A 203,036-nucleotide genomic window follows, 5' to 3' on the forward strand; every position below is an offset into this window, starting at 1 on the left:
AATTTACTTAGTTACAGCATAAGTTACACATGATTATCTTCTCAGTATGATGCTAAGCTGACATCTGTCAAGTTTAAAAGTCATAATAGGTGCTGTTAGTCATTGAGATGATCCAAAGGCGTAATGACTGGTATGACGACAAAACTGCATAGTCTTTTTTTAAAGGTGTCATAATTTCTAAAGATAATTTTGGGTGGGCCTTACCTGCTCAGAAGTGAGATGATTTTAGTACCTTAAAGGCTAGCAGAAGCAGATGCCAGGGAGAAGTGGACAGCTGGTGGTCATGGAAACAGTTATCAGAATAATATCAATTAACCAAGCAAAAGACATTGTTTGTGACCTTCTTGTTTGTTTGCTGCAACACAGCGGTAAGTTTGAACTATCTGCTATTTGCGTCAGAAACTTCATTTCTCGTGGGTTTATAAAGCAGCGATTTCAAGCCATACCAAGCTGAAATTGCATTGCAAGTCCTCAGCTGTAATGCTAATGAAGATTCCTCTAAGTTCCTTTTCATTTTTTAAAAAGTAGTGCAAAATAAAAATTCTTGGGTGTTTGAGATTTTTTTTAAATTTTAATTTAAGGAAAAAATGCACCATTAAAAGCCTTTTTTTCCAAGCTGTTAAGGCTTAAGGCAGCTCCTTAAGTCAGAGACCAAATTTTCTTTGAGTTTAATGAGAGGATGGTCAGCAGGCCACCGGCTTGCCTTTGGTAGCTTGGACAACTGCAGGGAAGGAGAAAGTCACAGCAGTTATATTTGAAGCACGGTGTCTTTCCGCAGTCTTCGAAAGTCTGGTCAGCCACCCTTATCATGCCTGGCTTTGCATAATGCACTACCTATATACAAACTCTGTAATCACATGGATGACTACACTTCCAGGGGTACCTTTGCTTTGCTGTGAATCTGCAGATTCAGAAGGCTGCACGGTGTTTAGGAAGATAACCTGTTATTTACTGTCAGTGCTTGAAGAGTAAAATACTGGTCCATTGAAAAGAAGCGGGAGAGAACCAGAAGCCTGGCGAGATGCTCAGAGGTATTTAACCACATTTTCTCCACAAAAATCAACAGCAGGACACTGAGGGTGTTTCCGTGTTGTCTGTGCCAGCACTGCCTTTGGTACCTGTGCTCTGGTTCTGCTTTGCATGTACAGTGCCAGGTGGTTCGAGCTTATGTTACACAGGTAGCAAGGACGACAAGCGAGCGAGTGCTGGAAAAGTCCTGCACTCAGGGCTCCATCTTCATGGAGCAGAAAGTGGTGTTTGCATGTAGGATCCCTGGGTCAGAGGCAGTGGCTTTTCCTGCTGGTGTGAGCCATGCACAGCAGTTATATACTTCATGGGTAATAATGGTTTTATTTTTCAGGTCTGTGTCAAAGGAATTTGTTGAAAAGGATTTAGTCAATATACCGACAATCACCTGTTCTATTTCTACAGTGTCTTCCAGTGCAGAGATTTTTTCCTTCATTTTCCCTTTTCTCCCATTCTGCTATGTGGCCAAACCTGCAAACAGCCAAAGCCAAATGCTCTAAAACAGCCAGAAAGGAAATCTGAACTAATGTACCAAAATGATGTAGCAAGAAAAAATGAATGTATTAATGAGAGGGACCAGTCAAGTTATAAAGGTGGAAATTATGTGGACAACCAAGCCAATGTCTGAGAAAAGCATAATGATAGGAGAGGAAATACAGTCACCAGTATGGACGTGTAGAAAGAGACGGTGCGAACATTTACCTTATAACAGGGATAGCTGATTTAATAATTCAGATACATGTATGGAAACATGCCCTGCAACAGGAGGGTGTATTTTTCTTGCTGGAGCTACAGGGACTCTCCCATTCCATCATCAAAACACTGTTAAATCAGTCATGTGTAGTCTGTAACTAAGAATAATGGTTTTAAAAAGATTTTAACTGAATGTATCTATCATGTAGTCTATGTGCATTTTTTCATTGTATGTGTAAAACACCAGCCAAAAATAATTTACAGCAATTATTTCCAGTGACAGGCCAATGTCAATTCTCCCAGGCAGAGGATGGCTATGTGAAAATAATTATACATGAATATCCAGCTGAGATCTTTTGAGCCACTAGAAAAGGGTGGTATGTAAGCAGTTTTGTAACAGGAGTGATAACACATGCACATGCATACTAATGCTGTAGAAAAGTTTTAGGACTGGGCTAAATAGCAGATGCAGAATTAATCCAGGAACATCTTTGCCCATAAAATTGCAAGTTCAAAATTTGGTCAGGCTTTCAAAATCTCAGAGAAAAATACCAAAACCTGATTAAAACACTTGGGCTTTAAAGTCATGTAGGCACTTCTGAAAACTGTAATTCTGGCTCATATTATGAGTTTCTTCAGGATAGTAGAGCACTGAACTAGCATTAGTGTGTACCACTCAGCAATGTATGCAATGTGTATTTCAGCTCAGATAAAATTTCCAGTGCTGCTAAATAAAGATGTATTAAACGACAATCTATGCCTACAGTCCAAGGAAACAAGGGAAGAACTGAGGGTCTAATGGGGTAGTGGTATCATGGTGCAAGAGTTAGGTCTGGGAGTCCCAAGGAGATAAAAGACCCAAGAGAAGTGTGATGTCTGTAAATGATCACATCTACAATATGTATTGCTCGTCTTCAGTCGTTCTGCACTGAACCTGCATTGTTGAGCTTTTCTGTGGTAACTTAAAGGGTAGCTAGCTTTGTTGGGATGTGTCTTTGAACTCATAGTTTATACTATGAGTAAACTGGTTTTATCCTGTAGTCATGGGAACTGTCAGTCTTCAAGTACTATGTGTAATGAATAATATATTATGAGACTATTCACTAAGATTTCTTGTGTGCTATAATATTAACAATTTCCCACATGTGGGATTCATATTTATCCCTCTGTATATTGAAGGCTAGTGTAAGTAGATGATGTCTGTTGTGCAGCAAACACACTTACTCTGAGGTAGTATTTGTTAAAATTATTTCCAGAGCATGTGGAATACAGGCCATAAAATGCCTCCTAATCTCCTAACATTATTAATGAAATAAAAAAGTGTTATTCATTACCCACAAGGAGAATTTAAAAATAAGCTCCACATTTGAATGACAGATTCCATAATGGCAATACATAGAAGTCTGTATCCAGAGGCTGACAGCAGCATGTGCGAAGGCCGACTATGGTGTACGCTGTGCTCTGTTTGGAGAATATGGTGCAAGAAGCTTTGAACTGTAGACAGGTCCTGAAATATCATGTAGCACATTACTAGGCACTGGCAGCCATGGCCTCCATTGCTTGGGCAAATTTTCAAATCTCAGCACGCCAAAGTATTAACTCCTGATCAAGATGACGTACCGCACAGCCCTCAAGTTTAATGTGCAGAAGTAATTGTTTCTACAGCAGATGACTGAATCCCCAGCTCATCGATTAAGTGGGTGTGCAAGTGGGCAAGGCTGATTTGATGTGTGGTTCAGTGTTGACTGAGGGATGGGGTCTTGGCTGGTTTACTTCAAATCCGGACCCTCACAGTGTTCAATCAGGGGTGGTGTCTGTTCTCCGAATATTCAGCTGTGCTCAGGGACTGAGCTGGCATGGGAACCAAGCAGGGTGCGTGGGTGAGTGACCCTCGCAAATCACTTGATGGTCAGTTGGTGCAGTGGGTGGAGGAAGGTGAAGCAAGTTTTCCCAGTTCATAGTAGGGCAATATGGTATTTACCCGCTGCTCACTTCTTAACACACTCAGCCCCTTTTAAATTAATCGCCTCATACTGGGGCCTTACGGGGAAGGCTTGCACTTTGACAGTCTGCCCTGGGCATGGTGAACTAACATAGATCTCTACAGTCCAACACCTTTTCAAATAATAGAATTATGAGAAGTTATAGTGCAGAATCATAACTGGAGAAAGAGTTTTTTGCAAAGTATTATGTTGGGCTTCTCCTCTTATAATTTTAGAGTCAGGTTTTATGCCTTTTATGTTACTTGAGGCATGTCCCTCCATGCTTCAGGTAACAGCACATAAGCATCGGTGGTGGAGCACTGGAACAGGCTCCCCAGGGAGGCAGTCTCAGCACCAAGCCTGACGCTATTCAAGAAGCACTTGGACAATGCCCTCAGAGATATGGTGTGAATTTGGGGTTGTCCTGTGCAGGGATAGGAGTTGGACTCGGTGTTCGTTGTAGGTCCCTTCCAACTCAGGACATTCTAGTCTAGTCTAGTCTCGTCTAGCATTCATTTCTTTTTCTGAATTTAGGATGACTGCAAAGTGTCCTGGACTTTTAAGAAAATCTTTTGGAAGCTGATTGTTGGATGGGATACAGCTCGTGAATGACTTAACAGATTATATTGATGTCTGTTGATATAATTTTTGTAGTTCTGTAAAGCACTATGATTTTTATAATGCCCCCTACATCTGTTGTAAATTTGCTCCTGTAGATACTTTACCCTGACCATGTTTGCTAAAGCTGGCGTTGCTTTCAATGCTGATGTTTAGGAATGTACTACATGCAGTGTGCATGGGTGCATGTGTATTTGCATTATCCTCATTCTATATGTATCCCACAGATAAAGACTCCCATTAACTTATACTTGGCTGTGCTTCATACAGATATTATTCACAGAATGACAGAATCCCAGGCTGGAAGGGACCTCAGGGATCATCTAGTCCAACCTTTCTAGGCAGAGCACAGTCTAGACAAGATGGCCCAGCACCCTGTCCAGCCGACTCTTGAAAGTGTCCAACATGGCCGAGTCACCCCCTTCCCTGGGGAGATTATTCCAGTGGTGACTGTCCTCACTGTGAAAAATTTCCCTCTCGTGTCCAATCGGAATCTCCCCAAGAGCAACTTGTGTCCGTTCCCCCTCGTCCTCTCCATGTGACTCCGTGTAAAAAGGGAGACTCCATCTTCTTTGTAGCTACCACTTAAGTACTGGTACATGGAGATGAGATCCCCTCTGAGCTTCCTTTTCTCAAGGCTGAACAAACCATTTCTCCCAGCCTGTCCTCGTATGGCAGCTTCCCAGTCCTTGGGTCATCTTGGTGGCCCTTCTCTGGACCCTTCCAGACTGTCCACATCCTTTTTGTACAGCGGGGACCAGAACTGGACACAGTACTCCAGGTGTGGCCTGACAAGCGCTGAGTAGAGCGGGATGATGACTTCTTTACCTCTGCTGGTGATGCCCTTTTTGATGCAACCCAGCATCCTGTTGGCCTTCTTGGCCGCAGCAGCCACTGTTCGCTCATGTTGAGCTTCCCGTCCACCAGGACCCCCAGGTCCCTTTCCACAGAGCTGCTCTCCTGCCAGCTGGATCCCAGTCTGTGCTGCACTCCCGCATTATGTTTTCCCAGGTGCAAGACCTTACACTTGTCCTTGTTGAACTTCATAAGGTTCTTTTCAGCCCACTCTTCCAGATTCAAACGTATCATGAAGTTGGACTGCTGAAAAAGCATGCACAAAGCTGATACTCCTTTGTCTTACAGCAGCTTTCATGTATGCAGGACTTCCATTTAGAAACTCCCAGTGAAAGAGAATGCAATGTGTAAGAATGTTTTTTTATTTTGGTTCATTTGGATGCCATTTCCATGGGATGGAGGCCATAGGTAATCAAGATGTATACACAACACTGTTTCCACAGCTTGTATTGGCAGAGGTCTCTTCTGCTGTTGATGCATATGTTCACAGGTCTTTCAGTAGTGAGAAAGTCACACTACCAGTCGCACCTCATTCAAATTACGATAGATAGAAATTTCCTATTGTTGATGTGACAGAGGGGAACATTTTTCCATTAACTTTTTCTATTAATCTTCTGGCATTCTTTGATGATTAAGAATGCAATTACACCAAGAAGTGGGCTTTTATATGGGTATATCTAAAGAACAGAAGTGCATTGCATTTATAAGACATGTTTCCATGCGTTTGTTTTTGTACATTGCAAATGTGCTCCTGATGTCAGCATGTGTGTGTAGATGTTATCACCTAGTTGTGAAAAACAAAGCCTGTTTGGCACAGGTAGATAAAAACCCTTGCAGATACTGTGGTGCTGCTTCAAAAAGGAGGCTATGAGTGTGCAATTATACTAACCTTGCTTAAACAGCTCTTTAGTAGGAAAGCAACGTCAGGCATTTTCTCATACTGTTGAGAAATCCTGCCATGGGGAAATCAGTCATAGTTCAGATGAGACCAATTACTTCATTGCAGAGATTAATCAGGAGCGCAGAAATGGTGGGGAATGGAGGATGGTGCTTTCTGCTTGAAGTTGAGTACAACTGACTGTCAGGGAAGGAGGAAGGAATGGCTCTTACGTGCTTTTATTACAGGGTTTGGGTTGCTGCAATGCATGGTTGGGGAGTAAAAAGAAGGAAAGGGACTCTGAAGGCCTTTGGGATGCCGAGTACTTTATCGTTAGTGGATGTGAGGCGAGCAAATTTAGAGAGCAGCGGCATTTTCCTGCTTCTCTCATAAACTCAAGGACACAATGCACAGCAATGGTCGTTCTGTTGTCTGCCATCTAATGGCCAGACAAGAAAGCAAACTAACCTGGTTTCAGCCTGTGGGCTACGAATCACTGGGTATTCTTGAGCTAAATATACATAAAAATAAAAAGAAATGCAAGCTTTTGCTCACAGATTTAAGTGTGTTACACAGGGGCTTATGTCACCATTAAGAAATGGTGTGATGCCACAGTAGAAAACTGCTAAAAACTAAAAAAAGAATTCCCACATTTGCCTGCAATAGATTGTTTTTAAACATTGCATATCTGAAAGCAAATATCAGTCTCAATATAAATGAAAATGCAGAATTTGAGACATTTAAAGTTTTCCTTTATTTACTTACCAAGCAGGTGAATAACTGTTCTCCCTTCTTTTCTCCAGTTCCCCCCTCCACTGACACGCACACCCCCATTCTTTTATTATAATGTGCAATATATAGGATCTGTCGCTGACGGGGAGCGTTAACACGCACCTATGCCTTTTCCTCTCGGGCAGACCACAGTGGCATCTGCAATAACTGACACCAGTTCCACCGCATGGAGAAAGTGCTCGAGGTAAATCTCTGCTAGAATAACAAAGAATAGATGGGGAGATGTTCCGCTTTAATATCCGCTCCATCTTTCTTATCTATATTAGAAACGTCTGTCACTAAGGGTGTCTGAGTAGAGCTGAAATTATGAAGCACCTTCTAGATTCCTTTATCTCCTGGAGCAACATTAATACTTATAAGTAGAAAAGGATACTGGGTGAAAGGAAAGACCATCGCTTGCCTATGCTGGTGCATTTGTTTAGGAAACATGCCTTTTAATTTCATAATGTTATTTGAAATGCCTTCCTCTGCTCTAAGAAAACATCCACTTTTGTTATTCTTTCTTTGTGAAACAGAAGCTGAAGATAGCAAGCTTGCTCACAAAAGCCCTGATTTGAATATGCTAATGTTAATTTAAGCATTCGATTGCCAAATTTCATGTGAGGATTTTTTTTTGTAGTGTGCACATTTAATATTTGTATATCCATTATTCCCCATGCTTATCTGGTCCACAGGCACTGAGTAAATATTGTCTTTAAGTAGATCTACAGCAGAAGTCAAAAAAGACACTATAAAACGGAACTCCTCTTCCTAAGTATGGATGTCCTTTTTCCTCTACCTTTCTCTGGAAATTCAGAGAAGCTATTTCCACACCCAAAGGGCTTATGAATTTTTCGGGGGGGTGGATACTTTCAGTCTAAATAATACAAATTAGAGCAATTTCTAATATGGCATCTGGCTGAAGTAATGGTGTGTGTGAATAAATTCCCCTCTTCTTGTAGCTCTGCTTGTTTTGAATGCAAATGGTGCAAACAGACATTACCTCCTTCAACAGGAAACGGTGATCAATGGAACACTTAAAAATAAATCTCTGAGTAATAAAACTGACAATAGGAAAAATTCATACCTTATCTTAGAGAACATCAGCAGGGGAGGGAAAGTGAGTGAAAAACTTAACTGAGTTGCTGACAACAAGATCTGATGTCTTCAAAATGTGCTTTCTGATGTTCTAACCCAAAGCAGAGGGTGAAATGCGTTACTTCAAGTGAGATACTGTGGGTGTGAAATACATTAAAACCCAGTGAAACATCCCCATTTTGCAAAGAGAAACCCATCAGTTAGCTACTGCCATAGTGCTGACTTCACTGAGGTTGCAAGGTATGAAATTTTGCAAATAATTGGTATATCAATAGTGCCTAGTGCTTCAAATAGGCTGGTGGCTTCGTAGCTGCTCTTTCTAAACACCATGACCTATTTCATATCCTACCTTTACAACGAACCTACAGCTAAGCAGTAACGTATTGTGCTAGTGCATTAGCACAGGCACCTCGGCAAGCAGTTAGGGAAACTAATACTGCTGGTAGCCAAGGGAGAATTACAGTGGTCTTATTAATGGATTGCAGTAGGGTAAATAAGTAGAAATTGTCTGTGGTCCGTCTGTTTCCCTACAGGAAAGGAATAAAACTGATTGAAAAAATGACGTGATATTGTGCGGTTATTAAATTTTCTTGACTGTAACTTCTCCTGTTTTGCAGTTTGCTGAACCATGAGTCTTCCTTTTACTTCTGAAATTCTTCCAAAGCAGAACACACAAGGGGAAAATAAAGCTTGTATGGATGCAGAATAATTTCATTTAAGTCAGCGAAGTTATTCTCCTGAAATACTGGTAGAAAGAAGAAAACTGCTCCTGCAGACTGTTAGCCCTTTAGGCCAAGGATGGTTTTGTCATGTGAGATGGACTATGGCAAATATATTGAGTGCTCCTGCAACAACACACTGGGAAAGTCCCCTTACAATATTCTACAATTAACAATAATCTGGAATCATAAAGATTACAGATTAGCCAGTCTCTTTTTTACCTGGACTATGGTTTAACTAGAAACTTCCTCTAACAAAATGTCACAGCAAATAAAATCTTTGCTTAACCAGGAACACTTCTCACTTTTCCATCTAGCTCCACTCTTAGAGACAAGAGCATTTCCAGTTTCTTCTCCATAGTCCCGACACACGTGCTGGTAGTCACACGGCTGGCCAATATTGAGCTCTAGACTTACAGCCTTGATAGTTTTGCAGACAAAAGGGTAATTCTAGTGATGGGTGCTCTCTCTTATAAATCACAAATTAAAAAAACAGAGGGAAACTGGCAGCTTTTCACAACTGACTGTAAGAATTCCCTATAGAAATGGTACAGCTTCTTTACTAATTTAAGTATCTAATAATTATTTATTTTCTCTACTTGACCATACTGTTCTGGGTTTTAGCCTGAACCAGACATAGAGGGATGCTGTAAGCCACTCGTAGCTCAGAAATCTTGTAGAAGGTGGCCATGAGATTTCCAGCTGATTTTAACAGAAGAATATGTTTAAGTACTTTGTTCAGCAGCAACAGTTGTACGGTAGGCACTGTGGTTTAGCGTGTAAGAAGCAGACACTGCTCCTGAGACCACATTCTGAGGTAGCCTTTGGCAAAATTAGCAACAAGTTTGACAAACTGATGGATTCGAAGGACAACTGCCGGCTCCCCTTAGGACAAGGGGAAAGAGGGGGAAGGAGTAATTCACTGGATCCTAGAGTTTTTCTTCCGTGTTTAAAAAGTCACTTTAAGTTGTTTGAATAGTGCTAAGGAATGTGTCCCTTGTTGTCATGCTTTGCAGTCATCTTCATTGATTTAACTGTGGAGTTTGTATATGTAAATAGCAAAGAAAGCTGGATCTTTGCCTCTCCTAGCTTCTGTGGTATCTGACGTACTTCAGTACAATGTTCTCTGCATTTGTACAGTGCTTTGGAAATGCAAAGTGCCACTAGTGTTATTGTAATGATGAGCCATATTATAGCAAACTTTCTTAGCCTGAAACTATGTTTAACGTTCTTGCTCCTTGCAATCATGGCCTTTGAACAATACTTTGTAAACTTATTGCCAGCTGGTAACTAATGCTGACTTCTATCCATCTTCTAGAATGGTCTAATGCAGTTGTCTTCTTGCTCAGTATCTTTAAAAACAAAGCAGCGAAAGCATGTTGAGATTTCTTTTTGATGCATAGACTCAAGGGGATGGTATCCTTTGTGTATCATTTTAACCACTTTAGAAAGAAGCCATTTCAGTGAAATCAATGGTACAGAGCCAGGGCAACTAAAAGGGTAGTACTCAGGTCAAAGGCAGACTTACGTACGTGTTTTTGGAAAAGAGGAAGAACACTCCTTACTACAGCATGACCCAAAACAACGTGCAGAGCTGAGAGCCCCAGCGGTCCAGAGTAGGATGTGGGCAGTTACAACTCAGGCTCTCTTGTTATGCATCCACTTTGAAGAGTTTTGATTATAATCAGTGTTGCTTTTAAAAATGAAGTGTACCCTGTTCAGTGTAGCTATTGAAAATTCCTCAGAAGTAAATTCTGAGTGCTTCTGCCACTATTTAAGGATAATTTGCAGAGATGACCAAAAATTATGTGTATTTGGACTAGCTGATTTTCCGCTTGGTTGCATCCTGAAGGAGAAATAACATTTTTCTCTCAAATTGTCCGCAAAGCTCAAGGAATCAGTTCAGATCTCACCGTGGCCTTTACTTTCCTGCTAGTCGCTGCATTTTTACAGGGGTCTGTTTCCAGTCCCACTGTGTCCCCAAATGTGAATGTCCTGAAATTCAGAGAGATTCAAATCAACGCTATGATCTGAACAGGTATATGCTGTACCTTTGCTGTTATGCTTAATTAACTTAGGACATTCTAGGCTTTCTCTCCAAGCATCAGTCTTCCTTTCTCCCATGGATACTGTGAAGTCCTGCAGTGAGCCTTGTTGTTATGACCTAATTTTTCTACAAACCGAGAGATGTAATTTGTTCAGGTGCCAGGCAGAGGGAACACAAACTTGTCATCCTCCTGGCTACTCTAATTTAGCTGCTTGAGATTTGAAAAATCAATAGGGGAATTATCTTGCTGCCTCTAGATTGTAACTTAATAATTAAAACATAATTAAAAGGATGACATTAGTTTATTTAGGAAAACTGTGGCTTTTACTGTGGGTCCACTCCAGAAATGGTGTCCTGCTGAGCTGAGACAGGGGACCTGGGACAGGTTCCTCTTGCTAGGGAAACCCTCTGTTATTGAAAGTGCTGCTGTCACTGTTTAGTTCCAAAACTAACTGAATAGGTCTGGAAATAATATTAATTCCTAACTGCATTTTCAGATGATTGTGATATTTTACTAAATTGTGCTTTTCAGGTTCACTATTATTAACACTTGCGTTCAGATAGTTTCTTCAGAGAATCCAGTGTGGTCCCACAAACACCTCTCAGGAAGTTAACAGTAATTATATATACATGCTTTATATATATACACACACACACACACACACACACGTAGATGCCCATCATATGTATAATACTGCTGTATACAAAGCCTTGTATCATCAGTAAATTTGAGGAACTTCTCACTGAAATGGTGTTGGCAAGTACAGTTAATATATGAAAAAGTACATGGTCTGATAATCCATTCATTGGCAATAGGAGAATTTAATATTTAACATCCTAGTGCTTCCTAGATGAACTGCGAACATCCTTAATGGATACTGTCCACTTCGGACCGTTTTGACCCAATATTTAATACCACCTTCCTCACCATTACAGTCTCTTCTAGGAATCCTGTCACAAGAATGCCCTTGCCAGACCTGACAAAATACAAATACATAAATTCCTGAAATCTGCACAAGTGGCAAGTAGTTAGCAGTTCATTATCTTACAAATGCTTTATCACTTGCACAGTTTGTGAATCATTGTCATTGTATCCCAGAGTTATATTCAATCAAATAACATACAAACATAAAGACCACAGATCTACATGCATCTTGAGTTAAGCTGAATAACTGAAAAGTAGACCATTTGATACGTGTATATGCATTACGTAATATGGACCAAATATGTCTAAAAACCCAAGTAACTTCATAGAAAGCCAGACTGCCAAAGCACTGAATGTGCATTAAATGAAATATTTCAAAGTATTTAATTGGCAGATGAGCAAAAGACAGAATAATTAACAACTGCCTTGAATGAATCAGCTGGCCGAAGCTGTTGTCCGTGAGTGACCATGCATTTTGAAAAATTACGTGTTAAGGGAAATCCAAGGTACTTTATTTCAAAAGTGGGAGGCTCTCTGAGCACTTCGTCTTTTAGTTAATTTTGAGGACCCCAAATACATGATGCTGACAGAATTTATTCCTCGGCTGATTGCCTAACTAGCATGTTACAGTTCAACCCAAACGCTGCCCTTCAGTGAACAACAGCCATTCTTGACATTCTCAGCATTCCCTTGACAAAATGATTATTTAAGAAATTAATCTCTTTCATGCTACTTTTTTCCTCAACCTCCCCCCAGTTAATTGTTAACTAGTAAAATCTCTGCTGGTTCACATAAATGACAGCCGAAATGACTTGGTGTCACACTTTGGTATTACAACATTTATTTCCCTGTATTTTGTCTGGACGATGCCGTTCCTTTTCCATGGCCCACCTTTATTCAGATCACTGTGCTGACGAGGGTTTTCCAGTAGGACTGTTTGAGACTTAGCTATTGGTGCTTCCATTTCCTGCTGAAAGACCTAAATGAAAAGTTTACACGTGTTCAGCTTGCTTTTGCTAACAGAAAATAGAAACAAATTACCAGGGAATGAAATGGAGTATTTCAATTTATGCTCCCTAGTGAAGACTGTTGCCAAAATTGTATAATACTACAGTGCTTTCAAGGAAACCTGATTAGAGACTGCCCTGCTAAGAGTAGCTGGCAGAAGCACAGCTCAGCCCGCGTGTTTGCATAACATTTGTTACTACGCACATCATTATAAATGGACCAAACTTTGCCCCCTTATCTGCATCTATGCCTCTCGTAGGAACAGTGAAAGAAACTAATTTGTGCGCAGTATTTGACCCTTGGAGAACTACATGCATCTGCTTAAGGCCCTTTTCCCACATAAACCCACTTTTCAGCAAAATGATTTAGCATGTGTTTAATTTTAATGATTTGGCTTAAGTGTCTTTTTGAGTGCTTTATCAAGCTACAGCAATCATCAGCTGCTTAATAAATATTGGATTAAAGTCTGTAAAGGGAACTAACACATGTATCAGAAAGAAAAAAATGGAAGAACATTGCCAGACACTAAGCTTTTCTCTTTGCAGCACACTACTGTGTTCCTTGGGCTGAAGGACATTTTTCAATGTTGCTGGAAATTGCCACGCCATTATTATTTCTGACAATAGAAAAGTGTAACAGGGACTGTAATTCTGGCAGTTTTCCGGACATATACAGTGAAACCTCCACAGAATTTAATGCTCTTAGAGAAAACTACGGAAACAAAACTATTAGCCCCAGATACACATTCATAGTAGTTGGAATTCAGCAATACTTTTGGGCAGGTGCTGAAGTGAAAAATCTGGGCTTTGAATTGGTAGGCATTGGTAGGCATTTGCCAGGATATTAGTAGAATAAATGTTCACTAATACATAGCAATAAATAAGTTGGATTGTTAATATTATCAGAACAGAAGCAGAGAGGATAATAAATAAAAACTTAATTTTTTCAAAGCATTGCCACACGTCAATATATTGGTTCATTACAAACAACTTAAAATGGTTGTCTTCCAGTGCACAATTAAAAAAACCCTCCAGTGGCAAGGAAATTCTTCTGGCACAGCACCGTCTACAGTAAGTGCAACCAACAGTCGTCACGGATTCATTGAATGGTTTGGGTTGGAAGGGACCTTAAAGATCATCTAGTTCCAACCCCCCTGCCATGGGCAGGGACACCTTCCACTAGAGGAGGTTGCTCAAAGGCCTATCCAGCCTGGCCTTGAATAGTGTCCGTTGATTTACATATCCTTACAATTTTTAATAGCCCTGCCCAGCTGGAATGCTGTGTTTAATTTCCATCACACTAGGCCTCTGTGCCTTTGGATTCGCTCCCTCTCAATACACAGCGGCGGCACTGAATCTTCCCGTGGTCCCCTCCCTCCACTGCTTGCGTGTGTTGGAATCTGTCTGCTAGCCTTTGTGATCTCAACGCTCAGATGCCTTCTGCTCCCAGGAGCAGGACCAACCCTCCTGCATTTGTCAGCCTTTCCAAGCTATTCTGCAAAGTCAGAGCAAACACTCAGATTTGAAAAAAATACCACCAGGCATCGATAACTCTCCTTTGTGTAACTTTTGAGTGATACATAACATAGCCCTAATAGCAAATTGCTGACTCCATATCCAACAAGACATGAGGTGATTTATCAGTTTCATAACCTCCACCACAATTCATATGATGTACTACAAGGATCCCTGAGCAGTATTCAACAGATTCATTTTTCTTTTCATTCTCGTAGGCACCCCACACATTTGCTGTTCTTCTTTTCTGTATCTACAAAAAAGCCCTTCTTGTGACCAACTGAAGACAATCTGACGTTTTAAAGTTTAAATAATGAATTGATAAAATTTCTATATAATCTGCATAACCTGAGGTGATTTGTAGTATGATTGGATTTTTTTTCAAGCGCAGGGTCAGCTCAGACTCCTTTCACTTTCACACTGTCTCAGCACGTACTCAGGTGCAAGGCTTAGCATGACTTTGGGATCACGAGGGAGGGAAGCGTGTAGCCATGCTTCCCCTCACCTGAGGCACACGGTGCGGGCAGAACAGGGGTGCTGCTCCCAGTGCTGTACTGCCCTCCCACAGCCCAGAGGGCCCATCGGCCAGGAGACTCATCCCAAGGCACGTAGCATGCTTTCCGGACAGAATGGATTTGTTGTTAGCTTAACCCTACAGTGGCCTTTTATCAGCGCATCGGTTTTAAAGGCACTCAACAAGATGTATCTGATCTCCGGTGCTACTGTATAAACATGGATCTGATTTGGGAAACATTCTGAGCTTTAACCCACCCTTTGTCCGATGGCACCAAGGTGTATGGCTTGTGTATTGGCTCGGGTAGTTATCAGATAGCACTGTACGCAGTTGCCAAAACACACTGTTTACCGTTACCTAACTAACAGTAGTTCTACATTACAGTGCAGGCTCAACTTTGTCTGCCTGAAATCCCCAGTACTGAAAATATTAAAATGAAGCTATTTTTTCCATCTGTAGACATTGGAAATTACTAAAAGATTGTTTTTCTTTCACTTGTCTTCCCTTAGAAAACTTAAAAACCAGGAGTTAAAGACAGGCAATATCCTGTCCGTCATCACTGACATGAACTACACTTGCGTTCTTTGGTTCGTGTAACTGTGGTTACTCCAGTTCATAGGGACGCATTTATAGATGTATGTATACACGTGATCTACAGCTTCCCATGAGGGATGATTTCTCCTCCGGCATAATGTTAGAAGTGTAAAGAGAACAATTTAATTGCAAGAATGGCTTGAGCATCCATGAGAGAGAGTTTTAAGCATTTGGCTTTATTATTGCTCTTCTAAGTATCAAGATAAACATACAATATTTTGAGATAGGCATTATGATTTGCTCAAACACAAATTGATACAGCTACAACTGAGAACTTTAAACTGGCAACACTTCAGTCATGACATTTATACTTTATGTAAAATTACTTAGTGCTATGTTTTGTATTAAATATCAACAAGTAATATTAGTTTAACAAGCAGAACTACATCACTGTCTCTAAAAATATTGCTGTAGTAGAATTATTCACATGGATTCTGAATAATCATCAGGAGATAGTCCTTATCTGCAAAAAGATATAAAAATGTGGAGTTGAAATATTTTATATTATTTCCTGACAAATAGTCTTTATTAATCTATTCCTCTCCAACTTTTTGTTTATAAAACATAAGCAAAAGCAATGGCATTTACATAAAAAACATCTAGAAAATGTAAGTACTTTGTACAGAAATCTGAGACTGCAGATGAAAAAAATCTGTGTCATAAAGCTTAACTCTACCATATTAAAACTATTCTACTAAGCAGTAGATCTGCTTTCAAGAAGCTGTAAAGATATTTAAACGAGATGAAAAAAGTCACGAGATAAGCACCTGGAAGCTAGCACTTGTTAGAATAAAGAACTTTTGACATCTGCAGCCTCTTCTGCAGGTGCAGAGAACTTCTTTCAGTTCACTAACTAGTTTATTCAAAATGGAGAACCTCATTTAGACATGAAAAAAGCAGAAAAGATTTTAATAGACTTCTACTATGAATAATTTCTAAGCATGCCAGAGTTTGCCTACTATTTCTAAAAGCCCAGGGAAGTTTGGGAAACAATTCGGTTGCATAGCTATTCAACATCATCTATTTTAAATCAACTGTTTCTTGAAACTATCCAGTGAATTGGTAGGGTCATATCTGCTTTGGAGAGTTGAGAAGGTGCATTCCTGCGCTGTCACTTTCATCCAAAAGTGACTTAATATAAATCGCAGGTGGTTCATTTGCCACCTGCTATTACAGTAAAATACGATCAAACCTTTGAACAACTAATCACCCTATTAGCGAAAAAACTTCACATTTTATACCACTTCTTTTCAGGTCAACATGCTTTAATGGTTACTAGTCAAAAAGTCACCTCATAAAAATAGGTGAAGGGCAAATGCAAAATAAGAATCAAATGCATCAGTTTAAATCAATGAGCAAAAACCACGATTTAAAAAATGCTTTAGGTGTATACTTCAAAATAGGAACTAAAATAAATTTTAATCATAGTATCAGGTGATGACTAACGTTAACACTTAATGACAGCACCAGATTTCTTTCGTGCATACTGGTTTCATGGCAGCATCATAGCAACTCCAGCGGGGCGAAGTAATGCGTACCTAGTGCGGTACCTCTGCTCTCCATGTGCTATGAAATCAGCATCGGAGGGCTACCCCCGCGAAGGCTGCCATCACTACAAGCTCAGAGCCAATGTCCCCCAGAGGCTCTGCTGAGGAGATCCCTGAAGCCTCCTTTCTGTTCCGCACACCTCCATTGGATATTGCTGTCAAAACCCTGCATACCATTAGTGTCTCAATTAGCCAGCGCACACGTTAGCTCAGCCCCAACCAATCACTTCCACTTTGCCTGATACACCTTGTATTGGTAACTGCAGCTTCACCACAGCTCATCTGGCCTTGTTATCTATTTTAGACACACCGCTAACAAATTAACATATATTTGTATTTAACATGAGTGAGAAACAGGTTGCTATGTTCCCCTGGTTGTTTTAAGGAAAACAATTATATCACAGTTACCATGTTGGTGATAATGCTGCACATCTGTGACACAAATCCCACCATGATAATGTACCAAGTAAAAAATAATTTTTAGAAAAATAAGATTTTTTGCATCTGTTTGGAGCTAAAATGCATTTTCTGCCTTTAATACTATATATACACATGCACACTATTTGCTATATGTATTTGTCCAGTTTTCCTTTTGTGAAAACCCACAGAAACTGGACCATTAATCAGATCTAGACTTGTTTGGTTGCCTCCAAGCTTGAATACTATAAACTCCGCACATTAAAATCCTAACTCATCTGGTTACATGGTGAATATATGATTATGTTTTTATATACTTATTTTCAAAATGCATTTTCTGCTGTAGCCTTATTTGTAAAGGATTAGAACTTTAAAAAAACGTACAATTCTATTGTTATTTTAATAGAAATATTACCTGGAGCTACCATAATTTCATGTTTCTTTGATCTGATCCTAAGAAAGGTGAGATCATTCTGAGGATCAATATCTCTCACTGTGCTCCTAGCTTTCATGGTGAGCTGATGCAGAAGACCTGCATACTGGACTGTTGTAGAGTTATCAAGAGTTGTTCGTACAGGGATTCCTGCAAACAAATAATTTTCGAATAATCATTCAGTTAAGTTGTGTATTCTTCACATACAGCAGGTCATAAGACAAAAACCATGGATTTCAGAGTTCTTTCTGTTTTGTAGCAGAAAGGAGCTGTCTTGATTTCAGGTATCTTACATGCTTTTTAAAGTATAATTTGTATTAATCAGTGGCAATTAAAAATTGAGTTGCCTTATGAAACTTATGAAGGAGTCTAATTGCTGTTTAAGGCTCTTAATACCTATCAAATTCCATTCTGTAGTACTTAACCAGTTCTGGTGCTTAATCAGTTTAAACACTGTCACCGAGTTTGTAAGAATCTAACCCACGCTTTAACTGCTGCACTTGGCACGTGCAGTAACAGAAACGACACATTTCCGCTGAAATACCAGCAGCAATCAAAGGGCAGAAGTGGCATGTTTGCATTCGGCAAGCAAAACCGTTCTTGGAACAATCCCTTCCCATTAGTGGCAAAATAGTGGCAATTGGTAGTACACAGTGTATTGATCCCAACCATTAAAAATATGACTATGTAAGTCAAGATTAATTTTTGATGATTTAATGACTCGTTGTTTATCAATGTTTTGTCAAATCATGTGCTTTTTATTAATAGGCTACCAGGTGAAACTCAAAACAGGGTTCACAGTAACCCTGCAAGCGTAAAACTGTTTGGCTTTAATAAGCTTGTTTCACTAATAAAAAATTTATTTGACCTACTAACAAAGACAATAGATTACAAGCTGGCAAGGCAATTTTCTCTTTGCATACATTTGTATTGCATCTTCCAGATGGACAGGACAGGAATACAAAAATAGAGTAATATGACTTAAATTGAAGAGTTTGATTATGAAAGTAGAATTAGCATTAAAATAGTGAATGCCAGGTAAAGAATGAGAGGCAAAGGAATAAAATAATAGAACCACCTCAGATATTAGACTATTCCATAATTTTCCTAGGAAAGCATTATTTGAATCACTTGAAATCTGTGTTGTCACTTGAGAAATAATTCTGCGTTAGCAGGATGTGTAGTGTAGTGTAGTGTAGGGAAGTGTAGAGAATGACCCGGTACATCCTTCGTGTCTAATGTTTATTACACAGAGATTGGAACTGATGTTTTAAAGGAAACAAAGCAGGAATTCCCAGGCAGTGCATTAACATGAGAATATCTATATAATCACAGCATTAAATAGTAAGTCACTTAAAAGCAGCAATGAATTAGTGTCAAGTTTGTATGACCTTGCATCTAAATGATTGCTTCAACAAATACAGCACTTTTAATGAAAATGGTAAATGTTAAACGATCCTCCAAGGTCTAATAATAACATGAAAATGAGTTGACACTAGTGACATGCTTAGATTAAAGCTGAGCTATGCTTACTTTAGGACAAATTGTCTTGGCCTCTGCCACCCAAATTAGAAAAAGGCAAATAAATCCTTCATTAGAAATGCTGTAGTGTGATCCTGCTCAACTGTGAAGGATAGCAACAGTTTATGAGATTTTCCAAATAAACAATGCACACTTAGCATAGCGTTTCAATGAACAAATCAACTTTGAGCATTAGAATAAATGACAGGCAATGTTTGTAGCAGGAATCTGTATTTTGCTATTTCCCCTGCATACTATTACACCTACATTACCTACACTATTACAAAACTCTTACTAAAAGACAACTGTTTATGTTAGTGAAGAACAGAGGGTTTAATCTTTTTAGGGAACCCAAACAGCCTAAGAAACCTCACTACTGGTTTGAGTATTTTTACTGGAAGTAATTTAAGTTGTACACTTGTTTTAAGTCTTTCAGGGTAGAAAGAAATCAAATTTATTTTTCAACAGAAAGATTTGAAGTAATTAGATCAACTAGTGCTAATTATGGATATTTGGAGATGTTACAAAAACTTGCAACCACGCACCGACTTTGAGGTTTAGTTTGCGGAATCTTACTTTTTAGTACCTTGAATACATCCTCACGGAGTATGGACTCTCTTGCATTCACATCTGGCATCTGGTGTCAAAACACTTCTAAATGATAAACTAAAATCAAAATTCCTTGTCTAGCTAGTCTTGTCTGTCAGCTTCAGTCTAGCCACATGTTCTACAGCTTTGTCAGGATGAGGAAGTTTGGACAGGACGGGGGGGACTTTATACCTTGCCGTTAATAGTCTAATGTGCGAAAAAAGGGAGGTGAAACGTTCTTACTCCTTTGCAAAACAAAATTGAGACAGAGGGAATCCAGAACAGCCTTTTAAAAAGCATGTTGTTGTCCTAACTCTGCACAGCTCTATCTGAGCTTTCCCTCAATACCATAGGACTACGCCCGCTAGCTAAAGATGCGCTGCAGAGTACACCCGAGCGGGAAAGCATACTTGACCAATATTGTACCAAGAAGTCCAAGTAACAGAACATAAGAAAACTAGGTTATTTTTCTATTAGATTACACTGGTGGTTTTGCTTTTAGAAATGTATTAGTCTGCAAGCTCAGAAAGGATCATCTGTGTTATCTAAGTGCTTGATGTTGTTCGCTTCTCGTTTGCAGCTTAGTCTAAGTGCTCATTGGATCAAATCACATTTTATTTACAGAATACAGAAATGGCTGAAACAGTACTTGTTCTGCAACCAGACTGCACTTCTGCTTAGTGAACAGCCGCATCTAGACATGAGCACACGCAGGCACAAAGCAGCTTTTCAGGTTCTATGCACTCCTCTCTTGACCTGCATCATCTGCTCTGTGAACAAAGGCGCATTTTACTTAACGTGTTGGGGCACACAAATTAAATTGTCCACATTTTCTTTAGGCTTCCTTCTTAGTGTTCTTGCCTCCTGTTGCTACACTGCTGCTAGTGCAATAGATTTTTTGGGGGATTGTGAAAGTGAAGGAGGACAACTAAATTACGGGCAAGGTAAATTGAGTGAGTTGTCTTTTTTGTAAAGGAATGATTAAAACAGATTAACCTGAGAAGCCTAGCTTCTACAAGCTGATTTCTGTGAACAGTTTCCCTTTTGGCTTGCAATCCTCAGGATCACAGCCAAAGCTGGCCTGACACGAAACTTGCTCTTTCTCCTATGACAGACCATAACACAATTTAAAGAACTTGTGCGTATTTAGCAGGTCCAAGGAGTGGCTCCCACAGTAGAAGACCAACTTTCTTTAGTAGATACTTTTCTCCTGGTGGTTTTGTTCTACCATAACTTTTCAGGGGAAGAGTTGGAGAGTGAAATGCTAGTGGATTTTCTTGCATATATGAAGAATTCCGGACCAAAAAACACCTGCAAAAGCAACAGTTTCATGCCACACATTCTCTCTTTCTGTAGCCTACCAAAAGATGTTCAATGTCTGGTTCTGAAAAATACAGTATAGCTTAGTCAAACAAGGGGGGTAAGTAACTACATGGAACTCCGTAAGTTAAATTAAGATTATGATACTTCTAGGTATTTCTTCAGAGAAGACTTATGTCAAGGCTCTGCTTTCTGTTAACTTGAACGAATAACTACATCATATGGAGAGCTTCAAGAAATGGCCACAAACCAAATGTTCACGTCTTCAGATGAAATATACGTTCTTGAAAATCCCTACACCTTCATAAGGCATCGCAAGTGGATTGCGTTACCACCTCCTAACCTGCAGTCGTGTGCTTAAGGGTTGTTGCCCTACCCGGCTCGTTACTTGGGGAAAGCAGAGGACGCTTTACCTTCGGCGTTCACAACAATGGTTGCGATAACCCCTTTGTGGGCTTGAATCCTCTTGAGGGTTTCCTCCACTTCGGCCTGCGAGGAGAGAGCACACGGCAGCACCCCCGCGGCTCCGCCCGGCGGCCAGCGCCGGCCCCTCCGAGGGGGCCGCGGGGCCCTGCCCTCCGCCCGCCCCCCGCCGCCCCCGGCCGCCCGCCCCCCGCCGCCCCGCTCCCGCTCCCACTCCCACTCCCAGCGCCGGGCGGGAGCGGCGCCACGGCCGTTACCATTGCCATGGCCATGGCCGCCGCGCCCGCGTCGCCGTTGCCATGGAGCGGCGGAAGTGACGGCGGGAGCGGCGGCGCGGGCCGGGCGCGGGCGCGGCCCTGAGTGGGCGGTGGCGGTGCCGCTTCTCCCCTCACCCCGAGGGGCGGCCAGGAGAGGCGCTCTGGGAGCGCTGAGGGTACCGGCCGCCTGGCCGGTGCCCGGGCTTAAACGGGGCTCAGGGGGCGTGAGGGGAGGCCCTAGGCGGGGCTGGTCAGGGCAGTGAGGAGCCATCAGTGCCTTCAAGGGGCCCGCGGCCACTAGTGTGACTGCTGCTGCGGCTGGGCTCTTGGTGGGCTCTGGCTGTAGGTGAGCTGACGTGAGCTTAGGTTGCCTTAGTTGTAGTAGAGGAAGGGTTTTGTTAGTTTCTTTTAAAGCCGAGGCTGATACTAACCAAATCCCAAAGATACCCATTTAGCTACTATTGTTAGAAGTAAGCATTTTTCTTCTCCCTGCGTATAAGCGTTGCGTTGCCTGCTCTCTGTTTTCCACAAGTGTTGCATATCGTGTGGTTGTGCAGAGCTTGTTTTTCACCAGTAGAAGCTTTCCAGTTCAGCTGTGCTCCGATTGCTGTGTACAGATAGATAAATCACCTTCATAAGAAAAATCGTGTGCTGCCATAGCTTACTATGCTTTTCAGATTGGTGTGGGTCACTTCTACAAGGCGTAGTTTAAATAAGTTACCCATGTGTTTCTACTGTCCTTCACCAAATAGTAGGGGAATACACTTCCCATGCAAGACCTTTGAAGAGCCATCCTCCTCCATGTATGCAGTAAATAGCACTGATAACGTTCAAAAGACTCTTACGTGTCTGTTTAAGAGCAGGGGGCTAGTCTCACTGAGTCTTCTGTCTTGTTTATGAAGCTTCCTGGGATCTTGCCATTGAGTGACTTTTAGCTGCTCTGCTCTAAAGAGTTGGCAAGTATACAAAAGCCTCCCCCCTCTTTTTTTTTTAAACAGGCTGTAGAACAAATTAACAAGCTAGTTATCAATCTGCAGTTCTTTAAGGACCCAATTGTATTTGAAACTTGCTACAGAATATAAGCATATAATGCAATGCAGTTTATGGCCCTGTGTTGGAGAGAAAGTAACTTCAGTGTGTGGGATTGCCCTACCTCTTGCAACGGTATTATTGTAGCCATTTATTAAGTTTCAGACTGGCAAGGACCAACGTAAATCAGAGGTGTTGAAGTTGTTGTGTATTCAGATAAGCGTATAATTGAATTGAAAATCTGGCTTATGAGGGAAGGGAGAAATTATCAGGAATACTAATACGTTTATTTCAAAAGCTACTGTTTTAGGAGTTAACCCAAGATCCTGTGACATGCTATGGGAGGCAATCAAGAACACTATGCCTGTAGCAGCTGTGGGTCCATATGAGTGACCGCATCAGCTGTGTGGATTGCTTCACCTGTGAACAATTTAGCCAGAAGTGAAATTTGCATTGATAGACCTGTGCAGTTTTGTTACAGTAAGAAGTATGATGTTCTGAATTTTGGGGAATGAGGTATCCTTACAGATGCTTTTTTTTTTCTTTTTTGTTCTTTTTTTTTTTTTTTTGAGCAGTTGGAAGCACTGGTGCATGATTATTGAATCTGACTGGAACATCTGCTGAGCAATTTTGTTTTAATACAGTCTCTTAAATGAAAACTTATAGATTATACAGTATAAACCTGGTCCTACTGTTGGTGTTGGTCACAGGAGTGATCCTTGCTATTGCAGTCCAATTAAAGTCAGCATGCTGTAGGATAACATACTGAAAAGATTAGTGATGATCCTACCCCCAGTAACTGGACTGGCAATTCCAGGGATTTAGAAAATGAAAACGAGGAGTTTTTCCACTTACTCTGCTGCCCTGTAGCTTTTTTTTTTTTAAATTTTCAAGGCTTCTTTCAAGACCACTGTTTCTCTTCATGGATGCAAGATGCCTACATGTCTTTTTAAAACCAATAAAAGTATCAGCTCAGCTTTGCAAAAAATACTGGACTGGAGCCAAAATAACAGCTAGCATGATGCAGGATTATTCTTGGAAGCATTATTTATGCTCAACATGAAAGACTGAAACATGTAGACTTTTACATACATTCAGATAGCCTTTGTCTCAGACTTACTTAAAATTTAATTGAGAATTCAGATTCCAAGCAACATAATTTTTCTTTTGATATACAGTAGTGAATGCAGTATTAGCAACAGAGTGATACTGCTTGAGAACCAGAAACACCTCATAATCTAGGACTGGAATCTTGCAAATGCTTATCTATGTGAATAAGTTTAAACATTTGTTGGTAAAAGTAGGAAGGGAGAAGCTTAAACTTCAGGTGTTTGTACTTGTAGTCTGGTGTTTGAACTAATTTCTGCATTTATTGTAAAGATTGAGGGAAAAATCAACTGAAAGTTGGAAAATACTTAAAAGTTGTTTTTTTTTTTTAAGCTATGACAGAAGGTGTAATTCTCCACATGGAAAATAGGAAGAGGATTTTGCGGGTAAGTACATGAGAATTTCATTCCTTCCTTGCTGCTTGAACGTGGAGACCCAGGAAGAGGAAGGGAGGGCATTGAAGCACGCTGTGGGATACACTGAGGGACTTGAGCTACACTGAAGTGCTGTAAACAATCTTGATTTGCTGCCAGCCATTATGAGATGGCATAAATCAATTCAATTCAGGAAGAACCTTGCTTTTTATAACCAGCAATTGTGATTACAAGTAACTGTAAGGGTCTGCCAGCTATTATGGTAGCTCTCTTGCCCATGCTGTAGGATATCTCCAGAAGTTTTCAGTTTTGTTGGCCTGTAAAGTGGAATGAACCCATGCATGGCCATTGGTGGTGCTGTTGATGACCATACAGTTGGTTCTTCTAGTTTTTTCCTTTAGGCTTTAATTTGTAGCCAAATAGTCTCCAAGGAGATCTTGTAGAAGCAGATAATGTGGCACAGTAGCTGAAAGCTTAGAGTCCATTCTTCGCACACAGCCCTTACAACTATCTAAAATAAATGACTGATTATTTGGTATTACATTATTATTTTGACACAGTACTGAGAGAAAGAGAAATACAAACTGTGTTCAGGTGTATAAAAGTTTGAGTTTTTAATGCAGATATGTCACTACAAATCACACCGCTGGTCAGTCACACATCAACCAATGCACGGGAGCTACAGTTTGGATTTCTTGCTCACAAATGCTGTGGAGTGATCACACTGTGAATATTCTCAGTTAATTCTTGGTCCTTCAGTCTCTGAGGAGTTGGCTCAGAGTTTTGTAGAAGTAACAAAAGGCTTGAACTTTACTATCCCCAGAAGGCTTCAGGAGCAAAGGTGGTGTTTTGTGGCAGTAGCAGGGTTAAGTTATGGGGGAGAGTGTGCCAAGCTGAAAGTAGTCAGTGAGGTTTGGGGTGTCTGTGGCTGGAAAAATAATCAGTGGGGCTCCAGGGCTGTACCTGTCCATCTCCTCCTCTTTTCATAGTTCTGCAGTGAGCAATCAGTTGTTGTCAGCACCTCCTATGTGTGAAGTATAATAAAATACATGATCTCTATTATTCAGTTAAAAGCCTCTTCCCTTCTCCTGATTGAAATTTGGCTTTGGTTTTATTAAGAGACCTCCTTTAAAAAGGTGAAAATTAAGGAAAACAGAGTAAAGTTAAATCATCCTTGTAAGGTTATGAACAAAACTGTCGGGAAGGCCCTGCCTTTCTCCACCTGAAAAAAGTACAAGGTCTTGTAGCAAGCCTGTGACCTAGAGTGGATGAGATCGAGATCTTACCCAGTCCGACTGTTGATAGTTTTATTTGTTCTAATTTTTTGTTACCTCCATGAATCCAAATATCATAAACTGAGAAAGTATTGAAGAAAAACTGTGTCATGTAGGCACGTATGAAACAGTTTAAATTAATCTGTAGAGAAATGATAGAATGAAGACTCGCTCAAAATATTTTTTTTTGTGTAAAGATTTTTTTTTTTTTTACGACTCCTGAAAGCAGGTTCCCAGGTTTTTTTGCCCATTGTGTGAGGAATTTCTAGCTCGGATCCTCTAGATGGTGCTACAGCTACAGCACATTGATGTGAACTCGCTGTTAGGTTTTGTATCTTGCTTGTTAAAATGCCACTTCACTTAGGTCACATACCGCATGAAAAGATTAATGTCTTCAGCTACGATACTATTTACAGGTCTATGCAAGGAGGAATCAGCATAGGTGGATTGCCTCTCCTCAGCTAAGTAGGAGTAGAATGTCTTTTTATAGATACAGAAGCCTTGCAGGAACTGTTGTGTGGTCAAATTATCCCCTCATCTCTTGAAACCATACCTGGAGTGCTGACGAGGGCAGAGGTGGCCAACTGTAGCCTGTGGTGCTGATTAAGTGACAGCAATGAGGCTCTTAAAACTCCCAGCAGATGTTGCTGCTTTTGTATGCTAATGGAAACTTCACAAACCATTTTCTCTTCCTTCTGAGAGCAGATGTAAGTACATGAAAATCACTTTCTTATATCAAGCGCAAATTGATAATAACCTTGGTTCAGTTGTAAGGCAGAAGCTGTACAGGCACTTTATTTGGTAATTTCAGAAAGTTTATACAGAACTTCATGAAAATTAACTTTTTATATTATCTTAATTTTCCTTGTACTGAAATAGTTAAGCAAAATCTGAATTGTGAGCACACTGCTACCTGGGCTTTTTAACCTTCCACTCAGAAGCTTTCAGACTGGCACGTGAATCTGCTCTAGTACATTTGCCTTATCACCTCTAAGGTAGCCACTCCCCTGCTACCCCAGTTATTCCAGTGGGTAAAGTTTAGTCAGAACAGGCATGTCAGCTTATCAGTAGTATTCTTGAGTTTTTGGTGACCTAATACGATGCTTTGTGTGGTCTGCTGTGAATATACAGTAAAAAGAGTTGTGCATCACAGGGAGGATGCTGTGCCATGCATCCTCATGTTCCACAGTCCTGCCTTGATAGGAAATTCCCACTGAAGCAGTAAGAGTTTAGAGGATGACTCTACTGGTGGCTGAATCATAGAATCATACAGGTTGGAAAAGACCTCTAAGATCATACTGAAGTTACTACTGTTACTGATTGTGAGGGCTGTGCTTGTGATTAACTTGTATGGCAACACTGGGCTCCAGAAGTGTGAAAATGGGCATAATCTGAAGGGGACTGACTATCCAGTTTCTGTTACAACTGAGCCTTATGTTTAGCTCAAGTGTAGACTGTCCTTTGTAAGAATAAGAAAGAACTTGACCATCTTCATATGATATCCGTCTGTAAAAGGTGTTTTCAGACAATAATAAAGGAGTAGCCCAAGCCATGGAACTGCATTTTAAAACTTTTCACTTTGATAGCTGCATCATTTCTGTTATAAGTTGGCACCTTGCATTTTAGATTCTTTGGGAGGCTGCGCAAAATTTGGTCAGCGTTTTCCAATAAATAATTCAAGGTGTTTTTTATACTTCTCTTTTATGAGGTGAAATACTGATGTTCTCTTCACTTAGACTATTGAAACATCTATAATACTCTTTACTGAGTAGAGAGTACTCACTGGCCAGATTTAATTTTGGGTAGCAGCAATCTGTCCAAAGATCACCTATAGTTTTTATTAGATGTTGCAATAGTGATTCTGAGGTGATTAGTGACAGCAGCTACAATGCAGTATTTTTACGTCCTGTCTTAGTAATTTATTTAGTGTTGTTTGCCCTCTTTAAGGTACAGCTGCCTTTCAGTCCAGAAGGTGAGTGACTGTAGCATCTGTAAAGTTGCGTATGCATTTTCATATTGCTGAGGCATTTGGGTTTGCAAGAACCAAACACAAAACCTCAAGCTTCTGTGACTGTTCTGGTACTAAGAGGGCACATGCACATTCAAAAGTTCAACAGAAATAACCAGAAACTAGATGGTTCCCTGCCAACCTCCAGCTAAAGTTAACATGCCTACTTTAATAATGTTGCATGTCTGTGATGCAGTGGCTAACCTTGGGACACAGCAGGCTGTAGGTGCTAGTAAAAGGTGGGGTTGGGGCTCTTAAACAAGAACAGCCTTTTTCTCACTCTGTGGTGTTAAAATGTGAGATACAGTATTAGACTGGCCTGGCTGACTGTAGCTGCCATCTTGGGAGAAAGAATGGATGCAGCTGGGCTTCTGGCAATTTGTGTATTTATACATCATCATCAAAAGTCTGGTCTATAACTGGCAGTGGATAGGAAGCTAGCAGAGAATTGGGGTGAAATTTACTGTTGACCCTTTTTTGGACAAGAAAAGAGCTAAATTTTCCCATTAATTGAGTATTCTGTGGATCTTTGATGAAAGTCCCAATTAAACTGTTGTACAAAAATGCAACCTGTAGTTTGATGATGCAATATTGTCATATATTATTTCCTCATCTCAGTTTGGTCCAGAAGTAAGAGTTCCAACATATCATAAAGAGTCCGTGTTTGTAAACCAAAGAAATCTGAAACTATCACAACAAGTGTACACACGTAATTAGATATCTTGTGGTTTCTCCATCACTAATGATACCAGTGTCTTTGCTAGGGTAAGACTGCTTGGAGCAATTTTGCTATTAGGAGTTTCTCCTAAAGGCTTTTTAAATACAAAGAAAGTTTGCAAAGTTAATTTTGAGAATTACTGGGACCATTGCTCATAGAACAGTGATGAGGAAAGAAGTTGTAACAGAACTGAGTATGGGGCAGATGACATTTTAATTTGCAGTTATTCTGGAAAAATCAGAATTCCTGGTTTTAAAGAAAATCAAATGCAGTTGTAGAATTCATTTGACATGAATAATCTGTTTGGAAAGCATCTGTGTTTACACATGACACTGACTCTTTCCCTAAATGCTGGCCCTTGTGTATGGCAGGAGACTGATGTGACCAGTAACTCCTAGACTGGACTACCTGAAAGCCAAGGGAAGGGGAGCTTTTGGTAGAGACACTTGTTCTGAGATTCACGTCCACTACTTGTTTGACGGAACTTAAGTTGCTGTAAACTTTCTGCCCAGTGTGAAAACTGTGCGGGTTTTTGTAGGTATAATAATCAGAATTAGTGCAACTGGAGCCGTGGTTTTTTGGTATTGGTGTTAATCTTGTATTGCTTTTAACTCTTCTTTGTAGGTGTCTCAAGATTGCATAACTGGGTCCAAAACCAGAAATAAATTCAGTAGTAATCCAGAAAGCTTTTCGAGATGGCATGTGGCCATTGCAGAACTTTTTGGAAGGACGAATGATTTACACTAGATTGAGTTGTTTTGTAACCCAGCATTGCAGCCTCACCGGTTGCGTTCTTCCTCTGTGTGTCACTGTGACTTAGTGAATCTTTAAATGCTTTAGTCACCTTCTTTAGCTCCATGTCAGCTAACCAGCAAAATGCATTATTCAGTTCAATCTTTCTACAGCTAGAAAGCTTAGAAAAAAAGCCAACAGAGTGATGGTTCTAAAGGTACGCTGAAGTGGCGTCAAAGCAGCATCCTGTGACAAATTTCTGTAGTGCTCTTGGAACTGGCAGGCTCTCAAGTAAATGTAAACATATGACTTTGACATCATTAGAGTGGAACCAGAAGCCACAGTGTGAAACACTGTATGCTGTCTTTAATGTGGTAGAAATGCTTCTGTGAGATTGTACATGTAAATTAAAAAATAGCCATTGGCACATGGTTTCCAAGTAACCATCATATAAACATGGGTACATGCTTTCTAAACACAACTTGCGTTACACCATCAATCATGACCCGGGGGACTGTGTGTCCTCTTTTGAGTGGACAGTTCAGTGCATCACCAATAGCACTGATCTGTGATGTGAGGGCAGGAGCCACTGCCAAGTGCCAAATGTTGAAGGCACCTTTCAGTCTAATCCATCTCCTTTCCCCCTCCTATGTGTAACTTATGTTTTCTCAAAATAGAATACGCCATTTCTTTAATGTAACTTTTCACAACAGCTTACTGAGTTGGGGGCTTACTTGTTTCTTTTGGGAAGATCTCATCTCCTTTAGAAACTGGCTTTCAGAAGGTGCCAGTTATCAGAGTGCCTGAATAGATCACAGGCACACATACTGCATCCCAATATCGCCTTGAGCTCAGGGGAAAAAGTGAAATGGGAAGCTGTGGCACCAGAAGGTGATGATGTCCTTCCTTTTATCCTAACATCCTAGTATCTTTTCTGGATTTTATGCAATATCCAGGTTCAACTCCTCTCTCTATTTGAGGCAGGTTTCCCATCTTCTAAGCAGTTGTTTTAGACCTAAACTGCACCCTGTGTTTGGTGTGGCTTTTTCCCAATCTCTCCTTTGGTGCTGTTTTACGTTGACTACTTAAATATTTGAGTATTTTTAAATAAAAGTTTTCGCATCCACTGAAATTGTACATGAATGAAAATTCAAAACTGTTGCCAGCTATTACAAGAAAATAAGTTCAGCAGCAGTTCAGTGTTAAACTGTTACCACAATTTGTAAGTGACAGTGCAGAGTGTTGGTTTTTACAGGTTTTCAGGCTGTGATTCTCTTGACCAAAGAAACGATCTCTGCTGTAGTATGAGTCTGTTGTTTGATGGCATTTGTCAGAGTGTCATTTTCCTCCTCTCTGACAAGCGAATGTGAGCCTTTTCAGCTTGCTCAGCCCAAGGGTTTGTACTGTATCAACTCTGCTTGGAGGCTCTCATGTCAGAATAATAAACAGCTTTGGTTCTAGACTCAAAATCCTTTAAAAAAAATGCCAGTGATAGTGGCCAAACCAATGTTAAAAGGATACTTGAGAGGATCGATCTTTCACATCCAAATTCCAATAAAATGTTACTTCTGATGCCAGACTAAGCTCACTGGACATAAGTGAAGTTTTGATTTCAGCGTGCTCACTGAGCAGGTAGGGTGCAATCAGGCAAGTAGAATGGAGCCGTTAGTCACCACTAGCAGAATTTAAAAAAAAGATTTTTTTTAAAATAAAATAGTTTCGTTCTTAAGTTGTATCAGATGGGTATAATTGTCTTTAGAAAGTCAGCTTTTAACTCTTTATGCTGGCAAGCTGCTATTCTAATGCTTATTCCAATCTGTTCCGATGTTTTAATCCAGGGAACTTTTCAGTTGCCAGTCCTGTGATGGCTCATCTGTGCTGATTTCACTGCCTGTAATTTTGAGTGAGTGGGAGATGGGAATTAGCTTCAAGGGCTGCCAGGAGAATGCTAGAACAGTCTCAGGTACTGATCCAGGGAGGTGCTTAGCTGCTGCCCAGAGTGCCAGCTGAAGTCTGTGCAGCTCAGGTTATTTAAAATGTTAGATATTGTACATTGAGCATGGGCCGTCTTCTGAGGCTTTTTCTCCCTCTGCTTATGATGTTGTAGTGGTCGTTGTCCATGACAGCAGCATATCACTGAGAATTGTGACAATGGCAAGTCCCTTAATGCTGAGTGGTGGCATTGATGCATTAGGGTTGATGTTTAAATAGCATTATTGGTCAAGCAAGATTGACATAACGTGAAGCCATGAGAAAGTGAGCCTAAATTCCATGCCTAAAGGATGTAAGCAAGCAGGTGAGGTTGTAGTTTGGCCCCCAGGTGCTGGCTGTGTGCCAGCAGTTAGTGCCTTGTTGTGATCCCTTTGTGTGCACGTGCATGCACTCTGCCCTCCTAATCACAGTGTGTTTTTTTTCTTGTATAATTTCTAAAGTGAGTTCCTGTACCTTACCCCTCTCATCCTGGATTACACTTAGTCTTGGTAAATTTTCTGTGGCACAACTACCACCACACCTCTTGTGCCTTCATTGCACTTGCCTGATAACATGATGAAGGTGGAACAGATACATGGTTCTGAGAAAAATCAATACTTTGAAGAATGCCCTGTTCTTACTGGAAATCTTACAATTTCTGGGAAAGAACTAAGTCTTACAGTGGTTCTTGCAGTTGGGTTGAAGTGCATTTAATGTGGCATTAGAAAGGGAACATTTTAGGATGCTTGTTACTTCATGAATGACACACTTGATCAATGTTCATCTTTTGGTCAAAAGTACCTTTTAGTTTGGGTTTAATCATCCAGTTGTGCCACAATGATGTAGCTCTATTTCTGGCCTAGTTCTGTGCTAGAATGAACACTGCATTAAGGCATAAATATCTTAACAACTTTAACCACACACTACGTTTTCTAGAAGGCATACCTAAGAACTGAAGTTGTAAACTATTCATAAATGTCTAGTATGTTGACCACATTTTACCAAAGATAAGAGCTTTGAAGCCAGCCTGGACTTTTCTGTGCAGCCTTTTAAATCCCAACTGGGACTGAATGGTGTTTAACAAAAGGCCAACCAAAGCTACAGGCTGGAGCCAAGCTAGTACAGGTCCTCCACTGCTCTGTCATTTGGAACTCCAAAATCTCTTAGCAAAGGCTGTAATAATTGACCTGGCAGATTATTAAGTACAACTGCTCCCACTTGTAGGGCCTTTTCCTGTTCAAATTTCAGAGAACAGCATTTCTTTGGAGCTATGGAGAATACTTGTACCTTGAAACATATTTTGTGCTTTCTTTGGGCTGTGATGTCATACTGAGCAAAGGAGGATAGCCATTTGAGGCAGTCAAGTCATATAGCACCTGGGAGGCTGAAATCCCAGTCTCCTTTCTTTGCACTGTCTCAGGTCTCTTCCCATTCCCAGTACTATTATTTCTATAATCTTAATGGGGACACATCTGTTTTTTGAGAGCTGGTGCAAGTTTCCTTTCCAGGAAAATAGCAAATTGGTAGTAATATTTATAATGCCTGAAGAGGACTGGGTATGATGTAGTGAAGATGAACCAAAGACAGGCACTATTTGCTAATGCATGCAGAAGTTCTTTGGTAGGTACCTGATCCTGAAATCTGCCTTCATTTTGAAGGCTAGATGGAGTATCAGCACTTCCATAGAGGATCAGAGCTGTGGGTATTGTAGACTGGTGTCTTGTGTCTGACAGTATTCAGTATATTGTGTTTTTACAGGCGGGTGAGGGACACTTTGCTATATGAATGTTAAAAAGAAAGTATCATTTTTTGTCTGTGCTAAGAGTTCATCTCACGTTGGGGATCTTTAGTTCCTTAACCTTGTGGAGAACCAGAAGGTCTTGGCCTGTTAATGATGTGTTTTGTGATCTTGAGCAAACTACTTTACTTCCTTGTGCCTCTGCTTCCCCTCTGTCAGGTTTCCAGAGCACAGGCCTTCTGCTGTGTGCTTGCTCAGTGTCTAGTACAGTGGGGCCCTGATCTCTTCTGGGGCCTCTAAATACTACCACTGTATAAAATAAAATAATCCTTCTTGAAAATAGGGATGCGGGCTGGGAATTTCAAAAGGGCAGAAGAACGAGTCAGTTTTCATGGACTCTGTTAAAAGCCAAAGCTATATGCTCAGAGGCTTAAGGTAATTTTCTGAGCCCAGTCCTGTTGCTGTTGGCTTCAGTGATGTAGGACAGCAGAACAGACTCCAGAAATCTTCCATTATATCTGTCTACTCTTTTAGATGTCACGAGGGAGATTTTTAGTGCAACAGATTGAACCTCAGATAAGATTACATGTTGTAATTACCAGTGGGATTTCTTTGTCCAATTCTTTAAGCACTGAGTGGAAAAAAAAATGCATGTACATCCCTTAAGTAAAGGGAAGTGTGTGCATTTTTCCACTCTAAGCTAAGTAAAGAATAAGATGACATGTAAGCATGGATGGGCAAAAAGATAAATGAAGTTATTTATCAAAACAAATATTCAGACTTTCCCTGTGCCTAATATGAGTATTTGGAATAGAGTTATAGAATGGCCGTGAAGTTTGGATTATTTTAGGTTTTTAGCTGTAAATGTGAACTAAAACTGATAGTTTTCATTAAATTTGAATTGGCTGTGGTATTACACCATTTCAAAAGCCACTGGAGACACTCAAATTGCATTTAAAATCTTGTATTGTAATTAGTGATATCTACATTTATTATTGTGGTAACTGTACTTTAATGAATGTGTTCAGTACTAAACAAAACTACAAGATCTAAACAGCTCTCAGAGCGTGTTGATTTCAGCTACCCTTTATTCCCTTGGTCATCATCTTAGGTGAACTTGGATACTAAAACTAAGCTTTAGAAAGCTAATCAGGAGAACATGTAAAATTTAAGGGACAAAAATTAAATATTTTTCCATGAAGTTAAATAACTGTTTGCAGATGGAGTCTTCTGATCTTGTCTGCCACCTGTGTCTAAGGTGCTGCTGTACTTCCCACGGTAACCAGAGTATCTTGCCAAATTTAATGCATTTTTCCACATGGTGTCCCAGGAAGAGAGGAAGGTGTACTTATAGTTAAAATCAGGAGTTCTTAGGTGTGACGCTGTCTTTCCATCTGTTGGACTTACTGTCTGACTTCTTCTTTCAGCCCTGTGGAAGCTGAATACAGGGGATGGTGATAGGTGTACATCGTCATGTCATCTCAGCTAATACCAGTGCAGAGTAGGGTAAAAATACTACTAATGTTATTCTCATCACCCCAGACACCTTTGTTCTGAGGCATTTGTTCCTGGAGGGAAATTTGTTAGGATCTCCCTGTATTCATGAGACTTCATCAATGTTGGCTGTGGTTACTTTCATTTCATGGGCCTCACTTGGGATTTTCAGGACATGTCTATCCATCTGGGAAAGAGTTGGCTTTGTCCTGCTTTCCATATCGCTGGATTCCCTGTATTTAGCTTCCTACTAAGTGAAGGAGGTGTTAGCAAAAGGGAGTGGCAGAAGGCAGTATTTTACTGAATTTAGCCAGGAAGGCCAGCTTTTCTGTGGGAATATTAAATCGGCTGTGGTCCCCTACTTCAGATAGAATTCCCATATTAATTCTGTGGGATACTTGACTGTTCCAGAGAAAGGACACTGTCTCAAATGCTAAGTTGAAAAGCATTTAAGCTTTCCTTGTACTAAGCTACTGGAGAGGTTCTTGGCATAATTCGGTTCCTAACTAAGCTGCATCAGCATCCTTGGGCTGTTCTAAGAACTGCCTCCCACCTCAGTTTCATGCTGTCCTCTTCTTCCAGTTGCAAAACAAGCTCTGGTAGGGTCTCAGAAGTGCTTTCCCTGGAGATTTTCCCTGCAGTAGTAATCACCACTTTAGGATTCTCTTACGCTGCTTTGACCGTACTATGCACTGTAAAGGGGCTGAGACTGGGGGAGAGGATCTAACTGAAGGTTTTAGAGTAATTTCTGCAGAACCATATTGATTTCATCTCTATTAAATTCATTGAGTTTTCCCATAAGGGCTTTTTCATTTAACTGTTGCTAAAAAATGCTGCACAAATTACCTGGCAAGAATGCTGTAGAGTTATAAGCCCTTCAGGCAGTCCCTTAAAGGCAAAGCAGTAAAGTTGGGTGAACTATTCACAGCCAGGAGTTTTTTATTCAATGAATTTACCGCTTTGTCTGTTCACAGATTACTGACAAACAGCCACTGACTTTGTATGAATTTGTTCATTATCCCAAATTATTCAATGCCTGGTTTATGCAATGCAGTTTTTGCTTCAGGGCTGCTGGCAGACTGATCCACAAGTATTGTTTGAATACCACTGTTTGTAATTCTTACAGAAAAGCCCTATAAAACTCAATAGAGGCCTGGTGTTTTATTTCTGGGCACATCCATAAAACTTAGCAGAAAATTATATCCTTACCATAAAATTCTACAGCTTGGTTTAAAGTAGTTATAATTTTCTACTGATTTCTGTATGTTTTTAGTACCATTTATGCAAGAAAAAAGTTTCTTTCATCAGTGTTACTTTCAAGTTTTTGTTGTTTCTGAGAGCAGAGAGAGTTGATAACATGAATGTAAATCTTTGGGAATTGACCTCTTTTATCCTTGAGTTTGTTTGGTTATACTCCAATTACGATGATGCCCATTATGAGGCCATTTTCCACTATTGGCGTGTAAATGAGTATCAGACCCTAGTCTGATCCTAAAGTCCGATCAGATCCCAAAATGAAAACTGAGGTGTGTAAAAAGGGACTATGTAATATGCAAATACATTGGATTTCTCTGTCCTTTTGAGTGGCTTTAAATGCCCATGTCTGTGATAGCTCTTCAAGGAACATGGTTTCATTAGTGAGAATCAGGCTCCACTCAAATTCCAAGATATCTCTGGACTTCAGAAGTGGTTTTTTGGGTCCAGACATGCACCTTTGAAGTGGTACGACTGTTAGAGACTCTAGCACCAGTGTTGTTCCATTGAGATAAATAGCTTTGGTTATTTGCTTGACTGAATTGGAGATACAAAGTTCATTTCTGACAGGTTGTGTTGGCTTTGATTTGTTATATTTATGTTGGTTTTGAATGTGTTCCCCACTGGCTTATTCTGATGTAACAAGAAAAGGTACAGGTCCATGGAGAAGGAATTAATCCTCCGATGTGTTTGGTACACAAGACTGTTACGAATGCTTTGATATGCAAATGTGTGTAAGGAACCAGTAATTTTCCTGGTGGATTGTGCGATATCTCCTTTTCATGTAGTAATAATGTTACCATAAAATCAGAGTCATAGAATCATTTAGGTTGGAAAAGACCTTTAAAATCATTCAGTCCAACGGTTAACCTAGCATTACAAAGTCCACCACTAAACTGTGTCCCTGAGCACCACATCCAAATGTCTTTTAAATACCTCCAGGGATGGCTACTACACCACCTCTCTGGGCAGCCTGTTCCAATCCCTGACAACCATTTTGGTGAAGAAATTTTTCCTAATATCCAATCTAAATGTCCCCTGGTGCAGCTTGAGGCCATTTCCTCTCATCCTATCACTTATCACTGGGGAGATGAGGCCAACACCCACCTCACTACAACCTCCTTTCAGGTAGTTGTAGAGAGCGATAAGGTTTCCCCTCAGCCTCCTCCAGGCTAAACACCCCCAGCTCCCTCAGCTACTCCTCATAGGACTTGCTTTCCAGACCCTTCCCCAGCTTTGTTGCCCTTCTCTGGACACACTCCAGCACCTCAATGTCCCTCTTGAACTGAGGGGCCCAAAACTGAACACAGGATTCAAGGTGTGGCCTCACCAGTGCCGAGTACACGGGCACGATCACTTCCCTACTTCTGCTGGCCACACTATTGCTGATACAAGCCAGGATGCCATTGGCCTTCTAGGCCACCTGGGCACACTGCTGCCTCATGCTCAGCCGGCTGTGAGCCAGCACACCCAGACCCTTTTCCACTGAGCAGCTTACCAGCCACTCTTCCCCAGGCCTGTAGCTTTGCATGCAGCTGTGACCCAAATGCAAGACCCAGCACTGAGCCCTGTTGAACCCCATACTGTTGGCCTCAGCCCACTGATCCAGCCTGTCCAGATCCCTCTGCAGAGCTGTCCTACTCTTGAGCAGATCAACAATCGTACCCAACTTGGTGTCACCTGCAAACTTACTGAGGGTGCACTCGATCCCCTCATCCTGATCATTGATAAAGGTATTAAACAAGACTGGTCCCAACACTGAGCCTTGTGGAACCCCGCTTGACCAGCTGCCAACTGGATTTAACTCCATTCACCACAGCTCTTTAGGCCCAGACATCCAGGCAGTTATTTTTACCTGGTGAAGAGCAGACCTGTACAAGCCATGAGCAGCCAGTTAATCCAGGAGAATGCTGTGGGAAACAGTGTGAAAGGCTGTACTAAAATCTAGGCAGAGAACACCCACAGGCTTTCCCTCATCTACTAAGAGGGTCACCTTGTCATAGAAGGAGATCAGGTACGTCAAGCAGGTCCTGCCTTTCCTAAGCCCATGCTGACTGGGCCTGATCCCCTGGTTATCCTCTACATACCACGTGATGGCACTCCAGATGATCTGCTGCATAAACTTCCCCGTCACCGAGGTCAGGCTGACAGGCCTGTAGTTCCCTGGATCTTCCTTCTGCCCTTTCATGTAGATGGGCGTCGCATTTGCTAATCTCCCGTCAGCTGGGAGCTCCCCAGTTAGCCAGGGCTGCTGATAAATGATGGAGAGTTGCTTGGTGAGCACTTCTGGCAGTTCCTTTAGTACTCATGGGTGGATCTCATCCGGCCCCATAGACTTGTGTGAGTCTAGGTGGTGTAGCAGTTCACTAACCGTTTTCCCTTGGATTGTGGGGGCTTCATTCTGCCCCATTAGTATCTTGTTAACTCCTAGTTAGGTTACATTATGCTGTGTTATCAGCCTGGTTTAAGGAAACCTCCCTGCAAGCTCTGCCCATGTAACAAGGTGGGTGCCACATACGATTTGCAGCCACATTGCTGTTGAAGTACTGTACGAGAAGGTGGATTGTAGGTTTTGCTACTTTTGCTTATGGCACTTGCCAGTGGTTTTTTTTTTAATCCTACATGAAATATTATCTTCCAGTGACCTGTTGAATGGAAGTAGGCTGTTAGTTTACCTGCTATCTCTGTTGCTATGGGACAGAGATCTCTCTTTATCTGGACAGATATAAAAAGAATTAAAACATCACTGGTTGGCATTTCTTATAGTGTTTTGGTGTTTCTGTAAGACATAATAAAATACTCAGTGCTTGAACAGATGGATAGAGCCACAATCCTTCTGAAGACATTATTTTAAGGATGTGGATTAGATTGGATTAATAGGCCAGTAACTTGGCAGAACTCTTTTTTTTTTTGGTGTTTTAACTTGTAGAGCTAGTTATAATCTCCAATGATTTAGCTGTAAGTAATACCATTTGTAAAAGATGAAAATTAACTGTGAAAATATGGATTATTTTTTCCTTTAATGAAAATTCTATTTCTAGATAATTCTAAGAACCTTCATTCTTTTAAGTTCCAAACTGTTTCCTCTGGGCTGAAGTTTGACAGATACTTAGGATTATCAGGTTAACATGTAATGGATAAAAGATGGTGGGAGGCTGGGGAAGAGAAAGCTGTTGTTAATGAACATCAGTTTTCAGTAGTGGGTTAGCTTTTCTGATCCATCAGAAGATTTTAAAATCTTGACACCTGTCAAGAAAAGTATTACTGGTCATGATAAATAGTATGGTCTTGAAATACAGTATTTAACAACACTGGAAATCTGCTGAAGTTAATGGTATGTTGTTCAGCAAGAAGGAACAGACGTTATACTGTGACCTCCAGAAACACATATTGCAATAGATATTAATAATGGTGTGTATTTCTTGATTTAGATTTGGAAGCCGGCACATGTTGCCATGAGTTCTTCAAAATAAAGTCGACTTCAGCCTTAGAAAATTCATTAAAAGGATCCAGGGTGGTTACAGGAATCCTCCTTTCCACTTTAAAGAAACAAGGCATATAAGGGAAAATTAGCATCTTTCATTAGGCTGTCTCATAAAATTGGAAGAAATACTGGCTCAGAGCACCAGCGTAAGACTGTCATAGTAAAATTTATCAGCAAAACTTCTTGAGAACTTTTTGCTTGTTGGGATACTCTGTTGAGTGCGATTTTTTCACTACTGTCCTACCCCGGCATGACAGGTGAGAGCTGGTTTAAAGGAGGAATAGTAGCTTTTATGGAGTTTTTTTAACTTACAGGAAAACAAGTTTAAATGGATCAATTTCTTAGTACCCACTGCAGTTAAAAAGAATGTTAAAGAGATTTCATCAGCATTAGCTTGCTACATTATTAATAAAGTTATTAAAAACCCAACAGTTATTTTGCATCGCTATTTGAACTGTCACAGTTATTTTTCATACTTAGCATGGGAATAACTGCAGCATCTCAAACCACAGTGTATGATGGTGCCCACGTTCTTGAAAGCTGGTATATATCTGGCATGTTCTCCTTGAATCCGTAGTTTCTGAGTGTTTAACAGCTATGGTGTGCAGATGTGTTGTTTTTTGGTAATCTGGTAAATCAGTGTAATTAAAAAAAAAAAAGGTACATTTCTCCATTACATGCTTATGAGAACTTTCCTTAATTCAAATTTAATATTACAATATTTTCAGAGATACCAGTTCTGGAACAAAGTAGACATAGTTCATTTACATGATTGTCCATAAAGTTGTACTGTGTAGTTAATGCTTCTCAAGTTTAGTGTATACTGCCTTGGGAAGACTCTTTAGACACTTGAAGAAAACCCATAAAAAGACTTAATCTCAAATATTGATCTCTTGAGATCAGAAGATGATACTGTGTAGCCAAAATATGGAATGATAAAATATTGAGGTCATTCATGGAGAAATGATATTTTTATCTTGTGAGTTTACAAGGAGCTTCCTGAATCTAACTTTTGTCTTCAGGTCTGAGTAAATAAACATACTGTTCTTTCGTTCTTTTGCCTTTTTTTTTTTTGCTTGAAATGTTTAACAGGGCTGAGGTTCTGCAGTTTAATTGTGCCTTTGCTATATCAAGGTAAATGTAGACCTGCACTTGTCCTTGAGCCAGGCTTTGGTGAAATGTCTGGAAATAAACTTGTTAGAGAAACTTACATATTGCTGTCAGGGAGAGGTTTTATCACTTGTTTTCCGCAGTGGGTTTTGAACTGCATCTCTACTACCTAGCATTTCAGGTATCCTAACTTAAAATACCATGGCTTGTTGAAATGTTTTAAAAAAAGTGTACCCTGGCCTGTCATTGAAACAGCCTGATGTTATTCAGCATACATGTCCTCCATTGCTCAAGTGTCCATGATAATGCACTAATCAAAGGAGGTTTAATGTGTTTGCGGCAAAGAATTAATACACCAAGCTACAGGACTGCTCCAGAAAACCAGTTAGTGTTCTTAGTGTGTTTTAAATATGTGAGATGCTGAGTGAGTGTTTGGTATTGTTGTTTTTAAGGGATTATCTTAAGTGAAGAACATAGTAGAAAAGGTGCAAGTGCTTTTTTTTTTTTTTCTCCCCGGTCCTTGGGAAAGATTATTTGCAGTGTCCTTGCATGCTGTATAGCATCTTTACATGATCTTTTGATCACTTTTTGTCAAATTAATGTCTTTTATTATCGCTTTGAAGAGTGTCTTTCAGCCCATAGAGCATGTAAATTTTATGATAATGAGGATCTCTTAGTGAGACTAACATGCAGCATCTGGAAGCATTATAAAAAGCATTAAAATGGCTGAAGACACCTACCCCATCTTTGTCCCACCTCAATATTAGAAGATAAAAATTTAACACTTGCAAAACATCATGTCAAGCCTTGTAAAAGTATTTGTGTGAGTTGTGACTGGTATCCCATAGCAGGAGTGCCACCAGGGACCACCATCCTGTCAGCTTTGTCTGTTATAAGGAACTTTCACAGGAGTATGGCGTTACCACAAAGTCCATCATGTTCTAGCAACACATCTGCAAGAGGACAACAAAGAATTGCCATTATTGTCCTATGGTTTTTCCTGTGCTTTCCACATGCAATCCAGCAAGCCTTCTTGGTTTAGAATACATTATCTGGAGTAGCTTTCACTTGAGAACTCGGCTTATGTACTCTTGCATGAAAACACCACTGCTTCTACCTCTAGGCAGAAAAATGCAATCTCCAGCGCTGGATCTTGTAGAATACTTTTGGGGACCGCTGCCACAGGAAGGAAATAGCACTCAACAAGCATCTAAGTCTGATTCACATCAGTTGAGCCCACAGCACCTCGTCCTTTGCTGGGATGCCTAATCTGATTGTATTTTTGTTCTTTTAATGCATGCCCTCACCAAAAAAACCACCCACCAAAACCAACCGACCCAAACATCATAGGTCTAATTCTCCTCTCTGAACTTTGGTGCTCATTGCTGAATTGATTTCACTGCATTCACTCCTGCTGTGTGCTGGTATAAACAGGAAGATCAGGCCTCGCGTGTGTTCATTTGCTTCTTGATCTGATTTATGTTGCTTACATCTGTTGCTGACTTTGGCTTCTTGTTCTGTGCCAACACAGTTTATGAAACATAACTGCATTGTTGTATGTTATTGCTCTGCTTGGCTTCAGCTGATGGCTCCTTGTTTTCAAAATAGCACTTGAGAGACACCTCACCCACACCAGTCCCTCACTTGCCTCTCCAGGCTCTATTGAAAACTGAATCCCCCTTCTCCCGTCACCTTTCTCAAGCTATGGAGGCCAATCCCAGCAATTCTTCACTTGCCATCATATCTTTTCTCAAAACCGCAATTATTTTTGGTGCCCTTTGGTTTTTCGAATGTTTTATCTGAACTAAATGGGGATGGAGTGATGTGTAGTATTGTGAAATTAGACTTTGTTCCTCACAACATTCCTAAATATTAACTGCTTTATCCTCCACCTTTACTTATACCTTTCAGTGTCTCTCATCTTTGCCTTTTTGTTCTTTCCCCAGAAGGTTTTCTCTGGCAATACCTCTGCTAAGGAAATAAATTCCTAGTAAGGAACACTGAGCTGATTCTATTGTTGATTTTCCCAACTCCATGCCAGTGAAATTTCAGAAGTTTTAAGCTGAATTATTTCTATTTGCATTTGTTTCTAAAATCACATTTGAATCCATCCTTTCCCATTTATGCACTTAATTTGGGTCAGAACACTGGCTTCAGAAATGAAGCTTGACCTTGGCAGTCTGTGTAGAAGGTGGCCTGGTAAATGGGACTCTGCTGCCACAAACTGTGATGTGCTGGATTGAGGCTTGGACCTTCTTCTGCTGGACTACTCTGTTAAAAAAAATGAAAAAAATGCCAAACCAAACCCACCTGCATCAGCACTACTCTTTGTGCCCCATGTGTGGGTGTATTAGGAGAACAAATATATTCAGGAATCTGAGCCAGTTGTATACTATAGTATTTCTGACTGAAAATTTGCTAGGCAGTGAAAGTATTATGATTTCTTGGGTATACCATCATAGTTATTTGCTATCTTTTATTTTCCTTTTGGAATATATTTTACATTCCTGGTATTTTCAGATTGAGCAGTACCTCTGAGGACTCTCTAAAGTAAAACATAAAGAACCCTAACCCTGGGGCTGATTTTCAAAGGATCCTGCATTCATCATTATGGAAATAATTTGTCAGAAGAGCTTTGTTCCTATTTTGACACTAGAAGGATTAGTTAGCCAGACTTCTCAAGTGCTCAACAGATATTTGAGAATTCAGCTCTTTTATAACCAGCATTTCCGTATCTGTCATGAGAAAAATCATGCCTGTTTTCTAACAGACTAGAAGATGTGGACGGGAATGTATCTGGCAACTAGTAAATGAGTCATCTTATAGAATAACGTGTTTCTAAGTTGACACCACCTCACTCAGAATATACTTCTGGTGACGCTTCCTGAAGATATATGTGCTAAGCTTCTGGAAGTGCCTGCTTGTAGTGTGTCTTTTGGAGCTATTTAGAGATATCATTAGGATTAAATTATATTCTCATAAATTTTGTCCTTTGGCAGTTGCCCTTCCTTCAGAAATCTTAATCAAGGGAAAGTGTGTGAAATTTGTGTTGGCAAAGTCCGTGCAAATTTGTTTAATCAATGAAGGGAATGTTGATAGATTTTTCAGTAGTTACTCTGGTGAGGAAATACCTGTTTATTTGTATTCCAGTTCTGCTTGAGGGTCAGTATGTCAGACACGCAGATGCATAACCAAGGAAAGCCAGAGAGCTTAAAATCTAAGTTACCCTTATTGATGGTTTTCTTTGTTTGATCTTTCTCTAGTCTTTGCTAACAAAGTCTTCTACAGTTCAGTCACAGCCTTAAGGGTGTGAGTTAAGATTAAAAAAATTTTTCCTTAGTGACCAAAATATATTGTTCATACTTAAAACTTTCCTGTTTAAGGTCTTAGGTTTCTTCAGAAATTGAAACCGATCTGCTTTGACAAAATAGTCCTGAGCTATGGGAAACCTCATCCTCTTATAAATAACCTCTTTGACATGGTTTCTGCTTACTCTTTTTTCCTGAATATATTTTTGAAGAGTCATCATCAAAGACTTGCTGTTTATCAGTTGGTTGCATTTTTCTGCATGTCTTGTCTAAAAGGACAAATCTCAGGCCTTTCTTCAGTGGGGCTGAAGAAACAGAGTTTGTTTGTCAAGGCAATTCAGAATCTTCTCATTGGATATGTGAGCTCATGCCAGTTAGGAAAACTACTGCTTAATGCCAGTCAGTGTAGAAGATGTTCCATTTTTCCTGTCTCTCAGCATCCCAGGAAACATACTGACCTTCTCAGACTTGGGGGGGGCGGGGGGGGGGAAATGTTCCCTGGGGTACTGGAGAGCTCTGAGACATGTTTGAAATGAAGCCCCACTAGAGCAGGACCTACCTAACATTGAGACATCGTTGAGGTTTGTATTCCTTTAAAGAAGATATTTTGTCATGTGTGGCTGTTCAGGAGAGGAAAACTGAACTGCAGTTGCTGATCTTTCTGTAAAACTTCCTGTTACCTTCCTATTTTTTTAAGTTGTCTGTACTCTGGAGAAAAAGGTGCAGTCTGAAAAAAATCAACCTGAGCACAAATCCTCTGCTTTAGAGTGTGATTAAAGACTCGCGTTTGCCCAAACAGCCATGTCACAAGATGCCAAGTGCAGAAGGCATTAATCATCTGTACCTTATCTCTATGAGAAGCCATCTTCAAAGCAGAAAGGAGGAGAGCTCTACCCTCTAGAGATAAATGGCATATCGTAAATAGTGTGAGGCACTCAGATACTGTGATTATGAGCTCTATAGAAATGCCTATAAATAATACTAGGAGATGCCCAGATAGTACAGTTTACTTATGGAAATAAATAAACTGCGTAAAAATCTGACAAGACACAAGCTTCTCTCCTGTATGAGGACACTTTGCTTTCCTTTTCCACTTTCTATTCTGAGAGTTGTGCAGGGACTAGGTCCTCATCCTTAACTTGCAGTCCCTTGAGAAACAATGAAGTAAATCACCGTGTAAGGTAGCATGAAAACATCAAGGATGGAAAACTTACAGGTATACTTAGCTGTGTATCTTTTCTGGATTTTGAATCTAAAAGTAAAAAATTGTAGCTGAGCAGAAGCTTCTAGAATCTGAAACTTGAGAGTGTTTGAATGTGAGAGTGCAGAATCTGGTATGACAGAAGCAAAGGCAGATAGCCTGCTGACTTTAGTGGGAGCACTAGATAAAGGTTTCACAAAGGTGTTCATAGCCATAATGCATTAGCTTCTGGTGACCGCCCCACTTCTCTGCTGGAGAGCTGTACCATTCATTCAGCAAGATCAATATCTAAGGGAAAAAATGCATTGATTGGAACTGCTCCTTTTTGTATGCAGTTCCTTTTTCTAGGCACTTTTGAGCTTTCTAGTTTTGGTTAGTTTTACTTTTTCATCAAATGCTTTGCTGTTAATCCTTCTTTCTTCTCATAGGCTGCAGGTAATTCTTGATATCAATTACCTGATGAGCAGGTTCAGAAACTCTGAAGTGCATGGTTTGTGTTAGTAAGATCACTGAATTAGCCTGCTCTATTATCAGCAATGCTAGTGAGCCTCACCAGTGGTGAAATTTTGTTGCAATGTGGATACCTGGGGCAGGGGGGGAGGGGAAGCACTGAAGAGAATAATTTTTAAATTTGAAATATCACTTGAACAAAGATTACTGTATTTGCCTTGCTGAGTATGGTATGTTTCTAGGCGAGCACATACAAATCACTGTCTCATGAGTTCTGTCTTTTGTACAAGGACAAATGCTTTACGGTAAATTGCCATGGATTTTTTTCAGGACTTAGCAAGTGCTTTTACTTCTCTCCTCTGATAATCCACTGTTTCATTTGAAGAAAATATTAATATTTAATCAGCATGTAGAATAGGGAGGAAAGCTCACTTTTTCTTATAAAATCAATTTTATTTTACATTGTTTCTTATAAATGAAGAACTAAGGAAATGGACAGCACACAAATCCAGTTCTACTAGCATTCTTGATTCTGTATGGTGCTCTGGAGCATCTTAGGGGGTAGGATTCCCCTTAGATAATGCTTTAGAGCATGCTGACAGCATATGCGTTCTGTATAGGTATAGCAGTTTTATTTTAGAACTGCTGAGTTTTGTTTTTACTCTTCCACCTTCAAAGGTCAGGTTTTGATGAAGGTGGCAGACATTGCTGAGAAAATTATTAAATTTTTCTTTTTGTTGGAGATAAAATAGGCACAACCTTAAAGTGTATATGGGATTTTGTTGGTTCTGTGGCACACTCACTGCGGGTCCCTCTTCAGGATCTAGTGCTTAATCCACAGTCGTGTTCTGCACACAGCAAAAATGGAAGGAGTTGCGCGCACAATGCAGCATAAAGAAATGGGTGCCTAAACTGTCTGGGTGCTTACACACACCCAGTGTAGCTTTGACATCTCCTTTGCTTGGGTGAAAATTGAAGTGAGCTGGAAAAACTTAAACTCACAGAGCTGTTAGGTTTATCTGTGCCATAACATTTTTTTTCTAGAATGGTAAAGTGTAATATTTTTGGAAAGCTGTGTTTGATTAGATGCTCTTGAGGTTTGCTTAAGCTGTAACCCTGAGAAGCGAAGAAATGTGTGCCTACCCATGCTTATTTTGCCAACTTTTTTTTAAAAAGAACATCTCAAAACTTGGTTTGGTTATGCATCTGGCTGTCAGTGAGGTACAAAGTTTGAATTCCTGCTGCAGGTGAGGTGAGCTGATGGACATCAAAACTTATATCCAAAAGCTGTAGATCAAAATGGCAAGATTTGAACCATAACCATCCTCAGCAGTTTTGGAATTCCATTTTAGTGCCGTCCTATTGATGATGCCAAACTGTGATTTAATTTTGGGAAAGTTTAGATGCAAAGCAGGGGTTCATCGCTTTTGCAAGAAGGCATTTCTTCTGGAAATGAGTATAAAAAATTGCAGGCAGATAGACTTCTGTAATTCTACAACTGTAAGGAAAAATACAGCTCCTGTACCTTAGTAGCATCTTTTTACTTTGAGTAGTATTAACAGGAGTTGACAGTTTGAGTGTGAGTAGCACACTAGAAACTTCCCTGTGTGTGGCACCCTGAATGCTGGCAGCAGTGTGAGGTTACCTGATAAAGAGAAGACCTTGCAGAAAGAGGAAAATGAGTGGTGCAGGGGATATAGGCTTCGGGCTCTTGTAAGATTTTTGGTTGTGCTGCTGCAAACATGGAATGGTTTGTAATAATTAAGTCAGGCCAGGTTCTCTCCTCACTAGCGGTGGTCTTGCACAGTAGCTTACTGTGGCAAGAGGGTGAAATGATGGATCGTGTCATCGTCTGAGTAATCCAGCATCCAGTAATCTGTGGGCGACATACTTCTGCAAAAACCTTCTCTATCTTAAGCTTTATAACCGTCATGCTGGGTGGTAATTCCATAAGTAGAGCAGAGTAAGCTTCCCGTTCCACAGGTCTGTTCCATCTTTCCAGAGCTGTTTGATTTACTTTGGTGGCTGGCGCTCGGTGTGACATGTGCTGTTGAACAGAATTCATGGTCTCAAAATACAAATCCTTGATGCTGTATCTTGTTCCTTTTTCGATAGAAGTTGACTGATGACTGATATTTATGGCAGTGCTCACACAAACTGTGAATCTTCTATCACCTGGTAATTTAATGAACATCTTGCTCCTTCCCTCTTTCAGCCTGGGTGGCTCCACTGTGTGCATGGAAATTGGTTAGTTCTTCTCAGAAGTAATAAAAAAATTACAGGAATTTGGGCCAAGTACTTGAACTCAAAAATATTTTGGTATGCAGTTACTGTGGTAAAGGGCACTCAAAGCTCATTCAGTTTCAAGTGTCCAATATGTGTGTTTTGAGAAGTAGAAATAAGTGAGGAAATGCTGGCTCACTGAAGTATTAAATATTCTATTCCTATAAACTATGTCATAAATCAAGGAGACTTTCAAAACTATAGTTTGATTTTATATGGATGGATTGATTGATTATACTTGTTTTAATTATATGTATAAATGTCAAGCAATTTCATTAAGTAGTAGTCTAGTGGGCATTTATTATGACCAAATACCTACTTGGAATAGCTGACAGTTTCAGAGCAATCATTCTGCGTCTAATGGGGACTGTCAGGGCCTTTGCCCACATATTGCCACAGAGTCTTGCTATCCATGTAGTGGAAGTGTCAGCTGTGAGCCTTGGGTTCTCTGTAATGTAACAGTAAATGCTGTTGGGGGAACAAGGGCTTCGCAGTGGGCCAGCTCTTTAGAACTGCGTATTTGCAGCTGTGTGCAAAACCTAATAATTATGAACACAGTGTGATATCTTTGCTGTCGTTTGCAAGTACAGTACCTGCAGGTGGTATTTGCATGCGGTACTGATAGATGTGTATGTGTACCAAACAGGATAGCTCTGTGCTCCAGGTTTCTGCAAATGTGGTCTCATCCTAGGAAGCTTGAAAATGAAGTAATTTTAATGTTAGGATTTGCCGTTCTGTGGATGTGCCTGTTTGTTGATTTGTGCTATTATGAGATAAGCCCACAAGTTCATGTGTTTCTCTAATGCCACAGAAAGAAACTTCCTGTATAATTTTTTCTCCTCAATTGTTTATTGTTAAAAGATGCTCATATTTGGGCATTAATGTCTTTCTGCTCTAGCCCTCAGTTAAGAACAGTTCTTCAGTGAGGTTATTGCAGCTATCTTTTTCTGAAGACCTGCAAACCCGTATTCTTAGAAGTTGTTCCCATTGTCGGTATCTAAGAGAAAATAAAGTTGGAAGACAAAGAAATGTGGAAGTTCTTAATCTTTGATTTAAGATATTTTACTAGCTGTGTCAGACTGTCAAATTGCTTGATGGATCCAAAACAAAGAGCAACGCTGTGAAAACATGTGAAAGACAAAAAAAGGTTAAAAGATTTTTCTGGGGTCTCTGCACATTGAATAGTCATCAATTCTATTACCCGAATGGCTCCTGGAATAGGTCTGCAGATGCTAGTGAGAACATGGTCTCCCCTCTAATTAAATTCTCATCTTTACCCAAATGGTTGAAAGGGCAACTGTCTTAAACCTTTGAACTTTATTTGTAATACAAAGCTTCAATTAGATAAAAGACAATAATTAGCAAATCTTTTATCTTTGGGCATAATTAAATCTTTAAGGAAAGACATCTTAATCAATTACTTGCAATGACAAGTTCATAAATAAATTAATTCTTCCAATGAGTGTCTGGCAGAAATCAATGAGTGTTAAAAGAGATTCAGGATGAGGGGACACCACTATAGAAACACTGTAGCTCAATTATACTTGGTTTAAAGATTCTCATCTATAAAGTATTAGCTTGTTCAAAAGATGATGTATTATTTAAAGAGAGATGATTAAAATATTAACCTCTAGTATTGTGGAGCCTTTTTTGGAACTTCTGTCTTTACATATATGTGTATTTCACCGTGGTTTGTGATTAGCTCTTTGTATAGGTTCTGTACCAAAATATACAGTCACTTTACTGTCCTTGTTGAGTCCTGGGGTCTCGTCTCATTCCTGAAACGAAAACTTGCCTGAGCAGGCTTGACGTGTGCAGCCTCATTCGCTTCACTGGTAAGGATTCCCATCTAGGTGATAACTTGTACAATTAAGCTCAACATACTTAAATGTTCTTGCTCAAGAGATTCCTACATTTCTGTTCATTTAACACTTTATAGCACAGCAAAGTACATAACCATTAACTCAAGGGTTTTCTGTTGGTGTAGGAATGGTAAAATGAAAAAATAAAACAAGGTCACGATAGAATCTGGTCCTCTGTTTCTGAGAACTCCTCTGACTGGGGTGTTATCTGGGAGGTGTTAAGCCCTGGAAGTTGCCTCTTGCTGGAGGGAGGGCAGCGATAACACACTAACTAAAAGGAGTTAGTGGAAATTAGACCTTTTTAATATTTCATACAACTGTGTTGTTCCCAAATGGCATTAGTAAATAGACCTTTTTGCCTCCTGTCTCCCACTTATTCTGACCTTCTGGTTTGAGCTGACTAAAAATGGCAGCAGCTTTGCTCTCTTTTGCCTGTGTGATGCCCTTACTAAATCACACTTATTTCTGTGTTTAAATATCACGTAGGTGTTTGTGGATATGTTATTTTGGTGCAACATTGCATAACTCACTCCCTCCTTCCTCTATCCTAATACCTTAAAGTTGAGTTAAAAAACAAAAAAGTAGCAAGTATTGCCAGTTGAACTCCCTTGTAGGACGTTTTTCCTGGGTTTTGCAGCATTTAGAATTAGCCTATCTCTGAATAAACTGCTTCCATTCACATTTTGTACCTGCATGTCTGAGGTGTGAGGATTTTGCTTGCTTTCCTTGTCTTTCCCTCTTGCTTTCCTGCATTCCCTTTCCACAAAAAGGTAGCAAGGAGTTTGATACATATAATGGAGACTAAGTGTTGTAGCTCTTAATAAAGCATTGTCACCGTTGAACAAAGGGACTGCAAACTGACGAAATAATGGTAAATCACTATTGTTGAATTTATCTTGGTTTCTTAAGGAGAAAAGAATTATGAATGAGCACTTTCTCCTATGTATTTCTCTCCTCTGGATCAGTTGGGCCCCCTGATTAACAAGTGCAACTGGTCTTAAGTGTGCTGGGTTTTTCCAGCAAGCCTGGACTGCCAACAGGTTAGGAGCTGCAGTCCCCCTAATCTAGCTGGCAGACCTGCAGTAGCTGAAAGGCTCCTCTTGTGTTTGGTTTGCTTGGCAGCCAAGAGGAAGAGCTGTTTGGCCAACCTGCATGTATAGGTCTGGTCTAGTCACAGACAGCGTTTTTTCTCTCCATCTGGAAGATCGAGCAAAACTAGACTAAACATGTGGAGATATTGTGGTGGAGACAAGTCAGGGGAAAAGAGGTTAGGGTGTTGCAGTGGAGAAAGATCCAGGACATGCCAGAGCTTGAGGGTACAGAGATGGGGGGAGGAAGGCAGTGTAAGTAGAAACTGAGGAGGTTGTATTTAAACCAGAGGAGACAAAAGCGTGGAAAACTGGGCCTATGTTAGACTGCCGCTTTGAGATCTTTTCTAATTCAGGGAATGAAAAACTTGTTTTATACTGACCAGAAGTATTAATTAAATAATCACAGTTTCTCCTTGTCTATTAATAAGCTGCACTACAAATTTATTTTGGTTTTGAGTGGTGAAAATACGCAGCTTCTAGAATGATTGATTCTTTCTGTTGTTGTGTGGGGCACTGAATATCAGATAAAGATGAAATGTTAGCGATTTCCGATCTGAAACTTGTTAAACAGCACAACAGATGGAAAGTTCTGTTCAGGTTATGAGCGTCCAGATCTGTCACTGATTAAAAGCAGGGTGGCATATGCTGGTGGCTGGTCTTGATAGATATCTCTTTAGAATAGTAAGACAGGTTTCCCATCCTCATAATCCAGTAGCCCTGCTGCTGACAGGCAGTATCTGCTGCCCCTCACACGTTGTAAAGATCAGTTGCTGTCCGTGTGAAACTACGTTATAGCTTAGAGCATCTTTGGACAGATTTGTTCACAACCTGGATGTTTGCTGTTCTTCAGAAGGGCGATAGGAATCTAAACCTCTTGCCTCTTCAGATATATTCTCCCTTCAGAGCTGTCATCCAGGTTGTCAAAACTTATCCTTAGCAACTTTCAGCTTTAAAGGTCCTCTTATCAACACCACAACATTCCTGTTCATCCCATTATGCCTTGTCAATGAGAGCCTTTGCATCTTTCATTTGAAGCAGCCTAGGAATCTTTTGCTAAATTTCTTCAAAGGAATTTAAATAGTCCTAATGACCATATTACCTTACAGTCTTTTAAATGTTTCACCAGCTGCTCAATTCAATGCAGTATAAATTGTAAGCCTCTCCACAGTAATCTCAGCATTTGTTTGGGAGTTAAATATTAACAGATTTTTTTGACTTTCTCTCAGACAGTAGGCTCTTGCACCTGCTTAATTCCCTGCAGGGTTTGTTAGAAGCAAATGTTGCTTTCCTTTCAAGTGCTCTGGGTTTTGTTCTTTGTATGTGCTTTACATGAGGTCAGTTTGAAGAAGACTTAGACTGATGGACCTCTGTACATCTTACAAACATGCATTCTGTCCCAGTAGAAATCTTGGTTGGTGAAGGAGCTCCCAGCTGTATAGGTAAACTCTGGCTGAGTAGTGAATTTGACGCAAACAGATTAATTCAGTGTGATGCCCTCTATAAGGCTTCATTCTACATTACTACTGTCCTGTTTTTCAGCATGCTGGTACTTCAGGTCATTCAAGAAGAGAGCAAAAAGCAAGGTAGTACAAATGAAAGAAACAAGTTAGTCACATATGTGGGCTAAATATTGGAAGCAATGTAAGTGGTTAAGCCAATACAACAGATATATCTTAGGTATTTCTAGTTTAAAGACAAAGATGGACTGCCTCCCACACATTTCAAAATGAATCTCAAATGTATTTTTATCATTTACAATGATTTCCGTCAGAGAATAATAGAGATTTGATGCCTAGGGTACTTAACTGTTCTGTGGTATATATTGTAATAGCTATTTTAAGTGTAGGAAATACCCTAATAAGAAACAGTTTGCAAGCATGCTGATCTAGTTGATTCTTATCATAGCATTCTCTGTAAAATAATAATTGGAAGATATGACAATAGAGATGTCTGATTAAACTGTTAAGCATCTGATAAAACTTGGGCAGAGTTAGATCACTTCAAGAAAAGCTTTTTCTAAAAAAAAAAAAACAAACCCAAAACCCAACAATCCTCAACTTACAACACTTCTTTTTATGCTACCTGTTATTGAAAATATTTTGTGACCTTTTCCTAAATATAGTAATTGATGAACTCAAATGCTCCGAATCTAAAATAAAGGGGGGTGGGGGGGGCAACCCTAAATCCAAACTATGCTAAATATCTTTTAATGAAAGAAATATATGGTGACTTAAGGCTGTACTTTTTAAGGAGTATTAAACTGTCTGTAGATTTAAATTTATTTGAAGTAGGTATTTAGATCAGTAACAAAAAAGTAAGCTTAAGCTATTTCCTTTTCCTACACCTCCTGGCTTCCCCTCTCTGATCTTCCCCCACCCCCTGGACGAAAAACCATTTTGTGTCGTTCTCTCCCCAGGTTCTTGTTTCTGGCAAGGAAAATGTGGTTGCAGTGGCTCGTTCCTTTCCCCTTCTCGTCCAGCATGTACTATTCTGTCCTCAGTCCACAGTGCTTGACATCTCTTCTGCTGTATCTTCCTCATCTCTCTTCCCCCCCCACCATTCCTGTATTCACAAGCTTGTAAGATTTGCCTGCTTGCTCCTGTAACTTCATTTGGTGTCTGTCCCACGTACAGTATTACCTTTATTCCTTGTACTTATACTTTCTTGAAGGATTTATTTTATTATACTTTTTTACAAGCTCCAGTTCAACAGAATTCTTAAAAGGAGTCCAGTCTCATCTTGAATAAAGCTGCTCCCTTTCAGTTTTCTGGGATTCATGAGCACATGACCTACTCCAACAGGAACTGTATTTTACTTTTTAACTGCCTGCCTTTCCTTTGGTAAGATTCCTCTTTGTCAGCCATGTTATTTATCATATCTTTTCCCCTTGAATTTATTATCTGATAATTTATATTGGTTTACATTCATTCTTGTTTTGCTGTATGTTTTATAGTGCTCAGTCTCATCTTCTCTTCCATTCTATTTTGACTCAGTTTTCTGAAGCAAATGCCACATTTTCCTTAAGGAAGTCTACAATTCCAAGTCTCCTCACTTCAGCTTCCCAATCCCAAAACTCCCGTGGTGGCAGTCCTTACCAGAATAGTCCCTATAATTGTGATGTGACTGGCAGTTTGCTTTGGTTTTTCCCAGCAGGGCAGGGACTAACTGTATCACCCTGCTGTAAAAACTCTGGCCTCAGCATGTTCAAAAATCACTGCAACATGTGGGCCAGGGGTACAATATAGAATACTTGGCGCAGAGATTTAAATTTCCTATGTCAAAAGTAGTATTTGTGAACAATTTTTCACTGATTCCCTGTAAGATTTTTCTCAGACTGTTAGCTGCTGGTATTATGCTGAAGTTTTGGTCTTGTTACTGGAAGGCTGGGTTCTGCTTTAAACTGCAGTTAGAGTAAGCTTTGAAGGTGATAAAATCTGATCCAACCAAAAAAGCCTGTTTCCTGTACAAAAAAAAATATTATTCTGCAAATTCTGTTCACTTGGGTTTTCAAAAATTAGAAAAGACTTTTTCAGAACTTATTTGGTCTAAAGTGAGCATTGTAATAACTCTGGTAAGTTTTTACTGAATGTTGTCATTCATCTGAATAAATTCTCTGAGAATTTACTTTCTTTTGGTCTTAAAATCTCTTTTCACTGTCTTTAATTCTCAGTCCTCTACCTCAGTCCTTAACAGTTTCCAGATTCTTTGGATTTGGGGTGTGGGTATGTGCGTGTTAATTATTTTTTAATTCTAGCACCAAGAATTTCCAACTCTGCAGTCAGGCCACTGGGGTAGCTGAGCACTGAAAATATTAATGTAAATGATACGGCCCCTGCACCAGCGGCATCGGCTCTGATGAATGTCAGGGAGTTAGTTTCCTGCCAAGTTTTAACTGAGGACTCAGTTTTCATTTGTGAGTGCAGGGCTCTGGGGCTTCTCAGGGATGTTATGTGCTTTCGTTTTCATTTGTCCAGGATGGGCAATCAGCACTGCTTGGAAAGGGGGGCATATTTAACATCCCACCCCCAATTACAGTGGTGCCAATATAGGGGAGTCAGATTAAATATATCCTTCTACTAACTACTGATGGACTGGTGCTAAATGTTTATTTTGGCTCAAAGGGACACTGAGATGTAATCACAGGATGATTTTGTTTCAGATTTTCCGTTCAGTGCATAGTTTTCTGGCTGACTGACTTAGCTGTGTGTTTCAATAGGTGTATGTATATACATGGTTATCCAGTGGTCTACATAAAAAATTACAACATTGCCTTTACACATTATTAATATGCATTTACAAATGAATGTGTAACTTAAACAGTTCCTTGCAGATGTTACTAAAATGCTCTGTTTGGAAAAAAAAAAAAAAAGAAGATAGGTAAAAACTGAATGTCCTTCTAGTTATTTATGGGTTTTTCTTGCCTTTTTAGGCTACTTTATGGCTTTAAGTGCACACTCTGCTTTTGGCTCTTACACAGTTGTGCAGTGGTGCTGTACACTAGCATCTAAGAGGCAAGAATACAGCAGAGTGGCTTCTTTTCAATGATTACAAAATCTTAGTTTATTTTTCCAGTAGAAAAGAACTGGTGTTCAGTTGGATGGGTAGCTTTTTGATGTTCTGTAATGGCCCTCTACATTAGAACTCCACCTCCTGGCCTTGTAAAGTAGTAAGCTGTTAGGGCCGTTTTTTCTTCCAAAAAACTTTGGAAGAAGTTTTTTATGAACATTAACAGCAAGGGCAGAAGAGAAGTTAACTTCTCTAATATTGAGAAGTTATGTTTCTTGGTGTGAGTTTATGCGTTTATCTTTGATCTGAGCATGGCAGTGACCTGGACTAGCCTGTTAATACATTACTGACTATTTTGCGTAATGTAGGATGAAAATATGTAAATCACTCAAAACAAAAGGCTTTGACTTGAATTCTTGATTTAAGATCTAACTTTCTTCATACCCATCCTCTTCAATATTGAGAACTGAAAAAAACCCCTTGAGGCATCCACACCTCTGTCTTTCTACAGAGCACAATCAAATTGATGCAGTCATATTTAAAGAAGTCAAAGTCTCAGATGACTGGCATACAAAGGATAGTCACTATAAGCAGTTCAAAGTTATGTTCTTGTGATATTTACCACAATGGACCCCAGCTTAGTCAAGACTTGAGGCGGCATGAGAATAAATTTATTATCTCTATGGCAAAGTATGAACCTGCATAAGGAAGCGGAGCCTTTAAAATTGGAACATGTAGATAAGATGACAACAGTACCCTTGAGACTGGTAAGATGGCTGCTCAAGAAACACCTGATTTCACACACCCCGTTTTTATTTTTCCTCAAGGTGTTAGTTATATCCTTGGTCATCTTGCAGTATTTCTGCCTGGTTTCTGGTAGAAAAAAACCTGAGCATGTGGGAGGAAAAGATGAATTGAGAAGGGAAAGACGACTGTCTTGTCTTCCTTTCACAAAGAATGTATCAGTTCTCACTTTTAAGTCAACCAGCAATACAGAGACATTTTCCCAATGATACTCTTCATGTAAGCGATGCTATGGCTACCACATGGCTGCTTTATAATTGTGAGGTGATGATTGTGTGATGCCCACTGGGAGGCAGAAATGAGGTTAGGCAATGCTGAGCTGGAGGGGAGTGGTACACTGATGCAATCTGCTTATTACCTTGTAGCTGGTGAAGCGAGGTAGCCTTCTTTCAGAGACCTGGCTTCATGGAAAAAAAATGCTCCTATTGTCTTTCCAAGTAATAAAGTTATCAAGAATTAGGTTTGGGTCAAGTTGTTGTTTTGCTTTTTAGTACAGCCCGGCTTCTTAGCTATAAGTAATGATGCTCTAATGGAAGTGAGGGGAGCCCAAATCGTTGGCACTTACCAAGAAGCAGTGGCAGTGGCTGGTATTGCAAACACTTCCAGCTTGGTGCTTCCCTCAGCACCTGGGAAAAGGAATAGAAACAACTAAACTTCAGACTACATTTATTTTTAGATGTATTTCCAGTTTCTTTGGGATTCTGGTTGTGGCCAAAATATTTTTGATATATTTTGAGTAAAATTTAGTAGTTTCTTTTCCTGCAAAGTATTACTTCTGTATTAAGTACCATCTGAAAAGACTACAGGCACTGCTATAAGAACATTGGAAAGTATATGTATGCCTAGCAAAGCTGGTAGGAAAGGAGGGGACTCGCTGAACAGGTCTTGGGATTTGGCTGCTAATTCTTTGTTTTTTTCTTCAGAAATCCTCAGGGGGGAAAGATATGGACAGGAATAGGTGCACACTCCCTTACAAGAGACCACAGCAGAACTTTGAGATGCTCATCTCTGAAGGAGGTGCTAATTTAAAAACTTGTAATTATTCATGGCCCAGTTATCTCGGTATCCCATCCTAAAAGAGCATGTGTATTAAATATGTTACTGCCACTTTAGAAGATGTACAGATCAACTTGAGCCTTCCTGGGTTTTACATAACTTCATGAAACTTGATGGCTCTAAACTGACATGTCAGTCAAATTAGAATTTAGAAACAATTAAGAGTTTCTTGAATACACAGCCTTTCTAGATCTATAAACCTGAGCATCTCTAACTTTATAGGCTCAATCCAGGCACAGATGCAATTACTGAAGCGGGTCCAAGAGTTAATTACTTGGGTATGAAATAAGGGCACAAAGTTTAGGTAGGAGATCACTGACTATGAAATTTACAGTTGACACAATGTGCATCCAAGTCTGAATTCTGGATTTTGGCTCAAATACACCCCAACTCTAGCAATAGTACATAAATAGTTAGGGAAGGAAGCTGGTGATATAGTTGTAGTACTGTAAGCTAAAATCCTGAGAACGGGACTACTGCCATTGACTTCAGTGGAGCCAGAAAGTATTTCCTCATCCTTTTACATGATAATTAGGGTTGGCCATGAAGTCAGTCCTCCATCTGTATTAAACCTGGGGACCTGCACTAAAGCCAATCACGTATATGTGGCTCTTGTTACTTCAGAGTGGCTCTAAGATGTATCGCAGGTGCATAGCGAGGGGCTTGGCTGCCTGAGGAATTGGTCAGCAGGCAACTCTTCTTTCAACCCTTATATATATTTGCAGGCAGAAGGAGAGGAGGAAGGAAGGGGTCAGGACCAAGCGCGTTTAGGGATGGTTGAGCTGCAAGGGGGCCACAGCAGAAGGTAACCTATCTCGAAATATTTCAGACCTTTCAGGGTCAGACTGGACTGCTACAAAGAGATGTGTTTTGAGTTTATAATTGGTCTCATGAGAGCAATGATGCCTTTGATGTTGGCCCTTACTATCAGCAGTGTGTGCTGGTAGTGCCTGAATGACTTGCCTAAATTCATGTAAGAAGCTGGTGGTGCTGCAAGAACAGCTTTAACTTAAATTGTCTGGGATTTTAGGTTAGTATTACAAACCCCAGACCTTGCTTCCTTGCACTTTCACAGAATCACAGAATGGTAGAGGTTGGAAGGGACCTCTGGAGATCATCCTGTCTCACCCCCTGCGTGAGCAGGCACACCCAGAGCGGGGGCACAGGACCGCGTCCAGGCGGGGTGTGAATGTCTCCAGGGAAGGGACCCCACAGCCTCTCTGGGCAGCCTGTGCCCCTGCTCTGGCACCCGCACAGGGAAGGGGTTTGTCCTCATGTTCAGGTGGAACTTCCCGTGTTCCAGCTTGTGCCTGTTGCCCCTTGGCCTGTCGATGGGCACCACTGAATAGAGTCCAGCCACATCCTCTCGACACCCACCCTTTAGATAATCATTAGTATTGATAAGATCCCCCCTCAGTCTTCTCTTCTCCAGGCTGAACAAGCCCAGGTCTCTCAGCCTTTCCTCATAAGGGAGACGCTCCAGTCCCCTCATCATCTTGGTAACTCTCTGCTGGACTCTGGACTTACGTCTATGGCCTGGACTTTCGTTCAGGCCATGTCTTTATCAGTGACTCCTGCAGCTGGCTGAGAGCAGGATTTGCACAAAACTGAGCTGCATTTTAATATTTGTTGTCACTTTTTGAAAACCTCAGTACTGTGACATTTTTCAGCAAAGTAACTAGAGACATAAAAATCAACAAAGGAAACAGTTAATAGACTTCAGGGCAATCAGAGGGCTTTGGCTCCTACTGCAAAATATTAACGGCTGTAATTTGACCCCTTAGCCAATTAATTTTGGCCAGTGTAAAATTCCATACACTAAATCTGTTTACGATACTTCACTATTCTAGGCATCTGATACTGTGCCAAGATCTTAATATGTCTCTGAACAGAGGTCAAGTCATGGCCTTAAAATGAAGACTTGAAATATAAGCTGTGTGTGGGTGGGTAGCCTTATGTCCCTAAGGGGCTTATGAGTTCCTTTTCTATTGCTGTATGATCTGAAACTCTGGTCACTGCTCTCTGTATTACCTTCTTGTATTTCTTAATCAAAATAAATCCATTTTACAGTTCAGAAATGACCTTTCTTTTTCTCAGGTTGTCCGGACCTCTGTGTCTTTCACACATGGCTTTAGTTAAGCATGCTAGCAGTTATCTGTTGTCTGTGTTGTACATCTGTTCAAAAATTCATCTTTGTTAGATTTCCTCGACAAGTCCAAGCTATATCTATCTTGTACTTTGGGTTGAAACAGTTGTATCCTGGTCCTTCTGCCTGGTCTACCCAGTCATTTAACACACTTTTCTTGTCTTTGGCTTTTGGGCTTAAATTTCACTCTGTTAAGGTCTATGAACTCCAGTGAAGTAGAATAATTTTGATTAAAAATCTGTTGGGCTTGGGTGTCTGTCTGTGCCCCCTCCCTCCCCCCGTCCCCCTTTCCAATTTGCAGAGCGAATAGTCTTGGTTGCTGCTTGGAAACATATTAAGGGTACCAAATTGTGTTAAGTTCAAATGAATTCTGGTTACTTCTGCATGTTATGATTGGATTAAATCCTAATTTCTTTAGTTGATGCCAAGCTGTACATGATCAGTGTTTGTTTATGAATCAGATGAACAGGTACGTTTAAGTCCATGCTGTGTGAAACACAGTGCAGCGCCATATTACCAGTGCTGCGTAACTGTGCGTCTCATGGTAAGAGGCTTAGAGCGGACAAAGTCTAAATTGCATCAAATTCTGTTAAAGCTGTCTGACTTCTAGGTAGACGGCTGGACCACTGCTTTGTTCTCAAGAGCTGGTACATGTGTTTTATATCATAATGAAAGAGCAATTTTCTAAGATACTCTATACTTCTCATGTACTTTTTTTATTAAAATCTACTGTTGGCATGTTCTGAACAGGGGTTTTTTTTGTGCAGGATTGAAATGTTGTGCACGGTAAGTTAAAGGAGTGCCAAGTATCTTGAAAATAGTGAAAGAATGAAGTCAGTATCTGCTGTTCCACAGACCTGGATGTATTAGCAATCATGTGCGTGTGACCTTGAGAAGCTTCTATAAAAGGAAACAAAGCCTAACAAAACAGTAGAAATCAGTGTCCAAAATGTTTGACTCTTCAGATAATGAAATAAAAATGTGTTTTCCTTCTTACTACTACTTGGATTGTCTTCTAAAGTACTTCAGTATGTAGAAGTGCTGAAAACAAAGGGTAATCCAATTGGAGTCACTCACTGCAGAATGCAGATTAAGATTAACTCAAGTGTAGGAATGGCACATGACTGATAATTACCTGCCAAGGATTAGAGTGCCCCAGTTAAATGGCAAAGTAGTACATCCATCGGGGCCTGACCTGTATCAGGTGCTGTGCAGGCAGATGCAACTATTGCTTCAACAGCCACCATTACAGTTCTTTGTCTATTACACTTTTCTTTTATCTGTTGGCCATTACAGAAGGTTTTATTGTTTGAAAGGTGAACTTTGAAGGCTTATAATGAAGAATGCCAGTAATAAAACATCCTAGCCTAGTACTAAGAAGTTAAAGAACTTTTGAGGCCAAATCCTTGATTGGTTTAAACCCAATTTATATTGAATTCAGTGGTTTGCCAGCAGTCTAGTCCTTGAGTGAAAGGATTTTTTGGGGGCTTGTGGTGGGGTAAAGGGTGGTGGTGAGGGGGTTGGGAGGAGTGAAGGGACTGAAATTTAAAAAGCAGCAGAAGAAATTGCTTTAGTCATTTCCAATTTGAATTTATTTAGCCATTAAAACAAATGAGATTGTCTTTGTCTGTGATATATAGTTCCCAGCTGATGTAAAGGGTATGAAAATAGTTAATGGCTTAACGAAAAGAAACAATAGGGTTTTATATTATCTAAGGAGATTGTCTTTGTAAAGCTGTTCTCTGGGTACTGACAGGTGGTGTTGAATTTTGCATACCTTGTATGCTTGAAAGAATAAGATTTTTAAAAGGAAATAAATTACAACATGTCATGCAGCTAAAGGTTGCTTCTTGAAGTGGAAAAAGTTTCCAGTCCTCATATGGGGCTATGGGCATCAGAACCGAAGCTGGACAAACTGGATCCAGTATCCTATGGGAAATAACACTTGTGCTAAATCTGTTTTGGAGGTTACTTTCTAACCTGTCATGGTAGAGAGCACCAGTGAGGATCAGACTGGAGCAGTGCAGCCTGCAATCTTGTATGTCTGGGAAGGTCTGGGAGGAGCATTCCAGCTCAGCCCTGTCTGTCAAAGAGAAGCCTCTGCCTTGCCGAAGCCTTGCTTTGCCCATGATGTCGAAGGACAAGAGAGTGACAAGATAGCTTGTGACATCAGGCAAGTTTATCCCACCCTTATAACTTGCTCCATTGTGGAGTGAGTGTGACATGCCAATAAAAACTCTACTGAATGGAACTAGAAGGTGTGGGCTATCTCAGTATTTCAGGATAGGATTTAATCAAATCTTTCATATGATGAGGGTGGGGGAAGGAAGGGAGAGAAACAGCATAGAGGATGTATGCTTCTCTGATGCAAATATTTGAGGTTTCTTCAGTCCTAGGAAAAGAAACTGGATTTTCGTAAGGTGTTAGACCAGAAAGAATCCTATATCGATTTTTCTTTTCTTAGTGTAAAAGTTATTTCAAACAGACCACCAGATGGTAGTGTTTCCTTTGTAATCAGAACTGCCAATTCATAGGAGTGACTACTCTTGTTTGGCATAGGTCACTCAAGGACTGCTCAATATATAGCAGAATTAGAGAATTGTAAGTAAGGAGCAATATTAGTTAACTAGACCAAAAAGGAAGGGGGGAAGCCTATCCATAATCTTCAGCCAAGTGAGACAATAAAGGACTCAGTGGAGCAGAGACTCTTGTCCTGTGTATTACAGGTAAGCTGCTTGCCTGGAATTGCAGAAATATCGCAGGTGATTAAAGCAAAAAGCCACGAGACAACCTGAAAATGTTCCATCTTTTGCAACAACAAAAGTTACTGTTCAACTGCAGTGTTTTTTTTCAGAAATATCAGACATGATTTTGTTGTTTAAATGGGGAGCACGGTATCAGTTATTGCATAAAGTTTTGTTGGCAATTGGATAGAGCACAAAGGTGATGGATTTTAGGAGGTTAAAATTAGCTGGGTGTCTGGTCTTGGGCAAGTCTCTTCACTAGGGTGTTCCACAGGTCCCCTTTTTTTCAGGTGAGGACAATATTACTGATAACCACTGTCATGTCCTTAGAGTGAACTAAATTATTATTTAAGAATGCAGTACATTATTTCAGCTGCACATGGCTTTCATTGACTGTCTCAAATAATATATTTGGATCAGTTTGCGTACAACATGTTTTGAAAGGCCTCATTTTATTCAGCCAATTTCCAGTTGGAAAAAGAAATTGTACCACACAGGGTGACATTTCACAGGAGTGTGAGAAAGTGATTTTTAAAGGCAGTCCTAATGGAGAGCTTCATACCGTGAGTTTTCAATCCGTTTCTGGACAGAAAGCAATGGAGAAATGCTGCAGAAGATTACAGTGAATACTTGTTTGTCTTTTAAATGAATTAGCCTAGATCTGTGTGTGGTTACTTTCTTCTCGCTTTGTTGGAAATCCCTCACAAACGATACCAGTTTTGGGAAGTTCATGGATGCCAGGGATTTTTAAGAGGAGGTATCCAACTATTAGTAGATGATATTTCCAATTACTGTTCCTAAAGAGTTACAGTGGAAGCCTGAGTCTGTGTATGTTATGATCATCCACTCAGAACAAGGGAAATGGCTGTCATGCCAACCTGTCTCAACATCTGGGTGTAAAAATTTCAGATGAGTATTTTAAAATGAACTGCTCAACCAGTGAGCTTCAAATTAAAAAAACCAAACCAAAACAAGTATTTGCAGAATTACATTTTGTGGGAAAGAGATAAAATGTAATATACAGGGGAAAAAGAAAGTGTTTCAGACGACTTACCCAAAATGAAGGGAAAAAAAGAAAAGGTAAAACCCACCCCTTCTTTGGATAAGTTACTCTCTCATTGTCTGTTCAACTATGGAACTAACAATTTTAGTGGAAGTTTTTAAAAAATTCATTATTTTCATAGAACAACATCACTTTATGCAGCATAGGTTGTCAGAGAGTCTTGGTCCTATTTCCCCAGGGGAAAACCCCAGAGCACGGCCCTGTTTGTCTGTTGGGCTCTGAGTTCCTCCCTTGCCCCTCTGACCTGCTCTTCCCCTGGCCAGAATTCCCTCACTCCCATTAAGCCAGCTGACTTGTGTCATGTTCTGTCTCGGTTCCTAAAAATCCTCCTCTTTTTGCCCGAGGACAGGCATGTTTCCACTGGAAATGCTTTCTGCACCTGTGAGGATATAGACTGTCATTTCGGAGCTCTGAGACTGCAATGTGTAGACTTTCCTGTGCATGCAATGTAGGTGAATGCAGAATATAATCTGTATCGCAACATCAAAATAGTTTGCTTTAAATGTGATCTACGCTTGCAAAGTAGTGTCCCACAGCCTTTGAAGTGTACTGGTAATTACAGAACACAAAACTTGCTGCTGAGTTTGCTTTAGAGTCTATACTTGGGATGTTTAATATCACTTTAAACCAATGTCTCTGTTACATGTATGGGGATCTATAAGGACATGTTTGGATACTTCACATGATTAACAGAAAGGTGTGCTCACACGATCATGTGGCACTCTCGGATGTCCATAAGTAGGCAAAGCCTAGACCTTGAGACTTAACCTATACAAAGTTTTTTGAATCCTTGGAAGATTCAAAAGCAAAACAGCAGCAACTGTCCAGAGAAGTGAAGTTAAATGAGCAGGTAAAACCAACAGTGAAACTGTGTAGAATAGCTGGAACTCACTGCACTTCTTGTGGCTCCTGTATCATGTTTCATATATTTTGGGTGTGATCGCTGCACTTTGTGCATTGTTTTTAAACCACTGAGAAATGAGCCAACCTGTATGGGCAGAAAAGACCTGCAGAACTGAGAGCTGATACTACTACTAAATGAGGAAAAGGAACATTTTGAGCATATCTGCTTTTAATAAAGTTTTATTAGAAATACATTTTAGTTGTGTTTAAGGACTCTGCTTTTGAGCTGCAAACAGCTCCTGTAGAATTTTGCTGGTTTCACTAAAGGCCATTTTTTATTGCAACACGCCTCATCTTTGATTATTCATTTTGATTTTCTCATGTTGTACGTTTGTCATTCCTCAGTTTTAAGATTTTCTATCTTGTAGCATTTAATCTATCATTTGTTCATTGCATGTAATATAGACTGTTTCAACTGACTATTGAGATGCTACAGTACTGCTTCTGACACTTTGTTTTTACTCACTTAAGTCAGATACCAAGGCGTTAGCTAGGAGAATAGGAGACATCATATCGTGTCCAAATTTTTAACTTTATTTGCTGTTTTAAATTTTATCTAATCAATATATTCAAATTTTTGCAGTTGGGCTACTCGAGTATCTTAGAAGCAGGCAGTGTTAGATGTGTAGTGAAAGACAGAGATAAATTAGATGAGCAGCAAACTCTTGTTTCTATGCTTTCCAGTTTCACAGTGTATGTGAAGCACTCCAATTTCTTAATTTAAAATGTTTTAAAAACATTTTACATGTTGCTATTTAGGAGCTCCCAATCTTGTATAGGCCAAGCTGATGCTTTGCTTTACAGTGCAGTATGTGTATTTAAAAGAAAGATATAAGTAGGTTTTAAGAAAAGAACCATAAATAGGATGTGGTAAATAGTGAATACTGTACCTGTAATCCATGTTTTGATTAAAAGTAAATATCCAAATGAATGCCATATCTCTTTTTTCTTTTTTTTTCCTTTTTTTTTTTTCCTGGGCACTTAAGGCTCTTGACAGAAAAGAGTTGGGATTGTGTGGTTTTGGTGGTTGATGGTTTTGTTTTTGTTTTTTTTTTAATGCTTAAATGCTAAACTATTCCTAAAGATTTCTCAGTGGCCTTGATTTCATGATTCTTTCTTTTTGATACTGTGCACATCTTTGACCTGTTACCTTGCCTCCCCCCTCACATGCTGGCTGTGCACACTGACCCAACACATCAACAAGCTTTCTTCATGTGAATTCTGAGGAAGGGAATATTGTGATGTTGCCTCCAGCAGTCTTCCTTCTGTTTTGAATTACTTTTCTAAAGGTTATGGTTACGTATGGTTCACTTGTGGAGCACACTGTGGTATCCACACAACTCCTCAGGTGAACAAAAGAAAAAAGTTAAGTGTTAATACTTTGCTAATGTTGCTTAAAACAACAGCTACCTTAAGATCAGGACAGAGTGAGTGCTGTCACTAGCCAGGTTAAAATGGCCCTTGTAGGTAATTTTAAATCCAGAATTCCTTAGCAGTGATAAAATTTCCTATTAAATGCTATAAGGTGGTTTAATAATAAACCTGTGGAGAAGGAAGGATAGTGTGCTCTAATAGTGGTAATAGCAGTTGAATATACATAGTTCTGGAAAGCCCTACTAAACGCCCCTATAGGGTTGACCTACATCCCTACTAAAATACGAGGGCATATTGCAGAGGGAAGTTCCTCTACCGTCACCTCTGCTCTGTGCTGTCTTCTCACAGGGGAGCAGCAAATGAGTTGCTACCTCTTATCCTTGGACTTTGTGTATAGTGATGAACTTGGTTACTGTGCAACCCAGTTAACCAGGGCTACATTTGTGCTTGGGGAAGGGAAGGTGGGTATGTGAAAGTAGCCTTTTTCTGCCACACAGTCTTATTTTAATTTTTTTTAATATATAATCTTCGGACATACAGTTATAACCCAGCGGCAAGTAATTGCTTAGGTTTCCAGAGGAAGGACAGAAAATGGAGTTTTAGCTGTCAGTATTGACAGAAAAAGTTTTGGTTTCCTTTTCTCATAGGCTGAGTTCAAATAAGCAAATTATGGCCATTATCCCTCATGACTCAAACAAATTACACAAATCCTTTGCAGGAGTGAGCTGCAATGAGGAAGCCCAGGAGGAACTGTGGTCAGGTCAGCTGGCAGAATTAATTTATGCTCATCTCTGTCACAAAAAAGTAAATGGCGTTTGCATTTGGTTCTGTTGTAACCTCTTGGGATTGATCACTCAGAAGTGAAGCAAAAAGGGAGCCGGTTTCCAGTCTCTCTTACTGCCTCCCGACCTGCGGCTGTCAAAATGATTCTCCTTTTTCTTATTTTTTTTCCCTTCAATACAAGGTGTCCATCACAAGCCTAAATTTAAGAAATAGTGATTTTGATCAGCTAACGCTCCTTTATTTTCAAATAAGTTCCAGTCGCTGTACACATTTGATTGGCGCTTTTCCCCAGCAACCTAATGCTCAGTTTGGAGTAATGGGAACACAAACCATTAATAAAAGATTAAAGAAAAAGCAAAACACCAGGATTTAAAATTCCAAACATATCTCTGTAGACTGTCTTTATAAAAGGCAGTTTCTTGGGCAGGCGTTGAAATGCAATTCTTCCTACGCATTAAATAATAAAATCAGACGTGAACTTTCAGATTGCTGTGCTGAGCAAAAGGGATGTAGTTCTTTTAAGTCATAAAAGTAAGGAAAATCAGATTTCAAGAACCAAGATCACACTTGAACACAGTTGGAAAACTACAGCATGTTACCAAAACCTCATTAAGCTGTCATAGGCTTTTTTGTGCACTTCCTTTCCCAGTCTTTTTGATTGCCAAGATATTTGTGTGTAAATACTCTTTTCTAACTCTATTCCCCCTCCTCCGTCTATGATACTGTTTGTGACAACACAGCGGTTACCATGGGGTTTGTGACGTGTGATGTCATATACAGCAGTGTGACCTCGGTGAGCCAGTGAGTCTGGTGAAGGATGGAGATGGACAGAATAACTAAGGCAGCAAAAATAGAAAAATATGTGGGGAAAAATGAATGAATTTTAATAAGATAAGAATAAAGCACTGGTGCGTGGGTCTGGTTTTGTTCTTTAAAGTTCACCAGAGTGCACATCATGGCTGTCTAAAGCTTTTCTTTTTTTGGCCTGAAACTCACCGGTTCTGGTTTTGGAATATGTGCTGTGTGATATGTAGCTAAGGAGAGACCTTTCCTCTACCAAGACAAGCAATATGAGGTAAGCTTAGAATGAAAACTGTAACTCTACCCGAGCTTCCAGAAAAGGCAGCATTGAATCAGACACTATAACCGCTTAGCACTTCTCTAATGCTTAACACGTGGAGATGTTATTGAATCTTCACAACACCCCAATATGAAAAGTAAGCAAGTGCTAGTATCCTCAGTTAAAAATTAGTGAATGTGTGATAATCTAAACAGTAAGTGAACTCTCAAAGTGACTCATCAAATCATTGGCAGCAGTGAGATAAAGATCTGGAAATTCCTGTCTTTATAGTCCCATGTTTGTTTCACTGGATCAGGTTTGCCTTCCACTGAAAACACAATTTTCAAACTTGACCTGCTCAATTAAATGATAGTCTTACTCCTACCAATATTATTATACTTTTTTTAGAGTCAGGTAAGCCTAGCACTAGAACAGAATATTCATATCTGTTAAATGTGTAAGAGATTATGCCTAGAACCCATGCAAATGCTTCTGCAACTAACGTGTGAGCTAAATGGGCTCACCCTTGTATATGCAGATGTCTGCAAATTTAGCATCATATATGCAAAGCATCCTTCCCCCCCCCGCATCCCCCAGAACCCTGAGTGTCTCTCCCTTCTCATGCATGCCATGTGTGCACTAACTCCTAATTTATATCACTACAAGTGAGAGGAGAATCAGGGCCTTTGACTTGTAAGTCTCACTCAAAACACACTTTTATGGTCAGGGTTGTAATGGAAATACTGACAAACTCAGACATTTAACTGTAATGGCACAGTGTGTCACACCATAATAAAGATACGCTTTACTGCCCAAGTGTCTTGTGTAGACATTAGGGGAATGATGTTTTCTGGTTTCCCTGTTGTAAATATACATACTTTGGCAAGGAAAAGGTGTTTTCCAGGTCAAAGTCATTGCTCTGAAAAAGAATGCAATAATGAAATAATATAAATAGCGGAGGACCCAGCACCTGCAGTAAAAGTTATCAACTTTGAACATCAAACTGCCGAATTATTATTTCTTGTGTTCATGTATCAAACATAGTATATCTGCACACCATTAATTCGGTGTCAGCAGTATTGATTATCTATGCATGTAACTCCCATTGAGATCATTAGTAGGTCTGTTTGTGAAAGGACTACAGGCACTCATGTCACTAAAATGTATGAAGTTCATATTTGTAGGGAGTTATTTCACAAGTGGAACTTGAAAAGAATAACCCTCAGTGTTCAAAAAAAAAGTACCTCTAGTCTTATCAGTGCACAAAGCTGCCATTTATTTCAGTCTGGATCAGACAAATGAGGCTTTCATCCAGTAACAGGTTTGAATTTAGGCGGAAGAGGGCTGGTTTTACTCCTAAACGTCTTCTGCAAATAGGACCCTCCTCTATTAGAGCTGAATTACTATTTTTGAGGTTTTGTTTCTTTCTCCTGTAGTGCTAAAATAATGGTTTCTCTATTTAAAGATTTTTTTTAAAAAAAAATACATTGTCTTGTTAAAGCTACAATCCCATCCACCCCAGAGCTAAGACTGAGTCAACTGAAAGTGGAGCTCAATGATGGACAGTTTCTTTATTTTTCATCTATTATTTTTGTGAAAACATCCTTTGCTATCTATCTAGTCTTTCTCACTTTCTATTCCTCCCAAGAGCAAAACAGAGGCTTATTTGCTATGGTGACATTTCTGAAAATCTGCATGGCAGCATCGCTGTTGCCCATGGAATAGTCATCATGTTCAATTTTGTTGATCCTGTATTTGTTTGCTGGAAAGCAAATCCATCTATTTATCTTCAAAGTCTATTTCCCAGGTTTCCGTTGCTGAAAGAGCTATACCCAGCTAGAGCAGAGTCCTTGACTGCAAAAGCTTACGATATTAATGTTTTGCTTTGCTGTTCTAATGATCAGTGTGATGTTTTGAAAGTGTTCTGTCTTGTCAGCCCTGTTGTTTTTGCAGTCTGTGTTGATTTGGATGTCAGCTATGTTTCCAATAAACTTCTGAACCCGGAGTACTTTCTAGTGGGGAAGAAAAAAAGATGCTTTGTTTACCATGCTATGAAAATTAAAGACCAAGGACTTTCAAAAATAGGAGCCTACAGTTAGCATCCTTAGCCTGTGTTTAGATTTCTAAAGCAGTGGCCTGATTTTCAAAAGGGCTGAGCATCCAGGAGCTCCTGTTTGGGGTCAGTGGTTATACCTGCCAGAGTCCAATAATCTCTGGACAGGTTTTTAGATATTCCACATGTGGAGGGTTTAGTGTTTAATATAAAACTTTTGTATTTGTGGGTATTCAGTGTTGCCTGGGATTTTGATTAGTGGAGTGATACAGCAATAGTCTGAAATCACAACACAGACGCAACGTGGTGATTGCACCCTACAGCTGGATCGCAATACAAACGTGATTCTCTTTGATCTGGTCTCTACACGCTCACTGTCATGATGCTGGACATCTCTGGTCTCTGGGAAGGAATGTGCGGGTTGAAGCCAGCTCAAGCCTGTTCCTTTCTTCAAAGTTCACTTCGCTTGTTAATTTTATACCCTGGGCGGAGCCACATATACACTTCCCCATGCTGGTCTGGTTGGTTCAGGAAGGTAATACTCCCTGTTTTAAGGACCTCCATTTACCAGCTGACCCATTCAACTGATACAGCCTTTGCCTGAAACAAAGGCCACCCGCCAATCGCCTTTAAGTTCAGCTTCCTTTAAGACAGCTGTGGTCAGTTCCTGCGGTCCATTCTGAGCTTCATGAGCACATCATCTCTGCCTGTCTTCTCTGAGCCACCTTCCGTGGTAGGGGCTCATTGATCGGTGACAATATCCCACTGAGACCTCTTCAGTGTGGAGTGGACTGTGATAACTCTTACTGGTTCTTAGTGTGCATCTGGTATTTCAAGGACTCCTCAGCAGCAAAAACCATAAATGCAGGTTACTGACTCAGTTTGGATTGTGCTTCTGTTTTGTACATGCTTGTGATTTTGGGGGAGTCTGAAAGGTGAGGAATAAAACCTGGGCTAAAATTGGATTTCTATGCTGAAGAAGAGACTTTTGCATATTTTTCGGAATAAAATTTCTCTGCTGTGTTTTCAGGCAAGAACAAAACAAATATATTTGGGGAAAAAGGAAAGAAAGTTGGAATGAATTCCCTTCACTCTATCAAGCTTCATTTATGGAGACAATTTTGGCATATGAAATTTGGAGTAAAATTTCTCTGGCCGTGTTTTGAAGCAGAAACAAAGCAAATGGTCTTTACAAATAAGTAGTTGGAATGAATTATTTTGCTTTCAAGCCAACAGTGCAAGGGTAAAAGGAAAGAAGCTTGTGATGCTTCTGACTGAAGATTACATTTTCTTTTATATATGGAAAATAAGGTACTGGCTAATTCAACTTCTAAGACAGAGATGAGCCCATGTCTTATATTTAAGTCCTTCAAAGCCTTGAAGGAGAACTGGACAGGCATGAGTCAAAGCTCAAACATGTCTTCTCAATTCCCAGGCTGCACCAGGATTTGAGATTTGTCAAGAGTTACTTGGCTACCTCTTGCTTCTCAGGAGGTGCTGTGTACAGAGGAGAAAGCACTCCTGTGCTCTCTTTTGAATGTCTTCTCAAGCTGTTGACTAAGCCATTACTCATGCATTTAGCATTTAGAAACCCTTGTTCTGTAGCCACTGGGCTGGAAATGTCATCTCTTAGATCTTCTGCTGCTCTGGGGCTGGCCCTGAGGAGCACCAGAAGCTGCAGCGCAGCACTGGCAAATCTGCAGAGCGCTCCCCAGGACCGAGCTCCTGTGATGTACTGGTACAGCAGTATGTTAGAAGAAAAGCGTGAAGTGAAATGATGTAGAACATAACGAGCATCTTCTGGATGTTTCCGTGTCCTTTGTCTTTCTACCAGCAGCTGTAGCCCAACTTCACTTCGCTATTTTTAGTGTCCTCAAGAGCTCTTTGGCAAGCCCACGCGGCTAGGTTTGCCAACGGTTAAGCTGGATTTCCTAGAAGTTAGTGAGAGTCTAAACCAGTCACCTAGAAGTTGGCACCTGAGATGGGAAAGCAACTGTGGAGCCCAGACTGCTTCATCTCTTGCCATAACCAGTAGGCAAGGCTTCCATCGCTAATGTAAACAAGAGGTTCAGAAACAAACAGCAAATATTATCATATTCTCAAGAGTTTCTTAAGAATATACCGATTTAATAAATTTTTCATTCTTTTTTTAACTACTGCATATGTATCCACCATTTTGAGCATTAATCTTGAGGTCAGAATATGCCTTTTGGATATTTTCCTATTAATGAAGTAACTTGCTGCAGAGATGCTGCAATATCCTAGCAATCTACATGCTCTCTGGCCAAAGTACTTAAAGTTTTAGCTTCTTCTTGAATATGTTGGTTGGAAACATGCCGGTTTTAGAAGCTAGATATTTTTTATTGGATTTGATGGGAAATATAAATTGGGTTTGGAAAAGGGCTAGCCCTTCAAGCCCTCAATTCTCCCTATTAAGATTTTCCTTGCAACTTGGCCTCTTTTAAACTCCCATCTCGTGCATACTCTTTTCTAATCTGATACCTCAGCGTACATATCTAAACATGATCAGTGACAGTTTTAGCTGCGGGGTGAGACTTTCTGTGACAAGGGCAGTGAGCTCTGATTTGAGACCATTCATTGCAAGTGACTTCAGCTGTCTCTTCAAGTGACATCCAGCTACTTGAGGAATGAGCGATGACGAAAGTTCTCTGGACAGAAAACTTTCACTGACAAGAAGGTGACAGGTCCTTGCACAGCTGGTCTCTGATATGCCTTGGAAGAGGCCTACATAGTTACTAATTTAAGTTTAGTGGTGGCTGCAAGCATGGAGCAGACAAGTTCTTGTAGATTTGTAACTCATCTACAGGAATGACAGGAGTTGGAGCTACACTTACAGTGCTTGCGTTGTTGTATAACATTTCCAATAGCCCGTGTTTATTTAAAGAGCTAAGTAAACTGAACTGCAAGCTATTCTCATTCTCATTAATGCTTCTTAACATGTAGCTGAACATGGTGTATTCTGTTAATTTGTTCATATACTTAAAGTGGATACTGACATTTTTTTAATGGTCTGTCAAGTAATAGTGTAACGGTATCCTCACTCTTAGGGCTGTCTATTCCTTCCTTTTTTTTCTTCTTTCTCCCCCCCCCCCCCCCGTCCTAATTTTTCCTAATGTCTCCTATCAGTTTTTCAGCTCTAGTGGGGCTATCACAAGTGAAAACTCTAATGCACAGGAAGTGGATGACTGTTTTTTAAGGGACCTTTTGCCTTGCTCAGAACAAATGCATGCAACTCCTAAATCACTGTGCTATGTGCCCACCACTGGTCCTGTTGGCAGTAACACTGGAGGGAAATCGAAAGATCCTTCCAAACTGGAAGGAGAGTGATGTGGCGGCCTCAACACACACAAGTGAACTCTTTCCAGAGCACGAAGGGTAAGTGCTGGCCATTGCACAGGCAGCTGTGATACTTTTTGGCATGGTTGCTGTCATCTAGTTAGGAACATGGATGTTTTGATCGCAGCTCTGCCACCAGCTGCTTTTTCGCTGCTGTGAAATTGGCCTTTACTACGGCACATAAGTAACTGCTGATGTATCTGTGTATATGCAGTAAAGCTTTCAATGTTGGAAGTGTCCACTGTGATGAATCTTAACCTGAGAAGGAAGTGTTTCCCCTTTATCAGGTACCTCTTGGAATAAACCATGATGTAAACCTCAAAAATTTGAGGCCCTTGAGGCCAAGCCATAACCTAAAGAAATAAGGTGACTTATTGCTGCTGTTCGAATAATGCTGTTGTGGCAGATCTGATCTCAGAGGCTCCTCCTTCCCACCATCACTCGTGACTCCTGTTCCCACTGCCTACTCTGCCTTTCCAGCTCAGCTTTTCATGTGGTCAAGCTCTAAGTCTCCAACAGTCATTGTATTTTATTCTTGAAGAGTATCATTTTACACACCTGATGTAGAGCACGGCCATGGAAATGGTCAGACTGGCACAGCCGAGAGGATCGTTGCTTCCAGCGTGTGGTGGTGGGGAGGGAATGGCAGTGGAGGGTGGAGCAGAGGGGTGAGCCTGTCAACTGCATCAGATGTGCTGCTGACAGAAGAGCGATGCTGAAGCGCTGTGTGAATGGACTGTCAAAGGGAAGATAGGAAGTAACGGAGACCTTCACACAGCGGAGGAGAACAGCAACACAAACACTGGGTGGCCATGAGCTGAGCTCCAGGGGAAGTGTGGCCATTTATACCACTCAAAAACTCATCCTATTCTGTGTATGGGAGTATTCTTCACCCCATCAATACAGTTTCAGCTCTCCTGTTAGGTCTTTACTTTTTGTAGATGAAATATCACCTGGTTTACATTTAAGATTACAGAAATGTAATCTGTTTCTCAGCAGTTGTGTTTCAGTCCACAGCTGGTGTAAGTCAGCAGAGCAAAACTGCCTGCACAGGAGTCGTACCATTTGCAGCCACTGAGTCTTTGGCCCTCAGTAAATAAACACCAGTGTAGTATTGCACAGATTTGACCTCATTTGTTTTGTTTTCTCCATCTCCTTGACACATCGTTGAGCAAATTGTCACTGAAGCAAGGGAGTAGGAAAGGAGATAATTAAATATTACATAAGGATAATAAGGTGCGAGTAAAATTATTTCTATGGTTTAACATGTATGCCTCTTTTCGTAATTTCTTTGCTAGTTGGAAAACATGAGCTCTGTGTAATGCCAAATAAACAGTTTGTAGAAAAGGACCAAGTGCACCTCTTACAGATACTTTGTTGACAGTTAAAAAAATGACATATCTATTATTCATGCTGAGCAGTCTGACGGGAGGAATGTTGCCCTAACTTTTGCATGGTAAACGAGGAAAGTGGAAAGCAGTGTAGCTTGTAAAGGCAATAGGGTTTTTTTAAAGGAGCCCTGTCTTTTTGGTAGCCTGATTTGTAATAAGTCTGAGTTAGAACTTGGTCGACTCAGCACTACAATGGCAAAACTTCTTTTGATTTCAGCAGGACTGTAATTTGGCTTTGTATATGCATATTTATGACTAAGGTCACAGATACAGAAACCTGATGCAGACAAGGATTTTGTTATTTTTCCAGAAGTCACTATCTGTAAAGGAATGAGTGATGCTTGGCCTTCTGACAACAAACCCTCGATTTTTAATGACTCATCTGCATGATGTGATAAAACACTTAACATTGTGAAGCCCTTTCCTGAAGAGTTGGCTTAGCAGAATGTCGTGTGAGAACAAAAGAACAGCGTTTGCAGGTGTCTGGGGGTTTCTTCTTACAGAAGCTGGTACGCTGGTTTTTTAATTTCATCAAAATTATGTGTATGCATGAAATAACAGTTTGTTGTGAGAGGTCTGCTTTACACTTGATAATTATGCATTGCTTATTGTTGAAATGTGATATGGGTTTTGTGCACCAAAGGAAACTTGTTTCCTTTTAACATAGGTTACCTGTAATGTGAAAGATGTAGCAGAGAGCACAACTTACCTAGAAAGCTGACCAAAATGAAGGGGTCAGTCCTGCAGTCATTAAGATCAGTGTGATTTTGGTTTTCCAGCTGCTCTTCTCTTGCTTTCAAATGTATGTCCCAGGCCTTTTCTGCTTTGATATTTGCCCTTCATTTCTAGGATTTTAGTGGAATGTGTGTAATGCAGAAGTGCATGTCAAGAAAATTGTTCAATTCAGCCTTGCAGTGTGAAGGAGTAAGATGTGGGAAACCACCCTGGAAAGTACTGGTAACAGGGAAAAGATGCATCTGCGGTCAGAGAAGTAGGTACTGCATATAGGTTTGATCTGAGTAAAGCTTGATGGGCGCTTGGTCCCTGGTTGGGTAATACTCATCCTCAGTAGTCTTGGGCCTCTGGTGCAGGGAACCAAGTCACAGTTCCCCTTAAAGTGGGTGCTTATTACAGGGGCAATGAGCCAAGGTGTGCCTCAGGGATCAAAGTCCGTCCTTTGACTTAATGCTGAATAAGCACATTTGAAAATAAAATAAATGGAAACAAATTAGCCCAACTAATGAACTTTTTACTAACTTCTCTCATGCTGTTTGCTGTCAAGCACAGTTTAGAAACAGTGGTGAAACCTTTGTCGGGTGCTTTGTAGTGAGGCATTGAAAATGCACTGGTGGCAAGGTGTGCTGCATGATCCTCCCCACCAAGGTGGGCAGCCTGGTGCAGGGATGTTGGAGCTGGCAGTGGTATGCGAGAGCATGTGCATGCAGGTGGCCAGCACACCCCTTGCTGGACTCCAGGTACCTCACATAAAACCAGGTGTGTTCTGCACCCACAGCATTCCTTAGTGTTGTGGTTTAACCCCAGCCAGCAACTAAGCACCACGCAGCCACTCGCTCACTCCCCCCTGGTGGGGTGGGGGAGAGAACTGGAAGGGTAAAAGTGAGAAAACTCAGGGCTGAGATAAAGACAGTTTAATAGGGAAAGCAAAAGCCGCGCACACAAGCAGAGCAAACCAAGGAATCCATTCCCTCCTCCCCATGGGCAGGGGGTGCTCAGCCGTCCCCAGGGCAGCAGGGCTCCATCACATGTACAGTGACTTGGAAAGGGAAACGCCATCACTCCAAAGGTCCCCCCCTTCCTCCTTCTCCCCCAGCTCTATGTGCTGAGCCTGACGCCGTGTGGTGCGGGACATCCCTGGGTCAGTGGGGGTCACTGTCCCGGCCATGTCCCCTCCCAACCCCTGGTGCCCCCCAGCCCCTCGCCGGTGGGGTGGGGTGAGGGGCAGAAATCCCTTGACTCTGTGCAAGCCCTGCTCAGCAGGAACTGAAACACCCCTGGGTTATCAGCGCTGTTTCCAGCACAAATCCAAACCACAGCCCCACACTAGCTACTATGAGGAAAAGTAACTCTATCCCAGCTCAAACCAGCACATTCTAACATTATTCTCATCCTAAGTCCAAAACATGGTTCTGTACCAGCTACTAGGAAGAAAATTAACTCTATCCCAGCCAAAACTGCCACAGTCTCTCCAGGGGGATAAAGGCAAGTACAGAGGAAAAGGGAAATACCCTGACACAATGTTCCTTTTATTTGTTACACTCTTTCACAGGATGGACTCCCTGGAGCCACAGGCAGGTTGGGTGTTGCAGGTAGAGTATCATAGCTCTGAATCCCTTAGGCTCCAGGGACAGACCTAAGGGGTGAAATAATGGACAAGGGAGCCGTTTGGTTACTTTAGGCCATCTGATGATTTTGCATCGTATGCCTGTGAAGGTTGACCCAAGACCTGTCTATGGTCTCCTGGGTGGAGATTTCTTTGTGTCTGCGTGCACCAAGGCAGGAGTGAGGAGAAGGGTGGCTGTGGTATTGCCCAGGTCTGCATTGCTCTGCAGAGCACCGTGGCTCTGAAAGGTAGAACACGTTGTGCAGGGCAAGGGCAATAGCGTAGCCTGTATATTTAGCGCATCTGGCAGGACTCTTGCGAAGGGATTGTGTCTTCTTCAGACTTGGTATTGCACCTGACAATGGCTAACAGTCACAAGTTGAGCCGACAATATTTCATCACTGCATGATTTTTGTGATGTGGAAGTAGAAGTGCCTAAGGCCTTGGATTTATCTGTGGCTGGTTTCTTGAGAAACCCAAGCATAGATTTATCTGTGTACAGAAATTAATTTTGTTCAAGGGAGAATTTGAAGTAGAAAGCAGAAATTATTCTGGAATAAGGCAGGTAAAGTTGTTAGTTAAATCAGCTCCATCCCTTGTAATAAATAGATCAAGAAGCTGAACAGTGTATTGAATAAATTGTCCAGAGATGTCTAAATTATTTGCAGTGTCATTTTCACCTGAGCTTGAGGAATGTGAGGCTAAATTTCAGTTGACTATATTGCGTTCCTCTCTAGAGCCAGAAATAGGTTCTCAGCTGTTATAAATTGATTAATGAAGGTATTGTTATTTAGACCAGACCCTTAGGCTTGTAATGCTTAAGTTTTAGCATAAATGACCAAATGGAGCTATTCTTTAGAAGGTGTAGCTTTAAAAGCCATTCATCTAGTTCAGAAGGAGAAAATATAATGACTTTCATTGTTTCGGGTCTTTTTATTGTCTGCGTTGTCTCCCAAAATGAATGTGCCTGATTTACCTTTTTTTTTCTCTCCTGAACCTGTGTGGCATCATATTAGCATGGCACATGAAGATCCTGAGGTGAAAATAAATCCACAAAGATAAATATCAAACTTTGAGATGCTGTTCCATGTAACTGAATGTTTATCTGAACTTAACACACAGCATCCAGTTAGATAATTTGCCCACAAGGCAAGTTTGTTTCATTTTTCACAATGTTCTGCTACTTGGGATTATTTATTCACTGCAGCAGAGCTCTGGACTAGCCTGATTTGTTAAGCAAGCACTGTAAGGATAGGTACTGCAGCACTGTCTTTCATGGAAAACTTTGGAGTGAGAAGCAACGAGCTATCGCCCAGTGCATCATGTTCCAGGATGGGCTAGAAAAACTGGTAAGGGTGCAGCTGCGGAGGTAAGAGGAGAGCCCTCCTTCTGGAAATGTCTTTTCCCTCTGACCCTTTCTGCTTGCCCTGTAATAACCTCACACCAATATTCTGAAACTCTAGATATCTTTTTAAAAAAAAAAAAAAAAAAAACAGAAAGAAAAGAAGATCGAGAACAACGAATGTGTCTGTAGTTAGCTTCCTGGATGTGTGTTTAATTAGCAAAATAGAGAGTCGAGGTATTTATTCCACCAGTAAGCACAAAAACCTTATTTCAGGCTTCTTAACTGAAATGTAATAATTGCTATTATATTAGACATTTCTTTACACTTAAGGATCATTCTTGCGTGAATATGTTTGACAAGGGAAGCAGAGCTCATGTGCTGCATTAATTGCAGTATGACTTGAAAGGCATTGTCGCGGGAGTTGCGTTCCTTTCCACCTTTGTGTGTATGTCGTCAAGCTGCCCACTAAAAATTTAGCAAACCTAAACTGCAGCCAAAGAAAACATCTGCTTTGGACATGACTTACTTTATTTTCTAGCAGGAGGGCTCCATATATCAGTGCCTTGCCTTGTCTAATTTCATTAATGTGATCTTGTGTCCATCCTGTGGCAGTTTAATAGCCATTATTTGTGGCCTCCATCAAATAAAGCATTGACCATAAATCCAGCTTCACGTAAATGAAGATATAAATGTCAATCTGCATTACTGTATAATATTTATTATTTTAATTAAATGAAACTGATTGTGACATTTATTAGATCACAAGTTCCTTGTTAATGGTAATGAATAGCAAAAAAATTTGCTTTTTTTAGAATGGGAAAAAAGCTGCATATTTTATATAATTTTTAGAAATTTTCCTAATGAAATTTTCTTGGGTTATCAGAGCTAGGGATCTGTGTATGGAACACAATGTTTGTGCTTCTTTCTGGGACATAAACTAGTTAGTGATGCCAGGCACGACACGGACTGCAGAAGTATCAAGGAACAAATGTGTTAGGAAGGTGAACACACTGCTTTTGTTAGTCACTTCATAATACAAGTATTTACCTTTAACTGAGCCAATTTCTTTCTTCTACTCTATCCAGTCTAAAGTCAGATATTCTAGGTTTATGCTGTTAGTACTTAAACCTTCTTCAATGTGAGGATAATAGTCTGTAGCTTAATTGATTTAATTTCCAAAGTATTGTAAAAAAATACAGAAAATCTATAATTTTAAATACTGAAGTCCAGTGGTGTGTAATTCAGTCCCCAAGATAGAAATCCATTACAAACTGGAGACTCTTCTTAATTATTCTCCTTTAGTTGTTTTGTTCATTATGCTTTTAATGTACAAAAAGTATAGTACATGTTATTTGCATTGGATATAGAAAAGGTTAATGGGTAAAATTCCATCATCTTGATGCTGGAAAATTCCTTAATCTGGCAAATCTCACATGTCAGTAAGAAGTGTAAGAATGAATGTTCGATATCTGGTACGTTTCTTCACTTGCAGGGAGTCAGATTTTATCAAAACTGAATTTACAGCAGCCTATTTAGATTAAGAACAGCCTTTGTGTGTCAAAGAGAGGTCATCAGCTTCTTACCAAATAAATTCAAAAAAGCATCTGGATGATGGAGATGTTAAGTTTTATTTAAGAAACAAAAGAACTGAGTTATAGTTCATAATTTTATATCAGAAAACATTGATCCTGACCCATTGCTAGTGAAGTGAAAACTCCAAATAACTCAGCTGGAAGTGTGGAAGCTTAGGAAGTCAGCATTAAAAGGAGATTTCGTCTTTATTTATACAAACTTCATTTGTATCTGTGTCTTTCACAATGATTCCTTGAAAGTGAATGGAAACATTCACACTGACTTAGAGGGAACTTGACTCAGGTCTTCAAACATCAGAGACTGTTTTCAGAGTACTTTCAAAATGTTTTCTACAGATCTGTAGCATCTTTCACAATGAGCCTAAAAGGATTTTAAGCAGGAAAACACTAAATCATCTATATTTAAGATAACTTCTAACTAAAAATGTTCATAGTGTATTTGTAACAAAGCTGTCACAAGGCTCCTGTCTGTATCAAATGCTATTGCTCAGCTGTAATTGAATTCCATTAAAGAGGAGAAAATACTTCTCTGGAGTTTATCCTCTGGTCAGCATTAACCATGTATATTCATAGCACTCTTTAATTAGTAGATATTATCTTTTCAAGATAAGTGCCCAGCATTATATGGCATGATATAGAAGAAAAAGACTTAGTAAAAGCAGAGGTGAGAAGCTGGTACAGAGGAGAGACTGGAATCAGAGTAAAAGACAACACATTTTGTACTTATTTCAAGGCTTGTCTTCTGCAATGAAATTACCAAGGAAATGCTTTTTCCTTTACCAAAATCTGAAAACAAATGAAGTAAAGCCAAGAATACTTCTGAAGTTGAGTCCCACTTTTAAGTTACCAGTTTTATTTCAGTATAATTTTTCAGCAAATACTTGAAACATTTTTTCCATGATTTTATGTGCAATGGTATAGATACATAACTGTGTAACACTTCCGTATTCCTCACAAGTTTACTGTAATGTATTTTTTTCTTCATTTCCTCTTTGTTTATAAAACCAGTCTGTGCTTGTATAGATGTACAGTATTTCCTTTAAGCCTTTCTAGTAGCTAAAATGGATAGATCTTGGACTTGTGTTCATTTCTTCCATGCAAAACACTTTTGTCTGTGTTGCACTGAGGAAGTGAAAACATTCTTTCTTTTCACTCTTGCAATGAAATGAGAACTTTCCGTGCTGAGGTAACCACTGACGGTGTGCTCCACTTACTGCGTCCCTCAGCCCTGGTCTTGCAATCCCTCTAGCTCAGAAGCCTGTGAGAGGTTTATACATACACACACCATGAGAGAAATAATTTCATCTCCAAACGCTGGTCCTGACAATGAACTTTAATGTTCAGCATCTGCGGCGATGCCTTATCTGAGCACTGCAGCACTATCCCAGAGTCCTTTACTCCAAAGGCTTGCTGGCTGTCAGATGAAGGTCACTTTTAATGTACTAGGATATCAGTACTTTGTAACATGGTTGGTTGGCCCTGTTCAAACCCTGTAACACAGTCAAAGCAAATTCACTTCCAGAGTCCTACTTTTGATATTCAGTCATATTTGCTAGACAAGATCTTTCTTTTGTCAGCATGTACAAAACTGAATTCTTAAATGTTCTCGGAAGCTCTTTGATTACATTTATGTTCGTTCTTATACGTCAAGACTGCCATGATTTCCTGAAACTATCCTAGCCATCTTGGCTTTCAAGTCCATTTCAGTGTCAGATGAGGTTGTGTAACTGTCTGATACCAAAATGGTTTTGAAGGATTCTGTAAATACTTAGCCTTTTATTCTAGAAATTGAGAGGAGTCTATTCCATCTGTAAGTCTTACCCAGTCTTCAGTCATTCTGATTTCTTGATTCCTTGTTCTAACATGATTTTAATTTCCTTCTGTGTTTGTTCTTCCCCTGGGAAATTAATCCGAGCTCTGACATGTGTTCTCTATCTTCTGTGTTGAATCTGGGAGGCAAAGAATTGGTGGCGGTCTTTGTAGTGGCTATACCTCCTGCCAATAAACTATCCTTTATGCTGCTTTAAGGCATTGTCTTCTGTAGGTTCTTGCTTGTGTACCTAAAAGTAAACAAACCTTGCCACTCTCCAAAAAAGTGGGGTTTTGTTTGTGTGGGTTTTTTTTTCTTTTTTTCTTTTTTTCCCCTGCTCTCTTCAGCCTTCTCTGACTGTTCCACTTCTATGCTGTGGCCTGATCCATCCAACTCCTTCCAAAAGCTGATTGACCCTCTCATTCCACATGCATCTTTCCTTTCCTGAGTGAAGGAGTCTGGCCTTCTAGGCTCGTTTTCTGAAGTGTCACTGATTTGTTCTGTTACTTTGGGCAAGTCACTTAATCTCACTGTGGTGTAGTTTATCCACTATAAAATAAGTCTAATAATCCTTGCCCGCTTTGCTGAGCCCTGAATCTTGTTTGCCTTCTTTACGTGTGCAGTCCTAAGGGTATTATAAAGCTTCAATTATTAATGTTTGGAAAGTGCTTTGAGATCTTTGGATGGAAATCCCTGTATAATCATATTTAGCACTTAGCATTTCACAGCACAGTGCAGACGCTACGTAATCCTCAGAATACTCCTGTGAGACAGAATTACCTGTCAATACAATTATTATCCTCACTTTACTGGATAGTGAGGCAGAAGGATTAGGACCTAATCCTGCTTCTCTTCAGATAAATGGGAGTTCTTCTCTTAACTTCAGCAGGAGCTGGAAGAAGCCTTCTGTGACACATCAAGTTTTGAGCTCATCCGGGATGCCAACCCACACACAACCTCATGGACCCTCCTTCCTCTTGATCGTACAGAGTTTGATATTTCCTGGTCATGTTATATAGACTTTCTTACATGATTCATTTTTAATCTTCCTCTTTAGTTTCTATTTTGGTTACCTTCCATATTTTTTTTTTGGTATCTTTCCAAGTCACAGCATATTTACTTTCTGATGCTGCATGTTGCCCTGGGAGGTATATCATCCATGAATCTTTCCACATCACCTTTGCGATTCTCTTCCTTCACTGATTTATCTAGTCCAGGTCTTTTCCTCTTTTTAACAATGTTATTTTTTCTGCTGGACATGTTATTGCAAACATAACTGCTGTCTGCTGGAACAGTGCTTCTACATAGTTGACCGTATCAAATTCCTACTCAGGAGAAGTTTTAGACCAGTTTTCTTGTTGTGAATATTGTATATAGTACTTTATCACAGTTATAATAATTTCATGGCTGTGATTATGCTAACCTGCCCTTTATTTCTCCCAGTTGTTTTACTCTGTTCCAATATTAGACAAAATAGACCTGCCTCACACTGTGAGGATCCAGAGCTCAGGATCCACAGTCTTCCCCTTGAAATGCTAACCAAAGCAGTGCTATAAAAAGACTGCAAGAACAAGTCTTTAAAATCTGAATAAAAATTATTTTAAGAAATCTCTTATGTGAAGGAGAGTTTGGATGACAGACCATAGTAAGTTCAATCTTCACAGAAGTAAGTTGAATTCTAAAACTTTGTTGTCAAAGGAGAAAAATTAGTCTTGCTGAGTTGTTGCATAATGCAAACATGTAAGAGAAGAAACTCCTTAATATCAGATACTGACCACACTATTGCAGGATCACCAAAAGAAGCAGAATCTGTCTTTAAAAAATGAGGCAAAATAATTTCTCTTCTGTCACGTTGATGGTGCTTCTCCACGTGTTGGCCCGCTTTGTTCAAGGGACCATTTTGGAGTACGCCGCTCTTTGGTGTAAGTGAAGATGTTACCATCCATACCGATTTGTTTCTGAAGACACTTTCACAGTTTTGAGTACAGAGACTCCCAATGAACCTGATACCAGTGTCTGTGGAAGAGCATTCAAGGCTGTTGGTCACTTGCCTTTCTTCAGCTGAGGAGCTTTGGAAGACCTTCTTCCATACCACCTCTGTACAGTGCTGGGAAAGGCAGTTGGCCAGAAGCCAGGTTATGTGCATCGCCACGGGCTCTTGGGGGCCAGTAATACCTTTGGCAAAAGCAGTGTTACGCTAATGAAAAGCTAGCAGCGGTAGCACCCTATTTCTAGCAATTTCTTTGCGTGAAACAGCTAGTATTGAGAAATTAAGAGATAAAATAAATTCTGTAAAGGTAAACAGAGTTTTGTAGTAATGTGACCATGACCTATAAAGTGACAATCTGACGTTAATTTTTAAGGATCATATATTCACATATGCTGTCATTGTAGAGCAAGTAACACGACTGGAAGTAAGCCTATGCATTTTGAGAATGCATTTACAGTTTAACATGCTGTTACAAATGTAAGGAGGCTCCCTCTCTCTCCCTCTAATTTTTTTCACCAGCTTGACAGTTTTTCAAACATATTCACTGTCAGCCCTAACAACCTGTCAACAACTGCCATTATGTGAAAATTGCAAAGACTTGCTTGAGCACTGTGAAAACTGACAGACATGCCACAAGGATAAGTTCCTCAGAAACAGAGGGCTAAAACTTTTGAAAGGTGCTCCAGCCCTTCCAAGGCAAAATGAACAGTCAGATATCGGGGGAAAAAACATACACTTGTCACATCTGATATCTATTTCTTTTTCCCTCAAATTGAGGTGTATGTGAAAGAATAAAACATAGATTAGGACAAACTGTGCAACTTACTAGAGTTGGTGCAATTTTCCTCGCTGTCAAGCATATATGGAAGAAAGGGCCGAATTTATCCACTGGGTAAATCCACAGTCTGTCCAGTACAAATGCTGGGGAATACGGATAAAATTCACCCTTGTAGAAAATCTTCTATAAATGAAATATTCTTTTTTTTCTGTGTGGCTTACTGTAATTGAGATTTTTTTTTTTAATATTCACTAGAATATCATGCTCAGAAGTGATCTGCAGTGCACTGAGCACCTTATAGGGCTCATTGTCTTATGACAATGGAAATGTTAAACAGCTGCAATTCTGACACCCATGAATTTACTAGCTTCTGAAATCGGTGTAATGGAGAACATCTGTGTTTCCCATTCAAAGAAAATGGTCTGATCAAGTTTTGGGGGGGAAGAATAAATGAGAATGATCCTTAGCTGTATAGGACAGTGTTAGAGTATGTCCATTCTGTACGCTTGTGCGTCACGTGCAAGTAACAACATGCAGCCAGTGAAATCTTTGGGAATTCTGCTCTCCGAACATCTTAGGAAAAGGTGGTGTCTGAACCATTTAGTAAAGCCAGTAAATGGCACTGGGAGTTGTTCAGGATAGCCAAACAGCCAGGAAAATTCTCAAACTATGAAAACTATGAATTTCCTGGTTCTCAGTATTGCTTCATTCTAGGTGGTGTTCCTCAGTCATGAGCAGTGACCAGCCATTGAACACGCTGATTCTCAGTGTGTGCAGCCCTCCTCTGATGGGTGTAACTGATGGGCTCTCAAGTCGTATCGTTGTTACATCCCCTCCTCGTTTGAAGCCCCGTGTGGCTTTAGTAGAAGGGCTGTGAACTGAACTTAATTAGAAAATTCATGTACAGTTAGCTTTGAAGTGTGCCCCACGGTGCTGAGCTGCTGGAAGAGTTTTAAATCCTAAACAGTCTCTATTTTTGTCATTTACCATCAGTCCCATGAGAACATATTTGTACCTTGATTTATGCATTGATTTTAATGGGATTTCTGAACATAAACCTGTGTGTACTACGAAGAAATTTGAATATGCCTATTCCTGTTGTTTTAATAAAATAAAATAAAAAACCCAACCAACCAACAAAAAAAAAACCCCAACCACAAAAAAACCCCAGTGACACTGAGGTTTCTTTTCTTGAATGTATGTGAAGTGGGGCATGCATGACTAAAGGAAATCATAGGCATGAGTCTTCTATATGGCATATGAAATTGCAGCTAGTTATAGTCTTATGGAAAAGTAAGTGGGAATTCTTTTTGCTTTACCATATAAAAATGCTGTAAAATAATGAATTAAAGAAATGTTTAGTGTGTAGTTTGTATGAGTTTCATGCATTCAAAGTCTAGCTGGAAAGTGATCACTCTCACTGAGTCTCTGAATACGCTCAAAACCTTGCTGATTTACCCAGCAGAAACTATTAGTGGTAGTGAAGCATGTTCTGGTGGTTCAGCATTCAGTTTTCAGCTCTTTTGTAGCCATCATCTGTGACCAAGGGCAATTAATTCAACCCTTTGGTCTGCATTTCCCAGATGTGGGATAGCATCATGATATTCCTTTGCTATTTAGGAGCTGTGAGAATAAAATGGGAGCTGAAGGTGCTGAGATCATCCAGTGATGAAGCAATAGACATGCCTAGGTAATTAGATAGGGCGGTTGCTTTGTTTGGATGCCTATCAGAAAGGGAAGACTACAACAAAAAAACAAAAACCCAACAAAACCACAAAAAAGGGCAACAGCAATAACCTCTGGCAGAAATTGCTGCGTGTTAATTCCCTGGTAGGATATGGCTGAGGTGTGTTTCAGGGCTTGGGCACAGCTTCTATGTTTGTCTGTGCTTGTCTTTCAGCTCACAGTGGTGCGTTTGCTGCAAGGCCCCTTTTGCTGGTGGAGTTGATTAACTTGGGAGGCTGTGAGCAGGGCGGGTGTAGAGTTGAGTATGAGCTCATGTTGGTGTGGGCTATGTTGCTTACAAAGCCAGCAGTGTTCCTTTGGAAATGTCTCATTTTCTTTAAATATTCTGTGACACAAACTTAGAAAAAAACGTTCTAAAATATGCTTACGAAAAATTATCCGATAGGAACTTATTTTGCCTATTCTCAAACTGAGTAAGAAAAGAAACCTCTCCTGCACTTTTTTTAAAGAGCTTTTCACTAGAAGATACTTAATTTCCCATTAACTTTAAACTCAGAACTATGCCAAATAGTGTATTGTGGTTCTCTAAAACAATATTCCCTGTAGGGGAAGACACTGTAAGTGCCCTAAAATAACACAACTCTGAAAGACAAAGAGGCTTTCTACTTCTGTTTTAATGTCTTCTATAATTTCTTTGTTCACCATGTTCTTTTTCATTTGCAATTGTAAAAATTCAGAGCAGTATTCATAGCGTACCTTTTTCAGGTAGATTTTCTTTGGGTTAAAAAAGTATTTCAAGTATTTAACAACAATTACAGTAAAGCTCATTTAAGGTAAATCTTTTTTCCTTTTGTAACCCATAATGTTCATTTTCTGTATAGATGCTCTCCCACTATTTCTTGCAATTTTTTGTTTGGTGGTGGTTATTTGGTTTTATACTTCTGAGCTACACAAGGGAAAGGGTATTCTTTGGTTTAATGTTTATCTGGTGTCTAATCTTGGGTCACAGATGAGCTTAAATCAAAGCTTTAGTGATATTTATCTAATTGACTCTAAGTTGTGGCAAGATTGTGATGAGATCTGAAAAAACACTTGAGATGGTCATCTAATCCTCTGGTTGCAAGGGGTTACCTTTTGTCTTTTCCCTTGCTTTTATTGTTCTTAAGATGGAGATTGTTCAGGTAATACAGTTAGCTGAAACAGGATCTGTTTTTTATTAAACGGGAGACTGCCTATGTATTTTGAGTGTCTTTCAGTACATATGGGAATATGTAAGGTTATAAATCACAGAAAGAAAACACCGTAGCACTTCAATAAAACATCCTGCTCTAGAGTGTCTGGGACAGAGAACATGAGCATTTCACTACTTCCATGGAACATAATAAGTCACTCAGAAGACAAAGTGCTTGTAATTTCTTGTTCTAATGTCTAACATTCTCGGGCAGGATTCCCATCCCAGGCTACTACCTAAAGGCAAAGGACCTGACACTTCAGAGTAATCTCTCTTCTCTGGAAAGTACTCAGGTTGAAATTCCAGTATTGCCCTGTATCAGGAGCATTCTTGGTCTTGCTGTTCAGTATCATGGAAAGTGATTGTAAATATGTAAAAAAGCTTCCTTGACCATTGTGAAACTGATACGAAGTACTTTCCTCCTATCCTGTGCTTCTTTCTGACCAGTTTCCGTGGTCTTGTATTCATTTTGACTTGCTCAATCCACAAAAGATCCCATAAAACTCTTAAAATTCTTGTGAATTAACTGCAGGATACCAAGGCCTGGCTAGGACCAGAAAAGGACTAATATGCATTTTCTACAAGGACTTTCATTTGCTGAGGAGAGGTTTCAGTTGTCCATCTTCACACATCTGTGAAGAAATATCGATTCCAAGCATTCCAGAGACATTTGATGGTTTCAGGAAGGAAGGCTCGTGTTTTTTTCATCCGTCACCATTCCAGTTCATCTTTTTTAAACCCTGCTGTGACTCTGGAGTTCAGGCACCAAGCATTACTTGTCTGCCTCAGCCAGTCACTTTTGACATCGAGTGTACTTGATCTGGGGCTGGTAGTTTACTTCAAACATTGTTCATATGAATGGGTCTGGCAGCTGGGAGACTGTAAAAAAAGTGCATGAACAGTGATTCTTGTTTTCTGTCTTCAAAACAGATCTATTGTACTGTTCCTGCTGGCTGTTTTGAAGAGTCTTGACTTTGAAGCTGGAGAGAAATCATTATCTAAGTCACATTCATTTAAAGTTGAGGCCAGTGGTCTCATAAGCGATCACTCACATTAGCCTTATGAACCTTCTCCATGGATGGGTGAGAAGAATATTGCCTTATTGTAAGGTAATTTAAATTAAAAAAAAATAATCTACGTACTGTGAATGCACATGGTATATTACATGCATTTATACATTATGCATCCTAACTCCTATAATTTGATTATAGATCACAACTGTTTCTTTTCTCTCGACCTCCTTTAGCTTGTGACATGCTCTGCTATCATTCTGTCATTCTCCTAATATTTTCACTATTGAAAAAACTATAATTATCCTTTTCTCATTGTCAGGTATTTGGTCATTTTTTTGTCCTGTCTTAGAGCTTAAACTCAGAAATTGAACTGTCTTTTTTTTTTTTTTTTTTAAAGAAGTAACAAATCATGTTTATTTGATTTTTAAATTTATGCGGCAGGTCTTTCTTGAACACTCAGGTCTCACCTCAAGGTTTTTCCTAAGGGTCTAAAAATGCCTTTCAAGAAGGGTAAATCTGGTTGTCTCTATTTGACCTAGGGAAGATTGCGATGCTGAGATGAGTGCTTTGCTTACAGAGAGAAAGCAGACCAGTGGAAGCATGGGCATAGAATGGGCAAGCACAATATTATTCAGCTATGTATCAAGACCATTACAGGGGGAAGCTTCTGTGCTAAAATCACACTGAGACTTGGACTCTAAACTGGTTGTTACAGCTTGATAATTATTCCCTTCTGGGATTTAAATGGAGCAATTCAATAGTAGGAGTCAAAGTGAACTAGGTTTGGGTGGACAGTCAGGACGGAGGGTGATACTAGAGCAGCAGTGGAAAGCCATGAAGTGGAAGGGACATGGTTGTGTTAATTCAGTGCAGCTTCACACAAGCAGCACAGGACATTTATAGGAGTGGTTTTGAAAGGGAAATGTGGGGATGGCAAATGGGGTAGGTCAATGACCATTCATGAAATTAAACCTTTGTGTCATAGTCTATCAGTAATTCCCTCTTGCTGTATTTGGATGATTTTCCACTAGCAGTAAGGGGAATCAAATTGTGACCAACCTGTGTTTCTGAATTACTGATTTAGGAAGGTAACAAAAGAATTGGGCTGCAGTGTGTGAATCATCCCAGATGAAGGTCAGAAATTACTGCTCTGTTCTCTTCATTTAGCTAAAGGTACTTGAGCTTTTTAGAAACAGTTAATAACTTTATTAGTGTGTAAGAAGCCCTGATAAAATGGTGAAAGTCCAAGAAAGCAGAAGAAACAATCTAGCAAATCAAATGGGTGATTGGTGGCAGTTGTAGTTTTGGTAACACTGCTGTTCCAAGAGCAGCCAGCAGTGCCTGGAGCCCCATCATTTTGGGTGCCATCTGTAGCAAGATGCAGACAAAGCATTGCAATGAAGAACAGAACAACAGAAACTGGTGAGAGTTGCCTAAGGCCATCCTGCAGGTCAGAACACACAAGGGTCCTGGTCCCAGCACCTCTTCCCATGGCCGTGCCTTCCCTCTGTGCTGGTGGCTCACAGCCTGCCGTGTGTATTGAGGCAAAGCCTCTGACGCTTTTGCAGTGGCTCTTGTTCATGTCTAAGGGGAATGATTCAGCCTGTCCCGACTGCATGTGCAGTAGTGTGAATGCATCTGTCTTAGGGTGCTATAATGCTTTGTCAACCTGTTAAACATAAGCAGTTTTTGGATAAAATCAACAGAGATACTGATTCTGGTGAAATAACGAACGCTATCCCTGCTCAGTTTTATTGACTGCCTATCATACTTCTCATCTGGGAGGAAACCTGCATGGGATTTTGGTTTTGATTTATTTTTATGGGTTATTAGACTGTGTGGAAGTTCAGTTCTTTTTTTTAAACAAACAAGCAAAAAAAAAGTATCATAATGCAAAAGACTCTCCTTTGAGGAGTTTTATATTCTGTATCAGCCAGATACAAACCATTGGGATCAAAAGCAAGAAGCCTTGGATATGCTTAGTGAAGACTTTCTAAAGGAAAAGTAGGAGACTTTGATGAAAGAGGAGGATGGCTTTTTGGTTCAGAAAAACTTTGCAGGGCATTGGTGGAACATCTCAGACAAGTTAAGGCGAAGGTGGTGTGCAGCCTGGTTCTTGCTGCTGCTGCATGTGGAGACGACTACTCATCTTGTGGAACAATTGCCTTGGTTTCGGTATCTCCCAGTGATGAGTCTCCAAAGAAATAGCCTAGGGTTTGTGCTGTTGTACTAAGAGTTTTTGACTCACTGTATGAAGTTGATTAAATTATGCATGAGAAGTGCATTTTACCCAGTTTGAACTGTCTACACTAATGGAAGCACTAATGTTAGATGAATGGTGTCTTCAAACTAATGTGATTCTTAACTGGTAAGCAATATGCTGTCAGTGTGAAAACGCAGGAAACCTAAATACATAGCCATGTCATGAAAAAGGGTGGTGGTCTATATGTAGAAGGGGAACTTGCAGTGTGCTGGAAGACAAATAACTACAGGCCACTCTTAGACAAGTAAATAAATAATATGAACAGCCACATCCTAATCTGTTTGATTAATGGATGCATAACTCCCAGAGTGTAATGTAGGTAGAGGTAAGTTTTGCCTAGCTCAAACTATGGTACGGTGCCAAGAAATGAAATCTCAGAGTCTCCTACCCTGAGATCAAGCAGGAGACGGGGTCTGACCGAGCCCAGGAGACCTCAGTACTCAAAGATGCTGATTTATATGCTGTACAAAATAGGACTCTCTTCAGGCTTTGAGGGACTCTGCTGGCTCAGCCCATATGGCGAATGGCAGCCTTTCGTTTATGAACAACAGCAACAAAAAAGTATTGAAATGCTCAGAAGCATATTGGGCATCAAGGCCATAGGAGGAAGCCCAATATGCTGTTAAACAGCTCTCCGGACCTCTGTTTACAGGAGAGTGATGAGATTAAGAGCGGTTTTGCATTTTCCTCTAGATGTGTGCCGTTTCAGGGTTTCCACAGACAGCTTGAAATCTGCTGTGTGGTTTGACAGGCTCCCCCGTTTCGCTCTGCGCAGTTGTGGATGCTTCGGGGCTGTGTTTATCTTGGCGTTTTTTCCTTGCACATATGACCTGTGAGGTCCCTGCATGAGACCAGTTGTGTTTCTTGTGCAGGGCCACTCAGCAAACTGAAAAAGCACATCTGGGAACTCTTAATACTTGAGAAAGCTTGTGTGCCCTCCTTTCCTTGGGTTAGTACAAGGATTTCATGTGGAGGGAACAGAATCAGAAGAGCCAGAGGTGGTTTAATCTGCTTTCTGACCTCTCTGTGCTGTCCTCTCAAAGCAGGTCTGGTGAATAGGAGAGGACAGAGAGAGGGATTGTTATAGGTGTGTCTGCTGTGTCCTGGAGGCTGCCCTCACCCTTAGTGTGGATAAGCTTATCGACTGAGAAACTGGGGCTTTCCCCCAGATCTAGGGCTGCTTCCAAAGGCAGGTACTGATTCCACACAAGTGTGGGGACCACGGACATTTGCTCCAGCAGAAGTGGTGGGAACGTTGTTATTTGTACTGATAGAGACAGGATTGTTGTTCTAGTTACTCCATATACGATTATGCTTGGTTGGATAAAATACTATTGCTAATCCTATACAGTAAAAGCTATAGTTCATTTGCCAATAACATTATAAATTTGGATTTAAAAAACTTATTATTGTTTGGAGATTTTTAGTATATTTTTGTATTTATGAGATTTCACCTTGAACCACTCAAGCTAGAAGCATATTTCACTGGTAAAGGAAAGCTGAAATTCTCAGCCATAACAGGACTTCAGGATCTAAAGATTTACGGATCATCCTGGGTGACATAAACCCCTCAACAGATATGGAAATCATTGGGGAAGTCCTTTGTGTATGTATCTGCTTCATTCTGTCTCCTTTCCTGGTTTTTTAGTAACATCAGTATTGATATCTGTGCTTTGTTGTTAGAAAAGTCTTAATTTGATTGAGTATTGTAATAAACAGAATCCCTAAAAGGAACAACTTCATGCACAATGAAGTGTTCTCAGGTCCTGACATTAGGAGAAGCCTGCGCCTGTATCAGGCAGTGACAAAAGCCCTCTCCCTACGGGGTACTTCTGTACCCTGGAATCTTGGACCACTTTTTCCAAATGGATTATCCTTTTTTTTTAATCTATTGGGCTTGAGCTTGTGAGATACTTCTTGAGGTTTTGGTGATCTTTCTTTTCCCCTCTCTCTCTTTTTTCTTTTTTTCTTTTTTTTCCCCTGTATCTCTGCTTCGAACGGGAGAGAAGTAATTCTCAGAAATGTGGTAACTTTGATTACCTGATTTTCAGAGATTTCCAGCTCCCAGTGTTGCTTAAATTTCCTATAGAGGAGACTCTACTACTCTCTATTTTAGTAGGCTTCAGACATACCTTCACGTCTTGGGAAGGCTGGGAGGGGACAGGTCAGATATACAAGGCAAAGAGTTTAAAAAACAGAACTTACCAAGATGATTGGGTGATTTGTAGTTGGATTCTTGAAAGATCCGTAGCCCTTGCTGTCCTTCAGTGGAACTTTTTCTCCTGAGTCCTCAAATTAGTTTGAAAAAAAGGGTTTACAACACATCTACACAATACTTTAATGTTAAATTAAGCCAGGTTTTATAAATATATAAAGGTATAGGTGTCAGCTTTCAGTGTCATTGTGTAGCTAACCAAGACTCCTAAAGGATTTCTAAAACAACATTCTCTTTTAGGGGTAAAAATGGCAGAACAAGATAAAATAGTTTCTGTTTTCCCAGTATCTTTGGACTGTAAAAAGCAGGACTCCAAAGGGAGATTGCAAAGGTTGTGGACACACTTAAACCTCAGTTTAAGACAGTGGTCATGCTCTCCTCATTCTGTTTCTCTAACCTTGTATTTGCACTTATTTTTTCAGCTGCTTTGCTTTAGAATCCCTGAGATAAATAATAAGAGGTGTAGTAATATCCCTGCTATTAACAGTATCAGCAAATAACCTGTGTGAGCCCAGTTCTTTCCTTGTAGAGAACCCTAGGCTCAGAGGATAGCAAGTTTATACAGCTCTGTCACTCATAACAGCAGTTCATACTTGTATACACCTAGGAAGATGGAATCTACATCTGAGGCAAGATCTTATTTGGACCTGAAAACAAGACATTTTTTTCCCCTCCTTTGGGAATTTCTGCAATTTGAGTAAAGAAAGCAGATGCAAATTACTCTGATAACCAGCAACTGAATAAGTTAAAAAAAAAAAAAAAAAAAGACAATTGCTTCTTACAGCAATGTTAGAAGTCAGTTTTGGAGGTTGCACTGGGATTTATAAATATCAGTGGACAGACCTGGGTTTAAATAGATTTTTGAACTACTTGCTTATTGACAGGCTGTCGTAGTGTGAAAGGGGAAAATAGAGAACCATTGTTAAGAGCAGCAGACCTAAATAAATTGCTGCCTTGCTGTAGGTCAATACGACCTGTTTGGTGCTTGCAGTAGATTCTTGAAAAGGTAGCAGAGGTAAATAAAACCCTGTGATTTGGCTGAACTTTGGCCCAGGCAGATGACAAACTTGTGGAGTTCACTGTAGCCATGTATAGGAAAGACATCGTTTTACAGCTCTAGGAGGGTGTAGGGGATGCTCTGTCAACGGCTGTGAGAACCAGGACCCTGCTACAAGGAACTTAAGTTTTGGTCAAGACTTTATGTGACAAACTGGATGTGCAGATGAAGTTAACCACATATGAAGGGGTATCTGGGAAGAAAAGGGTGCAAGTAAAGGGTAGCGAAGTGGCTAGGAAGGCAGAAAGGTATTGAATTTCCTCAGCAAAGGCATGCAGTGTTCATGAAGAAATAGTTTTTTCTGGTTTTGTTGGCTTCCTGCCTGCCTCACAAAAAACCTGAGATTTCAGAAGGAATTTGAGTAAGACTTTGAGAGCCTTCAGTCAAGTTCAGGAACGGCTTTGCATGCGGAATAGCACCTGCTTAGTGCAGGGAATATGGGAAGATAGAGCTGGCATTATTTGGCACATAATATACAGGAGCTGTGCAAGAAGTAGGAGTCAATGAAATTTTGCAAGTATTGCAATGAACAGTTGTGTGTCTACTAGCAGCATTACTAGTATGTCTGGAGAACATAAAGAACAATTCTGCAGTCAGTGTTCTGTAGCTCTGGTAATCAAGGAATGCCAAAAATTAGAAATGAAAAGTCCTATTAGTTGATCTCCCCCTATAAAGGGATGTTTTCTTTGTTATGTATGATAGTAATTAGCTTGCTTGCAAGGGGAGGAAGTATGGAACAGAAGAGATTTAAAATTGTGATGGAGAGCCCAGAGCTGGGAGGATGAGACTGCAGCAGAGGATTATCAGGACTGAGAGCAATGGTTTAGTACTTTCCACCTCCAAAACACTGCATAGATATTAACCAATTAATCTTCACAAATGAGCCATGAAAATGATCAGTGGCTTTGTTGAAGTCCAAACACAGTGAAATCATGTTTCAGATTTAGCACATAATGTTCCCAGTCTTCTGGGTTAGACAACAGAGAGAGCGTTTGAGATTTCAGAGAGCTGCTGGTTACAGTGAGTATCCAAGACCACCATTACGTTGCCCAGGGGTGTATGGCTGGAAGATCCTCTCATAGATTTAACTGCCTACTTTGACGGATAACGTAAGCTATACTATTTCACTAGTGATTCCTTTTAAAGTTCTGTTACTTGTGATTGAACTGAAGTACACCTTTTCAAAAGCAGGTTTTGGTTTTAGTTGTCAAAAACATAGATAATTTGCCACGTTACTTTAAAACTTGCTCCAATAATTAGTTAGCTTTTCTCCCACTCTCTCAAGTAAAGAGATAGTGAATGAGAGATCTTTACAGACTGAAATAAATGTTCCTTTCTACATGGATATGGAGTTGGGCTTTGTCGCAGATCTGCTGATTGTCTTGAAGGCCAGAAATAGAAATACTATGTTCTTGAACTTTTCCCAAATCTTTTATACAATCCAGAAATGTTCTGGGTTCTCCCAGCATTTTTAAAGTTATTTTCCAGTTGTTATGCTATGGCTTATGCAGCAAATAACAGGTGTGTGTGTTTTCAATTCTGGGATTTGCTCTTGGAGAAAAATAATTAACACTGGCAGGAGTTTGATTGCATTAATTCACAAAAAGAAACACCCAAACGATAAATCCATAGTGGGAGAACTGCCCATATGTTACAGATTGGCTTAACATGGATGAGGCATTAAATAAACTAAGTCTGAAAAATAAAAACCTTATCAGCTTTATTAGCGTTGAACTCTGTGGCTTCCACTGGGGCTGACACACTTAATTAAAGATGCTCTGGTCTAATTAGGTTGCACATCAAAAATACAAATACAAGTTGGGTTTTTTAAAGACCTGTCTGAGCTCCAATTCCCAATGTTGTGAATATTTATTTTATTCAGTTAGTTTCCACCTAGGCCAAGTGTTTTTAGGTTAGCTAGCACAAAAATACAGAGATTGTAGTATTTAGATTTCTTACAATGAATGAGGCTGGATCAGATTCAGAATGTCTATATATCTGAGGAAGACAAGTGTGGGCTAGGGAGAAAGACGACCCTGTTTTGAATTTTAAATCATTATCTGATTCTGTTTGACTGGCTTAATTCTATTGGTGACTAGCTCATGAAGAAATCCATCGCGTTCATTTGTTTTACTACCTATGGGATTGATTCCCCTGTGGGTCCAGTCCAACCTCTCTCGAGGTCAATGGGAAGACTGCCATCGATTTAACAGAAGATGGTTCAGAATCAATGGGGATGCTGCATGTCAAAATGGAGGAGTGTTCCTTCTTTCTCCCACCTCCTATGCTTTAAAAACTGAATTCTTCTTCTGTGAAGCAGGACGGATCTATCATACCCTGTGGTGTGTCCCCATGATTTTCTCTCCATGGGCAAGGTTGAGCATGGAAGACTTTGATTCAGCCCCTCTAGTTCTTGTATATGGTTCTTTTTTCAGACTGATAATTTGTACTAGTTTTGAAAGGTTTTTTTTCTCCTCTTATTTTTGTTTTTAAATTTGTGATTTTCCTTAATGCAAATTGCAGCTGCTTCTGACATCAATGGTTTCGTATGCTCTTACGTTCAGGACAGCAGGTCTGAACTTAACCTCCCATCTACCAGCAATAATTTTCACTCCTGATGATGGAATTGTGGCAATCCCAAATCCCAAATCACTGTGAACTTCTATTTCTAATGCCTATCTAACCAGATAGTTATAGCTCAGCCAAACACATATTGGCTAGGGACAGGTATAAAATGAGAGCATTTCTAAGCCTTTTCGTTAATGGAAAATGCAAGCCCGGACATAGCTTTTTAGAACCCATCACTGATTTCTGGTGCTGTTTTGGTAGCTCTGAAACTTAAGTGACACCTAGACCTCCCGCAGTGAGGGTTGAGACCAGCGGTGTTGCGGCCTGTGGCTTTCGCTGATTTTGCTCAGTTTGTGAAACCTGAACCTGAGTGTTGGAAAATGGACGCCTAGAAAGAAATGGTTGGCCACAGTTTTATGTCTGGCCTCATTTACAACTGTGAGCACAGTAATATTTCCCAAATATTACCCCGTCACATTCTGTTGTAGAGTTATTTTTGCTTTTCCACGTTCAGTGTTAACTTTAATTTTTCATAGTGACGAGGAAGCGCACAGACTATCTGCCTTGTGCCGTTTGCTGTAGCAGGGTTAGTTACTGGATTAGGATTTTGGAATAATTTAAAACTATTTCTTGGAGAAAGGAGACAGACAATTCTGATTTATTAAGAGTGACTTAGTGTTAAATGGAGTGCAACTCAAATGGCAGGCTGCCTTGAGCTATTTTGGCTTTGTTTCCTGCTTTGCTCATTGTATGTATGTATTTGTGTGTACACCCATACAAATTGAAATCTCACCCCAGAGCTGAAGAAAGCAACAGGGTGTCCTTGCTTAACCAGTGATCTACCTAGAGAAAGCTAATTACTATGAGTAGAAGTGATGTCTCAGTGGTTGAATTACTCTTTTTAATCATTTCTGCTGAACAAATCTACAGTAATGGTACAGATCCCCAGGTCAGCCTCATATTCAGTGCCCCATAATCGAGAGCAATTCCAGGATCTGTGTTCTCCATTATCTGCTTGAGTAAGGACATAAATACAGTTGCAATAGGTACTCGAAGGCAGCAGCAAACAGTGGAGAGATGCGTTGCTGCAAGGACCACTCCTGCTGAGACACCGGTTGGCTAGGTCTGGGTCTGGCCCAGATACAGCAGCCCTGACAAACAGCAAGGGCTACCTGTGTGGGTAGGTGGTGGGACCTGCCACCATGTCTGCTGCTTTTAAGACCCTCTTTCCTTGTAGATCAGGCTGCTGATTTTATTTTTCTCACACTGGATAGCTTTGAATGTTATGCATCTGTAAACTGTGGTGTGATTTGCTGCTTTTCTCAGCGCACTGGTATCTTCAAGCTTTTGAGGGAGGAAAGATTTGATGCATACATTGTAAGCCATGACAGAAAGTGTGGCCTTGTGTATTTTACTGTTAGTATCAGCCATCTCGGAATGGAGTGGCAGCTTTATCAGTGAATATCCAGCAATTTTTTTTCAGATGAAGTTAGACATTTAGGAATAGATGCACCTCTTTCTACTTTCTGTACATACTTTTTGTTATAACACCCTATGGAGCTCATTTTAAACCCTGCTTCAGGGCAAAAATATTTACAGCACACTTTAAATAAAACATATTATGTATTTTGTACAACCATGTGTATCGTTGTCCCCCTAGCTGGGGCTGATATAATAGAAATTATATCAACTCATTTAAAATACAAGCCTTCCAGCCGTAATAACCACTTAGTTTTCAGTTTCAGGAACAAAAATCCTCCCTTGCTGTGGGTGTTTGCGTGAAGCACTGTGTCAGTGACTGCGTCAGTGACTGGCAGTCTCAGAGTCTAGGCGGTAGGCTGATCGTGGTTTTCTCCTGCAGATGGTCTTTATGTCTAAGTCAGTGGTATTTGTGGGTCTATATTCAACATAAATCACCCGTTAGAGTAGCAACAGGGCTGGTCAGTGAATACTTGTCTGACACATGGATATATAAGCATCCCTTGTTAAAAACTTTCAGTACTGAAAATTTTCACTTTCTAATTCTTATTTATAAAAAGAGAAGGAAAATAGCTCTGTCAACAACATACATGTGATGGAAAATTATCATAAATTCATAACGTACTGCTACATGGGTGTTATGGGCACAGCTTAAATTTGCTTCATGCATAGCACTGTGCAAGCATAATGTAAAAGTGGTCCCCAACCTCATGGATGAACAAATAAGGGAGCAAAAGATAGCAGGGGAAAAAAATGCTGATTTGAGGGAAAAAACCCAAACCCCAAAAACTTCAGAGGGTGGATGGAGAAGAGCTGAGCAGTGCCAGGCCTTGCCTTCTGGCCAATGCTGGGAAGCACCTGCCCTGGCTGGGAGGTGGGGCTGTTTATTCTTGTCTCATATTGATGGAACCAAGGAGCAGTGTTTAGGAAGTCTGTCTCTGGTCTATCAGCTCCTTCGCAGCTTCATACCTCTGTTGAGGAAGAGGTGGACGAGAGTCTCCCTTAGAGGTGACTTAGCGGCCACAGAAGAACATGATTACTTTTTGAACAGCTGAGGAGGTGATTAAAGCATAACCTTAAAAAGGAAGCATTAGTTAAAAATTAAAGATTGGAAAGTCAAGAATAAAAGGGTTTAAAATAAAAGAACTGTTCTTAAATTGTCCTGGACTAGCTGTGCTCTTAGCAGGGCATGCATGCAACTATGTGGTGGTTTTCAAGATCTGGCTTTATCCCAGAGGAAAGTGGCCTCCTCTGCGGCTGAGGTGAAGTCTGGCTGGCACCGTGATGCTTACATGATGATTTCGAAGACCATGTTTTGTAGCATATCAAAGGCCCAGTACTGTGACAACTACTGCCTCTTAAAACCATGCTGAGATGTTGATGAAACATGGTAAAGCCTATTGAGTCCTATTAGTTATAAAGGCTGGAGAGTGTTGTCTCTTACATTAGCACTAACATCATCTTTTTGTGCAGAAAATCACTGCTCTGACACACCTGGCTCCATCTCCCTGCCATTAAACCGATTAATACAACAAATGGTATTTTATAATAAATACGTGTCACTTCCATGATTTTAACTGGTCTTTTGATTTGTTTCCTATTTTACGTTGTTTAGACAGGCTGATTTAAACAGTTAAAAATCCACTTAACCGTGATACATTGTGGCTGCCTGACAGACAATAACATTGATATATATGACTAGATGAATCTCTAATTAGATTTTGGCAGCACTGTCACAGTCAGGGAAAGTTTCCCCAAGTACTCCTTTGAAATGATATTTTATGCAACCTCATGGAACAAAGGCCATTTTTAATTGAGCAGGTCCCCTCAAAAGGATGTTAAACTTAACGTCGTTTTTTTCAGTGGCCTTTGCCCTTGCAGTGTCTACCTTCTCAAATACATTCTTTGGGAGCATGACTTAAAGTGTATATTAAAAAAAGTATGTAAAGCAGATTAGAATACGTTAAAAAATTATAACTGAAGCTTGCTGTGAATGCTGTACCTAAAATTAGTTGTAAGCATGGGAGAAACAGTCATTTGATAAATTATTATTGTTATTTATATAGTCAAGGAAAAATGTCATTTAGAACAAGAGAATGACTATATGATTGCATAATAATATCAATATTCTGTAAATCTGAGCTTTTATGAACACTTCAGAGTAACTGTAGAAAGGAAGACACTATTAAGCAAATGGAAAACCTATTTCCAATAACATCTCCCTAAAATACTTCAGGTTAGTTTCAGAGCTGGAGAGAGGCCTCTCAGAGGTCTCTGGATAGTAGTGCAATATAAATGTGAAATAAGAAGTGCGTACGCCTCTGCTGCAGTTAATGGAGATGTACATCATCTTACTTTCTCCAAACCTGCGGTGATCTAGGTGTTAAAATCTGCATCGCTTGACTTAATGCTTGCCGTGGTAGCTGCACATGAAAGCTATAAAAGAGGAAATCAGATTTCCTCTTCTGAATCTGGATTGTTCAGGTTTCATCAAGACTGCAGAGAGCAGATGTGAGCACCGGATCTGGAGTGCTAACCTGGGAGTATCTAACCAGCCCACTGGCATACAAGTTAAATAAAAGCTCTCCCTGTGGATGTTTATAACTTAGAGAAAAACAAACAATAAATGTACTATTCCTGTACCCTAGCATTTAATGAGTAAAGATCCGTTTATTCCTAAGTACATGTTAAGAAATCTCTAATGATACTAGTTGGAGTTGCGTGTGTGGTTTGCTATACATCAAGGAAAAAAAGGAGCTAAGGTGAGTGGTACTGGGGGAAGGGCCAGAATGGCCAGAGTATGTTGAATGTTTTCCAATCCCATTGATTTTAATGGGAGCAGAGCATTTTTTCTTTTGATCCTATAGAGATGAATCCTCTAATTAGCAGAACAAGGGCTGCTGGACAGTCATTGATGTCTGTAGCAGTTTTGCCATTAATTGCAAGGAGTGCAGCGTTCGACCTAGACTACTCAGACCATCTATACATATCACTACGGAGGTCACTCTGTGGATTTGCCTACACGAAGAAATTAGTGAGGCAATTTCAAGTGTGAAGGCAGAGTGTATCACGCTGTCCTGTGTGGGCATGAATGGTGTCCTTTAAAGCAAAAGTTAGGCTACGGCTTATTTTCATACAAAAATAATACACATGAAAATGCAAGTGGGAGTTTGCTGTTCCTTTTCTGTCTGTATTAAGTCCAAAAGTGAATGGCAACTGCAGCATTTGAGAAGACTTGCTCCCCTCCCACACCAGTGAGCGATTTTGTACAAAACTATCCTTTCCATATATTTTTGAGGAGCTGGAGTGTAGTAAACTGAAAAGCATATTAATTTCTTTGTAGAAACAAGTTCTATGGATTCTATAACATGGTGTGATCAACGGAACTCAAATGCTAAACACCCCAGAACTGCAAGAAAAAGGTTACTAGTTCGGTTTGGTTTAGGTTTTGTTTGGGTCCGTGTCCCGCCCCCCCCATACTAGCTTTTCTTAGTTGCAAATTTATTTGGAGAGATTATAGTTCATGACTTCTCTCTCTCTTTTTTTTTTTTTTTTTTTTAATGCATTTTTGGCTTTGTACTAGTATTTGGTGAGATTTTCTCAGCAACTTTGAATGGAGAAGGTGAGTTTACTTACCTCTGCTCTACCCTGTGATTAGTGAGGAAGACTTGGTTAAGATCAGCTTGCAACACCCAAGCAAATAGAAGCTTTCCATGCACGATCTTTAAGGGAGTACACTTGGCACCTGCTAGCTTAGTGCTGTGATGGTAAGCCTTGTCAGGAAAAACTACACCCTCCAGTGCAGTTTCATGTGACCATTTCTGGGATGTTTAGCTAATGTTCTAGTCACCCCTCTCTGTCTCCTCCTTGAGCTCTAAATTTATTTGCTTAGGCATTTAAGTCCTGTTTTAGGGCAGGAGCTTATTTTTCCTCAGTAACCCCAATTTGCCTTTGAACAGTAGAGCTGATATCTTCTCAACTGATTAAAAAGATAGGAGGGTGTTAGCACTGATACTATTTATATTGTGCTAATGGGTTTTAACCCTCTCACTGAGCAGTGCTGGTCGTTTAAAATGATGACTAAGCAATAAATTTTTACCAGAACAGGTGTACATGTCATACAAAAAAGAGAGTGCTGCTCAGGGTCAGACAATGGAAAGAATGGTGTCCCAGATTATAGTGCAAGGTGAAACCTGATGACACATGCTTTTTGCTTCAGCCACCAGGACTTACTTGCCATCATTAACAAGCTCCACGTATATCCAATACTCAGACCTTTCTGAGTCATAGTCGCCTCAACTTCTGTTTTCAAAACTATTCATCTGAGGAAGGAAGGAGTGTCCCTACTGACCGTTGACTTCAGTGGGAACCAAAGCTGCCCCCAGAAAAATCCTGGTCTTGCACTGATTGGTATAGGACAGGTAGGCTAGGACAGCACAGCTAACTTGCGCTAGCTCACCAGGATGCCCTACTGTTATACTGAGCATTGAGTTATTTGATGGGAATGTTTGTTTCCAGCAGTGGAGACATTTTTCATAATTTTTTTTTTCACTAGAAAATTGTAAAACAAAACCAAATGTTTTATTTTCCATTGTTTCCATTTTCAGCTCCATCCTTTGGTTTTCTTAGTACAAAAAGTTAGGTTTTGTTTTTACCATTAAAAAATGTCCACACGTCACCAGCTCTGATATTCATGCTGCAACATCTACTTTCCAACGAATTACACTAAGATATTTTTCAATAAATGAATAAAGTATCTAGAGCAGAATGTGGAGAGTGTGTGAGTTTAAATCAAACATAAAAAGTCATGTTAAAATATAGTATAAAGTATATATTAATATATTTATATATGTTATTTAAGTTTATATATAAAATATACACATACATATATATGTAACATATCTATACATGTTATATAGTATACGTGTATAGATACATTACACGTATATGTAGCTTATATACATATTATGTATCATATATAATATATTATTATTTATATAATAGGTTAATATAGTAAAAAAGTGTGCGCAAAAAGGTAGATCCTTGTGGCCTAAGTGGTTCATCACTTGTTTAAATTAGTAACCAAACTGCAGTGAAATTTCTGTACCTGGATAATACTGTGCTAGTAGTTACTGAACTCATGCTACATGGATGTGGAAGAATCCAGCAGCATTTTTTTGTTCAGCAGATACACATTTTGAGTTCTGTAGTCAAATGGGAACCATTACAACCTTGCTAATGATAGCTTTCAGTGGGATACAATCAAAATATTGTATGCTTTTGCTGAAGGATAGCAGTGTCATTGTAAAGGTTGTGTGTTTGAATGGTAGTCTTAAATACCTGTATCGCACACACTTTTTTCCCTCAGGACACTAGGCTTGTGAGTTAATCTACCCAGTTCTTCAGAATGTAATAAAACACTCATCAACTGCCAAATGTGGAATTCACCTGCCCATGTTCTAGTGTGGATTTATGCCATCTGATTTAAAGAAGCAATTAAAAATGCTTGAGCCAGCAGTCAGATAGTTTCATCCAGTACTTATCGTAGTGTCAGAGATAGCCCTCCAATGGAAGAGGCGTCGGTTCGGCAAAATATTTAGTTTACCTCTTGGAAGCTGCCCGTATATCCTTCCAGATATCTTTTTTGTTTGCTCTGTTATCATTGTACAATAGTGAGCATCACATGACCGGTGTTTGATTTGGTTATTATGTTTTCTTTCTTCTGGTTAAACTGTAGAGATAAGTGACTGTTCAGTCCAAGGTCTTGGATTTTAAATGAACAGCTAGCTGTTCCTTCATTCATCACCTTACATCTAAATGACAAACCACCGGCATGAAAAAGGAAGGAAACACAAGGGTCTTTGTCAGCAAGTAGGGACATACTTCAAACTGTAGCTTTGCTAAGAGTACTTGGCCGTTATAGGATACCTTCTACTCAATAATTCAAAACACTTTACAAATACTTCTATTTTAAGCTTCTTAGCATTCTTGTGTGCCGAGCAAATGTTACTTTCCCATCTTGCAAATGGGTATACAGAAGAATAGAATGTGGAAATGCTGAGTACCTTTATCACTTCTGGAGGGTATCCCTGTAGCAGGCAGCTGGTACCTAGGGCAGGTGCCAGTATGTTTGCATTTACATCAGAAACCTGGGTAAAGACCCCAACTCCTTAACTTCATTTTATTGTTTTCTTTTAAGCAAGGATGTGACTGGAAGCATTGGTGATGAGCAAAACAGGTCTGTTATAATCAACCTGAGGTGGAAAGACACAGCCAAGAAAACAAGAGATGCCTGAAATTATCTTAGTGTCCTTAATCCTCCTTTCTCATCACAAACTGATATATATTTTTTTTTTTTTTAATTTCAGAAGAAAATTAGGGGGAGTCAGAAGGAAGAGAAAGAACAGGAGGGGGACAGCTGTTTTTCTCTATAGGGAACTATCTTGGGGTAGGTATAGGGGTGAAAAGAAGTAGTAGTAAAAAAGGCTGTCCTATGGTTGGCAAGGGTTACCTCTGTGGTGGTCAGTGGATGTTTTCCACGTGTGTACGTGAGGGTAGCAAGGATCCCAGAGCTTGTTTTTCTTCTGTGTGCAGGACAGCACGTTGGCCTAGATTTTATTGCTGTGACCTGAACTCATCTTTGTACCATAGGGGAAATACTTGCAGTGCTTTACAGATCTCGGAGACAGTCTCATTTTCTCAGCACAGAGCTAATATATCAAGCTAATTTACTGCCATGGTGTGTTGCAAAGCCTATATAATATTGAGTAAACATTGTTGGCTTATACATTAACTGTAACTAAAACCCTGTGCAAACTTTATTCTGGCTTTAGCATTTTCCTTGAAGAAGTGACTAAGAAAAGAGGGATAGAGAGGGTTTTTTTTTCTTTTTTCTTTTTTTTTCCCTTTTTCACAGGGAGGAAACTTTACTCTTAAACTTGGCAGTTCTGTTAATTCTAGGTCAAGTGGCAGGCATGGTTAGGAGCTTTCTGCATGGATCACTCATTTGACTCCCTTTCTTTGCCGGGATCCCTTAGCAGTGTTTAATCTGGTTTCTTTTTCCTATTTGGTGTGCAAATATAACTGAAGAAAATAAGAATCTAGATGACTACCTGCTTTGGAAATATAGTAGAACTGCTATGCCTTTGTATAGCTATTGATTAGAATGTTTTGAATAATCTTCTAAAAAAGGAAACCAAATATTTAGTTCTTTGAATTTATGTGGGACTCCATATCTGAGGGGTGTAACACGCTTTACCAGCAGGAATTAATTAGGAAAGAAAACACTCATGTAAGGAATATCCTTTAAAAGGGAGGCAGGATACCACCAAGATATTATTTGATTTGGTGAAAAGAAATACCAGGTTTTGTCAGTATATAGGTTAAACCATTGAAATATGATTTTTAAAAAATTGTGATCATTTGCAATGGTTCTCTGTGACTCTGCTGTAGAGATGAACAGACTGAAGTTGTAGATTTTAAGTAACTAGCCCAGTATCAGACAAAAAGGCAAAGGAGCAATGCAGGAATTAGTAATCCTGATTCTCAGGGCCCAAACTAGCTCAGAGTTCTTTCAGAATGAAGCTGCAGAAAAGATATTCTTATCCATCAGGGTAACAGCACACAACTGCCAAAGTCATCAAGCAGTGGGTGAACTGAGGAGATCCCTGGAGGTATTGATTTGATACCATAAAGGTCTGACCACGCTCTGTCCTGCCAGTATCTGAACAAAGCACGTGTTTGGGTTCTTGTCTGAGGATTGTTCAGGCACTCTGTGACTACTGAAGTAGTAAGGCACTGATGAGGGAAAACAGCAGTGGAATGAGTATGTTCAGGAAGCTCATAAATCCAGTCTATCAGAAGAGGTGGTAGAAACACCATGGCTTTGGAAATTTAAGAGTAGACTGGTTGCTCTTGGAGAAAGTGTCCTCGAGGGAACCTGTCCTACAAAGGTGTAGGCAAAAGCATTTTTCTGTGTGCAATTCCTAAAAAACCTTTTTCCCAGTGTGTACTTTTCTATTATTTACACTAACCATATGTTCTAGTTTTACTGGGGTTCTCCCAGTTTCTCATGTGATACTGTCCCAGTGTCCTGGGAGCATGAAATAACATTAATCAAAAAATGTAAGGGCTATATTTGTATTCAGGGCATGTTGCTCTGCTGAGTAAAATTCAATCTGACTTAACTGTGAACAAACTTTCCAGTGGACGAGTGTTAATCTTACTGAACAGTGGTAGGAATTAAAAGCAAAACATCATCAGAGCTATTGTTTAGCTCAAAGTGAATATTAATGTCACCTATTCTGTATTTCATTATAAACTCGGTGCATTACTGGAAAAAATTCTCTCCCCTGAGAAGAAGCCAAATGTCACTACCAAGATAGATCCTGACAATAGGGAGATCAGCATTTATTCTTGAAAAACAATCCCATGTGTCTTCTGCAGGAGTCTGGCAACTCCAAAATGAGCCACTAAAAAAGCATCCCATTCTTTTGTTTCTAAAATTGAATTACTTTTAATTACTCTAGATTTCTTCTACATGGGGACAACATTTTGGTGGAAGGAATACTTGCAAACTTTCCCTCTCAACTCACATTCCTTTATGTCTGTTTCATAGGAGCTTGCTACTGCTGAGGCCTGATTTGAAAGTGTCACAGCCTGTACAATATGGGCTGTGATGCTTTTTGAGTTTGCTACAAAACAAAAGATAATTTCTCAGTGTTTTTCTTGCACTAGTGGGGACAGAGGGAAGCAGCCTCTGGATCGTTTTTTGTTTGTTCTTCAAAGCAAGCCAGTTGAATCATGGCGGGGTTTTTTGGTGGTGGTTTTTTTTTTATCAAGTACAGTCAAGAGAAGTTTCTTTCATGGAGCAGGAGTAAACAGATTACACGGAGTCTCATTTCTACTTCTTTTTGATACATGAATTAGACTTGGACTTGAATTTTGGCATTTTTAAAATTTTGGTATATTTTGTATACTGCTTCATTTTCTGACTGAGCCTGGAGGTCAGAATTCTAGAGTGGATCAAGAGTCTTTTCTGTTCTTGCCTAAATCAGGAACAAATGGACACTATAGGCCTGATCTAAACGCCAGTGAGGGCAATGGAAAGACTGCCATTGACTTTGGGATTTGGATCAGGAACGTGTTAGAGATTCTGTTTTCATATATGTAAGCAAAAATCTGGAAGAATATCTGTTAGTTTCAGATTTCATTACAAACTCCAAATTCATACCAGTCTTTTTACATCTTGCTTTTGGAAACTCTTATTATAGTGTAAGAAGAGTATAGATAATGCATGAATCGTACAGACAACACTAAAACCAAATACTCTACTTACCAGCAAGGAAAGGAAGACAAGGGAGTTCATTACATGCAGCTATGAGTTTTCTTCACTGAGATGGCTGAGTTTTGGAGATGTGCTTTCCCAGTGCTCGGGAAGCTAAAATGTTCCATGGTTTTGTAACATTTTTAGTAAGTTCATGATCGACTCGAGCATTAATTATCATTTTCTTGCAGTAGAGAATATTCATGTTTCACAGTTCACCCACGTCTTAAAATCCTTAATGGGTTGAAAAGGGCCTTTGAGAAGCAAAGGTGTGCAGTGATAGAATCAGAGCGTAACCCGCATATTCTTTTTCCCTGTCCGTGAGTTTACTCATTCAGCCACCACCGTTCCTCTCATCATTTTATGATCGGCTAGCAACCTTTTTCAATGCCAATTGGATTTTTCAGATAAAGCCAGTAATTTCGATTGTACAATAGAAATCAGCTTTCAATGGTATTTCAATTAACCTTGCTATTAAAGAAATTGCTTTTTGCCAATACTCAATGGTTGGTTGACATTTGGAGAACACATGATTCCTTTAATACAATCTGTATTGAAAGAACAACCCGCATTTGTTGTCTTTGAACTGGCTTCTTCTAGTTTGGGTAGTTTTCAATACAGCTGACATAAAGCAGACTGAAAACAAACGCACAAAGTATTTTGAGTTAAAAGCTTTCAAACATTTGCTGCTGTATTCTACTCCATTTGGATATATATCATGTGTATTGCATGTCCTTGTTTTGTAGATGATGTAAGTTATTTACTTAACCCACTGCTGAAAATAATACATTCATCTACAGGTGCTGACAAGCATACGGAAAGACTTCATTGATGGCTCTAATCCTTTATTGCTGGTGGAGGTCACTATAGGCAGACATGGTAAACTTCCTGTTCCAGCACGTAATTCTGGTCTGGTGTGCGGTGCTAGGCTTGATGCCAGTCTGTGTGCTGCCTGTGCTTAGCCCAAGGAGGAAATAAACTCAGCTGGAGTCTTGCCAAAGGTTTTAAAGTTCAGGTGGGGTGGTCCCCAGTAAGCCCTGCCAAGAGCCATCTTGTTAAGAAATATTTGCTGAAATACCTGTGTAGGCAATCATGACCCTGTAGTTTTCTGGCAGGAGAGAAATCAGAGTCCTGTTTTTCCCTAGGGCAATGGGAGTTGACTGTGTTCACCTAAAATGCTGTTCATGGCCGCCTGACGGCCAGGTGCCTTTGCAGCAAGACGGGGTCACACAGCCCTTTGAGGAAGCACCGGCTGAGATTGGGACATTTGTACAACAGGGCTCCTGCTACATCGCATTGGTTAGTGCTAATGCATTTCGGAGGAATAAGAAATTGTACATATCCTCATTGATATAGATTACACTGCTATACAGGTGACCTATAGGAAGTCAGTGGCATCAGTACAAATTTTGGAAAATGATCATATGGATGAACAGACGAACAAAGCATTTTGGGACAGATCCTTAGATTTTTTTCCCATCAGGAAAAAGATTTTGAAGGGTACTGGTGCTGGATTTCCTACCAGAGGATGGCAATTCTAATGTCAATTCTAATCATGTCTTACGATGAGAGATACTTGGAACATACTGAATACAGGGTTGCAGACTTGAGATGATTATGGTGCCCATCTTTGTATTTAGCATAGCATGAATGAGAGTTGTTTTTTAAGTTGGTGTTTTATTTAGAAAAATACTGAATAATTAGGGCTAAACTGCCCAACAGGCCCATATTTTGCTGTTTCAATGGCTTTTCCTGTAGTCATTTTAAGTACCCATATTTGCTTTTGAACAAAAGTAAGCACACAGGGTCTGGTGTTAGACATTAACACATTTGAGCCTGTATTTGTAAGCAACTTGCAACAAGGTAAAGGTTCAGTCTGTGGATGACCCTGCAAAGACTGCATATATGGGAGTGGAAGAGTGCATATGGAAATCATACACGTTTTGCCTATGAACTTGTTCCTGCAGGAATCTGATAATCTGGCTCCAGACATTGTTTGAGGGATTTCTAGTTGGCATCTGGCTAAGTGGAGTTTATCAGTTGTGTTCAAAGCCTGCTTTTAAAATTTCATTGTTTGTTTTCAGACAAAAAGTCAAATCCTCTGCTTCCAATTTGCTTTTTCATTCCTGGAGACCCCGAAGGTTAAAACCATCCCCATCAGAAGAAGTGGGCTTTTCTGCTTTTTATGTCTTTAATTGAAATCTGAGCCAAACGACCCTGCCAGTGTTTGAGAACTTGAATTAACTGAGAAGTAAAGACCAATCCGAAATTACTGCAGATGACAGAGTAGAGCACTAAATAAGAATATAATAAAATAATAAAAAGGAGACAGCCAAGTTGTCAGCAGCATAGCAGTATTCTAGATAATCCCCTCTGGGCCATTCTCTTAACAGCAACCAGTTGTGTTTATCTGAAGATTAGTGCAAAGGCTTTTGATTTTATAGTGCATGTTCCCCATTTACTTTTTAAAAAATATTTATATGCTTTTATATATATCACTTAGTATTCCATGTGAAGCAAATAGTACCACATTGCTTTAGGTTTTATTGGCAACGCATTTAATGTTTGGGATGGGGTCTGTAGTAAAGAGAAAGGAAAATTATTTGGTTCTGTAGGCTGTTTAAATGAGGGTTAGAGCCAAATGTTTGGGTCCCAGGAAATTGGCCAAGCCTGGATACTCACATGTCAACTTGCACGTACAGCACATAGTTTAATATTTTATCATGGCTTTGTTTTGTTTTGTTTTTAAAGAAGCTGTTTGCCATTTCAGCTCTGCTCACAAGACAAGAAATCAGCTGAATCAGTTAAAAATAAAAATCTTCCTTTGGCTTAATGTGACAGTAGAGTTTTGCCCAAATAGGAGTACAGCTCTACTGTGCTAGAAAGAGGGAGATGGGGAATTGCAAGTATATGGGTTTCACAATGCTGCCCAGTCCTGTTCCAAAAAGGAGGAAAGGATTTGCCAGCAATTGCAAACAGAGGCCTGGATTTCTGCTTGTTTTTAAGAGATTTCTCTCATTTTAATAAATGTTTGAATAAAAATAGTAGAAATGAACTGTCAAAAAGGATTATTATTTTTGCATCTGATTTAACCCCATTTAAACAGGGAAGATGCATTAAAACAGTGGAAATCCAGAAATAAGAGTGTCTTTATCTCAGCTCCTTTACTAGATCAAATCCTTGATCAATTGGAAACAGGTGTATGCTAAAATGAAGCAGGAGTGTTCACACTGAGATTGGCCCTGCTTTAATTAAATTGATTTTCAGATCAATTTAAATTGAGCTGATGCAATTTGCCCTGTTATTTAAATTAGGCCTGCAGGAGTAGTCTTGGAATGAGGGACTGTACACAATATGAGCAAGAGTATCTGAATCAGGACCATTATTATTATTATTTACGGGAATCTACTTTTCAATGAATTATTTTTTTCAAATTAGGGGGTAGCAGCCATAATAGGCCACTGGTGTTGGCTCCATTGATAATTATACCATTTTTCTCCTTTTCATAATTGTCCTAGTATGAACTGTGCTATTTTAGCAGAAAGTGTTAATTATTTTATCAACAATTGGCAGACCCTGCTTCAATTTAATGGTTTCCCTTTAACCAAAACAAAGATTACAGGCCCTATTCCACAGCTCAGCTGCTGAATCTTTACTAAGAAACTTGGGAACCCCTTTCTCATGAAACACTGCGTAAAGCTTTAAGCACTCTTTGAAGCTGAGTTGTATTAAATGATAGACAAAAAAAGCCCTCTGAAGAATTGGTGCTTAATTACAACTTAATTAGCATAATTATGCATGCTAATAGCATCTCAAATGAATAGCAGTTGTCAGGAGGTTGGGACCATCTGTAAGAGTTTCGGATTAATACATCATTTTTTATTTCTAACAACGCTGTAACTCTTTCCCTGAAAGTGATTTTCATTAATCAAGTTCATTTTTATTATATAGAAAATTTGGCATTTTTCATTATGGGCCATTATCCGTTTCCCCATGCAGTCCTAATACAATACTAATGAGACCCCATGTGGCTACTCCACACTGACAATGGTAGTACAGGTGTATTATTATAATTGTTACAAACAGCACATAGTACCTCAGGACTAGTAGAGTTTTAATCTCAAGATATCAGGGTTTCCACTTGGTACCTTCCCTTGGGTCCAGTACAATTTCCAGAGCTTTATGAAAAACATACATGTTTGTGGTTATGAGGAAGCAGATTTAAAGAGATAGAAGCGTGTTTGTTTTAGAGCCAGAAAACCTCGAAGTTCAGTAAGCTGCTTTGGAGATTTTTTCTTTTACTGGATGTGCTAAGCTTTGAGCTTAAAAGAAATTGCTTGTTCTGAAGAGCTGCTGAGGGGGACAGGGATGATGCAGCGGATACTCTAAAAGCATCAGTATTTACTTAAGAATTTGTGTGTGTGTGATCAAATTCCAGAAGTATTATTCACTGTAAAATTTAGTAAAAAAAGGTAGTGGAAAGCTTGCCCTGGATATTGAATGTCTGCAGAAGGAATTTATGTAGCCATGTAGCCAAGTTCCAGTGGTACATGGCAGGTACATGCGCATGGAAAGTGGCCTTTGAAAGTTTAGAACATCTTTTGCGTTTAAGCAATTGGCCAGCCTCTGCTGTCAGACATGATACTGGAAATCCAACGCACGACGATTTAAGTCTATGGACTTAGTTCAGATTTACAGTGCAGCAGCTTAGTGCATAGCTGACCTGAACGCTTGTGTTTTAGCTTTAACTAATTGGTTAATGTTTGCTTTCTAGAGTCAAAAAGCTCTGTGTAAGCTCTAAGTATTATTTTTATTTAGTGGTGTGTTGGTATATTCATGCCTAATGTTTGTATTTGATTTTTTTTTTCTCTGAATGCACCGTGTTTTTTTCAGATGAGACTTTCCCAAGGGATTTTTTTCTCTTACTTTCCCTAAATAGCCTTCTGAAAACTAAAGGCCTTCAGTAAATTCTGATTTCCTTTGGTGGCCTGACTATAGAATGAATGGAGCAGTTTTGGAAATGCATTTTTAAGGAGAGGGAGTGAAAGGGAGAGGAGAGGAGGGCAATCAACAAAGCTGCCGTGCCTGTATTTATCAGGCTGCCAGTGGGAGCTGCAGAGTTCAGACTGCACTTCTAATCAACCCTAAACAAAAGAACGTTGAAAATAGCTCAGCTGACACAGTCCTCATCATAACTCAGGACTCAGTGGCAGGCACCAGTAAATCCTGCTCTCTTGTTGTTGTTAGTGAATATATTTGTGCATATAAGCCCCTCTTCAACATCTACTGGGGTTAGGCACCTCCATGGAACAACCCCATCAACTTTTCCCCCACTGTTCAATCAATCGAGCCTGGAGACAAATGCCCTGTGGTTTAGGAACAGGTGGAGGTTGAGAAAATAGTGCCTGGCCAGGATCGAATGAAGATTGCATGTAAATTAGCAGCATTAATATGTAAAACAAAAGCTCAGCAGAGACTATTTGTCCTGCTGTACAGCTACTCAAAGTATGATACGGACCCTGGGTAAAATATCGGCAGCACTCTGAGACTAAACCTCCCTCCCACCATCTAATGCTCTCGAATGTCATTTAACACTGAAAATCCAATGTAGACAGGCAAGATGGTATTTAAATAGGAACTGGAAAGTGCTAGGACAGTACCACAATTTGTGTCTCCCACTGGTCTGCTCCACAGCCTCCTCTTCAGAGTCCCCAGTGGGGCAGGGAAAGTACTCTGTGGTTCAAGCCGACTGTGTGGTGTATAATCCTGTTATTTCTAAGGTACCAGCACAGCCTCTGTCTGCTAACTCTCATTATCTGGGGTGTCTGGTTATTAAGTTAGCCTGGTAACTGCTAATTTGTTACTTGAAAAATTGAGAGAGATTAATCCATGTGTGAACTGAACACCCAGAAAGACACTGATGGTGTCCACAGTGAGGTCAGCTTTAAGCAAGTTAAAATCTGAGTCTGCTCAAATTGTACATACTTGCCTCCAGCAGTATGTAGGTAAGCGGCGGGGATCTGACAGCTTACTGTGCTGGGCAAGTGCACTCGGTACTGGACATCCTTTGTTCAGGGATTTTAGAGTAGGCTTAATTGTATTGCCTTGGATAATGTTTTCTGGTGTCATTAAACATCTACTGGAGAACTAAGAATAGAACTTCAAAGTAATGTCACCTGTAACATTTGCATTCAGATTTTCTAAAGAGAAATACTAACCGCGTTGCTGCAGCCCCTGGATTCTCTAAGTTTCATTTAACTCTAAATTTCCTGAGCAAGGAAAAAGGTGCAGCTTCTTAAAAACCAATCAACAAACCTCCCCCAAAATACTGAAATGTAAAGAAACTAATAAAAATCAACAAACATGTCTCCTTCTTTTGCCTCGTTTTTCTTCAGTGTTGGATTTAATCAGGGATTTCAGTAGGAGGGGAAGATGCATGTTAAAATTTTAAGTATAATTGTTCCAGTTTGACTGTTCTGTGCTCAAAGCCTTCAGCTCCAGTTCTGTCCTCTACAGATTTTAAATGCTGTACATCCGTGGACCCTTTCTCAGGTCGCTATCAGATGGTCAGCACCTGACCATGCAACAGAACCGGAAAGAGTTATTGCAACTCAACCCGAAATATAATTTATCAAGTTAAACAGTGCATCTGTGGCTTTTCAAAATCAGTTTTTATGTTGCTGCAAAAAATTGCAATATGCACTATTGGGGAAACACTATATTAGGGCTAATAGATGGTACAGAGGACTGTAGACATGCTGCAGAGGTGGGGAAGCCTGTCTGTGCAGCCATGTGCACACTGAAGTGCTCTGGAGCAACTTGCACAGCATCTGTCTTTGATCTCAGGGTATCAGGCTGAGGGTGGCCCCAGAGGAGCAGTGGCACCCCATGCCATTTGGCTCTCTGCAGGGGAGTGCAAGGTCCTGCCCATTCTGGCTGGGAGGATCTCAGTGAGGGAGAGTGCCAAGGAACTTGGCTCTATCTTAGGGACATATGACTTGTCTTATTTATCAGCTGGAGTGAGGTTTTTTCTTCTTATTCTTCTTCCACCCCTTCTCCCCTCCCCCCAACATTTCAGTCCTCTGAAAGATCCTGACCCTTAGCTCTAAAAGATAATCCTGGAACAGTTTGTCTCTCCCTCTTTCTGTGGTTCCTCCTAATCTTTTGTTCTCCTGCAAAATGCAGAGGGATTAATTTTCACTGATAGCACAAAATTTCATGTTGAGGGAAAAGCAAACCAAAGAACGAGAAGCCCAATGCTACTGAAATCTTAGATGGCAAAACACCGCTCTGCCTAGGCCTGGTGCAAGGGAGCAGCTTGCTCTGTTGTCATCAATTCATTTTGCTTGAATTGGCTTCTATACGTGAAATCCAGGGTGTGCAATGACTACAGTAGAGTGGGTGCAATGATCCAACTGCAATAAAGTACTGGCACATGGTTATTAGTTCACATGAAAAGAATCACAGGGTGAAGGTTATAAGTGGAAGCAAAATATGTGCCGCAGATGGCTGTCTGTTGACATTGCTACGGACAGATTATGCTTTCCAGAGATAAAAGAGTAATCATAAACTGGATGTCCTGCCAGGAGAGTATACTTCAGTAATAGACTTGGACTATGGGGTTAGTCTCCAAGTTCATATTAAGTATGTATTTTCAAGAAATTTGTGGATTTTCAGATTCAGTATTTAGTTGATCATATAAAGAGCTCCATGCCATGAAGCTTGGGCCTGAATCCAAACTTTTGCCAGATTTAGCAGATTTGGAAACTCGTGTTTCCCTTTCGAGCTGGAGTTGTGTTGACAGTAGTGATTCTTAAACAAAGCATGAAATGAAGCCCCAAAGACCCATCTGCTGCGCAGGCTCCCGGGCTTCCGAGGGCGCTTCTGCACTCTCCTGTGTACGGGCATCTCATGGTTCAGTGCTGATACGTGCGGTGTGTCTGGGCACCAGGCTGGTAGTGCCAGAAGAGCATTTTAGTCAGAATGAGTGTAAGCGTGCACTTCCAAGCTGGAAACATAATTTGTTAGTCGTGGGCCCAAGAGGAGAACTTCCCACTCATAAGGGATCCGTAACACCCTTTCTCTGGTTTACTACCTTCTGTTTCAGCATCTGTGCTGATCTTTGCTTATCTTATGGTTTTGACTAGAAGAGTCCCTAAAATGTGACTTTGGGGCTAAAACCAACCATACAATGTCCTACGCAATCCTTGTCTGGCAATAGTGGTTGGATTTTGCCAACAGATCCCTACTATCTCCTTGGAGGTTAGAAACATGTTGCTGAAGTATTTGAGTGCCTTTGAAAGGGTTCTCCACAGCTGGGGAGAGCACACTTGTTGGGCTTTAATAAAAGACCTGTTAGTTGTGTGGTTAACAGCATTCTTATTAATGCATAAAACTTCCATTGTTTCTTAATTTACTTGAAAGGGTTGTTTAGACCCTTAATTGCCCTATAACAATATAGTGATAGTAAGTTAGATTTCAATCAACATACTCATGAATTGCCAGTATTTTAGCAATAAATTGCTAGCTAATAAACTTGTAGCTTCCTTTGTAAATGCCAGCTAAAGGCCTAAACATTCCTTGCAGAGTTAATTGCACATTAGTGCTCATGTAGTTTTGAATTAATTACATGCCAAAAGGACTTATGTTGTATGTACTTAATAAACCTTGGTAAGTGCCCTTTTAACAATCAGTTGGTATTTAGGATCCTATTTGTGTAAATAGAATGACTTATGACACCGGGTCACGATGTTTCCACCACATGCTTACGTGCTGACCGTAGCATGTGGTGGTTTATATGGGATCCAGGACCAGAAGTGGCAGAATTAAATGAGTGCAGGTGTGAATCCGTTGGAAGCTTGTGAAGATTTGCTGTATCCTAGCTTGATCTCATAAGCAGGAGATGGAGTCTGTATAGGCTTCCATGATCCAGAGCCCATTACAGTGAGCAGAATGGTTGATGCTGGTTTTATTTTAGGTTTGGGCTGTATTGCAAATGTAGAACAACTCTGGAAGCAATATGTGGCACTGCAGCAGTGGCTGCGCTGTGGCAGTGGCAAAAGAGAGCAGCACCCAACACCCTGCCAAAGTGGAAGAGAAAATCCGTACCAGACTGCTTATCTGACATCCTTTTGTAAAGTGCTATTTTGTCAGCCTCAGACTAGTAACCTATAAAGAAATCTGCTTTACTTCCCAGCTAAGTATTTAATATGTGCAATTTTAAAAAGCTTTAAGCTGTCAATGCTAGTAGTGTAGACCTACATTATAAACACAAGAAGCATGGATGTTTAGGTAGAGAGGTAAACTGACTTTCCGTGCAAAAATTGCTCCCAGGAGTTGATCTTTTTAGGTCCTTTTGTTTTTATAACATTAGGCATAAAGAAGTTCACTCAAAACCTTGTGTATGTGTTATCCCAAAGTTCTGGGGGCTTTATTTTGGTTTTGATATGCCAGGAGTAGCGTGTAATGTGTTTGACCTCATGGCTTTACACAAATATGCAGTCAGGGTTTTTTATCTGAGTAACAGCAACCCACTCCTGAAAGATTTTGCAACCTTTTACACACAAATGGTAACCTGTAGGCCACAGGCTTTTAAAAATTTAATTATTGACCTTTATTCGTTTTCTCTCTCCTCTGCAGATAACACATCATTTAGTGCATTTTAATATGTAGTGAGTGCTCCGTAATAATATTTCAGGGAGATGTCGTTGTCAGGTTGGAGCAGTGTTCGAGTGTTCATGTGACAGGAATTCCCCTTCAGAATAGCGCACCGAATAGCAGGCTTTTGCCCTCTTTACATAGAGATAAAGGCTGAGCAACTTGGGAATACAGAGGCAGGTCAGGGTGAAGAGAAAAGGGCAACAATAAAATGAAAAAGCAGTTCCTTAGGGCCTGAAGTGGAGTTCTACATAAAACAGAATTGTATAAGTTCTTCCACTGCTGTGAAAATGTCTGATTTCCCTTGTTGTCAAGAGGTCGGGAAGGCAGGTTTACAAGCACCAGATACCTGATGCAGCAGTATTACTAAAGATGTTCCCTTTTTTTGTCCTGGCAAATGCCATTCACACAAACCGTTACACTGGCAGACTTGAGGTATCTGGAAAAGTGTCATCTCTTACTTTGCTGGATACTGGAATTACTTAAGTATGAATTCACTAATATTACACTGGAAAATAATTGCTGTGTTTTGAAGTGGATGCACATCAGACCGTGAGATATTGGTGGCTGTGATTAAGCAGCAGCATACCGCGCAGCAGTCCTCAGTGCAGGATAATAGACCATGCCACTAGCTAAGCATCCTGAGTGAAGCAAAGGTAGTTGCAAAGTGCTGAAATCAGCGATCATTTGTTAATGCCAGTTGCAGAGCAAAGCCAGAATATCGGGCGTTGAATTTTGAGTGGAAAGGCTCTCTGTTTACCTGTGAAACTCCAGCAAATATGAATGGAAGAAGAGACCACATCTTAACGATCTCACAGCATATGTTTGTTACGAAATGGAGAAATTGGGCTTAGACTACTCTCAGATACAGTCTCCATTATAGCTCCAAGCTCAAACTCGCGACCAGGATTGATTTTGCTTGCACTGTACAACACGGAGAAGCAGATGTATCTCATATATTAATGAGAAGTTCTGCCCATCAGGGAAGCAATATTGCCAACCCCAAATGCTCCAGGAACAGAAGATTGAATGACAACAGTAATAATAAATGTGGAGTTCTGTTTCACTCTCACATTTCTGAGGACCTTCTTTATTTTTTTTCCCCTCTGAGTCTCTGCACCCAAGTGAGCTAGAAATTAAGATTCTCTGGAGTTGAGCAGTTGTCTTTAATTAAATGCCGCTTCTTCCAAAATGTGTGACAGAGTTGCAAAACTGACATGTTCGAGCTTTAATGCTTTTTAGGCATTTTCCTAGAGGCTGGTTGTATATTCCACCAAAGGAAAGCTTATCAGTTAAAAATCTAATCTCCAGGACCTTTTCCTAGCCTGCTTACTGGGGAGGGCACAAAACTTATCTATCTGCTTATCTCTGTAAAATGCCCTGTGGAAGGACACTCATCAGTCTCTCTTTGCAGTTGTTATTTTCCTCTGGGTGTTGCCTCCCAGAGGTGACCATTAACCAGAGTCGTCTTCACCAGAAACCCTCTTCTTGCCGCACCTTCCAAAGAGATAGGGTGGTGGTCCCGTGGCTGGCGGGCTGTGAGGTCAGTACACTACGCAATGTGTATTTTAAGCCTTGTGCTGCAGAGGCATGTTTCTGCAACTCTTATTTGCTGCTCTTGCCAGCCTCAGTTTTAGCTTTGCGGTTTACTCTGGTTGTATGGGAAGGGTCTTATAACACTGAAGTAATTTAAGTTTGGGATACAGTGAAGTCCTTCCTAAAGAAATTTTTTCACCTTTTTCCCAAAAATGTGTTTTTTCTACAGAGAAAAAATTATCTGAGACTTTCAGGTGGGGGGAAAAAAGTTGAAAAACTCTGCCTATAGATTTTTTTGTTAAATAAAACGTTTCATGTATAAATGCTCAAGATTTTATTTTGACATTTTCAAAGTAAAACTGACTTCCTGAGGTGGCTTTGGCTAGTATAAAAACCAAAATGAACAAGAAATTCCCCCCAAAACCCCCGCACCGGAAGAGAAAGTTACGTAAAAGGGCTAAATATTTTCTGTCATCCCCAAGTAAATTATTTTCTCTTTGTTTGTTTCATTCTGAAAAGTGAATCTCCCCAGAACTAATGTAGTGACAAAGGTCGAAGAATAAAATAGCACAGAGGGAAATTTAGGGAGAGAATAAAAGATGTGGGACAGTCAGTGAGGTGAGGAGATAAACAAAACTGTTCCCTGGAAGGCAAAGGTTTTTACAAAGGGCCTTGCTTTAGTTGTGCTGGGGTTACGCAAAGAGGTTTAAAGAAAACCCTGCCAAATAAACAAGAACACACTAGAGTATGGACACTGGAGGAAGTTGCAAGTTGTATTAATTATGCTCACTGCTGTAAAGATGAGACAATTTGGGCCAGGTTCTAAAACGTAGACATTTTTGGTTGAACATGTAAATACTTAAATACATTGTCACCTGGAATAAAATGCAAGTACTCACCTCCTCCCAGAACTGAAGGTTTTGAACTGCACTAAACTCATGAAGCACTGGCTTACTGCCCTTCTTTACCTGAACACCAAAGAAGACAGAAATGGAAGTTTCAAAATCTCCAGTTTACCTTCATTACTGCTGTTTTCCTCAGTGGTTCTCCTTGTAAGTAAGCTTGACATTTTTGTTTTGTTACGTGATCAGTGTCTAAAGGAAAGGACTTGCTCTTTGGCCGGGCACATCTGTCACAAGTATTGTCTTTTCAGAAATTCAAATTCTTCAGCCTGTGGAGGGCCTTGGCTTTGGTGGAGCTGCATGTAGCTTGGTAATTACTTGGTAATTACTATAGATGAATTTGTTGTAAGAAGAGGGAGGAGACGAATCTTTTTCCAGCAGCACTTCTTTGGGCAGGACCATGCAACGTCCTGTCCTGTCTGTCCCCATCCCCAGCAGGTCTAGGCTGTCTCTCACCTTCCTCATCAACGCAGAAGCAGTTTGGGGGAATGTAGGTGTCCCTGAGCCACCTGGCAACTTCAGGTGCTACAATGGAATTCAGGGTCCTTGGATGTTTTTGTCATTTCAAGGCCTAATCACTGCACCCTGTGTATGAGCTAAGTGTCTGCTCTGTCCTTGAAATCCATGAGAAACCTGTCAGAGCAACAGCCCCAAATTGCTTGGATTTATCATGTAATTTTCCTTTGCTAAATGGTGTAGAACAGCAATGGATATCACTTCACAAAACTATACTTAAAATTAACAGTGCAACATGCTGCCCAAGAATTGCAAAAGCTAGGCAGGGACCCAGCTGCAACTTCTTATGCTGCTCAAAGGATTTCTGCATGTAAGTTAGGTTACTCACATCATTAAGCATTTGCAGGAACATTCTCTGTACTTATACATCATCAGCCTTTATAATCTTGTTAGCTCTGACCCCTGGAGCTCTGCTTTGTGTTCAGGTGGCAGGCTCAGTAATTTATCCGATGCAGGCACTTCATGACCGAGTTGTGTGATGTTCCAACTTCTCTGTGCTTCATACAAGCAGCTGCATGCAGCAAAATGGCCAAAAGGTGAAAACGAACTTGTCGTACACTGGATGCTTTCTGTGTCTTGCAGCCAGAGCCAGACTGAGAGGAGCTGAGGACTCTGGTGGGCAGGCGCCAGGTGACCTGAGATCTCTAGGTGGTCTCAGAGTCAGGGGAAAGCTCACTGGTAGGTCAGAGAGGACCAGAGTATTCTTTTCTATATCATTTTGGAGGATTTTAGAAGAGTTGTTGCCTTTATTGTTTCTAACACTACATATCTCTTTTTTTGGGTGTACTTCAGGCCAGACAGAATTGCTATGTATCTTAATTAGAGGATGGAAATAACCAGCAGCTCCATCTTCTGTGGGAATTTCTCATGCAGAACAAAAGCAGATTATAACCTCATGTACTTATTTTCTTGTCATAGTAAACTGCACAGCTTTTTTGACTCAAAAACCACCATTTGGGGAAGATCTGAGCAAAAGTATGGTTTCAGATAAGTTCCCTTTGTTTATGCTTCAAAAGTTTAGGGCTATAAAATAAGGCTGGATTTTTTCAGTCAAATAATTATAGCCACTGACATGGAACTTTGAATTTTCAGAATTTGGAGTTTTTCTTTTATTCCTTTTATCACCTATACACTTCTATAATTTTTCTGGTTTTCTTTTTATCGTGGTTTTCTAAAGGCTTGTTCATCACTCTTTTTAGTGTTCGTATGTCTGTTGCATCCCTTCCCAGCAACTTCTGTTTTGGGGACTGTTTCAGAAAATTTGACAGATGACATGGGTGTAAAGGTGAAGTGCCTTCAAGTTCTGTGAAAACAGATGTGTGGGTGCACTCAGCTCTCACTATGTGCAGGAGAATCCATTCAGGAGCTTGCATTTGAGACCCAGGGGAGGGTAGAAGGTAAGAGTCTTACGTTTCAGTCCTCCCAGGACAACTGGACTAAAAATGTTCCTTTTGATCCTGTAATTTTCCAAAGCTTTTTTTGTGAGAAAGTTATGTGTGGCCTAAGAAAGTGATCAAATGGAAAAATAAACCCCAAACCTTTTGAAATGATCATTTAGATTTACATGAAGATGGGGGAAAGAAAGAATAAAAAGAACAATGTAGGAAAATATATTTTTGGTAATTCAGAAGTTAAAAATAAATCAGAGGAAAATTATTTGAGGAAAAGTTTGGCAAGGTGAAAATTAGTTTTAGCTATGGAGGGTAGAAAGCACTCCAAGGCATTTGGCACTGTTTTCTGGTTTTGGTTTTTTTTTTTATTTTAACTGGCTGTTGCTTAGTTGCATCTCCCTGCTGTACAGCGTGCAGCCCGTATTGTTATACAGGCTCCCTACCTTCCCAAGTTTTTGTGCAAAGCATGTGCATGGACATGCCAGTATTCTTGATTCCCCGAGCAACAGCTGGACAAACCTACAAAAACCTACCGCATCGGTAAATTCCGAATCTTTTTTCCCCCCAATACCGTCCCTCACTCTGTCATCAGCCAAAGCACAGTTTGATCTTGTAATTGCAGATCTTGGGAGTCCCATTTTCCTCTTCTAAAACAGAAGGCGAGGGTGAGCCATGGAATCAAGCCTGAACTCCATCTTCGACATCTGGAAGAATTCAGCAGCAGATACCGTCATGAGGCCTGCTCCAACGCCCACAGAAAGGGAGTGTTTCCCCTGTGGTCCTGACCCTTCATAACTGACATCTCTCAGTGTCGTGGGTCTGACAAAACTTCTAGAGACAAACACCCTCGCTCTTGGATCCAGAAAGTCAGGGTGAATAAACTTGGCATTTTGAGTCCTTGTCTCAAGTTGTCAGTAATGCCCACTTGTTCTTGAGCCTGTGAAATCCACTGAAAAAGTAGGGTGAAGGCATCTCCCCTTCTTTTTTAAAAGCCAGCAAAGTTCCCTTATTTACAGTTCCCTCAGCTCCATTGTCATCATAATGTAACACAGCCTTGTTGGAGTCCAGCCTGGTCAGGGTATGTTTGTTTTTAGAAAAAGCTTTTGAGATGTAGGAATTTGTCCTATTGCTAGAACAGAAAGATCTGTTTCCATTCCCACCCCTTGTGTTAGCATGTTCCTATCAGGTAGTATCTCTTGCCTCAGTTTCCCACCTAGACTGCTGTCAGAGGTACCTTTCTCATGCTCAGACATTGTGCTTCCTTCTCTGACAACAGCTGGGGGCTCCTCTGCCAGCAGGAGCTTGAGATCACCAGATAAAGATGCTCCCTTTGTAAGGAAGGGGAAGTATCATTATTAACTAATATTGTTATTGGCTCTAAACTAGCTAGCTTAACTTGCTAACATACGTTCATAATCATGCAAGTTTCCACTGTAATGAATGGGATTAATTATAAGAACAGGATACATCATAATTGATTAATATAATTAATCACGTTTTATTTATGTTGCATGTGGCAAGGCCAGAATGGGAGGGGGATAAACGATGGACTCTTTGAAAAGCAAGATGTGCTATAAAGTGAATACCTTGAACAAAGACAGTCCACATGGTACCACTGGCTTTCACTCCTAGGTAGTACTGCAGGCATAGCAGTGATAACTATCCACTACGATGTCTTGAAGCAGACGTTGGGTATTACAATACAGTGCTACAGAAGTTTCTGCTACAGAAGTTTCTGCTTTTTTCTGGGGGCAAATGTTTTTTCTGGTTTGCTGAGAAAGGGAAAACTTAATTCACGTTCACTGCAGACAGCTTCTTCCTCTGCTTTTGACATTTAACCCTATGCTAAGGGGCCCAGAGCCTGCTAAATCTACAGCCCCCGCTGTTAGCACTAACATATCGTATCAAAATTCTTGACTTCTAGCAACCAGGGATTAAAGTGAAATAAAAGTTGGAGAGAATGAGTTTCTCACCATCTCTCCCCTTCCATTACATTCAAGCCACACTTCCTGCATCCGCTATAAATATTTAAAGCAACAGTAGCCAACGTTTAAAGATCGGGACGGAAGCAGAAATCTAACCGTGTCTGCATCTTCCTCTGCAGCATGTGGCAGCTCCGCATTCAGCCAGAGGTCATGTGCATTCTTAATGAGGTCGTCTACCCTCTGCTTACATGGGAAGCAATATGAAACTGCAGTGAGAGTTTTAATTGCTAACCATGGTTTACAGCCTTGGATGAGTTGGAGAAGGCTTTATAATAATGTACATCCAGGTTTACCAGGCGATTGTGGTTATATAGGAGGCTGTAGCTGGTAAAAAGGCTGGAAAATGCGTTTCCATTTCTACAGCTTCCATATGATAAATCCCAACACAGTTTCTCAATCTGAAATTTACTTTTATCTCTCTTTTGGGTGCCTGTTACTTCTGGAGTGACAGTTTAAAAAAAAAAAAAAAAAAAGAGAGAGAAAATATTGGGAAGACAGGGAATTAAAGTCTAAGGATAAATTCATAACAAATCCAAGTGTTTAAAAGCATGGACTTCTGAAACTCTTTACTTTCTCCCCATTTCCTCATTTTGGAACCAAAAGCCTCTCTTCTTTCTTCCATATCACGTTAGCTACTTTCTGAGAAGTTACTTTGGTCACAAGGATTTTGCTGAGGAATTTAAGAAGTCCATGACTTCTTTAATTTCTCAACAGCCACTTTAGAGGCAACAGGACTTTTAATTATGTGTATGTCATGGCACTGGTTTAGAATAACCTAACAACCTGTCTTCCATGCACACTGAAGAAGTACTCCCACAGACAAACATGACAGCCCTGTTAAAGTGTTACCTATTTTTGTCTCTACTTGATGTTTTGGGATTCGTTCATTTGAACGTCTTTTACTGGAAAGTGGAAATCCTGCAGTGCTGCTTTTTTTCCTCATTACTGATCAATGGTTGGGCAGGCAGCAGAAGAGCATACAGTGGAGAGGAGCCTGTGTGTACTGCAAAAGAATTGTTCTCATGCATGTGAGAGGTAGTAGAGAGAAAACTACTGGGTTTACAAGATTTTCCCCCTGTTTATTACTTGACTTAGAATTGAAAGCATTTTGTTTGAGTTCTGGCTCCATGGTATGTGACGCATGAAATGGGACTGTTCATGCCAAGAGAATGATAAGAGCCGGACTAACTTTCACATCTGTGGATTTATAGTCCAGATCCTTGTATGAAAGACATTTGATATCACACTTCTCATCCACACCACATACTTAATAGGTGGTTTATTACTACTTATAAGTGGGTCTGAGGTTTCCCTTGGGCCTTGGAAGGACTCACATTTGGACAGTGTACAATATCAAGGTCTTAAAGACTGATCAACATGAAGTCTTGCTCTTGGAAGACTGTATTGAGTTGTACGGTGAACAAGCTTCTTACTGTGATTTTATTCTGGATAAAGAGGCATCTGTAGTAACTCAATGCAGCCTGAGAGAGGCTCCTTAGGACTTTTGAAGATGACGTTTGATTTGCAGCCAGAATAACAGAGTTCTACCTAGACAACACACAAGCTTTTTTTTGCTAAAGCTCTTGTTGGGAAAAGATCATATCATAAATGATTTGAAACATTTCCTGGGGCATTTAGTTACATCTTTAAGAACCTGATTTAAGCCCCTGAGAGGTCAATGGGATTTTTTTCTCTGACTTCAGGGTGCTTAAACAAGGCATTTTTTTTCTGTTCTTTAAAAACAAAATCTTCCTGACTATTGTTTGTATTATTCTTCCTTCTTTTATTTCTACCACTGAACTCCTCTCTGGTATTAGACTTTTAATCTCCATGGTAAAAAAGAAAAGAAAAAAAAATTTGCTGATAAGTGCAGACTGGACAGCGGATGCATCAGCTCTGTGATTACTGTACTATATTTGGACATTGAAACTGAGAAGTTGCTGCCAATTGCAGTCAGTCCATGGGGACCGGTGAATTCTGTCAATGAATGTTGTTCGATTGCTTTTTTTACCAGTGGCTGTCGCTATCTTTTTTGGACCTACTAACACCCGGGTCGATAACTGAAAGGCTATGTGGATACAGAGATTTCCTCTGCTCCCCAAGTTGGTAGCAGAGGTTATATGTTATAAATCATATGCCATTACGTGATGAATCCGGATTATAATCTAGAGGAGATGTACAGCTAGTGTACTTTTCTCAGCTGCCCTACCTGGATTACTTATATTTCTAATTGATGTTCTTATTCAAAAAGCAAAGCTGTGAAATAATTCCTCTTAGAAAAATGTTTGACCCTTAGCCCTCAGTTGGCTTTTTACATGCAAATGTAAAACAGGTGGCATAGCTGGTCTGCAGAGAAACCCTCAGATCTACCACAGCTGCAGAATCCGTGTCTGATTTTGGAGGATTCATCTGAAGTGTTTCATGCCATCCAGATCTGACGGTTTGGTTAGGCTGCCTATAAAGCCAGGTACATTTAATTCAGGTCAGGATTGGGAGCTTTCTTAAAGTTCAGGAATATTTCTGCACGTGCACCAACACACACACACGAACCCCCACAACGAGCTGCTTGTGCAGTTCTGTGGACGAAGCTGATTGAATTAAACCTGAGTCTTTCATACTGTCTGATACCAGGAGTTAATGAACTGTTGCCTGCAATGTTTAGTGCTGTGTGTAATCAGTCACTAATTGTAGAAACAACTGATTTCAGGGAGTTCATGGCAATTATGAAAGGCTCCTAATGGCAGGAGTGTACTAAAACAAAATAAAAAGCCATGCTTTTTTTTCGAACAACACCCAGAAGCACAGAAGTGGCTGGGGTTTCAGGGAGGAAATGATAGTCTCTTCTCTGACACTCAGTGGAATCAGAAAGCATTAAATATCTGTCTCCAAAAAAAATTCAGGAGTTGTTCCTTTGCAAATAATTTTAATCTAAAAAGTTCAGAGCCAATATGGCTTGTTTTCAGTTTTGAAGGAATTTATGCTTTCAGCTCACCTGATGGCATGTCAAAGTATTAGCCTGGCCTGGGCATAGGTGGGGGGGAAGCAGTGTGTTAATTTCCGTTCCGTTATGAATCAATCAATAAACAAACTGTAATGTCACTATAAATCTTAGGAAAATTGCCTGCTAAGAAAATGTGAACATTTTTATGCAGTTCCTGTGTTCAGAAGCTTGAGTAAAGGATAGCCCTGAAATATGCTAAGTCTGAATGCTAAGGTTAAATCAGCAACGTAATCAGTCAGGCTGGCTTTGCCTTCAACATGCAGAATTAATATCACCGTAGGATCTCTCCGTCTTAGCCCCGTTGCACACTGACAGCACCTCAGAAAAGGTGGTGAGGCAGCACACGCTACCTGAGCTCTGCTGGTGCCTTCTCTGCTTCTGTTTGGTGCAGATTTATCACACTAACAGGCTAAATCTCACTAAGCTACAGAGAGCTTTTAAGACAATTATACTGCAGTGTCCCCTTTCTGCGAGAGTCACAGTCGTAATCTTGCTAAGCAGCAGTGGAAGAGCAAGTTGGATAATTAATCTGCAGTCTTTGCCTTTCATTCATAATGACTTAGTCGCTTAAAAAAATGTAATGCATCTCCTAGGTGGTTTGCCTTCTTAATGTAAATCCTTGATATGTGTATTTTTGATCTGTATATTTTTTCTTACGGTTACAGATAACTACACCTGTGCTCATAGGCCTGGGGAAGCTGAATGCGTGATACTGTGTGCTCAGATTTCCAGACCTGAGATCGTAACTGATTTATGCAATCGTGGGTGAGGTGCTCAACAGCCTCCATATGTGCTGAAGTTTGCACAGCCCAAAGAGGAGGGATGTACGGGAACTTGTAGCTCAATGGGAAGAGCTTGGGCAAAAACCTTCTCTCTGTTTCCCTACTACTCACTAACTCGAGCAAATTAGTGTGTGTTCAAGCCCAGCCTGGAGGAGATGTTGTCAGCTGCAGTTTTGAACATAGTTTTGTGTCAGTGGAGATGCGGGGAGAAGATATATTATGGTCTTAGATTATCGTGGTTAACCCAGTACTGCTTCTTCGCAGTTGGTTGACATGTTGCAAAGCTTCTCTCTTCCTGACTACCTGGGAATAAAACTGCGTGGAACATCCTGCCAGTTAACAGGACTTCATTTTCTAGTGAATGCTCACCAAGAGAGGAGGTATTGTCTGAAATAAAAAGGTATGGAGATCCCCACACAAGACGACATGCTTCTGTTTCAGTCAACGGTATCAGAAGTAGTAATTTGTGAATTAATTCATACTGGGCTACCAGGAGGTAACAAGCTAAAAACAGTTATCCGTTGGTGGATCTCTGTCAACTTGCTGATCCAGGGACTCGTATCCTATTGGTTGTTATAAAAATCAGTAAGAAAAAGGAAAGAGAGAGAGGAACTGAGAGGTACTGTGCCTGTGCTATTTGTATAGGCATGTTCTCCACATGACTACTGGCCTATTGGCAGGTCTGGTTTTGTTGTATCTTTCAGAGGGTTTGGGGAAGAGCTCAGCTGCACTAAGTGCTAGTGGAACTATGACAGTTTCCAGTAGCTGATGGTCTGGCACTCCCAGATTTGAGAGTGGACTGTTTCATATTAATTTTAACAATAAGCTTTACTGCAGAGCTTTTCCTCTGGTAGCACTTACAGAAAGGAAGAGAGAAAAGGGAGAAAAGTTTTTCTGTCCTTCAATTAAGTTTATTTGGCATCCTTACAGACAACATCAGAAGATGAAACTGGGGCAAGAAATATGTCAGGTATATTTGAATGTAATTTTTAAAAGAAAAACTAAAACTTATTGAAATTCCTCATTTTATTCCTTTTTTTTTCTTGAAATTACAGCAGGTCCTGATCATTTGCAATGCTGGCAGCTCCAAGTGTCAGTTAATATTTTCAAGGCTGCATTTATCCAAACCACCGCTAATAATTTTTAGTAGACTTCCCATGAAAATGTAATCACTAAATAAATGCAAAAAAAAATAAAAATCATGTCTTCTTGGATCTATTCCGTATAAAACACAGTGTTTTCAACACACTAAAACTGTCAGATTAGTTTATGGCTGCTGAAGCCCTGGCCGGTCTGGGTACGGGACCCAGAGCTGCTTGATGTTAGCTGGGGCGGATTGTCTGCCTGCACTGGGGTGTAGAGGCACATGGGCTTGTAGATAAACAACGGCGGGTGTGGAGACACACTTGAAAGCCATTTTTCCCCTTTCTTGGGACTCATTCATGCCTGACTAGCGCTGTGGAGCAGGGTTTGCAGGGGTGAAGGGACTGGAGCCATGTCTTTGACGTGTGCGTGCACTTGCAGCTAGGCTGAGGTCAGAGCAGAAGAATGCTGCTGTAATTATGGCTGCAGGCAAGGGCTAAGCATAATGGGAATCAGGGGCTGGCTCAGCCAAAGATTTCCTGTATGATCCTGGTCAAGTCACTTAATTACTTTTGCCTCATTTCTCAGTTGTACAGTGTATATCCTAAGGCTTCAGTTACCTGCCTTGTCTATTTAAATCAAACTCCCTTTGAAGCCAAGACTGTACAATGAGACTATACTGTTAATTGGAGTCTCTGGGTGATAGTTTAATTGTGTGTAGTGTAATAACAACATTTCCCTGCAGTTTGCATCAGCTTTCCCTCTGAATCAGACCCCTGCAATGGCTCACAGTTTCATGCTGCTCCTGGTGAATATCAGCGCACAAAACTTAACGCTGGCCCATTAGACATGGGCTAATCTCACTCAAGAGACTTATCACCGAGTTCACTGAAGTCAAAGGCAGACCTCTCATTTATTATTTTCTGGGCCTGGGATTTCCCCTTAAATCTCATCTTGCGCTGGAGAAGCGGAGGGGGAGGCCTGCTACTGTGTCTGCATGCAGTGTCTCAGCATCCCTGGCTGCAGATGCTGTGCGTGGTCTAACATGGGAACCAGTTGTCCAGCTCGGTTCCACACAGTGTTTCAGGTTTAGGGTTAGTGGACCTGCACTCACACGGTGGGAACCAGTTCTGCTATCTTAAGCTTTGAGGTAAGAAGTTTAGAAAAAGTTAAACCAAGCCTTGGTTTTTCCCCTTAAGAGTTAGTGTCATTTTCAAAGCTTTCTTGCAAAATAACTAAACAAACAAGTCAAGTTTCATTTGATTTTAGAAGAAACAAGCGGAACACAGAATTAGCAAACTAACCTTTGCCATACAATTTCAGTGACATTTTGAACAGCATTTCATGATTTGGGATGAACTGTCCTGACAGAAATTGCTATTTTGTAACTGTAAATGCTGCTGAAATCTAAGCTTATGTAAATATTTTTAAATGGGAGGAACATGGACGACATGTAATGCAAAGTTTAGACTGATTCTGCTGGAGATTGGATCTGCCTGCGTAACTCGGCTGGCTGTGATGGAGCGTATGGTAATTGGGACTGAAGTGAATGGTTAAGAACGGATTGTTTTCATAATTTTGCGTGGTAGCATGCGGTAAGGGAGAAATCCAACCCTCTGTAAAGGGCCTGCACGAATGCCATCAATCTCATATATCCCAATAAAAACCCCTCAGAATGGGGCTTAAATGGGAAGTTAATGAAAGAAATCAATACAAGGTCAAATGGTGTTTGCTTACCCCTGGAGTCGGCAGGAGTGAAAAACTCATTTGCAGGGTGAGTCTATGAAGTTGAGTGGGTTTTGCTGACTTCCAGGATGAATTTGGCTGGGAACCCAAGTGAATAATAAGTAGACACAGATTAAGAAAGCTTACAATTTTTCATGGTTTTTGAGCAAAAGCCTCCATTTTTTCCAACATTAGAAATGTGTAGAAGGAGTATTCAGATTCAAAGTTTCATTTTTATTTTTCAAAATGGGAATATTTAATCCATCAGAGGAGTCACAGAATTCCTCATATTTAAATATATTTAAAGTGCGTATGTGTATTTTTTCCTCACCTCAAAAGCAAGAGCTAGAGCATTTTATTATGGAAGAGGATCTGGAGAATGAGACAAGTTTTTGCCTGTTGTGAAATGCCCCATCTCAGTCTGGATACACACCAGGTAGATTCTTAGCTGTCGCCTAACACCTTGTTTCTGAATCTATTTAAATCAGAGATAAAAAAACCTCTTACAATCTTTGATGGTGGGTGAGCAGTTTAACTCTGAAAATAGTATACTACAGTTTAATATGGAAAAGGTGGGGTCTAAGCCTGCAGATAATCTGCAGTTGCCATTAATCTATCAATTAATCTACATATATCCTTGCCACCTCACAGGAACATTTATATTAAAGGTTCTTCCATCTCTGTGTGTGTGCATATGTGTGTGCATGCATAAAATATATGTGTAGAAGCAGCTAAGAATTTGCCAGGCACACCTTCTCTTAACACCAGGAGGGAATATACTCCTCCAGCACAACCTCTGCTTCCTTTAGCTAAAGCCCTACATCATGGGCTAAATAAAGGGGATTCATTAATAAAAGTGAACATTTAAGTGAATATGAATTTAAGTGAATGTATAATTCAGTAAAGGAGCTGTGTAGTTCTGTCTTACATGTTTATATGTGTGTATACATAGACGTGTATCTAGACAGCGTCATGGATTTAATTGCAGTGTTGACTTCCTAAGATGAAGCCACGTGCAGAGGGAAAGGGGTGGGTATTTGTTGCTAACTCTGAACTTTGGTTTATGAGGTTCCTGTTACAGTCAACGAGGGGAGGCCAGTGCCACCAGAGGATAAACCAAAGTGCCTGAACAAGTTAGGCTATTAACTTTTTTCTAGCAGCTATATTAGGTGGTGAAAATATTCTCTGAATTTCAGACATGCTAACATTGGTCCTATTTATATCTGCATCATCTGAAAAGATAGGATCTCTCTGCTGTAGGATGAGGCAGACACATGGCAGTACTTTCGCCCGCTCAGATCACTAAAACTGAGACTTGACTGAACAAAGTGCTTTAATAAGTGTGATGGGTTTTGGAGGCTGCAGCTTGGAATTATTCCTTCTCTACAGTTGTACTAATGCGTCTAATAAATTAGCAAGTATAGGGATACCTTAATGCCAAACAAGGAGCCACTGTTTCATGCAGTCCACTGACATCTGTAGGTGCTGGTGATGCTCTTGGGAGTTTTGCTCTTGGCTTGAACAGGGCCAGGATTTCTCCTGAGGAGAGTGTTCCCACAAGCAAGGACAACTTGCATGAGTAAGAGCATCTGGACTCATTTGTGTGTATCTTTAGATTTCCTCTCGGCACTACTTGGATGTCCCAAGAACTTAAACAAATGCCACTGATGCATTCATGTCCTTTTCAATTTGTGTAACGCAAAACAATAGTTTCCACTTCTATTCTGTGATTTATGTTTCCATAATGCACAACTGGTGCTTTGACATGCAGCAGAAGAGAATTTGTTGGACATGGTAATACTGATAGAAAAATGTTCTCTCTATTTAGGTGTCACGACTATTTTCTTTCACAAGTGAAAATTCTAGTGTCAAATACAAATGTTACCTTTTCCCCTGATTATCTTGTACAAAGCTAATAGTTTTGGAATAGATACAGATTTTTAATGCAATGCTATGGTTCTGGTTTATAGAAAAATGGATCAATTACCAAGGCAGGCTTCAAAGAGGGAGACTGCCCTAAGTTATAAATGGCTCAGTCCCTTAATTCTGTCATAATCCTATTTGATATATAGTTCTCAGTGCTGCTGAATCCTTTTAGGGCTCTTTGATCAAGTGAGTACTTTCAAATATGATGCCTCCTGTCATCTAACCCCCTAAAAATAACACAACTTGCCATTTAATTTCTGGAAACATTCATTTTCCTGGCCTTTTTTTTTTTTTTTTTTTGTTAAGTAGAGAAAACAAAAAGCCTGTCTTTCATATTAGCTCATTTAAGGAGAGAAAGAAGGACTACTGGAAACAATAAGTTTTTATTTATCAAAGGCTCATTCCAATATTCCGGCTTAGGCTGATGGCCTGAGCTCTAGCAGAGACAGGACCAGACCACTGGTACTTATGCATCAGCCATTAGATGCTGATGTTCTAGGCTTCACTGAGGTCTTAATTAATTGAGAATATCAGATGTGTGAGAGATGCCAGAATATCATGGAAAGCGTCTGTTTTCAGAAGTAACGAATGATTTGGCATTTATTTGGGGACGCCTTACTGGATGCCTTCAAATTCAACTCTAAGGAGCAGATCGCTGTACTGTGCCTGAGGTCTGGCTTTTTTCAGGATCCTCATGAGTCTTTTCCAGATCAGGTCATGGGACTCATTAGATGTGCATGTTTGACATAGATCCTCTTCTTCCTCCCCATTTTTAAAAGAACACCAGGAAATTGTACAGTTACTAAGCCTGAGTTAATATTTTTTATATTATGGTGATGGGGTGCCAGAATTCCTGCTTTTCTGTTGAGCACTATAACTGCTAGTCAAAATCCAGCTCTGTAAGGAGGAAAAGTATTCATGCAAATGGAAGGTTTAATATTTGGCATACGAGAAGGTCTTTGTTTTCCTTCTCATTTGCAACTGCTGTCACTAAGTTACATCCAGCATTGGTATTCTTTCTTCCTGTAACCAATATGGACCCAGGTAAGCAGATCCATCGACTTAAGACAACTCAAGAAAGTGAGGGACTGTAGAATCAAATTGTCCAGCTGTATTTGGTCTGGCTGAGATGGAGTTAATTTTCCCCATAGCAGCCCTCACAGTGCTGTGCTTTTTATTGGTAGCCAGAAAGGGGTTGACAACCACAGCAGTGTTATGGCACTGGTGAGCAGGGCTCCCACAGCACCAAGGCTGTCTTTCCAACATTGTCCCCCGCACCAGTAGGCTGGGGGTGGGCAAGGTCTTGGGAGGAGACATAGCCAGGACAGCTGACCCCAATGGACCAAAGGGATATTCCGTACCTTATGATGTCTGGTCAGCAATAAAAGCTAAGAGAAAGAAGGAGGAAGGGGGTGCATTCATTATTGATGACATTTGTCTTCCGGAGCAACTGCTACCCGTGCTGAATCCCTGAGTCCTGGGAAGTGGCTGGACATCACCTGCTGATGGGAAGTAGAGAACAAAATTTTTGTTTTCCTTCTGCTTCCGTGCACAGCCTTTGCTTTTGCTTGCCTTTCTCTTGACCCAATAGGGTTTTTTCCAACTCATTTTCTCCCCCCCCCCGCAGAGGAGGGGTGTGATAGAGTGGCTTAGTGGTACCTGGGGTCCAGCTAAGATCAACCTACCACATCAGCCTTCTGCAAGGTTTTCAGCTCTTCTAGTTGGAAATTGGCAGCTCCTGGAGCTACACTTGGCAGTTTCCTGCAGGAGAAGCTTGGTCTGGGGCACCAGAATCCCAGGAGGAAAATGTGACTCGCACACAGGAATGGCTAGCTCAGCACCTCCTTTTTTTGCCCAGCCAGTCATGTTTTCCAAGAGATCGTTTATATCCGGGAAAGGGAAAACACTGGGGGAGTGTGCTTGGGGTGAGTCTTGCAGACCTCTCACCGATGTGAAATGCATTTGAACTTTGTCCTCTTGGAAGCTATGGAGTTGTAGGCTCTGTGGGGAGCCATGGCTCACTCCGTGGACACCAGCAGTGGCAGCCTGCAGAATTTGGCTTCTTTTCTATCTTTGCACTTCATCTCAAAGGCCAGCCTGCTCTTGGCTTTCTTACACACGACTGTGACCTCTCTTGCCACAGACGTCTCCTTTTGAAAGGTAAAGAGGATAGATTAAAGCTTCAGTTTCATTGTAAATACTCTTAAAAGGTTGATTAAATGTCTGTATTTGTCCCTTTAAGCAATTAGACTCACATACAGCCTTCGAAATGAAGTGATGAGGGTACATCAGCCAACTGCCATCGTGATGGAACTAGGCTGGCTTGTAAAAAGGGCTACACAACGATGTGGCTGCCCGTGACCATGGAGGACTGGATGCTTTCTCCCATAGAAATAGCTTATCCCAACCAATCCCATGTTCCTGTTTCAGACCAGCTCTCCCTGAGCATTTAACAAGTACAACAGACCATCCCAAATATAGTTCCAACCTGTTCAGATGTTATTCTGCTCTGCCTACAGGTTATTGTATGTTCAGCTGGAAACCTGAGTATTTTGAACTCCTGAACCACCATCTGCTCAATCTATACTGTCTGTTTATCAAAGGGTTTAAGTGCACTGTAAGGTCCAAACCATTTTATGGAGCTCTGCCAGCTGAAATGAAATATTAGTTGCTGTATATTTTGAAAGACTGTCGCTTTGTAGGCCAAAAGAGCTTGGAGATCCCAGCTGGTAATCAAAGAGCAGTGTCACATTTTTCATGGTGAGGGGCTCCATTGGTCTCTGGATTCTTTAGAAACCTAACTGATTGATTAGCCAATCAAACTTAGATCTGAATTAAATCCAAAATGCCATCACTGAAGACCTGTATCACCAACAATAGCAACCACTGCAAAAAGTCAAGCCTTGTGAAAATAAACACACAAAGCATCTATGCAGGATGTTTAGTTCACATTCAATAAATCCCTCCTTAAAAAGAAAAGCTGAACACAGTGTGATCATGCAAGTACTTCTTCCTAGGTAGAGATGTCCTAATCTGTCACCATTAAGATCGGAAGGGGTTTGCTATTGATGTCTATGGGTAAAATGCTAGGGCTCCTCTCATTCCCCCCAGTCCACAGGGCAGATCACTGTGGATCAAGGTGAAAGCAGGCTTTAGGAGGCTTCAGTCCTTGGCCCTGTAATGCAATTAGTAACTTTTAAGTCTGATTCTGCACCTTACTCAGTGCTCTGGCGAATCCATTTAAGGCTACGCTCTGAGATATTGCGTGCTACTGGAATGGATTGCTGAGCCTTAACCTGACCTAGCGTCAAGTGAGAATCTTACTCTTTTGACCTTTTATTGCTCTGGATCTTGTGCTGCCAGTGTGGCAGCAGTGGCTTTCGCCAGCTCTGGCCTCACGGGAGCCACGTGCAGCTGGTCTGAGGATGGGCCAGGTATGCACGATTCGAGAGCAAGAGCAAAGCTACATCATGCAGCTGAGGCAGTGCCTTTGGAAGGTGCTTTCTCCAGCATCTTCCTAGATTCAGAGGCCACATGTCCTGAAGTAGGCATCTCATGGTGGGTCCTGGGAGGTGAGGACTGGACTAAACGAGGGAAATTGTAGACCTCTTTCATTTTCCCATATGCCACTTCTCGCAGTGAACTTCTGAGCTAGCCAGCAGCGTGTGATGTCCGCTGCTGTGCTTAGCCCTGCTGACCGGAAAGTAACTCCTGGTACTTGGCAGGACCCTCTGCAAGATCAGGCCCTGGGGTTTGGAAAAAGGGGGAAGGGAAAGCGGGATTACTCCTGAGACGAACTCTGAGCATGCAGCTGTCCTAGCTGAGACAGTTGCCAGCCTTCTAAAATAAACCCACTCAAGCCACTCTTTTCTGATCAAAGAATGAAGTGGCTTAAGCTGGATAAAGGCTGCGTTGGTGACAGACTTCACTGCTAGGGCCAGCTCGTGCGTTTCCTTCATTTAGCAATGGCTTTTAAGGATTTTGATTTAATTCTTTGGGTCTTAAACATAAGCAGAAAATTCTTATAGTTAATCATACATTTTTCTTTTAATTATGAAGTTTGGCAGCTTTAAAATAAAATACCATCTCTGCAGTGTTTCCTGTAAAATGTTATATTAAAATGTATTGTTCAATCTTGCATTCCCTTTTTCCTGCAGCTGAGTTTAACACAGGATAGCTGAAGAGACCACAACAGAGAGCAGTTTGCTCGTTACTTTTCAAGGAGAAATTGTTTTGAGTGAATGTATAACCTCCAGGGCCCCAAACACATCTGATTTCCCCTCACCTCTGCTGTGACTTGTCCCATGTCATGGGACTATCGATAATATATGTATCTTCTTACTGTACTGCTCAGTACATTCTCCTGTAGGTAGATCTGGTTAGAAAACACTTGAAGTTTCCTTACACATCTCCGCTTCCCCAAGGGATCAATGTCTTGATGGATCACATTCAAACACATTCAACATCTCACGGAGGGTGTGTGAAAGGACAACAGAATCACTTTCACTCTATCCATATCCATTTCCTACTGCACTCCCTGTTTTACAACTATTGGCATGCCCAGAGGGAACAGCACTTCTCAAGGTCACAGGAGGTGGAAAATAGCCGCTGTAAAGGTACAGAAACTTTTGAATCGGGATAGCAAAGGCATGACCTTTTTCTAATTCCAAGGAGAAGTTAGTGGGGTTTGGTGGTGGTGGCACTGTGTGTGTGTGTACAGTGGGGTTGTGGTGGGTTGGGGATTTTTTAGCCTTGGCAAATAAGGCTGAATGCTTATTTTTAAAAAGGTGATAGTAATCTTTGCATTTTCAGGGTAAGACTGATTTTTGAAGTTTCTTGACTTTGCGTTACAGGAACAAAGGCGAATGTGATTTCAGTGTTATCGCATTTCACCCTCACTTTAAAGTGGGATCTGTACATGCACCTTATAAAAGCGCAGTGCACTTTTATGCACTGTACACTTGCTGTTTCAAGTAAGTAGTTGGTATTTCATTGGTATTAAAAAAGAGATTCTGACAGACCATAGCCCAGGAGTGTCCAGCAGTTAGCAGTCACTTGTAAGATGAGTTTTTACTGTGACTCTTGCAGGGTGCGAGTTAAACCTGAATCTTCCAGATCTGAGATGAGAGCCTGAGCCATTCGGTTTCAGAAGAAGAAAGGAAGAAGTATATCCCTTCCTCGCAGCCTGGAGATGGAACGTCAAGTCCCCATGAACCTCTCCTAGCAGAATCTCTCCCAAATCAAAATGATGTATTTTGGAACTGCCAGAAGGAATGTTTGTCAGTGTTAATGCAATTCACTTCAGTTATGTGTGTTTGAGAGTGAATACAGACTAGGCAAGTGCATGCAGCATCCCACGAGGCATCCAGTTACCGCTGGGACTTTCTATGACAGATTCTTCTGATATTTTTTTTTTAATAGAGAACATGATTTATGGAATTTTCTGAGAGGAAATTTCATTATTGTCACAAAAATATTCATCCTCCATTGGGAAAGCAAATGAAGTATTTTGTTTCCACTTGGACTTCTTGAGTTTGTGGCTTTTAGAATGAAATTATGTTTTGGGTCCCATTCACATCTAATCTGTTTCTACCCCGACTGCCAGGTTGTCTGATGGGAGTTGTAGTTTTCTAGTGCTGAAGGTACCAGAGGAGCAAACTTCATCATCGTTAAGCCAACCTTGATCTTCCACAATCTCTAGCTGAACTAGTGCTTGTATCAGAGGAAACCGCTGACTGTCAGCTGAGTAAGGGGGATCTTTAACTCCAGTCTAGTGTTCATATGCCAGAAAGGCCATATTAAGCAGGGAACTGCTGATTTTCCTCTGCAAAGACCCGCAGATTTCATAGCCTTGTTGTAAAAGCAGGAACCAGATGTATATTTTAATGAAATTTAATGAATTCTGTATTGGGCTGCCAGCAAGGGAGGGAAGCAGAGATGATAGGAACTGAACTGAGGTATTTATTCATTTCTTTGCAGAATTTATTGGGTCAAAACCAAGAAATATTTAAGCTGAGCTTTTCAAAGGGATGTAGGTTCCCAGCTCCCACTGACAGTCAGGAGCTGCGGGGCATACTCTCTCTTGATTTTTCTGGGAAATCTAAATGGCCTCAATGGATTTTTTTTCCCTACTCTTTTTTGTCCTTGAAGTGCTGTGAAATGTGTGTGGTGCTTGTACGTGATGGGTAAATCTTTCTTCCCTGAGAAAGGTGGTTTAGATAATGTATAGCATCGTGCATAACACTCTTAAAGTGCTAGTCCTAGAGCATCTCAGATGATATCTTAACTTGAGAAACTTGACAGATAGAAATGTTTATTTTCCTCATTTTACAAACTGGAAAACCAAGAGACAGAATAAACTATATGTAATCACACAACTGGATCGGAAAGATACTCTGGATTTCCCAATAGACTTATTTTTTCATCTGTTCTGTTAGCATTGGCTCAAATTTCTTTTATAGCACTGATAGCATTCCCATTAGCACATGACTTGGATGGTGGTAGGTCCATACAGATTAATAAAGAAGGGGTGATTCTGCAAAGGCTTTACAGCCTGAAAAGATCACTGCATACCATATGTGAGGATTGGTGCTTAAAATCAGCCTGCCTCCTCTTGTGTGGAAGGTGACATTTCAACACATATAGCTTTGCCCAACTTACACATTTTTTTTTCTCTTTGCAAGTCCTATTGTGCAAATATTTGTCAATTTGCCAATGTTTTTGCCTCTTGCAGCACTGAACAAAGCTTGTTACTGTTAGTGAACGTATCTGCCTTTCTTGGCATCTTTCCATTTCATTTTTAGGATTCCATATGTTTTTAACATACTAAAAATACATTCCTCTTATTGGTGTTAATTCTGCTGACCCTTATATCCTTTTCCCTCTCTTATCAGTTTTCTACAATTCTTACCTTCTCATTTGTGTCGGTAGTTTTCAGTTGTCTTGCTCTTTCCACCCCTCTGTATTATCTATTTTATTTATACATTGTTAGCATTGATAAATAGCTGCTTTTCCTTCTCCCTCCATTTTGCCCACTGGCTCCCTCTTTCCTAATTGTGTCCTTCAGAGCTAATTAGTAATGCTCTCAGTATCAATCACAACTTTCTGTTTACATTCTTTGTACTACTGTAAGTGGCGAGGTTTGTTTAGCCAATAACTGCGCAAAAGCAGCCAGATCCAGGGCAAGTGAAGGGCCAGGACAGAAAGAAACCTCAAGACGTCCTTTACGTTTGACTTGACTCTTACTCCGCCCAAATGCCCTAGGATGGTGACTGACAAATTTCCACTTGTCCTTAGGATGACTGAGGTAGATATAAATAAACCACGATATGTGACCTAGCAAGGAGTGTGAGGGGTTGAAATCCCATCCCAAATAATCAATCCCATTGCAATTTCCTAAGTAAAATTGGCAAAGGAATAAGAGTCAGCTGTACTGAGCAGCAGCGATTAGCCTCATTTACCCTGAATTGCCTAGGAATGGCATGGTTGTGTAATTGTATAAGTGACCAGCTGAGGAAAAGCAGTGGAGGGAGGGGATGGAATGAAAGCCTGGGTTTGTTTCTAGGTGATAGAAAGCAGTAGGCCATGAACTGTGCAGCTCTGGAGTTCCTGTGCAAATTGCTACTAGTTCATTGCCTGCTCAGTCCAGAATGGAAGGGGCAGCTCCTTGCCCAGGAATTCACTGTTTTTTTCATTTTCTGCCATATTCTTGCAATAGCCATTGTGTTTTGTTCTCAGATGGAGACCTGCATATTTCTATGTTGAATTCTTGCAAGCAGAATTAAAAGCACTCTTAGGTTAGACCAAGACTGAGAGAAGCAGGGTAACCTCAACTTGATCTCTAGGGTGCTGCTGGCTCACCTTGTGGAAAAGTAGCGTATGCTTTGGCTTGAGAAAGAGGCTCATGTTAGGGGACCTGGCAGCAGAGTAGCAGGTGTGTTGCTCGCTGCAAATGAGTTCCCCTGGCAGCGCTATGTGGGGATGTGTGCCTACTGCTGATCAGTACTTTGCCTGGCTTGAGCTCATTCTATCACGCTTTGCTTTTTTGAGCACTTAAAATCAATATAAATTAATAAAAAGAAACCCAACAGCCCATAAACAACATTAGCTATGGAGCTGTTAAAATGCAAGCAGTCAAACTATATTTAATCCACTTTCTCACATTAATGCTGTGCAAGGGTGCATATTTAAAATGCTACTATTAGATTAGTAACAGATGTTGCTCAAATGAAACAATAAATGATTCTTATGGAGAGTTATTTTAGAGGAGGCTTCTTTGGGGCTATCTGAAGAAGTCAGCTGGGCCGTATGTGTGCACCAACCGCTCAGTGCAGAGTGACTCTGAACTCTGTGCACAGTCAGGCCTGACTCCAGCAACCAAGAGTCCTCCTTCGGTGAGACACAGCAGGACCAGCTGCTGAGAGCAGGGCTGCTGAGCCACGCCGGTGCTCAGACCAGCGCTGCGCTGGCACCTGGCTGGTCGGGCCACCTTTCAAGTTGTCAAAAAACGGACTGAGTTTCATTATTGCTCTGAGCTCTATTTGTTCCCAACTCAGCCCATGTCTGGCTTCAAGACAGCATCTTTGTAGTTCTCTGAAGTTTACCAGAGATGTCCATGCTTCTGATAAAATAGCAGTGTTTAATACTAAATGATATATCCATGTCCTTTGGGAAATGTATCCTCTTGTAGGGTTCATTTCAGTACAGTCCCTACTTCCAGTGTTACAACTTCTTCCTTGCTTTGTGTGTCAGACTTGTCTGGTCTGACGTAATTTTTCAGTTTTAATTATTTTATGAGTTAATATAGCACAGTGTTGAAGTGTCTCCTTTCTACTTCATTTCTGTAGAGACATGGAATGATCCCCTCTCCAGTAATAAGGCTCAGTCCAGTCACTCAAGTTCCAGGGAACTTCTGAAAGCCCAAGTCTCTCTATGCCTCAGTTGCAGCACCCAAAAGGTAAGTAAAACCACGTGCTTCTTTGCGACACATAGAAGAAGTTCTACATTTTGGTACTCCCACAGAGTGAGCATCTGCCCTGCAGCATCGGTGTCATAGGGCTGGAGGCGGTAAGGGGAACGGGGAAGGAAGGATACGGCTGTACTTCATGCACCCCTCTTGAGAGCTTCCATGAGCACTAAACTTTGATGCAGGATGCTCTCAACCTTGCAACCATGTCCTACTTCAACCCTCCTGTCTCAAAGGAGCGTGAAACCAGAATCTTGACTGGTTAGGACCTCCCCATGCAGAAGAGCTGTGTAGAGAACGGGGAGAAGCTGAGAGCACCTGTTTGGACAGCAGGTTTGAGGCTTTCTTTTGGTGGAAGCAGAGATCAGACTTCCTCCTCAGCAGCCTACATTTCAGGAAAACATCCTTCCTTCTGCTTCAAGTAGATGGAAGCAGAAGACATGCCTATTTAGACCTCTCTTCTTGCTCTAATACATGTGTGTGTGTGAGTTATATACATATATATACCTATATACCATAACCACCCACCACCTTCCTATTGTAATGTTTTTTAAACATTTGTGATTATACAGCATCTTGTAAAGAATTAAGAAGTTCATAATTATTTATAAAGTTAATACTTATAATGAAATGGTTGCACTTTGATGTCTGTATATGTTTTCTAAGCTAGGATGACCTATATTGTAGAGGTATTATGTATACTAGGTGATGCAGGGATTGGCTTGGGAATTACCCATGTTTAATGAACACTAAAATTAGAATTTGACTGAAATCCACATAAATGGCTCGACAGCAAGTTTGACTGCCCTTGGGGAGCTGTGGGCAGCTCAAATTTACCCACAGGCATTTTTGAAAATGTGTTTTTTGAATCAGCATAGTGTGCTTTTTGGAGCAGAGAGTGCAACTTGCACTTTAAACTCCCTTCTCTTCACCTTGTCCCCCATTTTGTGTTGAAAAGCTCTCCACGGAGAATAGAGCATGAAGTATGTTGCAGGTATAATATATGCTGCACTGATGCTTTTTTGCAGTACTTGTCATGGGAAGTCTTCTGCTTTCCCTACTCGGTGGCCTCCTTGCTTGGACTCTTGCTATTTTGAATTTCCAAATAGTTGGTCTCTTCTGTACATATGTGTACTTTGGATAGTGTGAAACCTGGTCTACCTGTTTAATATCTTGCTGTCCACCACACTGCAACACTAAAAGCGTGTACCCACAGTGAATCCTAGCTTTCAGAGATGAGGGCTTTTTTTTTTGTTTTCATGTTAGAGGCTTGTCCTCTAACTCTGGGGAAAGATAAATCTACCTGCTGTGCTTTTCTTTTACCATAGGAAAGGGCTTAATTAACCTTTAAGAGGCCTGTTCATATCATGACTGTTAGTTCTCAGTCACTGAAGGAAAAAAGATTCTGGAAAGAATAATATAGAGTAGTTCCCAATTATGCACAGGCCTGGGAAAAGAGGCAAGTCCTCCTTCCTTGCATCAACCCAGAACTAAAGTCAAGGAATACCTTATGTCTGTTCGGGAGGGATGAGCAGAAGCAGACAGTCCTTTGCTCCTTTTGCTTTGTTGCAGCAGCTAACTGGTGACACCAAGCTGTGCCATGACCGTGTCTTTGGGGTGTCTGGGTTGTAAGTGACAGGACAACAGACCCCTTGGCTTTTGCTGCAGAGCCAGGCAGAGCTGGTTAGAGCTTATGGCCTATTCAATTCACAGTCCAGTTGTGCAAGTGGAAAAATATTGCAATTATAATTGTCGCCCACAGACAGCGTGACAATTCTTCATAAGATTCAAGGAGAAAATTCCTAATTTAAGAAGCCAGCATTCCTCCAGAGAAAGCCTGCCTGCCTTCCTTCCTTCCTTCCTCCCTTCCCTTCCCTTCCTTCCCTTTCTTCCTCCCTTCCCTTCCTTCCCTCCCTCTTCTGTCTGTCTTTCTTTTCCCCCAATGCTGTCTTGTCTCATAGCTGTAGGATGTTGGCGTGGCTGGAAACAGACAAGCCTTTTTATTTCTTTTGACTGCTTCTGCAAAGCTTGATGGGGAATTTACATAATCAATGAGGTAACCCTGTCACCCCAAACATGGAGTCTTTAAAGAGAATACTTTTATGCAGATTAGATATTGATGGTGTAATGATTAATTGGCCCCAAGCCTTTGTTAATATGCAATTGTTGTAGTGTAACATGCATTTGTAATTATTTTGGTTTGGTTGTTCAAACAAGTGGTGGGCACTTAATTGCTTGCAGCACTTGAAGAGACAGGATATCAGAGGGAAAAACAAAGGGCTGGTTAACGTGTTATCTGATATAAGGTTAGATTTCCTTTGTGTATATTGTGTTACAACAGTCAGATTCTTAGGTGATAAAAATCAGTGCAACTCTCTTGGAGGATATAGAACTGTTCTGACTTCCAGCAGCCAAGGATGTGATTTGAAATGTTCCCAAAGTCAGATTTCAGTGCTGTATTTGGTGTTGGTCATCTGGGAGTTAGGATGGTGAGCCGTGTTGTTCATTGCTGTTGGTTATTATTATTATTAAAAAGAAACCACTTTGGTTTGGTTGCAATGAGTTAAAAGTGTGCATTAGTAAGAAGCTGCTTGGAAGACTGTTTCAAGCAAACAAATAAGTATCTGAGCTACTTTACATTCTCCAAGGTGCTTATCAGCTCTGTGCGGCTTTCCAGCTAGTTTGATATCTGTTCTCCATTCCTCTTGCCTCTAGATCTGCGTTTAGCAGACAGGGAAAAAAGCCTGTGTATTTGGAGGTGAATCCTTTATCTCCATAAATGTACTTAAGCTATTGACTGTGTCAGTTTTCTGTAGCATATGAATTTACTACATTTTCACTTAGAGAGTACTTTAAAGTTGTGAAGTGGTCTCCTAGGACGAAGATAATTTGGAGGGGATAGCAGAGGGGTCTACCGAGGAACAGTGGACAAAAAGGAAGCAGCTGAGTATTATTAAGATAATCTAAAACTGAACTCTGTTAAAAATTATGTATTTAAATCTGAACTCTGTATATAATAATGTAATTAAAATTATATAATTATTATACCTAAGTAGCAATAGGGCATGAGGATAGAAGCTAAAATATGGAATAGAGAGAAGAATGGGAGTGAGTAGAGTGTAGCAGATCCTTTTTGGCAGACAGATAGCAAGATATTATTTGACTTGGCAGCAGAAAACAGAATTACTTAGAAAAGATACATTTTTTGTCCTTTATTCCAGCAACTGAGACACCGGGAGTGGGAGGACTGTGTATGTACCATGGGTGGGACTTCTCTTAGCAATAATAAGCTGTTGGGAGGCTGAAGGTGTAATCTTTTGGGTTGCTCATTCCTTTAGTTTATTGTGTCCCGGAAGCCCTGTCCCAAATTCCTATGATATACAGCTTATTCTTGGTCGCTCAAGTGGTACAAAATCCAAGGAGAACCTGCAGCCCATTTACGTCTCATTTAATAGGGCATACTGTAATATGTATGCATTGTCTATACTGTAATATGTATGAAGTTAGTGCTGGAGTGTTAAATAAAATCGGGTCTTAAAGTAAGTTTTTTGCATGGTCAAAAGGAATATATGTAATTTTCCCCAAATGATTGTTATAGACTTGCTGATGAGATCTAGATTTTTTAAATTAATGCTATTATTACTAGGAGAAGGAAATGTAGAACTTTACTTTCAATCACTTATGAGTTCTCTTACATAACTTTTGTTTAAACCAATTTATGATAGTGGGGATTAATTATACAGATTCACTCTTTTTTGGTTGATGTCCTTTGACCTAGTGGTCAAGTATATATGTGTCCTTTCTTCTTTTGTACGATATCTGTTCTGCTTTCCAAATATGAAAAAACCATTTAATCTCATAATGAATTAATAGTCTTTTTTGTTTTTAAATGTAGACCTAGGAGGCAAGACAACAAATGAATGCTCTTATCATCTCTGTAAAGAGTTCAAGCAGATGTCTCTGACCTTTTCATTCACTGAGAGACATTGGTGGCATATGGTTTTAAATTGAAATGAAATGTGCTAAGAACTGAAGAAGCTCATTCATTAACCTGTGAAGCAACATCCTCTTTACCACTCATTTGAATCTCAGGGAAGCAGGCGGTTTTTCTTACATTTGGACAACATCAGCCACAAATGTGACACCAAAACTTGTAATTCCTCTCAACAGAAGAGAAATTAAGTGGGTAAGGAAGAAATGATGCCTTGAGTTGCTAGGAAGGTTGAGTCAAATGCAGAGTAAAAGGAGTCAAAGGCAAAGTAAAAGAAATCCAGGCCAAATTTTCACCTGCAGATCCTGAGCTGGCCATATCTTTACTGTAAAGAGAAAGTAGTACCAAGGGGTGAAAAAATAATCATAGATTTTAAGAAGGAACTTCACAGGCTTCTCTTGAATTTGTCATTGATCATCACGAACATCATGGGCTATCAGCTAAATTCTGAGTCAGTGGGCAGCTTGTTCAGTAAATCCTTTGTAATCTTTTTCTATACCAGCCGATGACAGGAAACAAAGAAGCCTCCCTTTATCTAATAGTTAATAATAATATCTAGTAACTGAGAGGCAGCTCAACTAACAATGAGAGGAAGTGTGCACCATTGGCCAGTGTCACAAAAGCAGTTAATAACTGTTAAAAAAAAAATCAAAACCAGACCCAAAGCTAGCAAGAATCCCAGCATCTCCCAGCTCAGATATCATGTTAGAAAGTGAAGAAGCTAAAAGATGAGTCATTCTACAAATCTCAGAAAAAAACCCAATCTGATGCAAGTTGGGTCAGGGGGCAAGGATGTCCAGGGAGAAATAAAGTCACAAATTGGCACACATGTGATTGCATTTACCAGTTTAAATGAGATCTGATAATAAAAAATGTACATCTTAATAACTTAAAAAAACCAAATTATGCCTCTTCAGCAAAAAACAAAATGTATCCTATCTTTATGTGCAAAGGTGAAAGCAGGAGATCCAGCAGCAGAATAGCTAATTCTAGGCATCTACAGCAGCAGGCATCCCAGGAAATGACTAAATATTGAGTGAAGTGAACAAATGCCAAGGGAGGTAGGTTTCCACGCCAAAAACAGACCTTCAGATAGCATTTCATTGCCTTTTGTCTGTCCTGTGCCGCTTGGTGCAAAGAGGCTGTAGCCAGGTCATCCCTAGGCCCCAAGCAAAGGACCTCCTTGTCCCAGGAGATATCCTATCCCTCTGTGTAAAACTGTGTTGGGAAGCAGACACAGCTGTTGGTCACAGCTCCAGTTGTTTCTGAGGCTAAAGCATGTTAACACCACCAAGTTTTTAATGCAGCATCTTTAGGCTAAATGCAATGCATATCCATGAATCGCATCCTAGAAAGGATACAATGAACATGTCTATCTCAGGCCATAACCTCTGAAGAATCCACAGTCCTATCTTAGAGATACCACTGTACAGCTGAAAAAATGTTACTGTAGTGAATGAAGTCTCTCAGTTTACACTGGCCCAGAAAACCTAATCCACAGTCTTTAGTCTCTCTAAGATTGCACATATCTTTAAAGTATAATATATAATTTTAAACTGTATATTATTCATCCCTTAGAATGTTTGTAGGATAAATAAAATTTTGCATGATAAAACAGACGGGCAATTCAAAGATGTTCTGGTCTCCTGGGTAAATTTGAATTTAAGCAGGTATTGTTATGCATTTACAGAAATGTACATTGAGAGAAGAACTTTAAGTATTATACCAATACCCCAGAACAGTTATAAAAATATAAGCTTCATAAACTGCTTAACTTGTGTTTTCTTAATACTCTTGTAGTTTAAAGAAGCTGAAATGTTTCATTATTACTATTCTTTAAAATCATGTTCTCTTCAACTTCTCCTCCAAACTTCAAGCAGATGCTTATGAGCAAGTTACAGAATAAACCCCGAGAGACATGTTTCTTAGTGGAAACGTGGACACAATATTTACTGTGGCGATAAGGTACACTCAACTCCAGTGCCACATTTGTAATCAAAATGATAGCACCTCACCTACCTGGAACATAAGACGTGAGAATGCCAACTCTATCATTGATCTTTGGTTATATTTCATCAGAACAAGACTATCATCTGTGCTTAAGATAGTCTAGGGGACTACAATAATTATTAAAACAAACCCTCATGTAGTGCTTTCTGCTAAAAGGGTAGTGACAGGTTTTTATGTAAAATCAATCTCAAGATTAAACAAAAAATCATTATAATAAAAGCAGAAAGATAATTTAAATAGCTGATTATGTGAAGGTGGTAAGAAAAATTATTCTTTCTGTTCACACTCTGAAGTAGCTTCATAGGAAATATGTGCAGTGTGTGGTCAAATTGTTTAAAATGCCAGACTGTCATCTCCCTGAGGCAGGCTGGTTGTGTCTTTGTTTTTGTCACTGTAGCTATTAAAAACCTTAGATAGCCTGGAGAGCTAATGAAGATGAGATTATTGTGAAGTTAATTGTGGAAAAGACCCACAATGGTAATGAAAGGGACAGAACTGGGAAGTGAATTCCAACTGCAATTTGTTTTTTCCTTTATTTTCAAAATCACAAAACTAAAGCTGCCAGTTGCATAGTTGCTTTCATCACATCCTGCTGACCAGTAAATTCTGCAGCATGGAGTCAGGAATGCTGTGATTGCTGAGCACTTTGTAGCTGTCTTAAAGACCAAGATCCCCCTGGTGTGTGTAGAGTATTGCAGCCAGTGGCAGCAGGCATGACCTCTGAAGTGCTGGGAGCTGTGGGTGCTGCTTGGGGCAGCAGGCAATGTTTGGAACCCTCTTAGTTAGTTCATTATAATTTCCCTGGTAGGTAAAAATCCAGAATAACTCATTTCATCCATGTTCCAAGGAGAAATGGGAGGAACAGCAGTTCAGGCAATGCATAAGGCAGTATCAGCATATGTAGAGTGGATTATTTAGCTTTATCCATCAGAGACATTCTCCTCAGGGCTGCCTTTCAGAAACATAGCAGTGTGAAAAGCGTGTGTTCGGTGCTAAGATTTGTTGTATCCCCATGCATTGTCATACAACAGAGAAACCCCTGAACCTGTTAGAAAGTTACCTACTGGGCCAAATCCAGAGGTGGCACCTGTGGTATTGCGAATTATATGTTGATAGGAGAGTCTACAGGACTCTAAATCAATGGAAGTTAAAGCAGCTATAAACAGAGGCCTATTCTAACATAAACTTCTACCCTCTTATTAGCTGCTTTTTGCAATCCCTCCCTACCAGTGTCCCACTGCATAACATGGAGTTTGAGCCTCCTTCTGGCTTAAGCTGTCTCGAAGCTGGTAATTTACCCAGCCATACCCCTCACCTGCGGGGGCATCCCTAGCAACTGGTGTCAGTCCGTGGCCCTCACCACTCCCAAAGGGCTTGGGGAGTGTTTGCTTTGGCAGGAAGCTTTCAGGGCAGGAGTAGCCGCTTGTTAAACTACAATGCAGGTCCAGCAGGTAGACACATCGATGTAGAGTCCGTCTATAATAATTTGCTCTTGCTGGGTAGAAAAAATGTAACTGGATCCACTGTGATGAACACAGGGTAGGAGACTAAGCATTTAGTTTCTGATGGATGGCTGTGTAGATGTGATAAATGTTAGAATGGTTGCGGCAATAATGCTTCTATGTTGTCCAAGAGGTTGCATTAATTTAATTAGATTTGTACTGGAGTCTGAGATGACCTGCCTCTACATGATGTCTTAAGCAGCCAACATGCACTGGAGGTATACAAGGGGGGGAGGGGGAGTGTCTGTCTTTTTTTACTTCATAGACAATAAATTCTAGATCAAAGCAAAACCAAGCAATGATATGTGTAATTTTTTAACAGAAACTCTATAAATATTCAGTGCTGCTGTTTGGCAACATTAAGAAATCACTGAAAAATGCAGTCATTGCTAAATGTGTTCATTTGAGAGGTTTGCTGTTACAAATGTGAATCTTCAAAGGCCGTGAAACTTAACAATAGCTTTTCAGTATTAGACAGAGAGTTAATTATAACATCTATCACACAAGCAAGGTAACTAAAACAAATCTGTATACCTCTTTAGTTTTCGGCTTGTTGAGTGAATGCTGTCAGAAGGAATTTGCCTCAATGCATGCGCTCGGTGATGTTATCAAAGTGTCTGTCAGGGAGATGGCTTTAGTACTGTTCAGAGGCCTGAGCGAGCGCATTGGGATTGGCAGAGACAGTGACAGAGGTGACTACGGTAGGTCCTGACAATTTGAATACAGAATTATATAGTGCAGTGACAAAGTGTTCAGTTTATTTAGACTGGGGAACACAATGTGCAGGAGACAAAGGAGAAGCAAAGAAAAGGTTAAGTTACCAAAATTTTAATTGAGCTCTGAGTGACTGTTTTTGAATAATTGGTTGTGTCAAAACGCAATGATTACCGGCTTGGGAAGCTGCAGCCTTTCACCCTTAGGTCGCTGGCTCAAATCCGGACCATGCCGGTTGTAATGACTGATGTTCAATACCAGCTAATGTGAAATGAATTGCTGATTTCTGCCCAGCTTCTACTGGATAAGCATCTGCATCACCAACAGCATGTGCTGGGAGTCTCGGCAAAGGCAGCATCCAGAAGTAATCTCCTCCTTTTTATGTAAGTTCCCTGCTGAGAATTGGTTGTCTGGTGTATGAGACCTTGCACTATTGCTACTGTAGCTTTATTAATGTGGTGGAAAGATGAGAACTTTGCTTTTCAATGTTTCCTGCCTGGTGACTTTTGTGTGCATTCAGTGAAACCTTAGCAATCCTTCACTAACTATAAGGAGCCCTTCACAGCAGTAACAGGACTACTGGCAACCAGGGCATCGGTATTAATCACTGAGGATTGTTCTCTAGGGTCTGGGCACAGCCATTTCACTCCATATTTAAGAATATTTTTGAGTCTTCATCTTCCAGAGACAGGGAAATAAAAATAATAGCCATTGCACAGACAACATTAACCCACACTATCGCTCCCCTAGCTGTGTCATGAGATATATTTTTCTGCTGCTGGAGCTAGTGTGAGATCTGTCGCTGGAAGACTCCCGGAACACAGTGAATATTTCTGAATACACCTGCCTCTGTGTATGCCTTGCCCTGAGCTGCTCCTGCCGAAAACATGCCATTCTGCAAGCAACGGGAGCTTGGAATAGGGATTTGCTATGATGTCTCAGTCAAAGCAATTCAGCAGTCACTTGGTTTTACCATCGGAAGTGTATGTATGTTCCTTGGAACAAGCAGCAGATTAAAAGTTTATTTGTGCATCCCATATTAAATTGTAGAAAGGTACCTCTAGGCTGCCACAGTATTTTCTGTGAATGCAAGTTGGCCTGCTAATAGTGCTAAAATGACTAGATTTTGTTGGCATCTTTGAAAATTCCAGATCTTCTGGACAGGCAGCCCAGATGAGAAAGGCTCATAAACTTTTAAGTTGATGTCAATTGTTTCCAAAGAAGCCAGCTCAGCTTTAGCAGTTTAAAGCCATTCCTGGCTTGATATCTGGGGAGAAATACCCTTCCTGCTGTAGTTTTGTCATTGATTTCAAAAGCGAAAGAGGTTTCTCCACTGACTCAGCAGGCCCGGGGAGGACTTTGAATCAGTATTGGTTTCATGAGTTCAAGAAATCTTTTTTCTTATTACCTGAGTTAGTGGTGGTTAGTCACTTTATACTCATCAGTGAGAATCGAGGAGGATGTAAGAATGCACATTCTCCTATGTCCTGTTCCACTGTGTTACCCAAATAGCTGGGTCTTCACGCAGACTCTCGTGGGAATGGTGAAGGTTATGAACCAAGCTGTTTGACTGGTTTGTGGGCCCTCTCTGGACACATTCCAGCTGAGAGTGCTGGCATTTGAATGAGAGAAGGTCTTGACATCTTAATTCAGGACTAGCAGGTATCACTCCCCATGCAAATATAATTTCTTAGAGCGTGAGCAAGTAACATATGTCCAGCCCCCGCACTGCAGAAGCCCAAGGGAATGGGCAACTGAAGTCCAAAAGCCAAACATATTTTCTGATTAATTGGGCCCTTGAGGCTTTTGGGTGACATTAAAGAATCTGCCAGTCATTTTTTCCCCTCTCACCCCTTCTTTTAGATAGTAAGTAATAAAATAACATAAAATCTTCTTTCAAGACCTCATTACAACAAGGCACTTCATTCCAGATACTTTGTACCTTCTGTGAGACCTCATTGTGTAAGGGGCAGGTGCATATCTTGAATGCCTACATCAACCACAGGAAGAATATAAGCTCAGCTGCTCTTCTTCCAGCCAGGGTTACTGGCTTGCACGGTGCCCACCGTGTTCTGAAACTGATGGAAAGAGGAGACAGCTTTTGGGATAAAAGGTTGGAATTAGAAAGGAAGCTATTTTCTAAAGACAGAAAATACCCACAGATTCAAAAGGTTAGTGGAGTGTTTAAAAGGTGCAATTCTAACTCTTTTTGGCGCACTTCAGGGGAACAACCATGAGGTATAAGTGCCTCGACACTCAGAGACTGGGGAGAGCACTGGAGCAGACATTTTATCTCCTGTGGATCTACAGTGTGCAGCATGCATGCAAGGCAGATTGCTGAGAATCTTCCACCTTCGGTCAGCACGTTTGTATTGGTGAGAAGAAAACAGCCCCATCTCCAGGAATACGAACAACACCGTGTTTTTGTCTTTTTCTCATATAATAGATAATTTTCCCTGTGTGGTCTGGCCCAAGAGTGGTGACTGTCTAAGCAATAATTCAATGGTTTTAGAGTTCTATATTTTTATTTATTTTTAACTAGTAAGGGTGGCGTGTCTGAATACCAGCATCATGCGTGATGAATCTTGCCACCTCCAGCTGTATCTGAGGACTGCTGCTGTGTCATCCTGGTTCTAGAGGAAATTCTTTCTCTTTTATAACTTCCCTAGAGAAATTGCTTGTGGGGGTTCAGCCCACTGTTAGGGTTCATCCCTTGACTGCTTGGCCTTTCCCCACCCATGGTGGGACAGAAAACCCTAGCATAGTATCAGCAAGGACCATGTTTTTTTTCTGTTGCCTTTGCCATGAGGTGCAACATGTTTTTACATGATGTGTGTAAGGGGGAGTTCCCCGATGAGGTATCACACCAACGTGCACCAATGAAGTGACAACCTCTTGGTATCCTTTTAAAATTCCACCCAGTTAAAGGGAACTGGAGGGGAGATATATAGCTATTAAAGTAAAACATAACTGCCTGTCAGAGAAAAGTAGTGGCAACATGCAACGAAAGCTCCGCCATCTAATGCCTGTCAGCAGGAGCGGGGAGTTTTTAACATCGTTCATATTCCTCAACGAATGTGCTTCAATTGGCAGAGACAAGGATGGAGTTGACACGGGCAGGTTCTGTCAGCTCAAATCCAGAGGTGAACTGTGTGCATCCGAAACCCGGTCCTGACAGCTGCATCCAGGCGTAGGCATGTTTAGGAAGTGGGGAGCCGTGGGAGGGCAGGGGAGGTACCAGCCTGAGCTTCATCTTCTCCCAAAGAGGCACTGTCCGCGTTGAGTAGAAGAAGAAAGGGGGCAGGGAGAGAGAAGGAACAACAAAAAACAATGCCTATTATGTTTCATGTCGATGTTGCTGTCATTAGATAGTCGGAAAGATTTCAAACGGATAAACTCCCCTTTGGGATGGCAGACCGCCTTGGCAGCCAATTTTAGGCCTTGATTTGATTGATAAACCCTTTGTGACAAGGAAGGATAAAAGAGGCCCCTAGTTTGGTACATATAAATAGGAAATTAGCTGGCAAAGTTGTCAAAGATAATTAACTCTCTGATTCTGTGTGTCTATTCAGGTTGACATACTGAAATTATTTAGAAATGCACATGTCAACGCTCTGACAGAATTTGGTACTGATCAGATAAACAGTTTTTGAGATGCCTGATTGTAAAATGATGTAAGAGCTTAGCTGGTGGTTTTATTATTATGCATTCTCTTAGCAGCAGCAGGTATCAAAAGGCAACACTATCCTCTAATGTGCTAGACTCATAGATCTGGAGACAAAGTTAAGTGTGCTACTTCACAGCACTTAGCTCACTTGTTTTGTTCTTTGCCCCTAGGTTAAAAAAAATACTAATAATGTGCTAAATTCCTGGGTGTTCCTCTGCTCCTCATCCTTTCCCCAGGCACATTGGAAATAAAGAAGATAAGGGTCTATGAGATAAGGGGTCTGAAAGCCATGGCGTTTTGTTACATCTTCAGAAGAGATAAACTGCTCACTGGTATAATCCCAAACTCAAAGATTGGCAAGGTTAGGAAAGTGCAACGGGTTAAATTCAGTGACTGAACGACGTCTTTATGATGGCTTCTATTAAAGCAATGACAGAGAACAACAAATATATTTAGCATTGCAAACTCAGTGTCTTACCCGCTGTCCCTCGTTTGCATCTTGCCTGGAGTGGTCAGCGTAGCACTACAGTTGCAATACGTGTCTGGAGTGTACCTTCTGAATGGGATTTGACTTCCAAGTCCCATCAATGTCCTTGGAAAAGTTAAGCTAGATGTGTATGTACGTGCTGTACAGCAGACTGAAAGGCACTGTAGTCTTTCAGAGTAACTCAACGTTGATTCCTTCTTGGAGATTTCCTGCATCTGAAAGTGTTTTTCAGTCTCCAAAAACAGCTGCTTCTTGGCAGTGTGAAGGTATAGGCACCATAACATCTGTCTTGAACACGGTATTGGTGGAACAGAACTGGCCTTAGCTTCCCTTAAAGTACTAGGGGCTTTGTGTAGGTTGTAGGCTGTAATGGCTGGTGCCAGAAAGCACCATCACCCCAATTCTGTGAGTGAATGCTATAGCAGCATCTAGTCAACTCACCATGCTGCTCTAAGCAAATTGGGGTTTTTAAGCCTCCAAAGTCTAAGCTCAGTCTGGATGCTGACTGCCAAGTCTTGCAGCTTTCTGCCTCATCTTCAAAGCTGGCAATCAGTCCAGGTTCTTACCCTGGGATCTAACCCCTAGATAGACAGCTTTGCTTGGATGCTCCCCTTTCAAGAGTCATGTCCAAGTTGTGACTGCTTGATTTGGGGAGGAAATGGGGAAGGAAGAGGAAAGAAAATTAATAACAGGTAGGTATGATTCACCATTACATTTACCTAGGGGATAAAGGAGGCAATGCTACAAACCACTAGAAAAATAACAGATCTTACATGCAGAGTCTCTGCCTTGTTTTGTCTGTAGTGCAAATAGCTGCCCCTGTAACATGCTTGAGCTACTGCTGCTCTCTGAAGCACTGGCCACTGTCTGCCTCCTGCCTTTTTTGTGCCTTTCCAACCATGGCTTTCTAGGCAATGTGAGCATGTGAAACATCTCTGCCACACAGACAGCGAGGGCTGGCCCATTCAAATCAGAACTCTTGTGCCTCTCTGCCAAACCTGCCTTAATATATACCAGCCCTGGCTTTGATCATGCTGTTGATGTAGGTCCAAAGACCTACCCCAAACACATACCACGTACATAACCTCCCACAGGATTCACAAAGGGTAGGCACAGGTTCTCTGCAACTCAATACTGATGAATGCGCTACTGTCCTCTGTGTCAAAATGATAATGGCACATGCATTATTCTTCCTGAGAGCCCTGCAGTTCCTTTTTATCATATTTTGCGCTCATTTGTACAGTGAACAATGTCTTGCCTCCCATCACTTACTTACAGACCAAGAAGCTTTTTGTCTGTTTATAAATAGGGTCTCACTTGACATAACACAATTCATGATATTATTTCCTCATCCATAAGCATTTCTGTAGAGCTCATTTCTGCATTTACATTCTGCATCTTGTACAACTAGGCACCCCAGGGGCCAGGAATTGGGCTTTAGCAGTAAGATCTTATTTTTCCCTTTTTTGCTATTCACCTTAACAAGAGAGTTCAAGAATGATGAAGGTCTGTGGTAGTTAATAAGGGAATGGATGTGGGTACCTATTCTAAGTGCAGGCACAGGCAAGTGCTTTATAAAAAGGTATCCTAAACACTGATGTCTTTGCTTTATTATGTTTATCATGTCTCATTCATACCTCCCAGCACATGGCAGTGGGGGTCTGTTCATAAAGAAACTGATATGCTCATGTATAATGCAGCACTATCTAACCTTCCATATAGATCACTGTTTTAGGATGAGTTATCTTAGAGCTGCATGCTGCTGTGTTGCGTGGTATCTATCTTACAATAGGTTTGTAACTTACCACAACTGAAAGCAAAGGATTAAACTGGAAGGAAATGCACTTTTCTCTTGAGTGATTCTTGTTAGAGTTTAGTTGAAATGTAGCATCTTACAGAGGCTCCGTTTATACACAATTTGATGATGAAGGGTCTGCTGCAGGCAACCTGGAAACATGAAATAGGGCTTTAATCGTAACACTTCCACTTTTCTCCACTGGGAGCTGTAGGTGTGCAGTGCCTTGGAATAGCAACCGGCTTTTATTTTGGTGCCCGACATGGATTTATGTGCCTGGGCTTAGATATGCAGATCTGAAAACAATGTCCGTGTATACTAGAGCTACCCAGAAGCCGGGGGTCTCACGGAAGCACCTAGGGCTCCTGGTGGACAGCAAGCTGAACATGAGTCAGCTCTATGCCTCTGCAGCAATGAAGGCCAACAGCATCCTGGGCTGCATTAGGAGGAGCGTTACCATCAGGTTGAGAGAAGTGATTCTCACCCTCTGCACTGGTGAGACGCATCCAGCGTCTGTGTCCAGACTCAGGCTCCCAGTACATGAAAGTACATGAAAGACTTGGGTGTACTGGAGAAGGTCCAGCGAAGGGTTACAGAGATGACTAAAGGACAGAATAATCTGACATATGGGCAGAGGCAAAGAGAGCTGAGGCTGTTCAGCCTGGAGAAGAGAAGGCTCAAGAGATGTCTTGCCAGTTTGTATCAATATCGGATGGTTGAGAGTAAAGGAGACAGAGCCTGACTCTTCTCAGTGCTGCACAAGTTGAAATACAGGAAATTCTGTTCAAATATAAGGTTATTTTTTTCAATATGAGGGTGGTCAAACACTGGAGCAGGTTACCCAGAGTGTGTGTGGTGTCTCCATCGTTGGAGGTACTCAGAACGCCACCAGACATGCTCCAGAGCAACCTGCTGTAACACCCTGCTTGAACAGAGGGGTTGGACTAGACTGTCTCCAAAGGTCCCTTCCAACCCCATCCTGTGAGTGTTTCCCATACAACTGGAAACACAACTTGCAGTATGGAGTTGTCTTTTCCACAAAAGACAAACATTCTTCTAAAGAGAAGTGCACAGGTTGTTATGCAGGCATGCACAATAACCTATGAGGGTTATTAGGATGCATAATAACCTGAGGGTTATTATGGGAGGCCATCCAGAGGGACCTGGACGAGCTTGAGAAGTGGGCCTGTGTGAAGTTCATGAGGTTCAGCAAGGCTGAGTGCAGGGTCCTGCACCTGGGTGGGGGCAATTCCCAGTATCAGTACAGGCTGGGGGATGAAGAGATTGAGAGCAGCCCTGCCAAGAAGGACTTGGGGGTACTGGTGGATGGAAATCTGGACATGAGCTATCAGTCCACACTCACAGCCCAGGTGGCCAACCATATCCTGGGCTGCATCAAAAGCAGCGTGGCCAGCAGATCGAGGGAGGTGATTCTGCCCCTCTACTCCGCTCTGGTGAGACCCCACCTGGAGTCCTGCATCCACCTCTGGAGCCCTCAGCACAGGAAGGTCATGGACCTGTTGGAGCAGGTCCAGAGGAGGCCACAGAGATGCTCTGAGGGCTGGAGCCCCTCTGCTGTGAGACCAGGCTAAGAGAGTTGGGGTTGTTCAGCCTGGAGAAGAGAAGGCTGTGGGGAGACCTTATTGTGGCCTTCCAGTACTTAAAGGGGGACTATAAGAAAGATGGGGACAGACTTTTTAGCAGGGCCTGTTGTGGTAGGACAAGGTGTAATGGTTTTAACCTAAAAGAGGATAGGTTTAGACAAGATACAAGGAAGACATTTTTTACTATGAGTGTGGTGAAACACTGGCCCAGGTCGCCCAGAGAGGTGGGAGATGCCCCGTCCCTGGAAACATTCACGGTCAGGTTGGACGGGGCTCTGAGCAACCTGATGAGGTTGAAGATGTCCCTGCTCACTGCAGGGGGGGGTGGGCTAGATGGCCTGTAAAGGTTCCTTCCAACCCAAACTATTCTATGATTCTACGATTATGTCCTGGAGCACAAGTAACTTCCTCATAACTTGTTGGCAGATGCTTGACACATCTGTTTGCTTTAGACTTCCACTGAAAAGACATTTTTGTTCCTGCATCACATGTGTCAAATTCGGCTTCTGGGGAAATGTACAGATGTTCACACACAGAGAAGAAAAAAATATGCCACAGGAGTATGTCATGGTCGTCGATACATCATGCAATGTATTAATGAGGAAAATATGTTTCCTTTAATTAAAACTTTTTGCCTAGGCCTAAGATATGTTGTGATTTCAACAGGCTTTTATATGCGTGTGGTTAAACAAACAAGTTCGATGTGTGTGTGCACAGCGATGCTCACATGCTACTCTTTCCATCTAGCTGTAAGAATGAGCCCAGTGTTGATGGTGAGGTTGTTGCAGGGATTTTTATTTTTTCAGGAAACTGCGTGCCAATGCTTCTGTTGCCTTTCATCTGCTACTTCATTGCGTGGGTTTGCTCAGGAAAGTAGATAGAGTACTTATGGAGCAGTCTGAGGCTTCTTAGGGGTTAAAGGCGGCAAATACCTGAAAAACAGGGTGAGTGTTGCATGTGCTGTGAGGGCTGGGAAGTGGTGGGGTATTCAGGGAAATAAACAGGGTGAGAAAGAGGTATCTCGCTCATCTTCAGTTCATCGTTCTTGTGGAGCTTAAAAGGCAGTAGCTATTCCATTTGATTTCCATATGTTGGCCATATGACTGTGCTGTCTGTGCATGTCCTTTTCCATTTCCCCACACTTGACTTCCAGGCAGAATTCTGTATATTTCAAAGGTGCAGTAAATTTTACTGTTGGTGGATTTGAGAGCTTGAGTCTTCTCTAATGAAGTATGTAGTCTTTTTTTTACCCAGTTCCAGACCTGACAACCTTCCTGCCTGTTTTCCTCCTCCCCTGTAATGACAAGTTTTCTTCCATCAAATAGGACCAAGTGTGTGGTCTTGAATCATGTGAATGGGCAATCTCTGATTGTTCTGCTTCTGCAGTCACATCGTCATTTGAGGGTTTTGTAGTTTCCTGCTCTGCATATTGGGCAAGAGTTCAAGCTGTGAATAATTTAGTCGTCTTCCAGTATTACTGAGATGCCTACTACCTAGAAAACTCAGGGTACCCTTGTAGTATCTGACTTTAACCTCATCTGTGCCAGAAGCCTTATACAATGCTAGGGAAGCTGGTGTCCAGTTCTAGGCTTCAAGGTCAGGATCCAAGCCTGAAACCACTCTTGGATATGCCTTAAGCCATCAGCAAAAGCACATCCTGCTCTCTGAGATATTACAGCTAAATCCCATTCCCCAAAAAAGACAAATATTGAGGCATTTCAGATATCACACTCTGGTAACTGTTGGCATATACGTTTCCCTAAAATTTCTGACTTGCATTACACAGAGAGAACAAAAATCTCAGAGTTCAGGGCCCACATCTGCTCCACAGCTGCAACAAACATCGAATTTATCATCAGCTTTTGTGATGCAGGGTAAACTATGACAAATCTTGTCTTCCTAGCTAATTAATGAAAGGTCTTGGGAATATCTCAGCCTGAGAAAAGGCATGCAGGAATGGAAAAAAGGAACATCTATGGAAATTCTTTTATGGGAGAAGGCAAAAATGAGCCTTAATAGCAAAGAAAAAATAGAAAATAGATTTTCCAAACTTGTTTTAGAAAACAGAATTACAAAATCAATGGATAAAGGGCAATTTGCTGGACCTACTGATGATTTGGATTTTAGTAATGCATTTGATGTGGTTTCTCATGACATTCCTGCTTGCAAAACAAGTTTACACATTAGTTTGGATATAAACATTGTGTCATGAGGGCAGCAAACTGGCTGAAGGATAATTACTAACAGCAACGTATTGTGTTTTGGGGAGGTGTTTAGCAGAGGTTGGCACCAAGATGGGATTTATGTTGATTCTTAGCTACTGGTAATGATCTGAAAGAAGGCTGTGCTAATAAAATCTCTAGATGACAGTCACTTGGGAGATCGAGTGGACAGTGAAGCTGCCCAGATGTGTCCAAATAGGGAAGAGGCTTATAGAGGATGGGTATATGAACATAAAACAGGACAATGCCATGCAATATGGACATGAGGAAAACCTCCTTCTGAGGGAGAAAACCTCCTTCTGAGGGAGAAAACCTCCTTCTGAGGGAAAAAACCTAGAACACTTTGCTGAGTGAGTCCTGAGGTGATAGATAACAGAAAATGAAATATAAATCTGTGGTGCAATGACATGGCAACAAGAAAGTCCCAGATGGGATGGGGAAGAGAAGCAGGAATTTTTGACCGGAATTATATACCTCTCTCAGGACAGTATGCTCCATTTTCCACACCTCAAGACTAGACTGGGTGGAAGTTCAGAGAATATCAGAAAGTTTATGTGTACACGTGTGGATGTGTTTGTGTGCACCCGAGTGGCAGTGGCTCAGTCTCTCTGAGAACTGCTGAAACTGAGGGCAAGGATATGAATGGGTTGTGACTCTGTGTAGGAATGTGAAAGGCAGAAACACCATGGCGTTAGAAAAAAACAATAGGGGGTTTTAATAAGGGATTGCTAAGAATAATGCATCTGAAACTATCAACGGGAAAATTGAAGGAGGATATTAATGAAAACATCCTGAATGAATGAGATCATTTAGGCTGGACCATTCTCCCTTGGGTCTTTTATATTCAGTTTGGGGAACACACTCAGCGCAGCGCTGTGGGGATGCAGTTCTGCCTTTGTACTGGAGGGTGGGTGAGTTGAACTGTTGTTTAGGTTGTCTGAGCTTCTCAAATCTGCAAGATACTGTGCTTCCTGGCTTTTCACTGTTTGAAGTTTTCCACAGAGCAAACCCCATGTCAGCTGAAAGTGAAAAGTCAAAATTTTCTCCTCTATTTGGCCTGAACGGGTCACTTGGGCCTCACCGGGTTACACACTTACCGACATTTCAGCATCTACACTTTCAAAGGTCTGTGCAGTGGATAAATGGTACAAAATATGCAGGACAGCGTGGCCCTTCTGCACATGGGTATGCACACTCAGAGGCCTACATGATCGCTGCATGTAGAAACAGGTCTGTGCAGACAAGGCTGAGGGGGTGTAGACAGACAGATTAATGTGAATTTGTGCGGTTCGTTGGTTGTGCAGAGCTTGAACAATCAAATCCCTTCAGTTCACTCCGCTAACTGGATTGCTTATGACAAAATCATAGCTTTTTCTCCAACCCTTTTTAATCTCCATTTTGAAAAAAATTGGAAATGACATGGTAAAGTAAGACCAATTAACATTAACAATTGCAGTTTATTTGCTTCCACTGTTTTACAGCATGCAGTCTGGTAGAGCAACATGCATTGCTATTCTGGAGACATCAAAATAAATAAGTAAATAAATACATAACCCTGTGGGCTTACAGATTGAGTCAAAGAGCAGGAGATTATTCCTGGCACTGCACTCAGAAAAAATTGTTGCCTTTGAAAACACCAGACATTGACAGTTTTGCATCAGGACAAAATTAGGATGAGGTAGAATCTCTCCATTCACATTGTGCCAATTCAGCAGATGTTTCAGACAATTCTGGAAGGAAAAAAGAAATGAATAGAGACTAGAAACCAAAAACAACCCAGGTCCCTTGAGACAAAAGGTTACTATTTCTCCTGCTATCTACTTTCCTTTATATATGGTGTGATAGGATTATCTAAGTATTTACATTTGTATTTTAGTGCCGTGTAGCACTTTTACATAGAAAAGATGCCAAAGCTTTCAACAAAGAGGGTACCTGTCATTATCTCAATTTTACAGGTAAGAAAACAGAAGTGCACAAAGTTGCTAAGAGTTGCTGGCAAAGCACACAGTAAACCACAGCAGAGCCAAGCACCTGATAGATGATCCTGTGTGTTTGCCTTTGGGCCGTGTCATCTGTCATCTTAATGGTACAAACATTTTGGGTTTAGTCACACTGGAAAAGCAAAGGTCTTACAAAAAAACCCCAAACCCAAAACCACTCCAGAATTTTGCCAACTTAAAGCAAAACATCTAATTTAAAAACTTCTAAGAAATAAATATTGTGTTATTGTTCTCTTCGAGGGAAATGCTCTCAATTAGAGCTTTATAAATGTTAAGCTATGCCTGCCCTCATTCCACAAATTAAAACCAGCTACACTTGAGAGAAGCTACTAAGAAGAGTTAGTCAGTAAAAATACCAGTGATTATTCTAACATCTCATATTCTTTTACCAAAACAAAATAACATAAGCTTGGAGACTGACTGTCTTCTATCATAAACATTAACATGCTGTGCTTGGACCTCTTGAGATCTGTCGAAAACCAAAATGTTTTGTCTCCACGTAGGTTTCTGCTAATGGATTTTCCATGCATCCCTTGTTTCAGTTTCTCTTGCCATGTGTGGGACTCAGAAACTCATTGCTGCTCTGGGCAGTATCAGTTCCTGCTACTACCTTAAAAACATCAAGGGGCTGATTGCACATCGCTTTCTTATTATGCGCTGTGTATTTTTAGAAGAGAAAGGAGCATTGTTTTCTACCATTTTAACTTAGTGTTCTGAGTGAAAAGATATCAGGCGGGGAAAAGAGCAAGTTTATCTTTCAACCTATTACATGCTATGCTGATGTGCTTTAAGTATGCTCCTAATAGTGAATTTCATTCTTTGTTGGAATATTCTAGTTGAGTTGTATTTAACACTTTGATCCCCGATCCTTGAGAAGTACTGCACTGCACAGGTTTCTGTACAATCAGTGAGGGAAAGGTAAAAACAGAAGAAAAAAAAAAAAGGGCAATCTCTGCCAGGGGAACTTCAAATCTTACTGTAAGCATTGTCCTTGCAGGAGAGCTCATGGGTAGAGCAATCCCAACATGCGTTTCCATCCCAGCTCTTGTGTGGTTCAGTTGATAAATTTTCAAATGCTGCTCTTCCCGTTTGTAATTAATTTCTATTTGAGTATTGCTTGTAGTTAAGAAGCTGCAAAGATTCTGCCTACCCGTATCCCATCTGTACAGCACAAGTAACCAGACAAGAAGGTAACAGAGTCTTTGTGAAACCTGGGAGAAAAATTCTCTGCCTTTCTTAAAAAAAGGGGCAGGTTTTATTGCTACATCCTTGCCTCCTTTCCGGCCCTGCTAATTGTAGTGAAATTGTCCCTGATTTTCTTCTGAGTGAGCCAGCACTTGCCGGCTTCAGCACTCTTCCTTTGTGTTTTGTTAAAGTTTCAGAGAGAGTTAGGAACATGTTTTTAAAGATTTCTTTATTATTAGTTCTCTTTGCATTTAATATTTGCTTACCTCTCACAAATAAAGGACATGCACCAGGAATGAAATGATTAATGATTACAGGGTTTGTTTGAAATTGTTGGCTCTTTTTACGTAATAGCATTCACCTAACTTTTTCCAGTTTTTCTTTACAGCCATATAGACTAGAAATTCAAATTTAAGCAAAAGCCAACACAAAAATCAACACAAAAAGCTTAGGTTCTTGTGCAGTCTCTTGATTTAAGCAACACTTTAAAAAACATTAGCTATTGCAAGACTCAGTAAAATCACTAGAGGTTGCAACATAGAGTGGGGGGAGTGGCTCACCCACTATAAATTTGCCTGCCTCCCCGAAGTCAGTAGAGCAAGGACTCTTCACACCAGCTGACATGTCTGTCCCAATATATTTTGACTTGCAATTGTTTTTTTGATTTACGGGAAATGGTTAAAGTGTGGCTGTCTGGCTCACACTGAAACTGGAGAGGGAGAGTCTCCGGCTCTGTTTCCCTTACAAATAAGTCAGCCTCAGAAGCTTATTCAAAATATTTAAAGAACAACACACAAATGAATAGAATGAATTAACAAAAAATGCAGAATAAGACCCTATAAATGCTGCATGCTGAAGTGCTGGTAAATAAGATACAGTTATAATTATGTGTATTAGAGCAACATGTATCTTCTTCCCAGAAAGATGAGGACTCAGCCTAGGTGAGAGTCGTTCTTGAATCCAAGGGGTGCCTGAAGGCAATCCAGACGCTTGGAGAATTGAGCTGGTGATGTGGGAGCCCTGGTGCAGATAAGAAATATCTCATCTGTAACTGACCCAGTTTTACACTGACCACTTTGTGGGATATAAAGCCCCCGCATAAGGGAGTGATTCCTTGTGGGGGTAAAAGTGCGATCTCCACAGTTAGTGCTTCACAGACCACTTCTTATGATTTGATCGACCTCTCACTGCCTCTGTTTGCTTCCAAATATACACAAAAAGCCTCAGACTTCACCTAAGCAGTGAAATGCACTGACACAGGAAGTTTTTTTGGTAGAAGATTCAGGTGGAAGTGGCATGAGTTGCCATAGTTACTATGTTTGGTAAAGGCATAAACCTTACTTCATCTTACTTGCAATCTTTCTTTCATTTTGGTTTTGACTGTTTGGTATAGTTTTTATTACTTGGTATAGTTTCATGATTACTGTTGCTTCCTCTGAACTTCTTTTTTTACCAGCATGCACTGTACTCTGCTTTAGAATATACAGAATATTTGCAGTATGCAGAATGTTGTATGTTCTAGAAAAATTATACAGCCCTCTCTTTTAGTGTGAAGCCTTTAGCCTGAGATTTCCACCTACCAAAAGTGGAGAATAATACCAAGATAAGCCATAGTTGGTCAGTGCCACACAATCAAGTATCACAGGTATTTTCACAGTATATTAAGGGTAGATTTTGCCAGTCTTATTTTTGTCTGGGTTTTCCTTACTCTCTGAGAAACCTCATTACAAGAATTAAAGCCTCTGCTGGCATGTGTGCTGATCTATGTAAACAGGACTGCAAGAATCTCACCTTTAATACTACTGATACTTTCTGATATTTTTACTGGTGTGGAAACGTGTCTGATTCCATGAACACAGTACTGGTTCCAAGAGAGCTGTAGGATGCTGTTTGGTACTAGTAAGGTCATTTAAACCTATTCCTAAATATTATTACTTTGATGAAGTGCAAAATATTTCCAGTGTTTGTTTGTCATCATTGTCAGGAGCTATGGACCTGGCTCCTGGTGCTCCAAGAGGAAAACTGCTCTGCTACTTTTTTTTCTTTAAATTGCGATTTTTAATGCCTTTTTGCACTAAATTAACAATGAGCTGCTTCTCAGACATCCAAGCACAGCACTGTGGCACCTCGCTCACTGCTGCCTTGCTATGTAGAAAGAACAAAAGCCAATAAGCAGTGATGACAACCATGTAATCCAGTCTTTTGCAGCCCTCTATCTCAAGGAAAAAGCCGTGTTCCAGTGCCACTCCAGCACTGGTGAATATCTACTCCTGTCTGAGACTCAGCAGGAGGCAGAAATACTTCCAGGATGACTCTTTTACTCTCTTCTTTACCTGCAATTATGTTCAGGCCCTGCAGTACACTGAGATGCTGAGGACTGTTAGATTCCAAATCAGAATAATAGTCCTTTTCCTGGTAGTCTTCCTCAGTCAGAAGAGGAAGAGAAACATCAAGATCGCTTTCTGGAGAGCACATGCAAGGCAGAGGTGACACATTGCTATTCGGACTAGTGGGAACCTGGTTCTTCCTAGATGTCATGCAGTCATTTATTCTCAGGGCAGAGCACAAGCCTACCTAACACCCAATCTAATCAGTCATGAACAGCTCAGATGTAAGAACAGATGTAAAAGGGAAGCAAGGGAATGGATAAGGGTTTAATGCAGGGACTTCCTTATTTATTTGAGATGCATTAATTGCATCTTCATATATTACTTCCTAAAAAAAGCAAGTTAGGCTCACAGGACAGCTGACAGTTTAAGTGTTGAGCTTATCAAAAGATGCTGTGGAGAGACGAAACAGAGACCAGACACGCTCCAAACCAGCTGATGCAACCCAAAGGGATTTGCAAGTGCCCCAGTGCAGTAGCCTTTTTAGCCAGCGCAAAAACACTTTTCCTCATTTAGATGAGAAGCTGTATGACCCCTGAAAACAGCTTAGCTCTACACCACTGTAGCAGCAAGGGGATGTACAACTGTATCTGAAGGGCGATTCTGAAAGATCTTTACTTCTTCGTACGAGCAGCACTCACCTGAAGTTGCTCTGTTCCCATCAGCGATTCAGAACAAGGTGACTATCCTAGAATGGTTTTTCTTCAGGGTAGGGGTAGCTCATAACCTGCTGTCATGAAGCTACTCTCTGTAATTACTCCCAAGTGTGTGTTTTGCCTTTCCCTAGAGCATTAGTAACCCATTAAAGTTGATTCACTTGGAGGAAAAAGGGGGAAAGGTTTCCTAACCAGTGTCTCTCCACTGTTTGTCCCCTTCTCCCCACCCCCAGCCCTGAAACTGAAGTTACAGGTTTCTTTCTGCTGCAGAAAACTGGCGGCAGGAGTTTTGGTTTTGTTGGGTGCTACTAACGCCTCATTTCCACTTATATCAGTGCCTTCACTACTGGCAAAGTGTTTCACTGTATGGGATTCTCTGCAGACATTCTAGATTGTAGTGCCTTTGTCTCCATTAATCTTTCGTATTGTTTCCAAATTTCTTTTGTTCTCATTATCAGCACAGACTGTTGAAATGCAGCCCTCAGCCAACATCTTAAAATCATCTAAGTAGCGGTGTAGACACCTGGTCTTTGAAAAAACATTGCCATTTTCTCCTGTGAGTCTAATTATAGTTGCTAATGCATTGACCCATAGGAAAAACGGTCACACGTAGTAACTGTATGGTCAAAGCTGCCGAAGGGAGTAGTTAAGAGAAAGATACACTGCGTTAGACTGAGAGAGATCTCAAACTCCTTTCTGTTCTCCGTGTTGCTGAATTGCTGTTAGGTCTAACAGTTCTTCTTTGTATCAACCTATAAATACAGCTGTGTCTACTGGATTTTGCCCAAGGGCTCGTACATCATAGTTTGCTAAATTTTAATCATGCTTATGTTTGCATTTGAGTGGAGTTCACATGTCCCATAAAGCCCTTAATCCTCAGTTTGCCATCCCAGGCAAAATGCCCAGTCTCAGCTGAGGCCTTCCTATCAAACGGCACTGACTCCATTGACTTCTCACCACATTCTCTAATGCATTTATGGATCTGATAAGAGCTCTGCTTACAGATCTGCGCTCCTTAGACCAGCAATATAAGCTGCTGTTGATACCCTTCGTTAAGAAATACTATACAAGCATTCTGTAAAGCAAATGAAGTTCATCCATCTCTCCTGGTGATTTAAAAAAAAAGTATCTTCGTATCAATGTGCAGGCACACTGACAGCTGGGAAATATTTTAGCACAACTGCGTGGAAACACTGAGTTTGTTCTAAGAGGTTTGAAAAGCACGTTGTAATTATTGTTTGACTCCTTGGTATACAGTGTTGCAAGATTACTCCCTTTTTAAAAAACAAATTAGCTGTGCAGTTTGCATCCGATTTCTGCACACAATTACCATGATTACGTGTGGAGTTCACATAACTGCACATAGAAACTGTCAGAGTTGTCTGTTTGGGAATGTGAAGTGGAAATGCACTTGCCTTTTGCATGCCTTGGTTTGGCTAGCTGATTTGCAAATCTGCCCCTACTTGTGGCCTGCTTTCCAGAGCAAAGTACTTGTTTCAATTTAAACAAATGGCATCTCTCAGTCACTTCTTAAAATTTACAACTGTAGACTGAGGTGCATTCATTTGGCAAGGACAGATCTTCTCCGAGAACAAATTATTCAGAAGAATTTCATTTGTTGTTTCTTCCCTCCCCCTGCCCCCTTTGATGTATGGTAGTACAAAGGAATCCAGGACATCGCTTTTCAGAAAAGAAAGACTTCTGAAATATCCTATGGGCAGCCTTTTATTCGTGTGTAGTTCTATTCACAAGCTTGTCTTGAAACAGTTGCAGATGTGCTTGTTAACATTTGCATGTGCTAAGTGCAGTACATCGAAACTCCGCCCACAATGTGTTTTCAAGTTAAAATAGAGCCTCCTCCTGCATAGTGCTCTGTTGAGAATACACGCAAAAATTATGATGTGCACAAGCCCAGGATGTGTCTCTGAAAACAGAGCAATTATATGAGTGCTATCACTTTTGAAGCCGTTAAAGAATCAAAACAAACCAGCCAACAATATTTTATAGTTTCCATTCTGTTTTGCCTTTATTTTTATATTGTAACTTAACAGCTTCAGGCTGCAGCAGAAATTGAAACCCCTCAAAATATGAAACATAAGTAAGACAAGAGAGCTTTCAGTTCGATTACATCTGAAACACACGTGTGAGGGGAATCTGTGGCTCAGAGAGAGACAGTAACTTCACCAACATCATACACCGAGTCAGTGGCAAAGTCAACACTGGAAATTAGGTCCCTTGTTCTCAGTCTTTTGCTCTTACCACTGGGACAAAACAATAATATATTTTTCCATATGTTGTTATCTATTTATTTCTATGTGCTTCTCCCTCTTTTTCCAGGTTGTCGTGGTTTAGCCCCAGTCAGCAACCAAGCACCACGCAGCCGCTCGCTCACTCCCCCCGGTGGGACGGGGGAGAGAATCGGAAGAGTAAGAGTGACACAACTCATGGTTTGAGATAAAGACAGCTTAACAGGTAAAGCAAAAGCTGCGCGCGGAAGCAAAACAGAACAAGGAATTAATTCACCGCTTCCCACGGGCAGGCGGGTGCTCAGCCATCCCCAGGGGAGCAGGGCTCCATCACGCGTAACGGTTACTTGGGAAGACAAACGCCATCACTCCAAACATCCCCCCCTTCCTTCTTCTTCCCCCAGCTCTATGTACTGAGCATGGCGTCATATGGTATGGAATATCCCGTTGGTCAGTTGGGGTCAGCTGTCCCGGCTGTGTCCCCTCCCGGCTTCTTGTGCCCCCGGCAGAGCATGGGGAGCTGAAAAAGTCCTTGACCAGTGTAAGCACTACATAGCAACAGCCAAAACATCTCCACATTATCATTACTGTTTCCAGCAAAAATCCAAAACATAGCCCCTTACTAGCTGCTATGAAGAAATTTAACTCTACCCCAGCTGAAACCAGGACACAGATTCTTGTAAAAACTTTGGAAATTATTGACTTTTTCTTGAATTCCTTAGGATGCCTTCTTACATCCACTTAAATAACGTCCGCTTAAATAACAGCATCTTTTATGCTAACATCCCTTGGCCTATGCAAGTCCTCTTTATCTTAATCTAAAGCTCCAGAGGGAAACACTATTCATCTTTATTTCCTTAATTTGTCTTTCTCTTAGAAGCTGACCAACTTCTGATTTCCTTTATGCTAAGCCAGATTTGGATAGTTCTGAAGCTTCAGAGCTTGGCGATACGGGTAGCATGGTTAGAGCAAGCAGAACTGGAATTCCTCAGTGGAGGAAGTACTGGATGAGGCCCCACCACTGAATGTGGTGAAGAAACTACAAAACTGCAGAAATGTTTTATGTCTGCTGACGCGGCTTAAGCAGCACTGGTAAAAGTAGTGTGTCTATTGACTCTGAGCAAAAAGGAGAGGGATTATTTTGGATCCTTTGCGTCATATACCAAAATTTTCACAAAATTTTCACCTCTAATATATTATATTCCTCAGAGCTGAGGATGTGAGGTCTGCATCAGAGGTGGGAATTGCTCCTCAGAGATCCTTCTGCTTTCCTATGGGACCATGCCAATATGTAAGTCCACCTGGGACTCAAAAGGACCTGGCAATATTGCTTTCATGAGTATCTTTTGACAGTTTTCTCCCGAAGACAGGGATTCAGAGTACACAGAAAACCTTGACCTGACACAGCCTTGTTGGGTCACACGATGAAGCCTGGAAGCTACCACAGGTTGTCCACTTGCGAAATGTGGTGTTGAGGAAAGAGGAAGAGGAGCTCTGTGGTAGTGCTGTGTCTCAGAAGTTAGTGTATGACTGTTTTCTTGGTTGCTAAAACAAGGCACAAAGCCTCCAAAGAAAATATTTATTAAGCCACAGATGGCAAAGCTGAGCCTCTGATTTCCCTAAATCCTTAAGAGGATTGTGGTACAGCTTATAGGAGCATCTTAGTGGCTGGATGCTCAGCTTCTTATTAGATATGTCATACATATATACACCCACAGTGACTTGAGCAGAGAAAGTGTTTGCATTCCAGCTCTGCTAATTACACACCTTAAATTAGGGTAACAGAGAACAATTTTTTTTCTTTTCTTTTTTTTATGTTTGTGGGCCACCAGGCTTTTGGGTACAACATGGCAAATGGCAAACCTATTTTGTATGTCTGATTTTAGATATGCTGTATATATTATCTTGATTTTAATTACAAAATTGAGAGGAAGCAGTAATGGAAATGTGAATGATCAGGGCAGTCATACCTTTGTTTTGAACAAAGCATAGAGAGACAGAGCATCGTACCAGATAAGCAGAGAAAAATCAAGAAAAAGATGTGATTGCTTTTTCTCATGTGTCTTTTTTTTTCTGAGATTTTTTTTCTGAGATTTTTTTTCCGAGATTACTTGCCTTTGTTGTTCCCTACGTTCTCTGAAATGCCTGGCTTTTGTTGTTCTGCTTTTATTCATCTTTATTTCTTCATATTTTACAGTTGTAGAGAGATGGGGACTGAAAACATGATTGGAAAAGGTCACAGTAATCTGTGTCCAGTCTTGGCGCAGACTATATTCAAGTCCTATCTCAGTTGTCTCCACCATGCTCTCTTAAATGCTGCTGAGATTCTCCTGGTTTTTGCTGGCATTGGTAACAGTGGCTTTTTAGCAAAATGTGCTCAGTCCAGGCAGGTGACAGTACACCGTGATTTTCTTGAAAGGTCCCACATTCAGACTATGACTGTCTAGAAAACCCAAATCAAGTTTTCTAGTGAAGTATATGGGGGGATGGTGGTAAAATTGATTTTTAAAGGAAAAAACTGCAACAGATTTCCATGTTTGTCAATTTTTAGATGAGGGCAACTTGCACATTTCCTGAATGAAAGAAAAGATGGGCCAATGTGAGAGGGAGGAGAACAGAAGACGTACATTGATGCCACCAATGTGAGCAGAAACTATTATCCTCTTCCGCTGGGCCACATTTCTCAAGTTAGTTCTCAGTGCAGATGTCTTGTTTGCCATACATATATTTATTACCAAGAGAGAGTTTCTGAGCTAAGTGCTGCCTGGACAAGGGCTTGAAAGTTTGTCCATAGAAACCATCTTCTATTTAATTTCTGCAGCTTTAGGGAAATGAAACTTTGTATATTGTGTGACAAAATTAATTGGATTATAGGAAAGTAACACTTGAGCTTACGTTAGTCATCTTCACATCAAAACAATAGATTCCAAAGTACTGCTAGCAGCCAGGTCCAAGGGAAAGAGTCCCTTTATAAGCAATCATGCACTAGATTTTGACAAATTGTAGTTAATTTTTGAACTTCACCTTTTGCAAAATTCTCGGATGAATTTTATGATATCCACTGAAAATTATAAGCGGCACATTATAGCAGCTGTGCTCTTGTCTCTTCGGTATTCTAGAGAGATCAAAGAACCAAACCACTGCAGAGATTTAGCACAGTCTGGTTGTTCTGCTCCAGAAGAGACCTAGAGACAGTCCAGCATGTTGCAGGGTGAATGATCAGGAAAACAAGATCTTGGGTTGCAGTCAGGGGTGAATAAAATGGACAACGTACATATAACTAGACAACTCAGCAACGTGACTATTCACTTTTCAGTTGCCACGATACTAAACCCAACGGTAACAATGACTGTGAAAAGTAGTTATAAATAGCTGAAATAACATCAGCTGGTATAAATATAAGGCACACTCTAAAGTGTGTAGGACCGTGATTTTTCCACTCCATAATGGAGACACACCTACCAAATTCATAACTACAACAGAGGAAACATTACTTCATAGAATGAATATTTTCTCCTTACCAACATACCAGACTTCCTAGTTCATGCAAAACACAGAAGTACAAAGGGGAATTTTTGGGGTATTGACTTTAGGAATACATTCAGTTTTTGAATTTCTGAAAATCCACTGGAAAGTGAGCCTAACTGCCCTGCCTCAGGTATCAGCTAAAATATGTTGGCTGTCTGGAGAGGAAAGAAAGTGCTGCATATTTTTGAATGGCGAAAGAATTTTGTGGTTTCTGGTTAGCTCTGAGTAAACCACCAAGGATGAGTTGTTCCTTAATAGCATGATTGATTATGTCGTGACAAAATACACTGTGCCAGACAGAGATAATCTGTGATATAGAGCAGCCATGCAATTACTGCGCTGAACAGAGCTGTGGACGTGGGCCACTTTGCCAGCTGAAGGGGAGAGCTGGTAAAGTTGTCGTGGAATTTAAAGGCTGACTTGCGTAAAGCTGGATTCTGATTGCAAACCTGTTCTGTGGCATAATTTGTAGAAAAAAACTTTGAATATTTGTTGATGGTTGCAGTGTTCTGGAATCAGTAGGAGGATTCCTAGATCAGCTGCTTTTCAGCTTCATTTACATTTTTGTGGGATAGTTTGGGGCAATTGTGTTCCAGAACAGCAAGGTGAAACTGGAGCGCACACAGGAAAAGTTTTGTCCCTGGCAAAGGTGGTGTTACAGATTTGCTCAAGACTTTCCTCCCTAATTAAATGGGTGTCTTCCTTGACTTTGATCTTATGAGTCATTCGTCTAGAAACTACTTATGTTCTGCAAGACATCCCTGAATAAGTCCATCAATTTATTTATATCTGTAAGATGATTTAATACTAAGTTAATGATTTAGGGACCTATATGATTCCCAGAAAAGCCAGTCAGAGACTTCCCACTGTCCCCATCTAACCAACTGGCTATAATACTTACTTACATTTAAATACCGTTTACATTTCCACAAAAGAATTTATATTGCTTTCTAATACCTTGGATGCAGAGCTTTTTATAGATTACTACCCCATAAATCGTTAATCCTTACTTTTCAAGTTAACTTTTATTAGAAATGGAACAGAAAACAAACCTACAAGTACAGACCTAAACCCTTCACATTTTGAGAGGTTCCAGATTTAGGTACCTTGAACATAAACTTCATTCTGTGGCTTTGGACTCACACTAAACGAAAAATAAGCCCATTTTCATGTTCCAATTTGAACATATGGTAAATTCTTATGAGATTGGTTGGCCTGATGGGTTTGTGACACTGGAAGAAGGTCGAAATCAGAATAGGTAATTTCCTTGCTCCCTACTGAAAAGAAGCAAAATTGATTTCTTGCTGATATTTTAGGGACATTTGTTTCTAGAGACAGCAGAGAAAAGCGAATTCAGGCAGAAAGTCTTCCTGTTTTCCAAGACAAATCTGTCTGTTACTCTGTTACTTTCCCATTGTCTTCAGCAGATGGGGAATTAGTAGCCAAGGAGTACAGGAATTGCTAAGAAATTCTGTCCTTGACTTTAGAAGTCTCATGCATGAAAAAGTCATTTTTTACTTGGGAACTGCTGGTTTATACAATCACTGGTGGCACGTCCTTGCTTCACAAGGGAATCTGAAAAAAAAACTTTGGGAAATTTCGAAGAGCAGCCTGCGCTGTGATAAGCACATTTGCTCACTTCGGCTGCTCATGTCACTGAGGCATCCAGTTCCACGGTGTGCAGTACCTGCCTTGCAGGAGTGGATGCTCAGCTGTGATGATGAAAGCATGGCTTCTCGATGAACACATACGACAGTGGAGATAATAATTAGTGCAAAGGCATGTGGTAGAGCATCTAGCCCACACTGAGGACAGTACGGAGCCATACCACCCATGAGGGATCTCTGGGTTGATAGCTTAATTGAAAGGAGTTGCTCAAGCATGTACCACACCTGGCACGGAGTTAGAAACTTCTGCTTCAGGTAATGTTTTAACAAGTTGTTTTATTTTTTTCTGTTGTCATCTGAACCAGAAGATTCTGGTGCCTGCTTATTGCGTAGATACACCTCAGGTTATGCACCAAACCTGTTGGTTTTTTTCCCCCCTTTGTTTTGTTTTTTAAACTGGTTGCATTCATGTGCTCAGGCCTCTTCTGCATTTCAGATCCCAGTTCAAACAGTAAATGGGAGGATGCAGAAGGAAGGCACCATGAGTGCACAGGTGAGACGTGGAGTGTTCTACTTCATTCCAAAGAACAGGAATCATACCTGGTAAGTCAAGCTTTTATCCCAGCTCCAATTCTTATAGAAATTATTTGTAGAAAAAAATGAGCAGTCAAAGTTATGGCCCTCATTCTAAATTATATGGGCTGATTTATAACAAGTATCGAAAGCCCAGCACTTCCTTGTGGATCATAATTTAAGGTTAAACACAAGAAGTAGCAATCATATCAATAATGTACACCAAAGGAAAAAAGAAAAATGCCCTATCCTGCCTAACAACTCATTTTCTTTTGAAGACACCCCTGCCTCTTTTTCTTTCCTTCAGAGAAGAAAATTGCTGCATATCTGGAAAAATAACTAATTTAAGCTATTTTGGGCAAAAAGGAGAGAATAAATTCCTATGTCAAGTATCTTCAAGTGACAGGGGAGTTCCTAGTCTTAAGTATGGAATGGGTTAGAGCTTGAATGCTTTGGGTGATATGCAGTGTGGCTCCCTCTGGGGTGATCTGAGAGGCTGCAGAGCTTTGCTCCACCGCATGCTGCAGGAGATGAGTTGCTGGTCTGGGACGATCTGGCTCTCCAAAGGGACCTATGACTGAGAAGAGAGTTCTGCACCACCTTCAGTTTCTGGATGACTTCAGGATGGAACTCCCAACAGATCACTGCATGAAACATGGGTCATGATGGCCAACAGGAAAGAAGTGTATTTTACATCATTGTTGGTGGAGACAAGTGAATAAAAGCTGTGGGAAGCTGGTTGTCCAAAAGAAATGGGATCTTATCAGATTCTGGGAGTTGTGAAACTAGGTGGCAACCAGCCTCCAATATCTGGAGCAGATCTTAATGCAAGCCCTCTCTAGTTGCTGTTCACAGTCTGTGCCACTTTCAGATATTACCCTGTCAAATCAAAAAAAGACACACTCTTGTCATCCTGACATCAGCAGAATTGACGCTATCTCACTCCTAATAGCCTTGCGTGTGCATTTAATGAGAGGAAGCATAAAGTTGGAACTTTGTAAAAACCCCTCTTAGAGCATAGAAGAGTTTATAACGGTGTCAAATACAGATGACCTGCTAATGTTTGTATATCAGAGAGTGAACATCTGTCTTTTCTTAATATACCACTCTAAGAAGAGATCATCAACCAAAACAATTAGCATAACCTGTACCGTGCCCATGCTGATGCACAGATTGAGGGCCGTCAAGGTAGTCTGAGCCCCTGAAATGTTGCTCTGTTTTTCATAAGGGGAAAGACAAGAGGAAGTTTAAAGCAAATATCCTGTTGTCCCTTATCTACTACTAATCCAAAATGGATTCACAGAATTCTTTCTTTATGAAAGCACACAATCGTGTTTCATTTCAGTGACTGACCCGGCAGCCTGCTGCCCGGCAAGCTGACTCAAAGGTAGTCTATATTCAGCCTAATCCACTGAGCCCTAACCACTTTAGGGGAAGTTAAGCACTGCTGAAAGCTTCTGGTGTTGAGTGGGGAGCCTACAGCCGTCCAATAAAAACCACTAAGCACAGAGACTGAGGGGGTCTGGTTGCAGCCCCTTCTGTGTTAAAGCTGCAAAGTCTCCAAGTACAGTCCAGTTGGATGTAAACAGCATTCCTCTGCTGGGGTGGCAAATGATACCTTCCTCCCTGCTGGGTCTCAAGATGTAGCCAAAACTTGTTTACTCTGTGTTTTAGAGTTCATTGTAATCTAAATAGGGATTTTTGCAATGCAAATAGGGCTGTACAGAATGTAATACATTTTATGTATCGCTACTGTTTATTATGGCTATATAACTTATCACTCATCACATAGACTGCATTGCAAAACACAATGTTTCAAACACACTTTAACTCTCAGATCATGATCAGTTAAGAGAATATATTATACTTTTAATATGCTCTTTCCCCCACAGTATTTTACAATAGCCTGCATAAACCCCATTTTGCAGAAAAGGATTCCAAGAAATTAAAAAAAAAAAAGTCTTGATTCATATGCAAAGGTTGTTTCTGATTGCTTAAAGTGGGCAGACGTCTAATGAGTCCTTTTATTTGATTTTCTGAAGTGCCCTATTGTACTGGCTGGTACGCATACATGGGGAAGCCTGCTGTTAACCCCCAAATTCCAAGTGTTAGAAGATAATCTTCCGTAATGAACTAATGCTAACATAAATAATTGCAATTCAGCATAGCTAGAACAGCCTGCCGGACTCAGTGCTTTTTAAAGGTGCAGAGACTAGAAATGCAGTACAGCGGTTCAGGAACAGCAACGTTCATATGAAGGAGAAAAGTCTTTCCTCTCTTTGCCTGTAGGAGGTGATCTAGGTTTGCGTCTTCTATAATTTACAGCCAGTCATAAACTAATCATCAGGCTCAATAAAAAATGAAATTAAAATAGTGCCCGGTGAAGTGGGATGAAGCAGTTAATGTCTGTTACATACCCTCATGCTGGACCTTGATCTTCACCCACCATTCTCCAGGTGACATTGCAGATAAATTGTTCTCTTCAGCAAGGAAAACAAGTGGTAAAGTGATAAATGCTTCAGTCACTGTCAATGGAATACCATGCCTCTTATGCAGCTCAGAGATTAGAAATTTTTTATTAGCTGATTACAGTGAATGTATTTAGACTATGGCTAAGAAGCCTGGTTCTGTGAGCACTACTAAACCACCCAGCTCCTCCCGTACCCTGCTGCATTTGAGGGGGCAGCACAGCTGGGAACAGGTAACCCAGAGACACCTGGAACCTCCATCCAAGGAGGCTTTCAGGACTCGGCCAGACAGAGCCAAGTCTGATCTACAGTTGGCAGTAGCCCTGTGCTGGGAAGAAGGTGGAACTAGATGGCAGCTATAGATTTCATCCAATCTGTCCAGCTCCTTCCAACTCCCCAACTTCAATAATGCTGTGATAAGTGCTGATGTGTTCTGGGTCTTACGCAGTGCTCGCTGCCGTCATATCTGAGACTATGGTCTGTACTACAAGGGCTGCAAAAGCAGTACTGTGCCAGGAGATACTAGTGCCTCGGGCATCCGTCTGAGTTCCCTTCCAGCACATGCACCTGGGTTCCTTCCCACAATAAAAAAGAGCAAGAGGATTAAGTTGTGATGTGTTTCTGGATTTTGGCCTAAAATGGAATTGAGGGCATGGCTGAAGAATATGAGTAGATTGAGGAAATGCTACTCTTCTACAGCTGAGTCACAGCCCAAATGCCTAAAGACACTGCTGATTTTAGCTGAGTGTTGTCACAATACATTGTTTTTCAGCAATTACATTAGAGGTAAGAATGGTCACCATAAGAGGGTAATACTGGAGGGAGACACTCAGAAATCAATGCAGATATTTGGCAAACTGGAATATCTGACAGCGTTGGAATTAGTAAAGCTCTTTTAGCATTTCTCCTGCCAGTATCCACTCTTGTAAATAAGAATTTTGGTTTTGCTGATATAATTGCAATCAGCAAAATGTCTTGTAGAAAGAGAAGTTCTGTGAGTTTTTCATTTCTGCAATATTTTCTCTGATACCAGAAATTCAGACTGGATGTGACTTATTGTTCTGCTTTGACTTTCATTTAATTTGAGCAATGTGATAACACTGAAATAATGTGAAGGTGGTAGCAAGTAGTCTGCATTTGAATATATTATCTTAGGTCTCACTAGCAGCAGAAGCGGCATTTACGTAGATAGATGGTAGTATAAGAGCCCCTGTTACTGACTATTCCATAACATCAGTAGTTTTTCACTGCCTGTGTATAAGAGGCAGTGCTTATTGGGTTAGGAGCACTAGCAGCAGCCTGGTTTGTTTTTTTTTCTTAAATAATCAAAAACCTCAACAACTCCAAAAATAATAGTCACCCTGGAGTGGCTGATGTAAAGATGGTAGCAGTAAAACTGTCATTTTTGAAAATGCCGTTTGGGAACTTCCACAATTTATTTGCTGAATGATTAGGGAGGCTGTCAAAGCGTAAAAGATTTGGAAGTAAACTGTCCAACGTTCAAAGCTACATGGCTTGTCATAAGAGCAGTTACATTGCAGCTAAATCCTTGGTGATGTAAATAGCTGTCAGCTCTCAGTTAAATAGGGTTCACTTCATAACAGTGTTTTGCCCTACCTTTTAGATAAGTGAGCCTATTGTTTCAGTGCCAGAGCAACCACCAGCATGTTGTGCTGGTAATGCTGCGCATAGCGTGCTGCTGGTACCCCTTTTTTCAATGCACAAAGTAGCAAATATTAACACGAAAGAAACCGCCTAATACTTCTTTCTCTAGCCGAGTTGCACTGCTGTGCTCTACAAGGGTCAGGGAAAATACTTCTGGCTGAAGTGCAAGGAGGGAACAGCCTAGCTCACCGCGGCCGATGGCCCAAGGGAGGTGTGCCTGGCACTGATGATCCCCTGGCCTCTGTCTCAAGTTTACTCTGGTTGAAAAGAAGCAGTTTGCCTTGTCTGCTGCTCTGTCCTCTACTTTTTCCCTGTGAAGTGTATCTAACATAGTCATGAACATAATTAAATATTTGCAACCATGTACATGCGCACAGGGCAGCCTGGATTAAAACACAAACTGAACAAGCTTTGCAGTACTTTCTCCAAGAATCCAATTTAAAAAATGTGCTTTCCATAACAAAGATGCTATCAACCCCAAAATCATACTTTATATTCCCAGGACAGATCATTAATTGTATTTCAATCAAAATTTGATTATAATAATCCTAACCTGTTTAGTACAAGCCCTGCAGAGCCTTTTAATTTTTTTTAACTGCATGAAAAAAATAACAATGCCATCATCAAAGAAGGAAAAAAAAAAGAAGATACATTTGATACTGAGGTAGTTTAAACTCATTTCAGCCGAGACTGTAAACTAGGGGCAAATGTTTTCTATAAAGCTGCTTTTTCTGAACACCAGCATTTATGAAAGTCACATCCACTAAATCTGTGGGTCCTTCTCCTGAATGTTTTATCCAATTCCAGCTTTGCTGGCGTGTCAGAGGGTTGTGCTTTTGGTATGTTTCCAGTTGTCTGGTAGAAATCCAGTTGCTTATTCATGGATGAAATCTGAACAAGATGGAAGATACTGCAATGAGTGGAATTACCTTTTGGCTTTGATGAGCTGGACTGGAACTGGAGGGAGAAGCAAAATTCTATTATATATAATTTTTCTCTCCAGTTTTATTTATTTCCTTTCCCTCCACTCCATCCTTGCAATTTTCTCTGGGCACTTGGCAAATCCACAAGTGCCGTTAATGTTGCTCCTTGGCTGAACATTAAATGCATATTTTTGAACACAACTGCTGACTCCTCCCTATCTTGCACCTCACTGACATGCCTGGATCCTCTTGGCTCAGCGCCTGGGATTGGACATGTTCTTGGAATATCCCAAGGGAAATCCCATCAAACTTCTCCTGTTCACATGACCTAATGATTGTTTGAAAGTGCCTGGTTTTGCAGCTTCTTTCTTTTAACATCTGAGTTTTGAAGTTCATGTATTATATTGGGCTTCGGAGAACTTTATTTTCACCCACTTAACTTCTTTTTGCTTGGGCGTGAAAAATTTTTCGGGAAACTCTGTAATGTCCATATAAATACTGAGATATAGTTGATCACTGGACATTTGCCTTAAAGACAGAATGCAAACAATGAGAGTACACCAACCTTTAGGCCACAATCGTTATGTGCAGTACCTCTAATAGTTGTAATGCGTGTTTAAAGACTGAGGGATTTTCTTCCCACAGAGTTAAAAAGCAAAGTGTTACTGTTGTAGCTAAAGACAAGGTTATTTTTATTAATGTAAAATGAGTTGTGAATGATATGAACAAGTACAAAAAAGACCACATGCAAACTACTCAATATAGGATATTTTTATCTACCATTGTAGTCTACAACACTTCTGTATTAACCATCTTAAGCAAAAATATGCCAGACCATTTGGGCCTTAGTATAATGATGTGATTTATTGCGCTCTCAGTTTCCATCCTGCAGCAATTACCAGAAGAGCTGATAATGGTCTGCAATTTGTTTTCCAGAACTGGTAGTAGCTGCCAGCAAGAGCCGCTCACAGGGAAAGACAGTGGCTGTTTACCTGCACCGCTTGGCCAGACCAGGGAGGACAGGTCAGTGACAATCCTCGGAGACACGCAATAAAGTACCAACCTGTTGAACAGATAACAGCTGTTTCTTCCAAGATGGTGCAGTGGGACCCAACAGTATAAAAACTGTCTTGGCATTAAATTTCTATAAAAAAGATGAGACCTGACTAAAATAATGGACAGTGTACCAGTCTTTCTCCCCTCCAGTTCACTCATATCAATTTAAGACATGTCCGTGATTCCAAGAATCCAGTGGCACACCCCCTGTTTTTAAGAGCTTCCAGCTCTAGCTATTGGTGGAGGTGCCTTATAATGGAATTTACTGTAAGCACTTGTTATAGTTATATGGAATCTTTATAATCCATGGGGTTAGAGATGTTTCCTGTTTTGAACCGGTTTCTTGATGACTTGGGGTCAATGTATTGAAGCTCAACACACATTTTTCAGAACTTGATCCTGCCCAGCTGTGACAACTGTTTATCAGCTGCCAAGGGATGAGATCCTGTGAATATCACTGCAAAGGACAGATATTTGTCTTCAGATATAAGATGATTTCATATTTACTGAAAGCTTTTGAGTTTCCTTAACTATCAACAGGGTTAATTTAGTTCTCTTTTATCGGAAAGGGATTGCAGGCTAGAGAAAAGTAGTTTGACACAAGGTGTCATAGCCTAGATCTTGGTAAACAAGCAGAGTAGGATTTCAGCAGTTAATCAGCTGAGGACATCAGATGATACACAAGTATTTTGCAGACTAAGAAAAAGCTTTTTGTCTTCTCTAAGAAAAGGAAAAAGTTGGTCTGTATTTTGCCATTGGAGAATGAAACTGGTTTGTTTTTTCTTTTTTTCAAAAAGCTGCATTTGACTGCCTGTATTCTGTCTCCTCTTCTGCTAGTTCTCCTTGTGTGTTTAGACTCTTTGCCCTACATGTGTTCAGTACCTGGTGTTTTGGATGAGCTGTCATATAAGTAACTGTGTGCTACTGAAGCATAATAAATACTGATTATATTCCTCTACCTTCATTAGGCTCAGTGTCTGCAGTTTTAGAACAGTAAAATGGACTTCTACTGTGCTTTATTTAAAGAACAGTTAAATGACTTTCCTTCCTCAAAATGTACCTTATTTTTTTTGTAAGATGGCTGGAAATAGAGGAAGGGTTCCTATTGGCATTCCCATTGGTGAAAGTCGGAACATAAGGATCTGGATCACATCTAGTAACAGAACTCAACCCAGTCCTATGTTAAGGCAGTGTCACAATGGGGGGATTGTAGATGCCAAGCACAGTTAAGTAAGGACTCTGCATTATTACTTCTTTCTTTCTGCTTTCTGTCACAAATACACTTCTGTTTGCTAGCAGTCTCTCCCACAATCTCCAACATCAGTGAGATTCCCACTAAGTTTTCAGCAAGAACAGGAATATCAATGACTGCAGGCACTGTAATGCATGTTCACTTTGGGAAGGAGGCATAAGTATTTTCCCACCATCCTTCTCCCCGTTAGCAGCAGCAACTCTTTTTTTTCAGCCCATTTTCCTCCTAAACACTTCTGAAAGGTTGTACTGGAGTAACTTTTCAGTGAGTAACCAAAATAATCAGGTATTAATTATGGCTAAGAACAAGGTCCAAAGTGTGATTCATTATAGTTCTTCGGTTCATCTAGAGTAAATAGGAGCTTATCTGTGGGGCTGCCGAGGTTTTTTACTTCAGTGATATCTGGAAACTATAGCTCAAGATCTTAGAGGAAACTTTGAACCCACTATACTAGTTTAAACAGGTTTGTGGCCTTTGGCTTTATAATCTTTCCCTTGGTTCACTGTTAGATTTGAGTGATTGCCGAGTAGTGTAAAAGCCTGGAAATTGGATATTAATCTTGAAACTCTTCTTTAGATTCTTTTCCCAAGGAGAATGTTACACATTAAACAGTGCCCATCCAGCTGGGAACAGAAGAATGTTTTCCACTTTTATTTCAACTCCTATTCTCAGTAAGAATGGAGAAACTCAGTACTTTGCAAGATTAGACACTGGAGCTGCAAAGCAATATGAAGATTTCTTTGTTTAAGTGACTGTATGCCTATTCTCATGGCTTTGGACTCAGGTTAAACCTTTCCAGTAAAGGTATCAAAATGTTTTTCAATTTATAATTCACAAAGAAAGCTCATAATTGTATCTTATTGTGGCTTCCTGGAATAAGCTGTGCTTTAGGTGGGAAGAGATCATGATATTTAAATGCCCCAACTGGTGTAACAGACAATATTACCCATCTATCTAGTCTATTATTTTAATCACTATTGCATTTCTACCACACTTGAGGAAACAGAGGTTTGAATAATGATTCCGTATGCCTTTGTAATGTGGAAGAAAGTTTAATTCTGAATAGATATATATTAGTACTTCTATACTTTCTATGGAAGAATATGTTGGACTAAATAGTACTTTATAAAAAAATAAAACACTTTTCATATTGGAAGTTCAGCTCAGAAGTCATGTAATGCTTTTGAAAACTCTACCTTGCATGCCAACCTTTCAGTCTTTTGCCCATGTAATTCCTGTTGGTTTAAGAACTCCAGTCAGTGCTCAGTTGATATGAAACCCAGACAAATAGAGCAAATTAGCAGTACAAATGGTTCTTCCCATGTATCTATGCATATATAAATTACACTTAAGATTTATGCCTGGTAGCGCTTTTTATCTTCAGCTGTGGTATATGGAGAAAGTGGGTAGTATAACCAGACCCTGGTTATTTAACTAAATTTCCTTTTTGTCCATTCATGAATGGATGAAAGTGGTGCTTCCTTTCATCCACAGATGGATGCAGTATCAAGGGTTTCTTGAGGACTCCAGAGGCCTCAAACTTATTCCTACTTTAAGGACAATAACACCAATTTTTCTTTCTGAAAGATTTTAAGATCTAAAGAGAGCTGTCACTGATTCCAAGTCTGGGCCCAGGTCAGGCCCTGGTAATTGCTGTGAGTTGGCTACTCATGAAAGCCTGACATAACTCGTAACTTGGGTGAGCTCACCAAAATGAAAGAGTTCAGTAAGGAAACCTGTGTACGCCTTAAAGGTGGTGGCTTCATCCAGTGCAAATCAGAGTAGATCCAACACAATTAGGGATTCCCACTTGGTTTCTTGAGTCTGTGCTAATTTACCCCCTTTTTTGTTTGACCCTTTGCTCCTGACAGGCTTGCAAAGAGCAAACTCTATTTGCAAGTCTAATAATGTGGCTGAAACTGGTAATTACTATACATACTTCTGGAAGATCTATAATATAATTAGCAGCTGCTGTGAGTTGCAAGATGACAATAAGAGAAGATTTATGTGCTTCCTTTTAACTTAAGTATGGTTTACTTCGATAAATACAATTCTGAGATAAGAATAAATGCATATTGCATTGGCCAATCTCCCCTGTGACACCAAGATATGTATTACCTCTTTGCTCCAATTATCCAAAATGATGTTGCTTTCCCTTTTTCTCTGCTTTGATTGCCTTTTTAAGTGTTCTCTACCGCCCTTGCCAAAGGGCTGCAATTATCCCTACAGGTTAAACCTCTTGATTTTGGGTGGAGAAGTTGTGTAAACGTGTTGCCAGTGTGGCGGCTTGGTGAATCAAACTTTCTGCCCTTACATAACTTCTTTCATTAAGAGTTCCTCCTGATAGTCTGAGGAAGTCTTGGTTGTTTGGGTAAGAAAATGACTGAAGCCAGTGAGCAAGAAAGGTTTTACTGCCCTGCTCTAGCCTGGTCTCACATCATCGCTGTGCTGCCAAAGCTTATTGCTGGTCTGCCCCTTTGCATCTCTGGTGTTCTAGCCCAACGAAGGTGTCCACTGTATGTAAGTGGCAGCCTTTGGACAATCATTTACCATCTCTCTAGAATTCATTAAGCAGAAACTGGCCTAAAGTGCTAGGATGTGGTCTGTGATCAGGGCCTTCCCAGATCTTGAAACTCAAGGCAGGAGCCTAGCTGGTGCCGAGTCCAGCTCTCTTATGATCTCTCAAAAGCCCAGAGCATTCTCAGTTTTTAAAGGCCAGCTCCACTGCAGGGGAGTGCACTTTCTAACGTAACCTTAACAAAAAGGTCTGCGAGAAGGCCCTCGCCAAAACATCACCCCTTTCAGGCACAGTTTCCTCAGCAGGACCAATGACTTAGGTTCTGCTGGGGTGCAGGATTGCAGATCTCATTACAGGGGTGTAAACTCTCTGTTGAGGGTCTTCCTTGCTTTCCACCCATGTCTAATATGGTGAAGGCTGATTTATTCTATTGCCTTTCAAGCCCTCTGTGCTCAGAGGGGATTAAGATTTGCATTTTCTACTGCCCTTTTAAAGAAGGTAGAGCAAACATCAAAACAACCATGCAACTGAAAGTATGACTGAAGTTTAAAAAAACCCATTCTCTTGAAATACCCTTGTTACTGAGCTCACTGCATGAGGAATACTTCTGTAACCTGCCAGCCTTCGGCTCAATTGTACTGGTGTTGTGCAGTTCACTGATTAGAAACAATACTAGATGCACTTATGATAAACTCTTTGTTGGACCTCTAATCTCTGCATGGCTATGCTCATTTGAAATGTGAAAGCAGACTACGTGCTGTGCAGCACTATACATCTCACTTAGGTAATAACTAAAACGCCAAAGAAAAGATCATGACAATAGTGATGATGATGATGATGATGATGATAAAAATAAAATGATGTAATTGGAAAATCTCTCATGTTACCTTTGCTTAGTCGGAGCAATTTAGAGAAGAACTCCCAGTTCCCAGATGTTGGATTGGGAAAGAAACTCCCAGACAGCAAAACTAGAGGCATAGTTGTAATTTATTTAATAATGGAGTTGGGTTTTGGGGGAAAAAGAGAAGATGCTTCAGATTTAAAACATTAAAGTTACCTGAAGCACAGAGTGAGTGAAATGGTGGTAATGTGGAACTCTGGGTTTGACTCTTTGGAGGTGTAAGGGAAGTAAACGCTTGCTTGCTGTTTCAGCTGTTCATAAAAAGCATCTCTGGTTTCTTCAGGAATTTTTCCTAAATGCCATGATTTTAATCCCAATTTAGAAAGAATTTAACTGTTTTTCAGAAAGAGATTAGACCTAATGAAAGCTTTTCTGCTGATTTTGATAGGATTTTGAAAAAACCCCAAAAGATAATAAGCTCTAACCACTATATTTTCTGGTTCACTTTTGTAGTAGTAACACTGCTCTCCCTAAAATCTGCAGGATGATCTGGGACCTCATCCAACTCATGCTGAAGTCTTTCCACTCAAATAGAATCCTTGGTGAAAAAAATTTGAGGTGATTACTCAGTAAATATAATGCATTGCCTGTTACGGATCTTTCAGTTGCTCTTGCATTTGTTCCAAAGCTTGGTACAGCATGCTTAGGAGAACTGCATAGTATTACAGGCCTTTGTTTGAATACTATCCTTTTTATTTCGCAGAATTTTTTTTAATATAAAAAAGGAGCAGGAAATTTATGAAAATGCAGGCCATGTCAACATAGTTCAATTTCTCAACTTGTCATCTTGTCTCAGTTCTAACTGGAAGAGCCTGAAGAAGGCCCTATGGCCAACTTGTCAGCTCTAATCTCCCCTTCTACTCTTAGCGGATATTTTATTAACACTTTTTAAGACTGTTTTTTATTTATTTTGCAGACTACATGCTGAGGCAGCAGCCAGTTTCTTTCTCTTCATCTTTCTCTCTTCTTGCTCTCTGCTGCATGAGAGAGAGGTTGGCTCTTCTGCCATCAGAGTCCACAAATCACGGCAAAAGGGATTGTTGCAGTTTTCATAAATGTGGTGTTACTTGAAAATTATAGACTGCAACTGCTTATTGCAGTTCTGTGCAATGGCTGTAAATTGGGCCCTGTATCTTTCTGGTGACAGTCATTCCCGCAACAGGCCTTTTAGGAAATTGGAAGGGAAATTAAACAAGAGCAAGGGGTAGCTTTCCTTTTATCTCTGACATGCCTTCCTGAAATCCTTATCTATCATATTCAGGCAGAGATGTTACTGAATTGGTGGCGGATTTAGATGTTGTCTGTTTCTGAGACTACAGACTGCTGATCCTGCATGCTCTTTGAGGCAGATCTGTTGACAGGGTCTAGATACACATAAAATTTATGAATGATGGACCAGGATGACATGGGACCAATGGAATGTATTATTTCTTCATATTCACTGTTCATTCATTTATAATTCAGTTTTCTCAAGCCCATTTAAAAGGATTGAGAGGGACATAGGTAGGGAATGCTTTGCCGAGACGACTGAGTGGTCAGTAAAGGAAGGCTACATGGTGACTTCATTTCTCTTGCCCAGGAGATAAAGATAAATGAACTGAAGGCTCTGTTGTCCCCTTTGTTGGCTAGCTGGACCATGGATCCAGGCATGCAGGAGTAAACAAGCCTACCTGCTTGGTTGCCCACCCCTTGCAGGATGGACATGGAGGCAGGGAGAACCATGACTGTCTGCTTGTCTTATTCACTGGCCTAATTGCCTGAGCCAGTGCATAGAAAACTAATGAACTGTAATTCCACCTTCCCATCCCGTACGAGGCAGGGAACTGCAAATGTAAGGTGCATTTCTGAGACTCAATGTCTTCTTGAGGTGATGCATCTTACTCACCACCCTATGTGCTGGGATGTGCCCAGTCCTAATCCAGCCCTGCAGTCCTGGCCTTCCTTCAAGTTTGGTTTGATGGGAAGGGCTCCTCACCTAACCTTACCTTTCTCTTCACCACAGAGCTTGCCTGAAATGAACTCTGTGTTGACACTCACACAGGCAAAAAGCCTCTGTCTAGAAAGGCCTTTTTATATCTGTTCTACAGAAGAAGAACACATGTTAATTCTGGCTATGGCAGATCCTCTAGGCCCACACCTCTGACACACCCAATATAAAGAGAGTTTAAACAAGCACTTACCCTTAAGGATGGGAGGGATGCTCAGTTTTATCACCTTACCACACCCCAGATGCAGTCCCGGTTTCCTCCAGGCCCTGTTAGAGCAACAAGGTTCTTCCCCTGCGTGCGGTAAGTGGCCCCTGTGCTGCGGTTTGTGTCACTTAGCAGTCTCTTGCTCCACGATATCCTCTACTGCAAGAGAACTGTCGGGTACAAAAGCACCTTCTAGCACAGGCTGGAGGGAATCAGCCAGTGCTATGAATAGATCAAATGATGGATTTACACCCTCATGCATCTCAAACCAAACCAGAAACCTGACCTTGAAACACCTGTGCCTCTCCAGCACTCCTGGTGCGAGTGCCAGTGGAACAATGCCTTACCTAAAACACAGCATGGCAAACCCTCAGACATGCATGGTGAGAACGGGCACAGATCTGTGGTTGTACTAACCATGCTGCCAGGGCAAAGCCTTTCTCACTCACTATACCATGTTTAAAGGGGCATGAGCAAATTAAAAGGCACAGTTAAAAGCACTGATTTCCTTATCTTTGCTATTAGTGTTGCTTTTGATTATTCTGGATGATAGATCCTGTGAAACCAGACTTGCTTTTGATCTTTCATACCACATGCTTAGTTTTCACTAAGCCCAAACAAGGAGAACGTATAACTCAATTTCACTTTTGTCTGTCCCCTATTTGTTTTCATGTACAAACACAGTGCAGCAATGTTCAGGCTGTAGATGGTGCCAAGGAAAATTGAAGTCCAAACCGAGAAACTGCTTTCACTGGAATTTAGGAAAACAAATACAGAAAGCTTTCTGTTGCTCATTTTATTTCATTTTTAATAAATCTAATTTTTGGGTCAACTCAACCTGACAGTGTTTATCTAAATAAAAATGCAGCAGTTATGGGAATGAGAGCTGAACCTTGAGTCAGAGGAGGAGACTTTGATTAGTATTTGGCTAGGAAGAGGGAAAGCATCTAAAGCAAGAGGATTTGAAGGCCTTGCTGTGTTCCCACTGAAGTGGCTATAAATTTTATCAGTGCCTTTGAAGGAAATAGAATCAGACTCTAAATTAGTGATTCTGCATTACTTTATAACTCTTACTCAAATCTAGTGCTTCTAGCTAACTTCAGTTTTTAGCTGGAGAGCTAACTGGAGGGGTTATTTGGAGTTGACTTAAACCTATATGCTGCTAAATGATTTACTGGATATCTAGATACCTATAATCCTGGAATTAGACCTACTGGGATATAAATCCCTGAAGCTCACAAGCAGTTAAATAAGGACTAAAAGGAAAAAGAAAAACCCATCTAATCCTTTCCATGCTAAGGTATATAATAGCACAAAATTGGAAAAATCCATCTTCCACACTGAATAAAGAGTGATTACAAATGAAGGCAAGAACATTATCCAAAAATATTAGGAGCTGGAGAAGTACTATGATCAAATAGAGCAACAAACAATTCCCGAAAGAAAGGGAAACTGCATAAATATTCATACATGGGGTTTAAAGGGTCTGCACTGACACTAAGTAGAGCTCCTTTTGTACGTACTTTCATCAAAGTTCTTAGGAACCTAACTCCATACCTTTATTGCAAAGTTTTCCTTGTTCTATGCCAAGAGAGCGTATGCAAAGCTCTCATAAGGAGAGCAAAACCATGGGCCGGATTCGCTAAGGCCTGTGAAACTTCCTCTGCCTTATTGTGAGCAAACAGGGACTGAATTGCCTGAGATGGAAATCTAGCAGCCTGCTTCCAAAACCGACTGGGGGCAGGAGAAAACTACCTAAGGACTTCAGTGGCCCAAGAACCAAGCCCTGTGAGTATTGCTGTTGCTCTGTGTTTTCTGCTCCAGGCGGGCTGATAATACAGTTCTCATTTTAGCCAGAGTCAGGAATCAGATCCACAGGTCTGGTTACAATGTGCAGGAGGTGAGCTGACCACAGACGCTTCGCAGGGGTAAATACAACTGCGTGCCAGTAATGAATGGAGCCACCAAAACTGGTTTTGAAGGACCTGGGTGTGATTCAGCGCTGATACAAAATACCACGCAGTGCTGAAGAAATGAGGAAAGAAAGTTTAAGTTTATATAATGGTCCTTTGCACAGCAGTTGCTGAAAGGGGGCAAAATATGTTCATTTGGTAGAGTGTGTGAGGCAGCGTGCGTGGCAGTATCTCTTAGAACAAGGGTTATTGTATTCATTGCAGTTGTCCTGTGGGAATGGAAGTAATATGCTTCCATCCTAATTCCTGAAGTGTTCCTGGAAGAGCCAAGTGATGAACTGACTGTGGTACTTCCAGTACCTCGTCTGGTCATTCTAAAATTGATTTCACAAATATTTCATGTGTGTCAGGTGGGCCGATGAGGAAGAGAAGAAATCTAAGAACAATTGATTCTACTCTTGCTCTGCTATATATCCTTATCACCTTAATATTGCAGAAGTCAGGCTATGTCCCACAGTCCTGATGCTAAGTAATTAGAAGCAATTCCCTCAGTAAGGAAGGACAAACAATACATGTGAATAATGACAAATACTGCAGGATCCGACCCTGCACCGCTACTGTATAAATGAGATTTTGTACAAATAGTCACGTTCATGTGCAACCAGTGCATGTATTACTTTGGTCATTTAGCAAAATGAGCAGAGGCGGGTAATTAATTGTGGCTAGTAAGTATTTGCCCAGTATTCACAAGTAGGAGTGGATCATGGTTATTCTGCCTCTGGGGCTATCTTTGCATAATGTCCTTTGTTTGGTAACATAATGCGCATTCCAGACGCCAGGAAAGAGTCATATAATCCCTTTATGGTGGAACCTGTGTGTTTACTAATACCCACGTACAGTTTGTGTGAATGTATTTGCGGCCAGTTTCTGCCCACTTACCGGGGTTGTGCATCCGTGCAGGAGGAGCAGTGGGCATCTGCCCATTTCAGGAGGCAGTAATAAACCTTGGCCAAAGGCGGTATGCTAAAATCACGTGCTTCCCAAACTGCTCCGAATCTCAAGGCAATTTCACGTGTTTTGCCCTTCAACAGATGATTTATGCTAGTGAGTTGTGGAGTCAGCATTTCCCTTGATAAATCTTATTCTACAATAGGCATTATTGAAATTGAGAAGTTACTGGGTTCACAGACCAGAGTTTCTCACGTACCACGCTGCAAGGTGCGTGTCCTCCTACACTGGCGCCTTAGCATTATTCACTAGAGACCGGCTATTCTGTGAGCCCGGAGGATATGTAGCAAAGCCACTGCTGACTCCAGCCCTTCCAAAACTTGCTGATAGGTCAAAAGAGCTTCCTTAGAGGTTGTTTTTTTTTCTTGGAGATGCACGTTTTAAGTGCTTCTCCAACAAATACCAACGAGAGCAAAAGCAGATAAATGTTAAGCTTCCTTTGCATTCCACAAGAGGTCCCAGCTGGTCTTTCTCTTCCAGCGGCAACCCTGGGGCAGAAGGCAATGCTTTTTATTTCCTTTCACAGTATGCAAAACAAAACCTTCAAAAAGCTTGACATAGCTGTTGTTCTCCATGTGTAGTTTAGGGGGCTTTCCCTAAAAATCTCACTGGATGCAGGGTGGCCTAGGACTTTCTAAGCACTTTGGATGAAATTCTATTCAAAGTTTTTTCACAGAACTCTGCACGTGGATGAATTTCAACCATAGTTTCTGTCTCACCGATATTACTGATTTTTAAGGCCAGCAGGAACCATTGTAATCGTCTTGGCTGACTCCCATAAGCCAGAGGGTTTTACTTAGTGATTCCTGCATTGAGCTTGTGGTACAGCTAGAGCACAGAGTTTAGAAATACATTCAACCCTGATTTAAAAACTCAAGTGACAGGGAGTTTGCCCTCGATAGTTTACTAACCATCCTGGCTTCTTCTTGCAGATCAATTATCTGACTTAGAGAATTTAGGCTGTACAAGAGGAGGAAGCACAATTTAATGGTGTCTCCTTCCACAACCCCAGTATTACCTCAGATGAGACTACGAATTCCATATATTGACATTTATTTTTTAGAAATCAGTGCACAAGTATTTTCAGAATTTCAAATAAATAGCACATTAAAACAAGACACCCTGACAGCTGGAGCTTTTTCTTTAAAATATTTGCAGTGAAGCTCCTATATGTTACACAAAACCATAATTTTTCTGGCAGTTGAAGTGTTTGTTTATATACTTGGAGGCTTGATTCTCGGAAAGAGTGGAGTTGAAAAAAATTGATGCCGTTTAACAATCCAACACAGAACTAGAAGTTGACAATTTGCATTCAAAGAAAAAAATGTGTATTGCATGTGCTGAAAAAGTGTCTTCATCTATGTTGGTTGTGCTGCAGTCAACTTCAGCCTAATTAGACCTGTAGCTTTGTTATTGAGTCACACCCCTGTGAGCTTGTCCTTCTGGAAGTTTGTTGAGACCATTGTACTAATCTCTGTGTTGATAAATAGGGTCCCAATATTCAGATTTCATGCCTTGCCTTGTACTTGCTTGCTTGTTACGGGAACACATGGCACGAGCTGTAGAGCTGACCCCTTCGGCAGTAGTGTTTTGGCAAGCAGCAAGCTGCAGGCAACCTTGTCTTTTGCCTTCCTTATTAACTTGGACCATTGTGGAAGAGTTTCCTTCAGTCACAGGGCATGCTGAAAGGCTCCTTGGGTGGCGCGCTGGCTCTGAGCTGCTGTGCTGTCACTACTAGTCATCTTTCAAGGGTACAGAGGGCAGGGCACCAAAAAGTTATGTAACATTAGACAAGTCCAGGTTAAGGTCCTGTGACAACGAAATAAAGGTTGCCCATAGCAGCAATCATTCTCCTTAGTTGTTTCTTTTTTTTTTTTTTTTTTTTTACCCACTCTATAAATGTCTTAACACAGTTCAGAAGGGAAGCCTATACTAACAAGCATGGTGAAGAAAACCTTATCAGCTGGAGCCTGAGTTAATATTTGCCCATTTATTTAAGACTTTGCTTGTGGATGAGAATAATTGCATCAATAACAATTGATTAGCCATTCATATCTGTAACAGCTGTTAAGCCACTGTGAACTTGTAAATGGAATAACTGGTATAAAACTGGCCAAGTGCCATTTGACTTCAACAGACCTTTAGGAACCCTCACCAGGAGGGGGTCAGGAGCACAAGACTGTTCTGCACGTGCTGCTATTGCATCTGTACGACATACAGAGCCCTTAAAATGGAAGCCAAGCAGTTTCCTAAATTTCCCCTGTATCAAATCATAGAAATCATAGAAAATTTGTGATCACAGGAAATGTTATGAAAAAAATTGACAGCCCCAGTTTTTACTGGATCAGTTGTAGTGATTTCTTTGGGAATTTTAAGCCTGTCCTCTGTTTTTTTAGCCCAGTTTTTACTAAATGAAAATTTATTTCATTCTGCAAAATGGAACATCTTTGGACTACCCAAACTTGAATTGAATTCAAGTGTCTTGCTGTTTCATTGGGAAGAAATAAAAGAAAAAAAATTACATCCTTTGTAAGTTTATCCATCACCTAAACATCCAATATTGCAATATTTAGCTGATATTGGGACTATAATGTTTCTGTGTCTTTGATAAGGAACATTTTACACTTTATGTAGGATACTCGCCTTTAAAACGTTGTTTACTAATACAGTTGTTCTCTGTGCTTATACTACAGAAGAGAACATCTGAATCACCACATGATGCTAATAAATTTTTAATGATATGTAAATTTCAATACAGTACATACCTATGTATGCAAAGAAGTCTCTAGGACAGAAAAGCATGTTAACCATAGCTGACTGGTAAAGGTGAGAAAAACAATCCTCATGTGGAAATAAGAAATCAGAGGGAAAAGCCATTCTCCTTTGCATTTAATTTCAGGATTCATGTATGTCTTAGATTATGTAGCAACAAGATTTCATTGCCTCTGAAAATGGTCACTGCTGGCAATAGATAGCCTTATCCTCAAGTTCCAAACAAAAGTCCCATGGCCACTACTAGGACCGTGATTCTACTCGGTGTGCGTTGGTCTGTGAGACACACGGTGCAGCTCTTCTGCAGGTGTGATTCTCTCTGACCCATTCGAATGACAATAAGTGAGAACTTTCTCAAGGCTCCAATTATTTCCATCTGGTAAAGGAAGGATGCACTTGACACAGGTGTCTGCTGGCCTTTTCAACTCTAAATGGCCAATCTCCAACTGGCTCAATGGTGGGACTATTCACACAGGAAGGGGAAACATCCCTGCGTGCACACTTCCTTTCACAGCTAACCCACATGCCACAAAGAACCTGTCTGAGATATTCCAACATGCTTCAGATTCAATTGTTTATCTAGAGAAAAAGTTCAATGCAGATTTTTGCTGCCCATTTTATCTTAAACAGCCTGGAAGAGCTGGCAATCATTTGCACGAAACTCTGAAATTGGTAGTCTCAGAGCAATGTCCTCTATCTTTAATTTTGAGCTGAAAAACCCCCAGCATGCTCTAGCTTTGCTTCTCGGTTTTTGCCCTTTCATTTATTTTTTTCCTAACAGGGACAAGCCTTAAGCACAGGTGGCTGCTGTGGTTCTTTATTTCTGCTGATAGCTATTGACCTGCCAACTGGCTATTCTCTTGGTAATAGTAAACAGGTTCCTAATGGTTAAACTTCCTTCCATTTAAATTCTGTAGTCCAAAAATAATCTAGTATTTTATTAGCCAGGGAACATATTATTAAACACATACATCATTCTTACCAGACTGTACCTCTGTAAACCTAAGTAGTTTTAAGTCAATATTTTAGGTTTTGTTGTTTTTTTCTTTTAAAAATTTTGGGATAGGACTCCAAACAATGGAAATGAAAAAGTGAATTGAGTGATTGGTATGTAAGTAGAAGGCCTGGGAGTTAGAAGCTATACACAATTTTGACAGTGTGTTTGAAACTACATGAGAAAGAGTATCTGACAAGGTGCAGGCTCCTTGCTGGTGATGATAGATTCAGAAGTCAATAGTTGATTCCAAGGGGTATATTTTCCTGGATTATCTTGGTTTATATCAGTTATGACACCTAGATTTTTTATTTTTTGCTATTTACATTACTTGTTTAAAATGTAAAAATCCATTCTACTTTCTCAACTGTTAAAAGAAAGGCAAGATCTTCCTGGCATCAGCTGGATGACCCCTTGAGTTAACTGATTATGAAAGTATCAGAGCTTTCATATGTTAATGTGATCTGGGCAAGACCCCTTCTGGTATAGTCAAACCATATGGAATTTATATCTCAGTCGGTACATGGGAAAACGACATTATTTACTCCAGGATATGGTAATGCTCTCATTGGCTTTCTGAATCTTTGTGAATGAGTGTTAATGCTCGTGGAGTTGACAGACTGCTATCACAGGCTGGGCCGAAGTACAATCCAGCAGGCTCTGGTCAAGCTCTTGCACACACTGCTGTGCCAAAGGACTTCAGCCTTCACCTACAACACCCTTGTTTTTCCATTACTAAGACTTTCCTAAACATACAGAGCCAAAGAGGCATATTAACACATGCATGCATGCCAGAAGGCACAGTATATCTCTGTGACCAGGAAGCACACTCATTGTTTAACAATGGATAGAGCTATCCGCGTTTGTTTTTCATCTGAATTAATCTTAGCCACCTCAGTTAATATCACTTAGGTCACCTAATACATTATTTAGAGAACTCTACCTGGCCAGCGTGTTCAAATTTCCTTTTCCCACAATAATGGGAAAAGACAGCTTTACTTTTCCTCTCTTTTCCTCGTTTGGATATCACACGGGTACGATCCTGTCCTATTGTTCTCTTTTAGAAAGGTCTGCGGGTTCAGCATCAGTGGCCCCACTCATCTGGACATCCCCTTGCATGGCTAAAATCCATGTGTTATTACAATCAGTAACTTCAGCCATCGACATGACCGCTGCTTCTCTTCAGTGAAAGTGTCGCTTCCTTTGTTTTTCAAAATATGTCCCTACTCTGCCTTGCGGGAGATGTGTTTTTCTACCTTTCTACCTAACCAAAAAAACCCACCAAACCCCCAAAACACCAACAAAAAGGGATTTTCCAGATTGTTCAGTTCTTGAAACAATCCCTGACCACAAATGGGTAGTCTCTTGTTTCTTAATGGAGAAGAAGGCTGAAGGGGAGGTAGTGGCCTAATCTAGAAATGAGGTCTGGGCCCAAATGTGGCTGTGGTGTGGTTTGTTTTTTTTTTTTAATTTGATAGCTTTTAATGGCAAAAGGCTGCTTATTCTAAAACCTTTCATTTATTCTGAAAATTTATAATGTGTTTAGAAATTTTCTTTGTTCTTTTTCAAGAGGTGTTTTTCAAAATCCAAATTTTTGGTTATTTGTGATATATTTCCCCTCCAATCCATATAACATTTAAAAACTGTATTTCTGGTTTTTCAGTGTAAATCCAAACTTTTCAGGTCACATGAGCCCTTCTTGTGAGTAATGAAAGCCATGCCCAGTGGGGAGAAGTAGAGAAGAGAGAAAACATGGACATAATTGGTTTGGGGATGGGAGAGCAGCACGAGAGAAGGGGCTACTCCAGAAACCTCACCCTTGCCAAGGGCCCCTATAGCAGGGCTCTTCCTCCTGAAGCCGTCCATCAGAGAGCACTGTTTTTCATTGCTTGTCTTGCACGGGTCGTGCTGGGAGGGTCCTTCTCAGTTGATCTGAGGAAGGTAAATGCAGTGTTGAGGTGCATGGCTTCCACCTTAAAACTCGGCATGGAATTTGGGAGCTCTGTGGGGCACCCAGCGCTGCTCGTTAGCCTGTCCTTACATCTCAGCAGCAGCCTGACCAAACCTCTGCTCTTCATGCTTCTGCTATGCCCTGAACACCACAGGCACAAATAATTTTGGATAAGTCTGTACTGAAGGTTGATTTAATAAATCCCTCTAATAAGTGCAACAAAGGAACAGAAAAGATCCCTTTGGGGGCTGAGCCAGCTTAAATGAACAGAATGCTTTATAATTAACAATCCAGTGGTTCACTTTACATGCTTGGCTTTTTAAAGAGCAAAGTGAAAATTACTTTTAAAGCATTCAGAGAAATCTTTGTTTTAAAGGAGTGTAGAAACACTGTTATATCCACTGACCACCAACAACGATCATAAGGCCATACAGCTCTAGGTCACTCTCACAAAATGGTTGCCAATATTTTCTCAGCAAACTCTCTATCGATTGCATAAATACAGTACAGGACCCATGAGGTAGTGTTGACCTGTCACATAGTAAAGATGTGGCAAGCCCCATAATTCATTACCAGTTGGAAATAGAACATCATTGGAGAGATAAGGATAACAATGACTTTCCATCCAATGATAAATTACTAGCAGCTGCATTATTTTCCCTCACTTATATATGGCTCTCTTTATTGAATTTAGCTTGAGATAAATAAATGATCTGCCAGGAGCCTGGTTAATATTACTTCTCTGGGACCCATTTCAGGCCCAACTAGGCTTTTGCTGATAACATCTTTAAGCTTTTCAGTAGGGAGAGACATAACATTTGTTTCTGACAAGAACCCTATGTCGCCTTATCTGTTTCATTTGAGAGGCCGTCGACCTTAGCTTCTTTAGTTAAAATGAGAGCTTTACTGTACAGGCTAAGTTCTTGAACTTGACTCTCTTCTTACAATGAGATTATATGTCCCGGTTGTAAATTTGAAGCCACACATGATATACAGTTATTCTTAGCATTTCCTGTTGATCACAGGGTGGTATTGATTGCCCCGCTTTTGAATCTTTCTCCTATTGGCTTGAAAAGGAATTCCATCTCTTTTATATTATTATTTTTTTCACCCTGCGATAATGTGTGAGCTTGTCAATGCACATTTATATTTAACTTCATGCATTTATTCCATTTGAAAATGACAGTGCTTTTTCACATCCTCTCCCTCCTTCTCCCGCATTAGAAAAGGCAGCTTAACAAATGCATATCCACTTGGTTAAAAAATAAAAAGGCCAGTCTGAGAACAAAAGATTAACTCTTTCTCTGAATCAACATGCCAAGGAAGGCACTTGAACTCCTGAAATTCTTTTTATTAACATTAATAATTTATCTACCGCTTCAGTGATTCTGGCCTTTGCAGATACCGTTGGAAGAGATGAGGCAGGGAGGGAATGGACTGGAGGTGTGAGGCAGCAGGCATAATCAGCTTGTGCTGCACTCCTACAGTAACTGTTTGGATACCTCGAATGTGGTATTTTTGTTATTTCTGGGAAGCCGTATCGTCAGGTTATAGATTAAAATCAGACAGTTGCCATTTTTCATGCAGCGTGAATTAGAGGAAATTAAACCCAACCACTTCTGATAAATCCTCTCATAAATAAACTAGCTGGTGGTGTTAAATAGAAGTCCAGCCACAGTTTGATTCACATTATGGGGAACAAAGAACAAGGTCTGTCTATTTTAACACTCCATCATCATTATTGTTATTTATACTATAGTAATGCCTAAAGGCTCCAGCTGAGTTTGGAGCCCCATCTGCTAAATGCATAACCAGACTTGCCTTGAAGAGTTTGCAGTAGGAATAAGAGAAAAAGAAATGGGAAAGAACTGTTATACCTTCCTGTCCCTTTTACTGTACAGCTAGGAAACTGAGGCACAGAGAAGGAAAGCACTTTGCTCAAGGCAGTGAGGAAGATCTTCGGCAAGGTTGGCACCTCCCAAGAGATCATCAGAGTTTCTGCCAAGTGCCTTGATGTAAGATCATTTTCTACAGGTTTTTTTTGGGGTCACCTGTCTCCTTTACGCTTTCCCACTAGGCAAAAGTAAGAAGATAAAATGGGAAGATAACAATAAATCTCTTTTATCTGATGTTAGAAGAATTTGTGGTTAGGAAAAAAGACGCACCCTAAATAGCATCTTGCATAGATTTGTGTAAGAGAAGATATAATCTGTGTGCATATTAATTTTAATTTGAAAAATGTCTTGAAATTAAATAAGGAAAATTTGCCTTTTTGTATAATAGGAGTAGTTTTGGCATATACCGGTCATTTCCCATGTCAAATCAGAAATAAAAAAAACATTGCACAATGGTCCTAAAAGGCAGAAAGATTAATATTTATTAAATCAGAAAAATAGGATAGTCATGTGACACACAATCTGTGTCAGCCAGAACCTTTTCTTGTTTATCTTGAGGGACTGACAGGATCTGCTCACCAATAATTATTAGCTAAACTCTTCAGAAATTAATTTCACATACAATCACAAACACAGCCAGCAGGAAAAGAAAAAAAGGATAGTGGATATCAAATAAATTATTTGCTGCCAATGAATGATAATGCATTTTCCATTTCTGCTGTGCTGCCATTCTAATGTTTCCCCGAGTACCCTGAAAGTATCAGGATGAGATTCACACACTCGCACAAAGCCCAATTAAAGAGGCTTCATGCAGAGCTTTCCACAGAAGACTGTATTAACTCTCATGCCCTTGTGTATACATGATGTGAGCGAAGGGAGGGGAGGAGGACTGCAGCAGGACGCTTATGTTGTAGTAGTCCCCAGAGCAAGCTGGGACAACATTTCCAGAGGTTTCTGATCACAGATTCTGGTAGCTTTTCTCACCAGATCTTCCGTGTCTTGTCCTTTTTGGGCCTGGAGGTGTATGGATTGCTGCTTGGAGGGGCGAACTCATCAGACACCCCTCACTTCTAGCCCAGCTGTGTCATTGCAGGAAGAAAAAGGCCATACGTATGACTGGAAAAGTTTAGTCTCTGGTGGATCATTCTTACTAAGATTCCTGTGCAGTGGTGAGTGAATGCAACCTCTCCAGTTTGTGAGCTTGGAAACCAGAGTGCTGAAGTGACTTGACCAACATCTAGGGAGGCTCAGCTGGGAATAAAACCCTTTCGGTCTTGCTCAATAGAACACCCTTCCTTGCTAAGAAGTGGCTGCTTTTTCCTATACAGTGACTCTGTATTGCCAGCCATGTGGCGTTCATCTGTTGCTCTGTACTTTGTTCACACTGCCACAGAGGGCTCTTGATCCATATTGCCTTTTCAACAGAATTGGTTTTTCTACATGAACCATGTTTGTTACACAAAGTGGTTTCTTAATCTACTGTGAGGCTACCAGAGAATTTAATCTTTAGCGTGCTGCTGAGAGGTTTTACAGCATTGCTGTCAGAACATCTTTGACAAGGATCTTTTGCAAACTTTGGCAGAGGAAGTGTAGCTTCTATATCTACCTCTAAATCTAGTTTGGTTCAGTTGAACCACAGACTCCTTGTTTTTTGACACTTAGTCAGCCTCAATTCTGTCCATCTGTGTGCAGGAACACTGCAGTAACTTCCCTGCTAGTCATCAGATGTCATCTTTGCAAGCAATTAGACCCAGGCTTACGCTTGTCTTTGGTGACTTTGGCTGGAGTCACCACCTTCATGCTGATTTACAATAACAGATCACACCAGTGCTCCCCAGTTCACTTCAGTGTAAGGTGTGGAGAGTTAACCTGTCTCCTTCAGTGGTGGTTTAGAAGAGTGGTGTGGTGTTAGTCGTTTGGAGTGTTATTCACAGGGGCCTGGGCCAAGGCCAACAACTCAATTCACATTATTGGCTGAGCAAGAAAAATGCCACTGATGTTGACCTTGCCATAAATTCGCAGCCCCTGTCCCTCTGCCACCAGCTGTCCAGACCATCCTTTTAAAGACCAATTGTTCCTGCATTCTGGTTGCTAAAATCATTTGGGGTTTTGTTATTTCAACTCTGTGGTCTCAGAGGAGCAGATTCCTCAATAATTTTGCTTTCTCATCAGCCAAATGCACCACTCTGTGCTATGCACTATCAAGGCTGGGGAACAAGGCTGTCTTTAAATGAAAAAGCCCTGCCTTTTCCTCCTTGCATTTGTACAAGTTAAACATGACTTCTTGCTTCTGTCATTCATCCTATTAAGAAAACCCCAGACTGCCAAGTGCAGCCTCATTTACCAGTTTCCAGGGGATGGCAAGCATTTATACCTGAATCATAAACCCTGAAGGAAGAGCCTTATCTGATGTGGTACACCAGGCTTAATGGGCTGGTATATGCAGCTGCATCACCTTGGGTAAGAACTTAACAGAGCCTCTTATAAATAGCATGCCTGATGTTACATGCATTATGCCGAAGGACACAGGTGTTTATATTTACAGACTTAGTACTTAACTGCTTTAAGTGGTTCTTTGGTGGTAGGATCTAATTGAGCAATATTCTAAACTGGTTTGATTCAGTTTGAAATTCCAGCTCTGCAGTAAGATTTTGGATCAAGTGCAGTTTGACCAGTTATCGTCTGTCAGCCTTGTAGGATGGAGGTGCGTTAATGTGTTGATGATGTAAGAGTGGAGGAAGACTTTCTTCGCTTGTAGCCATTACTGCTGACCAAGTTGTTCTGATGATTTACCCAGAAAGCCCTAGGTGTCCTTATAAATGTAAAATAAATTTCCTTTTTTTTTTTTTTTTTCTTGAGCAGATGGAAGACTTAGATGGAAAGGAATAAAAACATAATTTGCTAGGGCCCTCAATTAATCATAATCAAGTTTGTGCATGTTATACTCTACAAGGGTAACAACAATGAAACACAGGGAGAAAAGGATGCTTTCCTCAGGCAATTCTGAAGACATAAAAGCAATAAAGAAGCATACTTCAAAATAATGTGGAGATATATGACTGCATTAAATAAAAATGCTTCTTTAGCGTACTGTAAAAATAAAGATGTTTAGTTAGATTTATCATTCTTGTTACAAATGCAAATTCATCCCCTGGACTATGCCATTGGCTCTGAAAACATCCAAGGGATGGTTGGGGTCCACTATTTTCTTAAATATTGTTTCGTTTGTTAAAAGAGCTAACTAGACTATTCCTCTCTTTACTCCAAAGTAATAAATACAGGGGACACCTATAGGGGACATGCAGATACAGATTTTTGACTTTTACACTACATTTAAGCCATTTTTTAACTTGAGTATAGTGGGAGGAATGGTTTGCTTATTAGTTTGTGTAAGTCACATCCAAACCTGTGAAAATACATTTTTTAAACTAGTTTTGCAAATAGCAACGCATGTTAATTGAAAGCAATGCTGCTCCCCAAATTCTCACTCGATTGACTTGGGAACATTCAAAACCAGTGAGATTCATTTCTGCAGCCTCATTCAACCATTGCAGTGAGCAAATGAAACAATTGTTTTATTTGTAAGAGGAGATTATCCCTTGAAGGCAGATAGAAGGATACTGCCTACAGAACCCCATTTGCAGGCACAAAGAGTGCTTAGTCAATTTTTGGCAGTGATACTGAAGCTATTAGTTTTGGATATGAGTTCACTGATGTTCAGTGCTGTAGATTTCCAGTTAGTTCATGAAGGGCCTTTAAAATTACACACAGAGCTTCATTAATTGCCTCAGAAAAGAAGCAACAAATATGAGGCCCTTAAAGTGTATGTGCACAGAATGGCCATTGATTTCAATGAATATTCCCCACTGGAGGACTGATCCTACGTCCTGGGAAGGCAAGCACAGTTTTTCCATTAGTTGCAGCAGGCACTGCCTGAAAGTACAAGGGCTTTTGCAGGATCAGGCCCCATTAGCTGCTCTCTGGCTATCTACCTACCTAATTATATGTATATATGGTATATGCATTGCACATGCACACACGTGCATATATATATAGTCCTGATTCAGTGTGTTAAAAGCTTAACAGCTATTGTTTTAACTCAAATTGAAGACCAATACAAGATGCCAAAGACAGGGCCTTTCAAAAGAAAGAAATAGAAATCCAGGTTTGTGGTCTTAAAGGGGTTTTTTTGTCCTTTCTCCATTTGAGGGAGTAGTGCCTGAACATTTCTTCTATAACTAACTATCCATAAAGGAGAATTTCCTATACCTTCCTTGCAAATGGCACAACCCCATGTGATCCCTGATCACAACAAATTGATTTATTTAAATAAAAATAATGATCTTCTTTCCTTTCTCCATCCCCAGCAGCAAAATCCCATGTAGCGCTGATCAGCAAATTGATATACTTATCTTCCTTTGCCCTCCTTTCTCAAATCCAAACAATACCACCCTGATCCCCAAGTAATAAGAAAATGATTTATGCAAACAAAAATAATTATCTTCCTTTCCACTCCACCCCCTAACTGTATAATCTCAGCAGCTCCTTGTTTAACAAATTGACTTATTTAAATTAAACAAATGGTGATCTCCTTTTGACCTCTATAGAGCACCTCTGTGGCACACTCCTACCACTGCCACCACCTTACACATATAGTTAGAAGGATGTATTTTAAAATATAACAGCATTCCTACCTAATCTTGATACTTTGTGATTACTTTAGTCAAAGCTCATGGAAATGCTGTACTGTGCCACGGAATTAGGACACATCTCCTCTGAAAAATAATAAAGTTAAATGTACCTTCCTCCATATGTTTTAAGGCAGGGACAGTTATTCATTTAATTCCCCGAGAGGAACTCCACAGAGGGTAACCGTATGCAGTTTGTCCATACCCACCTCTCCCACTGTGCTGCCCATAAGTGTCTTTGCAGACAGAGCTTTAAAGCATTGGCAAACTCTGTGCACAAATATGTGCTACACCAGCTCACCTAGAGCACTGACAGAGCCATCTAGTGCCAGCCTGCTCCGTGACAAACACCAGCAACAGCTGATGGATGAGATCATGAAGTCCAAGGGTTTCGTCCATTACGTTTTAAGGATCAGTCAAACACAGTTGGTGTTGTAAGGGCTCTGGGCCTGCCCTGGCAAAAATTTCTTAGGCAAGACAAGAGGCAGAGTCCTGCTTAAGAACCATTGACGAGGTCTCTTTGTAAAAGCATTCCACATTAGATGGTCCTGAAGGTATAGAAATACATCTATATGTATATGTATGTGTGTATTTTTTTATTGCGCTGGTTTTATTCAAGATTGTATTTTCTGTGCTGTCTGACCAGTATCTGTTTTGTGCAGCTGCTACTTAAACAGTCATTTTGGCATTATACCGAATTACATAATTATATGTGCCATAAGCAAAAGTGCAAATAGTCCCACTTAACACCTAATCATATGATATCTGTTGTGAAATGCTGGCGAAGGAGCCAACAGATATGACTGTTACTTTGCTATTAGCTCTGGTTCTTTGGAGGCGAGTACGGACTGCAGCTGGAATTTGGCATAGATGGAAGAGGGATTAAGTGATAGTGGGAGCCTGAGTGTACTGTATATAGAAACATTCTTTCCTCGACCAGTTTCTGTGGTGTGTAATGCTCTGAGCAGGAGATTGGTGTTAACCAGTCTTCCAGATCTTGAAATATTCTGGTTTCTTGCAGTTCATTCACGCTCTGTGTCTGCTTCGGTTTCAGACCCACTTGTGTTCTCCAACAGAAGACAATGACGTGACACAAATGGTAGCACAAGGCTCTTACTGTTACATTCAGTAATTGATTCTCCTGAATGGATTGTGGCTCCCCAAAGGTTGCAAAGAATGATTGTACAGCGTCAAAAAGGTTAGTTCCTTCCAAAGCCGGCAGTTTTCACTCCCTTGAATCCTTTCCCTTCAAGCTCTAGCACTCTTTGTAAGACTTCGTGACTCTCTGGAAATGCATGGGAAAATCATTATGAGAGATTGTTTTTATTAAAAAAATAATTTTCTTCTTTATTTTTCCATAATTTTAAGTGGGTTTTGTAATGTTGACCACTGAGTTGGGAATCACCATGTGAAAGACCTGGTCATGTCCATTTATATGATTGCCACAAAGTCTCCATAGGAAATCCCAGGGGAGAATATTGCAGAAACAGGTCAAGAAGTTGCAAAGTAGAAATATAGATACCTCAGCAGCTTCTCAAATCCCACCTCTTTTTTTTCCCTATTTTTAGTATATTTTTTGTTCTTCCAAAGCCAATAATGGAGGTTTTTGCATCTGAACACCTTTGGAGATATAGTCTCAAAATATACTTGGATATTTGTTTCAGAAAATTCGATTTCATGGAGCTTTGGGCTCTGATTCTCACCTTGCATTACCTTTACTCCTGACTTGCAAAAGTGAAAGTGGGATGAGACGCAGACTTTAAGATAATGCAAAAATGTTCTGATGGGAAAAAAAAAAATCTTGTTTTTAAATTATACACGGAACATTATAGCTGCAGCCTTTAAAAAATTTGGTCCTCTCTATTGGCTTGCCAGAGAGGCAAGTATTTCTTCTGCAGATGGGTTGGAATTAGTAGAACATGAAATAATGTCAATGGTACTGGTAAGAGGATTAAACAGCAGTTCTGATGTTATTGAACAGTTTGCAGAGACCGTATTAAACAGCCACATCAGTCCGCAGGTCAGCCCTGCAGTTCTGCTAAGCAAACACAGATGCAGAGTCCCCTTTCATGGTCATCATTTCATGCCTTTGACATATGTTAGGCTCTTGGGACTCAGGGGCATATTTACAGCCTCAACGTTAAATATTTATTTTTTTTAGATTATTAGTGGACACCGACGTCAAAATTGGTAGTAAAAGGTAAAAGCAGGAGCTCAGGACACTGGGGATGGACTCCAGTGCAATACAAACAAGAAAGGGAAAAATTAAGTTGCTAGAAAGTTCCTTGATGAAACACTGGGGGTGTTTTCAGTTGCTGACAAAAATTCTCCTTAAGAATCTAGGCAGTTTTAAATCTCTTTTTCTTTTGGGTTGATCTTCTCTGTATTTTGCCAAAGCTGCCTATGAAGTCGCAGTGGTTGGATTTCACAAGGCGAGAGGAGTTCAGCTCATGTCAGCACTGCCAGGCCTCTGTGCTTGTTCAAAGTTTGTGTAAATCTGCTGGGACTACAAATTGGCCAGAAGAAATTGAAGGAACAGTCTGTCTTACAATATTCCTGTTCCTTTTCTATTCCAACAGAAACTTTGGCAGTTCTTTAACATTTTCCTAAGTTTTTTGTTTGTCTGAAACCAGGAGTCAGAAATAAAGAAAATAAATTCAGCAATTATGTGATAAGCTGGGGGTTTTTAATACACACATAACACCTATTCTTATGTGTGTGTAGTGAGGGCATGGTGGGACAGATTATTCTTGTTTATCTGAATGATTTTACCTGGCTCAACCCTGAAAACCCGTGCAGTTTTCAAATAAAGATGTAAGTACAGATAAGCTATGTGTCAGGGTAGAGCTCCTGGATGTAAAGGTTATTGACAAAGAATTCTTATAGAAAGGAGAAGATAAATCAGCTGATAAAATGCAGAGCCTTTGGTCAATAATTGTTTAATATGATGCAAATTTTAAGCAAAATTTCCAGCGTACAACTGCTCTGCATGTAGCCACTACTTCCTGCTAGAGGAAATAAACATGCAA

General features: G+C 40.5%; 1 protein-coding gene and 1 long non-coding RNA gene across 2 annotated transcripts; one reads left to right on the forward strand and one right to left on the reverse strand.

Annotated features, from left to right (window-relative positions):
- Positions 1-15,396: 15,396 nt before the first annotated feature.
- Positions 15,397-21,787, reverse strand: LOC142060937 (dynein light chain roadblock-type 2). The gene is made up of 4 exons (XM_075101316.1): positions 21,748-21,787; positions 21,481-21,556; positions 17,621-17,788; positions 15,397-15,704 (listed from the first exon to the last, which is right to left on the reverse strand). Exons 1-4 carry the CDS (start codon positions 21,760-21,762, stop codon positions 15,661-15,663), a joined length of 303 nt encoding a protein of 100 aa, XP_074957417.1. The 5' UTR covers positions 21,763-21,787; the 3' UTR covers positions 15,397-15,660.
- Positions 21,788-24,211: 2,424 nt separating this feature from the next.
- Positions 24,212-201,199, forward strand: LOC142060733 (uncharacterized). Its single transcript, XR_012661896.1, has 6 exons — positions 24,212-24,269; positions 139,519-139,628; positions 166,195-166,329; positions 171,735-171,841; positions 177,804-177,890; positions 201,062-201,199. It is a non-coding gene; the product is annotated as an uncharacterized LOC142060733 (long non-coding RNA).
- Positions 201,200-203,036: the final 1,837 nt, after the last annotated feature.

This window comes from Phalacrocorax aristotelis, chromosome 8 (assembly GCF_949628215.1).
Source record: "Phalacrocorax aristotelis chromosome 8, bGulAri2.1, whole genome shotgun sequence".
In the NCBI taxonomy this organism is placed as follows: Eukaryota; Metazoa; Chordata; class Aves; order Suliformes; family Phalacrocoracidae; genus Phalacrocorax; species Phalacrocorax aristotelis.

Bases quoted from the DNA above. Each gene is read 5' to 3' on its own strand.
- LOC142060937 (XM_075101316.1), bottom strand. The intron at 17,789-21,480 runs GTAAAGCGTCCT...ATTTGTTTGCAG, and splicing joins CATTGTTGTGAACGCCGAAG to GAATCCCTGTACGAACAACT. The intron at 15,705-17,620 runs GTAATATTTCTA...ATCTTTTTGCAG, and splicing joins TGAAATTATGGTAGCTCCAG to ATAAGGACTATCTCCTGATG.